General features: G+C 38.9%; 3 protein-coding genes across 4 annotated transcripts; 2 read left to right on the forward strand and 1 right to left on the reverse strand.

The window, feature by feature from the left end:
• The first annotated feature begins 39349 nt into the window (after positions 1–39349).
• On the forward strand, positions 39350–174643 carry khdrbs3 (KH domain containing, RNA binding, signal transduction associated 3). 2 transcript variants are annotated; one of them, XR_014210506.1, is made up of 11 exons: positions 39350–39712; positions 112258–112376; positions 125272–125388; positions 129058–129204; positions 129700–129839; positions 135338–135524; positions 150732–150814; positions 164604–164662; positions 168840–168961; positions 171355–171415; positions 174348–174643. XR_014210506.1 is itself a non-coding variant. In XM_082186269.1 (9 exons), the coding sequence occupies exons 1-9, from the start codon at positions 39622–39624 to the stop codon at positions 168929–168931; spliced, it is 1035 nt and encodes a 344-aa protein (XP_082042395.1). In that variant the 5' UTR covers positions 39350–39621; the 3' UTR covers positions 168932–170026. The 2 variants fall into 2 exon arrangements, 1 of the variants encoding a protein (XP_082042395.1); XM_082186269.1 differs by lacking the exons at positions 171355–171415; positions 174348–174643 and having other exon boundaries at positions 168840–170026.
• Positions 174644–206631: 31988 nt separating this feature from the next.
• Positions 206632–210441, reverse strand: LOC309510662 (uncharacterized protein). The gene is made up of 2 exons (XM_082185533.1): positions 209873–210441; positions 206632–209694 (listed from the first exon to the last, which is right to left on the reverse strand). The coding sequence occupies exon 2, from the start codon at positions 209486–209488 to the stop codon at positions 207044–207046; it is 2445 nt and encodes an 814-aa protein (XP_082041659.1). The 5' UTR covers positions 209489–209694; positions 209873–210441; the 3' UTR covers positions 206632–207043.
• A 12698-nt stretch (positions 210442–223139) lies between these two features.
• Positions 223140–225572, forward strand: LOC309510691 (uncharacterized protein; the record flags this gene model as incomplete). Its single annotated transcript, XM_082185563.1, has 4 exons — positions 223140–223428; positions 223504–224297; positions 224788–224919; positions 225540–225572. 4 exons carry the CDS (start codon positions 223140–223142, stop codon positions 225570–225572), a joined length of 1248 nt encoding a protein of 415 aa, XP_082041689.1.
• Positions 225573–288358: the final 62786 nt, after the last annotated feature.

Here is a 288358-nt window from a genome sequence, read left to right on the forward strand (position 1 = left end):
TATTACAAACAACCAGGGGCGATTCTAGGATTTTCATTTTAGGGGGGCTCAAGATATGGCTTGAATGGTTTAAAAGCATTAGCAAGAATAAAAGCGCATCATATAATGTAACGCCATGCAGCCAAATGATCACAGAAAAAAACGGATGCTGCGTTAATTGCGTTAAATATTTACTTACCACTGAGACTTTTCCCATTTCTACCAGTAACGACGGCACAACTGGGTTGTAGGTTGCCAGGTTGAGCTCACAAATGGGTTGAAATTTGTATGATGTGTTGATTGTGCGAGTAGGATAGGTTTCATACAAGATCTGGCAACTGGACAACCTTGGAATAATATATTGATGTGATTATTCATATAACGACGTTTGGGCCATACAAATTACTGGAGTTTTACGGGAGAAATAACAAAACGGGAGGGGGGGCGGGAGATGGGTGTGAAATACGGGAGACTCCCGGGGAAAACGGGTGTGTTGACAGGTATGCCATAGAGATTATAATACTTGGTATTTTATTTTTGACAGCACATTTTCTGTCATGCAAAATGCCTAATAGGCCTGAGAAATTAAGCATTACTAAAGAGTAAGAGAGCCACAAAAATAAAATAAAAAATTGTCTCTTGTTTCTAAAACGTGAGCATTTTGGAGAGAAGTGTGGTGGAATCCGTGTGTGTGAATACTGTGATAATTACGGTACTCGAGGTCTCCCACTATATCGCGGGCGGTATTATGCAAATTAGTGTTGTGACACGCTACTGTTTATATTTCTTATGTTTTCGTATTTTATTCATTCTATTGTTATGTATTTATTATCTTTTTCGGAAATTTGTCATGTATGAACTATAGGGGAAAGTGGGGTGAGTTGTGCCAGTTTTTACTCAAAGTGACTTTAAAGTGAGGCCATGGCAGTAATGCCTTCAACTTAAGGATGTACATATATTTCAGGATGTTGTGCATCCCTGAGAACAAAAACTTTGGATCTGAAATAAATTGTTTCAGAAATATAGCTCTTGGGAAAAAAGTGGTCTCATGGCACAACTTGCCCCTGGTGCGGGGGAAGTTGTGCCTTTGGGGGAATACATTGGGGGTAAATTGTGCCAGTGATTTCTGAAGTAAAACAGAACATTTTAATGTTATGAACCGTAATGCTATATGAAAGCAAGATAAATTCAATACAAAATGACTCATTTAAGGTTTATTTAGATATTGTCACCCTGGAATACCATAGCATGCGTTTTTCCTTCTACGGTCAATTGCATAGGGATTTTGTATTGAACATAACTCTGGATCACAGTGTCATAGAGACAAGGGGGTGGGCTCATTTTACTCAGACGACCAATCAGTCTCTCAGGATCATTGTGAAGCTATCAAGCTACGCCCTAGCAACCATTTAGAGCACCATAGCAATACAATATATGATATTTGTGAATCATTTCAGGCAAAAAGGCTTTGGCAATAGATGCCTGTTGACATAGCACTGTCTGTCAATTATGTAACATATAAGAATAAAGTGACTAGGCTAATTTCTTAACATCCTATTGTGACATAGGCCACTTAAAAACGGAATAAACTTCTCTTTAATAACATAGTGCAAACTCAAAACTGAAATCAGTGTTAGCTAAATTAAACAAATAGCAGGCAGTCCTAAGTCAAACAATGATGAGGCATGCCCATCTCCTCACTTCTCAAGATTATCCCCATGCATGGGCGTCGGAACCATTGTATATGGGTGAGACAAGACCCACCCACTTTTTAAGACCAATGATATTGGACCCATTTACTTTTACCGTCTCTGATTCAGCCCATTCCACTTGAGGAATTCCCTAATAAATTAAACTCCATTTCCGCTGAATCGCTACATTACATTTCTCAATGAGCCGCAACTGACGAAAGTAACCGCCTGTTGTACCCTTCCAGTCAAATATTGCGTTGCAAACATCAATAACAGCTTTAAGTTGTCATTGCTGCTGGCAAATGTCCATGGTATTAGCGGGATAATCCACGGATAGCTGTGCATTTAATGCACGACGTGGAGGCAAAGAACCGCCCGACGTGAAGTGGAGTTTAGTTTACTTTAATTAAAAGGCACCAGAATACATGAAATGGTATTTACTCCAGTAAAATTTTTCTGGGGGAGGACCCACCCACTTTTTTTTTTCTTCCGACGCCCATGTCCTCATGTGAGTATATAGGTCTAGGTGGTCTGGATCTGGCACAACTTAACCCAGGCCCTTTGGCACAAATCACCCCAGACCCACAAGTTTGAAAAACTAGCATGATCCAGCAGTTAAGAGCTAACATCATGCTAACTGTATAGACTCATTGTGTAGCCTACTAAAGCACTAAAACATGTGTGAAATGTTTTCAAACTTGTCTATAATTGTTCAGACACTACAATCCAAAAACCTTAATCATAGAAATTTTACTTTGAAAGGGAAAAAACAGTTTTTTGCACTAAAATGTGCTTAACTCTCATGCCATGTGTCTCTCTTCTTTGGAGGATGAGTAAAAGTGATTGTTTTTCAAAATTATGTAGTCACATGACCAATTTATTCTATGGTTTTCCAGAAACAAGGGTGGAACTACTTCCCCCCTGGCACAAATCACCCCACTCTCCCCTACAGAGCTATCCTATTTATGTATGTAGTAGGTCTGGGTAATATATTAGCTACTCACCGTCTTTGTGAACTGTATCATGTTTAGTAAGGTCCATGCAACCAATTAAATGTTGATTACATAGATGTTAACAATTTCTTCGTAATTAAATTATGAATGTGGGACACACCCGAATTTTCTGGAACATAATCAACCAACGAAATATGTATTGAAGTACTCCAAAGGTAAAGGGCCCCCTCTTGCAAGGCGGGGTTCTAGGCAACCACCTATATCACCTTATGGTCAGGCCAGCTCTGATCGCAACTACATGAAAAGAGTGTTTACTGTTATCAAAAACTGATTTGCGAGCTTTAGAGGAACTAAAGGTGTTCGAATAAACACGAAACACACGTGATCGTTGTCATGCGGTGAATCCGGCCAATCGTGGAACAGCTGTGTCGTCATCAGAGCTTGTGCAGCCCAGTGCAGCCGCTCTTGAGAAGCTGCGCTGGCTGAGTTCTCCGGCTACTCTCGAATCGCTCTCGCGGTACTTTGATGGCATACGTCACAGTCACGTGGCGTCGGCGCTGTATCAAGTCGGACAAAATTTCTTACCGGCATGCACTGCTTCAAGTCAGCCGCCGATCGGTCTGCGCAGAGCTGCATGAAGTCGAACAAGCCTATCGTCATGAAAGGTGTAGGAGCCTAGGGGGGGCCTATACTCTGATGAAGGGGGAGATGCCTGGGAGGCGTATACACTCATGAAAGGGGGAGGAGTCTGGGGGGGTGTATACACTCATGAAGGGAGAGATGCCTGGGGGGCGTATACACTGATGAAAGGGGGAGGAGCCTGGGGGGGGGGGGGGGATCATATACACTCATGAGCGGGGAGGTGCCTGGGAGGGGGCATATACACTCAGGAAGGGAGAGATGCCTGGGGGGCGTATACACTCATGAAAGGGGGAGGAGTCTGGGGGGGTGTATACACTCATGAGGGGGGGGGGGGGGGGCATCATATACACTCATTAGCGGGGAGGTGCCTTTGGGGCATATACACTCAAATATATATAATTCATTACTTTTAGAGCTTAGGGCTGATGGTTTCATTGAGAACTCGGGGTGAGCAGAGGGGCTTCAGAGATCAGAAGGGTCACCAGAACTGTTGAAAAAGGGCACGAGGGAGGCCCTTGTAAGTCTACAAGACCACAAGTGCACAGGAAGTGTGCAATTTGGGACAGGGCCAATGTCACTGTCAAGGAATAAAGTCCCACCCACTGGTTGTAAGAAACGTCCCCTAATCACACCAGTTTACCTGTTTTTAATTCACCAGCACTTTTTTCATGATGCAACTCATAAAATAAAAAATGTTTTGCTTGACTTCTTCACTCTGCACTGGATTCAGTGTGCGGCCATCAACTTTCTTGCTTATTTTAATGTTCATGTGATGCCAAGCTTAGTTTTCAGCATCATTCCACCAGTCTTGAGGGTCACATGATCCTTCAGAAATCATTTTAATATGCTGATTTGCTGCTCAAGAAAAATGTAGCCTTCATTATTTTTTGTAATGTATGTGTATATATGATCATACATTTATTTCCGATTGATTAGGGCCTAATATTTTCCTCTTACTGGTTTCTGTCTCTCTCTGACGCCAATACTAACAGAGAACAATGTCATTGTAAATCCACTAGATGGCAGCAGCCGCTTTCTTTTTTTAAGAACAGCACGACGACACCAAAGAACATTAGTGTGTTTAGTGTCTTAGTGTGTTTAGTGTTTAGTGTCTATAGGAAGACTTCGAAAACGTTCAATGCTGCCTGCTTTTCCTAAAAGCATCGTAAGCAGTTGATCGTAGAACAATTGCTACCAATGGTCTCCACGATCAATTTAGGCTTACGATGCTTTTTGGAAATGCAGCCCAGCCCAGACTAGTCAAAGTACAAATTCTATTCTTGGTAAGAATAGGTAATGCACTTCTTGGGTAAAGCATCGTTTAAAAATGTATATTTGCATATTAATTGTAATTCTCTTAAATGATCTAATGCAGCATGTAGTTCCTGAGCGAGTGACAGAAGTTCAGGCCAACGGATGATTAACATTTTGTATAATCAGAGGTTTGCTCATGGGAGGGTGTAGAAAATACCATTCAGTATCTATAGAGAGCAGCATCAGCCCGTGGACTCGGAGCGTTTCACCTTATTCACTGCGGCCAGAAGGGAACTTATCCGAAACTTTTCCTCAGAAAACGCAAAGCAAACATCACGTGTATTAATGGTCGTGTAATCACATATTTTTCTGTCAGTCATATCTGTTTTCTGTCATTTTTTTCACACAGTTTTCTCAGTCGCAAATGGCTCAATTCTCGAATGAGATTTTTTTTTTTTTCTCAAAACAAGCTTAGATCTCTGAACAATTAGTTTCTTGTTCACATCAGATTTGAATTTCTTATTGATTTAAGGAAATTTCATGTGTGCAAAAGAGTCTACAATTTGCACAATAACTAAATGCAAATGTCTTGCTGATCAAAACTGATGAGTTGATTCTCAGTGAAACGGTCAAACTCTTGACGGCAACAAAATATAATAAAACAACAACAAAAAAAAAAAACAACAAAAAAAAAAACTGATGTCATTGGCCAATTTATTGACACAATAACCAGGTTTTGAAGCATGAATGTTTTATGAGTCACTACATTTTTTAGTTCTGATGCTCTTTTGTTAAAGTAAATAACAATGTTTTAAATGTTAAGACTTTTCCAAATGTGCCAAAAACTGTAATGTAATCTTACACTCACTTATTGCATACGAACATAAATTATTCGTTCTAAAACATAGCAAAATGCCAACATTGGCATTATAGACTGAAATATATTTTGGCAATCCCAGAATGCATTGCAATGTGAAATATAAATCCAATTGACCTGATGAGAGAAATAATGATTTTATATAAATATATTTTATTTATACTTTTTTTTTTTTTTAGCAAGGATGCATTAGATTGATGAAAAGTGACAGTAAAGATGTTTATAATGTTACACAAGCTTTCTATTTCAAATACATGCTATTCTTTTGAGCTTTCTATTCATCAAAGGATCCTTGGGAAAATGTAGGCTATATCGTGGTTTCCACAAGAATATCAAGTAGCTCAACTGTTTTCAGCATTGATGATAATATTAAATGTTTCTTGAGCAGCAAATCAGCATATTTGAATGATTTCTGAAGGATCATGTGACACTGAAGACTGGTGCTGAAAATTCAGCTTTGCATCACAAGAATAAATTATATTTTATTATATATTAAAATAGAAAACGTCTCGGTTACGTATGTAACCCTCGTTCCCTGAGTAGGGAACGGAGACGTTACGTCGGATGACGACGAATGGGGTTTCGCTTAGAAAGCCTATCAACTTCGAGTATATAAAACGAGCCAATGGCAAAGAAATGCCATGGGTCTGCGGAATTTGCATAGCGTAACTCCGCCCCACCCTAGGGGTATATAAGGAAGTACGCTGCAACATGCAGATATGTCTTCGCTGAGGAGCCGAGACTGAACTCAGGCGTTCCAGCGGTACAGCGGAAGTGGCAGGGAGACGTAACGTCTCCGTTCCCTACTCAGGGAACGAGGGTTACATACGTAACCGAGACGTTCCCTTTCGTTGTCACTCCGAGTTACGTCGGATGACGACGAATGGGGTTCCCAGTGTAATCACGCCACCTCCCGACTGTCCTCCAGTGCCCTGCGTAAGTGTGAGCTCCCTGTCGTGAGACTGGCACGGACGAAGGACTCCTACTTAACACAGGATTAAACCAAGGTACACTGGGAAGCATATCTCAGTGGAAATATGCAAACATGCCCAACCCAAAGGGGGGGACTTGGAATACACATATGACCCCGGAGGGCTGCATATGGAGAAACACTGGGGTATCCAGCCGCAGGTGGAATATTTCAACCCCAGGGGTGGCAAGGTGGCTTGCCAAGGGAAAGACACATGCTCAGAGAGGCTTACAGTGGAAATACACATGTGGGGGTCGCCCAGAGGGGGAACCATGCACATGGAGGCACCTAGCCAAGCGCGAAAGCTGCCGGTGGCAACTCTGGCGATGACATCGTCAGTGCTGGAGGAGACTCAGGGCTTATGAGGCTCACCTGAGGAAAATCGCACGTATCCCATCCGTGGAGAGGAATGGCGAGCAAGCGAAGACACCTGAGCAGAATCTGTTACCGGCTAGTTGAAGCGAGTACATGAGAAGAAACTGGCTCCACTCGGAGATTATAGAATCTCGCGAATGTGTTAGGTGTCGCCCAGCCTGCAGCTCTGCAGATGTCTGTTAGCGAGGCGCCATGCGCTAGAGCCCAAGAGGATGCCACACTCCGGGTGGAGTGGGCCGTCACACCAAGGGGGCATGGTCGACCTTGCTGCTGGTAAGCCAAAGCAATGGCGTCCACTATCCAGTGAGACAACCTTTGCTTGGAGAGAGCCTTCCCCTTCAGCTTCCCACCATGACAGACAAGAGCTGGTCAGAGGTCCTGAAACACTGCGTTCTGTCTACGTAAGCACGGAGGGCGCGTACTGGACAGAGCAGTGCCAAGGCTGGGTCTGCCTCCTCCAAGGGCAGCGCTTGCAGGTTCACCACCTGGTCTCGAAAGGGTGTGGTGGGAACCTTGGGCACATATCCAGGCCGGGGTCTCAGGATCACGTGAGAATTAGCCGGCCCGAATTCCAGGCACGCTTCGTCAACCGAGAATGCCTGCAGGTCCCCTACCCTCTTGATAGAGGCCAATGCAACCAGGAGCGCTGTCTTCATAGACAGGAACTTAATCTCCACTGATTGCAGAGGCTCAAAGGGAGCACTCTGCAGGGCAGTTAAAACCACTGAGAGGTCCCAAGAGGGAACGAGAGGAGGGCGAGGAGGATTCAGTCTCCTCGCTCCTCTCAGGAACCTGATGATCAGGTCGTGCTTTCCAACGGACTTACCTTCGACTGCGTCGTGATGTGCGGCAATGGCGGCAACATACACTTTCAGGGTGGAGGGAGACAGCCTTCGCTCCAACCCTTCTTGCAGGAAGGAAAGCACGACACTGATCGGGCATTTCGTGGGTTCTTGATGTTTAGAAGAACACCAGTTGACGAAGAGGTTCCACTTCAACGCATAGACATGTCTCGTGGACAATGCTCTAGCGGAAGTGATGGTAGCCACCACCGCTGGTGGTAGGGTACTCAAACCTACCTCGTCCCGTCCAGGAGCCACACGTGGAGGTTCCAAAGATCGGGATGAGGGTGCCACAGGGTGCCCCGTCCCTGAGAAAGCAGGTCCTTCCTCAGAGGAATAGGCCAGGGAGGTGCTGTCGCGAGGAGTACTAGTTCTGGGAACCAGGTGCGGTTGGGCCAATACGGGGCAACCAATATTACCTGCTCCTCGTCCTCCCTGATCTTGCGCAAAGTCTGCGCAAGAAGGCTCACTGGGGGAAACGCATACTTGCGTGGGCCCCGCGGCCAGCTGTGCGCCAGTGCATCCGTGCCGAGCGTGCCCTCGGTCAGGGAATAAAACAGGTCGCAATGGGACGAGTCGTGGGAGGCAAACAGATCTATCTGAGCGTCCCCGAACTGATCCCAAATCAGCTGGACCGACTGGGGATGGAGTCTCCATTCTCCAGCGAGAGGCCGAAACCGAGACAGCTCGTCGGCCGCACGGTTCAGCTCTCCCGGGATATAAATGGCTCGAAGCGACCTCAGATGCTTCTGACTCCATATGAGGAGGTGGCGGGCGAGTTGCGACATACGGCGGGAGCGTAGACCACCTTGACGGTTGATGTACGCTACTGTGGCGGTATTGTCTGAACGGACTAGTACGTGTTGACCCCTGAGCAACGCCCGGAAGCGGTGCAGGGCAAGGCGTACAGCCAGCAACTCGAGGCAATTGACATGCAAAAGGCGTTGGGGACCTGTCCAGGAGCCCGCGGCAGCATGTCCATTGCACATGGCGCCCCAGCCCGTGGTGGAGGCATCCGTTGATACAACAACATGCCTGGAAGCTCGTTCTAAGGGCACTCCGGCCCGTAGAAAACTGAGGTTCGACCACGGGGTGAAGGTCTGACGGCAGGCCGGAGTCACTGGGACTCGGAGCGTGCCGTGTTGCCATGCCCACCTCGGGACTCGATCGCGAAGCCAAAGCTGAAGCGGTCTCATATGAAGCAACCCGAGCGGCGTAACCGCGGCTGCGGATGCCATATGCCCCAGGAGCCTCTGAAAAAGTTTCAGTGGGACCGCACTCTTGCCCTCGAATTGACGAAGGCAAGTCAGCAGTGACTGTGCGCGCTCGCTCGTAAGCTGCGCGCACATGGCGACCGAGTCTATATCCATACCGAGAAAAGAGATCCTCTGCACGGGGCAGAGTTTGCTCTTCTCCCAGTTGACCCGAAGGCCCAGACGAGCTAGGTGCCGGAGCACTAAGTCCCTGTGTTCGCAAACCTGATCTCGAGAGTGAGCTAGGATCAGCCAGTCGTCGAGATAGTTCAGGATGCGAACCCCGTGTTCCCGAAGGGGAACAAGGGCTGCCTCGACGACCTTCGTGAAGACGCGAGGAGACAGGGCTAGCCCGAAAGGGAGAACCGCGTACTGGTATGCCTGCCCCTCGAAAGCAAACCGTAAGAACGGTCTGTGTCGAGGAAGAATGGAGACATGGAAGTAGGCGTCCTTTAGGTCGATCGCTGCAAACCAATCCTGCGGCCGCACACATTCGAAAATGCGTTTGGCCGTGAGCATCTTGAACGGCATCCTGTGAAGGGAGCGGTTCAAGACGCGCAGGTCCAGGATTGGCCGTAACCCACCGGTTTTCTTCGGTACAATGAAGTAAGGGCTGTAGAAGCCGGACCTCATTTCGGCTGGAGGGACAATCTCGATCGCACCCTTCGCCAGTAGGGTGGCGACCTCCGCTCTCATGACAGGGGCATTGCCACCGACCATTGTGAAGCGGACTCCCCTGAAACGGGGAGGAGATCGCGCGAACTGAATCGCGTAGCCGAGCCTGATGGTCCTGGCGACCCAGCGGGACAGTCTGGGAAGCTCTAACCAGGCTCCCAAAAACTGTACCAGCGGGGTCATGCGGACCACAGACGTACCCTCGGTGGTGCAGCGAGGCGGAATGACCGGCCCAGGCGTGGGTGGCATAGCGGCCCGGTGCGGGGGCACGGTCATTAACCGCGTCCTGCCAGAGGATGCCAGGGGAGGACCAGCGTCCCACGGGGGCATGCTCTGGCAGGGGTCTGGCGACAGAGGGGGATGAGAGTGGCGAGGCCCGTGAGCGTCGCGCACTGCCATCCGAGAACTCTGTGTGCTCAGAGATGGGTATGTCAGTTCTGTCTTTAACCACATTAGGGTGCTGCCCGTCGAGGGACGAGCAGCGGGGGTGGGAAAACCAAGGATTCTCCCCCGGCCCTCCACCGGGGGAAGGAGCGGCCCTGCTACCGTCTCCTGTACAGAACTGAGCGCCAACTCTGAGCAGCCCGTCTCAGGAGCGCCGCTTGGCCTGGCGTTTAGCGGGGCGCGGGGCTGGAGGGGGCTGTGACGCCTTCCTACGGCTTCCTCCACGAGGCGGCCCAGATGGAGGCTGCTGCTGGGGCCGTCCGGGAGGGAGGGGAACCGCGGGAGGGCGTCCACGGCGGCGAGCGGGCTGAGGCGCCTGTGCCGACGGCTGGGGGGCAGCAGCGGGCCGTCGGGGCAGGACATGCTTGAGAGCCTCAGTCTGCTTCTGGGCAGCCGAGAACTGCTGGGCAAAGTCCTCGACTGCCCCGCCGAAGAGGCCAGCCTGGGATATGGGGGTGTCGAGGAACCGGGTTCGCTCGGCCTCCCGCATATCAGCCAGGTTGAGCCACAGATGTCTCTCCTGGACCACACAGGTGGACATCACCTGACCCAGGGAGCGTGCGGTCACCTTCGTCGCCCGGAGAGCGAGGTCGGTGGCGGCACGCAGCTCATCAAAGAGCCCTGGGTCAGTCCTCCCCTCGTGCATGTCACGCAACATCTGGGCCTGGTAGACCTGGAGTGTTGCCATGGCATGCAGTGAGGAGGCTGCCTGCCCCGCAGCTCTATAGGCCTTCGCCACAAGGGTGGAGGAGAACCTACAGGCTTTGGAGGGGTGCTTTGGGTCACCGCGGGAAGAAGCACTCTGAGGACACAGTTGCATCGCAACAGAGCGTTCAACCTGGGGAACCCCAGTGTACCCTTTGACAGCCCCCTGATCGAGAGGAGGAAAGGCGGAGGAGGCCGTCGAGCGATCACGGGAAGACAGGGGTGCCTTCCAGGACCTCGAGACCTCCTCATGCACATCCGGGAAAAAAGGAATCGGGGTGGGGCGCTGACGAGGATCAGCGGCCGCACCCAAAAACCAATCGTCCAGCCGCGAGCGCACTGGACCGGGTGGCGGGGACCACTCAAGCCCAATGGCCGCGGCTGCCCGGGAAAGCATGGCCGTCAACTCGGGATCAGACTCGGGCAATGCTGGGACACCCGAAGGTGGCAGCACAGCCGAATCTTCCTCTCCCGAGGACTCCTGCCCACCTTGTGATGCAGCAATCGACATAGAATCCTCCTCTGGAGCGCCGAATGAGACCCGAGCAAGTCAGAGGACTGTACCGCGGGCTCATTCGGACGACTCGCGGGTTGCACGGCGCTAGAGGACGGTGTGGAGCGTGGAATAGTCGGCGCTTTGTTCCACACCGTAACCCTCAGATCACCCTGGCCGCCAGCCGAAGTACCAGCCCTCTCGGAGCTGCTAGATCGGGGTGCGGATGAGGGGACTCTCACACGAAGATCATTGAGTCTCGATCGCAACCGTGCGATGGGCATGTTCCCGCAGTGGGAACATGACTCATCCACAAACGCTGCCTTAGCGTGCTCAATACCCAGACACACAAGACAGCGATTGTGCCCATCAGAGTCAGAAACTAGAAGACCGCAACCAGAAGTGCACGGGCGAGGCATCTTTAAAAAGACGTGCCGCGTGCAAGCTCTTTTAGAAAGGAGATTTTCTCCACAAGTGTTGAAGCGACCAGGGAGATGAACACACAAACTCTGGCAAATCACTGCACAGATAAGCAGGGAATGTGCACTCGCTGGAACTCGCTGTCACACCAACACCTGGAGAGAGGCTCGTCTCGAAGAGAATAGAGATAACTCAGAATTGGCTGTGGAGTGAAGTGAATCAACTTGGCTCCGAAGCGAAAACATATCTGCATGTTGCAGCGTACTTCCTTATATACCCCTAGGGTGGGGCGGAGTTACGCTATGCAAATTCCGCAGACCCATGGCATTTCTTTGCCATTGGCTCGTTTTATATACTCGAAGTTGATAGGCTTTCTAAGCGAAACCCCATTCGTCGTCATCCGACGTAACTCGGAGTGACAACGAAAGGGAACAGGTATTTTGATTTGTAATAATATTTTATAATATTACAGTTTTTACTGTATTTTTGATCAAATGATTGCAGCCTTGGCGAGCATAAGAGACTTCTTACCAAATCTTACTGAACCCAAACTTTTTATTCAATACTGAAATGCATTGAATTAATGTTTGGTGTAAAAATGATTATTGCACATTTCTGATGAATATTGTGCATTGTATTAACAACATGTTAACATATTTGTGTTTCACAAATGGAGTTGCTTATAGATAGAGTGTTCTAAATTAATCACTCACAAGGTTTTTTGATGTTTAGGATGCCTATGTTTGCAAGACAGATGTACTTTCTACAGCAACCTTGAAGGGACAAATAGACATCACACACATTCAGGGAAAGTTTCACCATGAAATGCATTTTAATTCAACCTGTTACAACAGTTTATGTTTATGCAGTTGTGCTGCTGTTCTTATTTTGATGAGGTCATGAGACAGTACAGGGAATGTGAGAAAAATGTAAGAGGCAGATGTTTATTACAGCATGTCACTTCTCTGTCATTGTGACTGACAGAGCTCCGTAGTGGGCAAGAGTTTTGCAAAAACAGTCAGTATAGGCTTGGCATCCCCAACTAAAATCTGAGTTGGCTAGTGGAATACGCACGGGAGAATAGTATTAGTGTCAGACTTTTTTTACTTCATAATTTTTAACATCACTTAACAAATGACATAAAACAACAGCTGTTATCTTTGTCTCACATGTAAATGCAAAGTGAAAATTCATGCGTTTTGATTTAATGCTCATATAGGCCTACACTTATACATAACTGCCAACAGCTGTATTTAATTGCTATGTAAATCACACTCTTTATCTGTTTGCTGTCTTCTTGTCGTTTGGATGCAGGTGTTCACACTCTTCTTGAGATGATGAGAACATACATTATGGAGATTTGTGTCTTCATCTCAGCAGGGGTTACTCATGTCCCTTGGCAGCATCTTACAGAAATGTTAAAGTTGCCCTCCTTGTTCTGGTATCAGTTTAGGTAAAATGGTGTATAGTTGTGTTTTTGCTGTCAGTCTAAGTTAAATGCTGCATTGTCTGTTTGATGCTGATCTGCCAGGAGATTACTGAGTTTCTTGGTTTTGAATTTAAAATAAAGTTTTCCCTGGACACTCATTCGTCGATAGAGTCTTTAAAATACAGCGTGCCGATGTATATCCGAGTAAAACGGACAAAAAAAAATGTTTCTCTTTAAAACAATGTCCCCCCCCCCCCCCCATTCATCTATTCATATTCATATTTTTGCATCAGATCAGTGTTTGTACTGTTATGATTCATCTCTGGTTGCTTTGCTTCATGGCTTAGATCTGTTTATTGATTTTAAAAAAAAATGAAAATGACTGCGAAAAATACTTTTGGAACCAAAGAGACCAAGTGGGTGGTCACTTTGATTTGAATTTCAATTTGATCGTTTAGTAGTTCATTTGTATGAGCTCATTAACTGTTATTTTGAGCTAAAATTGTGATTTGCAAATGCAGTTACAGCTTAAAAAAAGGGTAACAAACTAATGAAGAAGACAGTCTCTTCTTAGCGAAGCACAAGGCAATGTGGTGCCAAAACAAGACATGAATCCTGCGCTCGCCAAAACCGCTCACATAATGTTTCTCGTCTTTGATTACTGCAGACAGACGCTGTTGGAGAAAGAATACCATGACAGCAAAAAGATGACCCTGATATCTACCAGCGCACAATCCGATGACATCTCTGAGGGGTAACGCGTGCATTATTAAAAAGGAAACGTTCAACATGGATTTGAGTTCCTATCTTGTTGAGAGTTTCCGATAATACAATCCACCTGCCTCCACATGTGTAACCGAATAAGTCTCCTTTGATAAAAACACTATAGACATTTTTGTGAAGTCTAAAACTGCCACATAAATTGACGGTAATCACATGCTTTCTTATCCTGCTGTGCTCATTCACATGTTCCGACCCCTAAATTGAGGGTGTTATTTTGAAATAACAATAGCTTCCATATGGATACATGGACCAAGTCTTCTTGAAATAACAACAGCTTCCATATGGAAACATGGGCAATTATGCAACTCTCCCAGGAACTGTTTTTTCATTTCTATTTTTTTATTTATTTACTTTTGTTTACAAACAAGCATGTGTGAAGCTTGTCAAGGTAAGATGAAAATTAAATTATATTAATAATATTGAAAACATTAGTCAAATATTTATTTAAAAATAATTACGAAGAGTGTGAAGAATAGTGTGAAAATAATTGTAAAAATATATCATTTTTACTTCACCCTGGTTATTTGTCAATCTGGTATGAGGCCATTTATATGTCATTATAACCTGTATCACAAGATGTGAAAGAGAAAAAAGAGAGGGAGGGACGGGACGGGAAGGTGAGGAGAGAGAAAATATCTGAAGAGAGATCAATTTGAAATGTAATGGAGTGAAACCTTGAGATTGATTTTATTGCCGTTTTGTGGTGGTCAGTAATTTTCCTGGCCGTTGAGTGAGAGCAGTTGTGTGTGTGTGTGTGTGTGTGTGTGTGTGTGTGTGTGTGTGTGTGTGTGTGTGTGTGTGACACCCCCTTTATTCTCAGTAAAAGCTGGTATTGTCACTACAGGTGAGAAATGATCCAATCAACATGGCTTCAGCAAACAATCAGTATGCACACATACAGTATATACAGCTTCCTGCTTGTTTAGCAGGATGAAAGACTGGAACAGTTGCTCTAAACTGAGGCAATTATTATATTTCATAGGCTTTTGTAAGAGTAAAACCAAACGTTGCAATCGGTGTTTTGTAAAAGTATACCGTGAGCATACTAGAAGATTTCAAACGGAATAACCGATGTGAAAGTGTTTAAAGGAACAGATCACTCATAAATGAACATTTTGTCATTATTTTGTGTATTATAGTGCATTCAAGGTGTACATTTTATCAGCCCTTGTGCAGGGAATCAAGCTCATGACCTTGGCATTATGAATCCCATGGTCTAGCGGTTGAGCTACAGGAGCTCAAAATCAATTCTTTGTCATATTCTGTTGTCATTCAAGTACACTCAATGGGCCCTATCATAAACCTGGTGCAATGCGGCACCAGAAGCGACGCAAGTGTTTTTTGCTAATTTCAGCCCGACGCAGTTATCTTTTTCACATCCTGCTCATGTCTTTTTCACGTTGTTTAAATAGCAAATGCATTTGCGCCTATTTGTGCGCCCATGGGTGTGCTGGTCTGAAAACGTGGTGTGTTCGGGCCTATTGTTGGCGCATTGCTATTTTGAGGCAACTTTTTTTTAAATTTAAAGGGCGCATTAGTAATATGTGCCTATATGCGGGTCCACAACATGCATACACTCTGCTTACTACACACACAGGGATGCCCAGCAGCACACAAACATGGCAAATATTCAAAATTAAAGGATTACAATGTAAAAGATTAATGGTGTGTACATAAAGATATGGTGGAATCTGGCTTGTCCCGTAGATGGTCTGCTTGCGTGCTTTAACCTCACGCACGAGCAGATCCGTTTCCTCTCTGGAGACTTCGGCTTCGGTCTTTCCACTGTCAAAGTCCGCCATGTAAATAATGAATCCACCATGGCGCAACTGGCTTTTAACGGGAATGGGAAATGACACTCTGATTGGTTTATTGCATGTTACGCCCAAAAAACACCCATTGCTCATTAAGAGAATAGACCATGCGCTGGGTGTGCCGACCATTTTTCATGTCATTAAACTAGTAAAAGTGGATTCGGACTAAGTGCACTTGCGCCGTGCGCTTTAGACCATGCGCTTAGACCGCTAAAATAGGGCCCTATATCTTAAAAAATCTGAATGGGCTTTTTTGCAAGAAAATAAGTCATAAACAAGTGTCCAACCACACAAAGCTCAGCTCACTTTAAGGTAATACATTAACAACATTCTGAGCCTTAGTAGTTTAATGTTAAAGTATTTTTTGGATCACCTTTATAAAAGAAAGCTGCTACAATCTAGCGACATTGCCCGAGATATCCGGCCCTCTGTCTGAGCTCCTTGGCACTGTCCTGCCAGATTTATGTTTTGTATTAAGTAAAGGCGAAGCTACTCATGTTGTCTCACTCTATCAATAACAGATACATTAGTGATATCTACTACGTGCGAGAACACTATTCATTTACCTCGACCTGTCCCTGCAGGGGCGCATGCAAGTTTGTAGGAGGTAAAGAGCGGTATCCGCTTACTCCTCGATGGGACCCAGGCGTCAGGCTCTGGGTAATCGATGCCCATCGAACGGAGGGAGGGAATAGAGGGGAGGTACAGAGACGGTAGGAGAGGAATCAGGATGAAGGCTCACAGACTTTGCTTCCATAGACTTGCATTGTCAGGTTTTTGTGAAGTCTGGCCAATATTGCATCTTACATGCCAGGGGTGTAGAGATTAGCTCCTCAACACATCTGCCTGAAAGTTTCTAGTAAAACCTTGTTTAGCTGTTCAGGTGTGTTTAACTGGGGTTGGAGCTGAACTCTGCAGGACAGTGGCCCTCCAGAAGCAGGATTTGACATCCCTGTTAATATGCCATTCCTGTAGGTCAAACAGTAGAACATGGAGCTACTGTAGAAACACCATGACCCATGACCATAGTGTTGCTACAGTTCAATTTCCAACGAATGCAATGTAATGCAACTGATAAAATGTGTAGGCCTACTTTTTATTTCAAATAAATGCTGTTCTTTTGAACATTCTATTCTAAACACTGAGATTGGAGCTTTCAATGTTGCTGCTATAGCTTCGGATAGACAAAATAAAGAAAATAAAAGACTTTGCAAATGATTTGGTGAAAATCAGAGAACAGCACAGCCGTTCGCTTCAACAAAAACAACTAGATAGTGTTGCCTATAATGTGTGTGTGTCAGTGTATGCACATGCTGTAGGGTTGCAGCCACTGGGCTATAATCATTTTCATATATCTAGCATATATGACGTGGTTGTGTATGATCTGGCTATAGGCGACAGCCTATACACTGGTCAATATGTTTAAAAATGATCGGGAGCTTGGGAGGTGCTCGTAAGATATTCTGCTTGGCATTTGATTCCTCTCACACAATGTAGCTTCAATTTCCATGCGACATCTCTCGTCTGATGCATATGGCACGAATAATTGGAAACACTTCAGGAGTTTCGAAGTCGTCATCGGATTGGTTGAACTCTACAGAATTTCTGCGTCGCGTTCTTTAACGATCCGCAAAGCCGTCACGACTTCAAACCCCCTGATGGAAGAAGAAAGCCGTGGTGTTTACTACTGTGACAATGAGCGCTTATCAGGATCAACTAAACACTGGATTTTTAAAGAATAGTTCACTGCATAGACTCTTTAAAATACACACGCCGGTCTGTAGGGACGACTTTACATTTTCACTCCCCTAAGCATGATGCTCAACAAAACAAACTGTGATTGTTTTCTTTACATGTCCGTCAGACGTCCTCTTGGTGCGGTCCTAGGCCAGTGAAAGCCAAGTGGTACTCACTGCAGAGTCAAATGACGTCCAGCTCCACCTCTCTGGACGTCTAATGGGTTGGAGGGATAGAGTTGTGTGTAGGGTTAGGGTGTGGTTGGATATTCTAGCTCCACTCATTAGGCCCAAATTACATTCGATCCTCCACTCTGGACGTCTAGCGAGGAGGAGCTAGACCTAAGCTCCACCTATCAGCTCTGTAGTGAGCAGCCTCTTCGGAAAGTTGCTATGGAGTCCAGATCTTCTGCCATCAGTCTGAAGGTCTGGCTACACGAGACTAGGAGAATATAAAAGACACAGGGGCAAATGAGCAGGTTAGTGTTCTCTGCCTTTTCACTCTCAATATTGCACAGCATGGCCGCGATGTAAGGCCTCAATAATAATGGAGTTTGCAGGTTTCTGCCAGCACCAAAGTGATGCCACGACCTCTATTAGAGTTGACGCTTACGTCCAGTAAAGTCTTCAGCGACTGGGAGTGCTGTTCTAACATCCAAACCGCCTCTCTGTATATGTGCGGTTGTGTATACATGAGGAATAACAGGCTCTTGAGTTGTTGTGTAAGTCTGGCTAAAGGTCATTGTGTGGGATCTGTCAGTGAGGGAAGCCTTGGCATTTATAACCTGCAACTTCACGCCGCAGTGTGCAGAATACACACACGCACAAACTCAGTTTGCTGCATATCATTGTAATGATGAAGTTGATGCTTCCGAAACATATTGCCGTACAATGTCGAAACAGTTTAAAATATGTTCAAATATAGAATATGAGATGATTGATTTAGTGATTAGCACACATGCTCATGTTAAACCATCATATAGGTGGGGTATGCATGTTTGAATCTGGCTACTGTTTTTTTTTTTTTATATACATAAGTTTCACTCCATTGGATAATCAAGTAAAACATTGTTTAATTAGGCATAGACCTTCAATTCTATTTGATGCTTAGAAAGATAACTATTTGCCAGTATGGTAAAAAGAAAAAAAAGAAAAGTCTATGTAATTCTGAAATTCTAATTCTATATTTAATATGCAGAAAATTCCCAGAATGCACTGTGGCAAAATAAGTTTTGATTATAAATATAATTAATTACTGAATAGCTTTACATAATTCATTAATAAATTCTACTGAATAAAATAGTTATTTTAGTTTATAGTTTATTTTAGTTTATTTTACTCAATATTTGTGTGTGCTGTGCATTTTTATGTCCTAATAATCATACAGATACACAGTGCTCACAAATATTGAGTACAAAAAGTTCCTTTTTAATTGAATTATTTGAGGACATCATGGAAATTCCAGAAAGGTGCCCCACTTTGTGCCTGACAGGCTTAAGGCCCTTTGACGCGATGATGCTCTTGAATTGAAACAATAGAACCCTATATATGGAGCTATTCACACCGGGCACGATCAATCGTGGCGCGACAAAACAAGATATTTTTTCCGACCACTATGTCGATTATCTGCATTGTGCTCTATTTGAGTTGCTGCAAACATATGAAGACAGAGCATCCAAATCAGAGATCTCTGTTAAGATGGTACTTATATAATCTTATTTAATAATCTATAACGTTCCACACAGCTTTGCTTCTAAAGTTGTCTTGTTTTAAGGATGTTTAGATTATTTTGTATTGGAAAACAGGACAAAAATATTAAGAACATTAATGAAATAATATTTTGCAGTGTGCTTGATTCAGGGAGGTCCCGAGCGAAAGGTGGGCTTCTGTTTGGATAACCTCTGCACGCTCAGGGTGTCATTGGCAGACAGAAAGCAACATTCTGATGGAGACATGCTGAGTTATGATAGACTGAGTGGTAGAAAGAGAGCAGGAGTCACGCAGGAGTGCAGAGAGATGATCCATATCACCAATCAATATCTACTGCACTCCTTCTCAGCAACCTACACTCGCAGTGAGTGTGTGCGTGACAGGAACAGTTGTAGAGATCCCTTTAACCTTGTGTATGGACAGGTTGTTGGAGCCCCTGCGGTCTGATTTTAATCACATCCTCTGGTTATTCACCGTAACAAGAATGAGATACTGCTATCTGCAAGAAATTCTCTCCCACTTGTGTCTACTTTTTTTGGACACAAACTTCCCGTACAAAGAAGAAACACTTCAACACTTAATTTCAAGCCAAGAATAAGCACGTGTGTGCATTTGAATGTCTTTCAGCTAGAGCGTGTGGTCGCACGTGCGTTTTTTATCGCGTTCAGACCATCACCAGTAATGATTTTTCTATTGCTGTCATAACATGACATTGATTTGACAGATTCCATTTCAGATGCACAGGTTTAATGAGATATTTTCAGCCTGGAGCCAAACTATGTGATCACCTTTTCCCGATCGCACACTGATGAAATAATCACGCTGAAAGACAGTTAATTGCATTTGCATTAAATGTCATATTACCAGTTGTTTGATTTACCAGCACTTTAAGTTAATTGGTTTGTCTGCTAAAGGACAACATATCAAGACCTATTTAGATAAAAATGTTTTGTTTGTCATATTTCACAAACTTTACTTTTTATTTCATTTCTTCAGTTTGTCTTTGATCAGTTTAATTTCTTCAAAAAAAAACGACCTTCACTCTTAAAAATAAAGAAGAATGAAGAAGAAGAATGAGGCATTTATATAGCGCTTTCATATGTACTACTGTACACCCAAAGCACTTTACAATCATATCAGGGGATCTCTCCTCAACCACCACCAGTAAAGGTTCTTTACTGGTTCCATGAAGAACCTTTATCAGCCGTGGAACATTTCCATCGCACAAAAGACTTGTTACAGTGGAATTTTCTTTTAGACTATTAAAATGCTTCTCGCCCTAAGGTTGTTCACACTTGTAGTTTGGTTTGCTTGGTTCATTGGATCCGAAAAAACACACACAAAAAAAACATTTAGTCCTGGTTCACTAAGGGCCCTTTCACACCTACCGTGTTTGGTCCGGATTTTCTGACTTTTCAGTTTGATCCGAATCAAAATTACAGGTGTGAAACCTCCCCCGGACCACGGTCAGGACCAAACAGATGAAATTTGAGACTACTAAAAAATGCAGACACTTTCCAAGTATTTTCAGAGAGGAATATTTAATGTTCGCACGACGCGGACGTTCATTTGGCGAATTTTAACTAGCCTCGTGTATAGTTGGTGCTGCAGTTAGTAATGCGTTAATAATAACAATATAGTTGCAACGATATGCGTCTGTTCATTCATTGTTGTCAAAGTTACCTACCGAATTGACAACACGCTGACGTCAGACGCACGTCCGTTTACAAACCAATCAATGTCAAGATGCAGCCCACAAAGATGATGACGACAGGACGCGAGTATGTCAAGTTCTTTAGTGCGCTCGCAAAATTGCAATGTGAAACCAAACCTAACCGAATATATAAAATGTATCAAAACATGAACTTTGGTTCGGACCTTGGTACGGACTTTCAGATGTGAAAACACCCCTAGTGTGCATTAGCATTTTAACACTGAACCTAAAGATACTAAACCTAAAGGCATAGGGATATGATTGGTCGCTTTTATTACGTATATTTGATGACAGAACTTACCGAACATCCAAAACAATGCTGTGTGCTGGGCTTAATGCGCTCGTTGTGTGTGCGTAGCCTACATATGATATTTTGACCAGCTTAGAACTCTTGAAGAGCATATCAAATGTGTAAAGGAGTCAAAACAGCGACAAGAATAACTTTTCAGCGGTCCCGGTCCGCTTGTTTGATGCAAAGATGGCAGCGTTCACACTTATTCAAATGAACCGCAATAATATGGCAATCGCACCAGGGTTCATTTTAATCAAACCAAACATGCCAAGTCTGAACACACCCTAAGAAAAAAAATGGTTCTTTCAAGAACGGTTCACAGATGGGTTCTTTGGGGAACTCAAAATCTTCTTCTATTGCATTGCTATGAAAATTCTTTTTCTCAGAAAATAATTTTCTAATATTGTTTTAATGAGGTTAAAGGGATACTCCACTTTTTTTGGAAATAGACACATTTTACAGCTCCCCCAGAGTTAAACAGTTGAGTTTTACCATTTTCGAATCCATTCAGCCGATCTCCGGGTCTGGCTTTTAGCATAGCTTAGCATAGATCATTGAATCGGACAGGACCATTAGCATCTCTCTCAAAAAAATGACCGAAGAGTTTAGATATTTTTCCTATTTAAAACTTGACTCTTCTGTAGTTACATCGTGTACTAAGACCGACGGAAAATGAAAAGTTGCGATTTTCTAGGCTTATATGGATAGGAACTATACTCTCATTCCTGCGTAATAATCAAGAAACTTTGCTGCCGTACCATGGGTGCAGCAGGCGTAATGATATGACGCAGAGCCTGAAAATAGGTTTAATAGGTTAGACAAACTTAGTCCCGGTCACGTTGAAAGTTACCGAGCTGGGGACTATTTTCAGGCGCTGCGTCATATCATTACGCCTGCTGGACAAATTTTTCGTCGGTCTTAGTACACGATGTAACTAAGAGTCAAGTTTTAAATAGGAAAAATATCGAAACTCTTTGGTCATTTTTTTGAGAGAGATGCTAATGGTCCTGTCCGATTCAATGATCTATGCTAAGCTATGCTAAAAGTGAGTTCGGCTGAATGGATTCGAAAACGGTAAGACTCAACTGTTTAACTCTGTTAAGCCTATTTCCAAAAAAAGTGGAGTATGCCTTTAAGACACCTGAAATGTCATTTGTTTGGTTCATCTTTGACAAGTTATCTGTCTACATTTAAGAACATATGGAGGCATATTTACCATCTCGTGCCTCCTGGATTTCTTTATTTAGCTTCAGTCTCAAATGCGGCATGCAGTTTCTAGATGATTTTTCCCTCTTTTTTTCTCCACTGTTGCATGTTGATTGTCAAGTCAAGTCAAGTCAAGTTTATTTGTATAGCGCTTTTCACAATACAGATTGCATCAAAGCAGCTTCACAGTATTAAATTAAAATAATACAACAAAGTTTGTTTCAAGAGGAATTTATTGATTGATAAAATTAAATTAAATATCCCCAAAATATCCCCAACTGAGCAAGCCAAAGGCAACAGTGGCAAGGAACCGAAAAACTCCATCAAGTGACCTAATGGTGTCCTAAAACTCCATCAGGTGCCTTAATGGAGAAAAAAAAAACCTTGGGAGAACCCAGGCTCAGTCGGGGGCCAGTTCTCCTCTGGCATTGGATAGAGGCCGGATTGTAGTTTGAACTGTAGGATTATATGAATGCCTGGCTGAAGAGATGCGACTTTAATCTAGTTTTAAACTGGGAGAGCGAGTCTGAGCAACGAACAGTATCAGGAAGACTATTCCAGAGTTTTGGAGCCAAATGTGAAAATGCTCTCCCTCCTTTGGTGGTTCTGGATATCCTAGGTATGACCAAAAGCCTTGAATTTAGTGATCTCAAAGAGCGCGATGGATTATAGGGCGATAGAAGATCCGTTAAATAGACTGGAGCTAAGCCGTTTAGGGCTTTATAAGTCAGTAGCAATACCTTGTAATTAATACGGAACTTTATAGGTAACCAATGCAGTGATGATAAAATCGGTGTTATATGATCATATTTTCTTGATCTCGTAAGAACTCTAGCGGCGGCATTTTGGTTGTATCTCCTTTGTGTTGCTTCATTCATTCTCAAATGTTCAATCAGGAATACTTCAATATCGCTGAATGCATCAGTCTTTGTGGAGCATTATTATTGTACAGTACATTAAAGTGTGTAGTTTGTGTTGTGAGTGTGCTATTACACTTGTTACCTCCAACTGAGACTAAATTGTGTGAAAGTGTGTGAATGAGTGTGTGCATTTATGAATCCACCTGCCTTTGACGTCTATGCCTCATACTCCACCCTGTGACCTCTGTTCATTCAACCCAGCTAGTACTTACCCAGTATGCATCTGGAAGCAATTGAGGCACACTTTGTAAATGGCTTCTCCTTTTTTTCCTCTTAATGCTAATGCTAAGTGTTCTGTCAATTTTGTCAGAAGTCTTCTGCTACCTGTCAAAAAAGTCAATGGTCAGGAAGAAGACAGGCAACTTGTACTGTGAGACTTAATGCTGAAATCAAATGCAAATTCGACAAAATGTTCTTGCTTTTAATTAATCGTGGGCGATGGCTTCAGTGCCTGAGCAGTTATTGAGAGATGCTCACATCTGGAATGTATTCTATGTTTTTTTCTAAATGTGAATGTTTTTTTATTGGACAGTGAGACAAACTAAGTTGGTTCTTGTAACTTCACTGTGTAACTGACCCTGTGAGATAATAAATGTGGCGTTTTTATTGCATTTAATTTAGTTTCTCTCTCTCTTGTTAGTGCTGCAGTGCCATGAGCTGTGTGAGTCTGCCTGGAGTAAGTCTTTTGTATAAGTGTCATTCAGAGCTCAGGGGGAATTATGTCTGAGTCATTGTCTGTTTGCATATGTTTGGGACCTTGACTCTTGACACAATAAACACTCATTGGCCAATTCAGTTCTACTGCACAAGTACTAAGCCAACACATTTTTATATATATATTTTTTATATACTGATGCCTTTTTTCTCACTTTAACTCCTCTTAGATCTTTCAGCCACATTACTGTATATCCAACAAATTCAGAACAGACCTTTAGCTTCTTCTGACTTTTATAACTGATCAGACTTGTTCAGAAAACTTTTGACTGCAATCAAGAGCTTTAAAGCTATTAAGCTTGTGTGATATTCAGAATTGACTTTAAAGCCTTCTAAATTCCTATTCAGTTCCTGAACATGAACAGGTTGCAGAATTGAAATTAACTGAATTTCAAAGAAATTCACATAATACATTTTAACTAGAAATGCAAGGTTTGTCAAGATAAACTTTGAATGTTGGCTTCAAACAAAGCCTTGTTAGAAAGTTTTTTTTTTTTTTTTTTATAGATGGATGGATGGATGGATTTACTACAATTGCAGTAAATTCCTCTTGTAAATCTAATTCAGATTCCATTTCAACTTTATGTGGGCTATGGCTATGTGGCTATGGCAGTTCACATCCTTTTCGAGTTACAATTAGTGTTTATCATCATTGTAAAAAAAAAAAAAAAAGGTTTTCGAAATTGTAACTAAAACAGATTATTGGAGCATGTTTAACAAGAAAATACCATACCAAATTTCAGGTTTAATTATTGTTGTTTCTTTATAATTATTTGTTGAAAAATTGTTCTAACATCTCCCTCTATCTTTCTCTCTCTGTGTCTGTCTTACTCTCACTGGTCTGTTCAGCAGTTGAAATCACAGCTTCTCATTACTGATGAGTTTCACTCAGCAGCACAGAGAGAAAAGTCAAAGGTCAGATCGATATATTTGGTCTGTAGTGGCTGTTTCATTCATCTGACCTGAGAGCACACACACACACACACACACACACACACACACACACACACACACACACACACACACACACACACACACACACACACACACACACACACACACACACACACACACACACACACGCACGCACGCACGCACACGCGCACACAGTGAAATGGATAGCACATTACTGTCCTCCAGTTGGTTACTAACTCAAGACTCCTATAATGTGAAGGTGTCTGAAGTGGAAATTAACTTAAAAACTTCAGCCCCATCCATCCGTCCGTTAATATTCCTATTCATCTCAATGCCAGATGCTTGGCTAGTGCATGCAGCTAGAAGTATGCAATCTGGATTCTACCATCTTTGCTCTTGATTTAATCTGATTTGAAATAATTATTTCATTAATGTCGTGCAATGTTATTGACGGCAGAATGCTGACTTAAGTATTCTTAATAAATTCTTAATAGTATTCATAATAAAACATTTATTATGAATATTATTAAGAATTTATTAAGAATACTATTACTATATAATACTAAATTGTGACTTTGACTCATGACACCATTGATAGGGGGCAAGAACTGTATTTCATAAAGGGCCGCCATATATTCTTTCCCTGTTATAGTTCACACAAATAATCTGCATTTAATATGATTCAGTTTTTTCTCCTCCACTAAATTGATGTAAATGTAAAGTCTAGTACATCCTTTTTCCTACATACAATATTCTGTATTTGTGTAGAAAATTCTGTCTGATTGAGTTTTCCAATTATGTTCTCTCTTTACTTTTCCTTTAAAATGCCTACGGCATTTCAGTTGAAGTAAGACATGGTGCAAGAAAGAGTAAGTCAGTGAAACCGTACTGATCCAGAGACCTTTAATTATATACTATCTTCTTGATACAGAGTATCTAAGTGAGCACTTCTGATTCTTTTTGTCAATGTAAAAGTTCAGTTGTTGCTGGGTAACACCATGTCAATATATACATGTTCAGCCGACTTTCCAAAGAACTTCCATTAGACAAAAACTTTGTGCATGCCATTGTAAATCCCTCACAGTCTCGTTTTGTGTCACCGGTTCTCCTCTGTTGCTTGTTTTAGTCCTGTCATTTTCTGCAGCTCATGGTTTGAGCAATCAGTGCTGCCTTAGTGTCACAGTGTCTGGTTTATGTTCCTTGGGTCACCAAATGTCCTCCTTCCCCACGGTGTCCATCACACTCTTGAACTACATCCCCCATGATCCTTGTCTTTTCATTGCACTCAGCTGTCCCTTATCACTGATCATTGCACTCAGCCTGTTCCCCATTAGCATTGTCATTTCCCTGTGAATATAACCCTGTCTGTTTTAGTATGTGTCACGGAGTCCTTGTAAATATCACACCACTTCTGAGTACTGTCGTTAGACCTGTTTGTTTGTTCTTGTTTATGTTGGATTGCTACCTTGGTTTTGACCCCTGCCCGGACTGTGTACGATTTTGGATTTTCCCTAAATAAAACATTCTTACCGCATCCTTGGATCTTCCCTTCTTTCCCGAGTGTGGATCGTGACAGAAGGACTCCGTCACCACAAGGATCCAGCGGTATGTTTTCAAACTTCTCTTCCCCAGCCACCGAACGGGAGAGGAGAGATTTGTTTAAGGGAACCCGTCTAGTCATTTTTCGTGGGACCCGTGGAGGCCGCAGGGGAGGAGGTGGTGGATATGGACCCCAACACCACTCTCCGCTTCGGCCTTTTTTCAGCCCCGAGCCCGAACTCTCCAGCGGTTCCAGATCTGAGCCAGGGTTTAGCCCGGTGGTCCCAGTTCCGGTGGTCCAGAGTCCGGTGGCTCCAAGACACAGGAGGAGGGGAAAGGCTCCCTCCGTAACTGTTCCGGTGGACCCAGTTCCGGTGGTCCTGAGTCCGGTGGTCCCAGTTCTGTTGGTCCCGAGTCCGGTGGTCCCAGTTTCGGTGGTCCCAGTTCCGGTGGTCCCGAGTCCGGTGGTCCCAGTTCCGGTGGTCCCGAGTCCGGTGGTCCCGAGTCCGGTGGACCCAGTTCCGGTGGTCCCGAGTCCGGTCGTCCCAGTTCCGGTGGTCCCGAGTCCGGTGCTCCCAGTTCCGGTGCTCCCAGTTCCGGTGCTCCCAGTTCCGGTGGTCCGGAGACGGAGGAGGAGGAGAAAGGCCCCCTCAATGACCTGTCCGGTGGCTCCTAACCCGGAGGCCATCCCGGAGGTGACTGCCATCCCTGACGCATCGCCCTGGTACCCTGCCCAAGCTGCTCGCCCTACCGGCCCCGCCCAAGCTGCTCGCCCTGCCGGCGCCACCCCAGCGACCTGGCACGTCTGTCGATCCAGAGCCTGTGTCTTCGGACAGGATGGCCTCCGCCGAGCCTGTTCACGTCACGCCTGCCGAGCCTGTGTCTTCGGACAAGATGGCCGCCGCCGAGCCTGTTCACGTCACGCCTGCCGAGCCTGTGTCTTCGGACAGGATGGCCACAGCAGAGCCTGTTCACGTCACGTCTGCCGAGCCTGTGCTTTTGGAGAGGATGACCGACGCCGAACCTGTGGTTCCTGAGCCGGTGGTGTCTGTTCCTGAGCCGGTGGTGTCTGAACCTAATTCGGTGGTGTCTGTTCCTGAGCCTGAGCCGGTGGTGTCTGTTCCGGAGCCTGAGCCGGTGGTGTCTGTTCCAGTTCCTGAGCCGGTGGTGTCTGTTCCAGTTCCTGAGCCGGTGTCTGTTCCTGTTCCTGAGCCGGTGGTGTCTGTTCCTGTGCAGTGGCCGCCCGAGGGGTCGTCTCCGCCCTGGCCGCCCGAGGGAAAGTCTCCGCCCTGGCCGCCCGAGGGAAAGTCTCCGCCCTGGCCGCCCGAGGGAAAGTCTCCGCCCTGGCCGCCCGAGGGGAAAGTCTCCGCCCTGGCCGCCAGAGGGAAAGTCTCCGCCCTGGCCGCCCGAGGGAAAGTCTCCGCCCTGGCCGCCCGAGGGAAAGTCTCCGCCCTGGCCGCCTGAGGGAAAGTCTCCGCCCTGGCCGCCCGAGGGAAAGTCTCCGCCCTGGCCGCCCGAGGGGAAAGTCTCCGCCCTGGCCGCCCGAGGGAAAGTCTCCGCCCTGGCCGCCCGAGGGAAAGTCTCCGCCCTGGCCGCCCGAGGGAAAGTCTCCACCGTGGCCGCCCGATGGACTGTCTACTCTGCCCTGGCCGCCAGATGAACTGTCTCTCCCTGTCCCCGTTTCCCTCCATGGACCTGGCCCCCCATCCCTCCCCCTGATCCTCCACCAGTCCACCTCCCGCCTGGACTCTTGTTTGTCTGTCACGTCTTGGAGTGTCTGGTAGCCGCTCCGTAGAGGGGGGGGTTATGTCACAGTGTCTGGTTTATGTTCCTTGGGTCACCACTAGATGTCCTCCTTCCCCACGGTGTCCATCACACTCTTGAACTACATCCCCCATGATCCTTGTCTTTTCATTGCACTCAGCTGTCCCTTATCACTGATCATTGCACTCAGCCTGTTCCCCATTAGCATTGTCATTTCCCTGTGTATATAACACTGTTTTAGTATGTGTCACGGAGTCCTTGTAAATATCACACCACTTCTGAGTACTGTCGTTAGACCTGTTTGTTTGTTCTTGTTTATGTTGGATTGCTACCTTGGTTTTGACCCCTGCCCGGACTGTGTACGATTTTGGATTTTCCCTAAATAAAACATTCTTACCGCATCCTTGGATCTTCCCTTCTTTCCCGAGTGTGGATCGTGACACTTAGTGCTGTGAGCACAATCATGAGCTGATCCCCTACACCTGTCACTCGTTTCCCTTACCCTTTATTATTCCCAGCTGTGTCTGCCCCTTGTTGTCAGTTGGTCATGTGCTTTGTCCCGTGCATGTGTCCCGTGCATGTCCTGCTGGCGTTTGTGTTCAGGAACCTAAGACGAGGGGTTTGTAAGCAAGGCCATCTCACTTGCTGGATCCGGGATTCGTCATTCAGTGGGTCGCCCTGTTGTTCTCTGCCTGTCAGTTGTCTCCTCTACCTGCGTGTCCGTTGAGTGCGCGGGAACCACCCTACGGAGAGTCTACATTTTTGCACTGAGTCACAGAGACTGTTTCTGTTTTGTTCTCCAAGTTTTCTAATAAACTTTTCTCACATTCATCACAGCATTTAAGTCCTCCTATTTTCTGAGTTCCAGACAGTTTTCATGTGAGAGATTAAGAATAAACGTGTAACATCGCACAGAATACAGATAAGCATGTTCCATTTATCAGGTCTTTCAGGATGCGGGTTTAACGTAAACCTGTTTTATCTTCTTTGAAAAGCTGAAGTGCTGTCTCTACAGATAGGGTGCTTTAGAAGAACACAAGATTGTGTAATCGGGTGACACCTCCCGGGACAAGGTGCGTACACAATGTTTCAGGTTTTTAAAAGATAAATATGACATAAAATATATGAACATTTTGACAAAGTAGAGGTGGCTCTGAATGAAGAGAGAGAGAGAGAGAGAGAGAGAGAGAGAGAGAGAGAGAGAGAGAGAGAGAGAGAGAGAGAGAGAGAGAGAGAGAGGACATAATGAGTGGGAATAGCCTGATAATTTGTGGTGAATGAATGTTGTCAGCATTGCTTTGTTTCACATTGCATCTCTCCCTAAAAGTCTTTGCCCCCCTCATCTTTAAATTTACTTTTTTACTTGACTTTGAGAGATGAATAACCTTTTGTTTGTTTGAGTATGTAGGCAATTCTAAAATTACAACAGCAAGCATTTCAACTCCAATTGAAGTGATGCATTGGTGGGTCATTCCAATATCCCTATTATGTTTTTGTTTTTTTTATCCTAATATTTAGTATATAATATTTAGGAAATCTTATTGTTTAGTTTAAATCATTATACTACTTTGGTTTGAGTGGAAGCTCATTTTTTTGACATGTCTCTGGGTGCCTCAATAATGCCTAACATTGAAAAACTGTTAATTTAGTTTCTCTAATCAAAAAGCTTCAACACATGCTGTCTTGAGAGTATTGTTTTAAAGTCCCCCTGTGGTGAAAATCAAGCTTTTAACTTTGTTTATATGTCTATGTGGTGTTTTTTTTTAAAATATGCTTTAAGATAAACCATGTGCAAATTCATAAGTCAACACCATTGCTTGAGTATTTTCACCTTAAAACTGCAGTGAGCCAAAGACAGCCTCAAACACGCAGTTTGAAATCGCTGGTGTTTCTGACGTCTCAACCTACCTTGTAACCAATCACGTCATCGTGTGATGAGTGGTTTTAAGGGATACAATTATTGACTTTAGGGGGTCAATTAATTGGTCTTCCTATGTCCTCGGTATCACTTGTTATGTTAGTAATTTGCAGAATCTCTTTAAAAAAACAAAAGCAGTTCCATAATGACATCATCTTCCAGGAAGTGACAATATTTTGGAAGAAAACTATACCAGCTATATCAATAAGTATTGGTAATTTGTGTGATTTTGTGGTGCATTTAGTTTGTCATTGTAAAACAGCTATTTTGTTTAATGAAATGATAAAAATCAGTAAGATTTTCAGAAGATGGATACAAAATGAAAATGTGATATGTAAGACATCAATCCCTTTCAAATTTAAATTCTGTTCATTTTCTTGCCATTGTGTAATAAAGTTGTAATTATGTTTAAGTGCAGGAGCTTGACCAGAGCATGTCTACAAAAATGATGTATACTTTTATAGAAATATTTATTTTACTTGATTTATAAGGTACTGCCCTCAGAGAGAGGCAAAAACAGAAGCCAGAGTAAAAACGCAGTATTTTTTCTTACTCTCTGCATCTATCAATACGCCCCCATACTCAAGCTGGAAGACTCCTTGGAGAGAAGAAGCAGTGAGAGAGAGAAAGAGGAAGGAGTTGAGGCAGAGGAGCAGGTCCTCCCTCCTACCTGCTTCCCACACAGAGAGCAGTTCCTGAAGATCTGGAGGAGGAAGCACTCCAACCTGAATTCTCCTTCTTTCTAAAGTCTGCTAATAACCCTCTCAAGCAGACCATCTTGACTATTTTAAGTTTGTATACATCCCACTGGCCGCCTCATGCAGTTATTCAATATGCTTCTTGAGAAATTGTAGAATGTTAAGAAAAAATCCAGGAGCTGATGTTTCCTTAAGGAGAATTTCATGTGCTTTTGTACGGAAAGCAAAAGCAAGAGCAACTTTGACTATATGTTCTGTGTATGTATAATTGCTTCAAACTTTGTAGCTGGTTCAAAAAGCTGAGTTTTCAACCAATTTTGAACCACTCTCATCCAATCAATTACTGTGCGCCCTCCCAAAAAAGGCTTTGAAGTTGAATTATTTCAGTCATTTTCTGCTATTTTCGTTTCTTTGCTGAAACTGACCTATTAGTGTAGATTCGAGTCAAAATGCCGAGACAGATTCTCATTTCTGACGACACAAAATAAAATTACTTGCATCGCAAGTGGTCCGTAATTACTAATATTAGTTCAGTCATATTTGGCTGGAGTTTTTAACCAGTTGTCACACCGCTGACAACCTAAAATCACGGCTGAAATGCCTCAAGATTAAAGAAACTTTTACACTGATGAATTTAAGCCACCAAAAATTAAAAACATCATGTCTACAAGTAATCTGGGAGTTTACAACAACAACAACTGAAAAACATTGATTCTGGGAGGTATTTTTACACGCGTCCATCACAGCAGCCACGTTCATTCATTACCAGTGGCTGCATGTTCCTCACAGATTTCTCTCCATAATCACAGGAATTTATGGGAAAGAGCCATCTCACCTTCTGCTGCCTGACAGGGATTTTTGACAGCCACCATTCGCTCTCGAAATCTCACTCTCCTTCCACTTTTTCTCAATCTCTACTTCTCTCCTCACACTCTTCCCTCACTTTTCTTTTCCTGATGCCCCCCTCCTACAGGGTTTGATGGACGTGTGGATTTCACAGACTTTATTCTATTGCGCTAAAATCCTGACAGGCCAAGACATGCAGGTGTCCCCTCTAGCTTCCATTCAACGCTTACAATGAGAAAAATATGTTAATTGCATTTTGAGTCAGCTCTAGTTAGGTTGACTTATGAAAGGTTGAGTTTTTGACATTTATGCTCCAGGAAGAGACCTCAGTTTGTGTAATTTAATTAAGAGTCAAATGTTTCTCAGCTCATCGGAATCTGTGAGGAGAAGGTTTTTTTCTACCTAGATTTCTATCTTCCTTTTTTTTTTCTTTTTTTTTTTTGCATTTAATTATACAGCATAAGTTGTTAGAAATGTCATGTCCTCTTTTTAAAATAGGCTGGTATTATTGTATTACATTTTTATAGTGAGAGAGCCAAAGCCTGATCTGATTTGTGCCATCTAAAAAAAAAAATTGGCCTTCATAATCATTTATAAAATAGTAGTAACTTGGTCAGTCTGTGCAACAATACTCTTTTTTAGTTGAAATCGCCAGGCCCTCTTACCTTTTAACCAATTCAGAGCTCAAGAACAAAACAGAAGTTGAAGCCAATAAAAAAAATAAAAATAAAAACCCATGCAGAGTATTATGGGATTGTCATTTTTCTTGCGTTTGTCCAGTCCATCTAAATAACATTAAATTATGTAGAGTTTCAATAATAATATTATTGGCCTTCAAGGCAAAATGATCATTTCAAATGCATATGAAATTATCATATGCAATAGCAAATGGAGACATTATTTAACAAACAGCTGACAGGTCTTCCTGTCTGAGATGCAGAGAAGGGGAGAGGTCAGGTTAAGTCCATGTGCAACCACAAACTCAGTCAGGGCTATGAAAGGGGAAAATGGAAGGGTAGAGAGAACGTGTGAAAGAAATAGATCATAAACAGAGAGGAAGGGTGAGAGAGACAGTTGACCTTGTGAGCGCTTCCAGTCTAGGTGCCATTGATTTGTTTACCTGTATGAGCTGACAGCTTCTCATTACGATTTCCTTTAGAGAATGAGAGAGAGAGAAAGAGAGTAAAAGGGGGAAAGAGAGGAAGGGAGATCAATTCCTGTGAAGGATCAGGGCTTGCAAGACCACTCTGTTTGAATGGCCATTTAACAGATGGGTTGTATGTGTGGTCACAAAGGTCCTTTTTAAGTTACTCATATGTTTGTGAAATTAGTCAGTTTGGTCACTGGTAACTAACAGTTCTAATACTTAACAGGCAACAGGGTGTAGCAACCATTATTAATAAGACATTTTAATCATTGTTTATATTCATTTTATATTAAGATTAATAATTAAGATTTACTCCCTGGGTTACACTTTATTTCAATGGTCCACTTTAGATATTCAAGTAACTATACCTAAGTACTTTGCAACTACGTGTCAACTAACTCTCATTAGAGTAGACGGTAGACTGTTAGTAGACTGTTAGTGGAATAAGTTAGTGGACTGTTAGTAGATTCGGGTTAGTGGAATAAGTTGACATGTAGTTGCATAGCCTATAGTCAGTAGAATGTCAAAAGTGGACCATCGAAATGAAGTGTTAGCAAATATTAAGCAGACAGTCTCCTAATACTCTAATGAACATGTAGTTGCGAAGATAGAATGTCTAAAGTGGACCATCGAAACGTGTTACCACTTCTTGGGAAATAATCATCAATAAATAGTCAAATAATCATATCTCAATCTGTTCGCTTTTGGGATTGTTTCTCTTTCAGAAAATGTTCAAATCTATTCAAAATATCTAATTTTCCTCACAGAAAATAATAGCATAAATATCTATAGGCCATATGGAAACCGGACCACAGAAAACGATGTGAACTCGGAACTGCCTTATAAATGAGATTTATTTTGAAGGTTATTCATCATTAACAGTAGGCCTACAACGAATTCAGAATTCAAACTGTCAGAAGTCAACATTCACACTTATAATCAACACTAGTTTATATTTTTTTCTGTCATGACTGACACATCCTCAACAACGGATTTTTCTTTTTCTTTTAAAGGCAGCGTAGATAACAAACAGTTACCCAATGTGGTTACAATTAGGTTTAATCTGAGCTTTAAATGAGCTTGACTCACCTAGTCATTCTAAAACAAGCGGAACTACTTGTTATGGCCACACGGAGCCAGTGTTGCCACTTCAAATTAAGGCGCGCGCTTCTCTCATCAGATCTCGCGCCTTTTTCCTGCGCTCTACAAGACGTGCGCGTGTTATAATTTAACGAGCGTTGTGTGATTTCTTCTCGAGAGCGGCAGGATACTAGTGAAAGTCACGCAGGCTATAAGATCATCCCAGTGACAGACGTGAAACTTTCAAATGAACCGCTAAATGCCCATATGTCAGCACTCTTCATTCCTGAGGTGAGACGAAAGGTTGTCATGAGAGGATTCATTTAGTCGTTAAGGCATGTGTAGGCTATAATAACTGTTTTTATTCATTAAATGTGTATATGTATTTAAACTTAACATCATTACTAAAAATATAGGCTTACAATGTGAGAAAGCTGAAATGATCACACATGGGTTTAAAATTGTGACTTTCTTTCATAGTCTTACTTTTTACCTCAGAACACAGCTACACATTCATACTCTAATGGTTTTATAGTGAGAACAAATGCCTGCAGATGTTTAGCTTCATGTGAGGACACAAAGAATCACAACACCCAAAAGCTGTCAGTCATTTCCCCTTGGCCGTGTAATTAACGTGGTATTTATGAGACAAATATTAAATGGAGAGTCTCCCGGCAGCGCTGTCAAGCAGGTAACCTCCCTTCGCTATGATTAAAACCACTCTCTGTCACAATAACGACCACTGGGACGCAATTGTTTGGCTGCGCGTCGAGAAACAACCAGCGTATCATAACCAACAAAACCACTCAGCAAAGTTTATTTATCATTTTATGGTGTGATACATTGCAATTAGGAGCAGGATGCTAAGACAAGAGCCCATTAATGAAGCAGATTTATCTTGTGCCGAAACGTTGGAGAAGAGCAGCACCAGATGGCAACCATATCTATAAATAAATCATGTTTCAGAGAAGGAGATTAGTGCTTTTGAGCTTGTTTTTAATGGTCTCTTGCAGAGATTAAAACATTGACTCGTAAGCTTTGCAATAACCTTTTTTTCTTTCAGAGGCAAACATGTGTAGGTACCATAATTCAAGATTGCCATGATCATGTATGCTGGGTTGCAATCTTTAAATTCTTACATGTTCCTGTTTTTCTCTCTTAAAGGTGCAGGCAGACTATACTTTCGTTCCAACGCATGTGAGCACTAGACCAGAAACACAAGCACAAGTGAAGAAGTTTTGTCTTTGAAAGCAGTCCAAAGTGTAAGTCTTGTAAACTCTGACTTGTTTATTTGACCAGTAAGGGATGTACATAAATATCACAGATTGACCTCCTGGCTGTTTAAAAGCTGCATGGTTTGTAGTGTTATGGTGTTCAAAGTGATTTTGTAAAACTTTGATTGCAGCCTAAGGCTTATTTAAGGTAAGGATGGATAGTCCTAACCTTCATGCATCCCTAAATTTGCATAGTGTATACAATAGCAGCTAACTGTCTCCTATCTCTAACTTTAGCTGTTCTCAGAGCTAACCTCTCCATATACTCAACCCACTGGTACCTATAAATAAACATTTCATCGATTGCTTGAAGCTTCCCGTCCACACAGTAAACATACAGAGCGTCACCTCAAAGTTTGATGTGGATGAACATAAAAGTGCTGATATACATAGAAGTTTTTTTTCTTCCGGTTTCAGAACCATGGATCAGGGTTTGCGAAGATAGAGTGGGTTTTGCTCATCAGAACTCTGACATTCTGAGTTATGCAACTTGTTTCCGCTGCCTACAGTCCAATACGCCCACCTAAGCCTCCACCTTTTTATTTTTCAATTTCTGACAACTGAAGAGTTGAGAACTACCCCTGACTGGTATAATGAGACAGCCCACTTCACTACTGGGCGATTTTGTCTCATTTGGCTCTTCAGCCTCTCGTTTGGGGTTTGTCTGTTGACAAACGTATAGGCCTACTGTATATAAATCATCACAGATGGTAACAGAAAATAGCCTTAAACAAAACTGTGACCTGAATTCTCTTCCGTGGGTTTCCTTTGGTGACTCTTGAGTTTGGTCATTAGCAGTGAGGTGAAAGAACCTGCTGAGAGTGTGAGCCATTAACGGAAGATGAGATCTGATTAATCACACACACACACACCACAAGGTGCAAGAAGATCGGACACATTCATCTGCATAAGGAGTTTAGCGGAGACCTGGGGCCTCATTTATAAATCTTTGCGTAGGATTTGCGTCAGAAGTGGCGTACGGATGAAACATAGGACGTGCGTACGCACAGAAATATTCGGATTTATAAAACCGTGCGCACGCACATCCTACGCAGTTTTCCCTTTATAAATCACAATCAATTCTAAATGTAGCGCAGCTTTTGCGGCTTCATGTCACGCCCATAGTTTCCCATAAATAGTCCGTGAAACGCCCACAAGTTAATATTCATCGATTGCGAAATCATGGCAAACAGAGAGGAAAATCAAGAAACGTTACTTCACTCAATGTGAAGTAGAAATTATCATTGGCGAGGTGGAAAAGAGGAGTAAAATGTTGTTTGGAGGGCACAGTGTGGGCATTACTAATGCCAAAAAGGCACTTGAGTGGCAAAAGGTTGCAGACGCCGTTAATGCTGCAGCCTCCAAACCTCAGACCGTGGCCGAAATAAAAAAGAAATGGTCGGACATCAAAGTCGATGCAAAAAAGCGTCAGTGCATTGTGATGGCATCATGGCATTTTATTACCATCCATTTGATTGCATCTGATAAGCTACAGATGTGTTATGAGGATGAATTGCATAACATGCCAATATTATTGCAGAACATATTTCACGTTTCTTTTTGCAAATTTGTGTTAATTTGCATTTCTGTTGTAATCTTCGTTTGATTTTGTTTTACACTGCAGATCGATCAAACGGGTGTTCGTGTAGGCTTTTAATTGTAAGACTTGCTTTGTGAAGTCTTCATGTTATTTATGAGAGGCAGTATTGCCATTTCTCTTACACAACGGTCTACAGTTTCACACACTTTCACACACTTTCACGTGTTTCTTCCATCTGCCGACGGTGTCGCCATTTCTCATTTCCCCCTATTTTGTGCGTACGCCTGGGTCAGAGTTTGCGTGAAGGACCGCACATTTTCCCGTCAAGTTTGCTTTTTATAAATAACCAATTATTGCGTAGAGAGCGCCGTACGCCTTCTTTTGTGCGTACGCAACGTTTATAAATGAGGCCCCTGGTCCAAACATCATATGCCCAGTGAATTGTGATTCCGTCTTTAGGAAATGAAAGTGAGGTGTATTTAGTTTCTCTAGATAGATGGATAGATAGAACGTGCTTAATCTAATGTGATCTAATGCAATGCAAATCAGTCAAGACAGCATAACATTACTGCATTACTTTAGAAACATGTCCAGATGTGCTGTAATACATTTCTACAAAAATATTCTGGATTGCTGATGGGATGAGATGCAGGATTTGAAAGGTATGGAAAATTTCTCCTACTTAATTTAGTGTGGATTTTTGATTGACTGTGTATGCGATGCTCCGACAGTGAACTTTAACCTCTTTACCCACTCTTCTCCTCCAAACAGGAATAAAGGTGCAGCGGGGAATGGATTTTTTGCTCTTCATTTGGATGTGTCTCTTAAGAGAAAGTAATCTGAGAGCGCTTTTGCTAAAATAATAATTTTTTCAATGACTGGATCCGGGAGACAATGAAAGGATCAAACATGAACTACCACATACACGGTGCTACCAAACACAATAACTCAATAAGCGGGCCGATAGCTCCCCTGTGAAATACTGGCAGCATCTCTTTCCTGTGTTCAATCTCTAGTATTACACATGCATGACCTCATCAGTAAGATCTGAGCTGGTATTTTACAGACACATGACTCACTCTTGAGTTAAGTTTAGCCTTCCCCAGGCAATCTGTAGAGATCGGGCTTTACAGTAAAACAGCTCACATTCCTATTTTTGACAGCTGTTCATTTGAAAAATCTTAATTTGGGCATGTCTCTTGCAGCTACTGACCATTCATGTGCCATGTCCCTCATGGCATCACACATCAGTTTTGACTGGCATCTAATGCTGTTACATATTGACATGGAGGCAGAGTAACTCTGCGGTTGGTAGGCTAAGCCTGCAGCCATGAGACCACGTTGACCTTTCTTTGGTATGAATGTTGGGGGTTACACAGATGTATGGGTTTTTCTGAATAATATGCATTTTGTTATATTTTATATGGTGTATATTTGTTGCCTTTTGGCTCAGGAGTTCTCTCTGTCTGTTTAGGGACGGATACGCAAATCCTGTTTTGCACTTGTAGTTCCAGAGTAAATTCTGCCTTGAACAACTCTGATAAGCTCTTTTCTGAACACAATTTAGAGTGTCTCACAATTTAAGAGCTTAGGGTAAGTAAAAAACATTAGCAACTCATGATACACATCATGTTAAAATCTGCCAAATCAGCCCAAGGTCTTTTATAAAGGTCTCTTCCCACCACATTGCAAAGATCACCACTTATTCAGAACGGGTTATATTAATTATTTTATTTTTTTATATAAATTTTTATTCAGAACCGATTACATTTAAAAGATTATAGAATGATATAAGGACGTTCAATTACTCCAGAACACTGTGCTAAAATGACTCTTGTGGGTCAGTTATTTTAGTGAAGCAAACCCATACAGTGCTACATACAGTGCTAGAGTCCGATTTCCTGAATCCATCACTGATGAGCTGGTTCTTTTCAGTGAATTACACAGCATGGCCATCTATTGTCCAAATTCTGAACATGACACGAAAGAATAGTGATGAGACAGTGTTTTTTAGTCCATTGAAATAACTTGGAGTTGACTTGCTGACTGAACCGTTAATAGTTATTTGTTTCGTAATCTCCAAAACAAGAACTTATGTTGTTCTGAAGGACCGTGAAGCTATTGTATCTTGTCGTGTTGACTGTGATTACCATATAGAAACCTGTGGTTGAAGATTGTATGGACACATTAGGGTTTTGTTGTAGTAATCGCTTGAAGGCTTTTCTATAAAATAAATAAAATATTCATTTGAGAAATGTTATAGGCTACTGAAGAAGACCAATCATCAGTTTGTGTTTACCTCTCAAATGGTTATATACAGCCTAATGTAAACACACCTTTTGGAAAAATTCTGTTAAATGTAGGCTATTTACTTGCAAAGGACTACTGGGGAGATTCAACTTTTTTTGTCTCTCTCTCAAATATTTCAAAACAAATAGTAAATGGAACCGTTAAGTCCTCGGAATGTTAAAGATGATTATTACAGTATGATCCATCCAAAATCACAAACGTCAGATTCTTTCGATTCCCATCTCTCAACACATTTCGCAAGAAACTGCAGCACCTCGGACAATTCCTCACCCGCCCCGCCCTCACGGAATGATTGACATCTGGGTATCCGATATCTCACGAGCGGCACCAGCTACATCCAATCAACGGAAGATCTGGGACTTGCAGTCGTTGCCCGTGGATACAACAGGGGGAGCTTCAAAGCGCTTGTTTACAGTTGCGAGCGGCAGTCTGACTGGACGGAGGCATCGGCTTATTCCTGCAGATGGGCTAAAGACGAACCATCTGGGAAGCGCACGGACAGTTATCTTCAGCACAACTAAAGAAAAAAGCCAACTCCAGGTTATGTTGCAGATGCTTACCGACAGCTAATAGAATCACTGGGTTCTTTTCCTTGTACGACTGGTGCGCATTTTGCCTGGGTTGCTTTAGGACAACAGCAGGATCTAACATTCTCTTACAACTGACAAGCTTTTTGTCGGACCAAACTCACTGGGCAAGATGGATAACGAAAAGTACTTGCCAGAACTGATGGCGGAGAAGGATTCTCTGGACCCGTCCTTCCAGCACTCAATGCGTCTTCTTGATCAAGGTAAGTCCCGCTGTCCCCTGTCAAACTATTCGTGTCACCGCTCTTACATTCCTCTACGCGATGGTGCGTTTTGCGCGATCACTGGTTGAAATACTAAGGAGATAATGTTTATGATGAACCTTTTATTTGGTTGTCCTACTCGCTTATTGTAACATATTGAAACATACTATAAATATATGCATTTGTACATTGTGGCAAGTCGTTTTAACAAGAACTCATTTTAATTTATTTTAATTAGAGTAATAGCGGCTTTTTTCAGTTTTACTATCAATTCCTTAGGCACTATTTATTCCAGTAGTGGCTATCTATCTGTTGAATTTGTTGTTGTTGAACCACTACTTTTCCATTGCATACTATACTTGTTTCTTTGTTTTAGTCACAAATAGTGACAAACAACTAGCTCATTTGTTGGTGGTAACAAATAGCATTTTTCTCCAAATATTTGCTAGTAGTACTAATATCATGGAGACTAATACCCTTTAGGTATAGTGTGTGTTCACATTGTTACTATAGTAATATATTTAATATTCCTTTACTTTTTTATTTATTAAAATTGAACTGCAAAGTATCCATTCTGACTAACCATTACATAATATGACAAGTGAAATAAAATGTAACTAGACTTGTTACTAGTGAAATTTGGGTTAGAGTCTCTTTGGATATGCTAATGAGTAAATGTAAGTGAGTATGCAGTAACCTAAAGAGGCAGCATAAACATACTGGTTTTATTTTTTTCATATGTGTATTTTTCTGTTCTCTGTAAAGAATTAAGCATGTTCATTCCTCAAGAGCACAAGCTCATTTGCGCTTCCCTCAAGGAAGCAGAGCAGATTTAAGTCTAGACTCTAGAGAGAGAGAGAGACTCATTAATTAATCCGTTTTAAGAGCACTGCACAGAACCAATATCATTGATAACGAATGTAGCAGGTGCAGTTATTCACGTCTTTGGATTGGATGCAAGACTTTTGGGGCTCTCAGGCAAATAAGCACTGAATGGAAAGTGAGTTTAAGCACCAGAGAGTTCCATCCAGATATTTGTGTTTTAGAGTTTTATTCTGGCCTTTGCATTCAAATGCAAAGACATAAACATCCGTCCGTTCTACTCATCTTTATGAGCAGCTTAAAGAAAATGTGAAGAAAAAAGGATGGTTTGCACGTTGGTGGGAATATTCATAATTCAAACAAAGACTCGCATGACCGCGAACATGTTCAGAATGTTGGTGTTGCATGGAGACTTTTCATGAAAGTAAGTCTGGCAATATAGGGCAAAATGTCATTGTTTTATTCCTATACCTTTCTTTATCCTACCAGTTAAAAAAGTTTGGCATGCCATTGCGTGCTCCCTTGCATTGCACATAGCTGTCAGAGATGCACGCTCCATCTCTTTCTCTCATCCGAATTCTCTCTGTTGCAGTGTTGCACAAGTAATATGTCAAAGTTATTTACTCATGAAAAAATGTGATGCTGTTGCTTGAGATGTGTTCCTCGTCGTGCGATCCAATGAAAATTTCACTCGATTCACCGGGCAGAATCGGCCGTAGTGTCTCCAACTAAAACCATAGAGCTTTAAATCTGGTGAACCAGTGCGTAAGAGAGTCTGTTTGCAGCTTTAGGCATGATGCAGCCATTCTTCAATTAAAGCTGCACTTATGCAATAGAATGTGTTCCCTGGCTGTTACTCTTGGTTGCACTTTGCCCAAGGGGGTGACTGAAGGTTTAGGAGCTCTAACACTAAGGCATTTGAGGTTTGATAATAAGCTGCAGAATCAGCATAATGTGAAACATGTTCTTTCTGTGCAACTGTTCATATAAATGGGGTCAATATTTACTCACCTCCATGTTGTTCCAAACCTGCATGGCATTTTTTAAACCAGAAATATAGAATTTTTTATTTTATTTGTATGCTGTTTTATTCTTTACAACATTGAAAAGTGAACACGTCAAGCGCCAAAAAACACAAAACAGCAACAATAAATAAATAGATCACTATAACTCATCTGCTTTGTTGCACAGAATTTTTTTTTTTTGTAACTGGGTGGTAAATTTTGGGTGAACAATTTATTTTAGAGGGTTGAGGAGTATATGTGCAGGGAATAGTGTAAAATCTAATAAAAAATGTCATAAAGTAAAGAGAGTACAAAGTTTCACTTTTTCATAAATGTAGTGATGCTTTTTGATGATTTTTCCTGTATTCAATATCCAAAAAATATCTCTAATAAGGGTCATTCCAGTCTAGCTTTGCAGCTCAAAGCTTCCAAATGCAGATGTCATTAGACATCAAACCTGTCTCATTTCTCAGCAAAAATCTCTTTCTCAAAGCCACATCAAGATGCCAGGGTGGAAGATATTCAGATGAGTTCTGTCGACAGTATAACTGAGATTTCTGCAGAGACCGCTAGGGTTTGCCGTGAGAAGGACGGTGCTGCTGTCAGAGCGAAGAACCGGGGGTATGACCAGCGTAGCGGATAACATTTTTCACACTTTCACACTCAGCACTTTTCTTTCTTATCATTCCATCTTGCTTCCTTTCACTTTAAATTGCAAGGCCTTTTAGCAGGATATTTTGAAGTGAGAGGCATGATGACAGAAGGACAGAGTTTTAACCTCTTTTCAGTTCTTGGACAGTTTCGCTTACAGAAATGAAAACGAGAGAGGGAGCGAGAGAGAGAAATTGAGCAAGCCAGGAAGAAAGAGATTGCTTCATAAGTGTATTTGCTCGTTTATTAAGAAAGATGCAATTTGCAAGTAATTAGCTAACATCTCTCAATGTTTTATTGGCAGAAATCAGCATAGGCGTCCTGGGGTTTGGAGATGTTTGCGTGGCTGCCAAATCTTGAGAAAAACTTGCGGTCTTATCTCCAGTATACTACAGATGGCTCATGATGTCATGTCGAGTAGCTCTCATCTTAGAATCCTTAACTAAATTATGTAATTGGCAGGAGAAGAGGAACACAAAGAAAAGCAACTTACAAATACACATTCGCACATGCATTTACACTGTTTGCAATGCTACACAGGCCGCTAAACAATTCTTAACTGGCTGGAAACAGATGCAGTGGGAGTTTTATTAAACCAGCGCACACCAACAGTCATTACATTAACGCATTTAGCAGGCTTTTATCCAAAGCAACTTACATTGCATTTCAAGGTCCACATTTACATTCTGATCAATTCTTGCTTTCCCTGGGAATCGAACCCACGACCTTGGCGTTGCAAGCGCCAACGCTCTACTGTTTGAGCTACAGGAAAGCTAAACTCCAAATCCCACACAATATTTTTACTTAATTGCTTTAGAAAGGCCTTTCTTAAGAGAATGTGAGGCGCTAATTAGGTATTTAGTGTAATTACACTCCATTAAATTAACAACGGATCCATAATTGGGTCTTAGAAAAGTCAAATTTAATGTACCCGTAACGACTTAGACCACATACCTGTGCTTACATTTAGTCGCAATGTGTACGTGTGCTTGAATTTAGTAAGCATATGTATTTCTGAAGATGGTTGTGTACAGTATTACAAGTCTGGGTGTCACTTGATATACATCATGATTAAATGCATAGTAAATTATGCCAAATTTATGTATTGCAAATACATCACCAAATGCATGAGGAAGATTCAATGTTGCACGCTTTCGTCACTTTTGTACTTTACAGTACTTGAGTGCGACACTTTCCAGAGGCAATTTAAAAAAAGGTTAGTTTTTAGAGCTTCCACATTAGAAAACTTGTTTCTACATTATTTGAACTCAAAATATTGATGCAACGATTGATGCTATTTTGTGAGAAAAACAGTCAGCGGTAATTTTGCATGGGCAGATGTTTAGCTTTGCCACATCTTTAGCTGTGCTTTACCCAGCGGTCAATATTTAGCTGGCCAGCATAAATTAACTTCTGCTGGTTTATTCTGCAAGCATATAAATTGAAAGTATTTCATTATGTTATAGTAGATGTTTTTGCAGGGCCAGATTATATGTGGTCTCAGTGTACCAGCTGAAATCATTGGCAATGCCAATGGATCACTTTCTCCAGATATTATAGACCATCTTGGTTTTGCCATGTTCATATCATATCCAAACCACCATTTACCCAGAGGAAGGAGAAGAGAGTGAGTGATGAGATAAAGAGGAAATCCTTTAGCTCATGCATGCTGCATCCCTGGTTGAAGAATAAACAAATGCTTGTGCAAAATCCCCAAAACTCCCAAAGCACAGCATGTGCTTTGTAAGATGGTCTATAAGATACGTTTAAGATTCAGGAAGGGACATTGATTCTTGCTATGATAGAGAGATCTGTAAAAAATTAGTTTTTTTCTCTCTCTTTGCCCTCTGGTCTGTGGCTATATGCCGACTTACAAAACCACCCACGAGCAAACAGAAACAGAGCCTGGCATTGCATCAAATGCCTTGTGAACAGAGATAAATAGAGACAGTTAGAGAGATAAATTGCAAGTAGAATGGCACTTGATTGAGATAATCATCACTGTCTCTCAGACGCCCCGGGCAGCATTAATATATTATCATGTGTGTACGTGGATAGCTGTCGATGTGAGTTTCTGACCTGAGATCAGGTCGTTTTTTGCTAATATCACAGTAATAGAGAGAATAGGATTAGGATAACTGATCTAGGATCAGTTCTCATGAGTATAGCCTAGATGCTCAGAGGCAGAGTGAACAGATCTTTACAAGCTGTTTTTTATCTCTTTTCCATTATTCTAAATGAGCGACCTTATGTCATTGCATTTAAAAAAACTAGAATTAATGACAACATAACTTCAATATGGACGATGCATCAAGTATCTCTTGAATATGTACTGCTCTCTTTTATTGCAGTGAACAGATGTGCTGCTATCTTGAAATTAATGTTTTTTTTTAGATTGGGAGTGATTTTTATATTTGAAGTAAAAAAAAAAAAAGATGATCAGAGGGATACAACATTAGTGTTTGCACTACAAATGAATGTAAACCAAATGCAACAGGACTGTAGAATGCTTTAGTGTTTTCTGTGTATGACTCAGGTTTTTTTATTATTCATATCCTTGTAACGAATTGCCTGAAGTTGGCATTAAAAATATCTTCTTCTTTTTTTATGTTCTGCTTTTGCTCTGTCACTTCTTCATCCTGTTTAGGCAGCTAATAACTAGTTATTATTGCAGGATGTCTATTACCGAGAGGATTTTAGACACGCAGCAATGCACTTGCTTTTCCTCTGTGTGAAGTGAGAACTGTTTCCTGAGAGACTTGAATTGTTCCTCATGAAATCTAATGACTGCTCGTTAACTGCAGTCAACACATATTGATTTTACCCGTAACATCTGATTAAGGTTCCAAGTTATGTCAAAGAAATGACTAGCCAGTGTAATTTACTGGTTTATGTTCTCCACGTTGTGCTGGTTGATCATCTCCAAGGGAAGAATAATATTTAAAGGTGAAGTATGTCATTTCTTGCACCATTAACAAGTTTACACAAATAATGACAAGCTTGTTTTCCTTTACTTAGTCCCACCCATAAACTCATGGCGTTGGTTGAGCCGATGTTACTATTTCCTCAAACAAACAGATTGCAGGTGCTGCTAGTTGCGCGGAAATGGCGGGGTTTCACCTTTAACGATCAAATAAATCAATTCAAGTATCATGAATCACGTTTACAGGACTTTTATGAGAGGGAGTAGTCCGTGCGTGTCAGGTGTGACATTGTTTTCAGAATCTATTTTTACGTTCGTATTTACTAAAATGCAATAGATGTTTGTGCGTCACCTCCGATTACTCCTTCCCGGTCTCAAGCCGCAGTCGTTTCGCGGCTCGTCTACAGGTATAATCATCTCCAGCGGCCCTTGTGTGATGGGATGGTTGATTTTAAAGCATTCTCATCCCCCATAAAACGCAGCGATGTGGAAAACGTGCAACGCTTCTCATTTTCTGTTTGACGGTACAGAAAGAAACGGCGGTTTTGTGTCTGCGTTTGTCAGTCTCAGCAGTTTCTGTGTGGGGGGCTTTCTCAGGTCAGCTCGAAAAACAAATGAGCCTGGATTCTCAGACGCCGAGCTCTGATTCGACACGACGGGTCAGGGATAATGAGCCGGAGCGTGTAGCTGTGAAATACTGTCTCTGTGAGTTTGAGGAAGAGAAGCACTCTGTTCCCCCTCCCTTCCTCTCTAACTTGCCCTTGAGAACTGGAAATCTGTAACGTGATATGTAGCGGTCTTACCGAACAACCTGTGGTGACCAATAAACCCCCTCGACTGCAATATTTCCATAGGCTGCTGAGGGAGAAACTGAGTCTTTGTACAATTCAACCAAAAATAAAAATCTTGTCTTCATTTAAAAACTCTCATGCAGTTGTCTCATGCAAAATGTATTTTGAAGATTCGTCAAAGTTGTTTTGCAAGCCAACCACTTATTTTGGCTATATACATCAATGTTCAAAAGTTGGAAAAGTTCAAAAGATTTTTTAGGAACTCGCAATACGATATTATTGCGATACTCCAATGGTAAAAGGTTAATTTGTTTTTTTACTGTTGATTAAAATGGTAAATTTGGTATTACATTGGGTGTGTAACTGAATAGGCTTGGACTTGGTGTTGATATCCCTATGCACAGGACAATGGTGACACCAGAATAAAAATAATCATGATTCTGAAGCTGAAAATACAGAATTATTTTAGACGAATATGCTTGCACTCTGTCACTGACTAGATATATTTAAAATAATGTAGGCCACTTTTTACTGGTAACTTAAGACATTTGGCATTATCAGGGCCCACAAATATTCCCCAATTGCATTATTATACATTATATTCAACATTATTTATAGTAGTTTAATAGACACTAAAACTTTTTAAATTGAACATTTTATTTTGGGTGAACTATCCACGATACATATTGTCACTATCCACGATACATATTGTTGCATTTTTGTATTGCAATATATTGCGACACGATATATTGTTACACCCCTAGTTACAAAATATTTAAATTTCAAATATGCTGTTCTTTTGAACTTTCTACTAATCAGAGAATCCCCACTGACCCCAATTGTTTTGTAGTAGAAGTATATCAGCATAATCGGTTTTTATTTTATTACATTTGACTTATTTAAAATTACTCAAAAATCATTCAAACGCTTTATTTATGAAATTTCATATGCACGAGAGGAATTTAGCATGTCAGTATCAATTCTGAAACATGAAAAACAGTGACATTTGGTGATTTTGTACTTTCAGCTCTAATTTAACCACGTTTAAATCCATTCTGCATATTTAACCAGTCTGTAGATTCCGTCTGGGTTGACTTACTGCTTCACAAGTCTTAATTCTGTCAAGTGATGATCCAATTGTCATTTTTTGGTGAACTGTTCCTTTAAATCACGCATGCTCGCTTTGTCTTAGCATGAACATGACATGGGTTCGACACAGCTAAACGATCCCAATCTGTGCTCAGGAGTGTTCCGTACTTACATTAGGGAGCTCGCGGTGAGGCTGTCTGGCAAACCTTCAACCCACGGCACTCTCATGTTAATCTAGGCCACCAATCCACCCCTGTGGTGCTCCCCTCCTCATTTATACAGTATTAATCTTTTACTGCTGCAGGATGTTAACGCATCGCTCAGAAGAGCAAGGGACAGTACAACAGCAGCCCTGGATAACAGAGGATTAGAGAGACACTGAGTGAGAGAGAGAAAGAGAGAGACTCCGTTAATCAGTATGCCTTTGTGCTCCGGGCTACAGTTTGAATAAGGCCGCACTTCTCCGTAGGGGCAAAGTTATTTATGAAGGACTGCCACCAAATTAAATTTCAAAAGGCAGGGAGAAGGCAATAGGAGAACGAAATACAGGATGAAATTGTAATTGTAATGGGTGAAAGAAATAGGAGGAGGGAAAACATGCAGGAAAGATAGGAAACAAATAAAGCTAGAATGAAAGTAAGATGTAATAGAATATGATAGTATGTAAATAAGAAGGCTCTTCTTGGTGCTTGTGATTGCTGTGTGACTGAAGATGGCTCTCGGAGACAGACAATGTGGCGGAGACTCTTCAGAGGGAGGATAGCTGGCAATGGGTCCAGATTCGTCGGACTCACTGGGTATCACCGGAAGGCGGGACGCGCTTGAGTGTGATTTCAGACAGTTCTGTGATCTTCACACATCTAAAGGTGTTTTTGTCTCTTTTCACAACGCAGGGTGTTTCTCAAATGCAGATGCTTCCACTAGGAAGCTAAAATCTCCGACAGTACTCACAGTATGAGTGTGATTTGTTAGTGTATTTGTGTGTTGACATAAATAGTGTGTAAGTTACATTGACACTGTGGCTGACGTTGATTCCTGTTAATATGTTTTTTTGTTGTGTAGCATCTTTATTTTGAAGCAGAACAACAGAAGGAAGATCTTGAACCACGTCTGAAAGTTTGATTTGTGATCAAAAATGCATTGGAAGTCTTTTGATTGTGAAAGGAATAGTTCACCTTTAAAATGTTGGTTTGAGTTGAGTTTGAAACTGGATCACAACAATTGTCAAATTGCCATTTCCTTTCTCTTGTTTCCCATTATTTCCTATCCTCCCTCCACTGTAGCTATTAATAAAAGTGGCAAAAGGGATCAAAGAATAGATTTGCTGTATTTTTCTCTCTCACTTGTGTTGACATATTCATTTTTTATAATCGTAGTTTACTTTAGGTCAAAAAAGTCTGTTCCGTCAGTCTGTGTATTAGTGGTGGAGTTCAGTGACTCTGTAGGTTATATTGTTACACTAGTAGGTGACTGTCTTTAGTGAGTCATTGAATCATTGAATCATTCGAAATTATTTGTTTAAATGCTGATTCATTCAAGAACGAAACTAGTGACTTTAAATAAGACATTGATTCATTCAATCAATCAATCAATCAATCAATCAATCAATCAATCAATCAATCAATCAATCAATCAATCAATCAATCAACCGATTTGTTCAAATTAACCTCATTCAGGGATGAATCATGACTAATGCAACCGCACAAATATATTTAAGCCATCTTTAGGCTATAGGCTATAGCAAAAATGTGAAAATCAGTTGCATTCATGATGATTCATCCCTGAATATAGAGAATGTCTATTCATGATATTGCTTTTGAATTTTAAATGAATTTGAACTAAAAGTCATACAGTACAGATATAAAGTATATATATATATATATATATATAAAATTGTAAGCACAAGTCTAACAAAAATTAAAGTTTGGATTTAATACAGAAAGAACAAACATTAATTTATAACTTATTCAAGATATATTCTCTGAAGTCAAGTAGATTTACTTTTTTTTTAATGTTTTTTGTTTAAAAATTACAAAATATTTTTACTGCTAAACAAGACAAATACTGACAAAAACCATTTTATTTTTTGTAAGTGAAAGTGCTATATGATTTTCTGCTCAAGGAATCTAATATATTTTAATAATGAACTGTTTTTAAACCTGTTTTCTAATCAGATGAAGAAAGAGCATGTGAGGATGAGATAACACTTGTAGTGGTCAAGCAAGGGCCTTGAAAAGTCAAACCTCTCTCTCTGTCTGTTTCCTACGCTACTCTCAGCACATTACCGAATAACTTCTCTTTCTACAAAAGCCTGAAAATCCACTTAAGTTTCATTTACTGATATCCTGTTTCTTCGCCTCTGTGCTATTAAAGATTTATGCCCCTCCATAACCCGGCGAGATCCTCACTTTTCCCCATTATACCCTATAACGGTGTGTGTGTGATGTCGTTCCTCTTGTGGATGAGAGTCTAAAAGCTCTGCAAGAGAAGCTTTATGCTGTTATTTATTTATTTATATTTTTTTATACAGGCTTGCAAAGAGAAGAGGAGCTTCCTCTGTCAATTTCAAATGGCTCCTGGTGGTCTGGTTTGCTCTGCTGTAAAAACATGATTACAGGGCATTTTTCCTCTTTATAACATGGTCAATAAAATCCAAAATAATTATTGCAACAATTATACACTTGAATTGTTGGGCTTGGTGCTGATACAACACTTTTGAATGCTAATGAATCATGGGTAATCCGGATACAGACCATCTTGTGTGTATGCATTTTCTCACAGTTTTTAACGGGGGCCATTGTCCACATATAATGCTTTTTTGCACCAAATTGTCTCATTTTAGTTTTTGTAACCATTCTCCACCAGCTCCCTGACCCTGTATATTAAACAGGCTCTTTTTGATACTGTACCTTTAAGAGTTTTGTTTTTATGGATAACCTCTGTGTAATTCACAGTTATTCATCAGGGCAGGTTAAATAGGTATATACTGCATGTGTCTTAATGAGCTCATGGTTGTGATATCATAAATATAAATATTTCTGAATGAGTCAGTTTTGCACTTTAGTTTGCATTGTTTCAGTAGATCAGAAATTGTGCATATTAGAGCAAAGGTGAATTCCATACAGCGTTTTTGTGACCTTGAAGGGCATTTTGGGAAAGGGATGCCATTTGTCATTGGCAACTTGTGTTCAAGTCTCAGCTCGAGGTTCAGGCTTATTTGTTCATTAATGACATCATCATTGACTAGTCGACGTCGACTCGACTTTAATCACTTAAGTCGGGGACACACTTAACGACTGTAAGGTCAATTATGAATGTAACTTGATACTCACGACTGATCATGCCCAAACACGGCGAGTCAGAGACAGTTGCGTTCAGTCTGTGTTCACAGTTGGTGTTTAAAATCTGCTCCAGTCGATGGAAACAGTCTGTAAGTGTGTTCAGTTCAGTCTTAGAATGTTTCAGCTAGTCGTTAAGTGTCCCCGGCATTAAATGTCGACTTAAAAATATCTGTTCAACTCCTAGTCTGAATACATAGTATTCAAAATACAGCAGGCGAAAACTCCCCAGATGACCGAATACTTCTGGCGAGATTCTGAAGTGTGCATACGATGGACACTTTACTATCCCATGATGCCACGGGGGAGGGTTTATGAATGGAAGTGAAGCGACTCTGGTAGGTCACGTGACAGTAACAACATGGCGGATGTAGTGCGTCTGAATTGTAATTATACTACCCATTCCTACTATATAGAGCAGGGACGGGGAACGTTGGTCCAGGAGGGACGCTTTCCTGCAGAGTTTAGCTCAAGTCCCTGAAAAAAACCCACCTGATTGTAGCCTTAGTGATCCTGAAGACATTGATTAGCTGATTAGGGTTGGAACTTAACTCTGTGGGACAGCGCCCCAGGACCAACGTTCCCCACCCCTGGTATAGAGCGTACTTTTTAAAAGTCACCAAGTAAATTCAAATTCAAATGTAGTAGCAAGTCAGACAGATTTCGGACACAGTGATTGTCTTTAATTGCTCCCATTGTCAAGTGCGTTCCAAACGGCTACATTGTGTCACACAAGTGCCCTGCTCCCTCCAAAGTCCACACTTCAAGGGCACTGCCCTTCGGATTGAGTAGGGCATAGGGATGCTCACTTCCGATTGGAATTTACACTATTTCTACATAGTACATCAGACTCTTATTTCAAAAGTGTAAGAGAAATCCTGTTCTTTTTCCCCATAATTGTGCATAATTCTTTCCAAGTACCACTTAAGTTTGTATTGCAAATTCATCTTTGTATTGTACACGATTGTATCGCATCTTTAAAATACACACAAGTAAAAAAAAAGTTTAAAAAATGAATTTACTGATTTAGAATTTTTATTTTTTTATTTAGAAGAATTTAATGAAAACTGCTCTTCATAATGTTTTTAACGCCGTTATACATTTTAAGATGTTTCTAGAATGAAACGCCTCATTCATTCTGTTCATTCATGCTGGAATAGCTGCAAAATACTAGAAAGTGGAGCAGGCTTTATGCTAATAGTTATGTGAGATTTATATAATGCTTCTTTCTTTTTATTAAATTGACAGTGTGTCTTTTTTACCCACCCATTATTAGATTAATGTTAGATGTATAAGCCTGCAAAGAAACCTTTTCATTTCAATTCAGATTTCCACCATAAATATTGTTTTTAAGCAGCTTTACAGTGGATTGTGCCTCACAACCCCCCAGAGCGAGCTAAAGGCGACAGTGGTTAGTAAAAGGATCACAAATAAAGGTATGTAAGGACATGAAAGTAGTTGCAAGTTGCAAGGAAGAGAACTTAGAAATATAGACCAATTGATCCAATCCTACTACTGTATTCTGCCATACTCTTTGTCTGTAATACCACGTACAAATTGGCAGTGAAAGCTCACCAGTGTTTTTCGCAGTGGGAGAGACAGAGAGAAAGGTCTTTTATATCAGTTGACATAACCAGCAGACAGATGATCATTTTGTCTTAAAGGTCACAGAACATACTAAACAGCAGTTCCAGTATTATCAGAGCAGCCAATTGTGTTTTATTCGTATTCGCCCACTGGGTCTTCAGCTGTATTTTATGGCGTGTATAGCTGTCTTCCATTTAGCGAGGTTGCTTCTATTTTACCTCCCTGCATGACTCTCCAGGTTCATTTTCTCTTCCTTTCTCACTCACCTTCTTTCTCTCTTTTTAATGAAAGTCTTCTTGTTCCTCATGCTGTTTACTATTGTTCTCCATTCAAGCCGTTTGAGTCCTGACCTGCTGTTGGACTTGGTTCTCGTTAAGGTTGGCACACGCATCGGGTCTTTTGGCTTGTTACATCTCTGACCCATGAGCAGGTTTGGTCGGTGTAGCTCATTAAATACAGCAGTACGCGCTCACCCCTCCTCTCCTCGTCGGTTTGCTTTTCTTGTCTGGAAACTTTTAACGGCAGGCAGTCTGTTCTTTTGCTCACTCTTTCTCTCCTTCTTTTGTCTGAAAGCCCATTAGCTATGATGTCTTGGTGGTGCCGAAGCCAGCGAGGGTTTTCAGACCAGTTGCTGAGTAAAGGGAAATTAGAACTACCTGAAAAAGTAGCAGACATGCAATTATACTCAATGTGTCTTAAAAAAAAAAATAAAAAAAATAAATGCCAGTTGATCACCATTGTTTTTCTGTAGGCGATACCAGATATACCGGTAATGCAGTCTTTTTCATAAAAAAAAAAAATATATATATACACACACACACACACTGATGAGCCAAAACCAATAAGACCAATTAATACCATTTGACCACCTGCCTAAAATGCTGTTTAGCAGCAGATCCTTCAAGTACTGTAGTTTGCGAGGTAGAGCCACCGTGGATCAATCTTGTTGGTCCAGCACATTGTTGTATCTGTAAATTTAATTTAATGAACCTGAGTGAACATGAACTAACGATGAACATTTGTATTTTTATGTTAACAAAAAAATTATAAATACTGCATTAATAATTAATTATAATAATGAATGCATTAACTAATAAGTTAATAACTAACATGGGACCTTATTGTAAAGTGTTACTTCTTTTTAGCTTTATTTTTTTATTTCAGATTTAGTTTTAGTAATTGTTGTAATTCATCCTAAAATAATTTTTTCAACTTTTATGTTTTACTTTTTATTTACAGTTTTCACATTTAAGTTTTTCATCTAATATTTATTTTATTTCAGCTTAATTTTTATTAATAAAACCAATTTTTAACAAGTTTTAGCTAACAACCGTCTCAAACTGTCATTTACTCAAGTAAATGAAGACATCATAGCTGAAATGATCATTTCTTTATGACATTCGTTTATTGATAAGTTGTGTTCGCACCCAAGCTTTTCAAGCTGTGATTATAAAAGAACTGACGATTTCAATTGATTTCGGCTTGAAGTGTCGCATCTCTTTCTCTGGAGACATGATTATGATTATCCTGCAGACGCTGCAGTACATACACGCAGCCCAAAGCTCCTGTGAGAGCGATGTAAGTGAGAGCTTGCTGAGATAAGGGAGATAGATGCCGTCCTGGTTATAGATCTGTGGTTTAGAGGTGTTGAGACACTGGTTCTAATTGCAGCCGAGGTGTGATTTTACTTTGCTGAGGTAGAGGAGAGAAGAGGATGTATTTGGACAGTAGAAAAAAGATGTCACGTTATTGTACTAACACATAAAAATTGTTTCCTTGGAGCATAATTTCATGGTCCTTTCTTGTCTCACAGCTTGCAAATATGAGAATTTTTAGACAGATGTTTCAGTGTCTTGCTAGAATTGAAGTCCCCCTGTAGTCAATAATTGTATCCCTTAAAACTCATCTTTGATCACCAAAATTACATATTTAAACGTTTTTTTCCTGTGAATTTTTTTTGTAATGCCTTAAAATAGCTTGAATGTAACTCTACACCCTTGCTTCATTTAGTATACGCAGATTTATGAATATGCAAATTATCCCCGCCTCCACTCACTCACACCAGCTCAGAGATTCACTCGGCCAACTTTACTTAAGTTACTGTAGTAAACGCTGCACAATGGTATAGCTCTTTTTAACGTCAGACATATAACGATAATTAACATGATTAGCCTTTTGCTTGACTGTTATCAAAGAGCTAATAATGTGTTGCTAATGTTGCACATCAGCACCCTCCAGTTCAGTGGAGAAAGGCATATAATTCATCATAACATCGTAATATACATCACATACATAATTCACCCGCTAATCTACCTGATTTTTCAAATCAACAGAAAAATACACAGGGATAACCTGGCTTCTCTTGAGACTCCCCTGCTTTTTCAGCAGTTTGCAGCAGATATGCTAAAGCCCGCCCCCTTTGTGACGTGATTGGTTACACGGTAGTTTGTGCGTTAGAGTCACCGGTGATTTCAAACCGCGTTTTTGAGACTGTCTGGACTTTTCAGGAGAAAATACTCAGCAATGGTGTTGATTTGCACATGGTTTGTCTTAAAACATATTAAAAACACCACATAAAAAACTTGATTTTCACCACAGGGGGTCTTTAAACTTCAGTTGCAAACTCTGCGTTAGACATGGTAAGCTCATTTCAAACTGTTCAAACGGTTTATTTCAGTGAACTGATTCAAAGCACTGATTCAACGATTCAATTGCTTCCCAGAAAAGTTCACAAACTCTGGGTGTGGTGCTTTTCATGTGTTTAAGGTCTAAAATTATATAACTGCTGTTTATTTTTTACTTTTATTGTTATATTTATGTTATATCGTAGGAGCAAACAGTGTGGAAAACGTGCCTTATTTTTAATTAGATTTTTTTTATGAGTCTGTCTGATTCTAATTGTCAACAGAGGTGGACATGATGGACAAACTTTCTGAATTGAGCAAATGCATAAATATTGATATAGCCAGAAAACGCATAAATATTTAAATGTAACGCCAATCGCTGTACAGCGACCCTGCTGCGGTGGGGGAAATATTGAGTGTTGGTTGTGTGTATAGTTACTTGTTTAGTTTGCAAGATGGTAGTTGTATCAAATGTTCTCTGTGTTAGTTGCTGATAGAAACAGGAGATGGCTGCGATAGGAAACGGAGAAAGTGTGTGTGTGTGTGTGTGTGTGTTGTCTTTGTTCTCCCTTCAGTAGAATCAGATAAGGGTTTCAGAGAGGCGATACAAAAGCCATCCGAGCTCATTTTACACATCCAGACACATGAGCCAAATCCGCAGCGAGACAAACACTCAGGAAGATTGAGTGTCCGGCCTCAGCCGAAGAACGGATCAAAGAATCAGTCCCGCATCTCAGACAGAGAGAAAGAAACGAGGGCCAGACGGATGAGCGTGAACGTTGTTTTGTAGCTGTGAGAGATTGAAGGAAAAGGAAGGACGAAAAGAGGGGGAAAAATGACAAATCAGCTCCACGGGTGAACTCATTATGAGAAATCAACGAGGCACAGAAATGCTCTTTTATCAAACTCTGATGCCTATAACAGGACAACAACCCACTGGGATAATGCTGTAATGAGAGGTGTGTGAGTGAGAGAGTGTTTATGTTGCACCCTAATAGTCTGTTCTTTGAAAAATAACACTTAAGAGTCCACCAACGGTTGCCACAGTCCCTTCTAAACACAATGAAGGCTAATGCTTTAAAGAATGAATGCAGCTTTCATGTTTTTAGTTGTATGGATTATTAGTCACTGTTTTCAATGCACAGTGTAGATGAAAAGCTCTTTTGAGACGGGGTCAGTCACTGATTAACTACGGTTGTAAAAGCATTTCTGAGCAAAGTAATCTGTCTAATTGATTTAGCTTGTTTATTCAGGTATGGATCCAAGCGTATCGCATAAGATCTATTCTTTGTAAAATTTGATTGCTTGTGCTAATTTGCTCTTAAAATTTGAAGATTTGTGTAATACAGCAGGTCTGAAAACACATCACTGATTTTGCACTGAATGTTTTTGGGAATTTAAACAATAGAACTTTTGATGAATTTGTTGTATTGAAAGCTATTTTACGAACTTGTATGGGCATCAAGGAAACATGCCTGAGAATGCTTGAAAACAAGGGTCTGGTGTACAGTTTGCTGGTTATCCTGGTTCTTCCAAGCTTTATAATGAGAGTGAATGGTGCCATCTTTTTGAAGCCCAAAAAGGAGAGAGTCGAGTTCCGGCATATGACGTATAGGTGAAGCGCAAGGTCTGGTGAGAAGTAACGAACGTCATCGACTCTCTCGTGAACGCGTGGACAGCGGTTCCCAGAAGCCAGTGATTTTAGTCTATAAAGTTATAAATATGGATATTTTTTCTAACAAAAACGCAATGCTTCACTTCACTTCAGAAGGCCTTGATTAAACCACTGGAGCCGTATGGATTTCTTTTATGATGAATGGATATGCTTTTTTGGCCTTAAAAAAAATGGCACCATTCACTCTCATTATAAAGCTTGGAAGAGCCAGGATATTTTTTAATATAACTCCGATTGTGTTTGGCTGAAAGAAGAAAGTCATATAAACCTAGGATGGCTTGAGGGTGAGTAAATTATGGCATAATTTTCATTTTTGGGTGATCTAACCCTTTAATACTTTTATTCAGCAAGGATGCATTCAATTGTTCAAAAATGATAGTAAAGACATGTATAATGTTACAAAACAATGAAAGAATCCTGGACAAAATGTATCATGGTTTCCACAAAAATGGTTTTCAACATTAATAAGAATCATTATTAATAATTGAGCACCAAAACAGCATATTAGAATGATTTCTGAAGGATCATGTGATGCTGTGGTTGAGCCACAGTTTCCATTCTTTGTGCTTATATCGGTGGTGCAAAAGTACTGCGTTTTAAAGCACAGTTTTATGACAAGAAAAAAGATGTGCAGAGTTGGAATTCAAATCTGGTTTGGATCATGCAATCAAACTCAGTGCGAAATGTTTTCTTGATCTGCCACACTGACTAAATAAAGACTGACCGTATCCCAAATTCTAGATACTCCACCTAACTCCCAGCGACATCCGGAAAGCGTTTTCAGGCTGTTGACTTTCTTAAGATTTCCCACATTCATTTGTGCATTCGCAGCAGGGGAGTTCAGGCACCTCCAGAACGCACACAACTGCAGCTCATAGCAGGAATACTATTTCCTCGCGTGTAGCAAGAAGACGTTCAACCGGAATCCCAGCGGCGTCCATCAAACAAACCTCGCTGTCGTTCGGCAAATATCACCCAAGCTGTTTATCCAGGCTTTCCCCGCCTAGAATAAACAAGCACTGATTAATTAATAACAAACACACACAGAGATGAGATGCAAACAAACACAAATGCATATCCACAGAATGAACAGACGTGCACAGCCTCTTGCTCTTGTGTAGTTTAGATCAGCGTGCTGCACTCCTGTCTCGGTCTAATTTAAATTGGCATACTTTGAAACAGCTGGGTACAGCTCTGTCAACCACACACAAATAACAAACACCCATCCCCATAGACGGATGAATTATCATATTTATAGTGTCTTGTGACCCCGTGAGCTCTGTAATAAAGAGCCCTGATTCTGATCGGATGGGTATTTGATGCATAGATGATGTGAGTCTAAGTGTGTGGAGATTTGAGAAGAAAGGAAACACATGGTTGTGAATTTGCATGTATGTGTTTGTATGCATTGCGCCGCTTTGAGAAAGAAGCATATTGATGTTCATCTTGTTCTTGTCTCTCAGATAGATTAAGGATATTTTCTTTTATGATAAAGGTTCAGTGATCACCCAGCTAACAGGGAACATTCTCAAAAATGTGGCTAAGGTTCTGGCAAGGTTCTCCCAAAGTTATGTATATATAACAAACGTTCTATTATACGCATGCAGCCCCTAAAGGGACATGTGGTAAAAAAAAAAAAAAAGAAGAGATCGGAGGAAAAATAATAAGTCAATGCTTTTGCGCTTTCTCGCAAATGTTTTCCATTCCCCTGAGAAACTTTGCGATGTCTCCAAAACCTTTTGAGCTCTTTGCGGGCGAATACTAAGTTTCTCGGGGGAACGCCAAACATTTGCGAGAGAACGCAAAAGCATTGACAAAAACGTTTTCTTCCATCTCATATTTTTTTTCCTTCACCATGTCCCTTTAGGGGCTTCATACTATTACACATCTTCTGAATGAGTACACTGGTGGGGTAAGATAAGTAAGGAATAATTGACGACAGGCCGTTGAATTATTAGAAAAATAATGCACATCCGAGGTGGTAATGCGGTCACGACGCGAAGCGGAGTGGCCGTTACACCTCGGGTGTGCATTATTTTTCTAATAATTCAACGGCCTGAAGTCAATTATTCCGCTTATACTACAGTTACCACACCTCGAAACATTGTTCAGATTATGTATTTCAAGACGTTTGTAAAGTTTTTGTCATTAAAACGCTCTTGTATGTAGGACTAATTTCTTACGCATCTAATCCCATGCCTCCGTTGCTAATTCCAAAACGTCATTTCAGAGTTAGTAACGGAGGTTTGAGCCGCTGATAGCAGACTAATGCTGGACACACGACTAGCTGACACATTCTCTGACTGTTTTCATCGACTGCAGCGGATTTTAAACACCGACTTTGAACACAGACTGAACGCGCTGAACACGCGTTTGGTCATGATCAGTCATAAGTATCAAATTACATTCATAACCGGCCTTAAAGTGTGTTCCCGGCTTTATGCAGTTATTAATGCAGTTATTAGAGAGAGATGTTGCAATAATGAGACAGAAAAGCATGTGCGTCAATATTATTATTTATTTATTAATTCAATTCGTTTAAATTAATTCGTTAATTCTTTTTTTTTTTCTATTGTTGACAGATGACAGTAGACTAGCCAAATAAATGAAACCCAAAGCCCTTTTAACAAGTAGGCCTATCAATAATTATTTATTTGTTAAATTATCTGCAATAAAAATCCGTGCTGCAGGACTATCCATTTATTTAGCCTATATTCAGTTTAATTTTCTATTGATTATAGATAGGACTTTATAGTTTATTTATTCAAATTAAACTGCATGTTTCTATTGATTGTGAAGCTAGACATTGAAAATTGCAGATCAAGCGCATGGGGCGAAATGCTTTTTCTTGTTATGAATTGTATCCTATTTTCCGTTATTACAGTTGACTACGCGAAGTGATATGGAACTGTAATGCGGTCAAGACCTGCCTGGAACTACTTTAGCCGTGCGTTTCCCTGAAAATAATGCACACCTTAGAACGTTCGTCAACCAATCAGATTCAAGCATTCAACGGCCCTGTAGTATAATAATATTTAGCTCAAACACATTCTTTATCGTTCATGGAACGTTTCTCTGAAACCGTTTCAGTTCAATTCTTTTTAAATGTCACGACTTGTTTCAGAATGTTCAGAGAACATTCAAAAGTAACATTCCCATGTTTGCAAAATGATATAATGGATTGTTGCCTTAATGTTAGCATAACCAAGAAAGAATGTTTTGAAAACATGTAAATAATTAACATAACGTAATGGGAACGTTAGGGAAACGTTCTTAAGGTCCTTGCACACTGAGTCCGAAATTACCGCACGTTAAAAAATAAATACGACCTCACGTTGTGTCAATCACGTTTACACACTGCCTCCGAAACTTCCGTCCGTCCGTCCGTCAAAAAAAAAAAAAGTCTGTTTTTTGCATCCGTAGCAAGCATTTTGAGAGTTGTTTTAACAATTCAGAGCCACAGAATGATGAATACAAAATAACGCATACGTAAATTTCGGACTCAGTGTGCAAGGACCGTTAGACCATATTTTTGTTAGTTGGGTAGCGTTAAAACATACTAGGAGAGCCATAATCTCTCATGTATTATAGTCATTACTACGTTTAACTAATGCTGATTGTTTTCCCAGTAGCAGGAAAGAAGCACTGGGCTTTGAGCAAGACACATGCTATTAAACAGTGACATTTCCAACACAACTGACTGTGTCACTGTCTAGAGCATTTCCGATATGGCCGCCACCCAGCTGTGATAGGAAGGACGATCCATCAGCGGAAAAGCGTTCTGTCTTTGTGAGGCAGTATTGAGTGAAAGCGCAGTTGGATGGGATTCTCTCCTTCCTCGTCTGAGCTATTGATTCGCCTCAGGTGAATTTATGGTGACATTCCTCTAGTTTGCACAAAGGGAAAAGCATTGTTGTCTTTGTGGAAATCAATCACCAAACTGAACAGCTCGTCAATAGGCAAGAGTGACCTGTTTGGCTTGGATTTGAGGATGTCAAAAGTTTTAAAGACATGCTTTAAAAAGAACCATACTCAGATCACTTTCAGTGGACTACTGAAGTGAGTGAAAGGGAAAAAAGAAGTGAGTGAAAAAGGTCTAAGTGGCCCTGTCCCAAATGGCACACTTCATATGCACTTACGGTCTTGCGCATGATTGCGCAGTCCATGAGACAGTGGGATGTCCCATTTGTCATTTTAGGTTTCAGAAGGGAGCTCGTGAGCGCCCCCTTTATGACCGGTATGCACCTTAGGAATGCACACTTTTACTGAGCTTTCATGAGGGCAAGCTGCGCGGCAGATTTTTACCTGAGTCAAAGGGCCGTTATTTCACGAAAGTGTGGACTAAGAGGAAGACACTGAGGGGTTAGGGTTCCATTTGGGACAGGGCCAGTTTTTACACTTGTACTGTCCCTGGCCTTGCAAGTAGGTAATATATATGTATATATATGTATATATATATATATATATATATATATATATATATATATATATATATATATATATATATATATTATCATTTAAATATTGTATTGTTACTATTTAAATGTAATTTTCATTGATTTATTTATATTTCTGTTCTTATTTATTTCCATGTAGGCCTATTACATTTTTAGTACTTAATCTATTTATATTTCTTAATTAATTAATTACTATTATTTCTATTATTGTGTTTTTACTATTATTTACATTTAATTTATATTATTTCTTGTATTATTTGTCTATTTCTCCATAGATATAATGTCTAATCTTTTTCTGTGCATGTCATCATTACCTTTGATTTAACATTTCCCTTTACAGGGTAAAGTATAAAGTGAACATGGAACGCTTTGCATTCAGAATGCATGTTGTAAGCGAACCCTGCGCAGATTTAAAATGAACTGTACAGAGAAGGCATCCCAAGATGGTTTGAGTCTGAATCGCTTTTCAGTTCAGTTCACTTCTAGTGTTCATGTATGTCATATACTATATGTCAAAATTCATTCAAATTGCTTTCAGACTCTCACACAACCGTTGTAGTCACTAGAACCAACATCTGTCGCAGGAATGCTACTGTGCCATGCTAGTGGATTTTAAAGTGGATCAAACGCTGCAGCTGTGCTGTTTTCCACTAAAAGCATGATATTGATGAGTGGCTTGGATTACCCTTGTGTTTGAGCTTTTAGGTTAAAATTATTACATTGCCTCCCACAGTCTCTGGTACACATGTAATGAATAAAATAGTTTTTTTTTTTTTTGTCTCCCCAGAACAATAAGGACATTCCGGGATTCAGTAAAAACAAAATTCACAATGCTGTGATTGGTCAATCAGAATGAAGTATTCCAGAGAGCCACATACTAATCATATTAATTGACAGAAAAGTTGTTGTTTAATGAAAGTAGTGCAACATGTTATTAGATGCATTTCTTGCACCATCATTATTCAACCCCTAATTATTTTAATTCTCGTGAACAGATTTTGTCAGATGGTGTGTGGTTTGAGTTATTGACGTCCCGGGATGTGATGGTTTACTTTTGTAGAAGAGAGTGTGCTGTGTTTGGCATGACACATTTGTGCCGTCTGCAGTCGAGAACTTCCACTTCTTTTATTAGAACAGCAGCTATTATCAACTCATGAGATTCCTTCGCCACCTGAACCTTTTGTCATTCCTTTATCAGAGAAATGCTCTATTTTTATTTAAAAGAATACCAAGGCTTGTTTACTAAGCATGTTTACCAAGGCTTCATTTGTTGCAAAAAATACAGTAAAAACAGCTATTATTCGGAAGCATTATTATAATTTAAAGGGGTCATAACATGATAAATAAAATTTGCCTTGATCTTTTGACATATAAGAGGTCTTTGTAGCATTTAAACATCCTGCAAGTTTCGTAGCTTAAACATCCTCTTCATTATAAACAAAGCATTTATTTAATCAAGCTCTAAAAACGGCTCATTTGGATATTGCAGGATTTGTAATGTTACGTGGGCAAATACATTTGCATATGACTGCCTCCAGAGCAAGACATCGACGAATAGTTTTACATCATCGCACCATAGGCCCCGCCCAGTGGCGTTCACTCGCTTAATGGCTGACATTTGCGCACAGTAGATGTGAGTGTCGTGTTGCATCAAAAGCAAATGGAACCCATTATAATCACTTGCGCTGTCTACACTGGATACAGTATACAGATGCAAGTTCAGTTTCTGACGCACCGCATGTGCTTGAGTCTTCCAACAAGAGAACAAATGGAAGCGGCAAGGAAAGTTCTCTTTGGTGCGTCCTGTTTAAACAGCTCATTTGCTAAAATCTGTTGAAAATTCAAAGGGATGCCATGCCACCATCAAGAACAAGTGGATGGGTTATTTTTAATGGCGTCACGGATCGTGCCAAAGGATTATATGTTTGTTCTGAGAGTTTGACAGCAGATTTTGTAAACGAGGCACAGTGTAATAAAGAGTTCGCAAATAAACTTTTGACAGATAAAGCAGCCGACTGTATTTAATCTGACAGCAGCTATACGCAAACCATAAGTAAACGATTTCATAATGCTTTGCGTGTAAATTACAATGTAAATGTTTTCAAAACACATGCATACTGCTTCCTATGCAATCACATTAGAAAAAAATTTATCCCTTAAAAACTGATCATTTCAGTCAGAATGAGGGTTAAAAAGAATCGTTTTTCCACATATATATTTGTGGAGGGCAAAGCTGAATTTTCAGCATCATTACTCCAGTCTTCAGTCATATGATCCTTCAGAAATCATTCTAATATGCTGATTTGCTGCTTCTTTTTTTAGTTTAATCGTACATGGTCTGGTTAGGCTTTTCAGGGAGCTTTGTATTCTGAACTTTGTGCGCAAAAGAGCAAGGAAAATCAGGTTTTTTTATATTTTTTATAGTCAATTTCATGATTACTTCTGTTCTGTCATTGTTTGATTGGTTGTCTGATTGGTAATAACTGGTGGTTATTTATTTATTTATTTATTTCATCAGTGTTTTCATCATTGGTACTGGGATTGTAAAACAAATCTTCGGAATAAGTTTTATATGATTATATGATTTTCCAATTTCATACCCCTAGAGTTTGGTGATTCTCAACTGGTTTTGCTTCAGGAACCAGATTTTACATAAAAAAAACAAGTAATCTAACTAGGCACCAAAATTGCTTATTGCACAAAAATGATAAAACAAATCCTTAAAACCAGACGATGAAGTGTTGTTTTATAATAATAAACCATGAGCATGACAAACAAAATGGCAATTTTTGTTTCTAAAAGTTAATTGGCCTATCTGCTTTTTCTGTCCTAACTTTGCATGATTATATTTTATTATTTGCATTTAGCATCCTTTTCCCCCATTGTCAGCGACCCTATCAGAACCCGGGAACTATTTTTTGGCCACAACCCAACAGTTGTGAACCACATGGCTTATGTTTTACAGATACTGTGTGTTAAAATAAGAGGATATAAAACAGAGGGCCAGAGAGATAAATGGGACATAAAACCTGCGATGTTCCAGTGCTGTTCTTTAAACACATTACGTACTTGGCAGGCGCTTTGCCTCACAGTTAGAAAGCTGTTCCAGTGCCCAGAGGCCTGTGGGTTTAACTCCACAGATTGGCAGAAAAAAGAAAAAAAAACGACAAGGGGGAATCAGGCAGGTCTGAGCCATCCTACTCTGATTGAGCCATGTATACGGTTACTTAAAACCTGACCATTCACACCTCAAAAGTAAGATTTATGCGTGTAAACGTGCAATATGAAAGGATAAAAGATATGAATGAGATTTTTCTACTGCTATATAAGGATTTCCTTTCATCATGACTGCACAACATTCCAATCAACCAATCAGATTTGAGGGACAAATTTATAGTTGATGTCAAATTTAGGCTTACAACCAGGGTTAGGTGCTTACATCAGTGTTATTCACCATAATTTACCTCTGATAGTAGTAATGGGTTGAGTTAGGTTTAGGCGAAGGGATAGGGTTAGGGCTAAATTTTCTGTTAGGAATGTTGTTCCAGGATCAACTAAATATGTTGGCAAAATCACAGTGTCCCTATGACTGCTGATGAGTTTGGGTGAATCTTACCTATGTTTTCTCATAACAGACCTTTAGCATTTGTGTGCTTTTTTTAAAGCCTACGCACTGAAGAAATGTGGATATTAAAGCTTTTTAGTGATTGACATGAATGTCTGGGTTGTTTTTAGCCTTTAGATTAACCATTTTAACACACTGGCAGACTTATCTCAGACACATCTAAATGGATCTAAATATATAATTGGAGCCTCCTACGCAGTCTCAAAGAAATAAATCTATCAATCCGTTATTCATTAAATTTCACATGAGAGGTTTACAGCCACTCGAGTCTCTGGGAAAACACTTAAAAACGTATATGTTTTACCAAAAATGCACTTCGCTGATATGATATAACAATGCTGATACCTGAATTACCTTGATATATAGCACAGCACTTAAAGGGTCCTATTATGCTTTTTCACTTTGTAACTTTAGTTAGCCTGTAAAGTTGCTGTTTGAGCATAAAAATTATTACCATATTAAGTTACCATGGTATTTACATGGTTCTCCAATGTACATGCCATGGTACATGTCTAAAACCACATTGGTTTACTATGGTAACATGTCTAAAATATAGTATTTAAATAAACAGTTCATTTGTTCATTTGTTGTTATAAAGAATTAGGGAACTGGCTGGTTCTTTTATTGATGAAAGCAATGTGCATGTGTGTATCGTAACAGCCACACACTCTCTTTTCAAATAAATCAGTGACTTGTCTCAGAGTTTTCATCATGACTCACTCACAAATATGTTTAGACAGATTGACTAAATTAATGTTGCAAATGAAGGCTTTATTGCGTCGTGTCCAAAGTGAGAGACTTGTATCAACAGTGCTAACATGGCTTAGCTTGACAACTTCCCCTCAGTGATCTAATTCATGTCAACGCTACTATAGACCCGTGTAATGAAATTGAAAGATTGAGAATCTCTTTTTTTGTGTGTTCTTTGTCAGAAATAAATCCAGGCGATTTCACTGGAAGATTAGTGCCAGTTTGATGGTTCAGATTAGCAGTGACAGCTCTTGTTGTGTCGGCTAGTTTCTTCAACAGACTCCGGTAATAACAGGATTGGGGCACGTCTGAGCCGGATAAAACATTTACCCCAAGGTTTGGAGACTGAGTGAGTCTAAAGTTTTCTTTCGGTAATACAAACAAAGAGTTTAGCATTCATTTTATACTACCTAGATTTTGGGTAGAATAGAGATGTTAAGAGAACTTTCCTGTGTTTTCTCAGGTTGTCTAGAGCACAGTTTGTGGTACCTTTTAGTTAAGTTGAATTTGGCTTTTAGCAGATTAAGCAGTGCATTGTCAGTGGGTATTAACCACACGTCTGTTTATAGCAGTTTTGGGTGATTTTCTCTTTGACTGCCAGTTCCACACAGGAGACATGTCAGGAAACCCAGCAGGAGAAATAACTGTCAGCTCATGGGTATTGACTGTAAGTCTGATGATAAAAGATATTAAAAAGTCTTATTTTGGATCCAATCTCCTGAAGACATAATCTCAGTGGGCTTCCTAATATCATGCAGAATAAATATTTCAGTTTGTTTGTTTGAGAATATTGTTAGAGTACAGTTGTTTTGCTCTTTTCTGAAACTTAGTGTGCTACCTTGCTGGCTACTTCCTACATACACATCATTTGTGCATAAAAATGCAAAAAAAGAGGGTAAAATAGGCAATTTAAAATCATATTTATCTATTTTTATCTGCCATTACTAGAATTATATTATTCAAATAAACAATTTAATGAAGCATATTTATAATCTAATATACACTACCATTCAAAAGTTTTGGGTTGGTAAGATTTATCAAAGTTTTTGAAAAAACTCTTATGCTCACCAAGGCATAATTTATTTGATAAAAAATACAGTAGAAACAGTATTAATGTGAAATATTTGTACAATTTAAAATAACTGTTTTCTACTTTAATATATTTTAAAATGGAATTTATTTCTGTGATGCAAAGCTGAATTTTCAGCATCATTACCACAGTCTTCAGTGTCACATGATCCTTCAGAAATCATTCTAATGCTGATTTGCTGCTTAAGAAAGATTTCTTATCATCACTGTTGAAAACAGTTGTGCTGCTTAAACTTTTTGTGGAAACTGTAATATTTTTTTCAGAATTTTTTCAATTTCAGTTTTTTTTTTTTTCAATTGAAGTCTTAACTGTCACTTTTTATCAGTTATGCATATCATTTAGCCAAGTATTTAGCCAAAATAAGGTCGCTTAGAAGCATAATTATGTTGTCTACATTTTAGAACAGCAGCAGGAGCAAATTTGTTGCCACAAAACGTTACCTTTGTCACTAGGATTTGGAACAGAGCCGTAGATTTTCATCAACTACGAATGCGCCCGAGGCTCAAAGACAGCTTAAAACATCCCGCTGTGCGTAAGCGACTGAGTTAAAGAGCAAACACTCCTAGATGACAGTGCAATGTCGAGATGGGTTTACACCATTAATATGACACTTCAATTTACTATCTGCCAGTCTGTCTGTATCATGACAATGACACAAACAAGCAATCACAGACTTGCTTTGAATTTCAATGTGCCTTCAAAGGTAATTTTTAGAACACTGCAGATGAAAACAGTCTCATCAGCTATGTGACACATTTATGAGTGAAATAGGATATTAAAACGAGGAACAATGTAGGAAATTACTTGATTTTAATAATCGGGAATTGATTGAATTGTGGAAAGTGCGCATTATGTACCAAAATGAATGTAAGTTTGCCACAAACTACATTGGGCCCTATCATACACCCGGCGGAATGCAGTGCCAGGCGCAATTGTTTTTTGCTAGTTTCTTTCAACCTGACGCAGTTATGATTTTCACGTCCTGTGTTGTTTAAATAGCAAATGCATTATCGCCCATTTGTGCGCCCATGGGCCTGCTGGTCTGAAAACGAGGTTTGGTCAGGCACATTGTTGGCGCGCTGCTATTTTGAAGCTACTAAAATAGACTGCGCCATTGACCAACAAAAACCTGGTCTGAAGTCAATGGTGCAATATTGTTTTTGTTATTTAAAGAGCGTATTAGTAATGTGCGCCTATAGGCGGGTGCACAGCGCGCGTACACTCTGCTTATTACACACACAGGGATGCCCAGCCGCACACAAACATGCCAAATTTTGGCATACAATGTAAAAGATTAATATTTTGTGCATAAAGATATGGTGGAATCTGGCTTGTCCTGTAGATGGTCTGCTTGTGTGCTTTAACCTCACGGACGAGCAGATCCGTTTCCTCTCTGGAGACGCATTCAGTCTTTCCGCTTCCAAATTCCATCATGTAAATAGCAATCCGCCATGGCGCGAGTGCAACTGGCTTTTAAAGGGAATGGGAGATGAGACTCTGGTTGGTTTATTTCACGTTACGCCCAAAACACACCCATTTCTCATTAAGAGAATTGGGACAGCCCTTTAAGGCCATGCGCCGACCATTTTTCCTGTCGTTAAACTAGCAAAAGTGGATTCGGACAAGCCCTAAGTGCACTTGCGCCATGCGCTTTAGACCATGTGCTTAGATCGTTAAAATAGGGCCTATTGTGTCTGAATAGCTATTTGATTTGTGAATCATACTGTAAGATCAGGAACATGCATTCAAGTAAATACGGTCAGTTTTGATTCAATGTTGACTTTGTCTCCACACTTAGGGGTTGTTGAGTACATCCGTGAGTCGGTGTGTGTTTCTGAACCTCTTCAGTCACCAGCATGTGGTCAATAAGGACGTCTCTACATCAGCCCAGCTGACTGGATGATCCAGCTTTCATCTCAATATCCTGCTCTCCTCTGGCTCCTCCAGGGATCTCAGCACAATGCCTCATTATCCGGAGAGAGATCATCCGCTGCCTGGGTACATGTCGCCTCTCACCAGCTCCAGTCAGGGTTAGGAAAGGAGATCTCCCTCTGCAAATTAAACATGGCTCCCGTAATGTAAGATCTCCAATAAAAGATGCCGAGCTAAGCAGCTTCCACAGGATTTGGGCTGAAATCAGTTAATTACTTTGTGATATGGCAAATCTTAAGCCTGTGTAATTGGAGGCCCCCGCAGCAGACAGAAAGAGAGACCGATAGAGCCTCAGGTTAGGCTTTTTACAGCGTGGCACAATGCCGGCACACAGAGGCATATTGTCCACGTCCATCTTTGTTCCAAACAAACACACACACAGGCACTGTTCCAAACTTGATATGGCTATATAGAGGGCAGCATCTAACTGAACTGCAACCTCATAAAAGTAACCAATTTGGAATGCTCTAAATGGGCAGTAACTTCATCTTCAAGCAAAGCCAGAGAAAGTATAAAACTCTCAATGATTTCGAGCTAAAGAAGCCCAATTTATGATACAATGTTTTGCCTGATTTTGTTGTTGATTAGAAAGCGTATTATTGACGTAAAACTACGAGATTTTGGTATTTCACTTCTCAAGTAATTATCTGCTATACTACGTGCTTGTATCCTACATAGAAAAGCTGCCCTGGGTTGTTATCTAGATGGCCGCCGAGTGAACTGACTTGCCTTAAAGGGATAGTTCACCCAAAAATTTTAATTCTGTCAGTAATTACTCACCCGAATCCAAATCCGTAAGACTTTCGTTCATCTTCAGAACATAAATGAAGATCTTTTTGATGAAATCTGAGAGCTTTCTGTCCCTCCGTTGACACTTTGACACTTCAAAAAGTTCATAAAGAGTTCATAAAACTAATCAATATGAATTGAGAGGTTTAGTCCAAATATTCAGAAGAGGCATGATCACTTTATTTATAAATTGAAGCTTTTATTGACATATAAACATTCATCAGCTCACACATCAGTTATGGTAAACAGAAGCTCAAGCATGTTCGCTTGAGTGCAAGAACCAATGATGTTCATTCTCGTGTTACGCAGCATGTTTGAGCTTCAACAAGAACCAGTGAGGTTTGTTCTCGCACATCAAGCAGGTTCGGTTGAGCTTCTGTGTTTTTATATTTTTTATATTTGCTGATCAATGTTTAAATGTGAATAAAAGCCTAAATTAAATCTGTTCATCATATAAAGTGATCGAGTCTCTTCAGAAATTTGGGACTAAACCTTTCAATTCTTATGGATTAGTTTTACGATCTCTTTATGAACTTTCTGAAGCATCAAACATGTCAGTTGCGTAGCTGTTAATGGAAGGACAGAAATCTCTCAGATTTAATCAAAAAGATCTTCATTTGTGTTCCGAAGATGAATGAAATGCTTATGGGTTTGACAGAATTAATGACAGAATTTTCTTTTTTTGGGTGAACTAAACCTTGAAAGGTACATGATGAAGACTGACTCATAACTGATATCAACAGAGTTTGGTGCCTAGCTAATGATACAGTGCTGTGATATTATATTATATTATATTATATTATATTATATTATATTATATTATATTATATTATATTATATTATATTATACTTTTCAGTATTGAATGAATTATTATCATATTTGAAATCAACAGTTTTCATTGTTTGCCAAATTGGGTGATATTTTTTCCCCCTCTCAGATCATTGTAGTGCATTCTGGGATTGAATGTTTCCTTCATAGAGAAAACAATGGGACACTACAAAATGGGACACTGCTATTATTATGTCTTCTGTGATTAAAATAAGTTCATTAAAAATGTTTAATGCAAAACATTTGAGGCACATTTTAATGAGCACATTTATGTTTAATTGCAACTGAATATTAAAACAATAGATTGACCAAATTATTGCATTGTTGTATGGTTTTAATTTAGAGAATGCAAGGGAGATGAGACAGGCTGAAATCACAATTTTAAGGGCATTTGATGCATCTTTTCATGCTAGACTAATTTAATCCTAGATAATACCATACTTAAATGTTTTTTAAACAAAAATCATGCAATTTGTGTCTGTAATGCTGTAGAAACAAGTAATAAGACACTAAAGTGTACCATTTTCATGTAACGTGCCAGGCTGCTCGCTAGGGTTTGGAACAGAGCTACTGTCACTTTCCTTTTATCCCCGTTGATTTTGTCATTGGCAGGGTTCCTGCTCGTGTCTCACTGGTGTCCATGGTTAGTGGTGGCTTCCAGGGAATTGAATGCACGGGGTGTGTGTGTGTGTTTGTGTGTGTGTTCGTGTTCCAATGCAGTTCCAATGTCTTGACTGTCTCCATGTCTCAGCACCTCTGTGCTAATTTAACCACTCACAGATGCAGAGCGGGGGAACAGGGACCCACATGTGAGCCCTGTTCATTAAAAAAGAAAAAAATCTGTAGTTTCTCTCCCCCCTCTAATAGATTAGACAAGATGAACCCAAGAGGAATTTGAGCGTTCTTGGAAAGGCACCGGGACTCTGGCTCGCTTTGGCGTATCGGATGTCCTTGCCTTTTCAAACCCTGTTTTTTTGGGTAGTGCATTTTTACTAAAGATAAGCTATACACTAAAAGCACTGTATACGGACAGACGACTGTACGATTGGAAAGGATCCAATTTCTAAAACATCCTCTTTTGTTAATTTGTTTTTTGGCTGCAGCTTTCTGAACTAAACTCTTCGCTTTTCCAATGGAGCGGTACACTTCTCTCCAACTTGTTTTCTAGGCGGAGTGTCAGAATTCAAATGATTGTTGTAACTTTGTATGTGTGTTCAAATGCATTGTTTTCTATCTTATTTTCATAGGACATCAAAAGCTTTTTGTAAACCTATAAGAGAAAGTCTGCAGCCTACATCCTCAACTACTTTCTAAGGCAACATCCTAAATGGATGGAATCACTGATTGATCTGAAACGCCCTATATAGGCGGCAAATCTGTGGCACACACTTAACATTTCTCATTGATGTTAACATGTTGTTAAGTTAATGAAATGATACTCTTATCATAAAAATACATAGCAAATTCACGGAAATACTGAATAATATAGTAAATTAGTTTGAACTGGTTTTATCAATGTTCTCCAGTACTGAGTTAAATTGAAGTATATATATATATATATATATATATATATATATATATATATATATATATATATATATATATATATATATATATATATATAGTTTGTGTTTCAGATGATGGAAACTAGGTTTTCATTCACTTTTTAATTTGAAAAAGAAAACTTTTTTTTTTTGCTCTATTTTCGTCTTCTGTGTTTAAAATATGAATATGACATAGATGTGAACTGTGATTGCACAGGTGTTGCATGGCTTCCTTTGTGAGCTGTGGCTTACAATCATGGCCCAAATGTTCAATATGTTTGTGTGTAACAAGCATTATAACAGGACAGTTTCTAGATTTATGGAGAGGTCGCCTGGGTCCTGTTTGAGACGTGGTCTGACACTGAGTTTTGGCAACACATACACCATCCATCCTCACTATGAGTGTATAAACAGGTCACACAACACTTATATTTGTGAATCTCATTATTTGGTAAAGAATAGGAGGTCTAAAGATCTTCTAAATCTGTCAGGTGTCAAGGAGCAAGATAAATCTAGAGTATATGGATGTAAGCAGTTATTACACACACACGTGTAAGTTTGAGGTCTTGTGCCAAAGTGATTCAGTGATTCGGCTTATTGATTATATAGATGTCATGATACTATGTCACAGACTAGTATTAGTTTGATACCCTCATCGATTTGATCCCCTGATCTCTAGCCACCCTTGCGTTGACCGGATGTCAAATCCCATCTTGACGAACGTCCCGCCCCCCTCTCTGCGGTTTCGCAGAGTAATGGCCCATGTAGGCGGTGCGGCGGAGGAGGAAACGAAAATAAAAATATATGAAAACAATACAGCCATCGCTCCTCATAATTAGTGGGCAGCCGATCAATGGCTGATGGGATGGTCTGGCTTATAAAAATATATTTTTTCTGCTGCATTTGTTAGTGGTAGAGATGCATTAGAGATAGCCATCGTTGAGCAGGAAGATGGGACTCATGGTTCTTTTCCAAAACAGGATTTCCTAATGAGTACTTTTGTACTCTTTTCCAGTACAAATATGTAAACATCTTTTAAAATCTGAAAGTTAACATTGCATAATATAACATTATATATTAAATAAACAATATAAATAATAACAATATAACAAACTATTTTCGCCCCATTAGCAAATAGCTTTTTTTCTAGTTTTAAGCATGAATCGGACAGAAGTTAGAGACGTTTATGTGATGATGTGATAGACGGTCTAGACCGCACAGAGTAGGTGCTTTTTTTGCATGTTTGGTTTCAGTTCCTATTTTTTTTCTCTCTTAACTTAACTGAATCATTTGTTCATGAAAATGTTCGAATGCAGATTTCATGCACAAATTTTTGGAAGCTTGTTTCTGCCATGGAATTTTCTTTTATAAAGATAATTACGACTTTTTATTGCACTATTCTGACTTTTTTTCTCACAATGGCAAGATGTAAACTTGCAATTGCAAATTATAATGTCATAATTGCGAGATAGAAATTATTTTCTCTGAAATGTGAGATAGAAACTCGCAATTGCAAGTTATAAAGTACAATTCTGAGGAAAAAAAAGTCCACAAAGCCCACAATTCTGATTTTTTTTTGCAATTGCAAGTTTATATCTCACAATTCTAACTTTATATCTTGCAACTGCTCGTTATAAAGTCAGAATTGCATGATATAAACTTGCTATTGCGTTATAAAGTCGGAATTGCGAGTTTATATCTCGCAATTATGACATTATAACGCAATTGGGAGTTTATATCACACAATTCTGACTTTATAACTTGCAATTGCAAGAAAAAAAGGTGTGAGATAAAAAGTCGCAATTACCTTTATTTTTTATTTATTTATTTATTCAGTGGCAGAAACAAGCTTCCATACATATGTGTGCGTACGCATGCTTAGTGAATGAGACCTATTGTCTTTTTAGAGCTGCTTTACAGCTGAAACTGTTCATTTCATAATTGGAGAAATTTGCGGCGTCAATACTTCTATTTTCTTATTACTGTGAAGCTGCTTTGAAACAATCTGTATTTTGATCAAAGCGCTATATAAATAAGTATGACTTAACTTGACTATGAGACTGTAGGCCGTTCCATTTGTCGTTTTAGGTTTCCGTTGGTCTTGGAGGATGACTGGAAGGGCTTAGAGTGCCATTTAGGAGACATCCTCTGTAGGCAGACAGCAAGGCATCTCAGTAGGATTGGAGCAGAGCTCATATGATTAAAAAAAAGGTATAGCCGTCCGTGGCTGCTACACGTATAAGAACATTTCATTAAGCCTTCTCTCAGATTTCACCTTCACTCTTTCAGTCTCATCTTTCTGTCTCATCTTTCCTCATTCTTCATCCATCCGTTCATTAGTCCTCTTTCTAATCCTCCCCGCTGGTGTCAGTAACCTTCATGTTTAGCTATTCATCAAAACCCCAGTAGAAGCAAAGGTGAGCTGAGACACAGGTGGAGTGTCAGGTTCACTTTTATAACAGCTTGCATCCCTCTTTTTTTCTTTTCATATCCTTTCTTTTCCTTTCCTATGAACACTGCATTTAACAAGCTATATTTTTTTAAGTGCAATTGCATTATTGACTGAGTGGAAATGAAGCCCGCTCACATACTCTAGTTGGTGAAACATGAGCAAAGAGAGTCCCTGAGATAAAATGAAATAAATAAATGAGTAATCACTGATGACTTCATTATTTCTTTGAATATGTCTATTAGGATTTTCTGAAAAACTTTCTTACTAGTACAGAAAATCAGGCAGGAGCTTAAGAAAGACTGTAATATCTGTCTTTCTGTAATATCCCTCTTTATTTTTCAACTATTTTCATTCTTTACTTTGCTTCTTGCAATACTTGCAATTTTATAGTAGTTGATTTTTCACCAATGAGCAGATGTAATTGAGTGTTCAGTTGAAGTATCAGCTTTGTGACAAAGTAAGATTTAATTTTTTTTATTATTTTTTTATTACTCGGGTTGTTTGTTTTTGGAAGAATTTGAGATCTGATGTTTCTTTTTCTGTGCAGATTTTAGTGTCTCAACATGGATTTCTATATTGATGAGATCTAATGTAGAAACTTCTGAGAAGCATGAGCCAGAAGTCTCAATTTAATCTCATTGTTCTTCTAGAGTAAGTTCAGATATAAACGAGATCTCATACGTATTTTTTCTTTTGCTTTATTTGGATGAGGCCAGAACTACATAAGAGGGGTGGATCAGAGCGTAGCTTAGATATTTTGGTCTTGAAAATATTTGTTGAGAAATATTTGAGTTCAGGTCACTTTCACACAGCAGCAGAATACAGTTGTTAGTCCTGTATTTGAGTTTTTCATCACTCACAGTCACATCCGCATTCTCGAAAAACCGGAGTGGACAACTAGTTATTCGTCACGTCACACAGTGCGAGAGAGCCGCTCTGCGCTGCAAAAACGTGTATCTACAGTGTGTTGCAGTTGCGAGCTTTTGGTTTTGGTAACTTACAGTGATGGAGATACAGTATGAGCTGTGTCATCTGAAGGTTTTAGATCCAGTCTGTTCTCCACCAGAGCCTCTCCCATCAGTTTTGTGTTCTACGGCCGACTCAAATGCTCCGTTCTCCACCCAGATATAAAAGCTGCTGTCGGTTAATGAAGATTTGAATGGATTGGCCTCTTGTCATATCAAAAGTGATGAGACTCTTTTGTTTTATCGACGTCGCCATCCTGGATATTAGGATTAATATTGTATATTAGGATGTTAATGTCCCCCTGTGGTGAAAATCAAGCTTTTAAATGTTGTTTATATGACTATGTGGTGTTTTTAATATGATTTAAGACAAACCATGTGCAAATTCATAAGTCAACACCTTTGCTGAGTATTTTCTCCTTAAAACTGCAGTGACCCAAAGACAGTCTCAAAAACGCAGTTTGAAATCGCTGGTGTTTCTGACATCACAAACTGCCTGGTAACCAATCACGTCAACTTGTGATCGTCAACGAGTGGATCTCTGAGCTGGTGTGAGTGGAGGTGGGGCTAATTTGCATATTCATAGAACTGCATACACTAAATGAGGCAAGGGTTTAGAGTTACATTCAAGCGATTTTAAAGCATGAAGAATTTTTTTTCCAAGGAAAAAACATCTAAATATGTCATTTTGACGATCAAAGATGAGTTTTATGGGATGAAATTATTGACTACAGGGGGACTTTAAGAGAATACGGGCTTGACTCCTGTTGTACGCTCATACAGAGAGTATATGACAGTTTGACACATTGTTAAGATTCTGAAACTCTAGAAGAGGTATTTGTGATTAGCCCTTAATTATACTTTTGGTTGCACTTTATTTTACAGCATGTGCACAGTGTACTTATGTAAGAATGTACATTGTAATATAAGGTAACTACATGGATTAAGGTTAGATTTAGGTGCAGCCTGCAGGTTACTATAATAAGTACATAGTATGTGGGGAACAGTGCTGTAAAGCAACTTTTGCTGTCTATAGGACTAACAGTTAAGAGATTAACAAGTTGATTTGTTCCTCTCCTACAGGGTAACTTGTAGAGGAAAATACAACAAAAAAATAAATAAAATCCTTTTAGGGTGAGGCCAGAAGTATATTGGAGACAATGTTTATGTCTTTCACCTGACAAACGGTTAGTCAGGAGATAAATGAGCCACATCCCGTGCTTGTGAATGCATAATCAGCGAGAGTCAGTTGCTAAATGTCTATATTGGATCAGTTTCCTGGACACGAGGGCATTTACAGTCTGTGCCTCATTAAACATGAGCTGTGTCCTGTTCCTCTATGCATTTGGCTCTATATTTAGAGTCATTTGTCCCGTTTCTCATTAGAGAGTGAAAAGAGAGAGAGCGAGTGAGCGAGAGAGAGAGTCAGGTCGCTATTAGTGGATCTGATTCCTGAGACTGATCGGTTTCTGTAAGAGGATCTGCGGTTCGTGGCCCCTGAGCCGGCTTATCAAAGCCTGATCAGAACGGGGATCGAGCCAGAGGAAAGGTTCACCTCATCAGTCTATTATTCATCATTCTGTTGGAGAACACCCACATCAGTCAAACGTTCAGCTGTAATGACATGAGTGAGGAATCCAGGCCATGATGTGGTGGCTCTGTCTGAAGAAGAAGAAGAAGAAAAAAAACATGTTTGCAGAAACATTTCTGTCGTTTTAGATTTGTCAGTATTTTTTGAGTTTCACTGCAAATGCTCTTTTGTATTTTTTCCTGTCTCTGTCTTATGCTTAAAGAATTTCATCCAAATCTGTTTGCGGTCATCTACAGTATTGTTCAAAAGTATTGGGTCAGTAAGTTTTTTTGTTTTTGAAAGTAGTCTCTTTAATCTCACCAAGGCTGCATATATTTGAACAAAAATACAGTAAAAACAGTATTACTGTGAAATACTATAACAATTTAAATTAACTGGTTTCTCTGGGAATATATTAAAATGTAATTTATTCCTTTAATGTCAAAGCTGAATTTTCAGCATCATTACTCCAGTCTACATTCTCACTATTATCAATGTTGAAAACAGTTGTGCTGCTTAATGTTTTTGTGGAAACCATGATACAATTTTTTTCCAGGATTCTTTGATGAATAGAACATACAAGAGAGCAGCATTTATTTAAAATACAAAATATGTTATTTAATACTCTTTAAAAGTTTTTCAGTAGATATACATATTTTAAAATAGTAGTATTAATTGGATAGAGAACAAAAAAGAAGATATTTTAAAGAATGTCTGCAACCAAACAGTTGCTGGTCCCTGTTGACTTCCATAGTATGGAAAAAAATAGACACATTTTGGTTAGACACATTCTTCAAAACATCTCCTTTTGTGTTCAACAGTAGAAATAAACTCATACAGGTTTGGAGCAACGTGAGGGTGAGTAAATGATGACAGAATTTTTATTGTTGGCTGAACTATCCCTTAAAACCCAATTAAGCTTCTGAAAGATGAGTTGCTATTAGCGTTCCTATTGCCGTTGCCTACTAATGTTTATGAATGACATAAGTGGATGTCTTCTCATGTTATTGTCATCAAATAATTTTTTTCCCAATATAAATAAACATTCTGAAGGGACTTCAGTAGATTCAGTAAAAGTTCAGTAAACTTTGGTAGATAAATTGAATCAGTGCATAATATCAGAGAAACAACACATGCCCTTTGTTATTGCGGCTATATAAGCATAATACCCCTGAGCTATCTGGGTTCATGAGACCATTCAGGCTTGTAGCCAGTATGGCAAGTGACACTGACTGTGATGAGGTCCGGTTCCAGCTGTACTTAATGCTCGATAGAGAGGAGAATACAAACACAGAGCCGTATCCCTTTACAAACGGCTGACAATATGTTTGTGGCCTTGATTTAATATAAAAAGCTTATTTTTTACCGTTACCTGATAGGATTAACTTCCCCAACATGCCGACACTGCACTGCATTATCACACAGACGACGGAACATGTGCACTCATTTCCATTGGTAGTCAATCCCCAAAGTTACTGCTCATTTGCATGAAGTTCAACTTTTCTCAACTTTGTCTTGTCGCTGTCATTTGTGTCACTGGATGTCACCAGCTCTCATTAAAAATGGATGAGATCATGTCGCTGGCAGTGTGAAAAGATTTTTACTGATCTCTGACTTTAGGTAGCAGACTTTGTTGTCTGAGCACAGTACGAGACTCCATTGAGATTGTTCCGAAACCCTAGAGGAGACCCTGTGAGATTACAAGGGTCGTAAAAGTGGCCTCATAACTCTCAATCTCATTGTTGTTTTATTTGTGAAAAATAATGGTCTCTTTGGGAAGATTGTATATATTTCAAGTCTCATTTAGTTTTGGATGCCAGTGCAGAATATCTTCAGAATATATGTGCTTTGTTCCACACTAATTGATCAAGGTTGCTGTCGAGAATGCAATTTATGCTATTCTATACTTTAATCCTAGACTTGATTTAATCATGAAAACAAATCTCTGACAGTGAACAATGCAGCTGCTCTCAGGAATAAGAGGATTCTTGGAGATTCCGTAGTCTGTTCCACACCGACTCCCCTCGTACATAGATCAAATTCTTTTACCAAACCAAATGCTGCAGATATGATTGTTCTGCCTCTGCTGTTTTTGAAGAGCACTTGTTATTCTATCTCAGCACAGACAGTATATCTTATAGAGAACATGGCGTCACGCACCCTCAATCTGATTTTGACCGCTAATGAAAAGTCCTGCTCTGGCAGCGAAACTGGATTTTAAAGGGGTCAAGTGTCTTTAGACTGGAGGAACCTGGGACAAATCTCCATGACAACCGAACTTTCAGAGAGACATGAAGCCTGTGAGATCTTTCTCCTCCCATAAATATTTGATCATATTCATCTCATATACTAATTACATTTCAGACAGCTCATTAGAGACATCCTAGAATAGAAATCTGAAGATAGTCCATAGGTACTTTTAGCATGTCTTTGGTTTTCTGATTAAAATTTATTTTAATATATTTTTAATCATAAAATTAATCAGCGTCAGTATGCCGTTAAGTATATGCATTAGCTGTCCTGAATAATTTTTTGGTGAAAAGTTTTCTGTTTTGAAGATGTCTTACATTCTGGCTTTTTTATATATTTAAATTCTTTTAAAATATCTTGAAGTGGTTATTGATTCCTTTGAAATGTTTTGAAGTTGCTTGTCGAAAGTTTTTCGTTTGAAAATATTGCAGCCGCTGTAAGTGCACTACAGAATAAATTCAAAGTATGCACTAAACCCCATAGAGAATATGTTGTTTGTATTTTCTGCATTTCATGTTTAAAAAGTAAAGTGCAAGTCAATATCTAATGGCATATTTATCTCAGAAAATCATCACTTGCTCAGACTGCATTAAAAATTAATTTAAAATATTTATAACAGAATATGTGCATTAACCAAACTTTAGAACCGACATTCCACAAGGGGCCACGATAATCTAAAACAGCCAAATTAATTGGCCTGATTATTTTTCGGTCTATCATTACAAATTGTTATGCATAAATAGACATTTAATTATATTTTGTGACATTTACAAGTAATACAACTTATTTTGGAAATTCCACTTTTACTCGCCTGCACAGATTGATGAAGATGGAAATTCTGAAAATACAAACATTTCCTCCATTGAGGTTTTCTTGCATACTTTGAATTTATTCCATAGTGCACTTCTAGTGGCTTTTATCTTTCAGATGAAGAACTTTTAAGAAGCCCCTTCAAATCTTTAAACTCCAGGAAAAGTTTTTTTGTTTTCAATTTAAATGAATAGTTATCCCCAAAAATTTAAATATAGGAGAATGAAATTGAAGAATATTCATGTTGATCACTTTTATTCAATGAAAGTGAATGGTGACTTCCGGCTGCAAAGACCCAAAATATGACAAAAGACACCATCAAACATTATCCATATTACTCATACGTGATATAAATAAAGTCATAGAGTAGTTGTGTGTGAGGAACAGTGAATTTGTCTTAAAAATATTGTGTTGGGGTAACGTATTACAAGTAATGTGAGTTATGTAATCAGATTACTTTTTTCCAAGTAATGAGTATTACTTTTAAATTTACAACAAAACCTTAAAACAAACTCTAACCGTAACTCTATAGTAAGTACATGTAGTTAATTAATATTACTTAAAATAAAGTGTAACCGAGTAGTGTAATATTGTAAAACATTACTTTTAAAAGTAACTTTCCCCAACACCGATCACCATTTACATTCAATGTATGGAAAAAGATATTTACACTAGAAGAAAGAAAGAAAGTCAGTAAATGCTGACAGTATATTCATTTTGGATGAACTATTCCTTTAATTGGTGTTTTGGAGAAACCATTGTGATATTCAAGAGGTCTCATTTGTGATGTGTTCTAGCCTTTGATGCTGTATTACAAATGATATTTTTCATCTCTTGAATAAAAGCTGTGGGTTGAAGCAGCATCTGTTGAGCTAATTGCATTAGTGAGACTGTAGGAACAGAAGAAGAGCTCTCTTGCCTCTCGCTGCTATTTCTAACGCTGCACACGTTGTGTCGGTCGTGCTCCGCTCCCCAAGCAAAACGCCCGGATGTCTCTGGCTACATTTCAGATGTCTGACCCCCACTTAATCAAGATGTCTTGTTGTAGCTCTGCGCTTCTGTTTAAAGATGTGAACACATGCCATTGTGCTCCCAATCAGTTATTTCTCTCATTCTCTTTTTGCTCTATTTGAACCTTCAGACAAGTCCTTAGTTCTTCCCAACACTTTTCTATATTCATTTCCTTAGATTTGAGACTAGGAGGAGTGTACTTTTAAATATCTTGAATTGCAAAAACCACCTAAAAGTTAAACTGATCATGCATCAGCATAGTGACAATAATGTCACAATTAAAAACAGTTTATAAAGGTCCTAGAAATATACTTTGTTTTATTTATGCCTGCTTTTCTGTTTTAAGTTTTTTTGGGTGAAATATTTGGAAGCCTGTTTTTTTTTCCCCAGTGTGAAACTATAAAAAGATAATTGTATGTTTTAATACCTTATTTGCAACGTTATATACCACAATTGTGATTTGTTTCTTGAAATTTTTACCTTTTATATCTTACAATGTAACTCTCATTCCTTCTTTTAGTGTCACAGTTACCTGATTTGTTTTGTTTTTACTCTGAAACCCCATGGAGAATATATTGCTAAAAACTAAAAAGTAAAGTGCAGGTCAATGAATTATTATCTATTTATCTTTGAAATGTATCACTTACAGAAACTGTATTAAAAATCTATTTAAAATATTTAAAAGAGAAAATTATCCAAATCTTAGAACTGATATTTTGGTTATTCAAACAAGCGTGTCATAATCTAAAAAGAATATTGAAAATAGGCAGATAATCTCAAAGTAGCCAAATTAATTGGCCTATATTTTTTATTTAAATCTATCACTAATTGTAATACCTTAAGTGACATTTATTGTCATATGAGAATTGTATTGAAATTCCATTTTCTGAATTTTAATCATTTGCACAGATTGATACAGATAGTTTTAATTTACTCACTTGCATTTTGCCTTTTATATGAATATGTAAAAATCAGGAAATACGAACAATATTTTCCTTTATTTATTTGACATTCAAATCTGTGTTTGCGCTGCCACTGACCATTTCAAATACCAATTGTATCAGTTATGCCACTTGGTGGCTACAAATGACGGTTAAAACATTTATTTGTCATTGAATCATTCATTCAAGAGATTTGTTCAAAAACACTGATTCATCAAGTAGAATTTATGAGTGAAAAAAAGTCTCAAAATCGCGGTTTGAAATCACTGGTGTTTCTGACGTCACAAACTACCTTGTGACCAATCACGTCAACATGTGATCGTCAACGAGTGGATCTCTGAGCTGGTGTGAGTGAGTGGAGGCGGGGCTAATTTGCATATTCATAGGACTGCGTAAACTAAATAAGGCAAGGGTTTAGAGTTACATTCAAGTGATTTTAAAGCATGAAGAATTTTCTTTTCAAAATTATTGACTTTAACAATTTAAGTTGAAATGACTTAAACATCCAAGTTGATTGTACTTTAAAATTTAAAGCAGCAACTTTGTTTACAGTGTATTTGAAACAAAAATTGTGATTCTCGGTTTATTCAGAATAGTGCAGCTACTGTAAATGTATTCTGTAGTGCACTTTCTTTAAAATGTTTGGAAGCCTGTTTTCGCCCTAGAGTTAAACATTAAAAAAAGGTAATTGTGACTTACAGTATAGTCCCTTATAATTGTGACTTTATATCTTACAATTTGACTTTATATTGCACAAAAGTAACTTTGTTTCTCATAATTGTGACTTTATATCTCACAGTGTGACTCTTATTTCTTATTTGAGACTTTTTATGTTTTGCTCTGAAGCGGAAACAGATTTCCATAGAAATGCGATGTGAACATAATTTCTTTCAGCCTTCTAATTGGTGAATCAGTGGATACAGGAAATGATTACTCATAAATATAATAAACATATCCAGAAACAAAGAGCCAAGCTATAAATAAAACACATTTGCAGCAGCTTTACTTAGAATTCAGTTCTTTAAAAATGGAAACCACAGGCCGTTAAGGCACCGTATAGCTGTATCATCATTAACTTTGATAATGACTCCTGTCGATATGGAGGACGTGCTGTACAGCGATTCCTTTTGTCCATTAGCCCGGTTCAACCGCCTTCATGCGTGTGTATAACCGGAAAGACCTAATGAGCTTTTCCTCATCAAAAGTTCATCTGTTCGGCTTAGCAATCATCCGTATTGTAATATTTTCCCTGCCATCTTTCCTCCAATTGTCACATGGAGTCTCATTTAGGAAGATGGAAAGACCTTGCAGCCTTAGTTCAGTCCAGTTGCTCTAAAATCAAATAACCTGCTACAGTATTTTAGTGATTTTCTCAGTAATCCTTTACGGTGGAAATCGACGAGAAGCCAATTGCTATGCTGGACCTCTATGTAGGCATGAGTGTATTTGAGAGAGAAAATGCTCTGAGGGTGCATATACACAAGGTATTTTCTGCCTCATATCCCCGGTCAGTGTCAGCATATTGTCATCCAAGCATCTTTACCGTGGTTTCACTTGATACCAGCACATCTGAAGATCAAGACAGAGATGTCCGCTGTGAAAATCAGATTTCTCGTTTTGCTCGTGTCTCTTAAAACCGCAGCTTTTTGTGCAGAACGGACGGTCGTACGTGCTTCAGTAATTATGGGCAAATGCACTTTAAAGTCAGTGTTGGACTCATTGGAAAATCATTTATTTTATTCTTTATTCCATGTGTGAGACCTGTCGAAGGTGTAGTGTTCATTCTGAGTCGAGTTGTTTTCAGTGTAGAGAGAGATGAAAAAGATTAACCTTCATATAGAGTATGTGGTTTTCGTTTACACTTATGAGAGATACATCTCGCCTGTTCATATACTCAAGGTCAAGCCATTATTTTAGAGAAACAGAATGATGCCCAGAAGCGCTGCTGTTTTCAAAGGGGCCTTTTCATGAAAAAAACAGGATTTTCCTTGCTCTTATGAAAATACATTAAAAAATATCATGTTGTATTACTTTTGTATTCATAGATTATATATAAAAAAATCTATATTAACACAAAGTTAGCATCATCAAATCATTGTTAACGTAACTTTAACACACACTACCATTCAAAAGTTTGGAGTCAAAAAAATAATTTTATTCAGAAAGGATGCATTATATTGATCCATAGTCACAGTAAGGACATTTATAATGTTACAAAAGATTTACATTTCAAATAAACGTTCTATTCATCAAAGAGTCCAGAAAATAATGTATTACGTTTTCCACAAAAAATATCAAGCAGCACAACTGTTTTTCAACTAGCCTGGAAATCCAAACCTAAATCTAAAAGATTAATGGTCTGGCGTTGACAAATGAAAATCGGCCAGCTCGAGGGGCGGCACCAAGCATGCATTTGAAAATCTCACTGCACGCAATTGGATAACAGTACGACCAATCACAACAATAAACCCCAGCTACCAGCGGAGCTAACTGGTAGATTATACTCTTACCGTATCCGGTCGGCAAAACAGCAAAAACACCCTTCTAGCAAAGGAACGATTCGAGCGGCGTCTTCTGTTCCTGTTTTAGATAAAAAGCCAAGTCTAACTCGTTCATTGTTGCGGCCAAAGCCGTTTCAAACAACTGGTGTTCATCCATAGCCATCTTGCAATGTTTACTAATGACTTGGACGTCACAGCGCTGTCGTCATCTGTTTAGCTCGCCTCTGGCCCGCCTACATCAGATAACCCGATGTGATTGGTGCAGCTCGGATACAAGGGCATATTTAATGAGCATCATTACTCGACGCCAGAGTAAACTCGCTGAGCAAATTCAACTTGTGCTCTCGCGAGAGACTCTGGATTACCAGGGTAGTTTTCAACACTGGTAATTATAAAAAATGTTTCTTGAGCAGCAAGTCAGCATATTAGAATGATTTCTGAAGGATCATGTGACTGAAGACTGGAGTAATGATGCTGAAAATTCAGCTTTGCATCACAGAAATAAAATTAATTATAGTACATATTACAATAGAAAACAGTTATTTTTAATGGTAATAATATTTCAAATTTTTTTACTGTATTTTGATCAAATAAATCAGCCTTATTGGTGAGCATAAGATACTTCTTTAAAACCTTTACTAAATACATGTACAGATCTAAAAGTTTGAATTCGGCCTAAATTATAAAGCAGGGTTTTTTTGCACGACTCTTTATCATTTCTTCTCTTAAATGCATCTAGTAACTTGCATTTCTTTTTGAAAACCAGCAATAGTGATTTTCAGGTTCCTACAGCCTACTTTGCCTAAAGCGTTTCACAAACTTTTGGAGGGACTCAAAAAGGCGCCCGTTTTGTTGAAAGACCTCCTAAAGTTCCTCTGTCTCTCCCCTGCTGTGTTGTGAGTCTCATTCAAGTGTATCATCACCCAGCCAGCCACCACTCTTCCCTTCATTTAGACTATCGATCCTTGTTTTTTCTCATTCTCAGCGCTTTGTGTAATGGAATAGATCCAACACCAGCTTACAGGACCAGCGTCGAGCAGTCGCAGTCTATTAGCGAATATGAATAATTAATCAGGTATAGCTAGATAGAAAAAGGATACGCGCATACAGAATCCATATTAATTATGATGTATTGTGTCAGCGTATCACAGCGGAGACAGCTAGGACGGCATTCCTATAATAAGTTCACTTTGAAGTTTAGCTGTGTATCCTCAGGTGAAATGACGTTATGCATCGATAGAATGATTACTTGACACAAAGGGACAGGAGGGAATGAACCTCGGGGATATGAAATGACAATGCAGCTGATTAAATTATTTTCATGAATGGGGTACAAAATAGAGTCGATCAGCTATTTACAGTAACTGGCAATGTTAATTGTCAAACTTATTTTTTATAGAATAATATAATTGTCAAGTAATACTCGAACAAGTAAAATTCAAACGAAATTTGAATATTTACAGTTTACATATGCAATTTTTATTTTGTGAACAATGTTTTGGTAGTGTCTAGCAATTATTGTGAATGAACAATGCATGTCTATAATAATTGATGTGAATGGTTAAATCAATCCTCAGTTAGCAATTTATTCTATGTATACATACACAAATTTTGAGCTAATGTAATCCTGCACATAATATTAATGGAAAGACTCATTTGATGTTTAATCAAATATAACGATTTTAAGGGCTTTTAACACGAATCAATTCGATATGCATATAGTGGTGCAGTAAGCGTATGACACACTGTTTACGGCTATAGCATTGGGAATTTCATTCGCTATGGGAATTTAACTATATGCCTGACTACACTTTTGAGTGTTCAGTCTAGACTTAAACAACAAGACTGTCTGAGTCTTAGGAGCCACGGATAAGAATGATCTTCCTCCTCTCCACATGTAGATGTTCTTGGCACTCAGATGAGATGTTTTAAAGGAACCTGAACTGGCATCAGAGATCTGCAGACCATTAAGTGCTTTATAAGTAGAAGCATTTTATAATTCATACAGACAGATAACCAGCAGAGTGATGATAATAGGACTGGACAATCATATAGCATAATAGGATAGGATTGATACAATCATATTTTCCGGTTATAGCTCTGATGGATGCGTTTTGAACAAGTAGCAGCTTAATTATGGAGACATTGGGGAATCCACAAAGTACATTGTTATAATGAAATCTTGACGTCATGAATGCATGTCTTTTATGCTCTGACCAGTATTTGCCATTCATTTTGATATAGTTGTACTATTCCATGTGTACTGAAATTAATTGGTAGTATTTGCTAATTCATTACACTGTTAAAAATGTTAGTTTGACATTACAGAATATTCCAGGTTAATAATTGCACGACTTTCACAGTAACTCCACAGTAGGACTGTATCTAACTGCACTCTTGGAATATCACACTGTATTTCTACAGTGCATATGCACTATGAAGGTACCCAGCATGCAGTGCGGCATAGATTATGCTGTGGAATTTCTTGATTCTTGTTGGTTTTATCTGTGCTGCTGAACTTATGGTTTCCTTTTAGCAGTTTGTTTTGTTTGATTATTTTGTAATGTTCAGTTTTCTATTATTATGATTTGTTGAGTTTTGTGTGTTGAGTATTGATGTCTGTGCAAATCACACCTTTCAAAGATAAATCTCAGTAGCTGCTTTACTATTGTGAAATATCCGTCTGCAAACAATCATGAATTTGAAATAAGATGCTGGTAAATCTTTATGCTGAAATAACACTAACTATAGTATAGTTTGACTAACTTAAATTCAGCCTATTAGCTTATTTTGTATTCTAGCTTGTCAATGTTTTAATAAATGTTTTCATTTGTCACACTTCTGCCTTGGCTAGATCAGAAATTTGAATATGAATATACAATTACAGTACTAAATAATATAATTTCTTTGTGGCATGGTTAAAGACAACTTTTTAATGTGAATTCACTGTAAAGCAAGAGATGTCAGCATAATTTTGCTGTTGATTAACAGTAATTCGTAAGAAATTGACCCAGCATGCATTCATTTCACTATACATTTCTGACTACAGTGATTTAGTGTAAAATAATACTCTTTAATTCTGTAAATTCCTGGGTCAAGTTTCTGAATATTTATTGTTGATATGAAAATGTGGGGAGAAATTTGAATATCTAAAGTTTACACATGTGATTTCAGATTTTTTTTTTTTTAAAGGAACACTCCACCGTTTTTTGAAATAGGGCTTATTCACCTTCTTTCCTACATTTAGATAGGTGGGCAAATGCATTTTTGTCTCAGTGCATGCATTGTTTTAGTTTGACAGGGTCGGCGCTAGCTTAGCTTAGCATAATGAATGGAATCCTTTGTTGCCAGCTAGCATGTCCTGAGTAAAAGTGATATATAAAAAAAAAAAAACCCACCTAATTACTTCTTGTGGCCTGCGTATTCACAACAAGTACAAATAGCGATGCAGATTAATACTAGACGATTTCCTATGCAGATATTGACTTGGGACTATATTAGGGGGAAGCACAGGTGAAGCACTGCTACTTGGGCGCAGAGATATCATGCCCAAGTAGCAGTGCTTCGCCCTAATATAGTCCTTAATATATAAGTCAATATCTGCCTAGGAAATCGCCTAGTGTTCATCTGCATCACTATTTGTACTTGTTGTGAATACGCAGGCCACAAGAAGTAATTAGGTGGGTTTTTAAAAAATGTTATATCACTTTTACTCAGGACATGCTAGCTGGCAACAAAGGATTCCATTCATTGTGCTAAGCTAAGCTAGCGCAGACCCTGTCAAACTAAAACAATGCATGCACTGAGACAAAAATGCATTTGCCCACCTATCTAAATGTAGGAAAGAAAGTGAATAAGCCCTATTTCAAAAAACGGTGGAGTGTTCCTTTAAAGCAAAAACTATTAAACGTCCAAATAGAATATTTTATAAATATGATATACTGTATGTCTTGGTATATAAATGTAGTAGGCAGTTAAATGTTAATGAGAGAGGAAGCTTTGTGTTGTGAACTCTTTATTAGAAAAGAGCAAGAAAAATCCAGTTTTTTTTTATAGCTAAGCTACTTTACACATAGATTATTCTTTCATTTATAAAGGTAAAGGAATTTCAGCACACATTTTTGTGCATAAACACTTTGCACAAAGACAGTGAATAAAAAGGCTTTGTATTTGTGTGATTTAGTTTACACAGGCCTCACTTCACCCTACACCAGACCTTAAAATTGCCTCCTGTAATCACCACAACTGGCAGGCCATTACAGCATGTCAACAGCAAAGGCTTTTAATGAATAACAATGCTGTCGTATCCTTCATGTTGTCTCCAAACACAAGGTGATTTTGGAAGCTCTGATGCCACTGGCTCAGCGATTCTGGATCCCAGAGGAAATTTTTTATTGGCTACACTTTCATCACTCAGGAGACTTGATTTCTCAGATACTGTATATTTCTATTGAAATATCAACTTTGTCATCTCTTAGGAGAAATAAAAATAGACACATGGTAATTGTCGACATATAGTAGTCAAATATAGTCAATAAAGTCAGTTATTTATATAGCGCTTTATATAATACAGCTTGTTTTATAGCAGCTTTACAGTAATTAACAGGGAAACAATAAAATCAATGATGCAAATTTAGCTATAAGCAACTCTACATAAAACGTCTCTGGTTACGACTGTAACCCTTGTTCCCTGAGAAGGTAACCAGACAGTGCGTCGACTACAACACTTTGGGGAACGCCCCCCAGTGTAGCGTCTCTGAAGCATGAATGAAACTAAGCCAATCGTGTGACAGCATACACGGAAGCTACAAAGGGACGCCGGCACACAACAGCGTCAGCTTCTGTGATGAAGCAAGTCGCTCCCAGGCAGGGGAAGGCGTGGCGAAGGGATGCAGTGTCTCGTTCCATTCTCAGGGAACAAGGGTTACAGTCATAAGACGAGACATTCCATTTTGAGGGAACTTGAACTGCATAGACTACGACACTTTGGGGAACGATTACCCACTATGCCACAACGAGCCCTGCTTGTCCCAGTGTGAAGCTGCGCACAGGCACACTTAGGACGAGAGCACTAGAGTGCCTTGTGTAGAAGGGATGTCCAGACTGTAGAACCTAAAAAAAGTGTGAGGGGTGGCCCATCCAGCTGCATCACTCACTTCTTGGATAGGGACCCCTGAAAGGAGGGCTCTTGAGGATGCCATGCCTCTGGTAGAATTATCCCTCACGGACAAAGGTGAGGGCAAACTCCGCACCTGATATGCCATAGATATAGCCTGAACAATCCAATTGCTGATGGTTTTTTTGGACGTGGGAAGCCCCTTCTTGGGCGACCCGAAATACACCAGCAACTGGTCTGACTTCCACCATGAAGAAGACTTCTGAAGATAAATTCTTAGAGCTCTGACAGTGCAGAGCAAATTAAGCCTTTCCTCATCCACCGTCACGTGAGGTGGAGGATGAAAAGCCCACAGAACCGTAGGCCGTGCCACATTAGATGGTACTTTAGGCACACAGCCCGGCCTGGGATGTAAGATAGCCCTAATGTCGCCTGGAGCAAACTCCAGGCACCCATGAGATATAGAGAGCGCCTGAAGATCTCCTACCCTCCTCAGAGAAGTACTGGCTAATAAGAAGGCTACCTTGAAGGAAAGGTTCTTGGCCTCAGCCGACTCCAGATGTGGGAAGTCTGTTACGAGCCGCAGGTCTCATCCTCGAAGCCCCACGGAGGAAACGTATGACCAGTTGATGTCTCCCCAGGGGCCCATCACCCAGAGGAGCATGGAAAGCCACAATGGCAGCCACGTACAGCTTGAGTGTGGACGGGGTAAGACCAGCCCAGAAGCGATCTTGGAGGAACTCCAGCACTGAAGCCACCGGGCAGTTAACTGGGTCCACCTCACACTCTCTGCACCATACGGTGAAAACATTCCATTTTAGGCCAAACAATTTCCTCGTGGAGGGAGCTCTAGAGCTAAGTATGGTCCCGACTACTCCTGCTGACAGGCCGGCCTCTCGGTACTGTACCCCCTCAGGGGCCCACAGTTGATTCTCGGTGTGCGAACATGAACGCTGCCTGGCCGCAAGCCTGTGGAGCAGACAGTGCAGCATGCATTCATTGTAAACCGATGCATCCCGAAGCGCACTTGACGGCGGGAAGCCAACATCGATTTCCTGCGTGCTCCGTGGAAGAAGCGACCTCGATCGCTCCGCCACGGGTGGGACAGCCCGAAGAGATCCTACGATCTCTTTCCCGAAGCCTTTTTCGCCTGCAGGCCCTCAGGTCACCCTACTTTTGTTGAGGCTTCGGTTGAGAGCGCCGTCTATTCGCCCAGGCTCCTTGAGCTCTCTTTTTGCGCCTGTCTGTTGGCGGAGAAGCTGGTGGATGGCTGGTGGATGGCTGATGACGGACCCATCATCCCATAACTGTTCTCTCTCGCCCCCACAATATTGCTGTAATCTAATACTGGGGGGTTGGAAGTACGAGAGGAATATGGCGTGTTCCACGATTTACACAACTTGTTTTTTTGTAGCTTTGTAGCCCCACACGTTACGTCATGACGCAACACCAATCACGATTGGCTTGGTTTCATTCATGCTTCAGAGACGCTACGCTGGGGGGCGTTCCCCAAAGTGTCGTAGTCGACGCAGTTTGAGTTCCCTCGAAAGGGAACAATAGTTTCTTTATTCAGCTCAAGTCAGTTTAGTGTTGTTTCAGTACTGTTCAATAACTGTGTCGATGTTGCAAAATTAATCAATTATAAAACAAAAGCGATTCAGATATAAAGCAGCTCTGCAGAAGACAATAGTGTCATCATCCAGCTGAATTCAGTTCAAGTTTTGTTCTTATCCGATAGTGCAGTCAAATTAATAATATTTTATATAGTATTATATCGCTAACATTAAGGGACAGATTTACTAACAGCTTGCGTGCAAACCCTCTTTTTGGGATAAAAAAACCAACAACTAACGTTAGGATTTACTGAAGACAAGCAGTGAAAAATTTGTGCTGAAAAGGTGTTGACAGTTATTCTTGTGGCTGACCTTACTGCATATGCATTTGTAAGAGTTTCCCTTTCAGGGAAATCTCTCAGAGAGTTGTCTTGACAGAACTAGTATTTGCACCATTATTTACCACCCAAAAAAAAACAGACGTCTTAAACCAGACGATAATTTGTGCTGCTCATGGTAGATTGCCACCATGTTTCATTCTATCCTTTACTATAAATAGAATGGACGGTTATTGCCAATATAGTTGCGTACACTTACTTTATTGAACACAACAAACCCTGCCTGTACTATATGGTGTAAACAACGGAAGTCAACAGGTGTTACCCTGAATACAGTCTGTGCTGCAACAACCATCCCAACAGAAACGATCCGGCTGTGTTCTTTAATTTGCGTGTCGTCAGTAGATCTTGTGCAGAAATCTCTACTCCCATTGGTGCTATTTTTGGAATTGTGCTCTCATGCTTATTTGCCCTGTTTAGTAAATTTGACCTTAAGTGTCTTTTAAACCCTAACTAAGCAAGCCAATGGTAAGAGTGTAGAGCTGTAAAATTAAAGTTTAATGTAAATGAAATGTGTAATGTTGCTGTTTGATCATGAAAAAGGTCTGCAAAGTTACAAAGCACAAAGTCACTCCAAAGGGAGTTATTCTCTATATCTAGTGAGAACTGTTTCTGAACTCTCTGAAACACCTCCATTGTAGTCTGGAATTTTCTTCCGGGAACGAACACGTCAAAATATTCCTAATTTGAATTATTCCAGCCCAAGGCATACGTTAAAAGAGAGACAGGAACTAAACAGAGCGTGACTGACAGACTGGGATGAGAGGTGCTGTAACAAAGTCAAATGAAACCTCTAGTAAACCCCAAAACACCAAAAACAAAAAGACTTTGCAAAAGGGCATAATATGGCCTCTTTAACATCAGATCATTTAGTCTCAGAAGGAACTGATAAGTAATGTTTGAGTTCATATTGAGATCTCTGTCCATTGTTTTTGGTTTTAGAAAGGTTTATAATGTTGTTGAGATTGCTTCTGAAACTAAAGGAGATGTGTGAGGTTACTAAAGTCTTGTTTCCAGGAGAAACATCTCAGACTTTAGAAAAATTGTGTTTGATTTTCATTTAAACTTGTTGTATAGAAGAAATAGCTGAACTATTAAAGAGATCCCCTTTGTAAATGTTCTTTTTTGGGGGGCTTTACCTTTAATTATTACTGAGGAGAATTGACACTCTGCGCCTGCTGCAGCTTTGCTCCATGCGAGCTCCATTGAGGTCTGACCTTGACGTGATAAGCCTGCCTCTTTCTGTCTGTCTCTCTGTCTGGAATGGCAGCTGTGCCCTGACAGGATGACGATACCTTGCTCACTTGACACGTACCTAGGAAGGGTACTGCACCTCTGTCCCCGTGTTTTACCTCCTCTCTCTTTCTCTCCATGGTTCTCTCTCCTCAAAAGTCCCATAGCACTAAATAATGGAGAGGTAGGAGCAGGACGGTGTCCCTGAGAAACTCAAGCTTACACAGTGAGCTAGCCTGACTCCTCTACCCTGTTTTTAAAACCACAATCTTGGAGCATCGCTTTTAACTTTCATTCCAGTGCCTAAAAGATGAAGCTTGTACAAGCACGGAGATGTTTTAGATAGTCTTTATTGCTCAGGGTGTTTACTGTGCCACGTTAGTTGACAGATTTCTGTCTGCACTCAGAACAGTATGTGGGGAAGATCGGCTGTAGTGCTCGGAGTAAAGCATGAAATACAGAGAGGGCGAGAGGATGACAGATGTTTGGAGAACACAGCATCGTTTGACTGCAAGCTTCGGCCCACTCAAACCATTTTGTAAAAGCCCTGAAAAACTACTAAAAGGAATAGTTTATCAAAAAAGTAAAACTATGTTGTCTTTTAATCTCCCTCAACAACCCAACAACAGGTTGTTCCAAACCCATGTGATTTTAGAATTTAATATTTATGTATTAATATTTTGAATTAGCTGTTATTTTAATATTGTCAGTTTTCCTTTTAATTTGAGTAATTGTGTATGTTTTTATGATTTTTATGATTTGTAAAAAATATATTTTTTTTATTTCAGTTTAACTTAATTTAAGTTATTTTAGTACTTCAGCTTAAATTATTTCAGTTAGTTGCCATTTAAGTATAATTTTTTCAGCTAATATTAAAATCTTATTTCAATTACTTTCAAACTTTCAATTATTTTTAAACTTTCAAATATTTTTATATTAAACTCTTCTTAATTTTAGTCGCAATTAACAGTAACAACACTGGGAAATAACTAGTTTTATGGTGCTTTTCTGTCATTTTTCTGTCCACATCTATTTTCATTGTTTGGAAAAGAGTAGATATTTTTGCAAAATTGTGGCAGATTTTTCTCTTTTTTTTACCCTCCATATGCTTCATGTTTTTTACTTTCATTTAAAAAAAAATCTCACTTTTTTGGAGGAAGTATTTCCTTCCAGTGCTTACAAAAATTACAATGATAAACGATGTTTCTGCCAAAATACAATAGTTGTTGCAATAAAAGTTACTGTAATAAAACTGATCATTTGGTATTAGCCACCACTTACTAAATACTAAATAAATAAAATGTATTTAAAATACATAAATAAATAAATAAATATTCCGAAATCTCCTTACATTTGAAGGATAATGTTTTCATATTAATTTCAAATTAATTTATTCTAAAAATAACTGCATTAAGTGAGCATTTTGGCATTAACATGCACATTTTTCTTATAATGAATGGTATTACGTTTTTGTTACTCAGCATATTTCAGATGTTTGGGTCATGAAAATATTGCAGATTTTTGTTCAAACTTCACATTTCCTTCTCCGTGCTTCTTCTTGTATTGTGAGTCAGGGCTCCAGGCTGGAGAGCTCAGCCCTGATGAACTGGAGAGTATGAAATTTCATTCATAACAGATGATTATGAACATTTGGACTGCTGCCGCTCAGCCAGAGTTTTCTGCTGTCTCATTCTCCTCCATTTCTCCTTCACAGATCCTCACCAGATTAAAAGGGTTTTAAAAAGACCGCCACCCGCCATTTTTAAAATGCCGTGTAAACACAAAGTTTATACTATTCCATGAATATGGAAAACAGCGATAGATAGCATTTACCTGTTGCCTTTTTCTGCGGCATTGTGTTCTTTTCTCAGCCTCGATGACATGTAGCATTGCAAGTCGTAGGATATTTTGTCTCTAAGCCCTCCTTTTTGATCTTTCAATCGCATAACTTATAGATCTACATTCCATTTCCGATTGTCACAAAACCCTCGACACACAACAAAAACACAGCTCCGATCACGGCGTCCTCCATCCTCCAGTTGTTGAAGTCGTTGAATGCCGGGCTTAAATGGTGTCGCTGTCGACCGGCTCACGTCACTTCAGATTTCCAACTGGCTGTGTGTATGCAACCAGGAAAAAGGCCATATGGGAACATTTCGTTCTCGGGGAACGGCCCTGGTGGTGAGTTCCTATAACTACTCAGAGCGAAAGCTCTTTCATATGCTGATTTTCTGCTCAAGATACTTATCAACGTTGAAAACTGTTGTGCTGCTTAATGTTTTTGTTGCAACCATGATACATTTTTTTCATGATTTATTTTTATTTTTTATTATCAGCATTTATTTGAAATATATATATTTTATAACATTATAAATGTCTTTGCTGTCACTTTTGATCAATTTAGTGCATCCTTACTGAATAAAAGCATTCATTTCTTAAATTTTAGAATCACATCTTAAATTCTTAAAAATCACATCCCCCTAATTTTGAACAGTGGTGTTAAACAGAAATATACTGTTTAAAATGAAGTTAGTTTCCAGAAAAGATCACACAGCATTTGTTTGAAGATGCAATTTGGTGAAACATTTTCTGCGTCCAAATACTTTTAGGGGTCACTTTATATTCATGTAATGACTTCCACAAGTTCGCAACACTTCGATTAGCATGAAACGATGTTGTAAATTTTCAGCGCTCCAAAACCAAATGTTTTGAGGTGCATAGGAATGATTCGAAAAGCAGGTAGATGCATTATAAGTCTCATCAACCATGTCAAACCATGACATGGTTTTCAATGCCTAATTGCCACTGACAATCTCATATGACAGACCTTTTGTAAGCTTACAAACGCAATTTTCAGAAACGGCGACCATAAATGTTTAATAATTGGGCCTGAAAATTTGTTGACAACTATATGAATATAAAAGGCACAAACTATGTCTAAGATGACTTCTCTTTTCACTGTTTTTCTCGTCTCTCTTCAGGATGTTTACTTTCTGTCAACTCAAACTGTGCCAGGCGCGCTGTAGGTCATGAATATTAATTACGTAATGTGAGGTTTGCCCTAACTGATTTGCTGAAAGGCTGACGTTGATAGGTGACAGAGGGTCAAGGTTTGACTGGTTAGATCCTGTTGGCATATACAATAACTGTATCATAATGGGGGGGGGGGGGGCATTTTTTCCCTCATTGACGATCATTCGAAATTGACAATGACATTCAAGCTACATTATACAACAGTCCTTCAGTTTGATTGGGCTGTTTGTTTGCTCATATCTATACACAATCCACCTCTAAAGATAATTAGAAAAAGAGATGCTGATGCAAAATGTCTGTTTTTTTGCAAGCCCCCCAAAAGATAAGAGTTATGAAATATGATATGACAAACAGAAGAGGCCGACGTCTGGTGGAGAGCAGAACAGATGCCCTATCTCATCTGGATCTGGATCTGTCTCTCTCTCTCTCTCTCTCTCTCTCTCTCTCTCTCTCTCTCTCTCTCTCTCTCTCTCTCTCTCTCTCTCTCTCGATCTCTCCGTCTGTCTCTCCACCTGCATTTTTAACAAGCACGCACACATAGATGGAGCAGGTCAAATGGAAATGAGAAGTAATCAGGATAGATGTTAAACCCCAGTTTAACATTTAAACACACATATATACATAAAGCCCAGGTCAGTAATGAAGGACTAAAGTGTGCATATAGTGATAATGTATGCCTGTGGGATTGTGCCTGTCTTTGCTTATGTTATGTTTTGTTGCAGAAAAGGGAATATTTGACAAAGAGAAAGACTTTAATAATACATAGGGAATTCTCTTTTGCTTATATAACGTCTCATGTGCGTACACACACACACACACACACACACACACACACACACACACACACTTGTAATATAGGGAGACCTTATTAAAGGCAATTTTAAATATGCAAATAATTCTTTGAAGATATTTTTAATAGACTGCTGATTAAAAAGCACAGTAACATGTCTAATTGTCTGTAAAGCTTGATAGGTGAATATCATGATAAAATGTGCGGCTTTTATTGCAGCCTAGGAACATTAAGATTTTTTTTGTATTGCGATATGATTTTCATGATAATTAATTTAATGCAAACCAATGTCATTCTTTCAGCTCTGATAGTTGTTTTTATGTGATTTTTAAATAAATGTCATGCTATTTAATTTCCTAATGTACAAAAAAAGATTTTTAAAAAAAGGGATAGTTCACCCTAAAATGCAGTAGCACCTCACTGCAGTACACGAGATCCAGGGGGCGGAGTTGGATCCAGATCTAAGGGGTGGAGATGGGTAGGTTTAGGGGTGGGTTTAGGGATCAGGGGGTGGAGATGGGTAGGTTTAGGTATATGTAAGGTGGGAGGAGTTGGATCTGGATCCGACTCCTCCCCCTGGATTTCGTTTTCTGCAGTGAGGACCATCTCCTAAAATGAAAATTAAGTCATAATTTACTCACCCTGGTGTTGTTCCAATGCCTTATGCCCTTCTTTCTTTTTCGGAGAAAACTTAAAAAATGTCCTGCTCGTGCTCGTCCATATAATAGCGACCAGCATCAAGCTTTAAAAAAGACGCAAAAGTATTCCAGAATGATCCCATGCAACACGTGTCATGTATCATACGTGTTCAATACAGATCGAACGATATGGTTCGGAAAAAATCAATCTTGTCTTGACCTTGGCTGTTGATCTTCTGTGCACGGCTGCGTGTTTATGAGTCTCTATTAGCGCTGCAGTTCACTCCGACTCACCAGGAAATTTCGCCTAGAAATCCCAAAAAAGTATCCGTGTACTTCCTTCACTGAGTTGATTATCTCCAGACCGGCACTCCAGTTGTCTTATGTCCGTTAGAATAACAGTTGACAGATGTGAACGCGATAATTTTTTGCTGTCTAGAACACAACGGATGTATTCACCTCAGAGAAAAAAAAAACATGGATTGTGTATCGTGTCGCATTGTTCTCAGTCTTGATTTCTCTCATCTTGTGTGCTTTTTCTGGGCATTTTGGAGTGCTAATTGAGTCTCAAGAACTCAAGTCTCTTTTTTTAAAAGCTTGATGCTCGTCGTTATTCACTGCTATTATATGGATGAGCTTGAGCAAGACATATTTTAGGGCAATTAATCGCATCCAACATAAAAGTTTGTGTTCACATAATATATGTGTGTGTACTGTGCATAATTATTTTGTATGTATAAATACACACACATGCATGTATATATTTAAGAAAACTGTGTTATTTATTTATAAAAATATTTGTATTTATATATACTACAAATTATATATATATATATATATATATATATATATATACATACAGTGTATTTAAGCAAATATTTCTTAAATATATATATGCATGTGTGTGTATTTATATACAAAATAATTATGCACAGTACACACACATTTATTATGTGAACACAAACTTTTATTTTGGATGTGATTAATCGCGATTAATCGTTTCACAGCCCTATTTTTTTTTTTTATTCTCCTTTTGTGGTCTGAAAAAGTAAGAAGGGCATACGGCATTAGAACAACACCAGGGTGAGTAAATTATGACTTTATTTTCCATTTTATGATGAACTAACCCTTTAATCAGTTTTTTTTTCTTTCTGTTTTGTCCAGTACAGTGTCCTCAAATATAGGCTACTTAAAAGAAGGTGCATTTACTTTATGAGCAAAAATGTGCAGGATAGTATGACTATTTTTAATTGTATGGCCAATTGTTTTCTTCTACTTCTTTAAACATACATTTTTACAAAATGTAGTGAGATTTAAAACAAGATTTAAAATTTCCAGTGGGGTATGACAAATAAAATTAATTCAACATAATAATATTCTCTGAAAATTCTAAGTAAGTTAAATAAATGTATCATGTTTTAGTTTAAGGTGGGTTTAGGGTATTTTTTTAGGGCTATATATATATTTACTGAAAAATAAGAAATATTTTTTTGCAGTGTGTTTCTGTATTACACCGAATGCAATTACTGTGATTAAATGCACAGTATTCGCACATTCTTTTGATTAACATTTCATGAATCACTTCAAAGAAGGGATAAAAGAATATTATTAGCCATAAAAGTTGGGGTCCCCTGTTGTTTTGTTGAGATGCATATTATAAATTTCAGCAGCCTTTGAAAGAACTTAAGCCCTTAATGATAAACCAGAAACCATCAAATAATAAGAGCTTTTTTTCCCCACAGCATAAAGAAGCGAATGTTTCCCTCCTGAAAATCTATTATAATGCAGGATAATTTTTTTTTGCAACTGAATGCCTACGGCATTATAATATTCATGAGCGAATGGCGTGTTAATGTTTGTGTTCCAAATAATTAGCATTTCTCATATTCCTACGGAGGACATTGTCTCACATTCCATCTTATTAACACGTCCGATTCCTGTCATCTCTTAAGAGTCACGGGTGGAATTGTTCGCAGATTCTTCAGTGGCGTAAATAACCTTCAAAGAACAGAACATCTTTTGGCCGACTGAGTTTTTCCCTCAGTTCTGTCCTGATGAGCTGTGCTGATCCGGGAAGCGGTGGGAAGGCGAGATTACGGCCTGCGCGTCTCAGACTTCTCCCTTGGCCTCTTTTTTCGGGCTCTGAATGGGACGTCTGTCAGACGCTAAAGACGTGGGGCTTAATCTTGCCAAGGCTGAAGATCAAACTAGAAATGCAAGTTGCACAAGGTCAAAGCAAATATGTAGCACTCTAATCGTTCATGGAGAGAAGGACATGATAGCTTGAAGAGAAATTAGATCTAAATAACCGGTATGAAATGTATTTGTTGCAGTTACGTCAATGCTACCATTATATGTACTATTAAGAAAATATGTATTTGTTGACAGAGACATAACACCATTAAGAGTTCACCTAGGTCAATCACAATGTCAAATGAGAAGGTTTTCAGTGGATAAACAGGTCAGTTGGCTTTTTCAACTACATTTTCTCTTGGTTCTTTTGGTTAATGTGGCATACTTTCAACCTTTTGACATCATAATGATTAGGATTAGGAGCTATTGTTTATTAAATTGTAATAATTAATTAACACACTGGTGTGTGATTTTAGTAAATTTCACAAAAAATTGGGTCATTGACAAATAAAGCTTAAATTTTTTTTTTTTGTAAAATCTTTTCAAAACTGATGTCATGTATGTTTTTAGTCGTGAACAATGTGTTTAAACACCTTTTTTTTTTTATTATACTCTTTTTATGTCAGGCGGTACAACCAAATAATTGAATGTTTAATGTGTATATATAGTGTAGTTTTACCACCTGACATGGAAAGTGTACCAACTTGAAATGTACTTGAAATAAGCCGTTTTTACCAGGATTTGAGAGAGATCTACAAACCTTTTCACTCAGCCACAAGGATCATTGGGCTCCTCTGGATGATGCATTATCATGTTTACTGTTAATAACTTGTCAATTCATAATAACATAATATTTTAAAAACGTCTAAATATGTCATTTCGGTGATTAAAGATGAGTTTTAAGGGATACATTTATTGACTATAGGGGGACTTTAAAATAAAGTGCTACCAAATATTATTTACATATTGATTTATCAATATTACTAATATTGATTATATTAATATTATTGCATGTGGCATATTGCAAACACAAGGCCACCTCCTGTGTCTACATTGGACAGATCGAAGGTCTAAATAAATGGCTATGGAATGTCGGTCAGTGATGAGCATATGTATAGTGAACGTAAAGTCTCCTCAGTGATTTTCTTGTCTGGTACACTAATGATATAATTAATTAATGGGCATATAAGGCAGTTAATAATAATAATAATTTTTCGACATGCCTACTTAATTTTAATGATGAATAATTGTAGAACTTTTTATCATTAAGATGCTAATGCTAAATAATTCTAGAAGCGTAAACATACAGAACAGATGTTCTTGAACTGTGTTCACGGCTCCAGGATTTCCCTAAACATTCCTTAGTAATCTCTACAGTTGAGTTCATTTATCATGTAGAGTACACTACTGTACCAACCCATTAAGTGGTTAGTATAAAAGGGCAGCCTGACCCCACTTAATGACATCCCAGTGGTCCGCACGAGCTGGGAATTTTAATGTGGTTGCACAGCACGCTGAAGGATTCTTATGAAAATGAGACTTTCCTGAAGAACTTTCACTAAGCAGAGTTATTGAAGTTTCTTTCAATGCCTTTAACAAGAGTGAGATGATCTACTGTACTGTATATCAACTAAATAGCTTCTGATGATAGCTTGGGGATCAAGTTTGTCTGTTTAATACAGAGATGATGGGAACACAAATGCATGCAATCACATGGATCTGTTGTATGTTTATTAGGGGTGTAACGGCACAGACGTCACGGTTCGGTGCATACAGTCAGACGACGAATACAGTCAGTCACAGGCGATCCACAAGCTTGGTAGTAGCCTATACGCTGAGTTACAATTCATTTTTGTAACATTCTCCACAAACTTCACGGAAAGGAAACCGGGATGGCAGAAAGCGGCATCCTGTTTGTTTTCTTTATTTAAAAAAAGCGCAATGATTTGTTTTTATTGTAAGTTTACACAAATAAAAATAGACACTTTACAGTTTTGAATGATATCTTACTCTTATTTGTAAGACCATAAATGACGAACAATTTTAAGTTGTTTCTGCAGTTATAATGAGACAAAATCATTTGGCATTGTGCCGATTTGTGTCGTGGAAGTCTCTCTACAGCCCTGTGATGAAATGTGCGATATAATAGATATATATACACTAGATGTCGCCTTGTCTACGGCAGTTCATTGGAACGAATGTCTTTAAGGCGACATCTAGTGTATATATCTATGCACCAGTCTGCGTACACGTCAGATCAGATCACTTCGACAAGGCTGTGTATAAGAGGTAAAAACGATATAAATACTGTTCGTTTTCTCACACAAACCGCTCGTTTCGTGTCTTAGGCCATCAATGTGTACTTACGATGGGGAATTGTTTAATTTGGACGATGGGGAATTGTTTTTATTTGGACTCTGTGCATGCTCTTTGAGACAGTGACCATCGACCTGCATTATATGACTGACAGACAAGAACGGTTTGACCTAAAAATATCAAAATTGAAACTACTGCGGAAAAAAAGACACCTACATCTTGGATGCCCTTGAGGTAAGCTAAAACATACCAAAAATTAATTTCAAAGTGAACTATCCCTTTAATGTAAAAGCTATTTCTTGGATTGAATTTCTAGCAAAAATAACCACGTTGTTATATGTACATTTAATGCAGTATTTCTGTAATAAAAGGATCTGGTTGTGCCATCCATCCATTGTCTTATTATTTAGGATGGATGGTTTTTGTGCAAAATGATTCATGATTTATTAGAAAGCAGCTGCAGAAATATCAAAATTCATGGAAAGTAGATCAGCGTACGTGCTGGTGAGTGAGACCTCCCGCCGCGCCGCCGTCACCTTCTCCCTGTGACTTATCTGCTTTTCATTACAGCTTTGCCTGTAGACAGAATTGTTTCATAATGAAGAAATATATTTTCCCTCTGCCTCATGTTCATTAGCTTTACAATCTGAGCGCGTTGTGGGAATGCGGTGCGGTGTGAGAGAGACACCAGAGATTATGACACAAAAAAACGCCCTGAAGATTGCTCCGAGTTAGTTAAAAATGCAGACAGATAGATATTCATGTTCGTCAGGCCCCGCTGAAATAGTGGCACAGGAATACCACACTGAGAAAGCGTGTGTGTGAGCCTTGGAGGGCACACTCTCTGTCACTCCAGTCTGCAGCTTTAACACATCACATCTCAACATGCTTTTCCCGTGGGGGAAAAAAAGAAATGTGTTGGTTGTCATGGAAATCTATTGCCATTTTTCTTTCTCTCTCAGCATTGAGCGGGTCTGAGTCCAGAGGGAGGGTTGCAGGAATGAGATGTGGGCAGGGTGACACGGGGCGATGACAGCGGGCAGCCGCTGGTATTGATCTGTGATCTGTCATGGCGGCCCACTCTTGAAAAAGCACACTAAAGTGTTTCACAACATGTATCTTATTTTTCATTTTCAGCTACTATTCTGTTACTCAGGCGCTCCATGGGCCCGACTGAGAATTTGACTGCATGCAACCGTAAAAACAGAGGAACTGGAGACTTCAGAAATATATGGAAATCAATAACTACACCAAAAATTCTTCTTTCAGCCGATAAATATCAACATGGAAGCTTTGTCTCTTTGATTTAGAGGTACATCAAGGTACTTCCCTTCCATTGATGGGAATTTACGGCTTTCCGTGTTTTCACTGTTATACGGTGTGGGGGGGTGTGTGTGTGTGGGGGGGGGGGGGGGGGGGGGTCATTAGGCATCTACTGAATCTTCTGATCAAAAGACATGTGAAGAAGAAGCAGAAACAAGTGATAGCATAGGCATATGCATATGTAAAATAACCATAGACTGTAAAAAAAGATGGACGACGCCCCTTCGCTCTCTTCCATTGATGAAAACTGAAGCCGCCAGTGTCCCCAGACACTTGAACTTACATCAGCGTGATAAAAACGACAGCAAATGAAAGAAACCCGGTTTGGAAAAAATATATTTGAAGTGTATTTAATTGTTTAGTTGGGCTCACGTCCTGTTGAATAACACGGGGAGGCGGGACTTATGACCTATACTAGGACCAGTCACCGGGGGGCGATCGAGACGTTTTGGCTTCACTTTTCAGGGCTTGTGCGGCACGCTTGAAAATAACTCAAACATCAACATTTAACAGCATATAAATTGAAACTGCTTAATGTTACTGAATGAAATGTCGACCCATGATGAGGTATAGGACTGTGCAGGCTTTTGCGGTGTTGATGGACTCGATCTTCTCCATCTATGTTTTGATCATCGTTCTGAATGCGATCTGGATGTAGTCTTTGACAAAATGCGATTTACTCAACTTGTTGCTCAAAATGTTGTTTTTTTATGAAACTTACCCACATCCAAGTGCCGTTAAAAAAATAATGCATGAAGCTGTTCTTTATTTTGATATATTGCATGTTACTCATACAACAAAATATTCTGGGGGCAGTGATTTTTTTGTTTTGTTTGTTTTTTTTATCAAAAATGCTGGTGGTGGCTGGCAACTTTAAAAAAAAATGCTGGCGGGGAAAGAGTTAATAATTGCAACATAATACATGGCTATATGGCAATAAATGTTAATTTGTATTCTACCAATTTTCACCTTAGGGAAAATGTACCGTTTATCTTGGATGCCTAGTTTTTTGTTTTTCTTTGAGAACTCCATGTGGTGGCACCATGTGCAACATTCTTGCCACCAAAATGAAAATTTAAGCAACTTTATGACTCTGTCTTTCTCTGTTTAACTGACTAATCTTGTATATGGTGCTGTTGGTGTCAAAATGACTTGTTTGTCACCATTTTACAAGAAAAAAAACTTTTTAAGTCTTTTTTACTTACATTTATATTATAAATATATAGTGATTTTTTGTTTTGAATTAGATTTTAGAATATTTAGACATTATTCTCATTTGTAAGTCTCTTTGAATAAAAACATCTGCTAAATGAATTAATATAATGATATTAGTCTATAGCTTGCCCCTTGCAGGGTTTAAACCTAAAGTTTTTTTTGTTACAAGCCAAGCTCTTTAACCGTCACTCTGTGCCAATTGTTATAAATGGGATTTGAGCCCACATCTCTATTTAGAAACCAGAATAGTCCTCACCTGAGTAGGTTGAAGCACCTTATGGCTTATAACTCTTAAAGAAGCAGCCTTTTTTGTTCCACCTGGTTACATTTGAAAGCACTCTGTGGTTGGTGTCTATTTCAAGAAGCACAAGACATTGTTTGTGAGCTTTAATGCAACACGGACTGAATTCAGCAGCTGAATGCCGCAGTTTGACACCAAATTCTATGCACTTTGACATTGTTTGCCATCACAAAGGTTCACATTTTGTTGTGATCGTGCTCTGTTTGGTTTTCTACAGGGCAAGACTACAAAAACCATAAATGAATGGAAAAGAAAACACTGAGAAAAGAGAAGGGTGGAGAAATGTTTGTACTTGAGTGTGTAATGTTCAACATTTGTCAGCTGTTCTGTCAAGTATGACAAGTATTAGTTTGGATGTTTGACACATCTTTCGTCATGAGAAGTATTTTAGCTTTGTATTCCAAACCTCTGAAAATGCTTTAGTTGTTTTTTCTTTTTCAACACTTGGTGTGTGTGTGTGTGTGTGTGTGTGTGTGTGTTATTGTTTGTTCAAGCTTTTTTTCTCAGTAACCAATGAGGTAAAAGCAGCGTTAGTTTCAATAAGCAATAGGACAGCAAATTAATTTCCACATGCAAATTATTATTATTTTTTAATTACATTTTTGTAATTTACATGTAACACATGCTACCTTTAGAAGAGTATACTCATTTATTGTCTTCATTATATTAATTTGTATATGAAAAATCAAATCTTAATTTATCTTGCTTAGAATCATGGATTCCTGAGCATTTTCAAATCTCCAAGAGCTTCTCTTTGAGATGTTTTTGCCAATCTCCTCTTTCTGCCCCTTTTTGTTAGCAGGAAGTGTAATTTAAGGAGTTAATGGAGCGTTTTGTGGCTCTACTCTGTTGGAGTCTTAAGAGGGAGTCCGCCATAATCCCACAAAACATACCATCTTATGAATTTTAAATTTAAATGCCCAAATGTCTTTTCTTTGTACTATTCATTTTGCCCCACCTGAGCTCTGATACTATGATACTGCCCTACACACATTTCAAATGACTGGAAGCTTTGGACGGAAATTAGATTATCCTGACATGCTAAAGACAAAAGGTGAGACCCCATCTTCTCAAAACAATAAACAGCTGCGCCACTTCATAACTTTGTATTTAAGCGCAAACCCCAGAATTGTATTCACCAACCACCCGCAATCTAGTTTAAACAGGTGCAAAATGAACTCAACTTTTTTTTATTTATATATATGTATGAGTTCAATAATTTTCCAATATACTGAAGTGCATGTTATGGTCTATGATCCCATGTTATTGTTCCAGAGCGTAGATTTGTTGGTAGGTCACAATCTTCTGAATGGAGATGATTCTGCTGTAAAGGCTGCTGGTTATTTAAAGTAATCTCGGGTGTGTTTTGTGCCCCTCGACTACAGGAATAATGACATGAAACAATGAGATGAACCACAGCTCACTGAATCCTCTGTCTCTGTGGACCTGGGAAGCCGAGTGAAGAAGGCAGCATTTGCTATTTTACCAGCTATGGGCATAGCTATACATATAAACTAATTTGATGTTTTATGAAAAAGTATGAAGCACAGATCCAGATGAGACATGACAACATACTCTAACTAGGCGACGTCAAATTTCCAGCATCAAGTAGTTGTTCTGTCCTAACTTAAAGAGAAAATGTTAAAATTTAGCAGCTAACTGTTAGCTTTGCAGTTGTTTGATTGACATCAAAGTCTCCTAGAAACCAAATTGTAAAGGATAATGCTATGCAATGCTAGCATGAATATTCACTGATTAATATTTATGAAAGTTTACTCATAAATATGAAAAGAGTAATCTTGAAAAGATATAGATTAATCTCATTCATGCATATTTAAAGAAATACATTAAAACAAAATGGTTCATGGTCATATTGGGTGATCTTATTAACCCTCTGGGGTCTGAGCTGTTTTCTGGCCCTGGAGGTGTTCTGACATGCTCTGACATTTGTGCTTATTTCTGTTACTTGAGACATTGTCATGGCTAAAGTCTTATTACACTGTATTTAGCACAAACTCTGCTACAATAATATATCAGCAGCATGTGTGTAAAAGTTTGTAGTTTTGAGATAATGACATTTATGCGTGGTTTGTGAAAATACCAAAGAAAATTGTCACTGAAATAAGGCCATGAAAGCCATACTGATTATTTCTTCACAAGACTTTTGAAAATTCTATCAAGTAGCCTAGAATATTTGCTCCAAAACTATGTGAAAATCACCCTGACTGCTCATTCAGATAAGACAATATATTGATTTAAAATTTCTAAGACGTGTTTTGTGTGAGAAAGCCTTATGCGAAGAGGCGTGATCATCTCATGAATATGTAAGCCTTCAACACCTGAGAAAGACAAAGACACTCCCCTAACTGCCCTATTAGGAGCGATCAGGCCCTATCATTCTGAGGAACCTTGCACAAAGAATGAGGAGATTTAAAAAAGAATGGCTTTTAGATTGTTTGGATTTATTTACAACACAACATAATCCAAAGATACACAACAAATGACAAAAGAGCAAATTGAAAACAATGATCCAAAGACAGAGACCTTTGTGCCATTCCTAAAAACATTGTACATACCTTTCATTTCCAAGGTGTTTGATTTTCACTTTACCATGTTCATATACAGAGACTCATGTGAATGTTGAAGTCAGCAGGACTCAGTTGCATCTGGTCCCTGAAAGAAAAGAAAAAAAGTGAACATACTGGTATCAAGAGAAACTAGGCCTGCACGATTTTGGGAATACATTTTAGATTTTTCTGGTTAAAATTGCTTTTTCTGTCTGAGACCCCCTTTTCCCCAAGAAAATATTTTAGGGCCCCCCTTCACATTTAATGATATTATCGCTCTTGTAAGCTTGCAGCAAGGATGACAAAATATGTTGTTTTCAAACAATGGTATGTTTACTATAACCAGATATGTTTATGGCTATGCGCAGTACTGCATAAAATAATAATAACAATAGCCTATAGCAGCCTATAAATCTTCCAAAAGATTTCAGTAACAACTATGCTAGAGAAAAATATATTGATTATCATATGTTACTTCAAATGTTTCCATTCGTTATGATGATATGAAATGAGATAATAGTAAAAACATAAAGCCTAATGTTTGGTGCATTTTGCTTTTCAAACGCGATCGCGCTCCAAAATATGATACATTCAAACGCGATCGCGCTCCAAATTATGAAACATTATGGTTACCATATTATACATATCTACGTTTGAGCAGATATCCACAAACAGTATTTAACAGTAAACACGGGTCTAAATATTATAATATTCACCATATATCTAGCAACAGTTCAACTGCAATGTGAAGTTTATGCAACAATACCATAAACTAATAAGTAAGAATTTCTTACCTTACAACTTTCTTGTCTTTAAATCGCGTTCTTCTTCTTCTGAGGTAAATCCAATGTAAGCTCACGGCGCGTCTTTCAAACTCGACGAAAAGCAGAGACTTGTGAAGTTTTTTGGTGTTTTGTGTTTGAGGTAACGAGCGCGTTCGCGTTCCATGTGGAGATTTGCATGTGAATCACTTTTGCGCGAGTGGGCGTGGTCGAATTAAAAATAATTAGCAAGCGTTTGAGATACTGGACATCCTGTTGGTTTTATACAAATTACTTAAACAGAGAATATTTGTTTTCAGTTTGAATCCGATCATTTAAAAGCACACACTTAAAGGAGTCATGACCTGTAATTTTCACTTTTCCTCGAGAATCAATGTATGTTATGATTGCCTAACGATTATACACTGGCCGGGAAGCCGATATTCAAAAGTGAAGCGTTTGTTTACCCCTGGGTTCGTAAACCAGCCCACGTGCACGCGCACTCAAATACGAGATTTTAATTTCTGCCCCGACTTACGTCAAGACAGGGCAGGATATACCATATATGGACACCGCAGACCTATGCTGCAGGAAGCCCGCCCTGCCCCTCTCCCCCTCATATTCAGTCGCGAAAGATGCAGAAACGTAGTGCACACGTGAGTTGCTCTGTTGTTGACTGCCAGAATCAACATGTAACTTAAATGTGTTTTCTCTCCCAAGAACGGACCAAGCTGTCAGGGACCAGTGGATTAAATTAATTTTTAATGACGCGGTTCCTACAACCCTTCCCACTGGCTTAACGTTAGGTGTCTGTGCTAATCATTTTACGCCGGAATCGTTCACAAATTTGAATGTCTAAAAAACCACAACGTGAAACAAGGCAAAAACACCACATGATAGCAAACGTTGATCTCAATAACCACTGTAAGCTGATAAAAAAAAAGTAGACTACATCTCCGTTAATGTAATCTACATTAAATAAAAGGTATAATGCATGTCTCAGTCAAAATGATTGTCTTTACCATTCAGAGACATCTTGATGTAGACGTCCTTCCATCGACTCTACATCTTCCCTTTCCAGCTCAGGTTCAGAGTCTGGCTCGTGCATATACGGTTGAATTCCGTAGGTCGCGGCCAGGTCGGGTTCATTCACAACTTGCGCCATGATGTCATTTTGGAATGATATGCTGAAGTTACCTGCGGTGTCAACCCCCCTCCTTCCTGCCACCAATCAACGCGCCCCTCATTTGCATTATTAAAATGACCGTCCACGACAGCCAAAATATCGCATCAGATCTCGCGAGACAATAATGCCTTCAGAAATAAGGGTCAGAGGAGCTCTGTGTTTATTTTTTTTCCACTTTTCTTTTTTAGAAGGGCCTGAAAGACTATAATAGAGCGTGGGTATCCAAGGTAATACTAGGTTATGACTCCTTTAAATGTTTACAAAGGTATATGGCTCATAAATGTGTGACAAGTATTCGCTGAGTTTTGTTTCAGTTTATAGACGTGCTCAAGAAAAAAAAAGTTCACCGCGACGGAGAGGCACACCCTGTTTATTTTCTTTATTTTACAAAAGCACAATGTTTTGATTTGATTGTAAGTGGACACATACAAAAGTAGAAATATCACAGATTCTTATTTTATATTTATTTTTTCTGTATGACCATAAATGACGGAGTAATTTAAGTTTATTGTGCTACAATGTGAAGAAAATCCAGCAAAACGCGGGGGCGCGTTTACCGACCTCAGAGGGTTAAGTCTTATCTGATTTTAAGTAATTGTAATGTCATGACTTACTAAAGTATATTATCGCTGTAAAGTTTAGTTTGTAATAATGGCCACATATGGGCCTCAGATTCATGGTCTAAAATGAATAGTTGGCGGCCTTATTTTTGATGACTCTCCGTAACAGTTTGAATAGAAATGATAGAAATGGCAGATTAGTCGAGGGATTGGAGGATGTCTTAATTTTGCATAAACTATCCACACCAAAGCACAAATAATGGAGAAGAGTGTTGAATATTAAAGCGCAATAACCGTCACAAGATGACAGATTGTAGAAAAGAACATTAAAAGTGCTTTTCATAATTTAAACGGTTTTAAAGTGCTCTAAATATCATTAAGAGTTAATGGCTAGGCTTTACTGGATAAGTTTAGGAAGTTAGAAACTGGAACTGATTTTGACTCAATTCAGTGAGTCATTAGTGACATAATAGACCCCCTATATTGTTACTTGGTGTGCCTTTTTTATTTTATACCCTTTTATCTAAACCAAAAAAAGATTCAGGTAGGGTTAGGAATAGTCAAATCCAGCCTAAACCATAAAATACTCACCCGGTAACATGGCGCCCAACGTGTGGCACCATGTTACTTGGTGTGCCTCCTGTGAGGCTTGACTTAAAACTACTATACAAACTAAGGGCCAGATTTACTAACAGCTTGCGCCAGTGCAAACCCTCTTTTGGTGTTAAAAAAAAAATACTGTCAGGATTTACACAGTGAAAACACAGACACAGTGAAAAATTAGCGCTGAGAAAGTGTGGACAGACATTTTTCAAGCTGACCTTATTGCATATGCATTTATGCTAAATTTATGGGAGGGTAGTATTTAAATGAATCATGCAAAGTGATTTACTAAGGTTTGCGCTAGGCAATTTACTGTTATTTGCGGCATTATTTACCACCCAAAAAAGCATGTTAAACAAGACGCTAATTTGCGCTGCTCTTGGTAGATTGCGTTGGTCATTATGGAAAAGATCCGGCTGCGTCTGTGTTCTTTTATTTGTGTGTCGTCAGTAGATCACGTGCAGAACTTTCCACTCCAATTCAAGTTTTTTGGAATTGCGTTCGCATGCTAATTTGCCCTGTTTAGTAAATATGGCCTAACCCTCAAAAAAGAACAACCACAAGTCTTCTACGTCATGCCTACGGGTATTACTTTTTGGTTTAGACTACATTTTCTTTAAATCAATAGTTTTGATATTCTCCACTGTTTAATTCAATTATGTAATTCACAATGCTTCATGGTTCTTTCCCTTATTCTCAAATTAAGTACATAGTATTGTACCTTTTTGTACAGTTTTCAAATACTTTTTTGCTTCTAATCAAAGTTTGTAACATAACAATTCACCAGTTGGTTTGGTTCATGGCTTATAAATCTTAAATGAAGACTTTGCCTATGGGGAAAATGAAAAAAAAATTCAGAATCAAGGCCGATGATACAGTGGATGGGCACTGTTGCATTCTTTTGATGACTTATCTCATTATTAATTAGTAATTGTTACAGAAATGTATTAATATTCATAAGCCAAGCTTTTGATATAGAAAAACTGGTATATTGCAATGGGATGAGAATTAAGTTGTATTGTGCCAACTTGAGAGGATCTTCTTGAGGTTTGCTTAAATATTTTTTTTTTCACAGCCCTTTACTATTTTGACAAATATTTATGAACACACAATTCTAACTGAAATCAATAAGTTCTGATCCATAAATCAGGTCAGCCGTAGATTATTTTTACTTAGACACATAGGGCCCTATCTTGCAACCAGCGCAAGTGACTTTGTACACCGACGCATGTATCATTCCTATTTTGCACCCGCGCAAAGCGGACTTTTCCCTCCACAGAAGCACGTCGGTAAGTTAGGAAATACACTTGCGCTCGCGGGGGCGGTTCAGCGCAAAGAGGAGGCGTGTTCCGGCGCAAACGTTCCTTCATGCTATTTTGCAGGTTTAGAAAACAATTGCGCCACTAACCAGGAAAAAATAGTTTAAAGTCAGTGGCGCGTTGCGCATGTTATTCATATGCTATTTTAAGGGTGCATGCTTGGCCATAATCAATGTAGCGTGTGCACAACGCGCATACACTTTGATTCTCTCATCTACACAGAAGCAGCAGTTTTCATTTTTGCAAATCATACATTATTATGATAGATAGATAGATAGATAGATAGATAGATAGATAGATAGATAGATAGATAGATAGATAGATAGATAGATAGATAGATAGATAGACAATTTATTATAAAAGCATACATCTAGCTTACACATTTACCCAAATTATCATACGCCTGTTTAACCGAAGTTAATTTGGGTGGGTTTCTCCATTTCAATGTAACTTTTCTCTTTTACGGCCGTGACGAGAGCGTTGCTCTCTTTGGCTGTGAACCGCTCCTGGCGCGCGCCTGGCAAATCCACCGTTACAATAGCAATCCGCTATGGAAAAATCGCGTCTGCTCTTAAAGGGAATGTGAGATGACGCTCTGATTGGTTTATTTCACGTTACGCCCAAACCACACCTATGAATAATGAAGCTACTTCAGACCAACCCATTTTAGATTTGCGCCTGGCGCAAGAGGCATTTATCCCGCCGGGAAAATAGCAACAGCGCCGAGACCCGCCCACAAAGTTACTTGCGCTTTGCGCTTTGACACTTGCGTTTCAGATCGTTAAAATAGGGTCCTAAAACTGTACTGTCATATTCAATGTGAAATCATGGTTAAAAATAGGATGAGCAAAATTGTTTCTGGGTGTTTGTTTGCACAAGATAAATATTGCTGTTGATTGAGCAATTTAATCATTGTACTGTCCAGATCATGTGAACTTTAATTTAAAGTTTGATATTTTTGACGTTTTGATTTTCCTATCTGCTTGTCGCGGTCTAACAACATTTTCCATATTGTTTTTTGCTAAGTACCTCAATGAACCAAATCTGTCTCAATGCAACATATTATGAGAACCCACAGTGATACTACGACCCACACATACAATAACTCATTAATATGACTAATATCTCTGCACCCCACTGTGTCCCACAACAACAAAGACTTCTGTGCGTCCTCAAAGAGCGCATTTACACACTTTAATGTCTAATCAGACGTCACTTGCCACAAAGACAGAAATATCCTCTAATCACAGAGAAACGTCTATCAGATATGATTATGAGCACATCCAATCGAATTACAGCATGGCCAATGGAAGCTATTTCACAGTCCACTGATCAGTCAAAATACGCTTGGTACAAATGACATCGGGCAAATGGCAGGACTGTTTTCTGGGCTTATCTGAACATGAGATTCCCTCTGATAAATATTCATTTTACCTAGATAACGATTTTAGTAACTCTCCCTGTTTTTCTCTCTCAACAGAAATTGAAAAGATTCAGAAAGATGAAGACAAAGAGGATGAGAAGTTCATCGATGTGGTCATCAACAAGAACATGAAACTGGGACAGAAGATTTTGATCCCTGTAAAACAGTTTCCCAAAGTGAGTATGTTACGAACTCTTATGATCTCAGAAGAGGTAACATTGAGGTCATGATACAATTTGGTGTGACTGGGGTGGCAAGAGACAACACGTAACGAAGTAATGCGAAAGAAAGATCATTTATTATAAGTGAAATAATTATACAAAAAGATGGATAATATTAATAATAATAATAATGGTGAATATAAGCAAGGAAAAATAAGCAAAATATTTACAGATCAAAAAGATATCAGATAAATAAATAACCCAAGAGAAAAACAGGACGCAATTAGTGAAGCCAAAGAAATGAAATGAACAAAACAAAACTCATTCTAACTTGTAATTAAACCTCTAACTCTAAGTCAAACGCCCTAACTTAATTACTCTAACTAACAAATACAAAACATACAGAGGGTGGCATTCACTTTCTTACCTGGGGTATCTATACATCGAGTTACCTAGGTGTTGTTTTATGTAAGTCACGTGACATTTAACCTGTCCACTTTACTCTTGGTCGAACAACGCCATCAAAAGGCAGAGAGAAAACGTATCAAAATCAAAGTATCAAAGCAATATTCAAAACGAAATGGCAACTAAAAGCAACAGGGTTACGACGGTTACAGAAAAAAAGTGAGCGTATAAAGCAACAACAAAGCAGAGCGGCAGGAAAACAAGTTGCTTCCTCGCGTTCTTTTCAGCGTCCTTTTAACTGCTGGTGGGAAACTTGATTGGCTGTGGGGGAGGTGATGTCACGCCATTGATAGAAACTGACAGCTCTCCAAGCCAACAGCAGACCAGAGGTGGAGCGAGCCTAAGAAATTGTCAGAGAGAGAGAGAGAGAGAGAGAGAGAGAGAGAGAGAGAGACAGCCACGCACAACCACATGGACGTAACTCTCCCACCCTCTTGTTTGTGAAAATAAGTAAATAAATAAATAAATTACTAAATAAATAAATCAAGTCAGCCAAAACATTATCAACACCCTTTTTGTGTTTGATCTCCAAATTGTAGTTTTGGAGTGCTAGAGCCCAGCGCATCAAACGCTGATTTTGGTTATACATTCGAGATAAAAACACAAGAGGGTTATGGTCTGTAAACAAAAAGTTTTTTGTGTCGTATCATATAAGAGGTTACACTCAACTTGTCACTTACAGTAAAGTTCAAAAGTTTGTGGTCGGTAAGATTTTTGAAAGAAGTCTCTTCTGCTCACCAAGGCTGCATTTATGTGATCAAAAATACCGTAAAAACAGTAATATTGTGAAAACATATTACAATTTAAAATAACTGGTTGTAATGTTAATATATTTTAAAATGTAATTTATTCCTGTGACGCAAAGCTGAATTTTCAGCATCGTTACTCTAGTCTTCAGTGTCACATGATCCTTCAGATATCATTCTAATATGCTGATTTGCTGCTCAAGAAATATTTCTGAAGTATACAGGGTCATCTACAAGTCGTTGAATCAGAATGCTAATGCGTTTTATGCCTATGTAATATTATAGGCATTATGTATATTATAGCTATTATGTAACTATCTAATATTATATGTACTCAGAAAGTTAACATTGTTGTTTCCTTTACACATAGCACCAATATGGAAGTTTTCTGGCAAAATTCCAGTCCGTAACCCAATGAATTTCTGTAGCGGATTTGTTGTTCAATTTGACAACAGGTCCTGTGCTCACTTCACTGTTATATATTGCTGAATTCCGCACTTGATATTTTTGCAGTGCTGGCTAAATGATTGATTTGTCATAATATTTTATAAATATCCATTGATGATTTTCAAAAAATCGAAATGATTTTATATATTTGCATAGTGCTAGCCCCATCTCTTTGTGTATTGATGGTTCTTTTTTAGAGCTGCAAGATAAGTTGAAGAATTTTGGAGTCATTTTGGCTCATGTTTAATGTCCGAACCCTATGCACAGTGTTGTTAAGACATCCTACTTTCATCTCAGAAATATTGCACGTTGACGTCCAGTTTTGTACTTACAAAAAGATCAACTACCTCTGAAAGATTAATTAACTTCTGTTGTTGACTTTTGTAATGCGCTACTAGTCGGCATTTCGAAATCAACTCTCAATAAATTACAGTATATGCAAAACTCGGCAGCTTGTTTCCTAACTGGGGCTAAGGTAGGTGATCACATAACTGGCTCCTGGTCAGGTACCGAGTTGATTTTTAAAATCCTATGAAGTACTGCACGATTTAGCTCCACAGTATTTAGCGGACCTTTTAATTCCTTAAATGCCCAGGCGTAATAGTCTCTTGGCTGTCCCTAAACACAACTTCACTCTGTGGATGACAGGGCTTTTGCTTTTCATAGCCCAGAATTGTGGAATTCTCTTCCAGCTGACATTAGGGAAGCCAAATCCCAGGGTATTTTTAAATCCCATCTTAAAACTTTTTATTTTAGGATGGCTTTTAATTGACTTTGGTGACTTTGGTATTATGGATGCTTTCTTTTATTTATGGTTATTATTTATGTTTTTCTATACTTTGTGAAGGCACTTTTTAAAATAATGTTATTACTATATGCAGTGTTATGGTGTAGAATAATTAGATGTTGCATTTAAATTCAGTGGCAGAAATTCCTGAAGTTTGGGATGCGTTTTTCACAGCTGATAACATTTCATTTGTTTAACATGTTATCTATCGCACGGCATGGCAACACTTCACTAGATATACAGACCACAGTCATTTCAAAGAATGAAAAGCACTTGTTAATATGAACATGAGTTTGATAATGAAGCATGCATGGGGCGATTCCAGCAAATGGTCCTAATTTCCATGTTGTTGCTGTTGAGTGTGTTATTTGATGATTTTGTTCCTCCTTCGCAGACATAGAGGTGAGCTTGACCTTGACGGCTGACTATCACATTATCATACTACTCAGCGTGTGTGTGTTCATGTGATGTGTGCATATATTCCCGCTGTATTCCCAAAAGACTCGCACACAAGGACCAATCCTTTCTGTACGTCATTTAGTATGTGCTTTCGTAGTTCTCCAAACATAATTTAATGGGCTTCTTTGTTTGCCTGGTTTTTAATTCACACCGTTCCATCTTGAAAGGGTGAAAAGGTGACACACAGAAGGAGAATAGAGAGAACTAGAGAAATTGAAGCAGCAGGTGTAGATATCTGACTGTCTCTTTTAGGGCAGGGTTTTAGATAGATGATAATTAGAACAGCGTGTTTATGTGAGTGTTTGAGGAAGCATTTTAGGGAAGAAAGAGAGGAATAAATGAACAGGACATGTGGAAGGAGAATAGCATGTGCTCACATTTCTTTGACTATCATAGTCATCACTTTCCATCCATTTTCTGAATAATCAAATATATATATATATATATATATATATATATATATATATATATATATATATATATATATATATATATATTAGTTTGGAGCAATTCATATTTTTTTTTATGTTTTTGAAAGAAATCTCTTATTCTCACCAAGACTTGCATGTATTTGATCAAAAAAGCAGTAAAAACAGTAATATTGTGAAATATTATTACAATTTCAAAGACATTTTTCTTTGGCCATTCAGAACTACTAGCCAAAAAAAAAAGAAGAAAAAAAATAAAATAAAAGAAATAAACAAGATTAACTACGTCACAGCCTTTATATATATATATAGGAAGGATTATGTGACACTGAAGACTGGAGTAATGATGCTGAAAATTCAGCTTTGATCACAGAAATAAATTACAGCTTACTATATATTCGCATAGAAACAGCTTTTTTTTTATCAAATAAATGCAGCCTTGGTGAGCGCAGACTTCTTTTAAAAACATTAAAAAAAATGTATCGGTCCAAAACTTTTGACTGGTAGTGTATATAATTTTTGGGGGGATTTCATACGTTCATTTCTTATTCAAACAAAATCCTGTCATCCAGCCATCTCCTCTCGTCCAACTTTATCCTCATCTTTTTCGATCTGGTTAGTAATAAGTGAAGCTGGTAATGCTGTTGTTTAATCCTCCTTTGCTAAGTTCTTCAGAGATTTAATGTCTTCTTTTTATCTTAAGCTGATTTAATTTAAGGCTGTGACTAAAAGTCAGTTGTAGTTCTTGTGTTTCTCTTTCCTTCAGTGATTCTGCTTGTTAACAGCAGGCGTTCATCACTAATGCTCAATCATCACTCAATTAATCAAGCTTTCCTGTAGCTCAAACAGAGCCTTGGCTCTTGCAACACCATGGTCATGGGTTTGATTCCCAGGGAAAGCAAGAACTGATAAGAATGTAATTGTGTACCTTGAAATGCAATGTAAGTCGCTTTGGATACAAGTGTCTGCTAAATGCATAAATGTAATCACTTAATTATCTCATTAACTTTCAGTGTTATTTCTGATTATTATTAATGTTGAAAACAGTTGTGCTACTTAGTATTTTTGTGGAAACCATAATACATTTTTTTTATTCCTTTTGATGAATAGAAAGTTCAAAAGAACAGCATTTACTTGAAATAGAAATCTTTTGTAACATAAATGTCTTCTTTACTGTCACTTTTGATCAACTTAATGCATCCTTGCAACAACAAAAAAAAAAAAAGCATTTTAGAATGATTGGACTGGACTATAGCTGGTTTTAAATGCAAGCAATCAAAACCTACTTCAACAAGTGAATTGGCATGACAAAATGACGAATTGGCCTCTTTTCATGACAAATGGACCCTGGACAGATGAACAACTCATGCTTCTTACATGAGAGCAGAGGGACTTTTGGCAGCTACATACATTTGTGCACACATTTAAACACATGGTATTCGAGCAGCCGTGTGTGCGCACACATTCAGAGTGTAATAATGTGTGTGAGCTATTTTTTGAAGAGGGTTTGTAAATGGGCTCTGGGATCCCAGAGGGAGTGTGCTGTGAAGGGTAACACACACACACACACACACACACACACACACACACACACACACACACACACACACACACACACACACACACACACACACACACACACACACACACACACACACACACACACACACACACACACACACACACACACACAGTAATAAAGTCCGCTAAAGGCAAGTTGAAGATCCCAAGTGCAGTTTATTTAAATCCAAACGTGAACCAAAAGAAAAACTTGCAACAAACATGATTTGAAACATAACATGAACAAAAACGTGAAATTGACTTGCTTATGTGAGACTCACAGACAGCGGTCAGGACATGACACATAAAAGGGAGAGCACATGGCAAGAGCAATACATGACAGGAAACAGGAACCAAACTACAAAATAAAAGACATGAAAACATGTATATATATATTTAAATATATATATATAAAAAAAAATATATATATATAAAAAAAAGAGATTTTTTTGTCTCATGGGTTTTGTCAGGACACAGGGTTTTGTTTACCGTAGCATTGTGCTTCAATTGAGTTCCCATCCAGACCTCTACACTGTCTAAATGTTAATCAAACACAAATGTCAGCTTGTGTTATTAAACACAACTCCAGCTTTTCTTGTGACTCCTCCACCCACAGGAGCCCCCAGTCGCCCAGAGATGTTTGTGGATCATGGAGCTTGTTGGCTCTGTGGTTCCGTTATAGCTGGACCTTATAATGAGATTATTATCTATTCAGTATGAAATTTGTCACAGTGCAGTGAGTCGAATGATCTAGTTGTATGATGCGTTTCCACGCTGCAGTGTCGTGAATATAATTGTCTTCTGTTCCAGAGCCTCTCGCTTTCACTGCATGATCAGCCGATTACTTTAATCACAGTCTATGGTAGAGTGCCTGCCAAACTCAAACAAACTCTTCCCACTGTCCATCAATGTGCACAGAAGCGGTTTGCTGCTTTAGATAGTGAGTGATTTATTGGTATCTTTACTTCTAGTGTCTTCTAGTGTCTTGGTATCTTTATGTCAGCACGTTGGAGCTGTGGTGCTCACATGGATGAGGCCGGTTTGAGTCCAGAACTCAACATTTCCATCCTTAGCATAATTATGTTTGCATTTCATGCTAACAAAAACATTTACATTTACATTTACATGCGCCATGGTAATATCATGTTATTCAAATGTCTTAGAGTACCTCATAAATACCATGGTATGTGAATATGATAAAATACTAGTGAAAATACTATTTACCCAAAAGTACCATAGTATTACCAAATGGTTTTTAGACATGTACCATGGTAAAGACCATGTTATTCTTTGAAGTTCCTTAGGGTAACATATTACTTACCATGGTATCAGATGGTAAAACTGTGGTGCTTTGAAATATACTATGTGCCATAGTTTAGTATAGTGGTAGATGTCCAAAATACCTAATTTCAGGGTATTTCCGAAATTCATTTACCATGGTTTTTATATGCTACTACCATGGCATATGTCCAAAATACTGTGGTAGCCTCCCAAAATACCATGGTACAATGTCCAAAAAACATGGTTGTACCATACTTTTTGTAAGTGTAATCTTTCAGTACACTTACAGTGGTGTTTAGACGTGTGCCATGGTATTGGAAGTACCTTGGAGTACCATATTAATACCATGTACTGAATGTGAATATGATTACCTTTTTAAAAAGTACATTGGCTGTAACACCATGGTATCATATGTTAATAAGTAGTAATTTTAGATACACTGTGGTATTGAAATTCACGTACCATGGTTTTTATATGCTATACCATAGCACATACCATACATATTAATAATAATTTAGTACATTTATCAAAAAAGTACCATTGTACTGTACCACCATGGTTTTCAGACATTTAAAACTATGGAATTCTTGAAAGTAACTTGGAGTACCATATAAAAACCATAGTACATGAATTGGGCCATGGGCCAAACTCAAACCTGAGCTCTTACCGTTCAATGTTGAACAGTTTCTGTGGACTTCAGCTTTGTCATAGCGATGCATTATTGGACGACTGTTGGGAAGAAAAAAGATCTGGATGTCAGGTCCTGTAAACGAAACTTCATCTCAGAGCTAAAAGGAATGTCAGGGTACGTGAGCCCTCAGCGTTACAGCAGTAATGATCGGCCTCTTCAAATAAAGCAATTATCAGTGACGGAGGGAGAGCGCCAGTGTAATGTCATACGGCGCGGCTATTCACGTCGCCCGCGTCACACTAAACAGATTGCCTTTGACAGCTCTGATGACTGCAGACACTAATGCGCTGTTTAGAGCTTCAGAGAGCTACTGGAGGAAGACAAATTCAATTTGTCCAGTCTGACAGGTGGATGTAGAGAAAAAGAGAGCGCTTGAAGGGTGAGTGTGATGAATCTGATTGGAACACTTTTCCTCCAGACGTCACCTCTAGCCTCATTTATGCTGCACATGTTTACAAGACTGGGACACTTTCTTGGCTAATTTCATCTCGTGAGGTCAGGGGAGCTGGTTATTGGGATTAAAGAAGAATCTTATATTAGAGAGCAAGAAATATGCATTTTAAGTGTTTGTTATAGGTGAAGCATGTCTTTTCTGCGCCACCGGTCATGGATTTGTCGTTGATTTCTCTAACTGACTGCCATTGGTGAGTCAAACAAATAGTCCTGCCCCAAACTCACGCTATTGGTTGAGCTGCAGTGCAAGTCTGGTTGGGATGCTAAAAGGGATAGTTCACTCAAAATGTTTAATTATGTCATTAATTACTCCCCATCATGTTGTTCCAAACCCATAGGCCTAAGACTTTCATTCATCTTCAGAACACAAATGAAGATCTTTTTGATGAAAACGGAGAGATTTCTGTCCCTCCGTTGACAGCTACGCAACTGACACTTTGACGCTTCAAAAAGTTCATAGAGATTGTAAATCTAATCCATTTGAATTGAGAGGTTTAGTTCAAATATTCTGAAGAGACTGGATCGCTTTGTATGAAAAACAGATTTAATTTAGTCTTTTAATCACATATTCCAAGTCGTCTGTAGCTATTTTTGTGAACAGCAGGTTAATTACTGACAATCCCATCTCTTTTGAGTCCGGTTCGGATTCAGGACGAGATGTGCCAGTTTTGAGAGCTAAAGAAAAAGGGAAGATTTTCATTGAAAAACAAGCTAAATGTTGATTTATTTCTCACACAAATCTATGACTTCAGAAGACTTAGAAAATAGTAATTTTATGTAACTTTGTATAAAAAGGTCTGCATATGTTTAATTCCAAAATCCTTTTTTTTTTGTAATTCTGTGGATAAAATAACAGCATACGGGTTCAGAATGACATGATGGTGAGTAAACAAGGACATTATCTCCATTTTTAGGTTAATTATTCCTTTAAATTAAAGTGTTATCAAAACTTTTTTTGCCTTTTCATGTCTCTGGCTGCTTGTCTGTGAGGTCAGTCTTGTTGTGAAGGCTGTGAAGTCAGACCCAAAGTGTGCCGGCTGTTTCGTCTGAAACAAGAGAATGCAGCTTTCTTCTCAGCCAAACAAACTGAGCTTTATTAGTGAGGCAGAAATTTCCATAAAAAGTAAACCAAGCTTAATAAGTGACAACTGGATCTCTTTTGAAAGCTTTTGAGTGAATACTGTATGTGATTTAGCATCTGCGTCAGGACACTATCAGCTGAACGATCGGTAAATTGCCCTCATTACCTGATGTAATCTGCAATTTAAATGAATTCATAATGAATGTCATGGTGGGATATCAAAATTTTGCCTGTGAGCTATTACCCCATTTTGCCCGTGCCTTTCCTATAAGCCTACACACATTTTCCTAAAGCTGCACACATTTTTTGCTTTTATATCAGATAACAGTTATTATCCTCCCCTAGTTTTTTTCTTTTTCTTTTTGTCGTGAGACGGTAATATTTTAAGGAAGCTCTGCAGATTGAAAATAATAAAACTTGTACTTTTTGTCTACTCTTTTATGAGTACTGTGTATTTGGACATACTTCTTTTGTCTTATACTGTTTTTCACCTACTATATAGGGAAGTTTGTGATTTCGGATGCAGCCCCAGTTTTCCACGTACAGGCGACACTATTGTCAAAACGATCCCCTTTCGCACAGACCCGTGAAAGTGAATAAAAACCCTTGCATTCTGCTGCCAGGCCATTAGATGGCGATGAAACACTATAGACAAGGCGATGAACACGTAATACACATGTGCGTGACGTCATAGTCTTCAGAGATTCGCGTTTTTCTAAATCTTGCACTTTGAAACCCGTTTTCAAAACTTTGCGTTTTCAGGCACCCAAAACGCAGTTGGCGTGTAAACGAATGTCTAAAATGCATAAAAAGTTTTACGTTTTTACGTTTGTAAACAGCCCCTCATATGTCAGCAAATTTATAACCACTTGTTAAGCAATTGTCATATTCCCTATATTCACTGTAAAGCCAAAGCTTCTACACTTTAAAACGACACCTATTTTATGTTGGTTAAGCAAGTGGTTGTTACGTAACGTGATAACTTAGTAACGCCCCGTTTAGGATTTAAGAGGTTAAAGTCAAAGATTAATCGATTAATTGATCATTAATTTAGAAACAGCGATCGATTATGGGAATTTATGGCACATTCTCAGGGGCAAACACACACGGCATGTCAATTTGAGCATTTCTATATTTGTGCGTTTTGAGGAGAGGTGTGTTTTAATGTGTGTGTGTTGGGGTGGGTTTAGGAGATTTAGAGCTTTCCGTAAATCCTCACGCAGCTCGGTGTTGTGTTTAATGTCCAGATTAAGGCCCACGCTGTCATTTACAAGCATTAATATCATCAGATTACACCATTAAAGAGCAGCTAAACAAAAGCCTCAGTAAATAACAGGCATTTAATGAAAGCATCCACACAAACAGCCATCAGCAGCAGAACAAACCGCGCTCTTAAAATCCCACACCCACTTACTGACACTTAATGGGAGTATAAAGCAGAAATATACGTTATATTCGATATACTGTGGGTTACATTTATAGGTTAATGTTAATAAATTACATTGATATGTGGCATATGCAAAAGATCATTCAGTGGTGGGTTTGACTTAAAGGTCATGACCTCTTTACAGTGTCCCCAGTGACATCATAGTCATCAGCTCCATCCTAATTTGCATACTAACAGAACTACAAAGTATGTGAGGTTATTATGTCCCAAAGTATAAGGATTAGTGCATCTCAAATCAAAGTGTGTTCCCATTGGAATAAAAAAAAAAAAATAATAATAAAAAAAACGTTTTAACATCTCAATTGTTTCTTCTAAAGAGCAATGAGATTATGTTTATTATAGCAAATGGAAGTTTCATGGAAAGTTTCTCCTTTAGAGTTTCAGAAGAGATCTCAGTTGTGTCTTATGCAAAGACTTGGCAAGATACCAAAGTCTACATTTACAGGACAGAGATAAACTCAAATATTTCTCATAACGCTTCTGTTGTGTTCGGGTCATTTTGACCCATGCAGAGAGATTCTTCTTTTTCCCGAAAATGTTAGTTAATGTTATCTCATTGGATAAAAACTTACTGACTTTGACTCGAACAGGGTTATAACTAGACTTCCCAAAATTGTGATCAATCAGTTTAAAAAATAAATACAAACCCTGTCCTAACTGAAAGAAAACAAGTTGATAAAAAGATTGACCCAATATTTAGTGATAATATAGTATAATGAGAGATTTATAAGCAATTTTTTGTATAGGCTGGTCATTTTTGACCATTTCGGGAACACCACAAGTGCGACATTTTGTACAAAATAGAAGCATTTAAAAACAAACTTCCTGGTTAAACATTAAAGCACAATAGTGTGATAAACTGCATTTTTCCCCCCCAATATTTTGTTGAACATTGACAAAATTATCGAAAAATAATGTTTGTTTTTTTCACTCAAAAACTGCGGTGCATAAGCTCATATCAATGAGGCCTACAATCAATCCAAATTCAATATTTGGTGATAATAATATAGCATGGCGAGAAATTTACAAGCAATTTTTAAAAGGACGGTTATTTTGACTAGAAACATCAAAGGTGTTATAGGGTTTTCAACACAGCCAAAGGGTTAAATTCTTCTAAATGCAAATGCAAATCTGAACTTCTGTATATATTTATTGTATAGTTCTATACTGTACAGTATGCCAACAATATCTCTTCAGATAAACTCTTCAAACTCTGAGCAGTAAAAGTTGAATGTTGTATGCCAGAGATGCTCGGATAGAAAACGTTTGTCTGTTGGAATTGTCAAAGTATGCATTCATTCTTCTACAGCAGTTAACCTAATAGTTCATGAAACAATACATTTTAATGAAAGTAGTTGAATGCTTACGTTCACATGCGTACTGACATTATATGAACTCAAAAGTGTGCACTTTCCCATCACCAAGTGCATGCTTTTTAGTATGTAGTAGAGGTACAGCCATTCCGCTCTTTCTGCTAATTCTGGGATTCATATTTTTCCAGCAGATTCAGTCAAGCCTTTGTGTTGCTGTGAGTTTCAGAATATGTCAGTAGACGTTCTCTGAGGTCTTCATGGGTGGCAGGATTTGATCTCCCACTCCAGGTTCAGCGCTGAGATCGCTAACAAGCCTAGACAGCAGGCGCAGATGAAGCGGTTTAACAAGAACATCCGTTAAACCGTCTCACCTCCTCAGCCAATACGCTTCCTCTTTCTTTTGTCATGCTTTGGTCTCTCTGGGATGTTTCTTCTTCCTTTCTTTCTCTTTATTCTCTCTCTTGTTTCTTTGATCCTCGCCACCTGTATCCATCTGAATGTGACACGAAACTGGGTGTGTTTTAGATCTTGAGTCTCTTTTGATTCAGTAAAGCGTTTTTTACAGATGCAGTTCTGTCAAGAGAAACTTTATGGTTTTGTCCCCTCACAAGCACTAAACACTGGAAATGTAGCACGGTAATTTAAAACTATTAATTATAAAAAAGAAAATAAATAAAAAATGAATGCTGTTGCCACTTAACTCGTACATTTTGCATTATATTTTTCTATTATTGAAGCAATTTGAAGTTTCATCTTCATTTGTTTGGGACCTCAGTGATTAGTTTATATTCAGTTATATGGAAATAAAACACTATATTGTTTGTTACACTTAAATGTGTGAATAAAAGCCTAAATTAAATCGGTTCAGCATATAAAGCAATCGTGTCTCTTCAGAATATTTGTACTAAACCGCTCAATTCATATAGATTAGTTTTACGATCTCTTTATGAACTTTTTGAAGCGACTGTAATATTACATGAGTGCTGTTCATGTCCAAAAATGAAAATCCGGTTTCTTTACATTTACTCACCCTAATGTTGTTTCAAACCTGTATAACTTTCTTTCTTTTGCAGAACATAAAAGCTGTTTTGAAGCTATTTTTGGTCTGTAAATATATCTAAATACCAATTCAAAAAAGTATGGCCCTTGTAGCCTAAAAGTTTATGTGTAATAAATTCTATGTTTAATCAGATAAAATATTTCTGTCTAAAGCTACTTTTTGTAATGTCTTTTGATGATTTTCTTATTTAACACAATAATGACTTTAAATGATCTTTTAAGGGTAATTTCTCAGCCAAATTTGATGTGCAATTAAATTGCAATTAATTAGATTAATTAATCGGCACATCATGTAGTTATGTTTTTTTGTTTTTATAATTAGCTAGTTAATATATATATATATATATATATATATATATATATATATATATATATATATAGGGGAAATATAATACCTATTATATATATACATATGTATGTGAACTAGCTAATAATTTAAAAAAAATCATAAATTGTAAAATATTAATAAAAATTTTGAACAAAGAAGCAAGTACAGTGGCAATGGAAAGGAAAGTGGCGCTGTTTAATTGGTTGTTTAATATACCAGTGTGTGGGTTTGATAAATGTTTAACTACTTTTGCAGAGGAAATATTTAGCATGTAATTCTGCATGACTGATATAGCAAGAAATAGTTATTAGAAGACAGTACAATGAAGTGTTAGTAAAACTCTCTGTTTTTTCCCTCTTTATTAGTTTAATTTCGTGGGTAAACTCCTGGGTCCTCGAGGGAACTCATTAAAGAGACTACAAGAGGACACGCTGACCAAGATGTCCATCCTCGGCAAGGGATCCATGAGAGACAAAGAAAAGGTATTCTTTTTCCCCTTATTATCAGTGTTTTTCCTTTGGGCCGTTAATCAGAGTGTACGAGGCAGGAGCTTGCGTTTCTGTCCCGTCTTTTACCGCAGCTTCTCATTGTCTCCGCTGTCACGGATGAGAAGCGTTCTGAACGATCTCGACTGTGTCTGTCGTTTTTCTACGCGCTGCGCCGCTGATTGAATCGATCGATAGTTGCTGATGCCCCCCCCCCACCTCACCACCTCACCTGGAAAGAGGGATACAATGTCATAAAGAAATGCTAACCTCAGCGTACTGTCAGAGAGAGAAAGAACACAAGAGACAAAGGGACAGAGATATATTGTCTGATAGGTTTGGGGTTATTGACAAAAAAAACAGATTAGTTCTTCAAGCATTTCATTCAACTGACTTTGGCTGTTCAAGCAATTCAGAGGCATTATTCTATTTAAAGTGGTCGTTTTGTTCGATTTAGTGGTTTTCCCCTGATCTCTTTTTATCCAAGCCAAGGTTTCTTGGACCAAAAACAGCCCAGTTCAGGTCTATAATTGTTTTCAATACAAGCTCAATCTACCTGCATAGATACAGTTGGAAAATTGGATTTCCTAATGTCCAAAGTATATATTTTAACCCTGTGGGGTCTGAGGTGTTTTGACGTGCCCTAACATTTGTGCTTATTTCAATTACTTTTAACATTTTTATGGCTTAAAACACTTTAGGGTGTAAACTGCACTTGAAATCTGAATTAAATTAAATAATAAGTAATGATTTTAAGTACTAGAAAGTGTTGGCAGATAATGAAAATCACTGCTTTCACCCCACAGTGATTGGCTGCCGTCCAGCATTTTAGCACTTCTCATTTGCATAAAGGTTTTTCAATCCCACAGTCCCCTCACTCCCAGCTCCCATAGAGAATAAAGTTAAAACATACACTACTTTTCAAATGGTTGGTAAGATTTTTTTGAATGTTGTCATAAGTATAAGCACAATACTTTTATGCTCACCACGGCTGCATTTATTAGAACAAAAATGCAATAAAACATTAATATTTTTTGTAATATTATCATAACTTATAATAATTTTTTTCTATATTAATAGAAATAGATATTCCTGTGTGTCACGTCACCAGCTAGTCACCACCTCCTCACTACATTTCCCATCATCCTCCCTGGTCCTCACCTGCATGCACTTCCCAATCTCAGAGATCACCGTCACCTGTCACCAATCTTCACTGATCATCATCCAGCACTATATAACTCTTCCCTCTGCAGTTCACCATTGTCTGGTCTTATCGTTCCCTCAAAGAACATTAACCCGACTCCTTAACCCGACTCCTTAACCCGACTCCTTAACCCGACTCCTTAACCCGACTCCTTAACCCGACCGACTCCTTAACCCGACCGACTCCTTAACCCGACCGACTCCTTAACCCGACCGACTCCTTAACCCGACCGACTCCTTAACCCGACCGACTCCTTAACCCGACCGACTCCTTAACCCGACTCCTTAGACTCCTTAACCCGACTCCTGTTGATTACGTTACCTGTGTGTATCCTTCTGTTTCATGACACTGTGACACAAAGCTGCATTTTAAGCAGCTCGATGGTGTTTTAAGCCCCCAATGGCTCCTTCCAGGCAGCTAACCCTAACCTCATCATTACTCCAGTCTTCAGAGTCACATGATCCTTCAGAAATCATTCTAATATGCTGATTTGCTGCTCAAGAAAGTATTCTTTTGTTGTAAATCTTTCGCACCATAAACTTTTAGAACAGGCTGTACTTTTAAGACTGTTCTAAATGACCTATGCTATAATTGGTTAATGTTATTTTGTGCAAAATGTATTTCAAAAGAGTCAGGAAATTCCATGATATGTATCCTTTAAGTGATTGACATTTCCCCCCAGCATATTTCTCACAGATATTTCTCGTGTGTGTGTGTGTGTGTGTGTGTGTGTGTGTGTGTGTGTGTGTGTGTGTGTGTGTGTGATGTTGATTTTGGGCCATTTCTGAATAGCTCAACTGCAGGTGATTTTGATGTGTGCATGTATAAGCGTGCTCGCAATTACATCCCTGTTCACACGAGCAATCTTCTCCCTTCAGACAGCTGTTACAGAGCTCGGGGTGTTCTGGAAGGTTTTATCTACTAATTGGGCGTGTTGTTATTGACTGCTGCTCTCCTCCGGTCCTGTCAGATTTTGGTGAACAAGCTCTCCATGGAGAAAAGCGAGAGAGGGAGAATTGTGCGGCGCAAATTGGACGGTTTGGATCTGGAACGCTCACCTGCGCGGTTTTAAGCCGTTTGGAGATTCTCCTGCAGTGCTGTCTCACAGCAGAGAGGAGAGATTTGCTTAAAGCTCATAATTCTCTTTGATGTTCTAGAATTCGCAGAAACGAATTTCACAGAATTTACCAAACGATGTTGATAGTAAACATGCACGCCCCAAACCCTACAAGAGGTTGTTTTTTGGAAGCAGTTTAGAAAACTTAATATGTATATGTGTGTTCACCGATAAATATGAAAAATATGCTCTTGCAAGCACTTTTCTCAAAGCTGTGGACCATACAAACATAACAGTTATTTTACTGATACTTTTACACACCCCTCCCTTCGTGGCTCCGCCCCCAAAATGCACGAACACACAATGCAAGAGTGGATGTCTCTTTATCATATCAAAATAATGCTTTGCGAAAAATAAAGCGAAGATGACGAATGAACGTCAAAGAAGAACAAAAAAAGAGCATACAGTACACAAGAGTATATGCAAGCAAGAGTTTTTTGTTAGTCGTCAGAAACTCCAGACAAACAATGACTCTCAAAACTGTCCTGTTACTATAGCTAACATTACAACAACAGCATATCTTGGTTCTGTGAAACAGCAAAACCAATGTTTTATTCCTACTGCCATTGCACGCGCACACACACACTCTGTTACCTCACCATATCTGCACTAAGCTCACCTCTTTCAGTAAACAGTAGATGAAATTAGCATCTCATTTGCATAACATTGACTGTCTTAAAGAGATCAGATTAACTGCATTACATCAGAGGAAGCACAGGAGAAACACACACACACACACACACACACACACACACACACACACACACACACACTTAACAGCATGTTTTGCTCTCCAATGAAAAAACATGTTGGATGAAGGAATCTCACCCTGCTTCATCTGTGCATCTGACGGGTGGGCTGATGTAATTATTTGCCATGTTTTTGTTTTGTGTTCCTGTTAAATTGCTCTTTTGCTTTGCGTCAGCTTACAGTTCTGGGTCCCCCCCCCCCACCAACACACACACACACTCGCTGCCCAGTGTTAATGGATTTGCATATGGAATTTCCATTTTAATTGAATTGAATATGCATGGCATAATTACTGCAGTTTATTAATTTTGCTTGTTTATTTATTTACATCCCTTAGTATCCAGAACGTGGCATTTCAAAGGTGGAAAAAGGGTCTTTCCTTCCTGCATCTTCTATTTTTTTATTATTATTTACATTTTCTTATTTATTAACTTATTTTTATTTTAAAAATAATTTCCCTTTTTTTTGATGGATTCTTTGATGAATTTATTTGAAATAGAAATAGTTTGTAACATAATTAATGTCTTTACTGTCACTTTTGATCAATTTAATATGTGTTTTAAATGTTTCTTTTTTCGTACTCTTGCGTTAAAAGGAAGAAGAACTGCGAAAGAGCGGAGAGGCAAAGTATAATCACCTCAACGAAGATCTTCACGTGCTGATCGAGGTGTTCGCTCCCCCCGCCGAAGCGTATGCGAGAATGGGTCATGCTCTGGAGGAGATCAAAAAATTCCTTATCCCGGTACGTTTGCACACAGGTGTGAGCGCGATCTGCTGAACAAAAGCTGAGCATCAGCATGTTTGCTGTTACCTGACTGCAGTGTTTATTACCTGGAGACCAAAAATACATATTCACTGGTTTTAAAAATTGTATTTTTACCAGGTACATTTTGTCTAAGGAGGCCTGGTGTCCACAGGACCGTGTTTTTGTTTTGTTTAGTTTTTTGCTGAAAATCCTATTTTAGTTAGAACAACAAACACTATGCATATGTACACGTGTGTGCGCAGTATTGACTTTATGTATATAACATCTCACAGTCGCATCTGTTATGCTAATGAAAAGCTATATTAAATGTTACTATTTATATGCAGAATTCTTCCTCTTGGGAAAAAAGACATGTTGGAGCATGTTTGGGGTTGCTGGGGGCGTATATTTCCCCTTGAAAATCAAGTGGACCATTATTGCCTGTTCCAGCTCATTAACTACTGCCCATGTGTGTGTGTGTGTCTCTTACAGGACTATAATGATGAGATCAGACAGGCTCAGCTACAGGAGCTGACGTATCTGAACGGCGGCTCGGAGGACGCCAAAGTCCCGGCTGCGAGAGGCAAAACCAGCACACGAGCCAGAGGAACACCAGCGCCGGGACCGCACAGGTACGATCAGATTTGATTGTACTTGCTGTGATCACTAGCTATGTTTCCATCCACTTATTTTTATGCACATTTTGGGTAAATGCATAAAAACACTGTGCACAAATTCTAAAAATGTGCATAAAAACGAATGCGCTCAAATGAGGTGGATATATTTATCTGATAAGAAGACATGCGCATAACTTACAATGTAAACACATTTAAAGAATAAATCCCTCGATGCGCAACAAAAAAACTGACATGACTTTGCCTTAACAGAGAATGTGATTGGATAACTGAACAAACCAGTGGACCAATTTCATCACACACAGCATTTTAAATGTTTGGTCGTTCTGAAATGCCTGAGTTTTTTCATCAGAATGACTTGGTTTAATTCCCTCCCAGAAGTGTCACATGATTGCATTCCCAAACACCAGGCGTCCGAACGCAAGATAACATGACAGCGTTTATTGCGTTTTGTCTGCGCAATGATCATGTATGTAATTTATGATGTAGGAAGAAAGATAATGGCTGCAACTTCCATTTTTATTACAGATATTTTGCGCCAATTTCCCATTCTGTTCTCTTGAACACATTGGATGGAAATGGTGCTTTATGTGCAAATGTTTTATGCAATATTCCAATTCTGCACATAAGTTAAATTCGCAAGTTTGGATGAAAACATAGCTACTGAGAACATTTACCGCATAATCTACAAAACTGTGAAACGCCAGAAAAACATGTAAATAAGGCAAATTAACTCCTTAATATCACCTTCTCTGTTCATTCGAATTTTTTCAGCTGTTTATTGAGCAAAGAATTTTAAACTCCACTGAGAGTTTAATGCGGCATAACTGGCAGATTTATTCTCACACGGACTGACACTAATGTCATTACCTCAAATTATTCTCATTTTCATCATAGTTGGAGAGGAAAATTCAATAAAACCATTAAAGCAATCTTCCATTAGAGCAGTGGTTTCCAAACTTTCCAAACCCCCTGAGGCGTTTAACATCCTTCTGCGCACCTCCTCTTTTCCTCTTACACTGCACTCACACCTTTTTCATTAAGGGACTATATTTGCCCCTTTATATTGATTTTCAGGTGCGTATATTTTAACTCTTTCCCCTCCAGCATATTTTTAAAAAGTTGTCAGCAAATGCCTAGCCTGACGTCGTCATACTCAGATTCTAGTCGGAATGTGAGTCTGATACTGCTCCATTGAGCTTTGATTATGGGGCGTGTTTCAACCGAACCAGGAAGGAAAATGCCTCTGCACTCAATTGGATAGACCTACAACCAATCAGAGCAACGGAGTAAGTGATGTATGTTTTTCATTCATGTTTCCGATCGACAAATGCCTTGATCGTGGTTCTCTGTTCCTCTTTTAAAATGAATGCGCTGTCGATATCTTCTATAACAGACGCGATGGCGGAATCTACACATAATGTTTTATAAACAAAGTTCGGGAGGAGCACGTTCAAATAATCAATCCAATCAACTTGTCATCAAACAATCTCCACTCCAGTCTACACTATCAGCATGAGAGGAAGCATATATTTATTCACTTTGTCAACTCACCTAACATTCCTTGACAGTTTTCAGCATCCCTCCACTCACTCTCGGCCTGTTCTTCCACAGCCTGGAATACGGGGGGAGCACTTTGGGTTCGGGCCGAATACCGAGCCCGGAGCCTCTCCTCGGACAGCACGCCAAATATGCATTTATTCTATCTGACTTATTTGTAAGTGTGAACTCGTGAAATAACAATTCTCCAGCAGCAGTCATCTGTGTTGTAAACGAATTCAACCCAAGCGCTCGTTGGTGACGTGGATGATTACGTTACATTGCTCATCTGTCCATCATCGTATAAAGCCCGCCCTGACAATTTGATTGGTCCGAACAATTTTTGTTCGGGCATAATAGCTCCTCAACGGAACGAGTCCAGACCGAACTTCCCGACCAAAAAATGTTGTGGGCGGGGCTAAGTTCGGCTGGCATCCAGGCTAGCAAATGCCAGCATTTTGATCATTTTCACAAAAGTTTCATGGCCCACACAATATTTTGTTGCATGAATATCTGAACATGCAATATATCAAAAGAAAGAACAGAGCCACTGCTTTTAAACAAAAAAACGGTTTTATTCTAGCTCCATGCATTATTTTTTTTATTAACACTTGAATGTGGGTACGTTTCAGAAAAAAGCAACATTTTGAGCAAAACACCTTTTTTTTTCAAAGACTAAATCTGGATCAGATTCAGAACGATGATCAAAACACAGATGGAGTAGATCGTGTTCATCAACACCCTCAAAGCTTCACAGTCCTATACCTTGTCCTGGGTCGACATTTCATTCGGTAGCATTAGGCAGTTTTGATTGATATGTTGTTTAATGTTGATGTTCAAGTTATTTTACATATGCATCTTCTTACATATGCTATCATTTGTTTCTGATTCTTCTTTCGCCTGTGTTTTGATCTGGAGATTCTGTACTCTTTCAGAAGATACCTAATAGCGCCCCCTACTGTATAACAGGGAGAACACAGAAAGCCGGAAATTTCCGTCAGTGGCGGGGAAAGAGTTAAAGGTGCTCTAAGCGATGTTGGGTGACGTCACTTCTTGTTGACGTTCAAAGTATTGTCAAACAAAACGGAGGCTAGCTCGACCCTCCCTCCTCCTCATCCTGTCTCCTGCCCCTCCCTTCCGTGCTTCCTGAAACAGTCATGAACACCAGACTGGATTTACCCTGTCCAGCAAAAACAGAGCCACCTGAATGTCGGATTGGAAGCCCTTCTGCCAGCGGAGTTCTCGCTACCTTTCAAAGGCTTTTCCGATGTAAATTGCGTTCCTTCTACTTTTCCCTCTTCTTTGCTATTTGTTCATCGGAACGTCGTCTCTTTGGTCGTGTGTCGGCCATATCAAAATTCAAGAGAATATAATTCTAACGCTAGTCGTTGTCGTTGTGGACATCTCTCCTCTTGCTAACTTCCCTCTTCATGTTTCTCTCTCCTCCACTCCCCACACTCCGCACTAACCCCCCAACCCCCACCCCCAAATCATTCTTGTCGGTTATTGGCTGGAATACTGTTTGTTATGTTTTGTGGTCCAGGTTGGGCCAGTTTGTTTTTTTTGCCGTTTGTGGAGCCTGGGCTGTCTACAGAGACCGTGTTTTTTTAAAGTGTGTTCAGGGGACAGGCAGCTAGCGGATAGTGAGGAGATGTTTGCTGTATGTGACAAAAAATGTTTCAGCCTAAAAAACGCGTGACATCGCTTAGAGCACCTTAATAACTGTTTAATGCTGCCCAGAGGTGGTGTGAATGCAATTACAATGGCATCAACAATGTTATAAGATAATGTTTTAAATAAAATAAAAATATTGAATAGAGACATAAAATGATCAGAAAAATGAAAGCAGGTTTTTTTTTTAGCTTAATTTACCTTAACTGAACTGCTTCGGAGTCATTGGAATGGTTATATGACTTTTTTCGGGCTGAATGGTGGCCGTCTCACTTCCCCCTAGCGCCTGTGAGCGGAAAAAAAACACCTTTGCAACTTTGGGCCGGCGGGCGTCAGGAAGTATCGGGTGATATCAGGTCTCACGATGTAATGAATTGCTTTACGCCACTGCACACATACTCGCTAGCCTTCTGTGTATCATACATACCTCAGTGGACATGGCTCGGTGCGTTTGCCGGCTTCTTTGAAAACAAATGCACATGACCAGAGGGAGAAGATGGGAGGGGGGAGAGTCGCTAACGAGTTTTTTACGACAGTGTTGTCAAATATTTATTCCGAAGCTGTGGGGGGAGCTCTATAGAGAAACCTGTGAGCAAAAAGCGAGAAAACAGTGATGAAATTGCCAAAACTGCATTGCGCCGCTTTAAGTGATACTTATAAACAATAAACTAAAACCGCATGTAATTGGTGAAAAGTCACTGTGTGACTCACTGAGTGAGTCATTGTGGCTGTATTCATGAATGGATCGTTGAATCATTAACTCCCGATTCGTTCAATTTTGCATTTTCATTCATTAACGAAACACCGCTATGTGTTGCTTGGAGACGCACAACAGTTCAGCGGTGGCTTTCGTTGGAATTATTACTTCATTGCAAAATAGAGCAAACAATATTGACAATACTGTGTTTAAAATGCACACCATTTAATATTACCTTTTTGCTTGTTGAACTGTTGTATTAAATTAGTGTCAAATTTGCAATTGTGAGGAAATCTGCATTTTATAATATATTATCAACATTAAAAACGAAAACTCAAACAGGGTATGTTTTTGTACTGAAGAGAGGAGAGTCTTAAATCGATCTCAATGCACAGTCTGTGTCTATATTTGTTCTTCATGCTTGTAAGTGATAAATCCCCACTTTTACAAATGTACATTGTCGAGAATGACGGTAATGTACTGTATCACGATTTGCTAAGGCATCAAACTCTGCACACAACCTATCATATGCATGCTGCTTGTGTGGATGCAGTCTGTTTTGACTGCAAAAGATGAGGTAATTTGATTGGATGTCATGTATTTTACCTTTTACAGTGCTACAATTTTCCTGTTTTTACCATTTTTTTTTCCTGTTAGAAATACATGCTTATTTTAAGGTGGGACAGAATTTAATGAACGGCAAAACTCTGTTTTTGTTTTGTTTTGTTCGTACCCCCTCTGTCACCTCACGTACCCCAGTTTGGTTGTTATTTTGTAAATGATAGCCAGAAACTAGACTACATCTGTCTGTCTGTCAGCTGAAGGATTCATAGAAAATCCTGTGATTGTAAAGTTAATTTTTTTATATACTCTACCATTCAAAATTTGGGGTCGGCAAGATTTTTCTGTTTTATGCTCACCAAGGCTGCATTTATTTGATCAAAAATAAATATTTGATCAGTAAAAACAGCAATATTGTGAAATGTTATTGCCATTTTAAAATAACTGCTTTCTATATAATATTTTTATATTATTTTAAAATGTAATTTATTCCTGGGATGGCAAAGCTCCAGTCTTCAGTGTCACAGAAAGTTCAATTCAGCATTTATTTGAAATGCAATTTGTTTTGTAACACTGCCAAAGGCTTTACTGTCACTTTTGATCAATTTAACACCTCCTTGTTGAATAAAAGTATTAATTCCTTTAAAAAAAAATAAAAAAAAGTCCCCAAACCACTGAACGGTAGTGTGCACTATAGTCAAAAATTTAGACAGTCATCAAAACTGTGGAATTGTGGGAATTACATAGGGACAAGCAAAATGTTAAATATATTATGACTTAAACTTTAGCTTGTCTATAAAACTAATTCAAACATTTAAGCACATATTGTAGTTGAAACGTTTTTTAAACCACCAATTCATGTATATGACATTTTTTAGGCTTTTTTATTATTTTGTTTTACACTATTTTGTTCGTTATTGTTCCTGTTGTAATGTTTCACAAAGGCCTATGATTCTTTCAAAAAATGTAATTGATTGACATATGAAATTTCATTGATGTATATTGAGCTGAGGTGTTTGTCCTGCAGGAGTAGAGGGGGTGTTCCTCCGCCTCAGGCTGCAGTTCCCCGGGGGGTGGCGCCCAGAGGAGCTCCGCCCAGCAGGGTCCCGTCCAGCAGAGGGAGGGGGGTTCCCTCACAGAGAGCACGAGGAGCTCCGCCCCCACCTGGGTACAGACCTCCTCCTCCAACCGTGCAGGATGCCTACGGTGAATACGTAAGTAACTGTAACATCCATTACTACAGTACAGACGTCACTCTCCTCAGGGACTCTAACAAAGGGTATAATAGTATGCAAGGTCAGAATTGAGGCAGATGAGGCACTATTTCTGCTGGACTTTTGAAATATGCATTGATTGATATGCATTGAAATATGCACCTTTTTTCATTACACTGTAAAAAGTTGCCTTAAATTTTCAAGTACAATCGACTTGGTTGTTTAAGTCATTTCAACTTAAATTACATTAAACTGACTTAAAAAATGAGTTGAATCTTGTATAACTTATTAAAAAAAACGTATTTTGATGAGTTTTGATAAGCAATGTAAAAACATGTTGTCATAACTTATTAATCATATATTTTCTCACAGTGTAATTCATATGTAATTGTGTACTTTACCATCAACTGTGCAGATCTACGCACTTTGAGATTCTACCATAGTCTTTTGCCAGTGTTATTTTATTATATATATTTTTTGTATTATTGTATTTATTGATACTTTTGAGCATTTTCATTTCAATTGTAAGTTTAAAAAAAAAATGATGTGCCTTTGTCATATATATATATATATATATATATATATATATATATATATATATATACATATATTATTTCTTTTTTATTTAAATGAGCAAAAGTGATTTGTAATAGTTTTATTTTTTATGAACAATAACTGCAATGGTATATGCAATTGTTTTTTTGAAAACAATTCTTACTCTATTTGTGCCGTTACAGTCATTTTAGTCCTCTGTCTAGACAGAAAGTGTTATCTGTGATATATGCCTATAATTGCTTGTGTTTTATTGTTGACATTTCTCATATCGATAAATTATATAAAACAAACTCAATAGCTCGCCAAAGCTCTCACAGAAATGAATGTTTTCCGACACTGATCTCATTTGTCAGTCGTAATAGAACAGTTCATGATGCGGCCGTCTACCGGAGACATCCTAAATCATTTCATCTGTTTGATTTACTTGTTTTTGTTTTCGATTATGTGGAAAAAAATGGTCTTATTTGCTCACCTGCTTCTGACACCATTGTAGATTTCCTCTGCTTTGCGTTTTAATTTATCAGAGAGAGTTGCAAAATAATCAGTTCAAATACATTGGAGCTTTCGCCAGCCCCTCTTGATGTTGCACGTCTCAGAGGTCTCCGGGCTCGCGTGTGGCATATTTAACAGATGGTGGGCCCGGAGAGGTGGGTAGAGTTGGCACACCGCCCCGCAGTGCCCGTATCTAACCGCATCTGACAGGTTTATTTAGGGGGCGCCGTTCGAATGCGCCGGGGTCAGAGGAAACGACTCAGTCGCCAGCTGTTCTCTATCGTTTCAACAGCCTCAAAACACACGTCTGTGCAGGAGCCTGAAACACTGGGAACGATTCAAACATCTGTGGGATGATAAATCTGAAGCTGTCACTCTGAATCAGTGTTTAGATGTTCCTCGTCAGGAGCGAACTGGAAAACGATCTTTTGACTGTCCTGAGAGTTTTGACAAGTCATGAGAAATTAACAAGACATCTTTGTAGAGGAATAGTGATGGATAAATGAAGAGGCTGTCATTGTTCTCTCACCTTCATGCCATTCCAAACAATTATGGTCCTATTTTTTTAGTGGAATACAAAAGAAGAAGTTGAAGGGTTTTGGGGAAAGTATATTTGTAAAATGACTGAAATCAGATTTAACAGGAATCTGTCGTTGTATGGACTATTTTTATGGTGCGTGTTTGTCCTTTTTGTTGCTTGATAGACGTGTTTAGGATGAACTGTCATTGTATGTAAAATAAATGCAAAATGTGTTGCATGGGAATGGGGTTTGGAACAAAATAACTATCCCTTTAAGAAGATCTCTTAATCTGTTGATCTAGTATTGAGAAGCCTCCATGTTTTTATGTAGGCCTAAGCTTTGGCTGTGTTGATCACATTGTGCTCATGGTGTTGTCATTGGTTTTCATGTATCTATTGCGACAGCTTTACCCTCAAGTGTCTTTTTGCACCCATATTGTTGTAAATGACATCAGTGTTCCGGGGTCGAACAGAAGAGTGTGTCTTGAAGATTTACAATATGATACAATTTTTGTTGGCTTTCAAAATGCCACTTTATACTATTTATTCTTCAACATACATTCTTCATCTCTTGCATTTCCAAATTCAGGCCTATTTATGCCACTTAATAATAATTTGAGAAGTAAATATTTTAAGTTTATTCAATATATAATAAAAGATACAGGCCTACACTGCCTGGCCAAAAAAAGCCACTGTTTGGATTTAAATAGGCAAATGCTTAATAGTCTATGATTGGATGATTATTGCAGTGATTATTATGTTTCTAGCATGTTATATGTTTGGTAACAGTTCTTCTAACCCTAATTGATGGAGTGTGTAGCTTTTCATTTCTTAAACAACCATTTAGGTAGACATCATGACCATATTCCAGGATTCATCAGGCTCAAACTGTGAAAGAATGGTTGGGAGGGAGCATGAAGAAGAGTTTCACACATGAATTGGCACACATGAGTCCAGACCTTCATTGAAAGTCTTTGGGATGTGCTTGAGGAGACTTTACAGAGTGCTGGACTCTTGCATTGTCAACACAAGATCTTGACCAAACATGTTTGCACATCTTGATGGAAATAACATCACAACATTTATTTCAATCAAGATGCATCAATTTTTGTTCAAGATCAAAAATCTTTCTGAACCCCAAACTTTTGAAAGACTATTTTCAAATTGTTCTTATTTTAATACTATAAATGGCTAAACCGAATATTTTATTTTCAGTATTTCTATGAACTAAATACTAAATTCTTAACCCTATTCTTAATGTTTATTAATTTATTATTTGATTCATTTTTAATTTCTCAACTATTATTTATTTCTCTATTGATTATTGAGTGAGACGTTTGAGTCCCCATATACTTTATCTCTTTTCTTTTCATTTTCCCCAAATTTGCTATTTTTTTACTTTTACTTTTTAACTTCTTACCTTGCAGTTTGTGTTTTCATCTCCACCCCATGTGGCATCCCATCAGCCAATCACATCTAATCTTACCATTCATATGTACAGGGATTACCAAGTCATATCCGCTCCCAGCATCTGGGTTTACACGAATCAACTAATCACATTCGCTTTCCCAAGTCTGGAAAGAAAAGATACATCATATCAAACGCCTGCATGATTAATACATCTGCCCCAAACGTGGTCATATATCTTTATCTTTATCAAGCTCTGAGAATGAACTGAGGTCAGCATGAACACGTCTCTTAAGCGATTTGAAAACATTTTGATCAGATTACCGCAAAGGTGGATCTGCTCCCCCCTGTGTGAGTCATTAATATGAAGTAATTTCATCAGCTGTTCGTTCCCTCTCAGGGGCCGCTCTGATACCTGAGTCACTCTCTGCGAAGGGTTGCAATAATACCATTATGGCATGCATTATCCCAGTCTGTATCTCAGAACCTCTGTTTCCACAATCAAAACCGCTTGTCACTTTGGTTTAGCCTCATAATTACTGAGCCGGTTGCGATACCATCTCTCCTTTGGTCGAGTGCTGAAATTTCTTCCATTGTCACCAGTGTTGTGTAATGAATGCCTGTGTCCAGCATGATGTTTCTCGAACCAACACAAATCACGGGTTTGTTTCCCAATAACATGGCGAGACATATGGGTTCGCCTCTGGGCTCCTCGGATTCCTCTGTTGAGCCGCTTCATTCTGTCCACGCCGGTTTTTATCACGCTACACTAGTGACATGCAGACCAGTGTAGGAGTTGTTATTGAGTAAGTGACAACACTTCAAAACATATTCCTGAGCCTCGGGTCTTCAACTTTAAAAAGTCTCTGTATTTAGTAGGTGTTTGACACTTTTTGTTGGAAGTATGGTAGTGTGAAGGGAAAGTCAAAGGAAGTCAAGATCCGATTAGGTTTTGAATCAGAGTGACAATCTGATTCTTGATGCATCTACATTTTTTAAGATTCAGTGTAGAAACACAAATCTTCTTTGACAAGGTAATACGAGAAAAGGACTTGGGGTTAGAATTGCTGCGTTATACCAAATAAATAGATTGAGATTCACAAATAAATGTTGAGATTCACGAAAAAAAAAAATCAAATTCACAAATGCATAGATTAAGATCCACAAATAAATGTAAAGAATTTCACAAAAAATTATAAAATTCACAAATAAATAAAATGAGATTTGCAAATAAAAAATATATACACAAAATGTGTTGTATGTCACAAACACAACTCTGCCTGGCATTCATTTGTGAATCGCTGCACACATTGATGAATCACTTCTTGTGCATTTGTAGATCCCCGCACACAAGCATTTGTGGATTTTGAAACATTCTGAAACAGTCAAGATGTGCAAACAAATCCACAAATAAGTGGACTCCACCCACCGTTTACTCAAGCCAATCAAATAAGGGCCACGTTGCTACCAATCGTAGCACGTTCTCACTACAAGCAATCACGTTTTGCTTTACACTTGGGGTGGGAACAGATTCGTTTTGCACCCCTGAAGGAACTGGATTCTATGGGTGCTTTGTTAAACTGAGCTGAAGGTGTTCGTGTGGTTAAAACACCCCTTTTCCAAAAGATTATTGTAGTTTAAGGCTTCTTTATATGATATTTCCATCAGAAACAGTGAATCAGGATAATTGTGAATCACACAGGTCATTTTGTATCATTCCAAACTGTTTGCCTTGAAATTATGTGTGTGTACTATATAAGTTAAGTGCCATGTTGCATGTCGATACTTTTGAGACGTGTAAATGGTTCACATTTATTTGTGCATTTGCGCTGAACTATTGTGCAGTTTGGTGTGATTGGCACTTTTGCAATACATTTTTAGAATGTTCATAGTGAGTATTATATCTAATGAGAGCAACATTTCTTATCATATAACAAGCGAGAGACAGAGCATGAAATTCCATTAAACGGATAATGTCATGCATACTTCCGCCTCATAGTTTCAGTCTGACTACCCGAATACCCATAAATCAGTTCTATTTATGCAAATATGGCCAGAGCCCCATGATAGCTCAGCGTTTATGACTTCCATTCTCCCTCAGTTTGATCACCATGGCAGAGGCCTTGTGGTAATTGCAGTTGACAGTAGTGTAGTTTAGTTCTGTGTGACCAACGCAAGTTTATTAGTCCAGCAGAGGATGTTCTTGAGTTCTTCAGAATATGTCTACTTCATGAGCTGCTTTTAACCACCTGAATAGTTTGGGTTTTATGAACGGTTTTAAAAGTGAGACGGATAGAGTGAAGAGCGCTCATCAGTCTTTGAGTTCATTAGTGCTGTTGTTGCTACAAAAAAAAAGAAAAATCTGAAAACCTTTTTTCAGCCTAAAGGATATGTTTCCCCATACATATAGCAAAATAATAAAGTTTTTGTTTGATATTTTAGTTCCAGTGTTGGTTTGGACAAAATTTTCAGACGGGAATGTTGTTCCAGGATGAACAAAATATGTTGACCTACGAACATGTCTTACTTTCTCATGTAAGTTTAAATTTGGCTCATGTCACTTCCCTAATCCATTCTCTTTTTTCCTCTCCCAGTGATTTACTTCTCTCTGTCAATACTATGGATAAAAATGGCAACAATGCAAAAAAAAGAATCCCTTCATGATGTTGTTGCGCTGTAAATTGCATGCTCATATTTGTTAGGTGTTCAGTATTCCGAGAGAGTGAAGCCGCTCAGGACATCTTGGCAGACGCGAAGCTCTTGTTCTGATCTGTGAAACTATGAAATATTCCAGAAAACCCAGCAGACTGGAGCAGAGATGAGCAAGTGTGATGGAGTTAGTCAAACAAGCCATGCGTGAGTGTCAGTTTGTGTGTGTTTTTAGATCTTTCTCAGGTAATGTGTGTTGTGGTATGTTTGTGTGTAGTACAGAAACACTCAAAGCGTTTCATTTTGTCACTTTTTTGTTGTTAGTTTAGCTGTATTTTAAGCAGTAAAGGTCTGTAGTATGTCCTCATGTAGTTAACTTGTTAAAGTTTGTGCTGAGGTTTTGTGGCCTCTTCGGGCAGGTCTTATCTTCTAACAACCTGTCTTTCAGCCGATTGTGTCTGTTCTACCAGAACACTCACCTAGGGAGCTGCCTGTCTCTCATTCAGGCTGTAGTGCATGTGTGTGTCTCTTAAGCGTGTCGATGTTCTCATTATGTCTGATGTAACGTGTGTGTTCTCGTGACCCTCAAACACTCTTGCAAATCTCTGACGATAGTGAAAGATCAAAGATCTCAGACACAGAAGATGGTGAGTTATCACAGCAATGTCTATTCCAGAACAAATGGCTTTTGCCAACATGCTTCTGTCTGAAGGACTGTGTGATAGTGGAGGCAAGTAACGTCATGTTTTTGGTGGTTGCTAGGGTGTTCTGTGTGGTTGCTAGGTCATTACTAGGTGGTTTCTAGCTGGTCGCAGGCTGTTCTGTATGTTTGCTTACTGGACCATCGTCAAGCCTGTACTATATTCTGGCCTTTAGATATTTATTTTGTGTATATCTGCTCACCAGCCACTGTGGCTACTGGTTTTCCAAAGTTACTAGCCACTCAGAATTTTCACTGGCCACAATTTTGACATTGATACCATGGGGAAAACTGCCATATAGAGATTTTTTATATTATCTCATTTGGTAGCAGATATATTAGGTTGCTGTCACTTTAATACCTGAAGCACGTATCCATTACTGCTACACATTCGTTTTCTTTCTCAACTGTTTACGTTCACCTAAAACATTACTGTTACATGAATTCTCACTAAGAGCGGCATTTAGACATTATTTTGTGTGTGTTTGACTGTTTAAGTTCAATGAAGCGAAGTGCAGTGCAGCGAAAAAGACCTCAATTTAGAACTGAGAGGCGGCTTTATGTACGCGCACTTTGGGTGTGAGCACAAAATCTGAGGGAATGAGTAAAAATATGTGCAATACGCTCAATCCCACGCTGAAATTCTAGCCCTGTAACACAATCAATATTCATCCGGAGCAAATGAAACGAGTGAGTGAGGGGAGGCGGGTTTGTGTGTCAACTCGCTGTGGGAAAGATGAAAGAGAGAAAGCACAGCTATTTTGTGGGAAATGAGTATTGGAAATGTATCAGATATTTTAGTGTATATATGTTTCGAAACATCATTGCACTTAGTTTATTATTTCAGATGCCTTTTTAAAAGACTACAATTGAAAAATGGATATAAAATTCAACCCGCCATAGTTGCTAGTAGGAGTGACTGCGTTACACGCAACTACTGAAATCCACCCGGTTAATGTCAAGCCCTATGTGTGTATGTATGCAAGTAAAAGTCGCGCACCATTAACAATGTGTTTTTTTATTGTGAAAAAATTCATTATTTTGGGTTAGTCTATAGTTATAATAATTATCTTTAATATCTAAAAAAGCAAAAAAATAGAAGTCTGTACCCTCATTGAGATAAGTAAAAACATGTCTGTGTGTGCACAAGAGAGAGGCTAAACATGATTGAGTTTGTCTGGGTCTCTCCGTGTCTCTAATGTGGCTTTGCGTTTCTGGCACCGGGCTGAAGGAGGCAAATGTAATGTGATTACATGGCTTTACTCCACTCTAATAGAGCTCTCTCCAGAACACTGCTTACCTGAGCTCCGGCCAACAGCGCTCTGATAGACTCACCACTGAGACCCCAGCTGGCAGCTTGAATAAAGATCCATACTTTCACAGGCCACAGATCGCAGCTGCAATGTCAATCGCATACTCAAAATTAGAGCATGCGCAGGTGAGATTGAAAACAGGTCATCCGCTGCTGTTACAGAAACCTTTGAAACCCCTTCTGCTGATGTAACAACGGGGTAAACATATATTAAGCAACTCAAGAGCTTAACTTTGTTTTAAAAAGTTGTGGGGAAACTTTTCTGGGGTGGACAGATATGGAGACTTGTGATGCCACAGAATAGCTTGTGAATATTAACTTGAATAATGTGAATATTAATATGAAGTAATGCATTAATAATATTGCATGTGTTGATAATTAGTCTAAGTGATGTATTGACCTGGAGATCAGGTCTACAGAAGAGCATTTGTTTATTTCCAAGTCAAAAATAAAATCTAAACAATAGTATTAGATACAATTGATAAACTGTATTCTGTATTGGTTTAACTAGAAATGCTGTTCTTTGGTTTAATGCTTATCTTCATAACAGTTATCAGTTTGTTGTTTTCCAGGGTTTTCAGTCTGATTGTGTAATTGTTGATAAAGGTGTAATGGTCTACTCTGGGACCGTTACTTTTTTCTATCTTTATTAATGATTCAAATATGCTCAAATCTGTATGCAGATGACACTGTTATTTACACCACTAATTCTGATTTTTTTACAAATCTGATTTAAAATTTGTTAAAAAATGGTTTCATAATATGCTTATATTGAATAAGAGGTCTTCTTGTTGTATGGTGTTTGGTATGCGCCGTTGTCATTGCTATCCTTTTGATTTGAATATTATGTTTGATGATGGTTTATCTCTTGATAATGTTGATTCATTTAAATACCTCAGTCTTTGGATTGACTATGAACTTACTTTTAAGCCCCATATTGATTATATTATTAATAGAACATGTTGTTTGGGTTTACTTTATCGCTTAATTAATTGTCTCACATTTCAAGTCATGAAAATAATTGTTTTTCAGTTAATATAGCCTCTTGTTGATTATGCCAGTATTGTTTATCAAAATACCCTTGACGTTTTATCTTAAGCCTCTTAATGTTGTTTATATTTATTTGTGCAGATTTGTGTCAAGGTGTCCATATCGTACTCATCATTGTTATATGTATGAATTGCTTAACTGGTTGTATCCTAAATCTAGAAGACAATTTCATTAGCTTCTGTTTATTTTTAAATGTGTTTATTTTGATTGTCCTTTTTATTTGGAACAGTTTGTGATTTCATATAGATCCTCTTATTCACTTAGACTTATACTACAGGGCCGTTGAATGCTTGAATCTGATTGGTTGACGAACGTTCTAAGGTGTGCATTATTTTCAGGGAAACGCACGTCTAAAGTAGTTCCAGGCAGGTCTTGACCGCATTACAGTTCCATATCACTTCGCGTAGTCAACTGTAATAACGGAAAATAGGATACAATTCATAACAAGAAAAAGCATTTCGCCCCATGCGCTTGATCTGCAATTTTCAATGTCTAGCTTCACAATCAATAGAAACATGCAGTTTAATTTGAATAAATAAACTATAAAGTCCTATCTATAATCAATAGAAAATTAAACTGAATATAGGCTAAATAAATGGATAGTCCTGCAGCACGGATTTTTATTGCAGATAATTGAACTAATAAATAATTATTGATAGGCTTACTTGTTAAAAGGGCTTTGGGTTTCATTTATTTGGCTAGTCTACTGTCATCTGTCAATAATAGAAAAAAAAAAAGAATTAACGAATTAATTAAAACGAATTGAATTAATTAATAAATAATAATATTGACGCACATATGCTTTTCTGTCTCATTATTGCAACATCTCTCTCTAATAACTGCATTAATAACTGCATAAAGCCGGGGACACACTTTAAGGCCGGTTATGAATGTAATTTGATACTTATGATGATCATGTCCAAACGCGTGTTCAGCGCGTTCAGTCTGTGTTCAAAGTCGGTGTTTAAAATCCGCTGCAGTCGATGAAACAGTCAGAGAATGTGTCAGCTAGTCGTGTGTCCAGCATTAGTCTGCTATCAGCGGCTCAAACCTCCGTTACTAACTCTGAAATGACGTTTTGGAATTAGCAACGGAGGCATGGGATTAGATGCGTAAGAAATTAGTCCTACATATAAGAGCGTTTTAATGACAAAAACTTTACAAACGTCTTGAAATACATAATCTGAACAATGTTTCGAGGTGTGGTAACTGTAGTATAAGCGGAATAATTGACTTCAGGCCGTTGAATTATTAGAAAAATAATGCACACCCGAGGTGTAACGGCCACTCCGCTTCGCGTCGTGACCGCATTACCACCTCGGATGTGCATTATTTTTCTAATAATTCAACGGCCTGTCGTCAATTATTCCTTACATATACAATATACTTTTTTCATTTGTTCATTTGCTTATAATTGCTGAATAGATATTTCACTTGGAAATATGTCACATTACTTATGTTAAAGGCATTGCAAATGGTGTTTCGTGTTGCTTTTATGCTTGTTGAATTGGTAACAAAGGATGAATCAGCCATTCTTCACTTTCAATGACATTGTAGGGAGATTTTATTTTCTAATAAACCACAAACCTGAAAGTGTCTGATCCATCGTGAAAGAGATGCTGTGGACGTCATCAAATGCTCGCTGCTGGCTAACGACAGCTTCAACTTAGCGAGAAGTTTACCAAAGTTTACCAAACAATCTGCGATCAGTCTCTCATCTCAGAGCGCTCATCGCGACTGCAACAGCAGAGATCTGCTCTCCTCTTTCAGACAAAGCTGAGACATTGTACATTGACACAAGTACAACCAAATTTGAAAAGATTTGACATGCCGTGCGAACAGAGATTTCAGTTTCTCCTTGCTTGGCGTGTGATGTGTACATGTCTAATTTCAGCGGCTTGTGCAACGTTGACAGACTTGATCAAACGTGAGCCGATCAAAACGGCACAGTGACTGTCAGCAGCTTTCAACTTCTTTATAGCAACTTGGAAATGAAATTTTTCCGTTCTTCAAGGGAAGTCTAATTTTCTGTCTCTCTTTCTCTCTCACACATGACCTGGTTTTGTTTTCACATTCAACCAGACTAATTTATTTGATCAGTGCGCAAAGCCGTGCATAACTAATCTGCCAAGGTAACAGAGTTTCGCTCTTCAGAATACGAGAGTTTTTTTTTTTACCTTATGATATATTCATAGTGCTGCAGATAGAGATCACTGTCAGCCGAGACGGCACAATGGAAATATCTTCAGTTATAAATAGCTGAGTGAGTCTAGTCTTGTTTCAGCTTGGAAGGAAGATGAGTTGCTCACTGTTGAGCGTTTTTATTTAAAGGTTCTAATGCTGAATATCTCCATTTTGCATTGATTTTGACCCTTTTCCTTTTGGATAAAGAAGGGAATTAAAGTGTTTGGCTTCTCATCAAATATCTGAGCTGCTGTTATTTGCCAGTAACCAGCGCAGAGTAGCTCTCTACACTCCAGCCTGGCAGAGGTGACCTACTGGAGAGGCACCGAAATCCCTGTGAAACATTGTGGAGCTCCAGGTTTTCCAGGGGGATCAATTCTCATATGCTTTCTTCAAATTAATTTTACAGTTTCCATTTTGACCTCATTTGATGTATGGGGTTGAGGCTGGTTTTATTGATAGACAAGAAATGATTAGCGGAAGGAGAAGGATGTGTTTAGTGTCATTGTGTTCTATTCTGTTCCCGTTAGCCTGTGTTTCCTTTGCTAGTTAGTCTCCATGGTTGTTAATGTTACACCTGTTCCCTTATCTGGGCTGCGTTTCCCGAAACCTTCTTAACGCTACGTCGTTCTTAAGTTACACCTTAAGCTGTACCTTATCGATAATACGTGTTTCCCGAAACGTTCTTAGTTAAGTATACCTTCTGTAAGTCATACGTTTGGAAGGTTGGTCTGGACCACTCTTAGCTTTACCTTATCACTGTTGCAGGTCTATACGAATATAATTCTGAAGTTTTAATACACCCAGACAGTGTTCAGTTAGGCTAATTCAAGTGTTTTCATGCAAAGAATAAAATTGTCATTACACTGATTGTTGTTAGATTTTGAATTATATTATTATATATAAATTATATTATTAATTTAATTAAAGAGCGCTTTTAAAGGCCAGTGAAAGCATAGGCTACTGTCAGTTAAGTCCTATTCGGACGCTAATTGTTTCTCATGGACTCGTCCGGTATTTTAAACATTTACAGGGGTAAGTCGGTGATTTTAGTGCCGTCCGAATCCATAATGTCAGTGTTTTTCTCACCCAACCCGCGTAAAAATCCCTGCCCAAATTAGTACCTACTGTTTTTTGACAAACAGGTCGTGTGGTAATTTAATTGCCGTCTGAATCCACATCTCTGAGTTTACAAGAAGAGATTCAAAATTCACTGTTTAAATCCTTTTTGATCACTGCCGAACACCGTACGTAAGATGTACACTTTTATTACTGAAATGCTGGAAAGTATTTACAAGAACAATATTTCATTGCAGCTCCACCTCAGCGAACAAAAATGGGAAAGAGAAGAAAGCACGTAAAAATTTGAAATGGTTATCATGGCATTAATATATGATACAATTTTAAAATATGTAGGCTACGCTATTATAGTTTGGATTATTTTTTCCTAATAAATGCAATTTCAACTATTTCTGAAGAGCTTCTTTTATAAAGAACACCGCTTTCTCACATAATGCAGTGAAGCAGCCCCTGCATGAGTGAATAAATGGTTATCGATCCATCGATATCAACCAATTCAGCACCATCGCCACGGACAGCACCGGGTAACGTCGGACGTAAGAAGGTATATCTTAAAGGTGCAATGCGCAACATTTCATGTTAAAAATACCCGTTTTTCTAACCCATACATGCTTAAACAATTGCCTGATGGGCTGAATGAGCCTTTCTCTGATCACTGCGATTGCCTCTATAATCCTGTACAGTAAAATAAATAAGAGGGATTCGGGACGGAATGAGCGTGCACACCTCTGGTTGCAGTTTCGCTTGTCGCCAGAGGGGGCATAGTTCTGCAAAAACTCAGAGACTTGCGCATTGCACCTTTAAGCAGCTTCCTATATGGTTCGGGGAACACGCCTAGCAATGGTATATCTTTAGTTAAGTATATATATATACACACATATTTAAATTCCTTAAAATAAATTGGGTCGCAGCTTAATGACCATGGGAAAATGTGGGTCCCATGGTCAAACCAGTTGAGAACCCCCATCTTAAATGTACTCTGCATTAAATTAGAAAGTCTCTCCCTAAATAATAAATCTAAATTATTATGATAATGCAGTCTATTTGCCAATGCTAATGCCATCAGCAGCAAAACTTCTCTCTTTATTTTTTGCAAGTAAACTTCATTATAAAACTCAGTTTAAATGTCACTTTGCTTTTGGATTAAAGATGAAACTGTGAATAGTGTGTGTTTGGCAGCGGCGGGCCTCTGATCGGACAGTAATGCCTCTCTAAGACTGCGGGGTGTGTGATGAGAGCGGTTTTGTCTTTGTTTTCGAAGTTGAGGAGGATTTTACGAATGTGAATTGAGGGCGGATGGATTTGGAACTGAGCTGGCCCCGGATATGTTGGAGCAGTCACAAGGGCTCGGAGCCTTTTTGTGGAGGACGTTTATCCTAAATTAGCAGGAGAAAAGCAGGACTAGGCTTTGATGTTTGACTTCTGTGAGAATATTTTTGAGAATTTGACAATGTAGGTGCGTTGAGTTTTGCTTGAAATCAGCGTTTTTAATCTGCTATGTGGCATATTTCTGAATTAAACATAATACTCAGAAGAAATTTAATGCGGACTTGATTTTCGGCATCAGGAATTGATTGGATGGTTAAAACTGGGTGGTTAGAGGGGAGGGGCTTGATGACATCATCTGCAAAGCTAACTTGTTTCAGAGGCGGAAGTTATTAATGACGAAAACATGCAAAATATTGTTTACAATTAGAGTTACATGTACACTACCATTCAGAAGTGTTTAAAGAAATGAATACATTGACATGTTTCCTGAGCAGCAAATCATCATTTTAGAATGATTTCTGAAGGATCATGTGACACTGAAGACTGAAGTAATGATGCTGAAAATGTAGCTTTACCATCACAGGAATAAATTACATTTTAAAATATATTTAAACAGAAAACAGTTATTTTAAATTGTAATAATATTTCACATTATTACTGTTTATTTTTTAAATTTTATTTTTTTAAATCAAATAAATGCATCCTAGGCAAGCATAAGAGACTAAAATCTTATTTGGGGGAAAAAGGTGCAAAGTCTGTGTTATAACTCAGTTCCAGCTTGTGCTTATGACCTCTCTTGACACTTCACACGCTTCATTAGTCTTCAAAAACATATCAAACAGGGCTTTGCGACATCTGACAACAGGCCACAGAGCCACGTGTCACAAAGCAATCTGCAATATGTCACAATAATAGCTACATTAGATAGTAACCCCCATGAAGTTTCATTATCCACTCTTAAATGGTTATTATGCGATGTTAATTACAGTGTCAAAATCATATCAGCCCCTCGACTTAATGAAGCACTTTCACAACCTTTCATTTAAGTGAAGAGCTGCTTTTCAGTTTTCAGGCTCTCTGCTATTTCTGCTCTAGATATATGGAGTATTAATGTCGACTGAGGTTCAGCAGAGTAGATTAACCTCTAAGCAGAGTTTGGGATGTGTGAGTGAGTGTGTGTGGATCCAGGACGGCTCAAAATGCTTCATCACCAGAGCAGATCTCTTGACCCTCATGAAATGCAGTATGTCCTGTGGAGACTGTTCGCCGCTCCAGACTCCGTCCTGCAGTGCTGCATTATACATGCATTTATCTCTTCAAGGGTTCATATCAAGGAAAACAGGATTTGTTTTGCTCTTTTAAAAAAAAAGAGTTTAATGTACTATGTAGACACACTAACGCTCAAAAAACAAAGCTCTCTCCCCAGACCATTTCTGAACTGAAAGTCCACAGAAATTAATTCAAAATCATTTTTAGCATAAGTGTCTTTAAGAGTTATTTATTGAATCATTCAGTCAACCGATTTGTTCAAAACACTGTACTGAAATAAACACTGTACAATGTCTCGCTGTACTAAAAATTGTTGAGAAAATACTGACTGAAAATTATTATGAAACTATTTACTGTGGTGTCTTTATAAAAGTCTAAACAGGTGACACACTACATATAAATTTTGAGTGAGACTTTGAATCTTACAGTCAACTGACTAGTCAACAAAACCAGTGACTCTCTTTATGATTGAGTCTTTGAATCATTCAGTCAACCAATTAATTAAATAAATCTGATTCATTCTAGATCAAAACAAGCTACTGTGTTTCTGAATGAATCATTTAATAATTTATTCAACTAATACTAAAAAATAATCATTCACAACAACAAAAAACAAAGCACCTAATTTTTTTCTGTTGTTTTAAAAAAGCTTTTATGTTGCAGAAAAAAAAATAAAAAAAATCATCTGGATATTTACAGCATACATTTTCTTCCCCGTAGGAATACGATGATGGATATGGAACGGCCTACGATGACCAGGGATATGACTCGTATGACAACAACTACAGCAATCAGGCGCTGAAGTAAGTTTGTGTGTGTTTTGTCTGCTGTCAGCGTAAAGGGCACCTCAGAGTGCCTTTGTGTGTCTATCTGAACGAGAGAGCTTATTCACAATGTAGGTCAGTGCTCACCTCTCTGTATCGAACCAAAGAGTTTGTGTAGGTCTGCACAGAGCTGGACTTGGAGATTTGCTGCATTGGAAATCGTTCAGGCTAATGTAGGGGGCAGCTTTGAAAGCCCATAAGAGAGAAGCGGGCCTTCTCGCTAATGAATCACTCCTTTATCTCGCAATATTCTCTGCAAAGAAACATTTCATGTTGTATGACAGGGTCAGTCACTGTGTACCAGAGAAGGTCTTATGAACACCACAGTCTTGTGAAGGACATTTTGACTCATAATTAGTGGGTGTTAACATAAAACATGTTCATGTTTTTTGAAACAGCCAAGTTAGAATGCAGTAAAATAGAAGTTGTGTCTCAAGTTGGAGTAATAATAACTAATAATTATTTATACTAGGTTTGATTTAAAGATATATTATATATAAGATATATTCAATTGTAATATATGCTATAATAAAACTACAATGTTAGTATATATATATAGTATAACTACAGTTGTTAATTTTTAATTGTTGTATTTTTAAATAATTATATAGGCTACTGTATAATCAGGAAGAATGAATTAGGCTATACAATAATTAAATTCTGATTTTTAAGTTTAATTTAATGGAAATATAGCCTAATACATTTTAATCATCTTTTTGGTTTATTGAGTTTATTTATTTATTTGGTTTATTTATTTTAGCATATACTGTATGCATATTGCAAATATTGAGCTATATGATTTAATGTACGATTTAAATTCTGCAAATTGAGATTTTTTTTAGTGTCTTCAGTTTTGACCACTGTTTTTGATATGGGTCACATTTTAAAAACCACATGAACAACCTCACAAAAATTTTTTAATAATTTGAGCAGAAAATGAGCATTGGAACTTGACACTTGACTTGCGGTGTGAACAGAGCGAGAAAGACATGATGCTGGATTTATGGCAGTGATGACATGTCACAGTAATCTTCAGGTGGACTTCATCACACTCTGACCACTACTGTTCTGTCTCCAGAGGTTTCTGTCTCCAGAGGTGGTTTACCCATGTGTATACTTAAAACTATATCAAAGACACACAGGCCAGGTGTCAGATCAGTATTTGGAACATACTCATTTAAGATTAATGTCAGTTGAGGCTTCTTCCTGAGCTCAAATGCTTTTTTAACAGCTCAAACGGCATTGACTAATTGATGAGGAGTCTTTCGACAAGCCTACATGTACTTCGTTATACGGCAGGTTTCTGTGTTCTTTGATTCATAAAACATCGTCTGTGCGTTACTGAGCTGTGGTAGATTTCCTCATACCTCATCCTGGTGCATCTTTGATCTTGTAATATGTAATCCAGGGATATGTAAACCAACATTTCTTTTAATCATAGAATATACAGTGATCCAGAGGTGTTTTACTCTGTGTATACTATGTATAACTATATCAAAGCAACAGCAGGCCAGGTATTTATTCATATTTTTATTGTATTTTTTTAATTTTTTTTTTTGTTATTTTGTTTTGTTCTTTTGTCTTTTTGTTTTTGTTTTTTAAGTAGTTTTGTAGGCTTTTGTTACACTTTATTTTAAGGTGACGTAGTTACATTGTACTTACTCATATTAGTACTGAGTCATATTAATTAACTACATGTACTTACTATAGAGTTACGGTTAGGGTTTTGTTTAGGGTTAGTTACTAGTAATTATGCATAATTTACTATTATTACTATAGTAAGTAGTAAGTAAGTAGTATCGTGTAACTACGTCACCTTAAAATAAAGTGTTACCTTAGCTTTCTAAGGTAAAAGACATTTCTAATTTACATTTACATTTTTAAATTTTGAGTTTTTCGTTTATATTTTATTTCAGCTTAATTTTTTTCAAAAAATTATTTTTTACGATTACTTTTAGTTTAAAACCTTTTGCGAACTTTAACAGACTTTCGCGTGCGCATGAGATACATTTTGCGTGCTTACGAGAAACTATAGCCTCTTTAGTAAAAGAAACATGGTCGATAAACATAAAAAGTAAAGTGGTTCGATTGTAACGCATGAGCACGCCAAAAAATCCCATGCATGAGGATGCATGCATGCCATTGGGTGCATGCATCCTCAAAATAGGGGGATGATACACCTATATCCTGATTCGATATTATCATGATACTTGGGTGCCGATACGATATGTATTGCGATTCAATATTGCAATTTTTTTTTTTTTTTTTTTTTAACACTAGACCATGGGGAAAAGTTAAATCATACACTTATACAGACCGTACATGATGTATGATGATGAGTCAAATTTACAAAAACAATTCATCACATTTTTCTGACTTATTTTAGAAGCATCATACAGTACTACATTCTCTTTAATAAATGATTCAATAACAAATAATTTTTTTTAACAGTCACTTGTGGTGAAACAATGTAATCGATAAATGCGTTATTTTAAGCACCAAGTTTTTATCAAAAGCTGATTTACTCTATCGCTATCGTAGACATCAGTGTTTATATTTGAACTTTAAACTTTTATCCCAGTACTTCTATGATAATTTGAACTATTATATCACAGAAATAATGATACTATGAGGAAAAGGCTGCTGTTTCATGACAACTCTCTCTGGGTCAGCGCCAGCGCCAACACATATTTGAATGTTGCGATATGATTTTGTCAAAGGTTTAATAAACAGACGAAATGGAAGAAAATCGCGTGGGTGTTTGAATCGAGATCACAGTCTTTTAAAGATGAATCGAGGCAAGCCTCGCGCGGGCTTTTCAATGCATTCAGTCTCATGACGCTTTCACGCGTCCACTTATATTACATCACTCAACACTCAAAGATAAAATAGGCTAATGGCGCAATATGCCGCAATAGTTTTAAAAAAGTATTTTATTTTTTTGCGAAAGTGTCATGACTTGAAATTGATCAGATGTGTCTTCACCATGGCATCCCGATGCTATAAATAGGCCGGCGTTACCCGTGTTAGAGGAAGGGGAGAGCTCAGAGATTAAATGTTCACAGAGGTGGCGGGTTTATCTCACAGGAGCGTTAAAAGGGTCAGAGGTCAAATGTTACGACTTTGATGAAAAAGCCTTTGCTGTGGGATTCTCCCAGGTGTGTCACCTTCTTGTGTAGCGGTCCGGATACTCCACACGTGTGCACTCGGCGTGTTGCAGTCGCACTCCCGGTGGAAGTGCTCAGGGGTGCGTGAGTGTGTCTGACAGCATTTAAACAGCTTCTTCAGAGTGCTATAGAGCGCCATATGGTCCACATAACCCACACACACTGAATGTCAGAGCGGCTATAGGCCTCCGCAGAGCAGTTTGTTGTGGAAAATGTCAGTGCAGTGAGTTCAGAGACTGCTGCTTTTCAAAGGTTAGCACTGCTTCAGGAGACACGACTCTGAGAGTTGAGATTTAGAGGGGAAAAGAGCAATTATAGCGGGAACTGATTAGAAATTCCCTCTTAGGAGATTGATTGATTGATTGGGAGGTTTTCCTCGCCTCTGGCTTGATCTCAGAGGGGTTTAGAAGGCCACTGTTCTTAGTAAGATATGTTGGAAAGGTTTGTGCTGTACAAATTAACCGAATTCAATAACTGATGTTTGCAAACATTTAATTTAATTTAATTTTAGTGATAGCAGCTATTGGACCACTTTAAGAAGATTAGCAACGCACATTAATTGTGTTTTTATCCACCCTTTTGCAAGTTTGAAAATCTACCAAATGTTTTGTTCTGTTATTGATAATGCACAATTTTTATTTTTAACTTTTTATAGGGAATCTTGAGTACATTTGAGTGAAATTTGAGTACACTATATTGGCAACTCGTTCATACGACTTCGAGTTTAGTGGAAAATTGCAGGTTTCTATTTTGTACTTGTACAAATAATAATGAATAAAATACAATTTTACCTTTAAAAAGACCAGGTCAGATGTTCAAAGAATCATCGATCTTCTAAAGTCTTCTAAAAGGTCAGTTCTTCACACTGCACAGACAGATGCTAACCAACACAGACGATCCCCAGATTACAGCTAGGGGTCGAACGACTTCAGATTTTTTTAAGTCGATATATATGTGATTAAAGTTGAGTCGACTTTGACTAGTCGCTGATGACGTCATTAATGAACAAAAAAGCCTGAACCTCGAGCTGAGACTCGAACGCGGGTTGCCTTGTGCACAGCTATGGCAAATGACACAGCGCTGCTACATGACAGCATATTTTTATCAGTTCTTTTGTCTTTGGGTCTTTATATTTCTCATAGATTTCTGCTTGTTCTGAATCAGATACAGATAAAATAGCACAGTAAAGATTACATATGAATGCATTATAGAGAGCATTGCGTTGCATTGTGAATGAATTAGTCTCTCTACTAATAGTGAAGCTGTGGGTTTTAGTTGCTAAGAAATATATGCTAGAACTTTTCAGTTTCTTAGCTATTTTATTGATAAATCACAGAACAGTGTTGACAATACATTTATACCTTCTAGTTCTAATTTGCCACCACTGATCAGTCACCATGGACACCTTCATAATCACCACTGCTGTTCGTCATTGTCTCATCATCACTGTGTATTTAATGTCCTCTTGTGTTCTCATTCAGTGTATGGTGTTGTCCATGTCTGCAGGCTGTTTCGCATGTTGGCTGTTTGGATTATTCTAATAAGTCTTATGTGCTATATTCCTCATCTTCATTTTCATTGAACTTAAGCATTACAAGTACAGGTTTTGGATTCTCTACCATAGACTGTAAAAAAATATGGACGTAGTGTCCGTGACGTCACCCGTAGATTTCTGAAGAGCATTTTTGAAGCCTAAAGTGGGCGGAGTCGGCCGTCGCCATCTTGGCCTCGCGTCACCTTGCGTCACTCTCGGATAACAGAAAATGGGCAAAGAGGCGGGGCGTGGGTGAAGCTGGAGGAGCCTGGCTATCTGAAACCACGCTCGCGGCTCACCGCTCGACGTGATCGAGTTAGCTCAGGCTTGGGAGGTAATGCTATATGCTACTGAAAGTACAAAGTCTGCGACTGCACAGGGTCTCGCGCTAAAGTGACAGTTGATGATGTAAAGCCAATGAAAAGTTCCTGTTTTTGCCCTTCGAAATATTATTAAAAGACATGGCTACAAGTGAGACTGTGTATCGTGATTCTGTACTATTCTGCTAGTTGAAAATGTATTATGCAGTAACTTAACTATTATTCTGAGAGAGTGTGTGTGACAGTGATTTATGTGCATAACAGTTACATGTCAGTCACTCTTTTTTTATAGTCTATGGTCCGTCAGCGCGGCATCACTCGTCAAGTTCGTAGAGAGCTTATTCAGTCCATTTTAAATTCTGATTTTGGCCGCCTCTCAAATGGGTTAAACCATAGATATATTACCTATGAAGTTCAAGTAAATGCGCTAGAAAATCCGCGCTCATTCAAGGATGTGCATTTATTGCATGGACGGAGAAAGCGCCGACACCAGCAGGATTTCATTTGACGGTACATACGCATATTATAATCTATCTGTTCCGTGAGAGCAGAACAAACGAGCCTTTATATCTATAGACGTTTTTAAATCTGAAAACTCCAAAAACCAACGAAATTGTCAGACATCTATTAGTGCATGTTCACAGAGGAGAACAACTGAAATACAGCAATGGCTGTTCTCTCGAACGATACTTGACGAGAACGACGGAATCCTAAGCCGTGGGCGAAGTAATGGGTGTATTCAATTGTATGAAATAATCCTGAAAAAAAGCACAAACACTGCAGAGATGGCAAGTTCAGCAGCTAAAATTTGCTGAAGTGAGTAGTGACGCGGCTAACAGCAAACAAACGGCTAGCATTGACATCAGCGGCCCACCTGTCACTCAAAAGTGGACACACCCTTAATTATGCAGAACTTTAAATATTAATCAACTAAACGGATGAGTTATAAATAAATTCACCCCCCTCACAGTTGTTATGAAGGGCAAAATTAGCTGTATAGACCAAAGCCACATAGAGAACCAGGCTGTAAACATGTTTTTTTCTGCTGTAAAGTTGGTCATTTTAACATAGGGGAGATACAGATTTGACTCACTTCTGCAGCCAGCCTCAAGCGGCCAGTCAATGAATTGCAGTTTAACTCACTTCCATGTTGGTTTCAAGAGAGAGGCGGGGAGGTTGCCGCTTGTTCTCTACCCACCTCTGCCTATAGTAGGCCCTAAGTACATGTTGCTAATTATTATTACAAATGTAAAAATACACGAACACCTTAAAAAAGTGTAATTTTACAAAAATTATAACTTTTTTTACTTTTTTTTTTTTTTTTTTTTTTTTTTTTTTTAAAAGTTTAATTTGACAGTTAATCAAATGGGAGCAACCAATGAACTTTCAGCTTTTAGACGGAATATTTTGATGAGAGTATATTAATCATTTTATGGGACTATCGTGGTAAAATAAAGGACAACATTTCTAAAAGTCTTTTTCTTTTTCAATTTATTTAAACGTCAATGTTTTTTTTTTTTAATGATTGATTTTTTAAATATTGTTTTAATGATTCATTTAAAAATATTTTTTAATAAATACAATTATTTGAATCAATATATTAATGTATTATAAATTTGATTCATTTAGTCATTTGAATTATTATTCAATTAATTTATTTTAATGAATAAATTGATCATTTAATACTTAGTTCTTCTAGTTCCCTAATGACAGGCTCTTTTATCAGTGGAAAACTCTAGAAATCTAGATCTTAACTCCGTTACTTTGTTTTTCCGGTTCTTTTGATCCTGTTAATAAATTTTTTTTTAAAAACCTGTTCCACACCTGATGAAGAGGAACATTACAGAGTTCAGCTCTGCAGGTCACGATTATCACGATTGATTACTCCTCCGTTCAAAGCATCAGACTCGGCAGGTTTCTCTCTCTTCTACACCTGTCTTCCTCTCTGTTCCTTTACTCACACGTTCTGTCCTCTGTCCCACTTTCTCTGAGACAGACGTGCTGAAATTTTTTAACTTATTTCAGATCTATTTTAGAGGTTTGGTGTCTTCGCTCTCGTCTCTGTTTCCGTCTCTGTGGACCTTTGGTTCTGTTAGCAAGACAAGAAGACTGTTACAATCTAAAATTAGATTAATTTACATCTGAGAAAAGAGCTTCCGTTTCTGTCGCAAATTCCACAAGCATATGCAAACCACGATTTTGCCTGTAGCTTGTTTGAATAGACAGATTTTCCTATTTGTATGAGGAGACCATAAAATGGGACACACATACATATTTGCACATGGCTTATGGTGTGTACATAACATGCTAGCTATAATACATGCACATTGAATGCTCTAGTTCAGCGTTGAATTGGTGCAGGAGACTCAATAGAGGACAAATGCCTGTGGTTTTCCATTGTCTGTTTTTAGACTGTATAAATTTATTTCATTTTAGTCTTATCTTGAATGAACAACCTTAATGACACAGTCTGGAATGAGCATTTAAAACATGTTCACTCAAAGTAGCGTTCTATTTCCATTTTTGGCTGAACTGTTCCTTTAAGTAAACTTTGTGACCCATGTATGGAAAACATAATTAGCGCTGTGTGATGTTTATTCACCTTTCTGCCCTCCAAACCTCTCCCAAACTCTTTCTGTTTGAGTGCGAGAGAATGAAGCAGTAATTAGTGATTAGTGATAAGCCTCTCTCAGTAGATTAGACCAGCGAGACTCGTCACAGACGCCCCACTGCTGATTTACCAGCTGTGAAAAAAAGACGAGAGAACGAGGAAACACAGAGATCACCTGGGACATGTAGTACATCATTCAGATTTAACCCCACCATCTGTTTAACCACACGAGAGAGAGAGAGAGAGAGAGAGAGAGAGAGAGAGAGCGCAAGGCCTTTATGAATGTCAAGTCAGCGAGCGACCGTCCTGAGGAAATACGCTCAGGTTTTTTTTTTTTTTTTTTTTTGCACATAGACTTATATGTTTTAAACCTTTTAAATGTTTTTTTCATTTAATTTTATGTATGCATTTATGTTTTAATAGACTTACTCCTTTGTTTAAGATATTTTTTTAAATGATGATTGAAATAATATATTTACAATTCTGCACTTTTCTTGTTCACTAAAAATTCAACCAGTAAGTACAAAAATTTAGTCAAACAGCTGGTCAAATGTTCTTGCTTCTACTGAAGTGCAAGATATTCTTTGGATCGTCTCAGATCATTCTGGAGAATATGATCATCACGTTTTGTCAGCTCCAATACTGCTGTCAGTAAAGCAAAATTTATTAATCCTATGTCATACTTTTCTCACAAATTGTTATGCTCACAAGATAATTTGTAATAAAAACGTTAGAAAATGCAGAATCGAAGCATTTGTACTTTGTGTCTTGACCCCACCGGCTGGTAATCTACCTGAGGAAACAAGTTGAGTTGATTTTCTAGCAGGGTATTGTTGTAATTTCATGGTTACTTGAAGTAAAACTCCCAGCAAACACCTGTGCAGTACTTCATGGTTTCAGATCTATGTGACAGAGTTTCTCAACAGTCGCCTGCAGATATAAGCAATCACTGAGAGATTCTATACGCCATAGTGAAAACCGTTTAAAACAAGCCAATCTGTTATTTAATCTGTTTGGAGAACATCAGATAGACACAAAGTGTTAGTGCACAACGGTTTTAGCTGGGTAAGCATGACTGCGTGTATGAGAGAAAAAACATTATGTAAATAATGTCTCTTATTTGACAAGAAATTGGTTATAATTGGTTATAATTATCATATATATATATATATATATCATAATTTGCCAGCAGATATATTAGGCTGCTGTCACTTTAAAACCTGACGCACGGATCCATTACTGTTACACATGCGTTTTCTTTCTCAGCTGTTTATGTTCACTTAAAACATAACTGATTGTTTACGTGAATACTCACCTGGGCTGGGTTTCCCGATAACGTTGTCTCTTAGCGCGCTACGAAGACTCTAAAGGTATAACTTAACTGAAGGTATACCATTTCTAGGCGTGTTCCCCGAACCATACCTTAGGAAGCTCCTTAAGATATACCTTCTTACGTGTGACGTTACCCGGTGCTGTCCGTGGCGATGGTGCTGAATTGGTTGATATCGATGGCTTGAGAATCAATTATTCTCTTGTGCAGAGGCTGCTGCACTGCGTTATGCGAGAAAGCGGTGTTCTTTATAAAAGAAGCTCTTCAGAAATAGATGAAATTGCATTTATTAGGAAAAAATAATCCAAATTATAATAGCCTATAAAAGCCAAGCCTACATATTTTTAAATTGTATCACATATTGCTGCCATAATAACCATTTAAAATTTTTACGTGCTTTCTTCTCTTTCCCATTTTTGTTCGCTGAGGTGGAGCTGCGATGAAATATTGTTCTTATAAATACTTTCCAGCATTTCAGTAATAAAAGTGTACATCTTACGTACGGTGTTCGGCAGTGATCAAAAAGGATTTGAACAGAGGATTTTGAATCTCTTCTTGTAAACTCAGAGATGTGGATTCAGACGGCAATTCAATTACCACACGACCTGTTTGTCAAAAAACAGTAGGTACTAATTTGGCCAGGGATTTTTACGCGGGTTGGGTGAGAAAAAACACTGATATTATGGATTCGGACGGCACTAAAATCACCGACTTACCCCTGTAAATGTTTAAAATACATATTAGCGTCCGAATAGGACTTAACTGACAGTAGCCTATGCTTTCACTGGCCTTTAAAAGCGCTCTTTAATTAAATTAATAATATAATATATATATAATAATATAATTAAAAATCTAACAACAATCAGTGCAATGACAATTTTTTTCTTTGCATGAAAACACTTGAATTAGCCTAACTGAACACTGTCTGGGTGTATTAAAACTTAGACCTGAAACAGTGATAAGGTAAAGCAAAGAGTGGTCCAGACCAACCTTCCGAACGTATGACTTACAGAAGCTATACTTAACTAAGAACGTTTCGGGAAACACGTATTATCGATAAGGTACAGCTTAAGGTGTAACTTAAGAACGACGTAGCGTTAAGGAGATTTCGGGAAACCCAGCCCAAGACCGGTATTTTGACATTAATTTGGGTGTATTTGACTGTTTAATCACAATAAGCAGCGAAAAAGAACTCAATTTGGCACTGAGAGGCGGCATTATGTACCGTACTTTGGGTGTGAGCACAAAATCTGCGGGAATGAGTAAGATTATGCGCAATATGCGCAATCCCATGCTGAAATTCAAGCCTTGTGACACTAACAATATTCATCCGGAACAAATGAAACGAGTGAGTGAGGGGAGGCGGTTTTGTGTGTCAACTCGCTGTTGGAAAGATGAGATAGCGAGAAAGCGCAGCTGGTCTCGTGTATCTATTCGATATGTATCAAATATTTTTTTTATATTTGACTACACTCTGCACTTAGTTTATTATTTCAGATGCCTTTTAAAAAGACTACAATTGAAAAATGTGTATATTATATATCAAATTCAGCCCGCCAAAATGGCTAGTAGGAGTGACTGCGTTACACGCCGCTGCTTCATTTTGCGGGTTGGCGGGTGTTAAATAATCATATTACTTTTTTATTCCTCCAAAGCATTTTTGATACTTGCAGTTAACACTAATATGCAGCGTACCTGATAACTCCATTAAGTCTCCTCAGAGGAGTGAAATGTTCCTCTGGGTGATTGTAGTTCATTCGACAGCGTGTTTGCAGTGTTTACACGTGTGTGTTGCTAATTGGAGGAATTGGACTGTGTGTGACTTAAATGCATCATCATTTCTGCTAACGCTCTACCTCGACTGGAACAAGCTGAACAGGGTAATTGAGTAGAACAGAACAAACTCGGCACTGGAGGAGAGGGAGAGAGAGACGAATTTAGGAAAGAAGGAATATTGACGATGTGTCAGGGACGAAATTAAAGGTGTCTAACTAGGTTTGAACCCAGGCTGGTGTTCAGATTGGTGAGAATAGGTTCTTTATGGTGTGAAACAGCAGAGAGAGATGCATCTGGCAGCAGGTTGTGAAGCTGACTGATGCATTACTGAACACAAAAGCTTTAGGTCTCTTCAATTTCACCTTCATGCACGGTGGAAATGGGGAATTTCATCACACACATGATATAAAGCCTCCTCCCAGCCCTCACAAGGTTCCTGAGCTTGTGTGTTGGAATCTGAGGAGAATAGTGACCCTAGTTGTGCTCCATAGGTCTTCATATGTATGCAATCCCAGCTGAACCCGCTCTCTCATTCTCATCCTATCTTCTTCTCCCTGGTGTGCAGACACATTTTGAGCGTGAAACTAACAGTAACAGCAGGCTAGCGATATGTACCTCTGTGTGAGCTTTGACATGGGATTTCCTCTCTGCATAACAGTTTATGAAAATCAAATACACTCTTTTCTCAGCCACTGAAGGTGGATCGTTGTACGTGTGAGTATCTCTTGTGAATGAGTGGAGGAGTCAATAATATTATGATTGGAATAAGAGGAGGGGTTTTGACAGTATGATTGGAATGAGGAAGTGGTTATGATAGGAAAGAGGAAGAGTTACCAGTGTTTCCCACAGGATTTTGAGAGACTACCCAGAGTAAAAATGTATTGCTCAGTGGTTGCTTTTCCTACGCTTCCTAAAACTTAGGAGAAATAAGAGTAGACACAACTGAGATATGAGTCCAAAATGAGAAACATGGGAACATTTTTATTGTCTTGCTGTAATCTCTTTCAAGACAAATATTTTCAGATGTAGCTTTTTTTCATGACATTTGGTTTTTTACCTTTAATGGACAGGACTGTCTAGGACGATAAGGGAACAGGAGCAGGAAAGTACCTTTAGCTGGGATTTGAACTCATGCTGTCTGAGGTGCTGCTGTGCCTCGATGTTGATGTGCTGTCCATAAGACAGAGGGCCCTATCTTACACCCGGTGCAATGCGGAGCCAGGCGCGACGCAAGTGTTTTTTGCTAGTTTCAGCCTGACGCAGTTATCATTTTCGGGTCCTGCGCCACGTTGTTTAAATAACAAATGCATTTGCGCCCATTTGTGCGCCCATGGGCTGCTGGTCTGAAAACGAGGTGTGTTCGGAAGCATTGTTCAGTTGCCTATTTTGAAGCAACTGAAATAGACCAACAATTGACCAACGAAAACCTGGTCTAAAGTCAATGGTGCAATATTGTTTTTGTTATTTAAAGAGCGCATTAGTAATGTGCGCCTATAGGCGGTTGCACAACGCACGTACATTCTGCTTATTACACACACAGGGATGCCCAGCAGCACACAAACATGCCACATATTAAAAATAAAAGGATTACAATGTAAAAGATTATTATTGTGTACACAAATATATGGTGGAATCCAGCTTGTCCCGTACATGGTCTGCTTGTGCGCTTTAACCTCGCGCACGAGCAGATCCGTTTCCTCGCTAGAGAAGTGTTTGAATCCGCCATGGCGCGAGCGAAACTGGCTTTTAAAGGAAATGGGAGATGAGACTCTGGTTGGTTTTTTTAATGTTACGCCCAAAACACACCCATTACTCATTAAGAGAATAGGGACAACTCTTTTAGACCATGCGCCGGGTGTGCCAACCATTTTTCCCGTTGTTAAACTGGCAAAAGTGGATTCGGACACGCACTAAGTGTATTTGCGCCGTGCACTTTAGACCATGCGCTTAGATCGTTAAAATAGAGGCCAAAATGTCAAAGAACTTTTATGTTATTATGAGAAGGTCAAAAATATTTTTCGTATATTATGAAACTGTAGTCGGAAAAATAAGGCTGGTGGGCCGCCACAGTCTTGGTACAGTAATTAATGGGAAGCTCTGAGTTACAATAGATTTGAAAGGAGTTATTATAGAAATTAAATGAGGAGAACCAAATATAAAATATGTAGTTTCTATAGAAATAATGCGAGGAATAACAAATAATTCTGCCAATGTAACACTAGGTTTATATCTGAAGAATACTCCCTAGTGGAAGCTGAGATAATTTTTCAAGTAACCTTCTATTTCTTGTAGCACCATTCATACTGATGGGAGGCCAGTGGAATTATGGGAGCATGAACATCAGGATATGGTTAGCAGTCAGCTGTGATTGGCACTGGACAGCTCAGCTGAGGGGCCTATGGGAGAAAAACTCAATTTGGAAGCAGAAAGGGAACAGAGACCCAGGAGCAAAACTTCTGAGATGCTGCAATAAAAGGCAGGCGCACCGCAAATCTGCTCGGAAAATAGCTTCTCCGATGGGTTATTCTGCTTCATGTGCCTGCTGAGATATTGCTTTGTCAATTTAAATAGGGAGCAACTAGTGTCATAAAAGCAGACACATACCTTGAACTTTCACCATCTTTCTCTCACTTTGGTCCTCTCTGTCTTTAGTTAGTTATTTTATTTGAAATTTGTCAAGGCAGGATATTGCTGCACACAAAAAAAGAACAGTTACTTTAGCAGCACAGCCTGAAATGAGTCAAACATAACACATATTCAAACATCATATGTAGGTACAATTATAAAACTATTTAAATGCACACATAGAATTAAAAAAAGATCAAAAAATCGAAGCAGACACATGCCTTGAACTTTCACCACCTTTCACTTTCGTTCTCTCTGTCTATAAATAAATGCACATACAAACACAGAGTGTCAATAGAAATGTTTTTTTGTTTTTTCTTGACAATGGATCAATAAAATGGATCAGCCAGTCAGCTCGCATTAATTTTATTTTGCTCAATAAATGTCTCTCGTTTCTTTCCACAGCTCAGAGGATTATTATGAATACAGCCATGGTATCAGTGCAGAATCATATGACTCTTACGGTAAGTGTCTTTTTTTTCTTCCCTCAATGCAGTTTTATAATCACATGAAATTACTGTAGTTTGTCAGCATGTCTTGCTTGATTTCCACTCTTCTAATGCAGTGACACAATAAGCTGTCTATTTTATAATAACTCCAGTTAATACATGGACCTTCAGTCTGTCACTGTCTTCTTTTGCCTGTAGCACGCTCGGCTCCTGCTGTATTGTTGTTATAAATACTGCTGGCCTTGCAAGACTTTTGGTTGCAGTATCTATACAACAGGATTGAATTTACTTGAACAGACAGTTACAATGAATGTAAACAGGAGACGGGTTTGGATGCAGCGAAAGAATCAAAATGCTATCGGACGAGCGTTCCATGGAAGGCAAATAAGTTTGCGGTTATGAACACTGTCGGTACAGAAAAGCATAAATATGGCAGAGATATCTTGAAAAGAATTGCAATGCTCTGGAATTGCTGATGTTGCTCATTGTCCCAGCAAAAAAAGATAAGATGTGCCATTATATTTCTCAGCAGCTAGAATATTAATGTGTGTGTGTGTGTGTGTTTTTAGTGTATATACAGATGCATTTGTGCAGACTAAAGCATTTGTGTGAATTTTTTTAGAATTTTAAAATGATATTGTAACAGAATCAACTGCTAGTTTTATTTACCATATAGTTTCAAAACTTTATTTTATGTTTATTTATTTTTTTTAGCTTTGGGCACTAGAAGTTGATTTTCCTTTAAAAAGATTTGTGTGTGTGTGTGTGTGTGTGTGTGTGTGTGTGTGTGTGTGTGTGTGTGTGTGTGTGTGTGTGTGTGTGTGTGTGTGTGTGTGTGTGTGTGTGTGTGTGTGTGTGTGTGTGTGTGTGTGTGTATGAAGCTCAATATGAAGGTCAAATTGGAAACCTTTACCATATAGATATAATGATGTTTATACTGTACAAACTGTATATTCTATCCCCTTACACTAACCCTACCCCTAAACCTACTCATCACAGAACATTTTCTGCATTTTTACATTTTCAAAAAATATTCTGTATGATTTAAAAGCTGTTTTTGTACTGTACAAACTTTATATTCTCTCCACTTACACTAACCTGACCACTAAACCTACCCATCACATTCAACTTTCTGCATTTATACATTTTTTAAAAACCTTTAATTACTTAATTTTTATACCAGTTTTACAAATGAGGGCGTTTTTTTTTTTTTTTGATTTTGTCAGGTTTTGGTCACTTCTGGGTATAAATTTGTCCAAAAAATATAGTTAAGTAGGTACACATTCTCACACACACACACACACACACACACACACACACACACACACACACACACACACACACACACACACACACACACACACACACACACACACACACACACACACACATAATCCATAACACTCAAGTTAACACTTTCCAGGTGGTACAAAACACAGACAGCTTGACAGTTCAAAGAAGAACTTCCTATTATCCGGCTGATACACATCCTTATTCTTTCTAAACGCAAGGACAGTTCGCGCGGATCCTTTCTTTGAAGCTAGCGTGGGCTAACCTGAGATTGACAGCTCTCTAATTAAAGATTATTGGCTATGGCTCCCATTCTGAAAAACAAGTGATTTTGGAGAAACGGCCTTTGTGCCTTTCTGTCCCTAAAAAGAACTGAAAATGAGCAAGATCACACAAAAGCTGCCGTCGATAGCGCTCTCGTTCATCGACACGGACGCTCGTGAATTAGCTCTGCTGTTACGCTAATGGTGGCGGTAACCTCTCGCCCGAGGGCACTCCACTAAACCCCTTTAAAGTGGCTATTTGATCCTCTGGTGCAATTAAAGTTGTTTTGTTCTTTCTGAGGTGAAGGACAAAAGGAGGATGGTTTGGGGACGTTTCTCTTTGATTGTCAGTGTTAGTTGGCCTAAATGATCAGAGATCCCATGAGCTCAGAGAGGAAGATATTGGATGGTGTCGTGACTCTTGGGATTTGTTACTTTAAAGATTGCTGTTGTTCCTTAAAAGTCGCATTTGAAGGTGGTTTGGATTGCTGCATGTTCCACAACTACAAATCACTGTCACAGTCGGTTCCTGTTTAACACAAACTTACAAGGAAATTACACTTTACTGGTGTCGAAGCATGCTCAAGGTCACATCTTACCTCAAAAATGCATTTTATAGAAAAGAAAATATGTATAAAATAGGCTGCTTAGAGAAAATTAAGCTTATTTTTAGGGGGGAAAAGTATAATATTTTATCATTTTTATTAAATGTTGACAATTAACCACATTTCCCCCATTCTCATGTCAATGAGTCCAGAATTTATTAATTTGTGTTATTTATTTGTTTGTTTTTTAATTTATATTTATTACTATAATTTCAATATCATGTATTACATGTATTAAAGTAAAAGAAAATTATAACATTTAAATTTTATTTTATAATTATATATATATACAGACCCTTTCCAAAAAATTTGAATATCATGGAAAAGTTTATTTATTTCCATAATTCCATTCAAAACGTTAAACTTCCATAGATTATAGATTCAGGGCCCACAACTTAAACGATTTCAAGTATTTAGTTGTTTATTTGTACATAATTTGGGCTTCCAGCTCATAAAACCCACGAAAACCGGATTTAAAAAAATTTGAATATTTCATGAAATCACACAGTAATTACACAGTAATACCATGGTCATTGAACCAGGTATTCGAACCTGGTTCTTTTGGCAGTGTGGGCAGGTGCAAATCCTGCTGGAAAATGAAGGAAGCATGAAGTGCTCTGAAAATGTCCTGGTAGACGGCTGCGTTGACTCTGGATTTAATAAAGCACAGTGGACCAAAGTCCTCTTTTCTGACGAGAGCAAATTTTGCATCTCATTTGGAAACCAAGGTCCCAGAGTCTGGAGGAAGAATGGAGAGGCACACAATCCAAGATGCTTGAAGTCCAGTGTGAAGTTTCCACAGTCGGTGTTGGTTTGGGGAGCCATGTCATCGGCTGGTGTTGGTCCACTGTGCTGTCCGCTCAACGCAGCCGTCTACCAGGACATTTTCAGAGCACTTCATGCTTCCTTCAGCAGACAAGCTTTATGGAGATGCTGACTTCATTTTCCAGCAGGATTTGCACCTGCCCACACTGCCAAAATAACCAAAACCTGGTTCAATGACCATGGTATCACTGTGTAATTACTGTGTGATTTCATGTAATATTCAAAATTTTTGAAATCCTGTTTTCGTGGGTTTTATGAGCTGGAAGCCCAAATTATGTACAAATAAACAACTAAATACTTGAAATCGTTTAAGTTGTGGGCCCTGAATCTATAATCTATGGAAGTTTACCGTTTTGAATGGAATTATGGAAATAAATAAACTGTATGTATGTATGTATGTATATATATGTATATATATACAGTATATACTACAATTAGTCAAATAATATTGTAATTTAATATTACAATAAAATGCATCACAATACCAAAAATTCTTATTTGTTGTAAAATATGCTTAATTTTCCTAATGCAGAATATAATTTATTTTCATTTTTATTTTGGTGTGAAATAGATCCAGTTTGTTTATTTATTATTATTTTTTTATTATTTCAACAAAACAATCACAACAAAACAGCAGTGTTCATAAATTATGATGGGGTAGTTGAAAAAGTAATAAAAATGAGTAAATATAAAAAAATACAAATAAAACCGGGCATCTTCTTGACAGGTTGCCCATTTTTCAGCACATCACCAAAACATGACACTGGTAATATTTTCACCAAGTCTTGTTTATTCTTTAAAGCTTATTTTCACGTCGGTAGTTGGAAATTCAAAGTAGTCCATTAAAATGACTGTAAATCATTGTTTAATCACATTTAATATGCGACTTTTGATGCGTTATCACGTCTGTATTGTTAGTTTTCTTTCTGCACACGTTTCATTGTCCGTTTACATACTGTATTTGACTACAGTGTAGACAATCATCACACAAACTGATTTATTTCACCAAAATACATTTGTGCATGCACTCAAACATGTCAATGTTAGTCTGTGACGCAGAAAGAAACATATCTTACAAATGTTGTTCAGTGTTTTATAAGCATGTTTCACAACAGAATGCTCGAATTGAGGCTTTCTAACAAGAGCTAAAGGACTGTTTGTGTTTCACTAATAAACTTCCTGACCTCTGCTCTTTGTCTCCCTCTTCAGGCCCGGAGGAATGGGCAAACAATCGCAACAAGGCGCCACCAGCAAGGACAAGCAAAGGAGTGTACAGAGAGCAGCCGTATTCCCGGTTCTGACCAGCTACACTCCTTCGTGTGCCCTCCCAAGTAATGGATTTTCTATGGACTCTATTTCCTTTTTTGCAAATAAAATCAACCAAAACGACAAAAATAGAAAGTTGAAGAAGTTGATGGGTAAAACAGACATGGAAGAGACCCCCACAAACGGAATATTACGGGATCGCCGGATTATGTAGTTTAAATCAGAGAACCAATCAGAATTCAAATAGACTCACTTATGTCGGAGGGAGGCGGGCACTAGCAGTTGGGGGCGGAGTTATATGAGGTGTACGATGTTTAGATTTAGCTGTCAGTTTTTTGTAGATACTTTTTTTTTTTTTTTTTTTTTTTTGATGGGTGATCAGCTTCCATGTGTCCCTTGTAAATTTGACCTTTAATGAAAATTAAGTAGGAAAAAAGTAAAAGAAAATCTCAGTGCACCTGTTGTTTTTCTTCTTTTCTCTTTTCTAAATGGAAGGTTCTTCAGCGTTAAAGGCCTTATAGGAGCATGTCGTAAGAAAAAAAAACTGTGTGCAGTTTCAGTTGCGATGAGAAAAGCCTGCATAGTTTTGTCTGGTTTTTGTGTTGAGCGTTTAAACCCTTTAATGAGCTCTGTGGTAATATAGGTGTTTTCTCCTAGTGAGCAATCTACTTTTAGACCTTCTCAGGAGCGTCTAAATCAACATTTGACTATTAATCTGATTGAAATTCACAGTAACATGATTGTGGCTAAAATCCCCAATTCAGTTTCCCAATTTGAGGTGATACATGATAGATTCCTTCAAGAAATACATCAAGTTAATGACGTTTCCGCACACTTTCCTGTGCAATTCTAGTCCATTATAGCACATATAATCCTTTATACACCACTAATGTTGGTTAGTCCATTAGTATGTCATATAGCGTGGATGGGTTAAAAATAGTGACAGAGCATTTAAAAACAAAGAAAAGCATCGCTTGTGATAGTCTATGAAATTTAAAGGGAATCCAGCAGTTTTTGGCACATTGTGTATCCTTTAAACCTTGTTGTAATGCATTTTAAGTGCACAGCAAAGTGTTACTGGTCATTTCTAAACCAAATACTGTTGACTAAAGTTTAACTAGTACTCTTTTTATAAAACTATTAAAAGTCTAATCAAATGTATGCTGAAGTTTAAAAGGTGATAGTAATGAAAATTATTGTGGTACTGGTGGTGGCAGTTTAATACATTTCTGTTAAGAGCTATAATATTTGTAAGCTTGTGTAAGCCCTTTAATTCTCGTCTCAGTTGATTATAAAATAAACTTTTTGAAAGCAAAATTATCATTGTGTTTGAGAGCACATTTTGTCCTTGTTCACTTTGTTAAAACTTCATAATCTAAACTAACATCTGATGTGTATTATCATTAAAAAAGTGTAGCGTACGTTATGAGAAAAAAGAATGGGGAAAAAAATCCTTTAAGCCCACATAAATGTGAAAATAAACCAAAAAGTTTAGTCACACCCCCACCCCCACCCCCCCACAACTTTGTAGCATTCCCTTTTTAAAATAATAATAATAATCTGATGCATGTAACTATTTTGACAAGAATTCCCTGTGCAACCAGCACAATTAAATTCATCTGTAATATACCGTACCCAGCAGCTTGAAATAAATTTCCAATTATAAACCTACCTTATTATCTGTTATAATTCTTTCTACATGAAAACACACGAGACTCTTCTGTGGTAAAGCATATGAAGTTAATTATCTACTAATATATCTTTAATCATACTCCTTTACATAATTTCTACAAGACTATATAGAAACGGTACTATTGCATCAGTAAGATGTTGCACATGGAAAGTAATTCCACATATTGTCTTTCATATTCTAAGATTCAATAATGTAAGCAGTGGCTTTTTGAACTTGGTTCTTTTTGGGGATTTCTGCTTGCTGTTTTTGCTCTTTCTTCCCCCTTCTGGTCACATGACCGTCTCTATAGTCCACTAAACAGCCCGCCCCCACATGACCTCTAAATGACCCCAGCTGACCTCAGAGCTGATGAGGATGGCGGTAGCTGTATTTACAGGCCTTCGTTCCACAAGGTAAACAACCCGTCACAATCTAATCTCATCTAAACTAGCCCTTAAACTGAATAAAACAAAAACAAACCTGTTCATTTAAAGCTTTTCTTGGCTGAGGAACTTAAATTAGAAGTAAAATTGTAAAAAGATTAATAAATAGCTGTAATATTGCTTTAACAAATCATTATTATCACCAATTATGTTTAAGAAGGAGCTAAACTTATATATTTGTATGTGTGCTATAGCTTTAAATAAATGAATGTTTAATATTATCATACTATAAGCTTTGTAAACCATTGCACATTTATGGTAAACTTGTGTTTGTTTGTGTCTTTTTGTTGTTGTTTTTTTATCAGTCCAGCTTCAGTTTTTATGTTTCTATTTTCTTTTTCAGATTACGATAGCTGAGCCTGAAGCCGTGAAACACCACTGATGCTCTTCTCAGATTGTTTGGGGTGAGCTTGATGTTTTGAAAAATGTATTTCTGAGCTGTTAAATAAATATGTGTGTGTGTGTGTGTGTGTGTGTGTGTGTGTGTGTGTGTGTGTGTGTGTGTGTGTGTGTGTGTGTGTGTGTGTGTGTGTATACATATATGTAAGTATGTATATATATATATATATATATATATATATATATATACTATTCAAACAGTTATAAACAGAATTATGTTTTTTTATTTTTTTTTTTTTATTGATTGATTGATTTTTATCAATTGCTTGATAGATAGATTGATTGATCTATTGAACTTTATTATACACCTATGTGGAAATTTTCCTTTGGCTTCTCATGAGAAAAAAATACCTTTTTTTATTTATCTTTTATCTTTTGACTAATTGATTGGGTATTACTTATTTATTATTATTATATTATTATTATCTATTACTTACTTTTGGGTATTACTTATTATATTTATTACTTATATATTATTATGAATAAAAAAAAAAAAAAAAAAAAAAAAAATATATATATATATATATATATATATATATATATATATATATATATATATATATATATATATTCGGTTTGAATAGAATAGCAAAATTATTACTTCATTTACAAGGTTTTATACTTTGTCAATTATAAAAGTAAAAAAAAAAAAAAAAAAAAAATTTTTTTCTAATGCATTCCAAATCAGTCCCTTGTGAAGCAGCATTTCGGTTAGGATGCTGTTTAGAAACTTTCTGTACTGGCTGAAAACAGATCTATGTAAACACCCTTACAACAAATAATGACTCTCTTTTGCAGGACTATCTAGAGTAATCTGCCTTTCAGGGAACACAAACACTTATTCCTTCCCTTAAAATACTCTCTAGGTGGTCTCTAGCACTATTGTAATAATACAAGGCATTTAAACACAAATGAGGGGTTTAATGTGTAAACTAACCGAAGTCGTCTGACAGTATTGATGAAAGCAAGAGTTCTAAGTGCGTATGCAGTTAAATCCCCGCCTCGAGAGAGCAGACATGCTTTCCTCCAGCGACTGTCAAACAAGAGCTTCCCTGGCATGAGAGGATAAAGAGCTGAGCCGTAGGGAGAGGAGAGACGGGTAGAGATCTCAGAGAGTAATCCTATCAGTGCGACTGCTCTCCGTGTCTGATGACTGCACTGAGTGCCAGCCTCTGCCTCGACACTCGTGATCTAGTCTCGCGTAGACTGACGGCAGAAGGTCTCGACTCCTTCGCAGGTTTCACTGGCCAAGGACCGCCCAAGATGACCTCTGACCATCATGTTTAGGGGTTGTGAAAATGTCACATATCCCTACGAAAAGTCGATATCCCTACAATAACAGAACGGCTTGCATCCACTAAATGAATCATTCAAGAACGTTTTGTTGCAAGTCTTTCTTTTTCCATGAGGGGGTTTGGCTCCATGACTTCTTTGTTTCCAGCCGGACCTTTAATGAACGTGACTGAGGCTGAGACTACCCATGATCCAACATTATTGGCATAGAGAAGCATACTTCTTCATACATATTTTCAAAATACAATGATTGGGGATGCACTAATCCATACATTGCAAGTATGAGTGCATCTATTTTCAGATGAAATTGATCAGGGGTGCGTTTCCCGTACAACTATATAGCTCGCTGCTTAACTACCATAGTACGATGCATCGTTGGAGAAATCAACTAGCTAGTCACGACTGTTTCCCGAAACCGTATGTCGCAAAGTATCGTTCAACCACGTTGGTTTATGACGTCTCGCACGTGGTGGACTAATAACTTATTTTAATTAATCTGTTTGAGATCAAATTAACGCTAGATTTTGTCATATAAGTTACAGATATGGCATCTGAAGACCATTTCTAATTTTTCTCAGTTATTTTGCTTTATTACCAGACTCAATATTTGGCTCATTCTTACATAGTAGAGCACGTTCGCACATGCGCAGTCTTCAAAAACGGTGCGTTAAATCTCTTGACAAACTAAAAGACGTAAATTATGTATTCTAAATAAATAACACGGGTTGTACTGAATGTCAGCTTGCTTATGTTGCTAAAGATAAGGATTTATTCAGTCTACATCTCATGTAAACTAGAAACTATGCTTCTAACCACAGCTCGAGAGCTGTCGTTCCAACCACACAAGTTTGCGATGCTGTTTGCGAACGTTCGTTGGAACGATGGTTTCGGGAAACACCAAATCGTTGAACTATGCTGATAACGACGGAACTTGCGACCATAGTTGGCTAACGATGCTTTCGGGAAACGCACCCCAGATTAGTAAGTTACCAGAAAAGTTGCAGGTCAGTTAAAGGTCTTTTATGTTATTCCTTTTGTCTAAAAGTTAGGTTCTTTCGAGTTTCAGCAAAGAACTCTTATCAAGAAATGTTTTTTTCAAGGTTTCTCAAACGTTTTTGTTCCCACTTCTTTCCCCCACCACCACAAGTGTAACAAACATGCAAGAGAAATGATGAAACGACAGTGTTTATCTCTCTATAACCTCCCTAGATAGACCAGAGAAATGGCTGCATAAATTGGTTTTTCCAGATTACATCATGGTCATTCGTACACAAGAAATGAGCAAACAAAAATCACAGAGAAAAATACCTATGCTCTTTTTTATAGCATACTCAGACGCTTAAAACCAAACAAATTTTTTTCCATAAAGAAATTGATTTTTAGCATTGTAACCTTTCAAGACAGGCCTACCATGAACACAGAGGGTTTTACTCAAAGGAATGTGCTGCTGTACGAGCCATATATCAGTCTGTTATGGTTGACAGACTTGGCAGATTTGGACTGCATTAAAATCGCAAAGTGAAACACGAATTTCTCTTAACGTCCCCCTGAAAAACTAGTCCCATCCGAATAGGGCTAAAAAGTGTGTTTGCCATTTGGTTTTGTTCGTTTGATCCAACTTTTCCTGTTTTTCTCTTGTTTTAGGGAGGTTTGGCCGCATCATCTGATCGTGAAAACTAAAGCTGCACGGGCGCTACCGTAGAGAGCTTGTACTTAGCAAGAAAAGCACAATGAGCAGACTTAAAAAGTCCCTTGTGGCCCACAGAGGAGCATGACACTCCTCAAGGAAGACTCAATTTCTACTGGAACTTTCTCGAAAAGGCTTCTGAACCTCTACGAGGTCACAAAGCACCACACTAAGAGCGTTAATGTGCCAATAACCTGCAGACGAGCGGTCCAGCCTCCTCTCGCTCAGGAAATGGTGCTCTCTGGTCCTCAGGGGAGGCCATGCTGGGAAAATGGTGCTCTCACAGCTGGCTCAGAGGCGCACTGTACGCTCTACATGCATTTTGCAGCAGGCTGCACTGAGGGTGAACCCACTTCTGTCTGCAGACAGACTTGTGGGTTATGAGGGCATGTGTCATGTGCTAACACATTAAGACGGGAATTTACTCTTCTCACAGGAGCCGGAGAGAGAAAGACAGTCAACGATATGTGAAGGGGAGAGGCAGAGTGAATATATAAGCTACATTTATCACACAAAAATGGGAAATGAGATACAATGTAAGTTCATTATGAGGATGTCAAATGAATTATCTATCCCAGAAATATTTAAATGTATCATTAAATATTATTTATATTATTGTTGTTATTAATGTTATAATATTATTATCTGTTATATGTTCGTTTTTTTTCGTTTTTTAAGAACATTTGCAGAACATTTTAAATTATACAGCTATCACTACTTGTACATGTTTCGTGACTAACATGTGAAGTGGTACTTTGAACCAAGTAAATTGGTTGGAGTGAAGAAATAAAAATAAAAGTGAAGACAAAATTTTGTGTCACTTTCTTGCCACAGTTGCTTCAAGTTGTATGACTGTCATGCTTTCCAGGGTTATAGTTGACAAGTAGGGGGTCACTGTTTCTATGGACTTTTGTTATGAATTTGTCTTGTTTCGTTTTACTTATTTTCACCTGTGTATACATGGCCCTTAGTTTGTCCCAGTCCTTTGTCTGGTGTTGACTGTGTTTGATAATTTCTTGGGGTGCTTCTCATTTCTTATTTGTGCATCCTCGCGACTTAGCTCCCACTCCCTTATGCCTGGCCTGCCACAGACTGTGTGATTTCTGCAAACCTATAAGATCATTACAAATCACACTGTACGACATGGATCTAATAAACTTGGGTACGATATGTAGACTACGATGATGACAACTATTGAATCGTAGTCTATGATGCAAGTTAGTATAGAATAAAACGTCATCAGCGTGGTTAGTGGTTAACAAATACAGCAAGATGAATCACACTTTGGAAATTGTGGTTTTTATGTGCGCTGAAAAAAGAGGAAGAATCGAAAGAGGAGAATATGGATGCAGTCATGGCTAAGGAAAAGATGCATGCAAGGGAAAATAATTTTGCAAATGGAGGTTGAGGTAAGTTGTTTTGAGTTTTAGTGCCATGTCGCGTTGATCAATACGCCATTTCATGTTGCATTTTTATGACAAGTCCGTAGGCGTAGGTCGTAGCAGCAAACACACTGTGAGATGATCCTGCTAAATGTCACTGTCAGAAAATTATCGGAGGCTATTTTGGGTCACAAGACTGTGACAACGGCCATCTTTGAACCTCTCTCACTTACGTTGGACCACCGTTTAGGAGCCCCGACCACATACATCGCCATGATAGGCACCTTTCATCTGGGATAGCCCAAAATGAGTACCGAGCATTAGGATACGAGGGAAGGATACACCTGTGTATCCTCGATCATGACTCCTCAGATGCCTTTAAAGATGGCTGAGTTGGATTGGAGGACTGAGGAGCAAGGAAACAAGGAAGCATCTATTTGAGTGTTGAGAAGCACCCTTGGTGATTTAAAAAATATATATTTGGTACCCATACTCTTGTAGTTGGTTGCACAGAGCACCCATACACATGCCAACAGCTCACATATCTATAACATCCTCCAGTTAAAGTCAAAACTGACCCTATTAACATTTACCATCCAATCAGTTCCTGCTGGATAAAAACAAGTCCCGCCCAAATTATGTTCATGTTCAGTGTTGTTCTGCTGCGCTGTCTTTCAGCACCATGGACAGCGGCAGTCTCTCCACCGACTGAAGTCAGAACTGTTGACAATCTAAATGTAACCCATACCTGTCCTAGACTGATTATATTTCATTCCGTGTTTTGGGACGTTTCATTCCGTGTTTTTTAAAAAAAATTATTCTCACTGTAAATGAAATCTGGATTTCTTTAGTGAGTCATTTACTAAAACAACACTAAGTTGAAGGGCATATTCATAGTATTGTTATGATATATACACATTAGATAGATATTCGAATTGAATTTATTTATAATACAATACACGTTGTGATGGTATCTGCATTATATAAGAAAATTGTATTTATTTGAAGCATATGTTTATTTAGGCCATTTGAGTTTTTTTATTTTTTGAGCTCCATCTATTGAATCATTCAGAAATCTGTTTTTTCTTTAGTTGAGCTGGAGCTGGACACCCATATGAAACATATATTGTACATATTGATCAGATTCACTTAAGTGTTGTTGGCGATGATCACACAAGGGAAACTGTAGTATGTATTGCTACATGTTCACGTATCACCATAAACACAGGCTCGTTTTACTCTTCCTCTGGTTTCCATTGATCAGTGTGGCTGTTCTTCACTTCTTCTGAAACAGATACAGTGGATGTGTACACCTTTCAACCTGTTAATGGTTTTATGTGGTCTCATAAAACATTGAGAAGTGAATTTGAGAATCATTGGGTGCACAGAGCACACATCCACATTCCAACAGCCCGCATACAGTATCTATAACATCCTGCAGATAAAGTCAACATGAAATCAAAAGTGACTGTATTTACATTCATCCAATCAATTCCTTGATACAATCAAGACCAGCCCAACTTATTTTCTTGTTCAGTGTTTAGGTTCACTTGAATTATAATGGAATTATGTCACATTATGCACATGAAATTGGTAATACCATTTCATGCTGACTTTGAGTGGCTATAAGATCAATCTGTGTTTATTCCTATATACTACTCAAATACTCATCTCATTCTAGTCTAGGCTAGTCTATAGTTACACACTGTTCTTGAACTTTTATAAAGAGCTAATCTGTTGTCTGAGGAGTGGGTGTAATTTAAAGGGGCCATATGTAGAATTCAGAAACTCTTATTAGCGACACCGGTGGCCGTTAAGTGAACTGCAGCCAGCAACTTATTGATCGTCTCGCAGTCATGCAAACGCAACATACAAGAGACTGAACGTGATTCAATGCCCCGATATACTCATAGCGACATTCTTTTTCGTTCTTTGCTTAGAAGTAAAAATAAGTTGAAATACTTTTGCAGCGATATACTGTGAATGAACATCCACACACTGTCCACGCTGCTGATAGTGACGTTGAGATGAATATGTAAATATGTTCTGCGCGCTTTCCTCTCAATAACAAAATAAACACAACAAAAATAACCGCGATGAGAAAGCAGTTAAGAAAGCATCTGATCATAGTAATGTAGATATGTTTGCACCAGCTCTGCAATTCACCAGCATCATGTTGATAGATGGGCTAATTAAATGCACACTATTATGATAGTTTGATTATTATAGTATATTTGAGAACACAGTCTATGCATTGTAAAAAAAAATTAAAAAAAAATAATAATAATTGGATATTTAAGTCATTTCAATTTAAATTACATTTAACTTACTTAAAAATTAGTTGAATGGCACATCCTTTTGATTTTCCCAGCAAAAAACGTCCAGGTTTTTATAGACAACCGAGGAAGGAAAGGTCTCATTTTTTAATTTGCGTTACATGCATTTTAATTAATACATGAAAATTCTTACATACAGCACCTTTAATTCTTGAAGGAGTGCAACAATTCTTTGGTATATTTCATGTTTTTCTGCTTTGTCTTACGTACAGGACTCTTTGGGACATTTTGTACATGTATGGCACTAATTCACCTGTGGATCTCAAAAATTATTTAAAATTACATTGTAAAAAAAGTACAATCACCTTAAATTATGTTAAACTGACTTGAGTTGAATCTTGTATAGCTTATAAAAAAGTTGAAATTGACTTATTTTAATGAGTTAAAGCAATGTAAAAACATATGTTGTCATAACTTATTGATCATATAATTTTTTACAGTGTGCATTGATGTGTATTTTTTATGGTGGCTGAAACTAAATACATTTTCATGCCATGCAATAGTATGCACAGCTTTTTACCTAGCCAGCTTTTTTCATTACATCTATGCATCTCACACTTACTTTTATTTGCTTAATAACTCAAAGTGTCTGTTGCTTTTCTCCTTTATGAAACCTCTGTGATCACCTTAAAAGTTTCTTTATGTTCCTAAGAGGCTGCAATCCGCAAAGATCAATAAACCTTTAGTCGAGTGTTTGAAGTTGGTTTCCTGGCAGAGAACCTGTTTTTCACAGGGTTTTAGGGCAGGCGCAGTGGTGCATGCGCACATTTAGCCAGCGGGCCGTCCTCTGTTTCAGTCAGAGGTCAGGATCAGGGCTGAGTCATGGCCTCGTCATCTGTAATACCACTAGGTTTAGTCATTGCATAATTAGCCTTGTGTTTGGTAAGGCCTAAACACACAGCTTTTAAAAGGTGTCGCAAAGCCTGTGACAATTATGGAGATGGGACCGGTTTCATAAGAATAATTTTGAACGTTTGCATAATTCTGTTAAATCATGTTAGAGACCTTTCCCCCCTAGCCTAGATTATTTTAATTATTTTCATTTATTTTTTTAACATGTCCTAATGAGGGGTTGACATTTGTTCAAGCCAAATATATACATAGATAAACACAGAAAATCAAATAGTAGCCAAAAGTGAGGAGATATTTGTTTGTAATGGCTCAATCCATCCATCCATCCATCCATCCATCCATCCATCCATCCATCCATCCATCTAGTCACTGTGGGTTGAAAGTGTAGTTTAGGTATTCGTGTGAGATCATATTCATCATGTTCAATATTGTATGTTTTCTCGGCTGCTTCTGTAAAAGTTAATATTTATATCTGTCCGTGAATTTTTTTTGTTTTCGTGGGACATTTCTCCCAGTGTCTTCGGTTCTTAGACTGAAGTAAAAAAAAGTACATCTGGTGGTCTCTTTCTGTCTCCCATCCTCTCTCTTTGTTCAACTTCATCACATTGAAACAAGCTTGAAGTGTAACTTCAGAGAATTAATCATTTTGAAGCATATGGGCTGACAGTCCCTCATGAGTTACTGCTCCTAATTCACTCATCAGAAGAATGAAAGTGTTTGAAATATCAACAGAATATGTTACTTTTTGCATAAGCACTGAAATATAAAAAAATAAATAAAATAAAGAGAGTGCCTCCAAAACGTTCTGTCTTTGATCATTTGTATTCCCTGATCTTCCATAAATATGAAATAATAATAATAATAATACATAATAAACGTGTGATGTTTAAAACTTTTGACATGATTTAGTATACAATCATAAAAAAAAACATAATAATGTTTTTTTTTTAAATAATGAAATATTTTGAACTGTCTCAGTTTTCTTTATAAAATGCCTTCTCCTTCCCCATGCTTAAACATATATAGACAACTGAGTTACTGGTTGATTTCTCCAAAAGTATTAACACTGTGTCTGTTTTGCTATCAACACATTTGAATAATTAATTGATGAGCTCAGTTTTCCTGTCTAATATGTAGCCTTATCCACAGTTAAGGTGAACCAGGAAATTGACGGGAGCGAGTGCTAGATAATCTGTCTGTCTCTCTCTCGTATTATTTGACATTTGGTACATCAGATTTAGTGACATCGTCATATTTACATTTAATTTCCCCCACTTCTACTCCATTCTCGTCTTCCTTGTCTTAAAGAAGAGAGGTGAAAGATAGAAAGGATGAGAGGTCAACGTTTGTTTCACAGTTTGCCGGGATTTAAATCATCCTCACCATAAATTTATCAGGAAATGACAAGAACTTTCTACACGTCCCAATATTTTCATCTAAAGCTCTTGGTGATGACCCAGGTCATTTGTAAAGAGATTCAATTTAAAAAGGAGATTAATGGCCTCACGTTAAGCCACGTTGCATGATTCAAATAGACCTCAGATAAACTAATAAGGGATTCAAAGCAGAGAATAAGACATGCACACACAGATACTTTGGGATCTTGTAAAACCGGGTTTATCTCAAAGAGAAATCAAATAAATGTGTGGCTATTCTCTATTTCTGTTTATTCATTTTTATCAATCTTTGTTATTTTTTTTGGAAATTAATTCAAATATTTAACTGCATATGCTTTCATAGAAATGTAACATGGATAGATGTCTAATAGTCATAATAACTGAACAAGCAATATAAATATCATACAGAGCATATGGTTAATTTGCGTCAACATAAGTTGCCGTTACGTTACGTCTCCTCCTTCTTGTCCTCATATGGTAACGCAGGCCGCAACACTTCCGCTGAGAACAAACAAAACAGTTCAGCTTCATAAACGCGCCAGACTTAAGATTTCCACAGAAATGTTAATTACATTTAATTTATTCCTCACACAAAGCTATAATATGACTTGGAATATAGCACATAGAGCCGTAATTATTACCTTTATGACGCTGTTATGGTACTTTTGGGGCTTTTTGTCCGTCAGCGCCTGATTCCTGCGTCGTGTGGAAACAATGAAACATTTCCAGCTCCACGGATAAAGTCACACGACACGAGTAAGTAAACTTGAAACATTTTTGGGTCAACTAACCCTTTAGTATATCCTTGAAAAGAAGAATACATCCAATTTTTACTTTTTAAGCATTTACATTTCATGACCTGACATTGACACCACCATAAAGCTGTTTTGATATGCAGTCAACCTGACAGGAAGATGACAAGTGTCATACTGTGAAGAGGTTATCTTCTCAGAGAAAATATATAATATGACGAAAGTTAAGTTCAGAATGATGAATAATACAGCAGAAAAGACAGAGTCAGCTTGTCTTAGAAGGAATAAAGGAAAGATTTTACTCTCATGATGTTGATTTCTTTTGAATACTGAGCTGATGTTTTCCATCCTCTATCCTTGACTCTAACAATAAGTCTTTCTGCGGTTTTAGACCATTAAGACCTCACTTAGTATAGTTCCTTAAACCGTTTCACTTATGATGACCTGTGGCTGGTTTATATTGATTTTTGTGTGTGTGTAGTTTACTTTATATGTGTTACGAAACTGCTCCGAGACTCAAAGAGGAGATCCAAATGCAGCTTTATTGTGGGTAATCCAGAGGCGTAATTCAGTGTACAGGCAAAAGGTCAAAACACAGGTAGGCAGTCCAAACAAACCAACAAGGAAACAAACAAAACAGGCAGGGACCAGAGGCAAAAGAGTAATCCAGGGAACAGGGCAAGAAATCCAAAGAAACCAAAAGACAAGAAACCAGGGAAAACGCTCGGAATTGCAGTGTAACACTTAAACAAGACTTCGCACCAGGGCCGGAGTGGGACTCATTTTCAGCCCTGGAGTTTCATGCCTTAGAAATGCCCACTTTAGTTCCCGACTGACTATTAAATTAATGTAATTAAACCCTCAGTATATAAGGCCCAATCTTCCAAGGGCTATCTGGCCCTTCCCCCTACCCCTACCCCTCCAACCAAAAGAGAATCGAGACAACCCTACCCCTTCACGGGAACGCGCAAAACGGAGGGGTCAAGGGCCAAGGGGTGAATTGGGATTGAGCCTAAGTCTGCAATAGTGCTCTGTTCTGTACAGCCTTGTAATTCATTGTATTTTTCAAAAATATAATTTTCTATTCTGTGCAATATCAGTACACAGGGTTTTATAAATACAGAGGTCCCAAAAGTGATCTAGGGGGTTTGGGGGCATATTATTTTTCCACAGTCATTGGCAAAGAACATCTGTGTTAAATAGGAATCCATTGTAATAAAGTTATTCTCATTATTATGCAATAGGCTCTACCTGCTCTCCTCTCTCATCTCCATCTCCTTCTTCTTCTCTCAGTTTCTTTATCTTTACCTGTAAATCTCCCCTTCCTGAAGCTGAGCTTAGATTGATGCAGTCTTTGCAAAGTGATTATTTATGTCGGTCGTTTAAAATTTCTATCGTAAAACAGCTGTTTAGTTTAGCAACGTGCACCTTATCTCGTGAAGCGTCGCGTTGGGATTCGCGCACGGCCGCGGCTCGCGCTTCTGTGAACATAAATCCCGCTTGCTTTGATCGGTCATATCAAACATTTTGCCATTTCTGACGAGCGGTGTTTGAGTGCTGAAGCAGCTCAGATGATGAGGTCGGTTATCGTCGCGATATGCGAATCATTGCAGCACCAAATTAGAGTTAATATTAGGCAATTATTTCACAATGTTCATTATAGGCTACACTCAGGAAAAATTACCTCAATGGTCGGTACGGCCCTGACTCGTAGGCTATTTGGCCGCTTTTCTAGAGATGTTTTATTATTCTGGCCTTTTCAGCGCCGCCTTTGCGCCTAGGCTATTATTATCCATGTTTTGTATCTCTTATTTTTTGTTCGCCCATCTCTAACAAAGTGACTTTATTTATTTTTTGTGGGGCTGCGAGAAAATAATAATAAAAAAAATTGTGGGGCTGCGCTATGACTGGAGCCTATAGGGAAAGCATTCAACCATTCAACCCAGTGCCATAACAACACCGGCCCTCCTGGCCAATAAAACAGACCGGCCCACCGGGAATTCTCCCGGTGCTCCCGATTAGCCAATCCGGGCCTGCTTCGCACCGAGTGAATGTGAAAACCAGGTATTTATGGTGTGAGTGAAACAAGGTGATAAGACACAGGTGAATGAGATGATGAGTGCTGATGAGTCCGGGCAGTGAGATATGGGAAATGTAGTTTGTGAGGAAGTGATCATAGTCTTATGTGGAGTGCCCTCTGGTGGCTCTCAAGGGCACTCCAGCTGGTGACTGTTACAATATGTAGGTAGGAGTATTTGGAGTGTCTACTTGTAATAGATTGTGGACATTGAGATGAACAACACTCAGGACTTCAGTCTGTAATTTGAGTAATTGTCTGCTGGGTATACAGTAAAGTGTAAAGTGACATATAAGTTTTCTTCAAACGCAAGATCTTCCAGTTCCTGTGCCATGTGTTAGTCATGCCATCTTGTATTGAATGCATTCTGAAGGTTATGGAATGTACCTCTCTCAAGAATGTTAATTGCTTGGCAGATATGCCGATTTCTCAAAAGAATGGCATTAATGACTAACTTGTTATGACTGAAAAATTTGAAATGACCGAAAATATGTGGCGTCAACCCTTGATGTGAATGTAGAATTGACGAATATGTTGCCATATACAGGTATTTGCAATGCATCATGATGCATTGTGATATTGAATTGAATCATGACATGATAATTGTAATTAATTTTAATCGTCAGACCAGTGATGATTCACACCCCTAGTTGTATTAATTTTCCCTTGTTTTAGTTCAATCAAAACAGGGGAACGAATTAATACAATGTAACCATGATATACTAAAACAAGGGAACAAATTATTATATTGTGCACTCATTTGAAGTAAAACATATATATATATATATATATATATATATTGTCTGCAAGTCATGTGCAGGGCTCCGTACTATAGGATATTACATTCTGGCAAAAGTTTTATGATATTCTTGTGTCTAGACATGTCTTGAGTTTTATTGTCCATTAAAACTAGGAAGGTAAGTGGATAGTAGGGGGCAGGGTAAGACTTTTTTTTTATTATTATTATAGAAAAGTGACTTATTAAACCCACAGTTTGATTCGACCAGTTCACTTTGCCAGAAGCTGTGAGCTGTTACGGCACTGGCACACAAAAAAAACCTAAAAAAACAAAATGAGAGTGGCATTTATTCTCAAAAAAAAATTGCTGGCAAGGCCTCAGAGGCTGCAGCTCTAACTGCCCTCCCCTTCAGCTACTGTTCCCCCTCATCAGCATCAGAGACTGGCAGCTCGCTTCAATCCTGAGGGGGAGATGCCGTCTCTGGGGAGACTGGCCTGCATGGCACGGCCTAATTGGGGCCCGAGGATGAGGGGCCCTGCTGCAGCTGCCCTGTCAGAGGAACGAGGGTCCCGCTACAGCCACCACACGCAGTTACAGGTCAATGAAGAGGAGAACCACAGCGAGACATGGCTAGAAGAGAGTTGAAGAGGCTGCAACATCTGAAGGCTGTACACGTTTTTTTAATTTCATAACAAAATTTCATCTTCAAAGATTGAGCATAAGCGCTTTCAATTCTGTAAAAGCGGGAGAGAGACAGACAGAAAGAAAAAACTATAAAAAAAAAACAATGAAAAGATAACAGAAAAACAATCAGCCATTTTCCTTATCTCTGTGCCCGTAGGTCACAAAATAGCCAGTCAATCGGGAGGGTTTATAAATTAGAAATATGTAAATTGAAAGGCTTGATTTGTATTCCGGCTTGATTTGTGTTCCTCTGAGACTTTTTCCTCATACTGTATATGACCATTATATTGTTTTAAAAGGATTATGTCAAACAAAAACCATACTCAATTGAGACAGTCAGTAGTTATAATGAAAACGGCTCCTTCAAATGGAAGTCATTTGAATTCAAAAGCAAGAGGGAGTGATTTTTAAATGAAGGAACCCGAGTTAATGAAGAAATGTGGAGGCAGCGTTCGGCTGCTGAATTAGGAAGAAAGAAAAACAAGATGGGATTTGCAGGACTTGAGAATACAAGGTTGATTTTCAAATACAGCAATTTTGTGCCGTGCACAGAAATCAAATTATAAGGCTGCTTTGATTTTCATATTTGCAGCGTGGTGTTTCTTGTCTGCCGTTTGGTCTATTTGGTCATGCATTAAGGTAATTGTAAGGATCGTCTGAGTTTATTTTAGCTGCAGATTTGTTCTGCATTTGTTTTTCCTAGGCACTAAGATCTGTGAGGAACAGCGAGGCTTTTTTCCACGCTGTGGGTTTTGGCACCGTATCAATCCTGATTCCTGCCTCAGCATTTCAGCGTGTTGAGACCGCTGCTTACACGGCCTTTGCTGTCCATGATAGAGAGTCAACAGTGACAAACAGGTACGTTTGACATTACCCTTGACCAAGGACTTGAAAACCCCAGGAAAACATGTACACACACACACACCAAAGTGCTCCCTCAAACCTATTCAATGTGCTGATTTCCCTCTGCTCTCATTTCTGTCTTCTCTCTCCGATTTCTGGTTTTAAATATCACTGACCAACATTTATGCAGACAGGAAGAAGGGATGCAGCCTTGTTAGACTGCAAAATTCAACATGCTCTCTGTTTAACAACAAAGTGTAAAACAATTGTTTTGTCATCATGAAATGGAAGTAGCGACTTTTTTCTTCTGTATTCTGTACATCCAAGTGTAATGGATTATTGAAAAAGTAAAAAAAGTTGGATGTGGACTCAATCTGTGCTTGGGTTGTTGATTGGATGTTGAAATGTGGCCATTAACAGATGAACGTGAGCTTGCAGTTTAAATGTTTGAAGAGCGAAAGTCCAGTTTCAACGTAAGGTGTAGTTGTGACATTGGTCAGTTGTTTTTTGCCTAGCTACCAGTTTTTCTGTAGCTGGCTAAGTGCGCTACTTGAGCAACTTAAACACAAATTATTAATAAAATGAAAAGAAATATCTGATCATCCTCCATAACACAGTAATTACATCTGATATTGTCTGGAACTATTGTCTTACCAAGGCAATGACTGACGGCTGTATTCACTTCCAAAGAGCTCTGTTATCAGCCCTGCAGTGGAAAATGAAACTATATCCATTTTGGCTGGGCCAGATCGTCACAAAATGGAACGGTTAAATGGTAACTCTCGCCAAATTGCAACCTAGGCTATTTTTGTTAATCTACCCGAGTCAAACATTCGTGTAAAAGCATAATTAGAATAGAAACGCCACTTTTAAGATTGACTTTCGTTTTCGGTCAAAATGCCTTTTGAATGGGAGTGCTAGGGGCACTGCAGTGATAGCATCAAAATCTCTATTTTTAAAACACTAAGGAGGCTCAACACAACATGAAACTGTGCTTGAAGTATCACCAAGGGCTCTACACATGAACTCGAGCATTGACAACATTGTTTGTGTACACAAAGTTTACTAAAAAAGAAAGGTTTTGTATGACTCACTTTATCAGTTAGTGTTTCCGGTGGCTGGAATTTTGTCAGTCAAAAGTAGTCGCAGTGTTGGGAAAGTTCACTTTCTACATGAACTAGTTCAGTTCATAGTTCATACTTCAAAATTTTTATCTAAGTTCACAGTTCCAAAAATGAACTAGTTCATAGTTCTTTTTTTCCATATGTTGCTGCGAGCTATTATTTTTCTAAATTATTGCCACAGCCCATATAGAACCACAGACAGCAATTATTTTATCAGTTTTAACACTGAAGCTATTCGTCAGATTTCATCTTCATATCCAATTTTGAATCCTTATCCAACAAGGGTTTACATTAGCATTGAGGGGACAGCATTTCCCCATTGTTGCTTTGACGCTTTGTTGCTGTCCATTCAGTCCACACTAGTAGCAGTTGCAGCTTCCCCCCTACAGTATATTCTCAAAAACATGAGGAAAAACGTGCTGCTTGAATGGTCTTTTTTAATGAGGATTTATTAAAAGAAAAGCAGGACAGTAGTCCTAAGGGTGCAAATGTTTTTCAATTTGAATAATTTTCCATTTCAAATTCCATTTAAGTACATACTAAAAAGGAATACTGGAATCCTGGAAAAATATACCAGTCAGCGGTTCAACAAGTGCGGATTTTCTTTTTGAAAGCCGGCGGGCAAAGTTTGCACAGATATGTACGATTTTTCCGATCCTCACCGACCTTGTCATAAAACTCGTTTAAATGATCATACGACGCCTCATTGCTGCTTTGCCGCGATGTCGCCTACATGCTGCTTTTTCTTCTGATTACGCATGCGGCGGTGGGACACTGGTGGCTGGTGTTGCTAGATTGGGTGTTTCTTCCGCTACATTTTAAGGCCTGTTTACGGTGTGTTTTAGATGGCTTTTCGCCTGGAAGGCTCTACAGAAATCTGGCATCCTATTGAACGAGGTTAAACTGAGAGAGCGTGCTGTTCACAGACACCAGAATGAACGAGTTCACAGTAACGTTCATCAGGCAGTATTACAGTACGTTCAGTTCACGTTCGCCCAAAATATGAACGAGTTCATGAACTATCGTTCAGTGAACGCATTCAGGCACAACAGTGAGTAGTCGATCTCCGAATGTAACGTAACATGAGGAGAGTAAAGATGGAAAGATAATGGTTTGGGCCTACGCTGGAAAAGTGGCTTTTTGATAAAAAAATTTATCTGAAAAACTGATCTTTTGATCTTTAAAAAATTAAACGGATGCCAGGATGAATTGTTCATAATGACTTCTATAACATGCATTTTAAAAATAGAATAAAATTTCATGTCATGCCAATTTTAATGGTGAGAAGTTGTTTTTTTCTTCTCATGGTGTCTAGTGTTGTTAATAGGGGTGCAACGGATTGCATTCGCAGTTGATCTGTGATCCATACGGAGCAGGCCCTATGTTTCGGCACGCATGTAACTCGCTGATTAATTGCTAAGTTTAACCATTATAGAGTGAAAGTTTATCATTTGCAGATTTGCACATGTTGTTGTTTTGTTTGTTTTTTGACAATTTACAATTCAAGCGGTTTTAAACCATTCAAGCGCAAGAAGAGGTGAAAGAGAACTTGATCACGTGCACACACAGAGGGAGAGGCGCGTTTCAGATCGCGTGCGGACATTGAATTGATTCCTCTTTCACATCTCCTTGTGCTTGCACAGACACACACAAAAAAAATGCCTGTCTCTGCAAGTATTCTCGTAAACACAGTTGGTTATGTCTTAAGTTATACTTGATTTATACAGTGAACACCATAGTGTTATTTTACATTTAATAATTAAATTTCTGTACCTGAATACTATAAGACCTTAATTTATTTGTAACTTTGTTATATTGTATTTATGGATGCTTGTAATTTGTGTATTTAATTAAAAAGCTAGATTTTTGCTGTGGTATCGAAGAAAGTGGGCTTTAAATGATAAAAGAAAAGCAAAGTTACATTAAACTTCATTACGACATTACATTACGATCCGTGACTCAAAAACCGTAATATGATTTGAACTGTGCGTTTAGTGATCCGTTGCACTACGAGTCATTACATGTTACATTAGTAAATAATACTAATGGACAACATGTCTGGAGTTAAAGCAATATGTCAAGAAAACTACACGCCTTTTACATTCTAACATTTCCTCTGTACATTTTTTATCTTACTGTATGTCTCAAACCCTCTAGTGCCACCAACAGCTTCACAGTTTTAATTATCTATGGTTCCTCTTATGACTTTTGAACCATGCAGTTCAGAAGTAATTTGATTCCTTGTCTTATGCTGAGTCTCATGCGTGCTTTGTTATACATTTTCACTTGACTAGATTTTCCACCATCTTGAATTTTCTCTAGTGCTTTGTTCGGACCATCTCTATTTATGGGACAATCAGACAATCTTCAAAACCCATTTGTTTTTAATATACCAGACTTAATCCCTCATTTTCACAAACGGCTTCAGTCTAGTCCCAGACTAAAATGCATGTTTGAGCTGTTTTAACTGAAAGCAACTTGCACTGACATATCTTGACATATTGTTTTGTCTCAAGATACACACCAGTAATGTTCTTTTCTAAGGCACGTTTATAAAAGCCATTTAAATGTCCTAATTGAACCAAGGCATAATCCTGGCTTAATCAATGCCCTGTCTGTGAAACCAGGCCATAATTTATAATTGAATGCTTTATTCGGGGTACCATTGATACAATATTTGTAAACAGTGTTAACTGGTCAAAAGTAATTAGCAATTACATTTTGTAAGTCATTTCAAGTTTGTAATTACATTACAGTACTTCAGATTAAAATCACCACCAGGGATATTATTGGATACATGACTATATAAGTGTATGTACATGTCACATGTAACTTGGACGCAGTAATGTGATGCATAACAAAATGTCTGTTTATACTGAAGGCTAAGTTAAATGTAGCCTGATACCATCAGCTATAAACAAGAGATCACACTAATTACCAACAACAACAAAGCCTCATTATTATTCCCTGCATGTACTGTTTTGCAAAGCGATGAACCGCCGTGCCTGACATCTCCATCATTACGTTTGACTGAATCTCATTTCATCACCTTTGGTGCTCATGTGGTCGAGAAATTGTGCTAGCATGTAAAAAGTCTTGCCGTCAGCAGTCCCTGCTCTTTTGAGAGCCTCTCTTTAGCTCTGAAGGGTGTCTGGGATAATGGTGTACGCCAAGACTGGCTCCGAGCAAACGCAGTGTGTGCTGCGCGCAGAGACAAACGGCCACATCGGCATCTCAAAATGAGTTCACACCCTCAATTTCATACCTGCTATTCATTTCTTCATGAGAAGCGTTCTGATACGCAGCTCAATTTGTAAGTATTGTTGTGTTGTGTCTTGTCGCTGTGGCCAGAATGTAGGAGTTCTATGAGAATGTTATCTTTGCTAATATTCATATGCAAAGCACAGTGCAGATGGCTCTAAATGGACAAAAATGCTAATTTCACCAACTTTAAAATGGCATCAGATTTAGTTTACCTGAGCTAGACTATTTGGCACATTATCATGTCGTACTGTTATTGTTGGCACTGATAGGGAAAACAATCGTGAGGTGCTTACAACATTGTGTGTTTGATTTATCAGAAGAGTGAATATTGTAAGGCCCGCTATATTGGTCCAATCTGCCGGTTCGCCAATACACGGGGAAGGGATCATGTGTTCTGTCCTCACTCATGCAAAGTATTGGTTGGTTAAATTTGTAATACATTGATCATATGTAGGGCTGTGACGGTATGGGATTTTTTCTTACCGCGGTAAAGAAGCAACAAATCTCGCGGTTTGGCGGTTAACCGACCCCCCACCCACCCACCCCCCCAAAAAAATAAAAATAAAAAAAATCACCCGCGGCCGCGTCACACACTGCAGACGCGATCAAGAACGCATGTAGCTTGTAAATGACAATGGAAATGAATAACATAAAGCAGTATTCTTTATTAACAAATAAACAAATTAACATTTATATTAAATTGTAAATATTAATAATTAACTATTAATTAAGGCCGGCGACACACTGGCTGCGTGGTGTGAGTGTGGCGTTTCTGTTGCGTGTCAGCTGCGTGGCTTTTTTTATGTCTTTGCACATCAGAAACAGCGCTGCTGCTGCTAGGTGACATATAAGCCTCATTGGTGATATATTCGACATATGGGGAGAGAGTTGTGGAAGGCCTATACTTAATGTTAAACATAAATATATAACAGCAAAGACAGCGTCGGCAGTATTGATGGCAAAATAGGCTACAGAATATTTCGTTCTGTATTGACAGGTGCAATATTTGAAAATCGATAATATTTTTTTTAATTACATTTATATCTGCATTTATGTCAAAACCTAAACTTTCAAACATCAAAATGTAATTTATTAATATCTATTCATGTCAAAATGACATACAAATTTTTTTTTCCTATTCTATTTTGCCAGGAAACGCTTCCAACAGGCTTGCGTGAAAAATAGGCGTCGGTTCTATTTCTAGCATGCACGCTTTTTTCCGCACGTCTCAGGCAGGCAGTGTGCAAGCTCTAACCTGTTAACATGGGAGCCGAAATAAAAACGGACACGCCACGCAGCTAGTGTCGCCGACCTAAGGTAGGACCCAAACGCCACAGGATGGTTAATTTTTCTAAGATGTGGTCTTAAGTTAGTGGTATTTCCTCGCGAGACGGATACTTTTGTGCGACAAATGCGACATATTGCCTTGTCCAAATTCACCGGATTCCCCTTAATTGTCACCTGCCTCAAAGGCGACACAGTATTTGGCTTAGACACTAGATTCGTGGCTATTTTTTGAATAATGTCATTCGGCTAGCGCCGTCAACTGTTATTGCCTATACCACATAAGAGAGATCGCTACTTGCAATTAAAATCTAACTCCAACTGTTTACGTTATGCTTGTCTTTTATGCCTGTGTTTGTTTGTATTTAATTGAACATTATCTGTAAACATCACAAGTACTGAAACCTAGCAGTTAATTAATAATAATCAGAAACACACAAAAAAATTAATCCCCCATAATGTTTAACGGACTGTCCCTCCCTTGTGCAGGAAGCGTTTTTTTTTTTCTCCAGAAGCACTTGAACATGGGACTCGCAGAATACAGTAAATTATAAGCAAATATTAATGTGTTTATAGTTCATATCACACACCATATGCACTCCTGTAACTTTCAAAAAAAAAAAAAAAAAAAAGTGCGGTGATGTAGGCATCTCATTAACGCGATATTGCGGTGATGCGGTTATCGTCACACCCCTAATCATATGTATTTACTCGTTAATTCATCTGACTCCATAAATGAAAGGTTTTAATAACATCTGTGCCTCACTAAAAGTGAGCGAATGTATGACTATTCCTTTTAACCATTAAATGAACAATGTCAAAATCAGTTAGAATAATCGCATGTAACAATTTAATATTTCAGATATCAGAGATCAATTCCACAATCAATTCAAAAATCTGGAACATGGTTATACATTGGTTACACCAAAGAATCTTACCCAGCTTGTACCAGAGAGAGAGAGAGAGAGAGAGAGAGAGAGAGAGAGAGAGAGAGAGAGAGAGAGAGAGAGAGAGAGAGAGAGAGAGAAATCACCTATTCCATTCGTGTCCAGCAAAGAAGAGGCCACAGAGGGCCAGAACACCTTCCTTTTTTCTCTCCTGACCAGGTGACATGGGGGATGGGGAAGACCACCCTCAAATGGCTTCTATCCCACAGAAGGGGGGTTGCCTTATCTGACCTTATCTCTAAACCAGTTTTCTATGAACTTCTATAAACCTTATTTCCTTTTATTTTATCTATCTGGATATGAGATATCTGTACCACTCACTTTGAGACATTTCAAATGACACCAAAAACATAACAGTCAATGTTAAATATTCACATTAAACCATGTTCTTGTGTGAGTTCTTTCTGAGAGGAAGAAAGGCTGTATTGGGGAGGTCAAATGTTAATTAGCCAGCAGGGCCCTTTTGTCCCATAAATCAGGCCTCAACCAGTATTTTCAGTCTTACAATATACAGAGATGGGCTATTTTCTCCCAGGATGACGGTCTGTTTCTGTAGTCTCAAACGGATTCACTCTGCTTCCATGAAGTTGTTTTGTAACTTTAGGAGGTGCCATTATCTGTGCATGGTGTTTTCTGTGTCTGTTCCTGTATCCTAATTGCCTCTTACCAGAATAGAGGAAACCACTGTTGTAACCAATTTAACTTTAACTTTTGTTTTTAGCCCCTTAAAGCAGCACTCAGTAGCTTCGGGACTTCTTCGCTGTATTCTCGCTTTTTGCTCGCAGGTTTCTCTCTAGAGCTCCCCCCACAGCTTCGGAATAGATATTTGACAACACTGTTGTAAAAACTCGTTGTTGATTCTCAGACACCAGAGGCTATAGATCAACGACATCAAAGCAGATGGGACGTTCTTTAAAACGTCTTCTTCATTCGGGTTCGAACAGCGTGAGGGAGCGCAATGATGACAGCATTTTAGCAGATTTCTTTTGGCCGTAAAGCAATTGTTTACATCGCGAGACCTGATATCACGCGAGACTTCCTGACGCAGCGGCCGGCGGCCCGCCGGCTCAAAGTTGCAAGTGCGTATTTTCCGCTCACGGGCACCAGGGGGGTGCGAAACGACCACCATTCAACCCGAAATAAGTAATATAACCATTCCAATGACTCCGAAGCTGTTCAGTTAAGGTAAAAAAAGTTACTTAGTTCACCTTTAAAGCAATAATAATATACTTATGGCACCTTGTGAATTTTATTTAAACATCATTTTCAAGAAAATAATAGTTTACAGTTTGAGGATAAGTTGTACATTTCAAGCTACACCAAAAAAAGAAAAGAAATAATACGTTGCATAAAGAAAATGTAATGTAATATTAGTATTTGTTTGCGTTGTGACATTTATATTATATTATATTATATTATATTATATTATATTATATTATATTATATTATATTATATTAATTATATTAATTATATTATATTATATTATATTATATTATATTATATTATATTATATTATATTATATAATATAATATAATATTATATTATATTAGGCTATATTATATTAGGCTATATTATATTATATTATATTATATACAGTGTTTCCCACAGGATTTTTGTGAAACTGTGGTTGGTGGGCCTCTAGGGGGGTCTGGGATCAATGTTGATATTGTGGCTGGCCACCACAAAAAAAATCTATTTATGGGAAACAATGTTATATTATATTGCATTATATTATTGTATTATATTTTACTATATTATATAACATTATTCCATTTATATTTGTAATCTTTTATTGTATTATATTTTTGAAATTGAACAAAATTTATTTTAATTTTAAATGACAGTAATGCTACAATTATTTATGCTTTAAAATAACTATTTAATGCTTTATAATTTAAATCTGTTTTTTATTTACAATAATAAGATTAGACTAGCCAACATTTGAAGTGGATCAAAAAAGTTCATCAAAGTTGTCCTAAGACAAGAACGGGTATTGTTCAAAATTCATGTATAACTTTGATGAAAGGTTTTGATCCACTTCAGATGTTGGCTACTGCACATTGTGCATTACAGAAATGAGAATTTTCCTGAAAACATTTTCACAAGGGTCCAATGGTGTTCTTTATTTTCTTTGCACAGAGAATATATTTCTTTCTTTCTTTCTTTCTTTCTTTCTTTCTTTCTTTCTTTCTTTCTTTCTTTCTTTCTTTCCTTTTTATTATTTCTTTCTTTCTTTATTTATTTAGGCGAGGGGAGGGGATGGGAGATTCCCCAAATATAGGATATTTTTTTCAAAGTTTGAGACACACAGCACAGAAAAACCTCAGAGAGTAACAGAAGAACAAAACTCTCCCCGGTCTCCAGTATACCATCACTCTTGTTGTGTTTCTTGCCTGAAGGCGTGCATGAGATGGAGAGAGAGAGAGAGAGAGAGAGGGATGCCTTCCAGCAGAGCATAAAAATGACTCCCTTCCCTCCAGGGCCATTCTCTCTGGGAGCCAACCCTCAGATCGTCTTTAAAGAGGTCAGAGGTCAGTGTCAGACTCACCCAGGGGCTTCATGTAATGTCTTCACATGATCTGACATCTTTTGCTGTCTGATAGCAGCCTGTACAGTCTGAATGCTTACAGATGTATAGATTTGAGTAATGCCTGAAATAAGCCTTTTCAACTTTACAGTTGCATGAATTCCAGAGGCTATGATTAGAAAGTAAGAAAATTGTATATTAAGTTATGCGAACAGTATCCAAAACTATACACTGTCACAAGGAAATTTTAGTCTCTGTTATCTTTGGACTTCATTTCGGTGCAAATCATAAAGCCTTGGCTATCTCTGGACCTTGTTTAGGAGGATTGCGTGGCTGGTTTTTTTTGTTTTTTTTGACTGACTGGGTCACAAAGCCCAATGCATATTTATATTCTACCTGTATAATAATAATAATACATACCTATTGGGGAAGATTTGAGATACCATACAATATATAAGCTACATTGTATAAAGGATCTCAGACGGGGGAGGAAAAGAAGAGATTTATGATACACAACAATCTATTATGGGGCTGAACATAACGGCACAATCAAAGGAAGGAAATGGTCTGGAAATTCTGTTCTTCATGCTGCAGTGATTCATCCTTCTGAGGGAAAGACCTCTACATCATCAGCCTAAACTGATTTGGAATCAGAAAGATAAATGGTGATATTGTGGCTCCTTCATTGTAAACTGGACTCCGGAGATCACTGAAGCTGGTCAAGAAAAGGAAATGACATAACCTATAAAGCCTAACGTACTGAGATGGGACCAAGATCTTGACTGAGCACATATATTAAAAATGATCAAGGCAGAAATGTTGTCATGTAATATTTCAGTTCAAAATTATAGCAGATGACTCAGAATTAAGACCGATTTGCTAATTTCACAAATTTTGTAAAAGTTGTTTCATTTTTCCTAACAGACATAGCCTGGGCATTTTTTACTTTCTTTAAAACATTTAAATAACATGAGGCAGGCTATTCAGGCATGTTTCACCGAACCATGATTTCCCGGAATGGCCTTTTGTTTAGTTTTTTTGTTCCTTCATTTTCCCCCTTTTCCCTCTTGTGTCTCATTTCCCATTTTGCCACCGGCAGTCTCTCTCTTTTTTCTGTCTATTTTCCCTTCCCAGAGAGCTATGAATTGACACAGTCCAGCCCAAGGGGTGTAGTGTGGTCTGCAACACTCCTCTATACAGTAGCTCACCCTGGTCAAGGTTGCACTGAAAAGCTTGTCTGCATTCCCCAAATCCTTAGCGAGCAGGTTGCCAGGAGTCGTTTTCATTGCTCTTTTGAAACTCTACTGCTGGTGTTCCTTAACAAAACACTGGCCTCTTTGTAGTTTGGATGGTTTAAGATTGCTGGTGTGAACGTGAAAGTTTGAACCTTGAGCAAGACACTTAAAGGGTTGGTTCACCCAAAATAGAAAATTCTGTCATCAAAGATCATATCTAATCCATATGAATGGAGCGGTTTAGTTAAATTTTCTGAAGAGACAAAATTGCTTTATATGATGAACAGGTTTATCAAATGGTCTGCGTAACACGAGAATAAACCTCATTGGTTCTTGTTGAAGCTCAAACGTGCTGCGTAACACGAGAATTAACCTCATTGGTTCTCACAGAAGCTCAAACATGCTGCGCAACACCAGAATTAACCTCATTGGTTCTTAAAGAAGCTCAAACGTGCTGCGTAACACGAGAATGAACCTCATTGGTTCTTGCTGAAGCTCAAACGTGCTGCGTAACATGATAATGAACCTCATTGGTTCTTGCTGAAGCTCAAACGTGCTGCGTAACATGAGAATGAACCTCATTGGTTCTTGCTGAAGCTCAAACGTGCTGCGTAACACGAGAATGAACCTCATTGGTTCTTGCTGAAGCTCAAACGTGCTGCGTAACACGAGAATGAACCTCATTGGTTCTTGCTGAAGCTCAAACGTGCTGCGTAACACGAGAATGAACCTCATTGGTTCTTGCTGAAGCTCAAACGTGCTGCGTAACACGAGAATGAACCTCATTGGTTCTTGCTGAAGCTCAAACGTGCTGCGTAACATGAGAATGAACCTCATTGGTTCTTGCTGAAGCTCAAACGTGCTGCGTAACACGAGTATGAACCTCATTGGTTCTTGCTGAAGCTCAAACGTGCTGCGTAACATGAGAATGAACCTCATTGGTTCTTGCTGAAGCTCAAACGTGCTGCGTAACACGAGAATTAACCTCATTGGTTCTTGTTGAAGCTCAAACGTGCTGCGTAACATGATAATGAACCTCATTGGTTCTTGCTGAAGCTCAAACGTGCTGCGTAACATGAGAATGAACCTCATTGGTTCTTGCTGAAGCTCAAACGTGCTGCGTAACACGAGAATGAACCTCATTGGTTCTTGCTGAAGCTCAAACGTGCTGCGTAACACGAGAATGAACCTCATTGGTTCTTGCTGAAGCTCAAACGTGCTGCGTAACACGAGAATGAACCTCATTGGTTCTTGCTGAAGCTCAAACGTGCTGCGTAACACGAGAATGAACCTCATTGGTTCTTGCTGAAGCTCAAACGTGCTGCGTAACACGAGAATTAACCTCATTGGTTCTTGTTGAAGCTCAAACGTGCTGCGTAACACGAGAATGAACCTCATTGGTTCTTGTTGAAGCTCAAACGTGCTGCGTAACATGAGAATGAACCTCATTGGTTTTCGCACGTCAAGCAAACATGCTTGAGCTTCCGTTTACTGCACAACTGATGTGTGAGTTGACGAATGTTATGTGAATAAAGCCTAAATTAAATCTGTTCATCATATAAAGCGATCGTGTCTCTTCAGAAAATGTGGATTAAAACCTTGCAATTCATATGGATTAGTTTTACAATCTCTTTATGAAATGTTTGAAGCGTCAAAGTGTCAGTTGCGTAGCTGTCAATGGAGGGACAGATCTCTCAGATTTCATCAAAAAATCTTAATTTGTGTTTCTGAAGTTGAAAGAAAGTCTTACGGGTTTGGAACGACATGAGGGTGAGTAATTAATGACACAATTTTCATTTTTTGGGTGAACTAACCCTTTAACCTCAGGTTACTACAGGGTCTTAACCTGTAAATGTGTTGTGTGTTGCTTTGGATAAAAGTGTTAGCTAACTATAGACATTTACAGAAGAATTTCTGGTAATACATACCAAACAAGTCTGCAAGTATTCAGTGGTGCAGCAGTGTTCGTCCTGAGGTTAATTTAGTCTCTCACTGTTGTGTTGAGACAGTCGCTGAGAACAGCACCATTTCCATTAGACCATGACCCAGTAAGAAGTATAAAAAGTTTCAAAGAATAGTTGAGGCAGAAGAAGCTGAGCTCCATAAATGCTGTTTTGCTCTGTCGTAGCTCTAAAATAGTTTTTGTTCATAATCATACAAATATGGCTGGTCAGGTTTGGCATCAGCAACATCAAAAGTCATCGGTTCTCACTTCTCGACCGATTGTCATTGACGTCAAACCTTATGCGACGTGTCATGACATTTAAAAAGATGCAAACATGAATGTGGTTTGAAAGGTGCGATGAAGGGCAAGATGTTATGGTGCTTTTTGTCATTATTGGAGCTCTTGCTTTATTTTTGGATGATTTATTCCTTTAAATTGTAATAGTAATATAAAAGTATTTAATAAGGTTATAAAGCTTACATATTTTTCATGTTTTTGATGATCTTTTTCACCAAGGCTGCATTTATGTCAAAAATACAACCAAACAGTACTATTTTGAAATATTAACATTTAAAATAACTATTTTCTATTTGAATGTTTTTTTGTTTTTTTTAATGGTATTTATTGATGTAAAAGCTGAATTTTCAGCATCATTACTCCAGACTTCAGAGTCAAAAATTCTACAATTACAAAGCAATTACAGTGTCTATGTATCTATAATATTTAGGTGTAAACCTGCTTACTATGGTAAATATTTGTAAGGGCCTTATAGTGTATCTTCTCTTATCATACAATTCTCAGAACAGCCATAAAATGTATTTTCCTTTTTTTCTTTTTTCTTATTGTTTCTTTTGAAATGTGTTTATATTTTGAAGCAGTTCACTTTATAGAACCTCATAGTTCCCTTTAATTAAAGCCATATCTCACTGTAGGAGTCAAGAAACGCCCATTTATTTCCTGTTTTTATGTTTTAGATATTTTTACCCTCTTGTTTCCTCCTATAGCTCACATCTTAATTTCTAAAGTGTCTCTCCCACAAGCTTTGGCATATTCCCTTAAGAAGGTCTTGTGCCAAATTCAACTTTTTGTGGATCCCACATCACATCAGAGCTGTTCACACCTCCTCTCTCCTTTCTCTCTGTCTCCTCTGGGGATTTTACAGCTGCTGTTTCTTCTGTCTCTGCTCTTGATCGCACGAGGTGGTGAGGTCTTCATCACTAAACCCAGTGGATGGCATGAAAAGAAATGTTGAAAGGCTGGATTGAATCCAAACCAGCTTTCAGGAGGCAGTTGAGGTCACATCCGGCGAGACTCACTTCACTGAGCGGGGGTAAAACAGTTCAAGAGAATATTACAGCCATATTAATGTTATTCTTTATGTGTCTAAACACAAGCTATAAAATCACATGAGCCAGCTGAGTGTAACCATGAGTTTTACAATGCTTAAGGGTGATTGTGAGGCTTATTGCTACTATAAAACAACAGCAACAATCCTGTGATGAAAGACACCAGTGTTCAATAAATGAAAAACAATTAATTTGCAAACTAATTATTCATTAGCATAAAATTTGTTCATATGAGATATACGAAGTTGGGGCATTGATATAGAATTTATGTATCAGATTTTATAATGACTTTAAAATGTGTATCATCCAATCAGAATTTAGAGACAGAACTATCGGTTATTGACATAAATATTCATTGAACAATAAATATCCATTGACAAAATATTACATTACGGTAGGAAAATGGGTTGTGAATATCGTTTTATGTTGACTAAGTCTTTAAGACACTGTGATTTAAACTGAGTTCAAATCTCAGAAATGGAGAAACAGAGCTTGTGAACAACAAAGAGGTAAACAGATTTGTTGACTTATTTTGAAGGATTATTCCTGATCATTCCACAGTTAATGTTCGCTGACTCTTGGAGGACTGATCCTCCCCGACTCTTCATTTGTAATCAGTGCAGACTCTCAATCTAGTTTATTACTGATATTAATTTAGATTAAACAGAGGAGTGAAACTCATTAACATGACTTCATAACTGTCAACTCTTGAAAAAGGAAGTTGTGTGTCTGTGTGTGTTATGGCATGTGGTGTATTGATTTGTGTGCATGTAGTGTATAGGCTGTAATATGTGTGTGTGTGTGGTTACGAGTGCTTTGGGTAATGTGTGTGTATCTGTACATTGTGTAATAATGTATTTACATATGAATAATAGAGACTGTGGTCTTCAGCAAAAAATATATTTTATTAGAAACTCTGACATATCTTTCAAACAATGGTTCAGGCAAAATGCACTTTATGATGTTAGGAGTCAAGGACATAATTCTTTTTTATTTTATTTTAAGTTAATTTCATTTAATTCTATTTTATTTTATCCCAGTTAATTTCATTTCATTTTATATATTTTTTTTTTTGAATTCCAGTTAATTTTGTTTAAGTCTGTTTAATTTCATTCTATTTGATTTTATTCCATTTTATTCCAGTTAATTTAATTTCCTTCTATTCTATTCTGTTCTGTTCTGTTCTGTTCTATTCTATTCTATTGTTTCCTTTTTTTATTCTATTCTATTTTATTCAATTTAATTGTATTCCAGTTAATGTCATTCTATTGTACTTCATGTTTTGTTTTATTTTATTTCATTCTATTTAATTTCATTCTGTTTTATTCTATTCTTTATTAGTATTAGTATTATTATTGTTATTGTTGTTTTATTTTACTCTGGAAGCAGTTACTGTAGTCATTTGAGCTCTTGAGCTAAAGTTACATTGATTGGAACTATAGATTGAATAGTGGAACATTCTGAAAATACATTTTGAAGACATGTTAAAATAATAGCTCCAAGTAAGATTAGTTTAAAATCGAGAAACATCGAAAGGCACAGAGTTTCTGAGTTTAGTTTAATCTACCACAACTCCAAGTGTTCAATATCTCCACTGAGGTGGAAACACTTGCTGCCAGTCACCACATTAACACATATTTTTGCTGTCAGTTTGCTGTTGTCAGCATATAGCAGCTCGAAAGACATTAATGTACCCTATGCAGCGTAAAGATATTAGTGACGGCCATTCCATGACCCCGCTAACCCTGTGAAACCGATCTTAGAGTGAAGGACTCTTCATTTACAGGCGCTGCTATGATAACCTCTCCGTACGATACACCGAGGGCTCCTTTTTTTTTTCTCTTGTAGATTGGTTATTGATTTCTATTTTTTTCTCTGCCTGTTCTGCTCACTGACCAATTTTATTCACCCCTCCCTCCAATCCAGCCATCTCTCGCACTGACCGTACACGTCTGGTTTCCACTGCTATCCCGTTGCATGAAATATACTAAAAATAATTCTCTGTGTCATCTGGCCGGCCCTTTGCTCATAAATAACGATCATTTCAGAAGTCAGCCCATTGAGCTCTGTAAAGCAATATTTTCTGAAGCATTTATTTCCCGTTTTCTCTGGACTGCTCTCATTTATCATGAGCCATGAAGGTAGCGGCTCCTTTCTCCACAGAAGCAGACGGCCGATATTCCACTCTCTGAAATTGTTGTCCCCTCAACATTGGCCTTATTTCAAGCACAAGTCCAACATGAAATAGAAAACCACTTTTTTTCCCTCATGCCAGCCAGGTGTGAAGTGAGTGAAACTAATGGCTGATGCTTTGTTTCGGGGACCTGTATTTTGAAGGTACAGTCCCGAGGGGGATGGTTCCTCTCACTGGTGTCTGGGGACAGAGCCCATCTGTGACCGCACTTGTGGGAATTACACTGACACTTCATGTGCCTCTGTGCTTGAATAAACTGAATGAATACAATAGAAGTAAAAAATCTGAGACTGTTTTGAATCCAAGAAGTGTCAGCCCAGCAAATGCATATCTGTCTCTGTGTGTCTGTCTGTCTTCTGCACTTTTGTGATTTTTTTTTTTCTCTTTCTTGATTATTTTTCTTCTGTACTTTCTTGATTTTTTTCTTGCTTATGCTTTTTCTTGTTACTTTTTGTCTTCCACTCTTTCTTGATTCTTCTTTTCTTTTTGTCTTTCTTGATTTGTCATCCACACTTTCTTGTAGGGATGTAAATCGGACAGTTCATCACGATACGATACGATATCGATTCTCTCAGCCAGCGATACGATATTTGCTGATACCGCAAAAAATTCTGCGATACAATTCGATTCAGGGCTATATCTATTGATTTATCAATATTTAGATTATGTGCCAAGTTTACACAACCAGTTACGTTTATTAACTCACAAATGCAACCAAAATATATAACGTTTAATTAAACTCTTTAAAAATTGCACACCCTCTCCCAATTGGGACATTTACAACAGAAGAGTTAATTTGCAAAAATAGATAATTTCATTCTTGTTCATTTTCTTTAATCTTGTTTTTTTATTATTATTATTGTGCCTTCCAAGTAATATCAATCAAACTGCAGCTGGGTTGTTTTGATTAAGTAATAATAACTCAAAAAATACAGGTAACTTACAAAATTAAAGTTCATTGAAAGTATGGTTTTTTTTATATATTAAAAGTTTTTTTTTTTTTTTTTTTCAAAAGCAGATAGCTCCACATTTCATGTTTCAGAGTTAAACAAAACCTAGTAATTTCTATGATACATAGAGCACTCGGTTAATCTTTGTAACGTTAATCTCCTCAGCTGACATAGACGCCTGACAAACTTTGTTGTTGTGATTACAGGCAATACAGGGAGCTTTTCCCTCAACACTAACATGCTGCTTTAGCAAGGTTCCGTGAAAAAGTTTCAGCTTTTATTTTCCTTTTACGCCCCGAAGAAGATATCACGGGTTCATCAAGTTCATTGAAATTATCCATCCTTCCTCGATCAATTTTAGTCAGCTTTGACTTTTTGAAGTGACTGACAGTGACTAACTGCCTTGTCACCTGACCTGAATACTGCGCGCTGATTCGCTAAAACTGACTTTTTTGGTCAAGCGTTCAACAAGAAGTGTTCTGCTTGTCAGTTTCTGCTGTAAAACATGAACTCGCCATGCCTTCACAGTGGACAATACTGGCTTTTGTGACAAAACATGTTTAGGGTTCAGTCAATCTTGTCAGACATCTATTTCGGCTGTGAAAAGTTGCGTGAGGATGTGGAGAGTGTCAAAATAAAGGTACTGTATATCGATATTTTATGTGTGGCATCGTATTGTTAGACGTTTGATCGATGCATCGATCCATATCGATGTATTGTTACACCCGTACTTTCTTGATTATTTTTTGTATTATTTTTTTTTATTCTTTTGTTCTTTCTTTCTTTTGTCTTTCTTGATTTCTCTTTTGACCTGTCTTGTTTTTTTTTTATTTTGATCTGTCTTGATTTTCTCTTTTGATCTAGTTTCTTTCTTTCTTTTGCGCTTTTTTATTTCTTTTGATCCTTGTTTCTTTCTTTATTTTGCACTCTTTCTTAATTTTTTTGTTGCTCTTTCTTGAGTCTTTTGTTCTTTCTCAATTGTTTTTTTTTGCTCTTTCTTTTGCTTTTTGACACTTTTTAAGATTTACTCTTTCTTTTGCTTGTTGTTTGTTTTTCACCCTTATTTCATGCATTCTTTTGCATTTTTGCTGCTTTTTCTTTCCTATCCTTTGTGCTTTCTTATGCCTTTCCATTTTATTTTAATTTTTTTGTTGTTGTTGTTGTTGTTGTGAAAAACAACAATGCAACAGGGAACTGAAGGAAAATTCAATTTCATCATGTTGTGTTTTATCTTGTGGGACAAGCCTTGACCTTTTTCCACCCATAATATGAGCTTAAAATAATAAGTTCTGTTTGCACGGATATGAAAACAGACACATTATTGTATGATCATATTACGTCTCTAACCCTCAGTCACTGACCAGACATCTGGTCATCTGTGAGATGACCTCCAATTGACATGTAGAGTCATCTCTGACATGAAAAACAACATCTAAAACACTCATCAGTACAGTCAGTTAAAAATACCACTGAATCAGAAACATGACAGCTTCCACCTATTATATATCATTTTTTTGTAATTGTACAGATTATATTTTTAGCAGGTGCTGCTAGGAGCAACTTGGACAAGGATGAGAAAGCATTTTGCGAGAAAAGTATTAACATAATTAGCAGTGCCAGGCCAGCTTTTAAAGGCTTGTTCCTTTTATCTCATAATATCTTTCTTATCTTTATAATTTTAAAAAGTATCATAAACTAAAAGCTAAGTTTTTTTGAATACCTTCAGTACATGTTATATAATCATGTTATAAAAAATATATGTGGAAATAAGTTTTAGGCATACTGTATATGAGCACAACGTTCTATGTACATAACTACAGAAATTAATAAACAGAGCTGGGATATAGAAGATGTACCAGTATAATTATTGTAAAGACTATGTTGAGCCTCACAATAAGCTTAATGTGGTTTTGTGATAGCACAGATGTTGAAGTTGAAGTAGGGCATTCAAATACAGTACTGCGAGTTAGAAGCGTCCCCTGGTAAATCCTTTCACATCTCTGTTTGACACACAGTGGGAGCCCACAACAACAACATGAGCCCTGGCATGCTAATTAACCGCTGAATGCTCCGTCTAATTGGCTGTTCAATAAAACATGAGGAAGGCCCTTAACGAGACGGAACGATCATTAGTAAAAAGTTGATTACATTGTGTTGATTAATACAATTACTAATGACCAGCAGTGTATGGAGAGCTTCAGATAGAATACAGTGGGAATAAACATTCGCTAGACTGTGTGTATTCATATGTGTGTGCGCGTGCAGTGAGCGTATTCTACAGTGATTTTTGTGGGGTGAACATTTTAAAGGTAGGTCATTTCTGCAGCAGAATTTGTTGATGTTCAGCACCAGTCTTTTTTGGCATCCCAACACAATTAGCTAACTCTCTTTAAAGGAGCCGTATGTAAGATTGTGGCCAAAACTGGTACTGCAATCACTTTCAAATTACTGTAGAGCGGTGTATCCCCTCCCCCTCCCCCCTGACTCGAGGTTGCCAGATAGGCTGCAGGATCCAGCAGGAACGTAGGCTGCTACGTAGCTGTGGTAACTAGAGCAGAGCTGGCAACCCGGATGCCGAAACACTACTGACTTCGTGATTGGTAGATAGGTGGATGGTGGAGCTTCAGGCCAAAACACAACATGACAACATCAACATCAGTTGAGGGCTGCAACTTCACTTTTTAAATGACAATATCCTGGCCGGACTACTGTTGTCAGTGATATAAGTATTTGAAATGAACATGATTTCTTAAAGGGATAGTTCACTTTGAAATAAACTTTTGGTATGTTTTAGCTTACTTCAAGGGCATCCAAGATGTAGGTGTCTTTTTTTCCGCAGTAGTTTCAATTTTGATATTTTTAGGTCAAACCGTTCTTGTCTGTCAGTCAAATAATGCAGGTCTATGGTCACCACCTCAAAGAGCAAGCACAGAGTCCAAATTAAAACAATTCCACATCGTCCAAATTAAACAATTCCCCATCGTAAGTACACATTGATGGCCTAAGACACGAAACGAGCGGTTTGTGTGAGAAAACGAACAGTATTTATATCGTTGTTACCTCTTGAACACAGCCGCATCCAAATTATCTGAGGGCGCGGGCGGGTATAGATATATACACTAGATATCGCCTTGGCTACGGTTTCGTTCCAATGAACTGCATTAGCCAAGGCGACATCTAGTGTATATATCTATACCCGCCCGCGCCCTCAGATCATTTGGACGCAGCTGTGTTCAAGAGGTAACAACGATATAAATACTGTTCGTTTTCTCACACAAACCGCTCGTTTCGTGTCTTAGGCCATCAGTGTGTACTTTTTTTTTTACCAACATCAAGATTTTATGTTTTTTTTAAGTGCATTTTAGGTACTGTAACTTTAAGAATGTTTAATCATCATTTTGCCTTGACTACTTGATTTTAAATTGTCCTGCAGTGTTACATGAGTACAAATGAAGAGTTCAGATGCAAAAGCCTCTAAGTCCCATCTGAAATTTTCTTCTAGAATGATCATTTTTATCAAGCTTGTATATTTAAGTTCAGTAATTTCACTTAATTACAATGAATAGATCATTTTCATTGCCATTTAAGTGAAATTACTGAACTTAAATATATGAGCTTGATAAAAATGATAATTCTAGAAGAAAATTTCAGATGGCACTTAGAGGCTTTTGCATCTGAACTCTTCAAATATTCCATGTAGATTCTCAATTAATAGACGATGTAAAAACATACAGAGCTTTTGTTTCTGCTCTGTTAACCGCAAGACCACGGCGAACGTTGTGAGTGTGTGTTAGAAACCAGGAATGGTGAGAGAACATTTTACTTGGTATGTTTTTCGCCTTCAAGTCAAACTTGGGTCTTCAGCCGACAACCCAGCTTTAAATCCTGTCTGGCTAGCGCGCTTCCCATTATGTTTACGCGTTAGTTGAGTAGGCGGAGAGTAGGCGTCTTTTGCGGCTGTTCGAATGCATTTGACCACATGAGCGTTTACATTTCGAAAGCAATCTGATCAAATGTGTTTTCCACTACCTCCGGAAGTGGTCGAAAGTAGACAAGCTCAGAACGTTTTAGACCCCGATTACACCTGTATTTAGTGTCGTCCACTTGAGATCCGATCGAACTTCATCAATAGCGGTTCACTTCCATGATTTAACACGATTGCATTCATATCAGCAGCGACCCGTACTGGAGTTCACATGAACCATACCCCAGACCACCCTTTTTATGCAGACTCTGGTACGGTTCGAGGTTGCGCACCCGAGTTTGGAAATCAGCGTTCACATCATCCAAACGAACCGAACTCTGACGTCAATCGACACCAAAAGTGCTAGTGTGAAAACGTCTCGGGTTACGACTGTAACCCTTGTTCCCCGAGAAGGGAACGAGACACTGCGTCGTCGTCGTGACGACACTATGGGAACGCCCTCAGCGTAACGCATCTGAAGCATGAATGAAATCTGTCCAATCCTGATTGGTGCTGCGTCATGACGTAGTAGATGACGGCATAACCGGAAGATACAAAGGGACGCCGGCACAAACACACGTTAGCTCCTTTGCGATGAAGCACGCGCTCTGCCCGTGATAGGTGTGGCGACGAGACGCAGTGTCTCGTTCCCTTCTCGGGGAACAAGGGTTACAGTCGTAACCCGAGACGTTCCCCTTCGAGGGAACTCGCACTGCGTCGTCGTCGTGACGACACTATGGGAACGCAATGCCCACTATGCCACACCGTAAGCACGCCACCCTAGTGTGAAGCTGGGAGACCAGGCACACTTAGGACGCGATCACTCTGGCGCCAGGCGTCACAGGGAGTTGCAGACTATAAAATCTTATGAAGGTGTGTGGAGTGGCCCACCCAGCCGCTTCGCAAATATCTTGAAGCGAGGCTCCAGAAAGGAGGGCTACCGAGGAGGCCATGCTCCTGGTAGAATGAGCCCTCACAGCTATAGGTGAAGGCAGACTGCGCACCTGATAAGCCATGGCTATAGCCTGAACAATCCAATTACTGATTGTCTGCTTGGATGCAGGCAGCCCTTTCTTGGGTGAACCAAAGCACACCAACAACTGGTCTGACTTCCTCCACTGAGAGGACCTCTCAAGGTACACTCTCAGGGCTCTGACCGGGCAGAGCAGGTGAAGTCTCCCCTCTTCCGCCGTCACGTGAGGTGGAGGATGGAATGCCTGAAGAACCACTGACCGTGCCACATTAAATGGCACCTTGGGCACATAGCCCGGTCTAGGGTGTAAGATGGCCTTAACTCCGCCAGGGGCAAACTCCAGGCAAGTTGGCATTATAGCCAAGGCCTGGAGATCCCCCACTCTCCTCAGAGAGGTGATAGCAAGGAGAAAGGCCACCTTAAGGGTCAGGTTCTTTGCCTCAGCCGACTCCAGTGGCTCGAAGGGGGCCTCAGCCAACCCTTCAAGTACCACCGCCAGGTCCCAGGTTGGAACTCTGGAGCGAGCCACAGGCCTCATCCTCCGAGCCCCACGGAGGAAACGTACAACCAGATGGTGCTTCCCCAAAGGCCCCTCACCTATAGGCGAGTGGAAAGCCGCAATGGCAGCCACATACACCTTAAGTGTGGACGGGGTAAGACCGGCGGAGAAACGATCTTGGAGGAACTCCAGCACTGAAGCCACTGGGCAGTTAACTGGGTCCACCTCACGCTCTCTACACCAAGTGGAAAACACATTCCACTTCAGGCTGTACAGTCTCCTGGTAGAAGGAGCCCTGGAGCTGAGTAGGGTCTCGACAACATCTGCTGACAGGCCAGCCTCTAGGTACCGAGCCCCCTCAGGGGCCAGACCCAGAGGTTCCACAGCTCTGGCCGGGGGTGAAATATTGTGCCCCCTGCCTGCGACAGCAGATCTCTCCTCAGAGGGACCTGCCACGGAAGGCCGTCCAGCAGTGCTACAATGTCCGAGAACCATACTCGGGTCGGCCAGCGGGGTGCTACTAAAAGTAGGCTGATCCCCTCCCGGCGGACTCGCTCCAAGACTCCCGGGAGCAGAACGATCGGGGGAAATACGTACAGACGCAGCCTTGGCCACGTCTGCATCATGGCGTCCAGCCCCAGCGGAGCTGGATGCCTGAGAGAGAACCACAGTGGACAGTGGGACGTCTCTTGAGACGCGAACAGATCCACTTCCACTGGGCCGAATCTCACGCACATGGCTTCCACCACCTCTGGGTGGAGTCGCCACTCCCCGGGCCTCAGCCCCCGCCTCGACAGGACGTCTGCTCCCTGATTTTGGTCCCCGGGGACGTACATCGCTCTGAGAGACGACAGTTTCCCCTGGGACCACAGAAGGATCTGGTGTGCCAGTCTGCATAGAGGGCGCGACCTCAGACCCCCCTGATGATTCAGATACGCGACTACAGAAGTGTTGTCCGAGCGTATCAGGACATGGTGGCCGCGGAGGTCTGGGAAAAAGCTCCTCAGAGCTTTGTAGACCGCCAGCATTTCCAGGCAGTTGATGTGCCAGGAAGAATGCCGGGTCTCCCACAGACCTCTCGCAAAGCGGCCGTCCATGACCGCGCCCCAACCAAGTGAGGGAGGCATCTGTTGAAACGGTTTTCCGGCAACATGATGCTCCCAGCACCGGTCCCTGGGACAGGAACCAAGGTTTCCTCCATATGACGAGAGAACGAAGGCATTTGCGCGTTACCCTGATCATACGGAACGGATTTCCCCTCGGGGAAAACCCCTTGGCTCTCAACCACCACTGTAGGGGTCTCATGTGTAGCAGGCCAAAGGTATGACGTTGGACGCTGCTGCCATGAGCCCCAGCAGTCTCTGAAACTGCTTCACAGTGAGGTTGTGGCCTAGCTTCACTCTGGAGACCATCGCCCGTATGAATTCCACCCGTGCAGGAGACATTTGTGCCCGCATCGTCGTGGAGTCCCATACCACTCCCAGGAACATAGTCCTCTGGGAGGGCGTCAACACGCTTTTCTTTGTGTTGAGTCTCAGCCCCAAGCACCTGATATGGGCTAGAACGACATCTCGATGTCGAACTGCCATATCGTACGACTTGGCTAATATTAGCCAGTCGTCGATGTAATTGAGTACACGAATGCCCTGGAGTCTCAGCGGAGCCAGCGCTGCATCCATGCACTTGGTGAAGGTGCAAGGGGAAAGAGCTAGGCCAAAGGGAAGAACCCGATATTGGTACGCTTCGCCCCCGAAAGCGAACCTCAGGAACTTCCTGTGACATGGAAGGATGGAAATATGGAAGTATGCGTCCTTCAGATCTATCGTGACGAACCAGTCCTCGAACTGGATCTGACTCACGATGGCTGGAATTGTGAGCATCTTGAACCTGAATCTCCTCAGAGAACGATTCAAGTGCCTGAGATCTATTATTGGACGCAACCCCCCATCCTTCTTGGGAACTATGAAGTACCGGCTGTAGAACCCGGACTCCCTGTCTGGCAGAGGAACATGTTCTATGACCTCCTTGACCAACAGGGATTGAACTTCCTGTTCCATAACCCGAACCTGCTCTGAGCCGACCACAGTCCAGACCACCCCGTTGAACTTCGGGGGAGGGGAGCTGAACTGCAGTCTGTAACCCAGCTCTACAGTACGCAGGGCCCACACAGATATATTCGGAAGCATGACCATGCGCCGAGATAATCTACTAAGGGAACCAGCCTCTCAAGGCTGGCCTCGGGTGTCAACCGAGCCTCATTCCCGACCCCCTGAAGCGGCTGACCGGCAGGGAGCAGTCGAGAATGATTTTCGGTGTGCGGACGCGTTCGCTGCCCAGCCGCAGGTCTTTCTAGAGGCGGCTGGAGCGGCGTGCGTGCGCGGGAAATCAGTGTGGCCCGAAGCGTACTGGACGGCGGGAACACAGCACTGATTTCCTGAGAGCTCCGGGGGGAGGCGACCTCGATCGCTCCACCCCGGGGGGGACAGCTCTGAGTGGTCCGGCCACAGCTAGGACCACCTGGCAGAAGCCTTCTTTGCCTAAAGGACGGTCCTCAGATCGACCTTAGGCTCAGAAGGCTTGCAGCAAGAGCGCCGTCTCCTTTGCCAGGCTCCCTCGGGAGGGGCGCGGGAGGCGACACTCTTTTTGCACCTGTCGGTGCGAGGCTCAACATTTTAACACTAGATAAGTGAAACGGTGGTAGGCTGAATTAAAATATATAACTTCTCAAAGTCAGATAATATTCCATCATTTTAATTCCATTAAGAATTAAATGCAGCCATAATCACCAGAGAATACTGTTTGTTTAGTTTAATATTTATTTAAACGGTTTCGTAATCTACGTGCTGCCTCGGCAACGCGAGATTCGAGCCGTCGGTCACAATATATCGGCTTTCATCCCTCGAGAAGAAAGTCAACAATTGCGAGGTTGAAACATCCGACAGCGCACGGTTTTTTTCTATGCACGCGCGCCGAGATATTTCTCAATGAACACTGCCAGCCCCCTCAGGAGCTGACTGTGAATGCCTCGCACCCAAACAGTATTATTTCACAGATCGTGTGTGTCCCTTTTATAGCAGACTCGTAATCTACGCGCTGCCTCGGCAAATGCGAGATTCGAGTCGTTCACAATATATTTGGCTTTCATCTCTCGAGAAGAAAGCCAACGGGCGCGAGGCTGAAACACCCGGAACGCACGGCTGTGTGCGTCAAGATATTTCTCAATGAACACACAGCCAGCACCCTCAGGAGCTGACTGTGCATGCCTCGCACCCACACAGAATCTTTAATGCAGAATAGCCCCGTAATCTACGCGCTGCCTCGGCAAGCGCGAGACCCGAGCTATAGATTCTGTATTGCAATGCAGACATAATCTACGCGCTGCCTCGGCAAACGCGAGATCAGTCACAGAATCTTTATTGCAGAGTAGACCCGTAATCTACGCGCTGCCTCGGCAAACGCGAGATGCAGACGTTATTTGGGACAATTCTTATAGGACAAACAACACCAAATAGGACAAACAGTTTCACACAGAGCGCTTTGCTGAAGAGCAAAAAAGCTAACGTGTGTTTGTGCCGGCGTCCCTTTGTATCTTCCGGTTATGCCGTCATCTACTACGTCATGACGCAGCACCAATCAGGATTGGACAGATTTCATTCATGCTTCAGATGCGTTACGCTGAGGGCGTTCCCATAGTGTCGTCACGACGACGACGCAGTGCGAGTTCCCTCGAAGGGGAACACGCTAAAGCTAACTTTTGTGGTCAAACATAGTTTGAAAACACAGATGAAATGTTCCTAATATGCACATTTAAAATTTGTTTTAGATGTTTGTTTTGACGTCTTTTGGTAGGATTTGAGTGTGTATGCGTTTATGGTAGTCTACCGAGTGCCTGTGAGGTCAAAACTTTTGTCATCTCAACGAGACACAGTCAGGTGTCAGTAAGTTCTCTCAATACACACAACGATCTTGTCGGGCATAATGTACTGTATGACTGACAGATTGGCTTCGTTGTGCTGCTATAAACAGCACTTTACCAAACGGCTGGCTGTGGGCCCTCACCTTTCTTCTGTCTACAGGCTTCTTTAAATGGGAAAATAAAGTCTGGGCTCATTATGCCCGTGTCCTTGACAGTGCGATGGCACCTTGAAGAGCATGTCACGCTGAAGTAGTTTTAATGGAGCTTAATCTATCGAAAGATGCCGCGTTTACCCTGCTAGCGCTAAACCATTCATAGTAAAGACGCTAGTCTCCTCATAATGAGGCCGTAGCTCTCAGCGGCAGCGTAGACAGAGGAAATATGGATATGCGTATCAATAATTCATGTTGTTGTCTGGTAGTATTGATTGCACTCTGTGGAGAGAAGATTCCTCAAACATGAAAGTCAACGAAGTTTCATTTAAAATTGAAGAGGAGAGTCAGTGGATAAATGAATTATAATTCCATCTGTGGCTTTTTTTTATGGCGGCGAGCTAATTTTGAGCTGTTTCCATATTTCTTGACAGAACAAACTTTCTCATGAGTCCCCCGGTTGTCCTTCTGAGTCAAAACTGATTCCCTTATTGACTTTGACAAAGCATATGATATTGTGCTCCGCAAAGAACAAGTCGATTGAAAAGCGATCCTTAAACCAAGAGTGTTAGGGTTTCTTTTAACTCATAGAATATTTATAACCCACTCATCAATACTAAAAGTTGCATGGTGCATTTTGAAACCCTTTATGAAGTCTTCAGTTTAGTGTAAACACACTTATGAGTTGGTTTGAAATGATCGTGTATACTTTGCCCATAAAAGATTCATAACTGCTTGCTTGTGATGTATTGATAATTTGTATTTGCATGTATATTTAACAACCTCATCTCCTGCACTCACCTTAATCGAACTATATTGAACCACTGACCTTCTTCTCTGACCGTTCTGACTCACAAAACTTCCACATAACTTACCATGTGTTTTAACCCTAATTCGTGATGTAATGCTTGACTCAGCATTGCTATTTTTTCATTTTGGACTTTCTGCCAATTTAATTGAGAAGATGTGATGTGAAATGGAAGTGTTGAATTTGAACTTACAGTACATCACCCATATAAGTTGATAATAATAAGACATGTTTCCTGTGCAGCAAATCAGCATATTAGAATAATCTCTGAAGGATCATGTGTCTCTGAAGACTGGAGTAATGATGCTGAAAATTTTGCTTTGCCATCAATAAATTACATTTTAAAATATCTCCAAATAGAAAACAGTTATTTTAAATTGTAATCATATTTCAAAATATTACTGTTTTTACTGTATTTTGATAAAAATAGATGCAACCTTGGTGAGCATAAATACTTATTTCAAACTTTTGAACGGAAGTTGTACAAGAGTTTGTATTATAACTATAATAATAATTTGTTACATTTATATAGCGTTTTTCTGGGTGCTCAAAGCGCTTTACGAAGGAGAAATGTCCTCAACCGCCACCAATGTTCAGCATCCACCTGGATGATGCTACGGCAGCCATATTGTGCCAGAACGCCCACCACACACCAGCTTATTGGTGGAGAGGAGACCAAGTAATGAAGCTAATCAGTATATACAGGGATAATTAGGAGGCCAATGGGCAAATTTGGACCCCTACTCTTTTTCCCAAGAACATCCAGGGATTTTTAATGACCATAGAGAGTCAGGACCTCAGTTTAACGTCTCATCCGAAGGACGGATTGGTGCATTGTCCACTGTTGGTTGTGATGAGTCCTGTTCTATTGCTTTAGTCCCAGTCCATCACTGTCTTCAAACTAAACCTGTTGAATTTGAGGGTGGTATCCATCCATTGAGCAAATCACTTTCCACCGCAGCAGGGCCCATGTTTCGGCTTGGATATTGATCGTGGTCTCCTGTGAGATTAGCCGTATTACCCTCTCCCTAATTGGGACTTGCTCTTTAAGTGGATCCCTGCAGAGGAGATTTAAAATTCCATTAACGCCGTTGACAGCGCCTCAGCTAGAGAAAGACGGCCAGGGTCTGATCATTGTCCAAACGCTTTCAAGGTAATTGATGATAAAAAATGAGCCTGTCGCAACATAGGGATTGATAACACTGATGGGCTAATTACACCGTTTTTTTTTTTTTTTTCATTCCTTGTCATTCTAATGAGAGAATTCAGTCAAGACTTCTTCCACACCAAAAGCTGCAGATGAAAAGGGATCATAACTTTCTCTCAGGTCACTAGACAAGAACATAAATGGTCTGGATTGAGTTTATTGATTCATGCATGGCAACCTGATGGATGAACTAATCACAGCTGCTGTAGAACTCAAATCAGTAAAATAACACGGACAAGACCACGTCTGAGGTGACTTTCACGGTTCTTCAGGCTGTAGGCTCATCATCTGTCAGAAAAGTGAAGTTCAGTCTAATTATTAGGATTGGAAACCAAGAAATTAAGAAACTAAAAACAAACAAACACTGGAACTGAATCATTTTCAAAATGTGTAGTTAAATTTAGTAAATTGTGTAGTTTTGTTGTTATAAGTAGTATTTTAATTGATAAATATTTAGTTTTTTTTAATTTTGAGTTAATAAATAGTTTAGACATTGGCTTGCTAAGCCTCTGTGCTGCAAGCACACCTTTCACAAGAATTGTATTACATTTGTGGTAACATTATTACAATAAAGTTTATTTTGTTTATATTAGTTTATGCTCCAGGTTTATGCTCATGAGCCTACATTAAGGCATTTATTGTTGATTTCAAAATATAATATAGCCCATTCATGTTCATTCATATATTAAAGGAGACCTATATGCCCCTTTTTACAAAATGTAAAATAAGTCTCTGATGTCCCCAGATAGTGTGTATGTGAAGTTTTAGCTCAAAATACCCCACAGATCATTTTTATAGCATTTTAAAATCGCTACTTTTTGAGGGTGAGCAAAAACGTGGCATTTTTGCATGTCCCTTTAAATGCAAATGAGCTGCTGCGCACGGCCCTCTTTCAAGAAGAGGACAGAGCTTCAAGAGCTCATGCTCCAGCATACCAGCAACAACAAAACAGGACAATCTCATGCACTGAAAATGTCAGTCCGGAATTTTCGTATGTGTTTTTTCAACGTGAGGTTTTTATTTTTGTAACTTTCAGTCGAGAATTTCGGACTCAGAAATTTCATTAGTCCCACTTCTGAAGTCGTGATTACCAGCTCGTTGCATTCAAGTGGGTGACTTCAAAGGGCGTCCATGTGCAATTAAGGGCAGCATCAGTGAAAACAGGCAGAGACACCGGTAGCTTTAGCGACATTAGCCGTACAGCGTGCCAACAAGCTCTTTCAGAAAGACTCACTACATATGACGTGTGATGAATTTTGAATAATTGGTCTCTTTTAATGTTAAATAATAATAATAATAATAATAATAATGAAATGTTAAAAATGTATTGGTATATAGGCTATAGAAATTAAATTCAACCAAGATTAATGAATTCCTAAAAGTTTTTCTTATTAATTCATAATACTTTTAGCATTAACTTTTGTCATTAAATCAAACATTTATTTTGGATTTTGTTAAATCTGTTCGGCTGAAATCTAAAATCTCATCACCATTTGCCAACAGACTGCTGTAAAAGAATAAAGAAATACAATTCTTCTATCAAAAGTACTAAATGATGTATTAAGGAATGGAAATTAGTTAAACCCCGTTAAAGAATCATTAAATTAATTGCATTTGTCATCCTTATAAATGATTTGAGGGAGAATTGCCTATTAAACTGGTATCATGCTTTCCTAAGGCATTTTTCATTTTCATTACTATTTCGCCCAAACAAGCAATGATCTGTAAAAAAAGATTTTGATTTATTTATTGGCAGTGCTGAAATAGCCATTTTAGTATAGGGCAGACTGAGAGCATGTTTGACGTTAATTGATTTTCTAAATTCACTGGCTTACTAATTATCTTTGTTTGAAAGAAGAAACTGTGTGTGAGTGGTGCTTGCTTACCCAGGAAAGTTGCATGAATAAGTTGCATACTTGAAGTCTGCTAAAGTTCCATGCTGGAATGGCTGCAGCTGTCTCTCGTAACCCTCCAGCTATACTATCTTTCTGTTCTATGCCTCCAGTATGCAAGCTCTTGATTTGTTTTGTCGGTCGCTGTCTGTGGTCCTGAGTGGTCTCTTCAGCTGAGCAGTGTGTGTACAGAGACCTTGCCAACACAAATTCCTCTCCTCAATGCAAAACATGTGAATCATACTTTATTTTCACCTCTGCAGGGACGGACATGCTGAGAGAAATATTGGGCCCACACACAACTGAACCAGTAAACACCAGACCCAGATCATTTATATGATGGTTTCACTGATGTTTCCTAATCATCTACTGGAGTTCTGAAATAATCTGCAACCTGAATTGTAAGTGGGATTCCTTACCATTCTCATTTCTATTTATAATTAATTTGTCTAGTATCTTTTGGTTAACATTTTTCCCTTTTCAACTTTAGATGGTGTGTACTGTTGCTGTTTGAGCTTAAAAAAGATCTGCAAGGTTACAAAAAAGTCCACTCCAAAGGGAGATATTTTATTTAACAGAATCCACTTTCCAAGAAATTGGAGCTCTAGCGCAAGTTCTACCGGAAAGACTCTAATATAATCATTCATTAATCACGTCATTCATTAACCACAGATATAGGCAATCACCACTCGACATATGGAGTATTTAAGCCCGGTTAACACCCATTACTACGTTCGCAGAAACCAGATTTGGATTACGGATGGGGCCTACACCAAATAATTTCCTTTTGCATACAAACTGTTAAATAAATCGTATTCATACATTCTCTTGCCTCCCAAGTCTTTCTGGTAGAACTACAAGAATGGAAAATTAGGAAAATTAACCATGTTTTTGTGATCGATTACTGTTTGTATAACCATAACCATAGTTTTCTGACAAATATCATGATTAAATGGTGGATAACATTGTAACTATAATGTGCAAGAAAAACATACCACTCTGAATCGTCCTGTGAATTCCGTGCTTGCAAAGTCCGTGCATGAAATTCGTTCCAGATGCTCCTCTTGTTTGTTAACATTGTCAGGGTCTGAATCAGGTTTGAAATTGCCACCATCCTTTATATTTACACTAGAGCAGAACTCGAGGTTATGGAGGGCGAGACATTTCCTGAACACACGCTAAGTGCTGCCAATCACAACACCCTGGGCCAGCTAACCAATCACAGCACATTTCGTATTTTGGAAGGAGGGGCTTCATTAAAACCGGAACTAAACAATGCTTTCGGGACAGACTGGGGAGAGAGGAGCTGTAATAATGTAAAATATGTGAAAAAATAATGTGTTTTTGAACAATCAATGCATGAAAGTATATTCTAGTACACCCCAAAAACCCAAATTAAGACTTTTTAAACGGGCATAATAGGACACCTTTACTAGCATGCACTAACATTGAGCAATATATTTGTTATAGTACTTAATATTTTGTTAATGTCAACCTGTTAAGCTTCACCAGTGCGTCGGCGCACTGAAGCGTTTTTTTAATTTATTTAGTTCAAAGTTACTATCAGATTAAATGTTTTACCTTGACAAACTATACATCATTAAAAAGATATAAGACTCAATTTTCAGTATTTGACCACTATTGTATTCTGAGAAACTTATAGTGACAGTTATGTCTTAATTTGTGTCAGAAATGAAATGAAAAAATGCGTCGATACCTTTAATATGAATTATGAGCGTCAGCTGGTCCATTCATAAAAAAAACTCTGTGCTGTCGTCATGACAGTGCTTCACAAAACAACGTCCCTCAGGGCTTTTAGCTAAAACATGTGCAGACTTGGAGAAATATTGATATATTCTCTTAGATTCACATCATATTTCTATAGACAGGAATAATATTTATTGAATTTATACCCAAATGCGTCGATGTAATCATTATGAGCGCTTCTCACTGAGATGTGCTGTGTTTTCAATTCATACCAATAGCCTGAGGGCGCTATATGCACAAAAATACTCCATATATGGAACATGAAGAAGAGCCATAATCATGTGACCTTCAAGGACGTCACTGATAGCAGCTACACACAAGCGGGAAGGAAGTCGACCGGAAGTTGAAGCCGGCCGCGTGCCACCATCTTGTAGCAGAACTTCACCTGCTGTTAGCATCCCATTGACTCCCATTCATTTTGGCGTCACTTTGACAGCAAATAACTTCACATCTGAGGCGTTTAAAGACTCCATTTGTCCATTATTTATTTCTAAAGAAACACGACAATGTATAAAATGCTCCATTACCTTGTAGCTTATGTTATGGCCCCGTAGAAGCAGTTTTTGTAAAAGTAGGCTAACGATTGCGTCATAACCACGCGACTCTCTGTCGCACAGTAGAGAGATTACCGTATGGACAGGAGGAGAAGCTCGCGGGCAATCGGGGAGATGTGGAGGCAAAATGACAAAATAATTAATCAGAATACCTAGCAAAAGTTTCTCCTGCTCCTAGCTCGTGGACAGCTCCTACTCACGCTCTCCGTCTCTGCAAGATTCGGAAGGGAATGATTCAGATTTCTCTCGGCACAGCTACTAGAAGACAGACGGGTTGCTCACGTCACATCTACGTCGTCAAGCTCGGTTTGAGTCTGCGCGTCAGGAACGGAAGTCCTAAAAAATCGCTAAAAATGGGCTTCACTTGTCTCAATTGAGTTCCAATGAGATGGCTCTGTCCACTTCTTATACTGTCTATGGCTACACACAAAGCTAACACAGAGATCGCTGTAATATGCAGATACAGACGTTTTGAAGACAATAAACATGATTGCAGTGATATTTGATTTGCCTGTGTTCTTCAAGCAATGCCAGGTATTTTTATAATAATAGATTATATTTATAATGTAATGCTAATCGATATAGACTTTATCATCGTGCATACTATAAATAATATATTTTCTGTCTGATTTTTTTTTTTATCTGAAGCCAGATTAGATAACAGAAGATTATTTAAAACACTCAACTTGCGTTATAAAGTAAGTTTGGAGCACAAACATGGTTTTAATCTCATAAATGGTTGTGTATTGATGGTGTGCTATGTTAACATGCTAGCTAGCCTAGGTGCACCTGCCACCTAGAAGTTATTCTTTTATGATTTTTTTTTTTCTAAATAGTAATGCTTACTGAAATTTTTTAGTGCATTTGATACAGTTTCAAATGTAAGTGAGAACTTTGATAAAATAAATTAGGGATTGAAACCCTATGAATAGCATGTGAATAGCCAGTCGTTAGTAACTATAATGCAGACACAAGATATGCATATTTAGAGCCATAACCAGGCTGGAGAGGTGTGAATGTGTTCATGGGGAGACTGAGACTGAATAGGGCTCGTTTGCACCACAAAACAATAGAGACAATAGACTGAATAGATGACTTAGATGATGACTAAACATCAGTAGCATTTTTAGAGTCTAATCAAAATAAAGTAATTTGACATGATCTTGAAAAACATTTAACTAAATACAGAGTTTTAGACTTATCATTTTCAGATTTTAAATATAACATGGTCACACATATGGCTTTAGCTGCAGTGCATTTCTAGATTGCTACAGTGCCAACTTCAATTTTATTTTCATGAAGATGTTTCATAAAAATACATTTCTAATAACTTTACAAAACTTTGAAGCTATTTAAAAAAAATATTTTCATTATGACAATAATTAATTCTACATTTACAATAAACTACCAGGTGTCAGCTTTCAAATGAGATCATACTTGTGCTTTTAGTGCAAAGGGTTCATGAACTGTATCTGTTTCAGTTTGGGTATGTCATTTCTGGGGATTTTTCAAAAGTGGCGTTGCAGCTTAACAGGTTAATAAAAATACAGCTGTCCATTGTTTGTTAATCACATAATTACATCACATAATGATCACATTGTCACTATTATGGACTTCTATTTTGCTGTTCTGCTCTGTTAGTTCCTGTTTTGCCTACTTTGTTTAGTTCCGGTTTCGTTGGTTAATGATTATCTCCTTGTTATTGTCTGATTACTAATGTTTTACACCTGCAAAAGGCTAGGCAACAGCCTTTTTTCTTTGATTTCTCTAGCCTGGTAGCACTGATTTAAAAATAAAATAAAAAATGTTCGCCTTTCTAATGCATTGGCAGCCAAGTTTTATTGAAAGCCCATTTTGTCAGCAGTGAAGTACCCCTTTAATACATTAACTAATGTTAACAAATGAGATCTTATTGTAAAAGTGTTACCGTTATTTCTGATCATAAAGCAAAGATAATTTTGGTTTACTCTTGAAATCATATATTACAACATGGTTATCTTCTTTACGATACATCACTTGTTTTTGTTTTTTTTTCAGTTGTGAATTGATTTAGATATAATCGTATGATCAATTAATAAATATAGGTTGAAGGTCCTAATTCTGTTTAAACTAGCTTAATTTAGAACGATGAACAGTGAGTACTGTATGTGTGTGAGAGAGAGATGGCAAGAGATCGAGTGCTGGGGAGTGTCATTTCATCAATAATAATGTGTTTCAGTTCAAGGTAAATGCACATCTCTCGTCCGTCTACCATTGGACTCCTCCCTCGGGATCCTATCTAATCATAAAGGCTATATTACCATTCCTCTCTATCATTTCTGCATAGCCGGGCCCTTCATATTAGTACTGAAAGCTAAATCTGTCTAACGTCTTCGCCGGCAGAAAGCCAGGCTTTATTTAGAGCAGTGTTTCACTTTCTATAACATCCCAGTGTCCTCATGTGGTCTCCAAAACACACAGATTGGCTGGAGATAGACTATACAAATGAGATCTTGGAGAAGGAGTCCGTGTACAAAATGTGAGGCACAAAGTATCATGCATCAACAAAGTTAGTACATCTTGCTAAGTTTAAAGTGTTGTTGCAGTTTATTTATTTATGCTTATGAAAATTGTATGATCTTCTATGGTTATTTTAGTTTTCTGAAGTTGACACCATGATGCTGAAGTGTTTTTGTGGTTGCTAATGTGTTCTGAGTGTTTTTAGAATATGCAACAGAATTCCTAAATAAACCTGCCTAAAAATAGTTTGCTGGTCTTTTGGCTGGTTCTAGAGAGATTTTGGGACAGCTTAAGAGTAAACAATGACGGTATAAAATCATTCAACAGTTCTTAAAAGAACCATTTTTTTCTCAGTGTGATTAACATTTTAATAACCTAAAGAACCATTTTCCACTATAAAAAAACAAAACCTTTTGTCCAATGAAAATGTTCTATTGACGTTAAAGGCTCTTCATGGAACTGTCAGGTTTCAGAAAGTGATGACATCTCTAAAGGATTCATTAAAAGAAGTTATTACTCCGCCATGTGCATGACATCATTAACCAGCATGGTTGAATGTCAAATGTACGACAGTATGGTTTCGCGAAACGGTCGTGACTAGTTGATTTCTTTAACAATGCATCGCACTATGGTAGTTCAGCAGCAAGTTACATCGTTGTATGGGAAACGCACACCTGGATCAAAGTAAAAAAAGCTCAAGTCTCTACGAGACTTTTTACCCAGTTTTGCATCCACAAAAAAAAAAAAAAGTGCATTGTGGCTTTGAAATAGCATAGCGTGACACGCTTTAGGGCGAGTGGTTTCTTCAAAAACCAAATGCCTTTTTAAATCTCGCAAATCTACAGTCAGCACTTCAAGCGACATTCCCATTGACAAAAACAGACAAAGGGAATCCAGCATCACCCATTTCATTTAATTAAAGATTTATCTGTTTATTGAAAACTGAAACACATCATGCAGGTGCAGAATGCAGAACGGTGTGTTTTCTGGGTGATGACCCCTGGCTTACCTCAATCACAGGTGTCTGAGAGGAACATGTCTCTGCCACACGTCGCTATGAATAAAACAGCCACGAGCTGAAAAATTCATATGCCAGGCGAGTAGCGTTAACAGTCTTAGCACCATGACATGTCACAGCCTAATGAGTCTGAATGGGATTTTTGCACTTGTCTCTCTGCATTTGGATAGTGGCTGTCCTCTGTTGTCAGGGTCTCTGGGTCCCTGAAAGCTTTCTTGTGTCCTTCTTCCTTTCCTGTCACAAGGTTGTGGCAAACATACAGTTTTTAAAGGGAATGTGTCAAGCGTGGAGACAACGGTGAAGACGTTGTTTTGTGATGATCTTAATTAAAGGTGATTTTTAAACTCAAGCCCCATCTGAGCGGAATGTAAATTGAGATGTTAGCCTTTGCACCTACAGTAAATGTGTGTTAATGGCTCTGGTTCCTCTCTGGGAACATTTTACAGGCGGGAACATGCAGTTTAGTGTCTAGCCTAAAGGGCACCATGGTTCATGGATCACCTGGTATGATCTGAACCTGTGGAAACTGAACCTCTGTATGTGTGCACACTAGAATTAGAATTAGAATGAAATAATTATTACATTTGCTCATTTATTTATTTATTTATTTATTTATTTATTTATTTATTTATCTAGAGTTCTGGGGGCATCACATATTTTTGTAGGTTAGCATTTTAGCACTTCTGGTTCCATCTTCCTAAAGTCAATAGGGTTTTGCCTAAACTAAGGTCTATGGTTAACACAAGCTCAAGATATTTCCATGTTTTATTCTATGACATAAAATGGACTACAGAGGTTATCGGGGGAATTAAACGTCATCACGCCAAACAGGTAAACTCATCTACTCGTTTATAATCACGCTCTTCCAAACTATTCTAACTCAAACTTTTAAGGAAAATGTTTTTTAAATAAAAACTGAATGAGTTGTTGGACGCTCGGTGATGGTGACGTTGAAGTCTGACTTGTGACCGTGGTGTAGTTCATTTATAGCCTACATTTAGCTCTTCTGGTGATTTGTATTTAGGCTTCAAAAGTGAATCAAACTTTTGTTGGTCACAGAGCTTATTTTCTGCAATAATCCAAATGTTTTTATTACTGCTGTCAAATCGATTAATCACGATTAATCGATTTGACAGCGCTAGTTTTTGATTGATTGATTGATTGATTGATTGATTGGGGCTTCGTGTAGAATTCAGAAACTCTTGTTATTAGTGACACTCGTTAAGTGAACTGCAGCCAGCAACTTATTTCTCATTCTCACTTGTGCACACTTACCATACAGGAGACTGATGGTGGTTCAAGGCCCCAATATATACTCAAGGCGAAGTTCTTTTTCGTTCTTTGTTTTGAAGTAAAATTAAATTAGAAATGCCTTTGTAGGAATTGTCACAGTGTCTGTTTGTGTATCACTGGTGTCCTCTAGAGGTCCTCGTCTCCACGGTGTCATCCTGTTCATGAACTGCATTCCCCACAATCCCTGTCTGTACCAATCACTGTTCATTGCACTCAGCTGTTCCCCGTCATCATTGTACCCAGCTGTTCCCTGTTATTCATTGTTAGTTCTTGTTATATATACCCTGCCAGTCTAGTGTGTTATATATACCCTGCCAGTCCACTCGAATGAACCTCTTTCAGTGTCTGGCGTTATGGGCACGCCAGACGGAGGAGGCCATGGCGGTCAAGTCCCCTGAGCAGCCTTCCACCTGGGACAGAGAGACTTTTAGGGGAACCCGTCTGGTCAAGTTTAGGGGAACTCGTGGAGGACGTAGGGGAGGAGATACTAGAGGTGAGCACCGACAGCATTCTCCAGTTCGGTCATTCTCTGACCATGGGCCGGTGAGGTTCAGCCCCGAGCGTCCTCCGGTTCCGGTAGTTCCTGCTCAGGTGGTCCCGAGTCCGGTGGTCCCGAGTCCGGTGGTTCCAGTTCCGGTGGTTCCAGTTCCGGTGGTCCCGAGTCCGGTGGTCCCAGTTCCGGTGGTCCCAGTTCCGGTGGTCCCGGGTTCGGTGGTCTCGAGTCCGGTGGTCCGGAGGCGGAGGAGGAGGAAGACCTCCTGCCTCCCCAATGGCCCGGAGGCCGTCCCCTCCGAGCAGCCCGCTGTCATCCCGGAGGCCGTCCCGTCCGAGCAGCCCGCTGTTGTCCCGGAGGCCGTCCCCTCCGAGCATCCCGCTGTTGTCCCGGAGGCCGTCCCCTCCGAGCATCCCGCTGTCGTCCCGGAGGCCGTCCCCTCCGAGCAGCCCGCTGTCATCCCTGAGATCCTCTCGGAGCCGCCCACCATCAGTCCTGCCACGGCCAAGAGAGTGGTCTTCCTTTTTTATACAGTGGCGGTACTGCAGGCGTGGAGGAAGTACAGGACGTCTGCCGATCCAGAGACTGTTCCTGAGCCTGTGTCTTCGGACAAGATGGCCGCCGCCGAGCCTGTTCACGTCACGCCTGCCGAGCCTGTGTCTTCGGACAAGATGGCCGCCGCCGAGCCTGTTCATATCACGCCTGCCGAGCCTGGGTCTTCGGACAAGATGGCCGCCGCCGAGAGTGTTCACGTCACGTCTGCCGAGCCTGTGTCTTCTGACAAGATGGTCGCTGCCGAGACTGTTCACGTCACGCCTGCCGAGCCAGTGTCTTCCGACAAGATGGCCGCCGCCGAGCCTGTTCACGTCACGCCTGCCGAGCCTGTGTCTTCGGACAAGATGGCCGCCGCCAAGCCTGTTCACGTCACGCCTGCCGAGCCTGTGTCTTCGGATAAGATGGCCGCCGCCGAGCCTGTTCCTGTTCCGTGCCATGTGCCATGGCCGCCCGAGGGGTCTCCTCTTCACCATGGCTGCCCGAAGTGTCGTCTCCGCCCTGGCCGCCCGATGGACTGTCTGCTCCGCCCTGGCCGCCTGAGTGGAAGTATCCTCCGTGGCCGCCCGAGTGGAAGTATCCGCCGTGGCCGCCCGAGAAGTCGTCTCCACCATGGCCACCTGAAGGGTCGTCTCCGCCCTGGCCGCCTGATGGACTGTCTGCTCTGCCCTGGCCGCCTGAAGGGTCGTCTCCGCCCTGGCCGTCTGACGAGTCGTCTGTTTTGCCCTGGCCGTCGGCTAAGCCGTCAACCCTTGTCCTTGTTCCCCTTCATGGACCTGGCCCTCCATCCCTCCCCCTGATCCTCCACCATTCCACCTCCCGCCTGGACTCTTGTTTTGTCTGTTGTCACGTCTTGGAGCGTCTGGTAGCCGCTCCGTTGAGGGGGGGTTATGTCACAGTGTCTGTTTGTGTATCACTGGTGTCCTCTAGAGGTCCTCGTCTCCACGGTGTCATCCTGTTCATGAACTGCATTCCCCACAATCCCTGTCTGTACCAATCACTGTTCATTGCACTCAGCTGTTCCCCCTCATCATTGTACCCAGCTGCTCCCTGTTATTCATTGTTAGTTCTTGTTATATATATACCCTGCCAATATCACGCCACTTCTGTTCCCTGTATTTCCTGTTTGTGTTCTTGTTTCTTGGATTGATTATTTGGATTTTGACCTCTGCCTGGAAGACTATGATTTTGGATTTACCCTAATAAACCTTTTACTGCACTTGGATCTTTCCTTTTCCCGTTCCTTTGTGTGTGGATCGTGACAGGAATATACTGTTTATGAACATCCAGACGCCGTCCAAATTGCTGAGAGCGACGTTTAGATTTAGATTAGATAGTTCCTCTCAATATCAAAATAAACATGCAACAAAAATAACTGCGATGAGAAAGCAGCAGTTATGAAAACATCTGATCATAGTGATGTGATATGTTTGCACCAGCTCTGCAATCACTAGCATCATGTTGACAGATGACAGATGAGGTGATTATAATTACACTGTTATGATAGTTTAATTTATACAGTATATTTAAGATTATAGAGTCGGACTATATAGATTGGGCTATATGAGACTATAGTTTGAATGAATCAATTGTCTTTGCATGACACATTGACGTGACAGTACATAATAGCTCTTTTGGCATTATCCTGAACATTATATAAGCTTTCATTTCATGTGTCATAGAACGTAGAGAGGTTCTCCGGAGCGTGTACGTAAACTTCACATCCTTTGGACTTTTTAAGTCTAAGTCTACAGGCTTTCATAGACAACCTAGGTAGGAAGTGGGGGAAGGTTTTGGTTTTTAAGTTTCGTAACTAGTTGTTCACACGTTGTCAATACAAAAGCGAGTAATGCATGACAATTCTTACATATACCCCATTTAAATGAAGAAATGATTGCTGCTGTTGTAAAGCCAGGGATTATTACTTTTTCTTCATTTGCTTCAACTGTTTTTTTTTTTGTTTTTTTTGTTTTTTCTTTCTGAAATTTGGGAATTCTCACGTTACATTGTCCTTTTATATTAGTATTACGATTTTGTCATCTTCTATATTCGGTTTCTTTCAGTGATAAATGATTAAAGAAACTCTCCCAATCCCCCAATAAAAAACATGACTTTATAAATGTGTAAGCGTGTGAAGAGCCTTGGGGGACGAGTGCTGTGTAAAGTGTCTAATCTCTCTGACCGATAACTCTAACCTCTCACTGACAATAAGCTCTTTAAAATGCATTATTATCCAAGTGATAGCGCTTGATACCTTTTTTTTTTTTTTTTTGACTTGGCTATGCCCTCTTTATGTCCACACAAACAAGCCTAAATTGAATTTGTTCTCTGATTGACAGGTGCATTAGAGACCGGAGGGGGGAGGACCTCTTACCTGTCAGGAAAAGGAAATAGCGCACCAAGGAGAAGTCAGTACTCTCAATGCATTATAGAAGAGCATTTCTTTTTGTTAATACATCTGCGGGAAACCACACATGGCTCAAGGTACAGCTCTGCTGCTCAAAATATCAGCATGAAGTATCACAGAAGGAACCTTTAAATCATGAGGGTTTGCTTTCTACCTCTGTCACTTGATGTCATGTTTCCATGTTTCTATGATTTCATGTTTCTGTATTTTGGTAATTTAATAGTTTGTGGTTGGTAAGATTTAATGGTTTTGAAAGAAATCTCAAGGCTGTATTTATTTGATCAAAATACAGTAAAAACAAATATTCTGAAATATTATTTCAATTTAAAATAGCTATATTTTAAAATGTAATTTATTCCTATGATGCAAAGTTGAATTTTCAGCATCATTACTCCAGTCTTCAGTGTCACATGATCCTTCAGAAATCATTCTAATATGAGGATTTGGTGCTCAGGAAACATTTCTTATTATTGAAAACAGTTGTGCTTCTTAATATTTTTGTGGAAACCATGATACATATTTTCAGAATTCTTTAATGAATAGAAAGTTCAAAAGAACAGCATTTATTTGAAATAGAAATATTTATTTAGTTCGTTTTTACTGTCACTTTTGATCAATTTAATGCGTCCCTGCTGAATAAAAGTATTCATTTATACAAAATTAATAAAAAAAATTAGACCCCACATTTTTAATCAGTAGTGTATGTGTTTATACAGTACACTGTGTGTGTATATGTGTATGAAGAGTTCAGATGCAAAAGCCTCTAAGTGCAATCTGAAATTTTCTTCTAGAATGATCATTTTTATCAAGCTCGTATATTTAAGTTCAGTAATTTCACTTAAATGGCAATGAAAAATACCTATTAATTGTCATTTAAGTGAAATTACTGAACTTAAATATACAAGCTTGTTAAAAATGATCATTCTAGAAGAAAATTTCAGATGGCAGTTAGAGGTTTTCCTACTTACAAAGCATGTAGAGGTCTGTAATTTTTTATCATAGGTACTCTTCAGCTGTGAGTGACGGAATCTAAAACAAAAATCCAGAAAATCACATTGCATGATTTTTAAATAATTAATTTGCATTTTATTACATGACATAAGTATTTGATCACCTACCAACCAGTAAGAATTCCGGCTCTCACAGACCTGTTAGTTTTTCTTTAAGAAGCCCTCCTGTTCTCCACTCATTACCTGTATTAGCTGCACCTGTTTGAACTTGTTACCTGTATAAAATACACCTGTCCACACACTCAATCAAACAGACTCCAACCTCTCCACAATGGCCAAGACCAGAGGGCTGTGTAAGGACATCAGGGATAAAATTGTTGACCTGCACAAGGCTGGGATGGACTACAGGGGCCTGTACCATGAAGCCGGTTTAGGTGGCTAGCCAGCTATGTTTCAGTTAAGTTTCCGCCAACCCTGGGTTTTAGGTACTATGAAAGTAGCTTGGCTTGAATCGGTGTTCGTTGCCATGGTATCTTACGCTGCACGGCTAACCTGCTCCGGGGCAGGTTATGTTCTGGATTCAAGATCTCAGACTGAAGTTTGACCAATCAGCTGAGAGCAAAGAAACATAGGTGACGTAACTTATTCCCAGTGTCTGTTGCAATGACTTCACCTTTTCTTCCAAATCCTGTGACATCTCAGCGCAAATTGTTTGACGAGCACTTCGTAGAGAAAGAGTTTTTAGCCAGACAAAATCCCCTTTCCTTTCCTGATAGTTATGAAAGATACAGATTTTCCGCGGAAGGAATGTCTTATCTTTACGAACTTCTTGAGCCGCACATAAAGAATTTAACACATCGAATTCATGCACTTACTGTACCGCAAATATTGCGTTACGTTTTTTTTGTTGCAAGTGGTACATTCCTGCACGGTGGGTGACGCACAGAAGCTAGGGGAAAACACGGTTTGTCGAACCATTCGTAAGGTGGTCCTCACTCTGCAGGAGTACATGAATAGTTTCATTAATAGTGTTCCCCGGACATTTATCGGCCATGTCCATAAAAGAGGGCTTTTATAAAATTGCCGGTAAGATATTGATAGGGTGGCATCACATGAACACATTTTATTTTATTTTTTCAAAAAGCAAATTGCACAAAATGTACTATACAATATAATACATGTTAAGAATTATTTAAAATCTTTATTATTATTCTGTTAATCTTATGATAGGATTCCCTAGCTTTCTTAGTAGTACAAATACGTTCTATATTTATGTAAAATTATGTATGTATGTAGCCTATGTGTAATATAGCCTATAGCCTATTTTTATAATATATAAAAAATGTGCATGTATCATTTTTTATATATTATAAAAATAGGCTATAGGCTATATTACACATATAGGCTACACATACATACATAATTTTACATAAATATAGAACGTATTTGTTTAACTTACACATTAACAATCAGCAATCTTTCTCCAACAGTCTTCTCTTGCTTTGGCAGCAGAGACCGTATTGTTTCGAGCTTGAAATACATATTTAAATTCATCGTAATTCTGAATGATTATCTCTTGCTCCTCCGCGGGAAAATATATCGCTCACGCTCTACCCGTGATTGGTTGTTCAGTGTCGACGTCACTCTTTTATGTGCACGCGCGCGTGGAGTAATCATAGCTTGAGGATCAAAGCCTGAGTTGACAGAGAAAGTTGATGAGCTGCATCATGGTACCAATAAAGCCTGATTGCATCGGTTTGGTTTTGTCAACTCAAAACTAATCCTGTAACCCCGAGTTTGTTCAGCTACCTTCATGGTACAGGCCCCAGGACAATAGGCAAGCAGCTTGGTGAGAAGGCAACAACTGTTGGCGCAATTATTAGAAAATGGAAGAAGTTCAAGATGACGGTCAATCTCCCTCGGTCTGGGGCACCATGCAAGATCTCACCTCGTGGGGCATCAATGATCATGAGGAAGGTGAGGGATCAGCCCAGAACTACACGGCAGGACCTGGTCAATGACCTGAAGAGAGCTGGGACCACAGTCTCAAAGAAAACTATTAGTAACACACTACGCCGTCATGGATTAAAATCCTGCAGCGCACGCAAGGTCCCCCTGCTCAAGCCAGCGCATGTCCATGCCCGTCTGAAGTTTGCCAATGACCATCTGGATGATCCAGAGGAGGAATGGGAGAAGGTCATGTGGTCTGATAAGACAAAAATAGAGCTTTTTGGTCTAAACTCCACTCGCCGTGTTTGGAGGAAGAAGGAGGATGAGTACAACCCCAAGAAAACCATCCCAACCGTGAAGAATGGAGGTGGAAACATCATTCTTTGGGGATGATTTTCTGCAAAGGGGACAGGACGACTGCACTGTATTGAGGGGAGGATGGATGGGGCCATATATCGCGAGATCTTGGCCAACAACCTCCTTCCCTCAATAAGAGCATTGAAGATGGGTCGTGGCTGGGTCTTCCAGCAAGACAACGACCCGAAACACATAGCCAGGGCAACTAAGGAGTGGCTCCGTAAGAAGCATCTCAAGGTCCTGAAGTGGCCTAGCCAGTCTCCAGACCTGAACCCAATACAAAATCTTTGGAGGGAGCTGAAAGTCCGTATTGCCCAGCGACAGCCCTGAAACCTGAAGGATCTGGAGAAGGTCTGTATGGAGGAGTGGGCCAAAATCCCTGCTGCAGTGTGTGCAAACCTGGTCAAGAACTACAGGAAACGTATGATCTCTGTAATTGCAAACAAAGGTTTCTGTACCAAAAATTAAGTTCTGCTTTTCATGCAATAAAATGCAAATTAATTACTTAAAGGGATACTTCAGGATTTAGCATTTAGCTTTGTATTAGTAGAAAACCTGTAGTATTTTCGAATTACCGTGCTTTCCACCCTCATATCCCCCTGAGATGAGAGATTTATGTATTTTTTTGTCTGGAAAAAATCCTCCGATGACGCAAAAATCGTCATTTTGCGTCATCGGAGGATTTTTTGGCCAGAGGCTAAAGACTACAGCCAGTAGGAGGGGCTGTCCCGCATGTTTTCAGCCCGCCCATAGGAGGTGGGATCTCACTCACAAAATGTACACATAGTATCAGCCGTCTTTCTTTGGAAGCTAAGCTAAAAGGCTCTTGTTCTGTGGAGAAAGCTGAGTAGTAGGAGAAAGCTGAGTAGTAGGGGTTACCATCCTCTTTTTCCTGGACATGTTCGGCCGTCGAGATCGTCCAAAATGTCCGGGATTCGGCTTTTGGTTTCTGCAGTCACCATTCATTGTTTACATGCACACCTTTTGTTTCAATCTAACTGAATTCATTCCGACTGGTGAATCTGAATGTAGTGTTTACATGAATGCTAAACAAGTGATCGTTTGATGTGCGTTTTAACATTGCTGAGAAAATTCCCGCTCCTCCGTGAGAGATACGAGACCGGTGTCAGTAATCACGCCACCGGCCTCGCGTCATTCTCCCGCGCCCCTCAACCTCGTCCTGCTCGCCACAGTAAACATAATGAATGGCGACTGTAGAACGCAAAAGCCGAATCCCGGACATTTTGGGCGATCTCAAAATACCGGGCAAACTCTTCACGGAGTCTCACTAGTAGCCTAGCCCTCTTGTTTTCAACTGCGCTCTCTTACCGGTAGGCGTGGCTTTGGAGTGGCCTCCTAGGGCAGCGAAGCAAGTGCATTCTGGGAGTTGTTGTCTTTCATCCACATAAGCCAAAAATAAATTTTCTGGCTTTTCTCAGTCTAGAAAGCTCCAAATTCGAAAATAATTTAACATTTCTTCGACATAAATGACCTATTTTAAATACACATTCATCTTTCCAGAGGTGAAGTATCCCTTTACAAATCATACAATGTGATTTTCTGGATTTTTGTTTTAGATTCCGTCACTCACAGTTGAAGAGTACCTATGATCAAAATTACAGACTTCTACATGCTTTGTAAGTGGGGAAACCTGAAAAATCTGCAGTGTATCAAATACTTGTTCTCCCCACTGTATGTATATGTGTATGTGTATATATGTATGTATGTATGTGGTCATGGAAAAAACATGCTTTTTTTAACCCATGATTGACATTGCAAGCAGGGGTGCCGCCAGAAATTCTGGGCCCTATGGAAACCAAAATTTCGGGGCCCCCTACATTTTTTACAGATAAAATTTAACCCAATAAACATGCCCTGTATACTTTAAAAAAGATACTTAGCACATTGCATAGTTGCATACGAGGTGCAGACAATAACACACACACGTAATAACCATATTATTTTGTTTTCTTAATATAAAATATTAAAATATCTATTTTGTAAACTCCTTATAGCCAATGGTTAGCCTACTACAGACATGTTTTATTCAATTTTATATTATTTTTTCTGGGGCATTTTATTCATATTAAGAACGTCAAGTTTGACAGCATCGATCGTAGCAGCAGCAGCACTGTCACTTCACAGAACACACGACACACACGGCAAACTGATTTTGTAATTTTTGAAGCGTGTAGATTACTTTTTGTTTTGTAAAGTTATCATCATGTGGCGAACACAGTAGATAAGACGTGTTTAGAGGCTTCAATCAATCTTCGTGAAGTTTCGCGCTCAGGCTCACCTTGTTCGGCTGACTGTGCGTTCACACCGGACGCGAATAGCGCGTCAAATTCGCGCCTGCCGCGTCTAGTTATACGCTTGACCACTTTGTGTTAATTCGCGCGTCAAGAGCGAAATTGACGCGCGTAAAAACAAAAGTTTGAAACGAAATTACAACGCGTCTTTGCATGGACTTAACATTGAAATCACTCGCGCCTGACGCGCTATTCGCGTCCGGTGTGAACGCACCATGAGACGGGGACGGGGGACGTGGGGGAAGGAGGACGTGGGTGTGCAGCAGCCGCTGAATCTGTGTCTACGAGACATGATAACCCGGAGACAGCAGAGATGTTATTATTGTTGGATGTAAATCATAATTCAGTAATTATTTTACTTAGCTAGCTAGATAAAAGCAGGTCATGTAGCAACAAAAATAAGTAGCCTAACTCTGAAAGTTTTGGAATACAGGAATAGGGCAAGCTACCTTTCTTTTTGAAAAACTGTGTGACATACTGTCGACTTCGGCGTTCTCTGTCTTCTATTTCCGTTTTTGATGCCCTGACTTTTGATGTGACATGCCTGCGTGTGTCACTGTCTGCGCTGCATCATAGCAAGTGCAATAAGCAAGAGACGCTACACGAGCGATCGTAGCTCGGACAGCGCAGGTGGAATGAACCATTGTGAGGGGGAGGGGTGTGACTGAAACAGTAAATACATTATTTGTTTTTTAAATATTAAATCTATGGTCAAAACGTACAAAATACACATTTAGTGCATGAGGGGCCCTAGCACATTTAATGTATGTATAAAAAAGAGAAAAGAACTAAGAAAAGAAAAAGGGGGTCTGCTCTTCTGGGCCCTAAATCAGCCTGGGCCCTTAGAATCGTCCTAACCTTCCACCCCTTTACGGCGCCCTTGTTGCAAGTGGAAGTAGAATAGAATGAAACAGAAATAGTATATAAATGATACCTTTAATACAACTTGAATTTGAACTAATTAGTTCAGATTGTTTTGTTTCTTTATCATGACCCGTTGTGATCTCATCTACACCTTTCTCTCTCAAATATTACATGCAACTATGACGCACTATATGACATATTGTTGATTTGTCAGTTGTTAACTTGCGTCCGTCTCAAGACAAACAGCTGAGACATGCTGAAACATTAAAGGTCAGTTATTAATTGCCATGTGCCGCAGGAGGGATCTGCCAAATAGAGATTTCACCTCCAGTAGTAATGCTTCCCCACTGCCAGGTCACATCAGCCCGTGCCTGTTAAACTTCTCCAGGAATATCCACTCCCCTGCCAGAGTCAATCAGAATACACACCATTTACACTCATTACTGCCCATAAGACGACATGTCAACCAGTCTATACATGCGTGGAATAAACAGTCACAGCCCAAGGAGTAGTTGTTTATGTGTGTGTGCGTTTTTATACGACCCATGCATGTAATAGAGTCTGAGGCTTGTGTGATTAATGGACTAATGAAACGAGCACCTCTGAATTCAACACCACACGTGCACATTAGACACAGATGCATGGGAAAATGCCCCAGGATGTGTGAACGCATGTGTTTGCCCTCTGAGCCCTCCTTTAAAACAGCATATCAGATGATATCCCATTAAAGCGATGAAATTCACTGTTTATATCACAATTTACAGCATATATATTTCTATATAAATGTATATAGCCTACAGGTGAAAAGGTTGCAGATTAAGATAACGAGAGAAAATCGGAGGAGGTAAAGTCAAGACTTTTAATGACCACACATGGTAAATTTGCTGCAGAACCTATGAACTGCATTAATGAGGTTTGGAAGCACAGACCCACAACTATAATCTCTCCCCATCATAACCTCAGCTGTCTAAGAGAAAATCACCATTAGCTTCAACACTGTCTGCGTATGAGAACTGTAAACTTCACTATTACTGGGTTTGTTTATTGCTCATTAAGTTGTAAATTAGGCTGTGATAACATCTTCACCTAGTGTCAGCCTGAGACAACACATTGACGGACTGTCTGTTGAATATTGCACACAGAAATAAGCACTATCTCAAAATGTAAAGCTTTAATCTGATCGCATTCCAGACGTTATTGTGTACAAGGTTTTACACTGCAAAAATGTTTTTGTTGTTGTCCAATTTTAACAAGATTACTTAAGAAACAAAGTGGCATCAAATATTAACATAAGTCTGTTTTAAATATAGGTTGTTTGAAACAAGAAAAAGATTACTGTATATTTTACTGCATGTTTCTGAGTAGAAGTGACTTGTTAGAGTCAGATGTTTGGTCAGGGAATCAGACTAGTAGCGCTGTCTGTTTTTGATTCACTACAGAATCGACTCAGAGACATTCGTTTGTTGAATTTGACTGTACTAGTTGCACAGTTTTTGATTCACTGTAAATAAATAACTCATGAAAATAATTTGTTCCAAAATTGTACTGTACTAGTTGCATTGTATGGTTTGGATTCCCTAAAAAGAGCCAAGTCATTATATCTTTCAGACCAGAATCAGACTACCCAGATAGCTGCGCTGAATCGACTCATTGGAGACATTTATTTGACTATACTAGTTGTTGTCGTATGTTTTTGATTCACTAAACAGAATTAATTCATTAGAGACGTTCATTTAGGAATCGACTAAACTAGTTGCACTGTATGTTTTTGGTTCACTAAACACAATTGACTCAATAGAGACTACTTTCTTTCAGGAACGGGACTATACTAGTTGCACTGTATGTTTTTGATTCACTATAAATAACTGACCCATTCAAATAATTTGTTCTAATATTGTACTATACTAGTTGCACTGTATGGTTTTGATTCACTAAACACATTTGACTCGATAGAGACTACTTTCTTTCAGGAATGGGACTATACTAGTTGCGCTGTATGTTTTTGATTCACTATAAATAAGCAACTTATTAAAATAATTTGTTCCGAAATTGTATTGTACTAGTTGCACTGTATTGGTTTGATTCACTAAAAGGAGTTTACTCATTAAAACCATTCAGACTAGAATTGACTATACTAGTTGCACTGAATCGAGTCATTAGAGACTACTTTCTTACAGGAATCGGACTATACTAGTTGTTCTGTATTGTTTTGATTCACTAAAATGAGCCAACTCCGTCAAGTCAAGTCAAGATTTATACGGCGCTTTATACAATACAGATTTTCAAATCAATTTTACAGTGATAACAGGAAAATAATGCATTTTGGCTGTTGTTTAGCTGAACCAGTTCAGCGTTGATTCAGTTCCGTTGTAAAGATACATTTTTTAATTAGTTCATTTCATCTATAAAGCAATTCTGCAAAAAAGTATGTCATCGACCACCTCAGTTCAGTTTTACAACAGCGTCAGTACAGTCAGATCAATAATATTGTTGAATATTAAGTGAACATTAAAATCATTCAGACCGGAATCAGACAATACTAGTTGCGATGAATCGACTCATATGAAACATTTGTGTAGGAATCGGACTATACTAGTTGCACTGTATGGTTTTGATTCACTAAAAGGTCATTTGTTCAGGAAAAATAAATATTATAAAAAATGTTTTTTTTTTTACTGGAAAAAAATCGAAAAATACTGTTCTACTGCGAAAACCCCCCGATTTAGATGCCAAATGAATGAGAATGGTACTGGTTTCGATTGCAGGTGTCATAGTCCTCCTTTTCACTTGAAAACCCCATATACTGTAAATCACATGCAATGCATTAGCAACCATTCAGAACACTTAAGTAATAGCATAGAAACTTCTAAGTAAACTTAGATTAAGTAAGCGTTCAGAATAACCTTTCATCATGCTGTTGAGTTTTGAACTGTAAACTCACACTTTCTTCATCTTTAAAAATGTTCACAGAACCACCTGCACCATTAATTTGACAGAGCTTTCACTTGGTTGCATGCTGAGAGTAAAAGCAAACTGTGGATGATCCATTTTCATGTAGGTCATGTGGCTTCTTCCTGTCTGAGTGGGCGATTCCTTGTCAGAATAAGCTGCAGACTAAGACTGATCTTTATCTCACCGGTCACCATTTTGTACTATTGATGATGTTCTAGTCTATAAAGAATCTAGAGACTGTATATAAGCTGTTTTTATTAGCAGTAGTCCTCTACACTTGTGTTGTCTCTCTCTTTCTCTTCCCTCAGCACATGTGCTTCCCCCCTTCAGGCTGGAAAACCCTTCGGCTGCTAATTATACCAGTCAGCTGTCAAACACATGATGGAATTGTAGACAAATCTCAGATGCTTCGATTATATTCACGCCTATCCTCCTTCACACTGGGATTATCAGGTTCCTGACCATAAACCCGCCTGTAAGAGAAGTCGAGAAGTCGAGAAATAAAACAAGGGGGAAGACGAGCGAGAGAGAACAAGAGCGGAGAGCACATCATATTTCCATCGGCTGCTAAATATGACCACATTAATTATAGATTTCTCAGCCTCACACATTTTTCTCCCGGAGGTATTTTTAGAAAAGAGTGCGAGATGTATTATTTCTTTAAGTGAGGTGACAGGTGTCGGGGGAATATGGACATGTTCGTAGAGTTGTCAGCCAGCCGTGCCGCGTCTGTTCGCAGGTTAGGTCGGACAAGTATCTAATTAAATCAATCTAGGTCTTTGTAATCACAGGTTTTTCATTTCAGCAGGCATCAGTCATCCCAGATAAATACACGGTGAAATATAGGCCCACCTGGAGAAGGAGGTGATGAGGAATGGCAAGATAAGGAGAGAGAGAAAGAGAGAGATAGGCCTGTCCCAAATGCCACATTCAGTCCTTGATGTCTTCTACTGAGTCCACATTTCTGGTGACGTAATGCCACATAGACTTTTGCCTATGTAGTCAAATAATAGTATTAAACAAAAAAAAAAAAATTTATACATTTTTCTATCATTGACCAAATCCATAATGTGTATCCTTAACTACACATTGTCATTTTAACAACCAGTCAGTGAGTGATTAAAGTCTCACAGATAGGAGGACTATACTAGTTGTGCTACTCAATAAGCTTTTGATTCACTAAAAAGTAAAGGCTAATTAGAATCTTTCATTTGGGAATTGGACAACACTGGTTGCACTGTTTTTGATTCACTAAAAAGAACCAACTAAAATAATTTGTTCCGGAATCGGCCTATACTAATTGAGCTGTATGTTTTTGATTAATTTAAAATGAAGCAACTCATTTGAATCTTATGTTAGGGAACCGGCTGTACGCGCTATTTAGTTTTGATTCATGTAAAATAATCTACTCATTAAAATTCATTTCAATTCACATTTATTTGTTATAGCGCTTTTCACAATTCATATAGTTTCAAAGCAGCTTTACAGAAAATGCATGTCTACATACAATTTAGAGTAATTGACTCATTTGTTCTGGAATCAAACTATACTAGTTTGTGCTATATGTTTGTGATTCACTAAACAGAATTGACTCATTAAAGATATTAGTAGGGAATCAGACTATACCATTTGGGCTGTATCTTTGATTCACTAAAAAGTACCAACTCATTAAAATCATTTAGTTCTGGAATCATATTATACTAGTTGCACTGTATGTCTTTGATTTACTAAAAATAACCAACTCATTAAAATAATCTGTTCCGGAACAGTACTATAGCTACTAGTTTTTGAATCACTCATTAGAGTAATTAATTTGCGACTCTGACTTAGGTTAGCGCTGTATGTTTTTACAGAACCGACTCATGATGTGAGAACAAACAGTATGAGAATAAGACTACATCCACATACATTTCAGCTTGCTTGTTTGAACGTCATTATTATGTTTATATTACTGCCATAATGCTTTTCAGAATGATAGGTCCCTTTCAGGTGCTCCTCTCGTCCGATATATTTTTGTGATTACAATTATCTGGTTGTAATCTGCTGTCTCTTCTGCTATAAACCATTGTGTTGTAGTCCAAAGCCTCAAGCAGAATGAGCTTATTGAGCACCATTCTGAATCTAAATGAGCAAAGGGAGTCTTGTGGACTCGTGAATCCACATCAAGTGTGCCGTTAGGGCCTAAGAGTGGGAAAATGAGACCACCATTTCAGCTCAGACCTTCCAGCGCACGTTCAAACTTCTCTCTCATGTTCGCATTACTCTTAATTCCCAATGACGGATCACTTTCCTGTGACCTCAAATGTAATAATAGGCTCTTCCGATAGGCTTCCTAAACAAAGTAAACAAAGCATAGACCTACACATCTGTTGCACATAATTACACATTAGGGGTATTACGCTGAACAGAGCTAATAACAGAGATTTCATTATCCCTTATCTACATCAGGGCTTTCCTGTACGCAGGGACTCTCTCTCTCTCCCAACTCTGACAGATGCTATCATGTCATTAGAGACCCTTCAGGAATCAAACCAGCTCCCAGAGTCATTTTCTTAATGCCTGAATGAAATTAAAATACGTCTGCGTGGTAATTTAGGATTGTGGAAAAAAATGTTGATGGGTTTTCTTCGAGATGAATGTCCTCTGTTACTCGGTTTCACCTTGAGCGGTTTTCTGTGCGGATAAAGAGTATTTTGTCTACATCTCCGACGCAGAGTGATCAATATCCTGACATGCAGGAAAGAAAAACAGGGGTGACATCCTCTCAAAGGAGAGATACGATAACGACGCTCGTCTCCAGCTCGCTCTATCCAATCCAACATGATTCCCTGCGTTCTTTGAAGCCTGATCTCTCTGTCGCTCTCTAACTTCCTTCGTCTTATTTATTCCCTCTTCTTTAGTTTCCCCTGAAGCCTGATCCCGGCATATCATATCCAGTGATCATCCAAGGTGACATTGATTTGATTGGACTCTCACAAGCACTCTGCTTCTGTTACGGGGCGATGGGCCTCCATCCCAGAAGTTGTTTCCCTCGCTGACAGACACATGCTGATGAACGTGAACGACTGTATCAGACAGATCCACCATGTCGTGAGATAAAGAGATAACCAGCTTGCAGAGGAATCTGTCTTTCCACCCACAGGTCCAGAGGCATCCGTCAGAGCCTGAGACTCAACCGAGAACGATTCTCAAGATCTTGCTGACCTTGTAGAGCATGACCTTTGACCCTCCACTGGCAGGGGTGGATATAGAAAGGTGAACAAAGACTTCAACTGCCTTTTCTCTCAGATTCTGTTATTCTTATTGATTTAAAGATAACATGAAATCAAATTGACCGAATTCCCTCAGATTCTAGAGGAACGTTTTTTTTGGTTTTTTTTGGTAGGGTAAGTTTTTGAGATAGAAATATGGTTTGGACTACATTTTCTGACAGGAATGTTGTTCCAGGATCAACAAAATATGTTGACCCAGTAAACATGTCTTGTTTGGCCAAATCACGATGACCATGAACTTGAAAACTACACACTTACAGGCCACTTTATTAGCTTCACCTGTTTAACTGCTTGTTAATGCAAACATGGCAGCAACTCAATCCATTTAGGCATATAGACATGGTCAAAACGAATGGCCAGACTGGTTCAAGCATCTCTGAATGCACATGTCAAACCTTAAATCAGATGAGCTTCAGCAGCAGAAGACACACCGGTGCCAATCCTGTCAGCTAAGAACAGGAAACTACAATTCACACAGGCTCACCAAAATTGGACAATAGAAGATTGAAGATTGGGTTTCTTTAAAGGAGTCTCAATTTTTGCTGCAACATTCAGATGGTAGGGTCAGAATTTGATGTACAGATGGTGGACAACCAGAATGAGACTTTTACCGCCGCCGTTCCCGCGGCGGCAAAATTGGGATGTGTATTTGCTGCCTTTTACCGCTGAGTGGCGCTGTAATCACAGACTTTGAAAAGTGTCAGTTTATTCTCTTAATGACGTAATCTGCCGCGGCAGTAATCTGAGCTGAGGTCACAGATAAATTCAAGATAAATCTTGTGGTTAAACGAATTCAAATTCATTAAATTAAAAAAAAGTAGACACACGTTAACATTGTGTGCCCAGTTTTTCTATAATTTAGAAAGGCTATGTCAATAGGTTACTTGTCATTTACTTCGTCAGGGCCGGCCCTGACCAATTTGCTGCCCTAGGCAAGATTTTACCTGGCGCCCCATGCATCACAGCCCATTTCACCCCGTCATTGTGTTCATGATTTAGCATATATATATATATATATATATAGGCCTATATACACACACACACACACACACACACATTACAGCCTAAACACAAATACCAAGAGCATTACATAGCATTCAAGTCAAGTCCCCATTATCTTTTATAGCACGATTTACAATAAAGATTTAATGTGAACTTTCCAAAAGTTTGGAAACATTACTATTTTTAATGTTTTTGAAAGAAATTTCTTCTGCTCATCAAGCCTGCATTTATTTGATAAAAAATACAGAAAAAAAATTAATATTGTGATATATTATTACAATTTAAAATAATTGGTTTTCAATTTATTATACTTTAAATGATCATTTATTTCTGTGATGCAAAGCTGAATTTTCAGCATCATTACTCCAGTCTTCAGTGTCACATGTGACATCCGGTCTATCACATGATCCTTTAGAAAACTTTCTAATATGATGATTCATTATCAAATTTGGAAACAGTTCTGCTGCTTAATATTTTTTCATAACCTGTGATACTTTTTTAGGATACTTTGATAAATAAATAGTAAAAAAAAATTTTTTTAAATGTTTTAAAAATAGAAATCTTTTGTAACAACAATATACACTACAAAATCAATACTTTTATTCAGCAAAGATGTGTTAAATTGATAAAAAGTGATCGTAAAGATGATTTATATAATTAGAAAATATTTTTATTTTATTTTAAATAAATGCAGTTCTTTTTAACATTTTATTCATCAAATATATTAGGCAGCAGAACTGTGTCCAACACTCATAATAAATCAGAATATTAAAATGATTTCTAAAGGATCATGCGATAGACTGGATGTCACATGTGACACTGAAGACTGGAGTAATGATGCTGAAAATTCAGCTTTGCATCACAGAAATAAATGATAATTTAAAGTATAATAAATTGAAAACCAATTCTTTTAAATTGTAATAATATATCACAATATTTATAATTTTTTCTGTATTTTTGATCAAATAAATGCAGGGTTGATGAGCAGAAGAAACTTTTTTCAAAAACATTAAAAATAGTAATGTTTCCAAACTTTTGGCCTGTACTGTATCCCCACAACTGCACAACTGTAGAGTAAAACATTAATAAAAAAGTGATAATAAAAAATGCGTCTTAAAACTGACATGATTGTTACAAAACCACACAGTCTGGGGACTCTGGAGAACTCAGAACAACTGCTAACATTAAGTTTAAGGTAAAAATAACTGCCATGAAATTATAGTATCTTACTCCTATGCCATAAATTGTTCATTCACTTCATCACTTTACCTCTGTCTTTATCCCCTTTTATCCTCTTCTCTTCTTTTTGGCACTGTATCTATCGCAGACTATGCTCATTTATAATGTGTCATGTAAATTCGGCCTTCCGTCACAATCAGGAAACTTTCACCGCGTCTAGAACTGGCGCGAGCTGCCAGGCCCGTTTCTACGAGCTGTGTGTTAACAAAAGCAGTGCTGTCTACATTGGATGCGGAGTCGCGCACGCTACACAACAAATTACCAACAACTGATCGCGCGCGCGCTCTGTTTCTGACGCACTTCAAGCACTCGATGGGCGGGGGACGATTGGTGAGCCGGACTTTTTTTTTTTTTGGTAGTATTTCGAATTAATGGTTTTAAAATAGTATTATATATAAAAAAATAATAATGTAAAAAAAAAAAAAATTCACTCGTTCACTCATTCTGGCGCCCCTATGGATGAGTGGCGCCCCTAGCATTTGCCTATACCGCCTATGCCGCGGGCCGGCCCTGTACTTCGTGTTATTTTAATGTGTTTGTAGATTTATTAACTGAAACATAACAGTGAAATAAATTAAAATAATTTACCGTAAACATTTTCAGGACTTGCAGTTAGGCTACTAACCGATGTTAGTCGGTTTAAGCATTCTTTGTTATATTCAGAATTAAATAGGCTTACTTGTTGTTATGATTATCAATTGAATTCTTTAATAAATAATCAACCACAATGCCTATTACTGCCGCAGAAAAAAAAAACCAGTCGAATTTCAAAGTCGTTCGCGAAATGACTATAGGCTATACCGGGTGGCGCAAGTGACAGGGCAAAACAGCAGCATTTTAAAAGGTAAGTTTCCTGTCTGTTTATAATATATATATATATATATATATATATATATATAGGCCTATTTCATTATTTGAACAAAAATGAGACTGATTGAATATGTAAAAATATAAATCTGCTAAATTATTTTTTTGTGTGTGTGTGAATCAGTGATGCGCGGGTTGATCCGAAATGAGCGGGTGCCTGCGGTCACCCGCGGTTACCCGCGGTTACGAGTCATCCAAAAATATTTTTTATGATATTCGGGTCGCGGTCGGTCGGGTCGTTTGAAATAAAGATGCCAATTAAACCTTTGTAATTTATATAGTAGTATAGAGAGCATAAGCGGAGTGGAGCGGTGAGAATCTTCGCTCATCGCTCACGGAACTGTCCACCCCTCCGCTCCCCCGCTCAAAGCTACATCAGGCCGCTCCGCTCATTATCGCTCGATCAGCGCTCAACGCAGTTTGATCCGCGCTCCACTCAAATCGCCCCCCGCTCGCTCCAAAAAGGGGAAAAAAAATCTACATGTAGCCTAGATCACTGTAGCTTAGACCACAGCCTTACCTCCTAAAGAACTAATGAGCAACAACAACATTTTTCAAATAGAAATGTTTTATTTCAAATGACAAATTAGGCCTATGTAAGAAGGAATATAGCCTACACAAAGTCCTGTAAAATTAAACGAATAAATGGGCCTAATAATATGAATAACAATTATATAAACAAAAATATAGCCTACATAAAAATTTTACTATTAGGCCAGAATTTTGATAAGTTAACTTTTGTGCAACGCGCACGATTAAAATTTAAATGGGCTTATATCTATTGTACACACAAACTGCTGTAAAATAAAACGAATAAATGGGCCTAATAATATAAATATGAATAACAATTATATAAACAAAAATATAGCCTACATAAAAAATTTACTATTAGGCCAGAATTTTGATAAGTTAACTTTTGTGCAACGCGCACGATTAAAATTTAAATGGGCTTATATCCATTGTACACACAAACTGCTGTAAAATAAAACGAATAAATGGGCCTAATAATATAAATAAAATGTATATAAACAAAAATATAAAATAAATATACATAAACGTTTTAAAAGTAGGCCTAGGCTAAATTAACTATTAGGACAACATTCTTATAACTGAACTTGTGCGCAGCGCACAGGATTAAAATTTAAATGGGCTTGTATCAATTGTTTGCATTTTACGCTGTATTTAATTTAGGCTACACTTTAAGTTACCGTATTCAATTTGCTAACCTTTTGCTTTCTTCCCAGCGTGTTCACATATCACACTGCATGTTTTCGAGAGATGTGTCTTTTTAGATTCCAAAATTAATCTTTAGGCCTACTGACTGAAACGATGTCGTTTTCTTCTACCACATAATAGTTAGTTTTACACCTGTATGACTTCTTATTTTCCTTTTTGAAGTAGCCTACTTTTTGAACTCCATTATTGAGCCGAGTTTTGACTGAAAATAGAATCCATCTTGCAGTCATCAACAGTAGACTGAGTCAGGCTTGACTGAGCATGCTTCAGAATCTTGGTGTGCGCGGAGCGAAGTTGGAGCGGGAAATAGGGCGACGCTCCATCCTTTTAAAAATGCCGCTCTGCGTTCTGTCCAAGATCCGCCCGCTTGCTCCCGCTCCACTCCGCTCACATGCAATTTTCTATGAAATACATAGGCCTACACTTTATTGGCTGAATAACTGGCGCGAAGATGACGCACGAGCTCAGTCTGCAGGTAGAGATGGAGGCGGCAAGAGAAAAGGTGAAGACTGGGGAGTGGAAGCTCCGCAAATACACAAACAGAAAGAGCAAAGTTGCCGAAATAATGAAAGATAATGACCAAAGTGCTGGCTTTGTCATGTGTATTTCTTGCTATGCATTTACTAGCCTACTTTTAAAAAATGCGGGTCAGGAAGCGGGTCGGGTACAATATTTTCTTTCTTTTTTTTTGCGGTCCGAGTTGCGGGCGGGTTAGTTGAAAACGTCGGTCGGGTCCGGGTTGTTTATACATTGACCCGCGCATCACTGGTGTGAATCATTCACGAGATTGAGATGACTGACAGTTATACCCGGCCATAGCAACGGAAGACATTTTTCAAAACAGATCGAACAAATCAGAAAAATACTTTCAATACAGTATTGCTTTCAATTAAAAAATAAACAATGAAAATGTAAAAGAAAATTAATTAAGTTTGAAAACCCATCGCACATTTCAAGGTATGAATAAAGTGTCGGGACAGTTTATTTATTTAAACAGGGTTGCATCGATAGTTTATTCCCTTTGTGATGCAAAATAAGAAACACAGAATCTTATTCTTGCAACATTTTAAATTTCTATTGTCAAAGAAATTGCAGCTAAATTAAAAAATTAAAACGGTACAAAACGAAAAAAGTTCAAAGCAACATAAATTAAGAACAGGCGTTTTTCTTTGCCTCTCTCGCGCTGGATATTTTTTTAGTAAGTTTGGTCTCCCTCACTGCGCGCGGCGGGTCTTTCTCGAAATTAAGCATTTCAGCGTAAAAAAACACCATACAGCTGATAATACTGAATATGTCGCTGTGTGTCATCCACACAAATCACGAAAGAAAAAACTGTAACAAATAGCTTTTGTTCCTTCAAAGATACAACATGCCTTGCTGAATTCACCTTACAATAAAACGAGGTGGGTCGCGAATTAAAGAGCTGCTAAATTGAAATTGTTTGTGGAAAACCTTTAAATACAATCAATAAAACTACAATATAAAATGTAATAAGATATAGGGCCTACTGTACATAGGCTATGGACTTTTGGAGATTTTGAGATTAATCCTTAGAATTTTGCCTTTGCCTCTGCTCATCAGGCTCAGGCTGGCTCCGACACTCTCCATATGAAAGACGGAACATTAACACCTCTCTCCTGCACCCCCACGATAAAGCAACTATTGCCTTCTCCAAACCCCCCACAGGCTAGCTGAGTTTGCAAAACAAAACAAAGAGTTTGCCACTCGTCGTGGTGTGCCAAAACACTTAATTATAAACTTCAATATTTCATTCAAAACAATCTCAAAACGCTTTGTGACATTTTGAAAAGCCGTGGATGCATTACTGCCACTGGAACCATGAACGCAACAGAATACTGGTTCTGATTTTATTGTTTGTCGTTTAAACGTCATATATATATATATGTTTTTTTAACAGAACTGCTTTTGAAATTACGATTGGAATTATTATAGGTTACAGAAGTAAAGTCATTGTATAATATTTGTTCCTTGGTGTAAAATGGAAATGCATGGTGATTTTATTTTGTAAATAGGCTATAAGCAAAAAACTATGTTTTAGAACTATAGACAAATCTCTCTGCATCAACAATAGACTATACAATGCATTAATAGGCTAATATAAAACTATCAGTAGTCTAAGTTAGTTCGGGTTTCGAACCCGTGTCATCTAAATGATCGTAACGTAAGTTCAACCACTCGGCCACGATTCACTCGTTGTGACATGGCCTAACGTTCCAGTGTGTGTTCGCTCACACGAGCGAGAAGCGCTCTTCATTCAAAAGAACGCGCCGCCGCGTTTGTCGAACACTAATTCAACATGCTAGAATAAAACCTGGCTTTAGAACAATGCATAGCGCCACTCGTCGTGGTGTGCCAAAAAATGTACAATACTTTAGTTTCATTTATTTCAGTGTTAATGTTTGAGTTAAAAAAATCCTCTACAGATTAAATTAACACAAAGTCGGCTATAAGAATCCTTTATAGGCTACGAAAAAAGCAAAGGACTTACAGTCTTAACATTTAGGCTACTTTGCTTAAATTCGATACATTTATTTTCAGTAGGGCCTAATACATTTGTAGGGATGTAATTTCAGTATGCTTTACCAACGCTATGTATTCAATTAAAGTTCCAAGAGGTCGGTCTCTATATTTCCTTCCCAGCTGACACAAATATGCAAGTGCACAGCAAAAATCACAACTTGTGCTTGCTGCGAACGCAAGTTATTTAAGGTGTCTCAACTGTACAGTCTACCCTACAGTGTGAATTCGTTACAAGGTTTCATTTAATTAAATTAATGTGCAGCAATTTGTACAAATAGAGTCTATAGGCCTACTATACTGTTGTAGCCATTAAATAATCTCATTTAGTATCATATTTGTTAAAATATTCTAATGTTATTTTTTTCCATCTATGTTGAATATGAAAAGTGAACAGCACGAGTAAGATAGGATGCATTATATCGAGAGATGGATATGGAGTGGGTCAGACATGATTTTGACCACTTCATTAAGTTTTGTTTAGTAGAAAACCTTTCTTTAATGTGAATTTCGTTTTCTATAAATTGTATCTTAATTTTAATCAATTTTTCATCAACCAATTGCTGGATTTAAGAGATAAGTAAGAGAAGCAAATATAACAGACACTAATCATGGAGGCGCCCGCGCGGTCACTTGCATTGCACGTCAGCTGGAGCGCATCTCATCCTCCTAACTTAACGAAACTCAGCGTATGCCTCACACAGACATGATAAATACATCAAATACACAAAGCTTGATGTAATCTAGTCCTCCAGCACGCTATCAGAGTTCCTCTGAAACCCTCCAAACCCTTCAAACGAAATAATTCAAAACGAAAAGAAAATGGCTACTCTCTGATTATGTCTTTACGTGCATTTCTCTCTAGGTGCGTTCACTACAAATATGGCGATCGTCAACTTCATCTTTGCAGTCGACACTGTCAGAAAACACTAGTTTATTGATAAAAATCTATGCACGCATCACCGGATTTACAAATACACATCTTGCTTGTTGCACGCACATATTATGTCGAAAAAACGAAATATTATGTTGAAATAACATTATTATTAATAATACATCTTTTAGAATATTTGATTAAATGCTGCTTGTTCAATTTAATAAAATTAAAACTTTAATTGTGATAATTAAAATAATTGAAAATTAAATATTTAGTGGCCAAGTTTTGCTAATTTATTATATAGGCTATTATATGCCTATTGCCTATATTAAGTAGGTCATATTAAGACAAGGCATATATTAAGTTATTTTAGCTGTTATGAGAAAAAAAATCTAACGAAATCTAAAATCTAAAAAAAATCTAACGCCAATTCAACATGCCAGAATAAAACCTGATTTTTGAACAATGCGTAACGCCACTCGGCCTGGTGTGCCAAAACACTACATTTTAAACTTCAATTTTTAATTCAAAACAATCTCAAAACGCGTTGTGACATTTTTTTAAGCAGTAGCCTAGCCTATATAAGGGCATTGAAACCAGGATCTTAACTAAAACGCGTTCCGCGTAATCTCTCAAATTATGCCACACTACTCCATGTATTTTTTTTTTAAGGACTGCTTTTGAAATCACTATAAATTACTATGCAATTGTATCGCTCACGAGAGCTCTTCATTTATCTAATTCCTCAATAGAATAGTAAAAATATTCAGCGTCATTGCTCCTAATATTGTCTCTATTTTTAACTTTTGATTCTATTTTTTCAGTTCTAAAATTGATTCTATCTTTGGTTCTATTCTGTTGTTGCCTAATAGGCCTATTTATATATATGAACAATATGCCTATTAGGCTTAGAGTTTTAAATTTAACCCACTTAAATTTTAAAATACGGCAATTGCTGCTGTTTTGCACAATGTCCCTTTGCGCCACCTGGCGGTCATTTCGGGAACGACTTTGAAATGCGGCTGGTTTATTTTTGCCGCGGTGATTTCGCCGCGGCAGCTGGCGCGGCGGTAATAGGCATTCTGGTTGTCCACCATCTGTAAACAACATGAAAATATGGATCCATCCTGCCTTGTATCAATGGTTCAGGCTGGTGCTGGTGGTGCAATGGTTTGGGGATTTTCTTGTCACACTTTGGGCCCCTCAGTACCAATTGAGCCTCATTTTAACACTTCAGCCTACCTGAGTATTGTTGCTGACCATGTCCATCTCTTTATGACCACAGTGTGCCCATCTTTATGGCTACTTCTAGCAGGATAACGCCCCATGTCACAAAGCTCAAATCATCTCAAACTAGTTTCTTGAACATGACAATGAGTTCACTAAACTCAAATGCCTCCACAGTCACCAGATCTCAATCCAATAGAGCAGCTTTGGGATGTGCTGACAGAAGATTGACATCATGGATGTGCAGCCGACAAATCTGCAGCAACTGTGTGATGCTATCATGTTAATGTGGACCAACATCTCAGGAATATTTCCAGAAACTTGTTGAATCTCTGCCATGAAGAATTAAGGCAGTTCTGAAGGCAAAAAGGGGTCCAAGATGGTACTAGCAAGGTGTACCTAATTAAGTGGCTTGTGAGTGTGTGTGTGTGTGTGTGTGTGTGTGTGTGTGTGTGTGTGTGTGTGTGTGTGTGTGTGTGTGTGTGTATTATGAAATATAACATAATATGAAATGTTAGCAATAAATATGTTGCTTGCAGAATATATGGCTAATTCTATTTGTCAGTCGAAAAAGATGCCTTTTGATTCTCACCAGCCAAACCTTAACCACTTGCTTGTTGCTGCATCTGAATAGCAATAACAAAAGCCAATCTTGCTTCACTGCTGTAACATAAACTAAAGACTATTGGCTATTTAAAAAAACAAAGGCATTTAATTTAGCCTCAGCTTCCTATTTTAATAGGAAATGCATTAATTCAGAAAAGAAAACCATGTTTGTCAGGCCATTTAATAGTGTTTTTAACTATATGTGGCAAAGAAGACTGGAAAAAAGTCATTTATCTTTCTCCCCTGCCATCCTACTTGTGTGTGCCTATATTGCCTCTGTAATTCATCCATTTTGAATGAAATCCTGTTACAAATGCTCCAAACATTGTGTTCAGTTATTACTCCCATAAATAAAACCAATGTGCTTTTTTTTTTTTTTTTTTTTGGGTGAATAGTTGGGAACATTTGGAGAGAAATACATATTATCCATCTGTGTTACTGTGCCACAGTCAGGAAACGCAGTCATAAAAAAGTGGCTGTATGTCTGTGTGCATGAGAGAGAGATTTTCTTTGCCGTCACAACCCACTTTCTGGCGACAAAACAGGACAGTTCATCAAAACAAGCTGTTTTTGGAGTCTTTGTATTTGCTGACAGTGATCTATAACATTATCTATGCCGGTTGAGCTTCACAGAATTACAGAATCTCAACACTCATTTCAAAGCTGTCTTGAAAACGTTTAACCACTAGTTGTTCCAAAGCCCTGTCCTTGCGGTGAGTATAAGGTTGGGAACTCTGGTAGTGTAATGGAAGGTTTACAATTCATCAGTCGCAGGTTCAGATCCAGGTCTGTTGGGCCCACACATTGTGCTTTCTCTTAGGGGAAAATCCCTAAGAATAACTTATGCCCAATGTGTTTTGCATGTGTTTATGAGAGTTTTATGCAAAGTAGGTCATGGCTCTAATGTCGACTGTGTCTAATTTGCACAGCACAGGTTCAGATATTGCTTTGCTATTAACTGCATTTAGGGCCTGGTTATACTAGTTGTGGTTGGTTTGTAAATTAGCAGGTTTTTTAACTGAAATATCGCACGCAAAAAATGTCTGTTCTCTAAATGTCTTTGTGCGAAGCATTAAGCAGTGTGTTCTTTGGCGTTAATTGTATGTAAGGTGTGATTGTAGCATCTTTTATTGATGTATTTTTATTTACATTTAGACACATAGGGCCCTATCTTGCACCCAGCGCAAGTGATTTTGTACACCGACGCATGTATCATTCCTATTTTGCACCCGCGCAAAGCGGACTTTTCCCTCCACAGAAGCACGTCGGTAAGTTAGGAAATACACTTGCGCTCCCGGGGGCGGTTCAGCGCAAAGAGGAGGCGTGTTCCGGCGCAAACATTCCTTCTTGCTATTTTGCAAGTTTAGAAAACAATTGCGCCACTAACCAGGAAACCGCGCACTAACCGTTGCGCATGTTATTCATATGCTATTTTAAGGGCGCATGCTTGGCCATAATCAATGTAGCGTGTGCACAACGCGCATACACTTTGATTCTCTCATCTACACAGAAGCAGCAGTTTTCATTTTTGCAAATCATACATTATTACGATAGATAGATAGATAGATAGATAGATAGATAGATAGATAGATAGATAGATAGATAGATAGATAGATAGATAGATAGACAATTTATTATAAAAGCATACATCTAGCTTACACATTTACCTAAATTATCATACGCCTGTTTAACCAAAGTTAATTTGGGTGGGTTTCTCCATTTCAATGTAACTTTTCTCTTTTACGGCCGTGACGAGAGCGTTGCTCTCCTTGGCTGTGAACCGCTCCTGGCGCGCGCCTGGCAAATCCGCCGTTACAATAGCAATCCGCTATGGAAAAAGCACGTCTGCTCTTAAAGGCAATGTGAGATGACGCTCTGATTGGTTTATTTCACGTTACGCCCAAACCACACCTATGAATAATGAAGCTACTTCAGACCAACCCATTTTAGATTTGCGCCTGGCGCAAGAGTCATTTATCCCGCCGGGAAAATAGCAACAGCGCCGAGACCCGCCCACAAAGTTACTTGCACTTTGCGCTTGACACTTGCGTTTCAGATCATTAAAATAGGGCCCATAGACACTGTTACATACAATATCAGCTATATGTGTAGCTGAGACTGGAAGAGTTTGGTTCGTGTTTGTTGGCATGTCGAGAAGACGCTGTTTTCAGTGCTGCAAATCCACTTGAATTGATACGACACAACGGATGCCAATGTTACTGCTCGTATCACTGTTTATCAAGTGCTGAGGAAGATCTGGGGCTGAAATTCAGAAAGGGTAATGTGCTCGCTGTAAACGGTGGACCAATCATAACAGACTGGGCCGTCTGACCAATCAGAGCAGAGTAGGGTCACAGTTTAGCGAGACCAAATCCTTGAACTAACCGTTTTCAAACTTTTTGAGAAATGAGGTGATGTGCAATGTACATTATGAAAAAATTAAGTGTTTTTTGTCTTTTGATGGAAGTATATTGTAGGAGACTGTCAAAACAAAATTAGGAAAATAGCATAATAGGGCACTGTAATTACTTCAGTATTGCTAACCTAAACATTTTAACATTTTGTATACGTGTAAATATATTCCCACACATTTATCCACACATTCATACTGTACATATTGGCATTCAAAGGATCCATTTCACAGTTTTATGTGTTCCCTGGGAATCAAACCCATGACCTTGGTGTTGTAAGCACTATGCGCTTCTGTTTGGTGATGCACAGCACTTAAACTATAAATGCATTTTATGTAAAATATATATGAATGCTAATGAGATCACATAGATGGATCATGGTTCCTAAAACGAGCACAACGGGAAAAAGAGTTTCCCAGGATGCTCGTTCCATACATGCGACCTCACAATGACATATTCACTGTAAGTGTGCATTTACTACATACCCACAGTGAAAGAGCGTTGAATTTAAATCATGACTTCTTAAAGCCATAGAGTACATGCATCACCGGCTGAGAAGTGTTTCAGAATGGGGTGCATGCTGTTATTCACACCCATGAGCTGAATTACTCTTTACAGCTTCCTGTAAACACTTTGCAGATTTAATTTCATGCTCACAAAGGGGGGATATTGTTAAATTTGCTGCAAAATGATGCATGATGGCTGTTGGAGAAATTCTCGGAATGGTACGGCAACATGTCACGTGTTACGTTTATATGCTATTGAAATGTACGTTTAATACAAATGTTCATGTTCAAAACAATTTATTGATAGCTTATCTGCTTATCTGAATTTTGTGGATTCAATACAGATTAAGCTCTGTTAAAAGCATCTGTGGCAATTACTAAAGGAAATACTTTCACTCATCACTCAGATTGTAAATACAAGAAAAAGTTTGTTTACAGTAAATCACAATGATGTGAAGACATTATATTCCTACAGTGCTGTTGAATTTTTTTTAAATTAACACTTATTAAGCAAGGATGCATTCAATTGATCAAAAGGGACAGTAAAGACATTTAAAATGCTAGAACATATTTCTATTTAAATTAAATGCTGGGGTTTTTTTTATGTTCTTTTCATTATCCTGGAAAAAAAAAATGCATCATAGTTTCCACAAAAATATGTAGCAGCACAACTGTTTTCAACATTGATAATTAGAAATATTTTTTTTAACAGAAAATCATCATATTAGAATGGTTTTCTGAAGGCTGACACTGAAGACTGGTGTAACGATGCTGAAAATTCAGCTTTGTCATCACAGGAATAAATAACATTTTATTTAGATTTATAAATAATGACTATAAATCAAAGGTTTTATATTGTTTTATTTATTCATTTATTTTTTGATTGTGCTGTTTGCAATGCTTCATGGGATTGTTCATTCCCTCATAAAAGAGTGTTACATCTGTCTTTTTTCCTGATTTTCATTTTTTTATTGTCTAATTGGTTTTGGTTCTCCTTAATGGAGGAAATGAATTTTTTTTCTTTTTTTTTTCTTCAGAATAAAGACTGCTGTTAGTAATAAAACATTTATCTGCATATAAAAGTAGTCCAGCTAAAAAACTGTTCCTTTGCTAGGTGAGAAACAACCAGTTTTAAGAGAATCTAACACACAAACCATCTGTCAGCTTTCCACAATAAGACAAACATTTTTTGTTTTTAAAAGCTTGAAATGTGCATTTTAGGACACAAACTGTGCCGAATATTTACTTTCCATCGAATCTGTCCACTCTTCAATTGAACACAGACCCCTAGTGTGTGAAAGTGTATATGAATGTCTTTGACCCGGACTGCTGATAGCACTGCTATTCTGCTTTCAGACATTGTTTTTATGCCAAACCATTCCTTTAAATGCACACAGATGAACACTGACCAGCTTTTACAAAGAGAGTGATTGAATCCCGGCAGTGGCAGGCTGTCAGAGGCAAGGATACAAAGCCTCCTCATAAATGTATTCAAAACATAACTAAAACAATATTTAACTATAGTAAAGCTACTGCAGTCTGATTGAGATTGTTGTTGTTTTTTATTGACATTTATTCATTTATCCAAAACAAGGCAGCAATCTGTCAGTAGAGCCAACAATATTTATAGTACTCTGCCAAGTTTCAAGTATAAGCTAGATGTTACATTTTAAACAAGTCAATAAATAATAACATTACAGACTGCCACTGCTTCCCTGCTAGAATTAGATCATAGAACTGCTAGGGTTTAGATCGTAACTATCAGACTGTTAACATTTTGTCTTGAACGGGAAAAATCTAAGATAATGTCAGTAAATTATGGAATGCTGCAAGGATCTGTGTTAGGCCCTCTGCTATTTTCAGTATATATGCTGCCACTTGGTAATATTATAAAAAAACAAAAAAACATGGAATTAGGTTCCACTGTTATGCCGATGATACTCAGTTATATATTTCATCACGGCCAGATGAAATCTCAAAATTATCCAAGTTAACAAGAGTGTGTTGTAGATATAAAATATTGGATGACCAATTTTCTTCTATTAAATTTTGATAAGATGTTACTTATTGGAACAAAAACCTGTACACTGAATCTCTTAGAATGCAATTTGCATTTAGTAGGATGTACTGATACCTCACCGTCTACAGTTAAAGACCTTGGTGTTATATTAGACAGCAAATTGTCTTTCGAAAATCATATTTCATAAGTTATAAAAACAGCCTAAAATAGCTAAGCTACGGAACATGCTAATTGTTTCTAATGTAGAAAAATGTGTTCATGCATTCATGACCTCTAGACTAGATTACTGTAATGCATTACTAGCTGTTTGTCCTGCATCCGCAATAAACAAGCTACAATTAGTCCAAAATGCAGCTGCTAGAATTCTTACTAGGTCAAGAAAATATGATCATATAACACCAATTTTATCATCTCTACACTGGTTACCTATTAGGTTCCATATCAATAATAAAGTATTGCTACTGACCTATAAGGCCCTAAACAGTTTTTTAACTGATCTTCTATCACCCTGCAATCCATCACGCTCTTTAAGGCCACAAAACTCTGGGCTTCTAATAGTACCTAGGATATCTTAGTCCACTAAAGGAGGGAGAGCATTTTCACATTTGGCTCCTAAACTCTGGAATAGCCTCTCTGATAATGACTCACTCTCCCAGTTTAAATCTAGATTAAAGACACATCTCTTTAGCCAAGCATTCGCATAATGCATCTCATAATCTTGTACTCCAGTTATATCAGATCAAATGCACATGATTATCTTTGCTTAATGGTATGAACAGCAGCTACGCTAATTATATTCCATTTGCTTTTCTGTTTTATCTTGGGATGCCCATCAAGAGGTAACTAGAGAGTATGTCAGCTCCAGTTTGGATCCAGCCTCTTATGAAGACTTCAGATGACCTAACACCTGTGAAGATATGACTGGAGAAGACTCCAGCTCCTGCGAAGACTTCAGATGAAGCACAACATGCACCAATGCTACATTTTCTATATATATCCTAATCAATTGTTAAAGGGATAGTTCACTTTGAAATTAAATTTTGGTATGTTTTAGCTTACCTCAAGGGCATCCAAGATGTAGGTGTCTTTTTTTCCGCAGTAGTTTGGACTCTGTGCATGCTCTTTGAGATAGTGACCATAGACCTGCATTATATGACTGACAGACAAGAACGGTTTGACCTAAAAATATCAAAATTGAAACTACTGCGGAAAAAAAGACACCTACATCTTGGATGCCCTTGAGGTAAGTTAAACATACCAAAATTTAATTTCAAAGTGAACTATCCCTTTAACAACATGTATACATTACTTCAATGAGCTCATTGTTTCTGCCATAGATTAATACATTGTTTAAATTAGAAAATTGTTAGCTAACTGCGTGATTTGTATATGTACATTTCTGATGCGTGATTTGTATATGTACATTAACTTGGACACAGTCACCTCTGATAACAGATCACTCTAAATTGTAATGTAGACATGCATTTTCTGTAATGCTGCTTTGAAACGATATGTATTGTGAAAAGCGCTATACAAATAAATGTGAATTGAATTATGCCAAAGTTGTTCTAAAGTTCTGGTCAAAACTAGGCTGAGCTTTTTAGATTAAACAGATTCACATGCTGCTTATTCAGAGGAAAAGCTTTTTATCATGAATCGGAAGCGTCATCAGAAAAAAAAGATAATTTGTTTAGTTGCTTTCAGTCCCTATTTGTGACTGGTTTTAAAGTACATTTCCGAGCATTTTGTGTTCTGTTTAAACTCCCCCAGCGGATAAATTGTCTGAACATATTGTGCTTTGGATAGATTTCTTTTTTAATACTAAAACATTTTGAGCGTCTGGATGGCGTCCCATGAATTGTTGTCTGAATTGAGAGTCATTTTACATGCTGCAGGGCAGACAGTGGATTTTTTTTTTTTTTTTTTTAAACATCCATTTCCCTCAGAGTCTGAGCGATCATCAACAACTTCCCCTCTAACTGACCACAATTTTCCCTGGAGGACAGAAGGAAGACTTTAAAAGCGGCCTGTTTTCCCCATACACACAGACAAGACTCGAGCTCTCATTACAGATCAGCTGCATTATGACATCATAAACAGATGATTCATTATGATTCACTGCCATTATGACATCACCAGCCTAACACAATTTAACAGCTCATCTGAGACACGCTTTGCTTTGAGTTCCGCTGTGCAGATTTGTGCTTGAGCATCAGTTTGATAGCATTAGCTCTTCATGATATATTGCACAAATCTGCTAATAAAACAGTGACATGACATAAAACGGACGAGTCTTTGCCTTCCTGTCTCTCTTTTAATGATAACTGAGACTCCAGTGCAAAGCAGCTGGACAAGTGAATGAATTAATAATGGCATATCTCATATCTCATGAATAAAATGTTTCTACAAATATCTGATCTCTTAAATACAGGCAATCGACAGCACTCAGTTTGCTTTTGGGGAAGTGCTTTCTAAAAGGAACATAAACCTTTAACATCATCTGGTTTGATCAGGATATATAATAGCACAGCACAGTGAGAACCAAAACAAGATATGGATGCTGGCTTGTATCATGCTGCTGATGCCCATATGAAATATTTACTTTCATTTATGATTTCACCAGATGTCTATAGAAGCCATTATCTTTGTAGATGTTCTGTAATAAGATGTTTTTATGCTCAGTCATATTGTGAAGAAGTGTTTTATTTATTTTTGCATGTCATATGCATGATCTCATTATCACTGTCAGGTGTGAAGTGTTTTTAGCACATGCTTATTTGTACTATAAGCACTAAAAATAAATAACTTGAATGTATTGACCACACATAAACTCATTAACTACTGTATTTCTAACACATAAGATTACATAGGCCTGCTTAAGTTAACATTTAGCAGTTAGATATTCTCTTTCATCATCTCGTGTTCGAGATCCACCTATGGAAAGGGCATCCGTACTTGACCTCTGCAGAAGCATTCAATTGCACCAAGTCTGGCTAGAATGACAGAAGCATTCTTTCACACCAGAGGCATTCCCAATGCCAGGTAAGGCCCCACACATATAACTCCTACATGCTCTGCTGTTCTCCAGTTGACATTCGCTTTTCGCGATTTCTGCACTGACACAGTTCAGTTGGATTTTACACTGCTCACTTTGCGTGGTTGCAGGAGGACATATCGCCAGATCAGCCACCGCCAGACGTGACAGTCTTTAATTCAGCCTAGGATTGCTGCGTTTTGCCGCCCACGCTCTTGATGATCTCACCTGCTTCCCTTTCCATGGCTGTCCGTAACGTATTTTACTGAATTTATTGCCGGTATGTCACTCTCTAAATCTGCCGCTTCTCCCGGGAACAGTTTATCATGGGCTTGCCCGGCCGTGTGTGTTGCGTTGATCGTCGCGAAAGACCCTTATCCGTTCTGCGTACCACGCAGAAGAGGCTTTGGAGAACCCGGAGAATTGCAGCCATTGCCTTATTCTGCCTAAGAAACTCCTGCGGCGCCGTCTTAAAGTTGCCGCAATCCAGTGCGTCGATCACTGCCGTTCTGACTCAGATGGGGGACACGGTGACAACGATGCGCTACTGGAGGCCTCCTGGGGTGCAACATCCCTCAACTGGGCTGACCAGCCCAATCCTGTGTTCCCAAAACAGGACATATTCGCAGGCAACCTCCCGTTCGTCGACGAACCGGCCGTATCTGACCTATAGAAGCATCCGATTGCACCAAGCCTTACCGAGAATTGGCTGTGCGCTTCTGTCTGTCTAGCCAGACTTGGTGCAATTGAATGTTTCTGCAGAGGTCAGATACGGCCGGTTCGTCAACGAACCCATCTGCTTGCTCGGAGACTTTACAGGGGCTTCACTATTCATGAATATGGATAAAACCCTGAATTTGACATGTCACAAGAGCGTGATGGAGAGGTACATGTCTGCAGATGAGAGTGAGAAAGAGTAATGTGGCTGCAGTGTTTGTGCTGACTTTGTTCTTGGTGGTATGACTCTAAATAATGATGTCTGCGGCATGAAGACATTCATCCACCTTTAGGAGTGAATCTCACTAAACCTGTCAAGAACATGCCTGGGTCATATTTCATCCCTGAATCAAAAGAAAGAGATGAGAAATTATATTTTGCTATATTTGCTCATAAAATTTTAAAATAAGTATTAATTAACATTCTTTATTTTCTTCATGCAAAATATAATTGGCTTTTCTTTTTGATTTAGCAGTGAAATGCAACATGTTTTGTGTAATGTGCAATTCTGACTGATCTAATCAAGAGCTTCTGGGGCATGTGAATTTGAATAAATGCTTTTTATTCCAGTGTACTTGTGTGATTTCCATCAGATACAGCTGTGCTGAACGGTGCCCTGCTAAAGTTATAATTGGACTCAAGGCCATGTTAAAGCACAGCATCTGCTGGACGCTGCTCCATTCAGGTGAACGTCTCTGTTTTCATTGTTGTGGCCACAAAAGCTCTCAGCATAAAGCAACACGGGCTCCATTTTCTTTTGATCTGCTAGAAAAACAGTGATCTGAATGTCTAGAGTCTGAAGTTTAGGTCAGATCAGTGCATGTCATGATATACAGTAGTCAACATTTGAAGTGGATCAAAAAATTTCATCAAAGTTGTCCTAAGACAAGAACAGGTATTGTTGTGTAATTCATGTATAACTTTGATGAAAGGTTTTGATCCACTTCAAATGTTGACTACTGTAGAAAAAAAGCACATGTCAGAAATGAAACGCCCATAACCATGTCTGAATTTCAGCTCTTGAACTTCCTCAGCACTTGATACACAGTGATACAAACAGTAATGATGGCGTCAGTTTTACCGTATCAATTGAAACGCGAGTCGTCATCCTTTTGAAGTGCATACAAAGTGCATTTGCTCTCGCAGCTCTGAAAACAGCATCTTCTCCACATGAAAACACAAACCTAACTCTTCCAGGTCTTAGCTACAACTGAGGTTGTTCATAGCAGCCAATGAAGACCATAGGCTGGCATTCTGCAAATGTATTACAAACATACATAGGTTTTTGCAGGAAGTGAGACTGGAATTACTGACGACTCGTATCAGGCAGTTCAGAATCACTCTCTTTTGTGAGACAATAACGTGTGAAACTTTGCAGACCTTTTACATTCATTTAATGGGATTTCTTTTTACAGTGTAGCAACTACATTAAGTTTGAGATAAAATAGCAACCTCTAAACAATGAACTCTTTCTCTTGGTTTGTGTGAGTGAGTCAGAATCCACTTATTCTTTTGGAAGACAATGAATGTTTTTCTCTCTATAGATTGTAAGTGTGTGTGTGTGTGAATCTAAAGGTTAAAACACTTGTTTCTCGTATATCACGTCATGAATCAAACAAAACAGCTGACACAATCACATGCACTCGAGTGTTTTTCCATGTCCCATTTTAAATATTGTTGTTGCAGAGCGTTTGTACAATACCACAGCGCTGCATTCTTCATTCATTTCTCTCCATTCAACAGCATCTCTTCACATTACTATGTCTGTTGAGTGTGCTTACAATGCATTCTGGATTGATTTTGTTCCTATCTCCTCTGTGCACAAAATTTGACTATAAAATCAGCGTACCCATCTCGCTAGCACAATGAAGGATAGCATTTACGGTCATACGACACCACAACAATACAGACTGGAAATTAGCTGAGAGTGCAGGGAGGAAAATAATTAGAGAGAAAGAGAAAAATAAGCTTTTTCATGCTATTCAGGTACGCTCATGGCCAAGCTTTACTATTGCTTTAACTTTAGCAAGGGGTTTGTTCAAATCAGTCGTTCAAGTATTTACTCTATCCAGAGGTCAAATTTGTGCTATAGCATAAATGACGTCTCAAATCATCGAGGAGATTTGGATTTTAGTGATCAGACTTGTAATTTTATTCTAGTGCAAAAAAAAAAAAAAAACTGTTGGAGATGGAGGGACCACCAACCACACAGAAGAGACTAGAAACAGCATAGCAACATAAGCATCATAGTTACGACTTTGTTTCATTGTTTTTCCCTCAGAAAACATACAGCAAATATCTTGCGGTTACTACAGATGTGATAAATTACAAGACAGAAAGAATATTCTGAAGATTCTTCATTTGAAGATATTTTGTACCTTTTTGCTTCATTTTTTTCCATTGATCTGATAGCAGTTTTCGCTCTCTGTTTTCTATGAATCTGAGCATAGTTGAGTCAAACCCATCTGTCGCAGGACAGAATATAGTAAGAGACCAAGGGCCAGATTTACTAACAGCTTGCGCCATCGCAAACCCTCTTTTGGTGTTAAAAACTACTTTCAGGATTTACTAAAGATAAGCAATGAAAAATCAGCGCTGAAAAGGCATGGACAACATTTTTTGGGGTTTTTTTTTTTTGGCTGACATTATTGCATATGCATTTGTAAGAGTTTACCTTTCAGAGATGTGAGGAGAGTAATTAAATCAATCATACAAGATGATTTTAAGGTGGTTTACTAAGGTTTGCGCTCGTCAATTTACTTGTATTTGCACCATTATTTGCCAACCCCAAAAAAGACTCTTAAACCAGACTCTATTTTACTCTGCTCTTGGTAGATTGCGTTTGTCATAATGGAAATGATCCGGCTGCGTCTGTGTTCTTTAATTTCCATTCCCATCTGCGCTTTTCTGGAATTACACTCTCATGCTAATTTGCCCTGTTTAGTAAATCTGGCCCCAAATTTCAGCTCAATTTTATATAACAGTTTAGTAACTAATCATAAAAATGGCATTTTGAAAGTGGATTCGCGGCGCTGAAAACAGCGTCTTCTCGACATGTCAACAAACATGAACCAAACTCTTCCAGGCCTCAGCTACAAATACAGTGTTTTAGGGCGGGGCAAAGTAGACATTCACGGGCAGCCAATGACTGGCATTATGCAAATTTATTTAACAGGAAGCAATTGCTGATGACTCGTTTAGGCATATTTGAATATTCGAAAAAGCATAAAAGGAGCACTTTCCAGTGCAAATTCTGTTATGATTGCATTCATATTTAAAAAAAAATTATTGACTGTTTGTAGTTGACAAAATTGTGACTGTTTTCTGTAATTTCAGTTATTATTTTATTATTTGGAATATACTCATAACATTATAAATATTAAGTTCATATTATATTATACATTAAATATTACTCATTAAACATTGGTTATACAGTTTCCTCAGAGCTGAACCAATAAAAGCACAGTCTTTTTACAATATGTTGTATATCTATTAAATGTATCTATACATCTGTTCTTTTATCGATTTTGCAGTGGGCAAATTTTATTTCTATCTCTATAGATCTAAAATGAATGGATCCCAAAGTGGATTGTCTTTTTCAGATCTCTCTCTCTCTCTCTCTCTCTCTCTTTGATCATAAGCACAGTCGACTGCTTTAATATCAAAACATGTCCAGGAAAGCCAGACAGCAATATTCCATCTTCTTGTGATCTTATGTCCCGCTAAATCTAAACATTTGGTCACATAATAACTTAGTTCAATTTGGTAATCCAGGAATAATGTCCTTTTGGTTTGTACAGTGTAATATAATCTGTCGACTGCTCTGTTTTAATGGACTTTTTCTGTCAGGACCGGATGGAAAGAGAGAGAGAGAGTGAGACAGAGAGAGGTGTCTAATGGGAGACATGGCTCCGGTTTTACAGCGTCTCATTTGGCTACTAAAGACCTCTCTCTCTCTCTCTCTCTCTCTCTCTCTCTCCCTCTCTCTCTCTCTCTGTAATACACACTCTTCCTGTTAATGCAGAAAGCAGACAGGCTTTTCTGGACAGATTGGCAGAATAGCAGCACTTAACCCTGAGCTAAATCTGACTTTACTGAATATCCAGACAGCACTCTGTGGAGTGTCAGAAACTAATAGACGCAGAGATTGCAGGGCAGACAATATTTGGTATGCATAACAGGGTTTGTGGCTGTCCTAATTTTGAATTGCATTTTGCGTGACAAACATTCCTCCATTTGCAGAAGAGAGATGGGCAGCATCTTTCTGAATGTTATTTCTCGACAGATTTTAGCCTAATTGAAGTAAATCATCAAACTTTGGCATATACAGGATTCATCGAATGCTTATAATTAGATGGTCTCTTCCTACCTTTAAATATATTACAGGAACTGTACTTAAAATCAAGTTTTTTATGTTTATTTCTATGTGGTGGTTTTAATGTGCTTTAAGACAAAGCAAATTCATAAGTTAACACCATCGCTGAGTATTTTCTCCTTAAAACTGCAGTGAACCAAAGACAGTCTCAAAAATGCGGGTTGAAATCGCTGATGTTTCTGATGTCACAATCCTTGTAACCAATCACGTCAGCGTGCCCTCGGGCTTTAGCATATCATTAACAGCGAAGTTCAGGGACTCTCAAGAGAAGCCAGGTTGTATTTTTCTGTTGATATGAAAAATCGGGTAGATTTAGCAAATGTAGTGGATGTATGATGTTGTATATTGCGATGTTATGAAGTTATGATGTTGCGATGTTATGTTATGAATATGCCTTTCTTCACTGATGTTCTGAGTTGTTCAAAGCGTTTCTGATGATTGTTAGAAGGCAGCTGCAACGCATTATTAGCTGTTTGATAGCATAGTAAAGCAAAAGGCTAATCATATTAATTACCGTTATGTGTCCGACATTGTAAAGACTAAAGAGCGATACCGTTGTGCAGCGTTTACCTCAGTAAATAGGCCAAGTCAGTCTCTTGAGATTTCTTTGTGTGACTTGTAAATTAAATATCATGGTGACAGCAAATTGTTATTGAAAAGATAAGTTGTAATTGTGACTGCTGACTGCAATTTATTTAGCACTTTATTTGGAACAAATACAACGTGTTAGAAAAATCAAGGTTTAAGTGGTGGCAAATGTACCCAATTATACTCTATGATAAAATAAAGCAATAAGATGTGGTTTTACAGTGTTCTTAGGGATGACAAGAAGACGGTCTGATTCATGTAATCCGAATGAACAGGAGTAGAGTTCCCAGGCAGCTAAAATGAATGCTTCCGAGGACGAACAATTCACGAACAAGTGGCACCAGATCTGGGAAAGACATTCAGTATTTTGAGGCACTTTGAATCAAATGAAATATCCTGTAAATAGAATTCCATTCCAAACGTGCTGTGCTTTATTTAACCAACAACCTGATGAATCCTCTTTCCTTTACTCTCCAGTTTTTAAGCACCAATTATTTCCCATGGCTGCATTCAGGTGGCAGGTTCTACCCCACAGATCTGCTTCTCAGCTGTGTTCACCCTCATGTTCAGCTTTACAGAAGGGCAAAATAATCATAGAGTGAAGGAAAGAGGAGGTGAGTGTTCGGATTTGCTGTCAGAGAACTACAGTAGTTAATGCTTTATTAAATACAGAACTTTATTTATGCATTTATTTATTTTTGCATTTATATATTTGGGTGACACTTTCTTATCCACAGAGACTCACATTGCATTCAATGTATTTATTTATATATGCATTTCTTTATTTATAATGAGTGTAAGAACAGTGTTCATTGCTTACTTTATTAGATCAAATTGGTCCAAAAAGATGTGTATTTAAATAAATTCCCTAACACTTATTAGTTGATTAGTCATTCATGAAAATATGTATTTTTGCACTGCTACAAAGATGCATACTGCATTGTTTCCAAATGCAGAACAGTGCGGCTAGTTAGTGAGTCATATGTCAGATTTTCTTTTTTGTTGTGTTGTATTGGGTACTAACTGTAGTTTTTTTTTTTTGTTTTTTTTTTTTGTTCAAGGGCAAGTTAGAATCTGCACAGTAACTTCATGACAAATCCATTCTAGGAAGAGCTCTTATATTTTATCTGTGTGCTTTTCAGGGAGTGTTTCCAGTGATTCATGTATTCTTATAGCAATTTTGTGCACTGCAGTACCGATTTCTTGTCTGAACATGAATCATGTAACCCCACTACACAGAACCAACGACCCCTTACAGGAAATAGATGAATTGGTCAACTCAAAATAAATCGTATACGTCTGTATCATAAAACGAATCAGTTTCATAGTATTGTCTGACATATCTGAATCTGTCGGTGTTCTAATGTGGTCTTGCATGGGAAACTCATGTCTGATGTGATTTGTGTTGTGTTCTATCTAACCTTATAAGACTTGCCATCAAAAACCACCAGCAGGTCTCTCGAAAAAGTGCTTTTAATTACAGCTGTGAGTCATAGCTATAATTCTCCATCCATTGGACCACATACAGACCCCCTGCGCTCGAGTGGTCTGTATTGTCAGACAACAATGTCTGTCATTCGGTGAGTGAGACAGAGAGCAATAGGGGGGCTCCATTAGATCCATTATGGCACAGTCAGAAGCCGTCAGGTTTTGTCAAGTATATGAATGTATTTTTTGTGCCATTCAGCTCCGCCCCCCCCGGGCTGTTGGATTGGTCTGATTGGCTCATTCCCTCAGTGGTCTCTTATTGTGCTGTGAGTTTATTAGAGAGAAAAAGAGTGAAAGAACTGAGAAAAATGCAAAGATGAATAGGCTAGTTTTTATTAAAAATGAATACGTCAGGTTGAAACCATGAGAAGACTGAATGTTAATTATACAAGGTAACCAAAAGTAAAGCTTTCATTAAGACGAGCTTTAGCTTGCGGATAACCTGCAGGATGGATGCAGGACTGGTATCACAATGATAGGCTGATAAAGTGGACAAGCAGATTCAGAGATTAGAGATTATTTGAATTGACTGATTTCACATTTTCAAATTTTTGAAATATATATTTTTTTTTTTTTATTAATTTTGAGCAAATATACCTAGTTGAGTCATGAAACTCGGACTTCTAACTTCAGACCGCCACCCTGCGTTTCACTCGTAGCCAAAATATGCTGTGACTGACTCCTGTCCATAAACAATCATACAGTTCTGAGAATTTTCTTTTTACTAAGCATTTATATTCTGTATGTACATTATTATAAAAAAAAAATTTAATCATAAAATTTTATGCAAGACATCAGGCGTTTCCATCACACGAAAAGACCGACACGACACTCTTTTAAGTGACTCACATCATGCCCCTGTATGTTGCTTTACATACAATTAAACAATACAGAACAATGACGAATACTCTTCTTTTTTTTTTACACAAACCTGTATTTTACCGAAGACGCACCAATCTGACGGAGCTGCACTGCTCTCTCCTGAGGAGGTTTGCAAAAAGCCAGCAATAAATAACTTTGTTATTGTTTATAAAATAAATAAAGTTGTTACTTCTGACCCAGGATCTGGGTAACACAAAAACTACCCAAAATATGGGTTGTTACGTCTGACCCAGGAGCTGGGTTACACAAAAACTAACCAAACACTGAAAAAAAAAGAAAAAAAATTACCCAAAAGGCTTAACCCAGGATTTGGGAAGAAAAAAATAACCCAATATTCTATGTTGTCATGATTGAAATATTTTTTAATAATTTGGTGTACATCACAATTTTAAATATTATATAATTTATATTTAAAGTTGTATCTAAATATGCTTTAAACACAATGGTGTCCAAAAGTCTATACACACACACACACACACACACACACACACACACACACACACACACACACACACACACACACACACACACACATATATATAAATTGTTTGTGTTTTATTTATGTATACATTTTATATAATTGTAACAGAAACATCTAAAACAAAAATGTGTCATTATTATTTTTTATTTGTTTGTTTATCAGCATCATCCATGCTTTCTTAATATCGTCATTAGCATTGGCTGTTAAAAACCTACATTGGCAGATCACTACTGTTGCTGTCATGGTAGGGTCCAAAAACCACGGTGATACCAGTGTACTTTTTGTAAATATTTGTGGTTCAGTGCATTCTGCTTCACTTTGTGGTTGTCTTAAATTTCTCCACCACAAATGATCCGATGTCCTATTCGCTAAACCATGAATAAGTAAAATCAACTGGCTGTCTAATGTAAAGCGCAGAAACTGTTTATTCCAAGATTCATCAAATGCAGTGGTTTTATTAAGAAGGCCCAAGCTCTTTAAAAGGTATTAAATGTAATCTAGCAGAGACCAGACTCAGCGTCTCAGTGTGATCGTGCCATTAATCTTGTTTCGGGCCTGCACTCCCTGCGATCTTTAAATATGCATTAAAAAGAATGGAGCCATTGAGCATATTTGGTGTATAAAAGATATTGGCTCGTCATTAAAAAGCCATGTTAGCCCTTTAAAGTGAGGAGAGGTGATTTCATGCTCGGGTGCGTTCGCCGTGCCCAGTGCTGCCCACCCCGCGAGCTGCTGTCCTTGGCAGAGCCTCCCGCGTGCCACTGAAATAAGAGCTCTTCACGGAGAGAGTAATGGAGCTGAAAGAGGAAAGCAGGCTGGTGAAGAAAAGGAAAGGGTCAAAGGTCAGAATTTGGTGGTAGATTGAGGTCAAGTCCTCTAGGATTGACGCAGAATATGTATTTGTCTATCTCTCCTTCTGTCTATACACCTTTCTCTTTATTTATCTGTCTCTCTCTGTCTATACATCTATACATTTATCTATCTCCTTCTGTCTATACACCTATCTGTTTATCTATCTCTCCCTCTGTCTACACATCTACCCATTTATCTCTCTCCATCTGTCTATACACCTATCCATTTATCTATCTCTCCTTCTGTCTATACACCTATCTGTTTATCTATCTCTCCCTCTGTCTATACACCTATCCATTTATCTATCTCTCCATCTGTCTATACACCTATCGGTTTATCTATCTCTCCATCTGTCTATACACCTATCTATTTATCTATCTCTCCCTCTGTCTACACAGCTACCCATTTATCTCTCTCCATCTGTCTATTCACCTATCTGTTTATCTATCTCTCCTTCTGTCTATACACCTATCTGTTTATCTATCTCTCCCTCTGTCTACACATCTATCCGTTTATCTTTCTCTCCTTCTGTCTATACACCTATCTGTTTATCTATCTCTCCCTCTGTCTATACACCTATCCATTTATCTATCTCTCCTTCTGTCTATACACCTATCTGTTTATCTATCTCTCCCTCTGTCTACACATCTATCCATTTATCTCTCTCCATCTGTCTATACACCTATCTATTTATCTATCTCTCCCTCTGTCTACACAGCTACCCATTTATCTCTCTCCATCTGTCTATACACCTATCCATTTATCTATCTCTCCTTCTGTCTATACTCCTATCTGTTTATCTATCTCTCCCTCTGTCTACACATCTATCCGTTTATCCATCTCTCCTTCTGTCTATACACCTATCTGTTTATCTATCTCTCCCTCTGTCTACACATATATCCGTTTATCTATCTCTCCTTCTGTCTATACACCTATCTGTTTATCTATCTCTCCATCTGTCTACACATCTATCCATTTATCTATCTCTCCATCTGTCTATACACCTATCTGTTTATCTATCTTTCCCTCTGTCTACACATCTACCCATTTATCTATCTCTCCGTCTATTCACCTATCTGTTTATCTATCTCTCCATCTGTCTACACATCTATCCATTTATCTCTCTCCATCTGTCTATACACCTATCTGTTTATCTCTCCATCTGTCTACACATCTACCCATTTATCTATCTCTCCGTCTATTCACCTATCTGTTTATCTATCTCTCCATCTGTCTACACATCTATCCATTTATCTATCTCTCCATCTGTCTATACACCTATGCTTATCTATCTCTCCATCTGTCTATACACCTATCTGTTTATCTATCTCTCCATCTGTCTATACACCTATCTGTTTATCTATCTCTCCATCTGTCTACACATCTACCCATTTATCTATCTCTCCATCTGTCTATACACCTATCTTTTTATCTATCTCTCCCTCTGTCTACACAGCTACCCATTTATATCTCTCCATCTGTCTATACACCTATCTGTTTATCTATCTCTCCATCTGTCTATACACCTATCTATTTATCTATCTTTCCCTCTGCCTACACATCTATCCATTTAGCTATCTCTCCCGGTCTATACACCTATTTATCTATCTTTCCCTCTGTCTACACATCCACATCTACATCAAACTCCATTTGATTATCTATCACTACATCAGCCTATATATTAATTTATCTATCCCTTCTTCCATTCGCCTATCCCACCCATCCGTCTGTCTGTCCATCCATCCATCATGTATTGTACCCAATTATATATTTTAAGAATAGAGCTGAACGGAATATATTTATTTTTTCTCCCAGCAGAATATTCAACATGTTCCGACATCCTGCCCTACAAAGATTTTACAGATCCCTATCCCAAGTCCTCTGTAAATGACTAACAGGAACGAACTGTGCGCCGACTGACCCAAAAACAAGCAATTCTCATCCACAGCGCGGGAGTGTATCAGTTCCTCCGAGCAATCCTACCGCTGTACCGGCCCCTCACTCGAGACGCTCAATCAACTATGCATGACTTGCCCCTAATAGGTCTCTTCACTGGAAATTTGGAAGGGTTGTTAGCTGCTCGACTGGTATGGAACCTCTCCGGCCCCTCGAGAATTGAGCTATACTTTAACAGTCTGCTAGAGCAACTACATAGCCATAGTCATTAAAGCAAGAAAGGGGGAGAAGAAGGTTGCTATACTAATTTGAAATCTATGTAACGAGGTATATATATATATATAAAGTTTAATATAGTGTCACTTTCTGTCTGGAAGAAATGGAGATGAAAGTACCCCAAGAGAAATGCTCTGCTTTTTATGTCCACATGTACAGTATGCAATACAAATTTGTATGAAATTAACCTTGATGGATATAAATCAGACACAGTATAAATAACAAACTAGCCAATTGACAACTTTAGCGAAGATTTGACATGGATTATTAGTTGGATGTAGTATGTCTGTCTATCCATCCATCCATCCATCCATCCATCCATCCATCCATCCATCCATCCATCCATCCATCCATCCATCCATCCATCCATCCATCCATCCATCCATCCATCCATCCATCCCTATCTGTCTGCCTGTAGTTGTTTGTGCCCCTCCTGTGTCTAGGCATAGCTTTGGTCATACCTATATAATAACAAATTGAGTGTTTAATGAATTTTCATGCTGTCTGTGTTCACTGATCTAGAACAGAATTTCTCATTATTTTTCCGTCACTCTGGTAACCTCACATGCAAGTCTATGTCTCTGATCACAATATGAATTAGTGTAGCGCATGGACAATCGTTCTCCAGTCTCACGCTGGGAACCTCTTACCCACCAGCTGAGCTTTCCAGGCGAATTGAAGAACATCGAAGGCTTCAAGGAGGTGAGACCTTTATACAACACACAGACACTCTGTGATCTGCAGGTTTTGTTGACATGGACCTGTATGATCACGTCTGTAAGTAAACAGTCTCTCCCAGCTGTGTGAATTAATTACAACATTCAGTTATCAGAACAGCATGATGAGTTTCTTCATGTGTGTCTGTGCACTTGCCATTTAGTCCAAATCTGTAGGATAGAATCTCACTGAAACATGCACATGCAAAACATCCTTAAAACATATATTTACTTGGATATATTTCTATAATTTTTCTACATGAGGAAAAACGCAAGTTAATTATAATTATTTTACTTAAAGGTAACCATAACTTTATTTTTTTTCTAAATTAACAAAATTTAAATAATGAGTCAATACGCCATCAATCCTTCTTCCAAACCTTACCCTGATTTACTATGGTAAGCATATTATAAGTGTTTATATTTTAGACCTGCATGGATGGGGTTTTTTTTGCGGGAAACTTGCCTACATCACTCGTGCATGTCTCGTCATATCCAAAGCCTCCGGAGAATCACCCGTTTAAAAAAAAACAAAACACTGAACAGAGGAGAGTCTGCTGGCAGAAAGAGAACGTGACTGAGCTCGTAATAAAACAAGAATCAACATTGGCTTCATGTGTTTGTGTATTTTTCTCTTTTTCTTTTGTTTCTATTTGTTTCAATTCATTATTCTTAGGTTGTAATAATAGGCTGTCCATCAGATACGTGACGTCACACATCATGAACTGACGTCCCACCAATCCGCTGACGTTCCGCCGGTTTAAAAGGCCCATTGACAAGGAGTGAGGAGATCAGCGCCAGATCTCAATCATCACCCGTGCCTTGAGCTGTCTGTCGAACCATGATCACATTAATGTTTATGTTTATGCTTATGTAGTGGTTTTGAGATTAACACTGAGAGATTGCACTGTTTCAGCGCTAGTCTAGATCACAAAAAAATTGTTTTAAGTGCATTGTGTGCATGTGACCGATCACTGGGTTAAACGCGGTAATCTAATTTGAACGCTGTGTGTTGTACGCAGTAGCCTAACAATGGAGCATTTAGATTTGATTTTCGTTTGTGTTTCCTGATTTCGTGTTCTACTGATTGTTGGGCTCTATAAATACACATTCAAAGACAACGGTAGATAGCATTGTTATTTTGTTAATTAGTTGGAGAGGTATCGCCATCCACTGTATTTATTTTTATTTAGTCAGTGTAGTTTATTTAAGGCGGCATATACACTGAAGATTTCAGGTTTGTTTCTGCATTTTTCTTTTGGTAGGTAGTTTTAGAGGTTTGGGTTAAATAGTTATGGGAATTATGTTATAATTATAATTACATTTATAATGTGTTTTGTAACGTCATTTACACCTTTTCAATTAAAAGGTTTTCAACGTTAATTCTGGTCTTCCTGGTTGTTTCTGCTACTCGCACACCTGGCAACAGTATCTCACGTAAATGTTTACATCTTTAAGCACGTAACAGCTTGGCTTTTCGGATATGGTGAGAACTGAGGGATTTTAAATGTTGTAAAAGATAGGCGAGTATGGTATTGTACTGAACAGATAAGTTGCAATATATAGATATGTAATCAAAATTATTCAACCCCCATTGCAAATCAGGTTTATTGGCAAAATGTTCAGACTTTGTCAGCTGTCTGCAATGCACAAATCAAAAAAAAAAAGTAATGGCAATTGCTCAACACAACAATTGGACCATTCTTTTGACATTTCTATTGGCCATATTTCTAACATGCAGTCAAATGTGACACTCAACAAACCTAGCCAGTTCAGATGTTTAATGTGTTCTAGCTCAAGCACACCTGGTGCAACTAATGAAGCCCTTGATTAGTTGCATCAGGTGTGCTTGAGACAACACCTGTTTTGCAGATTTGTGCTGTTGAGAGGCATTCTGTTCAGGGGGTTGAATGATTTTGAGACTGAAGTCATTAAAAGTTGCATTTTCAGTTCAATTTGGGGAAACCACTTGAAACATTTGTTGTTTTGAGCTATTACTTTTGTTTGATTTGTTCATTGAAAACAGCTGAAAGTCTGTATTGCTAATAAACCTTATTTGCAATGAGGGTTTCATAATTTCGATAACAACTGTAGCTCTCTAACAGAGTTCATTGTAAAACATTATCTATTGTGAAGGGTCATGGTTGTTGTAGCGCTGTCCTGGAATTTATTTTCAAGAAAGTACAAGCCTATTAATGGGTAAAATGTCTTCAGCCGAAGCACAACCAAAACAATGTTTGTTTTTCCTCGCAAAATGCATGGTTTTGGTTTTTTAACTGCCAAATAGCCAAAAGTTTACTTTTTACTTAAAATAAAACAACATAAAGTTTAAAATATAATGTGATTTATAAATCATTTTTACCTCTGAGAATGTCCCCAAAGAAATGTTTTGTCATATTAATCTTACTAATTTGTCCCCAAGGCCATATAAAATGCACACAACCACAAGGTGTTCAGCTGTTCAGTCTCCGTGATCATAGAAATGCAAAAATCTGTGTTGTAATTAGTTTTGCATGTTGTGATGCACAATATATATATTTTTTTTTCCTGTGAGCCGTGATCCTGTAACAACTTACATTTGCATTCATTAATTTCAGTCACACTTTTATCCAAAGTGACCTACAAATGTGTGTGATGCAAGGTGAAGCAATAAAGCAAACTTCATCTGTACCACTACACAGATCAAATCAGCTGATGTGTAATTAGAAATTGAAGGTATGAATGCACTTCATTTTATGGGATGTTTTGCTCCAGTCTCAATGCATCACATTTATCTTATTGTGTGGTGCTTTTCATTGCAAGTAGCATTCAGTTTGTTAATTATAATGCATTAGGTATCATGAACTAACAGTAACAACTTTTATAGCATTTGTTAATTTACAGTAAATTCATGTTAATTTCTATCCATATACTGTTTAAAATAAATTAATAATTTTATTCAGCATAGATGCATAGAATTGATCAAATGTGACAGTTAAGACATTTATAAAGTTACTAAAGATTTCTATTACAAAATAAATTCTATTCTTTTGAACTTTATATTCATCAAATAACCCTGGAACAGCAGCACAACTGTTTTCATCATTGATAATAATCAGACATTTTTCTTGAGCATCAAATATATTAGAATGATTTCTGAAGGATCATGTGACACTGAAGACTGGAGTAATGATGCTTAAAATTCAGCTTTGATCTCAGGAATAAATTACATTTTAAAATATATATAAATATTTTAAATTGTTATAATATTTCACTATAATACTGTTTTTACTGTATTTTTGATCAAATAAGTGCATCCTTGGTGAACAAAAGAGACTTATTTCATTAAAAACATATTCAAACATTATCAGCATTAACATTAATGAACATGATTTAATAATGAACAATAGTAGCTATACTTATAAATTAACTATAAATTATTGCTCATTGTTAGTTCTTGACACCTGATGCATTAACTGAATTTGAACCTTATTTTAAAGTGTTGCCATAAAAATCATGTTGGACTAAAGAAAATGTTGCCCATTTGATTCTTTTAAACCATTTGTTTCATTAAATCAGCGGATCACCTCAACCGAATCATTTAAAAAGGACCAATGATTTGTTTGTGAAGCAGATCTCATTGATAATTATGTCCGCAGATGCTGGTTCTGTGCTGTATGAAGAGAAACAGGCGACAGGTGTCTGGCTGGTTTTCACATTTAAACCAAGACAGAAAAAAAAAAATATCCAGCCTGTTTATTTGCCATATGCCACATGCTGTCAGAAAAACATATCTGCTCGTTAAATTAGCTCACATGTCAGTTCTCTCCTCTGACACGAGTTCCTTTAGCTATTAGACAGTAACAGATTTCAAGTGTCTGCATAATGACGAATGCATGTTACAAGTGAAGCATTTGTACTTATTTTCGGTGGTAATTGCATGATAATGTGTTCTCGCCGCCTCCTGAGCAGGCCATTAAGAAGAGACTGCTGTCACCAACCGATGTCAGTCGCTGGTCATGATGAGCAGCTATTATTTTTGGTAATATTGCTTATTATTTTGATGTTTTGATGTAAAAGCTGTGAGATGTAATGCAATCGTAATGAACACAAATAGCTGACCGGTGCAACACCGAATCTTGTTCCGCTTTAGGCTTGTTGCACCATTGTTGCCTCAAGCGTAAAGCACAGTGCCGCAGGATGACTTGTAATGGTTGACATAAGCTTTCTCTTTATCAGCCGCTGTATTCTGAGGCTTTCCCCCAAGGGCTTTCTAGACGGATGTCAATTTTGCGAAGAAGTGAGCTAGCCTAGCAGGTTTAGATGGACTTAGTTTAAAGCATATTCATACTTAAACATCAAAGACTTTAAAACCATTGGACAACTGAAGCTTCTGTTTATTTGTGTTAGGACTAAGGGGCGATTGCACTCACTGATAGTGTTTATTTTGCACCCGATTCACTCACGTAATTATGCAAATCAGGTAAAGCCACAAACACATCCAAATATTCAATTTGCACAGTGCAATTCTCCATTTAGCAGGTCAGTTCTAGGTTTTAGTACTATTTTTTTTACTCCTTAAAATGTTGCGTGTGTCTATGTGTGTGTGTGTGTGTGTGTGTGTGTGTGTGTGTGTGTGTGTGTGTGTGTGTGTGTGCGCGCGCACGCATGTGTACCTGGTACCAAATTTAAAAACAAAAACAAATTATAAATCATACTAAATTATGTTTTTTTTTTTTTATATTTAAATCATTATGTCTATGGAAAGTCCCCATAACACATGGAAACCCAGTGTGTGTGTGTTTATTTAACCTACATTGAGAGGACTAAATCTCCCCACGAAGATAGTAAAATGTGAACATTTTGTCATTGTTGGGCCATTTGGTCGGGCCCCATGAGGAAAACAGCTTATAAATTATACCAAGCGATTTTTTTTGAAAATGTAAAAATGCAGAAAGTTTTCTGTGAAAAACCATTCTGTCCATGGAAAGTCTATGTAAAGATATAAAGACAAGTGTGTGTGCATGCGTGTGTGTGTTTGTGTGAGAGAGTGTGTGTGTTAGAGAGTTTGTGTGTGAATTATCAGTTGTGAAATGCGTCCATGTCACACAGATGTTGGAGTAATCTGTCTGGATGGCTTTTACAAAACCATTTATTCCACTTAAACACAGGCTGTGTGCTTTCACAGAGCAAACGATGGGCTATAAAAGCCATTCACGAATCATGGCCTCTGACTTACATGACGTGCCTGACATGTTATCATGTAGTGTGATTGAACCTTTGGAAAGATCATTCTCAACATTTTCATGGTATGTTTTTTTTAGTCCTATCATTTGTAAGAACACTTAAGAGCATCTATACACTGTAAAAAATGATCGTGATTTTAACAGTAAAAGACTGTAAAAATGCTACAGTGAAAAACTGTTAATTGGTTAACAGAAAATGTCCTTACTATATACGGTAAATAACTGTGATAGATCTAATGGTATATTTAATGTAATTTTACTGTAAAATACCATTAAATGTACAGTTTTTGGAAGTGAAAATGAACAAGTCATTGTATAATTTACAGTGAAAAAACGTAAATTGACATTCCCACAATTCCCTGCGTGACACTTCACATTTGATGTATTTTTGTTTAAATAACTATGTTTCGTCTGTTATGTATATGTTACATTTAATGTTGTTAAATTAATGTTTATTGTATTTTTTTTATTTCATGTGTGTTACCATGATGGTGTTTAATGTTTGTGTGAATGACACTGTGCAGCTTCTATATTTATTAGTATATTCTTTCTTGTGGAATAACTGCTTATGATGAGCTTTGATTGATCATGTGACTTTCATTACTACTGTGATTGTTGGTTGTCAGTGTATTATAATGGTATAACACAGATATTAATACTTCATTAGGTCAGTAAATTAACATTATATCAGATAATGAAATACGGTTTATTAGAAGTTAAGTCTGTAAAACCTAAAAAGTTACTACTGTATCTTTTACGGTACATTTCTGGTAACCACAGCTGGCAGTTTTTTACCGTAAATGTAAAATTATTATAATTTTTTTTTTTTTTTTTTTTTTTTGTGTACCGTACAGTCTGACTACCACAAAATGTCCAGTGTCCGCTTCTGTATTTCCCTGCAGTTGAATGATACGGTTATAATCACTGTTTTATAGTTATCTCTAACTGCTGTGCTTGCAGTTCAGATCGGAAGGAAAACTTACAGTATATTTTAAATTGCACTACCTTTTGGGGGATGGTAAGATTTTTTGGTCACACTTTATTTTAAGGTGTCATTGTAACAGTGTAATTATATATTTAAGTACTGGCCAATATTAAGCAACATGTACTTACTGTAGAGTTAGGGTAGGATTATGATTTGGTTGAGGGTTAGTTACATGTAATTTACTGTTATTACTATGGTAAGTACATGTAACATATGTAACAAGGACACTGTAAAATAAAGTGTTAGTGATTTGTGTTGTTGTTGTTCCTGAAAGAAGTCTCTTCTGCTCACCAAGGCTGCATTTCTTTGATCAAAAATACAGTAAAAACAGTAATGATGTGACATACCATTACCATTTAAAGTAACTGTTTTCCATTTTAATGTATTTGAAAATGGAATTTATTCCTGTAATGACAAAGCTGAATATTCAGCAGTTGCAGTGTCACATGATCCTTCAGAAATCATTGTAATATGCTGATTTTCTGCTAAACAGTGGCCAAATGTCATAAACCCTACAGCAAAAGCAGACTATTTAACACAAAATAGACATATTTCTAAACCACTGCATTCAATTACTCTACTATATGAGGCAAGCAGGGTTGGGGAGTAACGGAATACATGTAACGGCGTTATGTAATCAGGATACAAAAATCCAGTAACTGTAATCCGTTACAGTTACGTCAAAAAACGTAGTAATCAGATTATAGTTACATTTTGAAAAAAGGGGGAATACTTTCAGGATTACAATGGTTTCATTTAAAACTAAATAAATCAGTATTTTGGCATAATAACACTATATTAAGCGCTGCTTGATTATACAGTAGTTCCTGGTTCTGTTGCCAGTAATGACTCACGTGTGCCACGCGCTGGTGCGTGTGCAAATAACAGCTTTCTACAATCTCCTCAGACGCAGATTGAATCACTGCTGCTAGTAGAAACGATGCTGCCTGCGGGTAAAATCGCTTTTAATTCATGGAAATTCCGCTACTATTTTGTAGAAATTAGGAGAGTAGCTTTTTTAGTACCCAAAATGTCCTTTCTTAATCTTTTCTCGCGAAACATGTTCGCTGTCTAGGTAACAGGGGAACTCCCACTGCCAACGCACCAAGTTCAGTCAGGCAAATTAAGAAAGATCACGGCTTTAGTCAACATGTAGGCCTATTTTAAAATAAACCAATATGTAGATTGTGTACACATTTTAAATGTTGTGTTTTTATTTTTTTGTTAAAAATTAGTTAAAAATAAAACAAAATAATCTGTAATACCATACATTAGCCACTAGATGTCTGTATAGCCCTTACATATATTCAGGCCTGTGTGTAGGCTATATTTTGCAAATATTGTACACTGGACCAAATTCTTAATAAATAAAAGTTTTTTTTATTTATTTTTTATAATATTTCTTCTTGCTTGACTTTATTTATATACGTGACCTTGAAGTAATCCAAAAGTAATCAGTTACATTACTTTCATATTATAGTACTTGGATTACGTTACTGAATACTTTTTTTATGAAGTAATTTGTAACTGTAACGGAGTACATTTTTAAAGTAACCCTCCCAAGCCTGGAGGCAAGTAATGATGGGTCAATGAATCAAGCCATTTATGCCTAGACTGGATACAGCCATTTATGCCTAGACTGGATACAGCCATTTATGCCTGTATTTTGCATGTTGAAGCGTTTTGATGATCATCTACCAACTGCAACACACAGAGGTAATTGATCTGAGGTAATTGTGCTGTTGTCATTTCTCATTTATTACATAAATGTCTATACATGCTTTAAAACTCAACACACAATTTGCTAGTCAGCTGTTTGTTTTCGAACATCACTCTAGTCTGATAGTGTTAATGGATACACTACAGATAAAGTCTCTTATGCTCACAGAGGCTGCATTTATTTGATCAAAAATACAGAAAAAAAATGAAATATTATTACAATTTTCAATTTTAAGAATGTAATTTATTCCTGTAATGCAAAGCTGAATTTTCAGCATCATTACTCCAGTCTTCAGTGTCACATGATCCTCCAGAAATCATTCTAATATGAGGACTTGATGCTCAACATTTATTTAATACAAATCTTTTGTAACATTATAAATGTCTTTATTGTCACTTTTGATTACATTGAATGCATCCTTGCTGAATAAAAGTATCAATTTCTTTTGAATTGTGGTTCATTATGGTTTCCACAGCACAACTGTGTTCAACATTGATAATAATAACAAATATTTCTTGAGCAGCAAATCAGCATATTAGAATGATTTCTGAAGAATCATGTGACACTGAAGACTGGAGTAATGATGCAGATATTTTTTTTTATAGTTTTGTCATTTTAAATATACTAAAATAGGAAACAATTCATTTAAATTGCAATTATATATCACAATATTAAAGTTTTTAATTTATTTTTCATTAAATAACACATAATGGGGACATAAAATGTAACATTTAATTTAATATTCAACAATAATATTGATCTGCCTGCATTGACACCATTATATGAGAACTGAACTGAGCTGGACGATGACATCACGGTTTTCTCCAGAGCGGCTAAATTATATTAAATTAATAAATTAGTCCAAAGATGTTTGGACATCAGCGTTCTTTAAAATGTATATTTTTTGTGATCTACAGAAGAAAGAAATGCATACAGGTAGCATAGGTAAAGCAAACCAACATGAATTTTCAAAACTGATGGAAAAACCGGCGAGACAAGACTACACCAGATTCACCCTAGCGTCCGATAAAACCGGTCTGGCCAAAACCCACGGCAGCCGTTGTGTTTCTTACCTAACCTTGATCTATAATCCAAACCAGGGCAAAACTGTGCTCACATCAGAGAGGTGAGTGTTAGTTTCATCCGCGATCGATTTCTTTAGTCTTTAATGGATGGCTTTATTTAGCCGCGAGAAAGAGCACCACTCTCTCATACACGACCAGCAAGCTGTTTAATAGACCCAAATCTATATTTCATTAAAATGATGACATTCAGCACCCCCTGCTTGCTCTTAACTCCTGTCCTATCGATCGCCGGCCGTTTAACTCTTGTAGTCATGTGATAAATGGGCTGTTCGTAGGTGGCGCTCTCCTCAGAGCCCCCACTTTTCATGATGTTAAGAAACAGGCTCTTGATTCTGCCCATGTCAGACGGGGTCAGAGGTCACTGCTATGCATCTGCAACACACGAGTATGGATTTATCATCTGCTGGACGGAATCCGAGGTGCGAAGCGAGTCCGGCATGGTCACATTCTCACACAGATGGAGGAAAATTGGCTCGGCTTGCACAGATTCATCTCACTCAGTCTGCTCATATCGGCTTCATTTGTCATCGAGACAACAACAAAAACTATTGTATCGATTTCATTCCCAGAATCACGAAAGTCTTCACTGCTGCCATTAATGTGTAAAAAGTATTTGAATGAACTTTTTCATTTTTTATTTTTTGGAAAGAAATTAATGCTTTTATTCATCAAGGACACATTAAATTGACCAAAAGTGACAGTAAAGACATTTATAATGCCACAGAAGATTCTATTTCAGTTAAATAAAAAAAATAAAAAATAAAAATATTGCAGTTTCCACAAAAAAATCAAGCAGCACAACTGTTTTCAAAATTGATTATTATAGGAAATGTCTCTTGAGCAGCAAATTAGCAGGATTTCTGAAGGATCACGTGGCACTGAAGACTCAACATGACATCATGACTTTGCGTAAACCTACACGCCACTTTCAAATCAAGTGGCGTGTTATCTATACGCATTTTGAGCTATCCGCGTGTATGTCCACGCCGTCATCTTCCGCGTGTATGTCTACGCCGTTAAATGTCAGAGTGATTCCGCGTGTATGTCTACGCCGTTAAATGTCCGAGCGAAACGAAGCAAAATGTATATCTACATCTGGGGAGCGATATTTTTTTTCCTAGGATGGTAGGGGAAGACTCATAAATGGTATTAACCCCAGTGATGGGTAGGTTTAGGGACGGGGTTGGGGTAGGTCATATATATTTATATAGAGAGTAATGTAACGTTAAGTCAACGGCGTTGATAAACACGCTGAAAAGCGATTATGCGTGTTGATAGCACGCCAAAAATGGAAATACGAATTGGCGTGTCATACATACGCCATTTCATGAGATCAGTCTGGAAGACTGGAATAAAATACACTGAAAATCCAGCTTTGCATCACATGAATAAATTATTTTCACAATATATTTCACAATATTACTGTTTTACTGTATTTTTACTGTAATTTTGCTCAAATAATTGCTTTAGAGAGAATAAGGGAAACATTCTTACCAATATTAGATAATCTTACACACGTACTATAGGATATAATATAATATATTATTATAAATATTATAATATATATAAATTCAAAGTCCTAAAATGTCTGGGGATGAAATTAAACATTTCCAGATCATGAGTTTGGAACATTGTATCTCTCTCTTCCTCTTTTTGTTCCCCTTCGTCAGCTCACTATGACGTGAGTCAGAAGTGATTCTGACGAATGGGGATCTCTTGTGAGAGCCTATCTACTTCGAGTGAAACTAAAAGAGCCAATGCACATTGGCATGCGATAATTGCACCAGCTGCTGTGCATCGCAGCGCGAGCATATAATGAGCAGCAGGTGCCTTGCATCCTTGTCTTTCACTTCGGAGCCACTCTAGATTTCTTATCTGAGAGTGGTTTAACTTCAAAAGACGAGTCTGCTTCTTCAGGAGATCGTCTCTTCAAGCTGGTGTTGGTGTTACAGCGCAGACAGCGCTGGCCGCGATCTCACAGAGAGCAAAACAGCTGTTTTCACAGCTCAGAATGTTGCGCCTTCAATAAGAATGTGAGTGCTCACATCAGGCTTGCACTATCGTCCTGTTTGTGTAGCCGCTGTCATCCCTGGGTGCTTCAGCACCAGAGAGAGCAGTTTCCTGAAAGAGCATACATGGTTTGACTGCGTCTTTTTCAAGATGTCATTCAAACCGTGCGTTTCTGGATGCGGTCATTTCCTGTCCTCATTTGACGGTCACAATCACTGTTTCACATGGCTGGGCTTAAGCGTGTTGAGACTGCGTTTGTGGGTGGTTCATGTTCTCTCATGAGAGCATGACCACGTCGGCACGTTGTTCGTCTCTCCTTTCTCGTAAAGGCTTGAGCTGCTCAGCGAGACTCAAGTGCCTCAAACGAGGTGGAGTCCCTTTGCCTATTCCCCAATCTAGTTCCTCTTCTGGTGGCCACCAGAAAAGGGCTACTTTGGCTAATAGCACTGGTGATCTGAGGATTACAGTGAGCGATCCCGACGAGACCACCTCCTCGGGCCACTCACTCCTCTAGCGCATCGCAAACATGCTGAGACTGAGTTTGTGGGTGGTTTATGCTCTCTCATGAGAGCATGACCACGTCGGTACGTTGTACGTCTTGCCTTTCTCATGAGGGCTTGACCGCTCAGCGTGCCGTGTGTCATCGAGTTTGATGGCCACGTTCACTGTCTCGCATGCCTGGCGGCTTTCAGATGGGATTACTGGTCCTTCTCATGAGGGACCAAGCATTTCATTCGGGGTTCCAGGGAGGATCAGATGTCGATTTCTGCATCGGAGAGAGGGCTATTACACTCTGGAAATGAAGATGATGCTGAGTTCCCACTATAATGGTGTGTGTGCTCATGCTGAATCAGATTCAGACTTGACAGCCACACTTTCCCGGGCTACTCTGGGGGCGCTGTGCGACGCTTAATGGCCTTGCCCCGCCCCCGTGCCTGCCCGGATATGTGTGAAAAACTTAGGCAGTATGGAAGCATATTGGCACCAATATCCTCTCTCACTACCCTTGGTGATGGGGCGGATTTCCTAACTGCAGACCGCCTCGTCACTGCATGTGATGGCCACCCTGCAAGTCTGACCCTGCAAGGGTTGACCTGCGCATAGTGAGGAGATCTCTCCGCGTTCTCGCATTTCCACTCCGAGAACACGGCGTTCGTATTTTCAACTATCTCGCTGACTGGCTGATTCTGGCTCAGTCTCAAGATCAGTTGTGGTCACATAGTGACATGGTGCTCCGTCATCTCAGCCTGTAGGGCCTTCGGGTCAACTGGGACAAGAGCAAACTCTCCCCTGTGCAGAGGATCTCTTATCTCTTATATATTAGTTGGACTCGGTCAACCAGACATCGTGACTCTCAGAGGAGCGCATCCGGTCAGTGTTGAACTGCTTGAGTACAATCAAGAGAAGGACAGCGGTCCCACTGAAACTTTTTCAGAGGCTCCTGGGGCATATGGCATTCGCAGTTGCGCCGCTCGGATTGCTTCATATGAGACCGCTTCAGCACTGGCTTCACGGCCGACTCCAGAGATGGGCGTGGCAGAGCGGCACGTACCGGGTGCACGTCACCCCGCACTGCCTCCAACCTTCAGCCTGTGGTCGGATCCTTCGTTTCTACAGGCAGCTGTTCCCCTAGAACAAATGTCCAGGCATGCTGTGGTCTTCATGGATGCCTCTTCTACCGGCTGTGGGGCCACGTACAACAGACATTGAGTCTCAGGTCTGTGGATGGAGCCTCAACTGCATTGGCACATCAATTGCCTCGAATTGCTCACAATACGCCTTGCGCTGGGCCGGCTCAAAGGGCCGCTACATGGCAAGCACGTACTGGTCTGTACGGATAGCACTGTGACCGTTGCGTAAATCAACCGTCAAGGTGATCTACGCTCCCGCCGCATGTCGCAACTTGCCCGCCATCTCCTCCTATGGAGTCAGAAGCAGCTGAGGTCGCTCTGTGCCATTCACATCCCTGGCGTGCTCAATTGTGCAGCCGACGAGCTCTCACGACAGCCTACGCTTCCGGGAGAGTGGCTCCATCCCCAGGTGGTCCAGCTGATATGGGACTTCTTCGGAGCCTCTTTGGACTCGACCCGTTGCCAGTTGATTTATTCCCTGTCCGAGGGGTACCCTCGGGCACGGATGCATTGGCGCACAACTTGCCCCGGGGCCTACGCAAGTATGCATTTACCCCAGTGAGCCTTCTTGCACAGACTCTGTGCAGAGCCAGGGAGGGCGAGGAGCAGGTCTTGTTAGTTGCGCCGCATTGGCCCAACCGGACCTGGTTCCCAGAACTCATGCTCCTCGCGACAGCGCCTCCTTGGCCCATTCCTCTGAGGAAGGTCCTGCTTTCTCAGAGACGGGGCAATCTATGGCACCCGAGTCCAGACCTCTGGGAAACTCCATGTCTGGTCCCTGGACGGGACGCGGAGTTTCTAGGTGTCCTACCCCAGGTGGTGGTAAAGAGGGTAGGGGACCTGCATGCATTTTCGGTCTACGAATCGTGCCTAGAAATCGGGCCGGCCAACTCTCACGTTGTCCTGATACCCCGGCTTGGATATGTGCCCAAGGTTCCTACCACTCCCTTCAGGGACCAGGTAGTGAACCTGCAAATGTTGCCTTCCCATGGGCCGGATACATGCGTCTATTTGCTCCAGTAGTGTTCCCCAGAAATGGCTAACCCTGTGAGTTCCTCCGTCACCCCTTCGGCAGTCACACGTTGTGGAGTGTCTGACGCCAGGCCTACACTCGTATCATTGTAGAACCTGTGTTAGGCTGGGTGTCCATATGTAGTGGTCCCTGCGGTGACCCCATATGTGTATTCCTCTTGGACCCCTTTGCGGATGAGCCTGTGACTTTCCCTCAACAGAGCCCACTCTGTCGTCTCTGCTGGTGTTCTTTCCCCCCCCCTTTAATTAGGCTGGAACCGCCCCAGAGACTGCCATATGTTGTACTACCCTGCTTGGTTAGTCCATATGTGTAACCGTCACAGTGCCTCCCTCCGGGGTAGGATGTGGCTTCCGCAGCGTTCCTTTCCCCAAGGGCACGCTTTCCCAGCGTCATCCAATAAGTCACACTGAGTGGGTCTTGCGGAACAGCAGTGACTGACCTTCTCTGCTTAGAGCTCCTACTTTCTGCCCAACACTGCGGTCAGACCAGGGGGCTCAAGCGGAGCACTGGAAGGGCCAGCAACCGTTGAGTTTTGGTAGATATCCCCATTCGTCAGAATCACTTCTGACTCACGTCATAGTGAGCTGATGAAGGGGAACGTCTGCGGATGCGGAAAAACAAGGATGCGAGGCACCTTCTGCTCATTATATTCTCGCGCTGCGATGCACAGCAGCTGGTGCAATTATTGCATGCCAATGTGCATTGGTTCGTTTAGTTTCACTCGAAGTAGATAGGCTCTCACAAGAGATCCCCATTCGTCAGAATCACTTCTGACTCACATCTTCGTTCCCTCCTCGGGGAACGAGGGTTACCATTCGTAACCGAGACGTTTTTCATCTACAGGCTCCGTGCCAAGTATATTTAAACCCAATTTAGATAAACAAACCAAATCTATCCATCAATTAGCTTTTTGACTTCTTGTTTCAATGGTGCTTGCTATGTGCTTACTATTTCTATAGCTTTTATTTATGGTTAGATATCTGAACAAACCACTAACATATAACTATAAAAAATCGGCATGTACTTTGTCCTGCACCATTTGAGCAGAGACACGAATTACACCAAATCATGTGTCTTGTTGGAGAGAGGTGTTTAGTATAAAAATAACTATCAAATATGTTAAAGTAATTCATATGACTCATGAACTATATTTCAACTCTAATTTGAAGTCAAGAACTGGAAGAACATTTAGTGGCTCCGATATTCTTCGACAATTTACCCTTTGTCTTCCACAAAATAAAATCACATGAACAACATCAAAATTAGTTAATTATCATTTAGTATTCTTCTATTCACCTCACACACACACACACACACATTACTGCCATCATACAGTATTAATACCATTTGGTCTAGTGACGGAGTACAAAAAATGGCTGACTTTATTGAATATGTTGTGGAAAGCTGTGGTGTTTATGATGAACTGGCAGTAATCTGACAGGCTCTTGAGGGTAAACACATTTGATATTTTCTCATTGACCTTATGTGTGCTCGTTCCAGGAGTTGATCTCTGACAGCTTCTCCTCTGCACCCTATAGAATCAGTCTACTTAACAAGCTCTGACCGATACAGAAGCCACGCTCTGTTATCATAATATACTTCTGGATAGAAGATACACAATCTAGATCATTTTAACATAGGCAAGTTGTTCCGTTAGGGAGACAATCATGTTATTATTATTACAATTTTAATATTATTAATATTTAAATTATTTAAATTGTTTTATTATTATAATTTAAAATAACTATTTTCTATTTTAAAATGGCATATAGACATGGTCAAGATGATCTACTGAAGTTCAAACTGAGCATCATAATGGTGAAGAAATGTGATTTAAGTGACTTTGAATGTGGCATGGTTGTTGGTTCCAGACGGGCTGGTAGGAGTATTTCAGAAACTGCTGATCTACTGAGATTTTCACGCACAACCATCTCTAAGGTTTAAAACCATTTCTCACACTTAAAATCTAGTTACTCACGGGTTGCGTGATTGGTATTGCACTGGCCCATTGCACTAGGTTGGCATTATGTGTTAGTCATATAATTATCTGTCTCACATCAGAAGGTTTAGTTTCAATAAATGCTCATTTAGTTCTGGTGAGGTGTATTTTAGCTTAGAACGTCACTGTATGTTTTCATAAAATGGTTTTAGTTGGAAAGATCAAATACCTTAGATAAAATTCAGTAGATTGCACCAAGGTTAGGGGGTCACTGTGTTCAATGAATATGGACAAGAGCCACTTCTGAAAATGAGCAGAGAGGTGTACACATCCTGAAACAATCCAAAACTACATCACTTCCCCTCTGAAATCCATTCACCTGATGAGGCCGCTCTCAGTGAGATCAAAGGTGGTGTAGCTGCGCTCATTCACTTCAATGATGAATTCACAGTTGAATGATTCAACAATCCAATATGAAGTGTGATTCTCAGACGCATGTTCTCCACTTTTTTCTTTGTGTCCAGAATTACTTCAAGTGTGCTTGTGAAAGTACACAAGGGATTGTCCTGTGTAAATGCACTTCTTGCCTTTTGATAGTGCTAGAAACATCTAAATCCACTTGGGTAGGAAGAGCATTTTCTTCCATTGCTCCAAAGACAATCTATTTGTTTAAGTCTAGACTAAAGTCTCATCTGTTTAGTCAGGGATATAGTTAAATTCCCACAGCCTGCTGTACTAGCTCTGTATGCCGGGAGCTATTGTTTTACACATCCTCCTTTGTGCGCAGTATGCAAACTCTCTGGGATACCCTGATGACACTCAACATTTGCTAAAATGTAATGCAAGGAATCTCATATTCCTCAGTGCAGTGCACTCAATTTGATTTCCAGTGTGACATATATTGCAGTTGATGCTTCCAGTTCTTCACATCTACTTTTTGATGCATATTTAATGAGACTGACAAAAAAAATATATTTTTTTAGATAAAACTGAACTGGGACAGATTTTTGTTTTCAATGATAGTGACATATAAGAGGTCATTGTACCATTAAAGCCTGGTTCACACGGGACGATTTTAAAATTGTCGGCCGATTTTCCAAACCTGAGAGACCCCACACACGGGGATAAAAAATCACGGGTCTAACAGTTTTGGTCGTACAGAGTGTGGTGCACAGCCACACGGCAAAATCAACACATCACACACGAACCGATTTGACTCCCGAGCATTCTCAGGTCAGACGGGAAATCTCACAAAATACCTCGAGATCAAACGTGACTTCAGAGTAAACAATCATGGCGGACGAAGAGGATGCAGTGGCAATAGTTTGTAGTTTGTTTTTAACCGGAAAAAAACGTTATCAGAAGAAAAGGCGATGATCTCCGACGTCCACCGGACTTTCTGGTGCGCGATGCCGCCGGCTGTTTTGATTATGTTTCCCGGTGCTTCCTCACCGCCTTGTCACCTCGCTTTCTGATTGGCTACACTCCACAGTCCACAGGCTGCGTGCTCAGGGGACACCACACACGAGGAGAAATCGGGCCAAATAAATTCAACATGTTGGATATCCCCGATTTGAGATCGGAGAGGTCCCGACGTCCTTCCGAGCAGACGAGAGCAGTCTTAACACACCACACACGGCAGGAATATCTGATCAGATTATTTTACGATAATCGGAGCATCCTTAAGATTGTCGGAAGGAGTGAATCGGGGCTAAAATTGGCCTAATTATCCTGCCGTGTGAACCAGGCTTCTGAACACATAGAACCAGAGCTATGAACACATAGCTCAAAATCTTCCTCATTATAAACAAAGCATTTATTTAATCAAGCTCCAAAAATGTCTCGTTTGGGTATCGCGGGATCTGTAATGTCACACTGGCAAATACATTTGCATTTGACTGCCTCCAGAACAAGACACAGATGAATAGTTTTACATCATCGCACAATAGGCCCCGCCCACTGGCGTTCAGTCGCGTAACGGCTGCCAATTGCCTACACTGGATGTGAGCGTCACGTCATAAGTAAATAGAACCCATTATAATCACTGACACTTTCTACACTGGATACATGGACACGCTTGAGTCAACAGGACAAAAGGAAGAGTGAAAGACACGTCTAGTTTAAACAGCTCGTTTTCATCTTTGTAGATTTCAGAAGGATCCCAGCATGGGAAACAATTGGACGGTTTATTTTAATGGTGTCCCAGATCGCGTTGAATAATTATATGTTTGTTTGGAGCATTTTGTTTTGTCTCCGTGGCACAGTGTAATGGAGAGTTCGCAAAGAAACCTTTGTTGAAAGAAGCAGCCATTTTTATTGGGTCTGACAGTAAGTAAATGATCTCATAATGCTTTGTCTGTAAATTAAGTTCCCTTTCGTTGTCACTCGGATGACGACGAATGGGGTTTCGCTTAGAAAGCCTGTCATCTTCGAGTATATAAAACGAGCCTATGGCAATGAAATGCCATGGGTCTGCGGTATTTGCATTGCGTAACTCCGCCCCACCCTGGGGGTATATAAGGAAGTACGCTGCAACATGCAGATATGTTTTCGCTTCGGAGCCAAGAGTTTTCTTCACTCCTACAAGCCATTCTGTATCATCTTCACTCTACGAGACGAGCGGCTCTTCAGTGTGTTTGTGTGACGGCGTGTTCCAGCGAGATCGCATTGCCTGCTGCTGATCTGTGCAGTGATCTGCCGACAGTGTGTGTGTTTCTCCCTGGGTCCTCCGCCTTCGCTGCACTCGATCGCGTGGTGATCATGGGCTGTATGTTCTCTGTCACTATCGTGGCACAGGCATGCAGTGCTGTGTGTCGCCTTCGCCTTCGAGGCAGTGCTGACTCGGGAGTTCTGTCAGACCAGGCCGCCGTGGAACGCTGGTCCTTCCCTGGCCTACACTGACAGAACGCGGAAACTCGACCACGCCCCCACGCAGGGACGCTATGCCTCCCATGTCTGGGCTGGTCGATCTGCCACGCACACTACTGACCTCGCTCTACGGGCGACATCGGTACCCGCGTGATCCCGGGGCCAGGTGATATCCACAGCTGTGGTCCAGGAATGGGCTCAGCCAGGTTGATGTGAGGGGGTCTGAGAATTCATTTTCTCAGCTCCCCCATGTCCCAGGCTGGGCTCCTCGGCGGTGTGGTTGAGGACTGTACCCTACAGTCTTTGACCCCCCCAGAAGCAGACTGAGGCCTTCTGCACCGACGGTCATCCGTCCGTGCGGTCTCCTTAGTCTGCTTCCCGCCGAGGCCGCCTCCCTGCGACTCCTCCCCTCGAGCCTTCACTGGCCCCGAGCAGGAGAGGGTTGCAGGAGGGCAGCACCGCCCGTCTCTGCCCCTTAGCCGGCCAAACGCCAGGCTAAGCAGCATTTTCGAGACGGGTGGCTTGCTCGGCGGTGTGATTGAGGACTGCGCCCAACAGTCTTCGATCATCCCCTGAAGTGGACTGAGGCCTTCTGCACCAATGGTCATCCTTCCGTGCGGTCTCCTTAGTCTGCTTCCCGCCGAGGCCGCCTCCCTGCGGCTCCTCCCCTCGAGCCTTCACCGGCCCCGGGCTGGAAGGGGATGCAGGAGGGCGGCACTGCCCGTCTCCGCCCCTTAGCTGGCCAGACACCAGGCTAAGGAGCACTTTCGAGACGGGCAGCTTGGAGTTAGGGCTCAGTTCTTTTCAGGAGTTGGTAGCAGGGCCACTCCGTCCCCCGGTGGAGGGCCGCGGGAGAATCTCTTATTTCAAGAACTGATGCCCCTTCCTCCGAGCCCCAAGAGGCTGTGGATGACAGTGCGCGCCGCTCACGAGCCTCGCCACTCTCGTCCCCTTCTGTCGCCAGACCCTTGCCAGAGTACGCCCCCGTGGGACGCTGGTCCTCCCCTGGCCTCCTCTGGCAGGGCGCGGCTAATGACCGTGCCCCCACACCGGGCCGCTATGCCACCCACGTCTGGGCCGGTCATTCCGCTTCGCTGCACCACCAGT

The sequence above is a fragment of the Leuciscus leuciscus genome (genome assembly GCF_965113295.1).
Source record: "Leuciscus leuciscus genome assembly, chromosome: 12".
Classification (NCBI taxonomy): domain Eukaryota; kingdom Metazoa; phylum Chordata; class Actinopteri; order Cypriniformes; family Leuciscidae; genus Leuciscus; species Leuciscus leuciscus.

Coding starts and splice junctions, on each gene's coding strand:
- khdrbs3 (XM_082186269.1), top strand. CDS start 39,622: ATGGATAACGAAAAGTACTTGCCAGAACTGATGGCGGAGAAGGATTCT. Junction 112,377..125,271: donor CTGTAAAACAGTTTCCCAAA/GTGAGTATGTTA, acceptor CCTCTTTATTAG/TTTAATTTCGTGGGTAAACT. Junction 135,525..150,731: donor AGGATGCCTACGGTGAATAC/GTAAGTAACTGT, acceptor TCTTCCCCGTAG/GAATACGATGATGGATATGG.
- LOC309510662 (XM_082185533.1), bottom strand. CDS start 209,488: ATGTCACAGGAAGTTCCTGAGGTTCGCTTTCGGGGGCGAAGCGTACCA.